The 288358-nt window shown below is 44.2% G+C and overlaps 1 protein-coding gene across 1 annotated transcript; it reads right to left on the reverse strand.

The window, feature by feature from the left end:
* Positions 1–60401: 60401 nt before the first annotated feature.
* On the reverse strand, positions 60402–206280 carry PLEKHO1 (pleckstrin homology domain containing O1). The gene is made up of 6 exons (XM_078670863.1): positions 206096–206280; positions 205471–205617; positions 114421–114561; positions 102265–102369; positions 80056–80157; positions 60402–61195 (listed from the first exon to the last, which is right to left on the reverse strand). Exons 1-6 carry the CDS (start codon positions 206120–206122, stop codon positions 60479–60481), a joined length of 1239 nt encoding a protein of 412 aa, XP_078526989.1. The 5' UTR covers positions 206123–206280; the 3' UTR covers positions 60402–60478.
* Positions 206281–288358: the final 82078 nt, after the last annotated feature.

Here is a 288358-nt window from a genome sequence, read left to right on the forward strand (position 1 = left end):
TGTAAACATCACAAATATATTGTGCAAAGAGTGCAAAATATTTTAGCCATAAATATTTTTGTTTTACGAGGTAGTTTGTAAGAAAATGATTGTAAAAGGCAAACACTGTAATTAAAATGTAACATATAACAGTACAGTTATGGCTAGTAAACATACATTAGGAATCAACCATTCGCACATAAAGCAAGAAGTGGCTAAGCCAACAGGTCTGGCAAGCCTGATGTAATGGCTATTTATGTTTTTTTGCACGCGTATGCCACAAAATAACAATACGTTGTGGTCCCATTATACCAGGGATGGTCTCAATAATGCCAAAGATGCCTACATCATGCCAAGCATTGCTAGACTAAAAGTGGGAATAATTCTAACAGGGACACCACCAATAAATTAAGAAGGAACACCATTACGCTAAGGCAAGCATTACCGCCTTCGGGTAAAGTCCGCGCTATATAAAAATGCATAAATACATGAATAAATAAATACCGCCTTCGGGTAAAGTCCGCGCTATATAAAAAAGCATAAATACATAAATAAATAAATACCGCCTTCGTATCCTCGTTACTCTGCCGGCCTGCGACCAGGAAGTCAGGCAGGCCGGCGCGACACCCGGAAACAGGAAGTAGGAGGGCGGGAGCCTACCCCGCCTCCCACGGAAGAGCCGCGATTGGAGCCGTGTTGACATAAATAAATAAATACCGCCTTCGTATCCTCGTTACTCTGCCGGCCTGCGACCAGGAAGTCAGGCAGGCCGGCGCGACACCCGGAAACAGAAAGTAGGAGGGCGGGAGCCTACCCCGCCTCCCACGGAAGAGCCGCGATTGGAGCCGTGTTGGGACCACCGGAGCAGGCAGGAGCCTACCCTGCGCCCCGGTGCCTAACGAGGGAAGACGAGTCCTGCTGCCGGGCCCTGCAGCTGAGGTGAGCCGGTGAGTGCGTTGCTGAGCTGCTGCTGCGGGCGGGAGGGCGGGCGGGCGGCCGGGAGGGCGGGAGGCGGAGGGGCGGAGGGGCGGGAAAGCATGTACGGGCGGGCGGGGGCGGCCTGTGTATGTGTGTGTGCGCGTGTGTGCGTGCGTGTGTGTGTATGTGTCTTGGAGTGCGTGTGTGTGACTGTGGGATAGGGGGTGTGTGTGTGAGCGAGTCGATGTGCCTTCGCGCATGCGTGAATGTTGGTGCGCGTGCAAGCAGCTGAATCCAGCCGGCCAGAAGCGCGTGACAGTTTTGTATCCCTCATTCCCCGGTGTCAGCTACCTATAAGTCTCCAGCCTGACGCATCCTTCGGATGCGATTACAGGCCGAGACCTAAAAAGGACAAAATAATTAAGTAATACTATTAAAAAATGTGCCACATTACGTTGCATATTTTTCCTTCTCTTGCTGCATAATTTACTCTACCCTGCTGCATAATTTGGCCCTCTCCTGTCACATAATTCCAGTGGCCCTGCTTACATTCGAACCTAGACAGTTTCTGATGGTTGCTGCATAATTTACTCTACCCTGCCGCATAATTTGGCCCTCTCCTGTCACATAATTCCAGTGGGCCTGCTTACATTCTAACCTAAACAGCTTCTGATGTTTGTCTCAGTCACAAGGTTGGATTTCAGCTTGGCCTGGTCTTTCAGCCAACACTAGTGCTTTATATGAAAATATAGAAGTGCAGGTACTCACTTTCTAGAGTACCTGTTTACTCCCGAGAAGTGCCGGTACTCTCGCAATAAATGTATTGTAGTAGTGCTGAGAAGCGCAGGTACTCTCCCTTTAAAATTAAAGAAGTGTATGTATTTAATACAGCACAGTATCTGCCAATATAGCCACCACTAATGCTGGTGCTTTAAATTAATCATTGTAGGTAATTGAAATAAAAATAATAGCAAAACTTGCTGACACGGCCAGGCAAATTCGGAGAGAGAATAGCTCTAAAACCGCGCCCCCATGGAGAGATGAACAAGCCCCATTTCTGTGCGAAAGGCTAAGATTTAGCCTCAATCAAAATTAAACCGCTATTTTAAATAATTGTCACTCAGTACTTAAATATACATCTCCCAACGCTGTCAGTCCTTTGTTTTGGCGATGCCATCTGCAGCCTGAAATCTAAATCTCCTCCCATATTGTGCACAAGCCTAGGTCATTATCCGTTCAGAAGTGGAAGGGAGGCCCGCAGTTCAGTTCATTGCCACTTTAACATAAGAATGGTGGAGGGAATTACCCGCAAAAACCATCGATTATACGCGGGGACACTGCAATTATGCAATTGTGCGATTTCCACATATTATACGTTTAGTGTACGGGCCACATTGACGCTGCCTGCTGCATCATTTGCGGCTTTCAACAACAACAACAAAAAAAAACATTTAAGCAACCCTAAAAAAAAAAGTGCAAAGCCTTTGTTAAAGGTTAACTGGTCACGTTTCAGATCTGATTGCTGTGTTGCGGTGTTAAATTGGTACTAATGGGGTGATATCTTTGCCCAGGCAGGATTATTGTATGTTAAAATAACACAGTAGGGAAATATACTGCTACAGAATGCACCATATAAACCGAGTAATTTAGCCAATCCAGCCAACCCATTCCAGCACCCTTAAAAGCTCTGTTTCTTGGTACAGTTCATTTACCCCTTTGGGGTTGGAGTTCATATTGTTCTTATTTTACCCGCTGTTCTATTTCTTTTAATATCTTTTACTGCTGTAATGATGTTTTACGTTGTATTTTTCTATTTAATAAAGCTTTCTAAACTTAAAAAAAGTAGTGTGCTCACAGGGCCAGATGTATGAACACATTTCCCCATAGACACAGAATGGGTAAAACTGCTGGATACATCTGACCCATAGTCCTTTCGCAGCGGTCCAGTCCCTCACCCCATTGCCATGACTTTCCGCTGAACTGTCTCATGCAGGCAAAACCTGGGATGATGCTGGGACTTGTGGGCTCATACATAGATGGATACATGAGAAGCTACACATCCCAGTAAGGCTATACAAGGGTAAGGTTGGGATTGCAATTAGGGCCGGGCAGTCCCAAAAGAGTGGCCCACATTCGCAGAGTGGTCATTGTTATGAAACCTCATTTGGTTAGTCTCATTGGACTCATTTTTAGAGAAATGTTTGGTAACCTAAGCATTTTAAAGCCTATAGGATAAGTAAGACTGGTGAAAACTAAAAGCACTGCATTTTGGCCATGTGGGCGAGGTGAAATAAAATGTTTCAAGGGCCACAATCACTGTTCTGGCTAGGGTTGTCACCAGGTGTTTTTTTTTACTGACAGGACCTGGATTTTAATATCCTGGTCTGTGCAAAAATGAAGAAAATCACTGAAAGTCTGTATTTTTTCCTCTGATCGGTATGTATTTTAAACAGTCAATGTAAAGTGAAAGCACTTTAAAAAAAATGTGTTCTAAAGCTGCTTTACTCATCCGTGACTAATAGTTAAACTAAACAAAGACAGAAAAGCCATGTTGATGTTAGAAAAGAGTATGGCTATTTTTATATAAAGAGTGCTCTCTAATAATCATGCTCTGGCCCTTGCAGAATCTTATAACATGTATAAATTGCAGTTTTTTTCTAATTGCTAGTGTTACATACGGTAAACTCAGAGCTAGGGCACTGGAGCAATTTACATGATCATCAGATACACTTCACAAGATCAAATTCATTTTTACTTTAGGCGTTGGGAGATTAAGTGATTTGCCCAGAATCACAGGATGGTGAGTCGACACCCGGACTGGAACCTAGTTTCCCACTTGCAAAGCCAGCAGGTTTGGCTGTAACAGCGCTTGCTCTCTAGTTTAATAAAAGCTTAATAAAGGTTGCCTCACAGCAAGGTCTATGCAAATACACACACCATCCAGGAATGTTTTCATATTTCACTCCCTCCCCAGCCTTCCATAGCCTGAGGGCAATGACCTTGCAGGAGAGGGGTCAAGAAAAAGGACACAGCGGTTTCTGTTCCACTAGGGGCTGAGGTGTAGATGTCCCATGGCCAGAAAATACTGCCCACCCCCAGCGAGGCCCCTGCATACTCCCACCCACCATTGCCTGAATGTGATGGCTTGGCAGGGCAGGGGTTAGGGGCAAGACACTGCTTCTGGGCCAAGCCGGTCCCACGGGTGCTGAGGTAAGAATGGCCCAACAAATCCAGCAACACCTGGCCCCCAATAAGGCGTACTGTCACACTTACCACCGCCGCACGCCCACCATCGCTTGAAGTGCAATGGCCTGCCACTGCCAGGGCAGGAATTATGCAGAGGCCCTTAAAAAGGGCCCAAATGTCAGCCACCCTCAGGAACTGGCCCTTTGCCCAGGGCCCGCCTTCTCGCCTTCCCAATCCGACCGTGGGCTATACTGTTTGCTAAACTAGGAAGGGTGAAAGGTCATCTTCATGACATAGGACGAGGTTACAGCTATGTCCCCATGTTCCAAAACACCATGGCTTCAGAAGAGCCCTACACAATCAAGCCAGAACTAGGAACCAAAACCGACACTGGCTAAAGAATCATACCACACCCAAACTGGGGTCAGGGGTTGTTTTGGGGCAAGTCAATCTAAGCAACTTCTTCAGGAGTCACCAACAAATTGAAGCCACACTGTCCCAAAAAAATAAACAAAGATTTACACAATCAAATGAAGGTTCTCCAAGATCTGCACCAAAGCAGTGCTCAATACCATAATGATGGTGGACAGTGCTGTACAAATGGCAATAACATAACATCTGCCCACAGACAGGGGGTGCTTCAGTTATATCAAGAAGACTACCAGCATCTCTCTAAAGTCAGAGGAAGATAGTGAGAGCCAAGGACCTAGAAGAGTTTACTAAAACGAATCTCTACCCGAAGGTGAGAACGCTGTTGAGTCTCCCAAAGTTTAATTTGCCATCTCAAAATTCTAATTTTAGTATTGCCATTATAAATTACTGACAGGGTCACAGGAATCATGTAGAGCTCGAAGATTAAATTATGCAGCAGGTTTGATCAAAGTATGAGGAAATAAAAAAAACAATAGCGTGGCAAGGAAAGATAAATAATGTGGGAAGGAAAGGTACATTGTTAGATTGGACAGATAGATAGACGGACAGAGAGGCAGATAAACGGACAGAGAGGCAGATAAACGGACAGAGAGGCAGGCAAACAGGCAGGCAGGCAGGCAGGCAGGCAGACAGACAGACAGACAGACAGACAGATAGACAGACAGACAGATAGATAGATAGATAGATAGATAGATAGATAGATAGATAGATAGATAGATAGATAGATAGATAGATAGATAGATAGATAGATAGATAGATAGATAGATAGATAGATAGATAGATAGATAGATAGATAGATAGATAGATAGATAGATAGATAGATAGACAGACAGAGTGGGGCGATAGATAGATAGATAGATAGATAGATAGATAGATAGATAGATAGATAGATAGATAGATAGATAGATAGATAGATAGATAGATAGATAGATAGATAGATAGATAGATAGATAGATAGATAGATAGATAGATAGATAGATAGATAGATAGATAGATAGTGCCCCAGTTTGGATGCGATAATGATCACACCTGATTAAATCCAACTCTGAGGTTCAGAAATTATCAGATGTGCAAACTGTCGCTTTTTCTGGGTTCATATGGATAAAATAGGGCATGGAGTGCACATTTTTGTGCTTCAGCACCAAAAACTGGATGTCCCAGTATTTACTGGGCATTTTCCACCTGTTACAATTCACACATATTCGACTTGCCAGAATTTACCAAGGGGTACCAACTTTAACGCACCTGTTACTTACTGGGTGCAATAATCATCTCACAACTTATAATTGAAAACAACTGTTTGCGTGGGGATCAGTGTTTAGTGGGATTCTGTCTGACCAGTGGGACACCTAAGATTCAAGGCAACATACCATAACAAGCATTTGCAATGCAATTGGTCTCGCATTTGTGAAAGACAGAGGTATTGGTGTTGTTCCCTACATACAGGGTCGTTTCTACCATTATGTAAGACTAGGCGGCCGCCTAGGGTGGCAAATGGGCTAGGTCGGCAAAAGGAAGTTGGGACATTTGCCCTTGTGTGCGCAACATTTGTGGTTTCCGCGGCGCCCACAGTTGTCTGTAACAATCAGAGCCGTCAATCATTTATAGCACGAACGTGCAACATATGACGGCCCTGTTTCTTGTTTCTGGCCTGCCCCCAGAGAGAATGGACCAATGATCTCATGAGGAGCAGCTCTGTCATCGTTTTTTTAAAAACTTTTGAATCACTGCATTTGCCTTGGTGCAGGCGTGCAGTAGACCCGGAGTGCTGTCGTTTGGAGCTCGAGAGGTGGAGTCAGGAATGTCAAGGCAAGGACTAGTTGGCCTACCCTGCAGCCTGCTTCTGTTGCACGTGTGAAGCCCTAGGTGCCCAGCAGGTGTATTAAGGTAAGATCAGTGGTTGAAGTGTCAATTTTTCCTGCTCTGCTGCTGTCAGCTGACCCCCTCTCTTTCTTCCTCTTATTCCCTTCCTTTTTGTCTCTCTCTTGCAGCTCCTCACTTGCTGAAAACCATGCTTCAACCTGTTCCGCCGTACTTGCTTCTCAAAAGGGGCCGCTTCTGGGACGACAGCCTATAGCTGTCAGAACGCGCCCAAGAGGAAGGCGCCAACGACCGGCAATCACAGTTTAGTGCGCCAGGCTACGCAGGCATGTGATGTGCACGCGACGCGCCCAGGCAAGTGCCTGGGTTAAAACCGGGCCAAAAGCGGGCCCTTCTGCGGCCGGTCATGGCTGGGCTGGGCCCCCCTTTTGGCCCCTTGCTTCTCCCTCAGCACTCATAATAGGGAAGTGCTCGTTACCGACACCTAAGGCACAAGGTAAGCCCAGTTCTTCAATATCGAACTATCCAATAAATAATATGGGTGCCCTTGACAAAGAAATACCCTCGGTTGAACAGAGTCTAGGTTCCTGTTACCGCACTGCCGGGACATCGAAAGTTCCCTCCACATTGCCGCCCTTTCCTCCACAGGCCTCGGGGACATCTCTGGCCGTGCGGTTAATGTGGCTAACAGGTTTCTTCACCACACTTCAGATGCAGTTCATTACATTTCTCTCTCCGAATCTTTCACAGACCCACCTCTTAAACGCATAAAACACCCGATCCCAGCTTCAATAAACGTCTCTTACCCTCTGTTTCCTCTACTTTCCTTCTTTTGTTCCCCTGTGAAATGGATCAAAAGATGGAAGAAACACTTTTGTTGGAAATATCCTCTTTTTCTTACATTTTCCTGTTCCAAAGTACAACCTCAGGGCCAAGAGAAAAATAGGTGCAAAATATGAAAAATAAATAACAAAATAAAGCATTACAGAGTGGTCGCAAAGTGGCCAGATTGGTTTTATTCTCACCCAAACACATTTGTGCCACTTTATATAGTTTGCCAGTGAAGCGCTACTTTCTTTTTCTCGTCATTCTTTGAAAAGCATTGTTTTTTCCGGGTGTGAAAGTGCACCATTCCTGGAGGTTCTGCAATACCTGGTTGATGACTGCAGTGGAAAAAAGTTGATGTGATCCTTATCAGCTCTTTTCCTTATTTTAGTTCATAAAATATGTACTGCTGCTCTTTGTTCAGGGATGTTGTCTTTTTAAACTATACTACTTATGTTTTGTAAGGATTTAAGCACTGGACATTGAAACGGGTAAAAGGGGGGGGGGGGGCATTTTTCAATTCTCGCCTAGGGCAGCAAAACACCTAGAAAAGGCCCTGTCTACATAAACAAGAAAAAATAATTGTGTTTTTGAGAAGATCGGTTAGCTTTCGGACCACTGGGTAAGGTACAGACACGGATATACAAAAATTTGCTGAGTTAAAGTGCTTCAATGAATGCAAAGGGAATCCGCTTTTAGTTTGTCTCAAACCAATATATAAAACGAAAACTAGTAACTTATTTCACGTTAAAGTGGATTACTAAGCATGTTGTGTACAAAACATTTATTGGTTCAATCGGGTTGAAGTGGAACCACTTAATGTCCATGGGAAGTATGTACTGAATCAGCCATGGTCGAGGGACCTCTGCTTTTGTAGACAGACCCAGAAAGTGGAGCCAGACTGGCAAGTAATCATGTTCCCTAAATCTCTGTTTATCAAGTCTGAACGCCACTGTAGGGGCTGCAGGAGGGAATTGTGGGAGAGAAGTTAACGGGAGAGAGCTGACGGCACGGCACGGGATATGAACTCACTAAAAATAACAGGCAGTGACATGCAGGAGGGGCAGCACAGGTACATTTCTTAATAGAAAGTTTTATTGGCTTGTTTTCAAACCGTGGCGAGTGCTCACACAGCTTTGTTTTTCATTTGAATGAGAGAGCGAAATATGAAGCATGACGTCCCTGTAGTGGGCGCCTAGCTGATACTGGAGCCAAGGGCACACAATAAAACAAGCGCAGTGTGTTGCGTTTGTTTCAAAAAAATATTTTTAAAAACAGTTCGGCGAGCCGGCCAAAATGAAAGAAAGGTGCTCATCAACCGTATAGATCAAGCATGACGTGCCACGCTGCATAAAATATTATAATTTTTAAAAATAGGATTTAGGCGAGCCGCGTTATAAGAAATGCGCCCGGCCGCCACTATTCAAGATTAAATGCAGCATGCCAGTCTGCTTCCAGAAGTTTGGCAAGCCGCGCATAAGAAAACTAAAAACACATGGCCGCCATTGTTAAAGATGTAGTGTGGTGTGATGCGCTGATTTACTCCGATAAAGTAATTAGAAAAATAGTCCTCATAAACTGTAAATAACAGATCCTGAGTAACACATGTAACAGGGACAGTCCTTATGGGAGGGTACAATAAGAGAAAAGGTGGTACTAAGGAGGAACTAGTAAAGATATTAACCAAGGAAACAAAAGCATTTGTAAAAGACAGTCAAAAGAGCCAATGAAAAACATGGGTGGAGCTTAAAAGCTCATGTCCTGAATACAGCATGTCTCAAAGAGACAGCGCAAGCGCTGCTTAGGCAAGACCTAAAAAGGAAATGCAAAGCCTTTGGGAGACTTATCAAAATTAAAAGCCCTCTTGTTATAACCGATGCTTTGAGGACACTGAGTTGGAACCAAGAATTTGTATAAATAGTGAAACAAAATATATTGTAATGTAATGTAAACTTCTTTTATATAGCGCGGGTTACACTCCATGGAGCATCTTGGCGCTTTCAAAAGAGGAGAACAGATGGTATTGTTCATGTGGGAGAGCATGACAGGTGGATTAAATGAGGTTTTTACAGTATGTATCAGGTAGGTTGTATATCCAGGTTTTAAGAGTCTTTCTGAAGATTGTTTCAGTAGGGATATGTCGAAAGGGGGGTGGTAAGGTGTTCCAAGCCTTAGACCCCAGGACTGCTAGAGCTTTTCCTCCTTTGGTTTTAAGTCGGAACTTGGGTATGGTGAGGAGGTTTTCACCTTGGGATCTCAGGCAACGTGTAGGGATATAGTGCTTAAACATGTTTTCAATGTATTTAGGTCCAGTTTTATTATACGCCCTGAAGGTGATTAACAGTATCTTAAAAAGCACCCTTTTATGAATAGGGAGCCAGTGCAGGGCGTCCATTGCTGACGTGGCCGAGGTCCTTCTTTTCCATCCTAGGACTAGTCTGGCTGCTGCATGTTGTACCACTTGTAGTTTGTGGCAGACTGTTCTGTTAGTTCCTGCATACAGACTGTTGCAGTAGTCGAGACGAGAGGTGACGATGGCCACTGCAACAGTCTTCCTAACTGGGAGGGGAATGAGGTCGAAAAATTTCCTAAGCTTTTTTATTATGCCGAAACAGGTCCCCGCCACGGCTACTGCTTGTTGTTGAAAATTCATGGAGGGATCGAATTTTATCCCTAAATTTCTTACTGTATTAGCCGTATTCGGGGGAGCAGTCGCATCTTCTGGCCACCACAGAGTAGGGTTAAAGATGTTTCCCTTGCCGAGAGGTAGAATTTCGGTCTTCCCTGTGTTACATTTGAGATGATTTATTTTCATCCAATGAAAAGTGGCTTCTAGGCAATTTTTAAGTTTGGTCTCTGCTACGCCAGTATCGTCCTCCATCACTAGGATGAGTTGAGTATCATCGGCATATGAAATGGTGGCTATGCCATAAGATGATATGAGGGCAATCAAAGGGGCCATATATACATTGAAGAGTGTCGGGCTCAAGCATGAGCCCTGTGGCACCCCTGTGTTTAGACGTTTTTCTTCTGACCTAAACTGTCCCAGAGTGACTATTTGCCGTCTATTGGCCAGAAAGCTTTTCAGCCAGTCCAGAACTTTGCCTCCCGTCCCTGCCGCGGCTAGCCGGTCTATCAGAATGGTATGACATACCGTATCAAAAGCCGCGGACAGGTCAAGGAGTACCAGGACCGCTTTCTTCCCCTGGTCAAGCGCTGCCCTTAGTGTTTCGGTGGAGAAAATTAGGGCTGATTCGGTCGAGTGGTGTGCTCTAAACCCAGCTTGATGTGGGTGCCAGATGTTATTAGCTTCTAAGAAGTTGGTGAGCTGTTGATTAACTGCTTTTTCTGTAAGTTTACAGAAAATAGGAAGCAGTGAAATTGGTCTTAGATTATTGAGGGTAGAGGGGTCTGGTAAAGGTTTTTTTTGTAACGGCTTAACCACTGCCAGTTTCCATTCTTCAGGGACTGTTCCCATGGTGAGGGAGGAATTAATGATATTGTTAATATATGGATTGACAATCTCTACCAGGGTGTGGAGTACAAAAGGGGGGCAGGCATCCAAGGGTGAGCCCGATTTGGTTTTTAATATTTGTGCCCGGGTTTCTTCCAGGCTCACTGGTTTAAAGGAGGAGAAAAGGTCGGTCGTCAAGTTTTCCCTGTTGTGTTGGAGCTCTTCCTGGAATGAAGGATGAGGGAAGTCTATGGTAAGCGCCTGTATTTTATCATGAAAGTAATCCGCGATGTTATTGCACAGAGTTTGAGAGGGAGGAATGTCTCTCTGCATAGTTTTGGGGTTTATGTAGGTATTAACAATGTTGAAGATTTCTTTTTGTTTATTGGTAGTGTTTGTTATAGCTTTCAAATAGAAATCCTTTTTCGTGGTTTTTATCGATCTGTGATAGTGCCGGCGAGCCATTTTATACCTATCCTGATCGTTTATTTCATAATTACGGCGCCAGATCCGTTCTAGTGCCCTAACCTTTCTTTGCTCTTCCTTTAGGGTCGGGGAGAACCAGGGGGCGGAGGTTCGATGATGTTTATTTCCTCTCAGTCTAGATGTGGCTTTGTCTTTCTCCATGGGAAGAGCCTTCATCCATTCCCTAAAGGACTGGCTATCCTTTCCGGGATCCCCTGTCGTGGGCGGTATGGTTTCAGAAGCTTTCGTTAGAAACTCTGGGTTTCCCATCAGCTCCTTCCAGTGAGGGCCTCCCTGGGATATATCAGGTTTATTCCCCCGTTTGTTATGTCCTATCACTTGAAGGGAAAAGGGGATATGGCTATGATCAGACCATATCAGTTTTTGTGGGTTCTTTACCAGGAGTGCGTCTAGGTTAGAGCAGATGCAGTCGATGGTATGACCAGCAATGTGTGTAGGTAAGGTGGTAAGTATTTTTAGGCCTAGAATGTTCATCATGTCAGTAAAGCCTATGGTAGTTTGATCTGAGATGGAGTCTAGATGTATATTAATGTCCCCTAGGATCGTAAAGTTCGAGGTTTTCAGGACAAGGTCACCTGTCGCGTCACCAATGCTATTTATAAAATCTGTGGGAGTTCCCGGTGGGCGATATATTAGTGCTCCTGAAAAGGTGAAAGAGTCATGCACCTTAAGCGCAAAGCCTAGGCTTTCCGCGCCTTTGATGCCAGGAATTGAAAACGTTTGGCAGCTTAGGGTTTCCTTATACACAATAGCTAATCCTCCTCCTCTCTGAATGGGTCTATCTTCTCTAGATATGAGATACCCTGGAGGGAGAGCGATCGTGACATCTGGGGTGCTGTCGGGGGTTAGCCAGGTTTCAGTCATAAATAGACAGTCTAGCTCTTTTTCTGAAATAAGATCAAAGATGTGTTGGGCATGCTTGCCCATAGACCGGACATTGACCAATCCACATTGCAGGGTTTCCTTTCTTGTAGGCCACTTAGGACTCCTTGTTTGCGTCTGGTCAAAGGTTTTCATACATGTTTTACATCTCCATGTTCTATCCCCTATTGCTATGTTCCAGGGTTCCTCACAGTTACAGCCTAATATATTCAGACCTACCAAAGATTCTCTAGAGTATGTTAGGAATGGGCCAGAGGATATGGCCCTAGGTCCGGTCGAGGCACGGACGGGCGCAGACGGGCTTACCTTAGGCGCACCTTCGGCGCCGCCGCTGCGCCCGTCCGCTGCGCCTCCTGATGAGAGAATCATTTTATGCTGTCAGTGGCGTGAGGGCGGGGAGGGGCTAAGCAATCGTCTCTCGCCCTGCTCCAAGATGGCAGCCCCCAAGCAGCACCTACTCGGCTGCAGTGGGGATAGGGAGTGGGCAGAGTGGCCCAAGTGAGCCAAACTTCACCTCAATGCGAGTCTTTGGGCAGCAATCCGCTATCACGCAGCGGTAAATGTCAATTCCAAGGCTAGGGTCGGGTAAAAATACATAAGTATGACAAACAAGCAAAAAAAAATTCACACTGTGTTTGAATTACATTTAAATATGCAGGATTTGTGTCTCCTGCTACAGACGAAAGCCTTTCCGGTTCATTAACTGAGGTAGAATGGGAGGAACCTCTGGAGAGTTTTCACCGCAAAAAAGCACGTTCATGACAATTACCTAATTTGAGACTTCCATATTAAAGCCTATTTTTATTATTTATGTATGAGAGATTGGGACGATAAGTGTCCCATTGAGATTGGCCAAAAGGAAGAATAGTGAACGTTGAACCTCTCGTCAACAAACCAACCTCTCATCAGTGGCATAACAAACTTTGAGGGCCCCCGCGAAGTACATGGAGGAGGCCCCCCATGCTCGGGACCCAGTCAGGAGCTCTTAGGCCAGGGGCCTGCCGCCCGTGCACAGTGCCCAAGAGCACCCCAGGCGCTTGGGGGCCCTCGAACCGCGGGACTGCGGAGGCTTGGGGGTCAGCTCCGAAAGACAACACCAAAAATAGATGGCAGGACACCAAGATCCTGGGCTAGTTGGAGAAGAATTTCGGAGTGGTGTGCATAAGTGTAGAATAAAAATCCATGTGAATGAATGATTGAATAAAGTAGGTGAACACAAAAGTACAGCATTCTTGTGACTATTCATGGTGCAGGTTTTTAGGAGACAATCATCTATTCTAAGTTTCCCCTGCCAATCCGTAGTATGGATTGAACTGAGAATAAGCTAAGCAGCCTCCATTGGCCGTATTCCTGCCCGCCTAACTACATGTGCATGCCTACCATTAGAAAGCTCACCACCGTAAATAATTGCAAAATATTCAATAAGACTGTCTGTGACACTGCACTTTTAGGAGATTTCTTGAGGGTTGGCATCACTGATAATATCGGCTTGCATCAAAAAAGAGGAAGAAGAGATCAAAAGTCTATTGTTGCAAAGAATGTGCACACCGGTTGACATCTAGAAGTTGAGAAGACCAGTTCGAAACTAGTGATATGTTTGTCCTTTGCTGCCATCTCTCAGGTTTCTCTTCTCCCTGCCAAAACGGATCGTGGTATCACTGTTTTAAGCAGAGGCAGAGCGTACTTTTGCATAAGCAGGGACAGCCAAAGGGCAAATAAAGAAGGTGTGTACTACCAGAATATCAAGTTGCATTTATCATCCTTACAAAATCCTTGACCCTTGACTATCGACTACTACAATACTGACTGTGAAGCTAAGTATATTTATGTAAGTATAAATGTACTGTTCTTAGCACAACACATTTGTAGCTTCATGATATATAAAAATATATATATGCGTGTGTGTGTGTGTGTGTGTGTATATATATATATATATATATTCACTGAAAAAAACATAGGTTATAGACCATATATAGTTAGGAATTAGCATTTACAAAACCTTATTTTACTCACACAAAACCATTGAAATTCGCATATATAGTTAGTTGCACTAACTATATATCGCGCACCCGCAATCCACTGCTGATCATGTCACATATTACATCATTCATGACATGGACAGTGACATCACTGATGACATCACTGATGACATCTCAAATGACATCACTGATGACATCACTGATGACATCTCAAATGACATCACTGATGACATCACTGATGACATCTCAAATGACATCACTGTTGACATCACTGATGACATCACTGATGACATCTCAAATGACATCACTGATGACATCACTGATGACATCACTGATGACATTACTGATGACATCTCAAATGACATCACTGATGACATCTCATTTGACATTACTGATCACATCACTGATGACATCATTCATGTGATAATACGATGAACCTCTTCAGACTCTAATATAACCTTAGATACACTCAGTGTAAACAGACACTCACAGACTGTCACTCATCCATGGAGTTACTCACACACCTAGTCAGTCATGCAAAGAATCAATCACACCTCCATTTCCTCAACTATACAGTTATACACACCTTACTTATTCAAACATATACTAACACATATTTACTCTCTTATACAATCCCTGATACAAGTTCACAATGATCCATACAGCCACTCACACATTCACTGGCTCTTATGCACAGTTATTTATATATGTCAACTCTCACATGTACTGTGTTTTACATATGTACTTACTTTGACATGTAGCACTGAGATATCCATTCACTCACCAATACACTCATGCACACAGTCAACCACCCATACAGCTGTTTCCACATGCACTTTTGAACCCATACATCTAGTGAATCAACTGCTCACACATCTATGCACAGAGTCATACACCTCCCAGCCACCCACACACACACTCAGTCTCCCATACAAATACTTGGGCAACCAATCAATAACCCATATAGTTACTCATATAGCTACTGATCAACACATGCAGCAGTTTACAGAACAACAGACATAACGATGCACAAATTAAGACAGTTTAGTCACTAACCCATGCACTCAGTGAGACACATTTAATCACTCACTCATACAGTCAGTCATGCACCTACTAAATCCTTCATCCAGACACTTATACATCCACTCATTCTTCAATATGTAAGACATATTTTAACTTTACAGAAACATACAGTCACTGGATGTTGTCATCAGTGATGTAATCAGTGATGTCATTTGAGATGTCATCAGTGATGTCATCAGTGATGTCACTGACCATGTCATGAATATATGTGACATGATCAGCAGTGGATTGCGGGTGCGCGATATATAGTTAGTGCAACTAACTATATATGCGAATTTCAATGGTTTTGTGTGAGTAAAATAAGGTTTTGTAAATGCTAATTCCTAACTATATATGGTCTATAACCTATGGTTTTTTCAGTGAATTTTCAAGGTTTTGTAAATGCTAATTCCTAACTATATATGGTCTTTAACCTATGGTTTTTTAAGTGAATTTCAATGGTTTTTTAATAGCAAATATCAAAAGCTGTAAAATGTATTCTTCTTTTAAAGGAAAAATATATTTTATATGTATTTAATATAATTTTTTTATGTATATACATTTTTTGAGGGAACGAATTTATCAACTATCATGCTGAAGAAGAGTGTGGGGGAAAAAAACAAAGAGGAGGACTAAGAGAAAAGAACAATCAGTTCAAAAATACAATTGCTTTAAAGCATGAAGTGCTTTTCCACACATTTACATTTAAATAACCCATATTAGAACATACAAAATATCTACAGAGGAGACGGTGTACATTGAATTTTAGACTCTTCATTGGTACCTACATGTTGGTACTTACATCACCCACACAACACAACAGCTCTATTCAGAGCTACCCTACCTCAAAGCACTCTAAAATATTATTTGAATATTTCCCTTGGTTTTCCCCTTGTTACGCTTTCCGGAACGCTACCCGGTGCGCGGACCGGGCGCTAACCGTGCGAAAATTTGAAAAAAAAAGGTTTTTGTTTTACATATATGGGCCTCCTCAGCCACCCTCAGAAAACCTAGGGGGTCAGGATTTTTCTCCCGTGCCCCCTTATACCCATTCCCAACATTGTTTATCCTCCATCTTGTGACTAAATTCGTCCGAAACACAAGATGGTGGACTCCCGTTACGCTACCGGTGAGCTACCCGGTTCGCGTACCGGGTAGCGCTTCCACCGCGAAAAATCAAAAAAAAATGTATTTTATTTTTTTGCCCCACGGGGCCCTTTAATAGCCCCCACATCAATCCTAGGGGGTCAGGAGGGGTCTACCTTGCCCCCTTTCATTCATTTCCCCCTTCGTTTATTTCCACCTCTTGTCTCTCGATCCTACCGAGAGACAAGATGGCGGCCGCTCCGGACTGTTTAGAATGTTGACAGTCACCGGAGAGCCAATCCGCTTCTCCTCGCGAAGTTCCGTTACGCGTCTGGTACGCGAACCGGGGCGCTAACCGGGACGCTGTCACAGATATATATATTTTTTTGAACGTTAATTTCTCAAAATCCACTGGAGCACATATCTTGAGACCTAGCAAAGGCACATCGGGCAAACAGTCTCTACAATTTTCCCAAGTTTCATAGAAATCCATTCAGCCGTTCGAACTAAAAGTGAGTCCAACCGCCCTATGGAAAACTCAATGTTAAAAACACGTTTTGGGACCCCCCTTTTTTCTCGGCCCCCGCTTGACGAAACCCCCCCAAACTTTCAGGGGACGCTCAGAAACAAAATGTGCCATTTTCCTGAAAAATTTCAGCCAATTCCGTCCATCAACGCCAAAGTTATTCAACATAGAATTTTCAGAAATCCCTATTCAAAAAAATCCTAACTATATATACCTACTGGCGACTGCCAGTAGGTAATATATATATATATATATTCACTGAAAAAACCATAGGTTATAGACCATATATAGTTAGGAATTAGCATTTACAAAACCTTAAAAATTCACTGAAAAAACCATAGGTTATAGACCATATATAGTTAGGAAATAGCATTTAAAAAACCTTATTTTACTCACACAAAACCATTGAAATTCCATATATAGTTAGTTGTACTAACTATATATCACGCACCCGCAATCCACTGCTGATCATGTCACATATTACATCATTCATGACATGGTCAGTGACATCACTGATGACATCACTGATGACATCTCAAATGACATCACTGATGACATCACTGATGACATCTCAAATGACATCACTGATGACATCACTGATGACAACATCCAGTGACTGTATTTTTCTGTAAAGTTAAAATATGTCTTACATATTTATGAATGAGTCGATGTATAAGTGTCTGGACGATGGATTTAGTAGGTGCATGACTGAATGTATGAGTGAGTGATTAAATGTGTCTCACTGAGTGCATGGGTTAGTGACTAAACTGTCTTAATTTGTGCATCATTATGTCTGTTGTTCTGTAAACTGCTGCATGTGTTGATCAGTAGCTATATGAGTAACTATATGGGTTATTGATTGGTTGCCCAAGCATTTGTATGGGAGACTGAGTGTGTGTGTGGGTGGCTGGGAAGTGTATGACTCTGTGCATAGATGTATGGGTTCAAAAGTGCATGTTGGAAACAGCTGTATGGGCGGTTGACTGTGTGCATGACTGTATTGGTGAGTGGATAGATATCTCAGTGCTACATGTCAAATTAAGTACATATGTAAAATACAGTACATGTGAGAGTTGACATATATAAATAACTGTGCATAAGAGCCAGTGAATGTGTGAGTGGCTGTATGGATCATTGTGAACTTGTATCCAGGATTGTATAAGTGAGTAAATATGTTTTAGTATATGTTTGAATAAGTAAGGTGTGTTTAACTGTATAGTTAAGGAAATGGAGGTGTGATTGATTGTTTGCATGACTGTCTAGGTGTGTGTGTAACTTCATGGATGAGTGACAATCTGTGAGTCTGTGTTTACACTGAGTGTATCTAAGGTTATATTAGAGTCTGAAGAGGTTCATCGTATTATCACATGAATGATTTTATCAGTGATGTCATCAGTAATGTCATTTGAGATGTCATCAGTGATGTCATCAGTGATGTCATTTGAGATGTCATCAGTGATGTCATCAGTGATGTCATTTGAGATGTCATCAGTGATGTCATCAGTGATGTCACTGACCATGTCATGAATGATGTAATATGTGACATGATCAGCAGTGGATTGCGGGTGCGTGATATATAGTTAGTACAACTAACTATATATGGAATTTCAATGGTTTTGTGTGAGTAAAATAAGGTTTTTTAAATGCTATTCCCTAACTATATATGGTCTATAACCTATGGTTTTTTCAGTGAATTTTTAAGGTTTTGTAAATGCTAATTCCTAACTATATATGGTCTATAACCTATGGTTTTTTCAGTGAATTTCATTGGTTTTTTAATAGCTAATATCAAAACCTTTACAATGTATTATTCTTTAAAAAGAAAAATATTTTTTACATGTTTTTAATACAATTTTTTTTTAATTTTTTTTTTTGTTTCGCTCCCAGTACGCGTACCGGTTAGCTTCCCGTTAGCTCAATCCGGAGGCGCGACCCGGTACGCGAACCGGTAAACGCTCCTTTTGCGCACCTCTCGCGTTACAAAACAACATCGTGACGCGTCGCGTCAGCATGACGTTTCGCGTTCTCGCGTAATACGTCATATGACGTGCTACGTTCGCGTACCCGGAAGCGCAGCGGTACGCGAACCGGAAGCGAACCGCGGCGCGGCGCCGACCGCGTAACGTAAACACAGCAGGTCATGTGACTCGGTAATAACACTTTTCATTGGTTCATTTCACTTTTGGTTTCCTAATGATGTAATACTAGGTCATGTGATCTAAAATGAACACTTTTCATTGGTTTAGAACTTTTGTTTTTCCCAAATGATGAAAACCCCTCCTTCTTTCCTCACTCTGACTTTCATCTTGGTGAGAGAAAGACCCTTTATTGAGACTTTGAGATGGCTTCATTAGTAGCTTCAGCTGGTGCTAACCCACCACCTCCACCAAATCCAAGAAAAAGAGGACCACCTGCAGAAGTAATTTTGCAAGAAGAGGAAGAACAGGAAGAGGAGGAAGAGGAGGAAGAGCCAAGGTTTTTGCCAGAGGAGCCCAGGAGGTACAATCGAAAGGAGAATTACATCTGGCAATTCTACAGAATTCCTGAGGGGCAAAAAAAAGTGAATGCACGCTACGTGTTTTGCCGTATATGCGGTGATAGATTGTCAAGGGGCACTGATAAAAAATACAGTTATGGCAATCATACTATGCATCGGCATATGAGTAGGTGGCACCCAAATAATTATAGTGCTGCCCAGCTACGTGACGAACAACAAAATCCCCTCCCAATGGCAAGAAGATCGGTGGTTCCAGAGGTGTCGGGACCAGAGGCGAGGGAGATGATTGCAAACATCCAAATGTTGTTTGGGCACGTAAAGCAAGTGTGCGTGGAATGTGGCGATTTCATCTGCTACAGAGAAAGTAGCATCACTTTGATTTTGCGAGCAATTCAAAATCATGTTAATGTTTGTACGAAACGCCCCAAAAAATAAATTCTTTTTTTTTTTTTGCTCCTGTTGAGCCCTTTATAATGGATCGTTTTTGTTTCCCCCCCCCCCCAAAAAAACCAAAAATTTTTAAAAAACGTTCAGAAAATACAAAAAAAGTAAAAAAATGTTCAAAAAATACAAAAAAATATATAAAACAACAAAAACATAAAAAAAAAAGTTCTTTTCAGAACTACCTCCCCATTATAAAAAAATTGGTAGAATATTTGGAACTCTGCCAACCTCTATTTCTCTTAGTTCGCTCCCCGGGGCGCTACCCGGTACGCGTACCGGCAGCTAACCAAAAAAAATATTTTTAAAAAAAAAGAACAGTAAGTATAAGGTAAGCAAACAGACAGTTATGTGAAAAGAAAGACAGCGTTAGGGAGTAAACAAGAGATACTGTTACCTACAATCCACTGCTTATGATGTCACATATTACATCATTCATGACATGGTCAGTAACATCAACAGCAGTGGATTGTAGGTAACAGTATCCTTAGTTTACTCCCTATAGCTGTCTTTCTTTTAACATAACTGTCTGTTTCCTTCCCTTATAGTTACTGTTCTTTTTTTAAAATTTTTTTTTTGATCAGTCATAAACAGTGACATTAATAGAAACAGAGAGAGTGAACAAGAGTGAAGAACTATGGTCCTCCTCAGCCACCCTCAGAAAACCAAGGGGGTCAAGATACATCTACCGTGCCCCCTTCTACCCATTCTGAACATTATTTGCCCTCCATCTTGTATCTTGATTCGACCGAAACACAAAATGGTGGACTCCCATAACGCTGCTGGTTTGCGAACCGGGCAACTTCCCGGGAAGCGGTCCAAAAAAAAAAGTTGGGAAAGTAATTCACAGACACTAAGAGTAATAGAGATGGAGTGAGTGAACAAGACTGAGGAACTATGAGAACAGAGGGACTGAGAAAAAGAGTGGAAGGAGTTGAGTAAGTAGGTAATAGAGAAAGGAATGAGGAAAGTAGCAAAGGCAGGAAACTGAGGATTAAAGAAGTGAAGCAGTGGATCTAATAGTAGGTGAATGTGATAGAAATGTAACGAAAAGAGTACAACTATTTACCTTGTAATTGCCGTTAAATTAATCACATTTTATTTTTATACTTTCAATCTGTGAAAGAGAAACCAACATTTGAAAAATATTAAAACATGTATTTAAAAATTACAAAAGACAAGGGAAAATATTGAAGGACAAATAGTTTTTCAACAACTTTGACACTGACAGAAGCTTCTGCTTCTCCAGGTCCTCTACACAATCCTAAAGATATACATTTTAAACTAACAGTATCTTGATGCAGATGAAGTGAGGCCTATCTTAAAACATAGTGCATCTTTTGCATTGCTCTTGTTTCAGAAAAGTGTCGCTTCAGGATGCCAATAACATGTCTCCTATCCAGAGATTTGTTTGAGGTGAGGCCTACTCAGAGTTCAAGATGAGATTTACACTTGTTGAAGTGTACAGAGGAGATAATATCTGTGAAAGTCTACCAATGAAGTGAGTCATGTCCACTGCACTCTTCAACAAAGTAGAAACCTCCTATGTTTCCCTGGACAGACCTAAACTTGATCTGCACAATGTGATTCGTAATGATAGGAAACACAGGTGATGTAATTGAAATATGTGCAATTTATTTTGCTCATTTCACAATCACATCACTTGTGTTTCCTTTGCTTAGGTATCTCATTGTGCAGATGTAGTCCAGCATATGAAAGAATACGTAGAAGTGCAGCACTGCATGCAATAAATTTAACACTTACAGAAAACTCACCTTCTCCATGCCTCCTACACAGTTCTACATATACATCATAAATGCAAACAGTACAGAATTAATTATACATGTTAAATGGTTTATTTTTGCTGTTCTCAGAATGTATCAAAATTCACTAAAAACAGTGACTTGAAGGTATTCATCATGTAACAGCGGGGGAAAAAAAACACAATCAAAATGATTGTGTTTAAAAAACCCATACAACATCAGAAATTAAAATTCAGAACTCCTTAAAGTTAACTTACTTTCCATGACGTCCAAGGATGTCCTATGAACAGCTTACACTCTTTTGTGCTGTTATTACTTTCAGCCCGCCACTTTCTGAAAGAAAACCTCCATCGTTTTTAAAAACACGTTACATGCAATAAATGACTTCTTGCTCTCTACCACAAGTTTCCACAAGGCCAAATCTGGTCAGAGCCATTTATAACTCTTGGATTTCTTGTAAGCCAATCCCGTCATTTGGCATTTCCGCAACTTTCAGAATTAAAATGTATGTACCCGAATATATATAAAGGAAGAGAGGGTTACACAGCCATTTTGACTACTACTTCCTGGTGTACATTTCAATAGGATTTTCATTAATAACTTCAACTTCTTTTTAAAGGTAAGTTGTTATTTTTAAAACTGAAGTATATTGTGCACTTTAAGTTAATATGGCAAACTTTTTCTGTTAGTTATATACTATCCCTCTGTAGTACTTATAAATTTAGATACACTTTTTTATATTCCTACTTCCACTCTGATACTATACACTGCCCAAAGATAAATTCTCTGTTAAAAACTGCCTATCTAAAATTAATCCCAACAGTGCCCTACCTCTACTAATATATATTTTTTTTAATGCAAATTTCAGGGAAAATGGAAAGTGAACAAAACATTTCATTTGAAATTGTCCTTCCAGAATCCAACACAGAAATCATTGATCCAAATGAGATTGAATTTATGGATGAAACTTGGGACCAAGAACTACTGCAATGTGTACAAGCAGTAGATAACCTCCTTGCAAATGAGGACATTTTACAACCTCAGAGACTACAATCTATATTCCATGATATTTATGAAATTTCTGACAATGAAATGTTAGAAAGTTTAATAAATTATGAAACACAATAAAAAAAGCTTAAAAAATAAAAAAAAATAAAAAATAATCAACAAAACCAACAATCAATTAACATACAGCATTTGAAAACTCTATCATTCATTTTTCATTGTGGTACGCTCCCCAGAACGCTTCCCGGTTCGCGTACCGGGCGCTAACCACGAAAAAAAACAAAAAAAAAAATTTTTTTTTTTTGCTTCGCGGGGCCCCTTTAAAACCTCCACATTAAACCTAGGGGGTCAGCGAGGATCTACTATGCCCCCTTATAGTTATTTCCCCCTTTGTTTTGGCCTCCTCTTGTCTCTCGATCCTACCGAGAGACAAGATGGCGGCCGCTCCGGACTGTTTAGAATGTTGACAGACACCGGAGAGCCAATCAGCTTCGCTACGCGAAGTTCCGTTACGCGTCAAGTACGCGAACCGGGGCGCTGCCTGGTCCGCGCTTACAGATATATATCTTTTTTTGAACGTTAATTTCTCAAAATCCACTGCAGCACATATATTGAGACCTACAAAAGGCACATCGGGCTACCAGTCCCTACAATTTTGCCAAGTTTCGTGCAAATCCATTCAGCCGTTCGGGCTAAAAGTGAGGCTAACCGCCCTATGGAAAACTCAATGTTAAAAACACGTTTTGGGACCCCCCTTTTTTCTCGGCCCCCACTGGACGAACCCCCCCCAAATTTCCAGGGGCTGCTCAGAAACAAAATGTTCCATTTTCCAGAAAATTTCAGCCAATTCCGTCCACAAACGCCAAAGTTATTAGACATAGAATTTTCAAAAATCCCATAGGGAAAAAATCCTAACTATATATACCTACTGGCGACCGCCAGTAGGTAATATATATATATATATATATATATATATATATATATATATATATATATATATATATATATATATATATATATATATATATATATAAATATATAAAATTTTTATGGCAAAATGAAACCCCTCATTTTGTTCCTTTTCAAATTAAATGTATTAAGTGTTACCACTTTATTCCAATCAAGATGACTTCAGGTGTGCCATACTTTTGTCATAAGTAAGACTGTTAGCGTTCTAGTTGTTCTTTAGAACACTCTGGGACATTCTGTCATTGGGCTATAGTTGGGCTACATCTGGCTGATATTTGGGCTACATTTGGGCTCTTTTGTCTCTGGTGGCCATCTTGGGAGACTGCATATCAGAATTTTTTTAATGAAATATAAGAGGATTTGAGAAGTCACTCAAAATGTGCCCTCATTTTTCTTTCTTCAGCACTAATCATAATTTCTATGGCAAAATGAACCCCCTCATTTTGTTCCTTTGCATATTAAATGTTTTAAGTGTTAACACTTTATTCCAATCAAGATGACTTCAGGTGTGCCATACTTTTGTCATAAGTAAGACTGTTAGCGCTCTAGTTGTTCTTTAGAACACTCTGGGACATTCTGTCACTGGGCTATAGTTGGGCTACATCTGGCTGATATTTGGGCTACATTTGTTTTTTTTTGTCTCTGGTGGCCATCTTTGGGCTACATTGGGCTACATTTGGCCTCTAACATATATATAGCCCAATGTAGTCCAATATATATTTTTCAAAGTTAATTTTCGTAAAAACCACTGGAGCATATATCTTGAGACATAGCAAAGGCACATCGGGCTACCAGTCCTTACAATTTTGCCAAGATTTGTGGAAATCCATTCAGCCGTTCGAGCTAAAAGTGAGTCCAACCGCCCTATGGAAAACTCAATATTAAAAACATGTTTTGGGACCCCCATTTTTTCTCGGCCCCCGCTTGACGAAACCCCCCCAAACTTTCAGGGGACGCTCAGAAACAAAATGTGCCATTTTCCTGAAAATTCCAGCCAATTCCGTCCATCAACGCCAAAGTTATTCAACATAGAATTTTCAGAATCCCTATTCAAAAAAATCCTAACTATATATACCTACTGGCGACTGCCAGTAGGTAATATATATATATATATATATATATATATATATATATATATATATATATATATATATATATATATATATATATATATATATATATATATCCCAAATAAGCTATGTCAATACGATCAGTAACACAAAAGCTCTTACTCTGGGATGTGTATTGAAGAAACGTTTTATTTGACTACGTATTTCGACCTGGTTGTCTTCGTCGAATTACAGTGCCAATTACTGAGAAGATTCTACTCTCCTCTACCTCGATAGTAATATTTTATCAGTTATCCTCTATTCCTAACGATCTCTCTTAATCCTAATTACTGGATCTAACTAAAGTGCTATGTGTAAACAGTACTCAAAAACAGGAAATGTAATGGTTATTTAGTCCACTACTTTCATATTAAGAGTAACTCTACTCAAGCTTATTAACTCAAAAGTGCAAATGAACAAATTACTTACCTCCGGTAATGATGCATCTGTAAAAGCCATATGTAGTTAGAGATTCCTTACCTTTAGAATTGCCCCCAGGCATCAGACTGGATCCGGAGAATTTTTCTTTAGCAGTACCCCTGTGAGTCGGTAGGTGGCACTGGTCGATTCCGCATCCTTCGTTGGCATCGTGGTCGCCGGAATGACGTTGGGGTGTCTACTGAGATGCCACCCTGCGCGCTGACGTCAGTTCTGACATGACTTTCCACACCAGAAGCGCAGAGCCATGCAAGACACTGACCACTGGTGCACATGACTAGGGCCCTGGAAGGGAGCACCTATCCCTAGAAGTCAGTTTGCAGAATGGGGAGGATGGGTGGGGCGGTAAGGAATCTATAACTACATATGTCTCTTACAGATACATCCTTGCCAAAGGTAAGTAACTTGTGCATCTGAAACTGAGACTTATAGATTCCTTACTTCTAGAATAGATACCACAGCAATATCAACACCATAAGTGGGTCTGTGAACCAACTTCACACCAGAAAGTCCTGGAGAACAGAACAGCCAAAGTCACCGTCTCTCTGGACAATGACTGTCCAGGCAATAATGTTTGGTGAACGTGTGCGGAGAGGCTCATCTGGCCGCCTGGCAGATGTCAAGGAGTGTGGCTCCACGACCCCATTCATTAGTAGCTGCAGTCGCCCTGGTGGAGTGGGCACGTAGGCCCACTGGGGCCACCTTCTTTGCCAAAGAGTAGCATAGGACAACCCATCGAGAGATGGTGTGTTTCTGTACAGCCTAACTCCTCTTGGCCCCAACATATCCAACAAAGAGTTGATTTTCCACCCAGAAATCTTTTGTGAGGCCGAGATAGAAAGACAGCGCACGTTTTGGGTCCAGACGATGAAGTCTCTTCTCCTCCTTGGAAACGTGTGAGGGTGGGAATAAGGTGGGCAAAGTGATGGTCTGTCCTATATGGAAAGAGGTAACCACTTTGGGAAGAAAAGAGGGCCTTGTGCGAAGGACTACTTTGTCCAGATGAACAGCAAGAAAATGAGGTTTTGAAGATAAAGCCTGAAGTTCACTCACTCTGCGAGCAGAGGCGATGGCAACAAGGAAAGCTGTCTTCAGAGTGAGGAGCCTGAGAGGACAGTTGTGAAGAGGTTCGAAGGGAGAGCACATAGGATAGGTTAGGACCAGGTTCAAGTTCCACTGGGGCATTATGAATGATGAAGGAGGAAAGAGGCGAGTAATGCCTTTTAGAAATCAATTTACAATAGTGGACTTGAAAAGAAAAGGCTGATCAGGAAGGCGAAGAAAGGCAGATATGGCTAAAAGGTAGCCTGTAAGAGCGCCCAGGGCACAGCTCTGCTGGGCAAAAGAAAGTATGTACAGGAGAACCTCAGAAAGAGGGGCAGAAAGGGGATCCACAGCCTTTGCTGTGCACCATGCCACAAACTTGTTCTATCTGCAGGCGTATACCGTCTTAGTGGAGGGACGCCTGGCTGCCAAGATTACGTTACAAACTTCAGGAGGAAGGTCAAAAGCTGTCAACTGGTGCCGTTCAATCTCGACTTAAGGAGGTGGAGGCTGGACTGGTACGGGTGGAGGACCCTCCCCTGCTGCTGTGACAGAAGATCCTCCCGAAGAGGCAGTATGATGGGAGGATCGGTGACCATGCTCAAGAGCTCTGGGTACCAGACTCTTTGTGCCCAGTCCGAAGCCACAAGAATGACTTAGGCCCGGTCGTGCTTAATCTTCTTCAGCACTCTGGGCAGAAGTAGTACAGGTGGAAATCCGTACTCCACTCGCAACGAACAGCGCCGCAGAGCGAGGGCCACCTTGGAAATTATAATACGCAGAATTGCTGACATTGCACATACTCTTCAGTGGTGAACAGATCTAACCAAGGCTCTCCCCACTGCTGAAAGAGACCTCGCACCACCTCCGAGTTAAGAGGCCATTAATGATCTACCAGGCACCGGCGGCTGAGTTTGTCTGTCCTTTCGTTCAGATGTTCCAGCCATGTCCACAGATGAAGAGCCTTTTGACATAGGGTCCACGACCCCACCCCACCTTGCTTGTTGCAGTACCACATGGCGGTGATGTTGTCTGTGAACACCAGCACGACCTTCCCTTTGAGAGATGGAAGGAATGCCTTCAGTGCCAGACTAATTGCCCGGAGCTCCAGCAGGCTGATATGGAGCCCGGGCTCTGATGGAGACCAGACGCCTCTGATCTCCGCCTCTCCCAGATGGCCGCCCCATCCCAGGAGTGACGCATCGGTCACCACTGTAAGGTCTGGTTGGGAAAGGGAGAGGGATCGGCCTCTGACCCAAGCTTGGTTTGTTAGCCACCACTGCAGTTGGTGTACAGTCCCCTCTGAGATCTAGACATAATCTGAAAGATTCCCCTGGTGCTGCGCCCACTAGTACTTCAGGTCCCACTGCAGAGCTGGCATATGCCATCTGGCATGATTCACCAGCAGATGGATCTCATTAAAGTGCTATGTGTATACAGTACCCCAACTAGGGTGTCATATTTGTTAGGTACACCCCTTTCTCTATTAGCAACAAAGCTTATCTAAACTATTGGCTTAATATGCACATTTGTAAAATTCGCAAAAAGGAGAGGGAAGTGTGCAACTTTGCAAAATTGATGGATCTAATTAAAGTGCTATGTCATACACTACTCAAAATAGAATGTCAAATGTGTTTAGTACACTACTTTTCCATTAGCAAACAGTCTTGTCTAAGCTATTAACTTAATCTGCAAATCTGCACAATTCATAAAAGAAAAGGAGAGAACAATCTATTACATATTAAGATATGATGGTGAGGTAATAATTTATATTATAAAAACTAGCAATATGAATAAAACGTTCCTATGTTTTGTATCTTTGAATAGCTTAATATAGGGGATCCACATTGTAAGCCACAACCCACTCTAATGTAATATCTCTAATTGCACGCACATCTCTTCCTCTATGTTTTATTGATTTATTTTTACCATCTATGAATGACATTCCTACATAAAGAACACCATACCATCTGGCTTTTTTCAGTGTAGAAATATGCAAATACTCTTTCTATTCATTACTTCTCATTAAAAATGCTAAACCATTTAATTTCATAAACGAGTAACAAATATGTCTATTGATGTCCATCAAATCAAAAAATTATTAAAGGGTAACACAAGGGACCAGAGATGAACATGCAGTTCAGCATCCAAATTAACGCCCCATAGTTGCTCTGTTCCTATAATTATAATCCATCTTGATTCCATTCTTCGCAGATCCTGTCCTTGATTTCCCCCTCGGAGCTGCTTTCAAATAAACTGGATGCCATATTGCAGATTCCTAATGTGCCCATCATATGACTCCCATAAGTGCTTCGCTGTTGAGTATGAAAATTCCATATTTTTTATGGCCCTTATATGCTGTAAGATTCAGTTTTAATTTATTCACAGTGCTGTCCATGTATTTTTTTTACCACAGAGCACTCTAGAATATATACTACAGAGGGGGTCTCACATGTTATCCATTCCTTAAATGGAGTTCAATCTGCCATTTTAAGATGTAAATTATGTCTTATTACAAGCATACTGGCAGGCTTTGAATTTTTTACACTTTTTTAATCTTTTTCTGGTGGTCGAAAGCCAGTTCCTCATAGCTTCTTCTCAGTGTTACACTTCAGGTTGCATATAGTTACTTTGTCTCCTATGGAAGGAGTTTTTTGTATGTGATATTAGGATATTCTGCAATCACCTCTTTCAGTCTTTCATCCATTCTGAGAATTGGCCAATTTTTCTTCAAAAGTTCCTTTATTTCCTGGTGAGAAGAATTATATTCAGTTATAAACCTTATTGTCTCCTCTCAAAATGTCTTAGGTGTTACCACAAGTAATTCTTCTCCTTTCTTGATCTTAACTCTTTCCATGGCATCATCTAGTACTGTTCTTGGGTATCCCATTATTTCGAAACAATGGTACGTTTCTCCTACTTGTATATCAAATTCTACTGTCTCTGAACAGCTTATTTTCGCTCTGAGAAATTCCCCATAGGGGACGCTCTATTTCAAAGCTTTGGGGTGCCCACTATTGGCATGGAGAATACTGTTACGGCTGGTTGCTCTTCTGTGAATTTTAGTTCAAAGTTTACTGTCTTTTATATACACATTGATATCTAAATAATGTATTTCTACATTGCTGATTTCATAAGTAAATTTAAATATATGTGGGTTGTTATTTAGAGTTTCGATAACATTCTCAAAGCCCTTCCTATCTCCTTCCCACATAAGAAACAAGGCATCTATATACCAGACCCACAGAAAAACCTGGTCCGCTTTGGCCAGGTTCTCTTCTTTCCATACTGTTTCCACTTCCCATCAGCCCATGGTAAGATTTGCATAGGTCAGTGCAAATGACATCCCCATGGCTGAGCCTTTCTTCTGAAGGATTGATAGAGCGCGCGAGGCCACCCGACCAACAGTTTTCGCCGTTTCCGGCTTCAGGGCCCATATACTTTTCAAACCACCATATACATCGATCAGGTGACTTCACGAGCTCTATCAAGTTGGTGTGTGTGTGTTCCCTGCTACCAAATTTCGGTGCACCCGACTTACCATCCACCGATGCGGGTGCCTAATGACCACAATGAATCAGGGAGCTAGCTGTAAAGGAAAAGCAGCAAAATACAAACCCCACCAATACCATTCAAATACTGTTTAAATGACCACGGACAACTGGAAGTTTTAAAATGTTTATCTAAAGTTCAATATTTTCTTGCATGAGGTACAGTAAAATAAGGCAATCAATAACCAAGATAACGTAAATCACATAGGCAGAAAGAAATAATGACAGAGTAATCATCAAGGTACTAAATAAAATGTAACGAGAAAATACTATGTAAGTCAGTATTATCTAGACAGGGATAGACTAAGTGTGTGTGACTATAGAAGAACTTATAATGAATAACACGCTTCACTTAAGGTGAAAGGGCCTTTGAACAACCTAGGCAACGAAGTTCTAGACCATATCAGAAAATGACACACTGCTATGCAAAATATGATTTCTAACAAATGAGAAGACATAGGAATAACTTTGCAAAATTATAAATGACTGTTCAATAGTTGCGGAAAGGCATGGAAATATAACATATGCAATGTTGAACTTTATTTAAGCAAAAGTTAGAAATTCAGAAGGTGCAAGAATTTCAAGAGGTTCAGAGTAATATTTACCTAGAAAAGGTGTGGAAACCAAACCCTGGCCACGGGTCAGTTAAGGACAGGAAACCCTCAAGGAAGGATACCCCTCAAAGGACAGCAGGTGCAGAATGGACACCCAGGATAGGACAGGATACCCTCGGAATAGGAATCAGGACAGGACCCTCAGGACAGGACAGCAAACCCTCAGGACAGGACCCTCTTCAGGACAGGACCGGAACCCACAGTTCGGAAGCAACGCCTGCGCTCCACCCGCTCTGCAGCTATCGATCAAGACCCCGATTGGGTCAGCGAACTCCCAGCTAAGTGCCTTGCCAGCACTTTAAGGTTCAGTAGAACCTTAGCCTATGGTCAAATTCGGACAGAGTGCTCCGCAGCGCTCTGTATCTTCAGTCACCTATTGAGTGCGTTGGGTCAGTGACAGGTCAGCTAAACCAGACAAGTCGGACGGTTCACTAGGTGAACCCAGGGTAGATATACAGTTTGGGGACAGTGTACCACCCCCCAATGTTGCAAAGTGTCAGAATCCCTCAATTTCAATTGGTCCTAAGGTAGGGTTTGGGTAACACACCAATCACAATACGCGAATTGAAGCCTTCATTAACATATTTGGGTACCGCCTAGCAGATTTGGGGTTCCCATGAGCTAACAGTAGCGCAATATAACAATGTATCACATAAGGAGCCACATTCGCTGTTCTCGCAGGGCAGAGGTGACTTTCTCAGGAGCATCTCGCCCATCACTGCCAGCTGGCTATGTTCCATCAGCCAAGGTCCCTCGTGCTGCCGAATGTCGCACAGGCGCAGAAGGGACCTCCAATATGGCTCTCCTCTCACTCAGACCCCCATTTCCCGCGGTACATGAAAAGTAAGCGAAAACAAATTAATACATAATAATGTCATTAGGAAAACACATCACAGGGTTTGTACTTTTAACTCATCATCAAGAAATAAACTTAATTGCATTAAATGTTAGCTACATTGACACGGACACAAGAGCAGTGGCACGAGCTGTACCACATGATAAGCACAGCTATGAATTACGCATGCGCATAACTTTCCCTCCACTTCTGCAGACGCGTCAGGACACGTGAGTGTGGCTGACGCATGCGCAGTAACTAAAATACAAGCGACGGCCATTTTTAAAAGGACACGGATTAATTCATTAGAAATACACATAGGCAAGCTTCGGGAACTTTACTTAAGCTAAATATAAACGTTAGTAAAACATACACGGGTTACCTTATTACACATAAATGAGGTTCTTGATTTCGGCAAGCCGCAAAATATGCAAAGCTTTGCTTCATCAATCCCCTCTTTGATGATATCTACTATCATCACAAATTATACTGGAACCAGATGCCAACTTTCTTTCATACTTTATAAAGTTCTATTTCTTCCAGCAACCGCTCTAACTTTTCTCTTTCAGTTTTAGCAGGGTGAGAAGTTTTCACCTTTTTGTATATCTGATCATTCACTTCCTCTAATTCAATCTCATCCACACTTCGTTTCACTCCTCTTGCATTTACCTCGTGCTTTTTGGTGCGCTTGCGGTATTTACAGCATAAGAAAATGGAAAGTATAATAAGACCTATAATACCAATTGGCATCAGAATTTTGAATAATAAGCTTTTACCTATGCTAGCAAGCCAATGACCTACATTTGAGAGACCATCTACCAGTCTCTTCCAGGCACTATCAACCTCGAGTGGTTTGAGTTCCTTTGCCAAATTAGTAATGTTTTTCACATATCTTTTGATCTGTACACTTTTATCCGGAATATAAGTGCAACAATGTTGCGCCTTCAACATCCGGCAGACTCCGCCCTCTTTCGCTAATAAGGTGTCAAGAGCAAGTCGATTTTGTAAAACCATTGATCTGATCGCAACCATTTCGGTATTGACCAGCAGAAATCCATGAGCTGTTTCAGTAGACAGCACATCCACTATAGTAGACAATTTGCAAATTCTGTGAGTGTTCAGAACCACTCCCACTCCAGGTATCAGTGCACTGAAAATACTACCCATAATTTCACCTATACTTTCTTTTTTACTACGCACTAAGCCATTAGTATCTTCATTGCTTCCAGCTTTTCCATTCACATGGTATATTTTCGGGAAAACAATGCCAAAGTAGCAGCTCCCATACCAGTGATCCGGCAATTTGAAATAAGCCTTGTCCCCACAAATATAATAAATTCCAGGAAACACAGGCTCTGACCCATTTTTGAAACCCCAACCTCCAATTACCTTGTAATTATGTTCGCATTCACTGGAACCAATGAAAACATTATTATAATAGCTAGTCTTCTCGCGGTGAAGACATAGCTTGCCTTTCTTTTCAAAATCCAGCAACAGAGCAGGACCCGCTCCACCAGATGAGGTGCCTTCCATGTTTTCTGCCCACTTTGGCCTTTTCTGACTTTCGTCATTAGCCTTCTTCTGAATCTTAATTCTCCTTTTCTCTGCCATGTTCAGGAACATCTTTTCCTGCTCACGCAAAGAACAAGTCAAGTTATCTCTGTGTGCGTCTGCTATGTCAATGTTCCCTATAGTCAGAAAGTAGTCTCCCATATATCTTATGGTGTCAGTTTTGGTATGTACAGGATTCAAGTTCCCACGTATAGGCAGTTCAGAAAAGATCACGTCATTGTTAGAGTAATAATACTGTAACGGTCCCCTTTTGTAAAATAAACTAGCTAAAATGCTACAGGAAATTCCATATGTTAATGGCAGATGATGGTATGTCACGCCTTCAGCCACCGAAGTAGGTAGCTTCATGCAGACATAGCAATCTTCAATTTCCATAGTCTCTACATAATGTATTAACAAGTTTGCGAAAACATTCAAATGTGTCCTGTTTTTCATTCCATGATAATGTAGTCCTTTCTCATCTGATGCTTCTAAGTCTCGTTTAGTTTGTCTCAATGCTCTCTCATGTCTTTCTACACTCTGTGTTGTCAGCTCCTCATTGTCAGTATTTACAACTTCAGTAGGGACAATGTTAGTATCTTTACTTACAGCAAAGGGAATGAAAATTGTTAATCCTATCCAGATAACTATCAGCACTACTACACTACATATACACACCTTGCAACACGTCTTAAAACGGCTGCAACTAGGTCTACCATTCACTGTTGAATCAGACATTTTAGCTCAGTAGGAGTGTTCTCACCCCTCTTTTTTACTTTTTACACAACTAGCTTACTTTGTGCAAATTCACGGTGGCTCGTCTTCCTCTTCAGCTGAGTACTCTGGGACAGGTTCTCCGTCGCTCACGTCAGTTATATCAAGATCTTCAAGTTCTTCCAAAACCAGTGTCCATTCAGGAGATTTGTACTTTTTGTTTTGTCTTTTTATTCGCTCACTCCTTCTTTTGGAAGAATCTTCTTCTTGCTCTGCTATTCGAGCACTTCTTCTTGCTTCTGCACGTTTTTCTTCCACTGTCTTTATCCTTAGTCTCAGTCTTTTTACAAACCTAGGCTCAAGGTTGTTTCTTTTCTTTAGTCTCTTAGTCGGTACTTGGACTTCACTTTCTTTTCTTCTTCTCTTGTTCTCTTTATCTTGTGGTAATTCTTCTCCACTTTCTTCTCCTACTTCCCTTATCTGACTAGTTCCAGGGCTAGCATCAAATTCTTCTGCCTGGTTGCTAATCTGGCTTTGTTCAGGAATATTTTGTTTTTGGCTTTCGATTGTCTTTATTTCTGTTTCTGTTTCCTGAACCCGTTCCTCTAACCCTCTCTGATCCTGTTCAAGCACTTCGATCTCTTGATTTTCTTCTGCTCGAACTATCACTCTTTTTCTAGTCTCTCCCTTATCTGCATCAGGTGTGCGCGGTGGTGTATCAAATACCTGCTCTGTCCCTGTCTGACCTTCTCCTTCCTCAGTTTTGATTTGAATCTCAAGTGGCTGAGGTTCTTCGCCTGTGCCTTGCTTTTCCTGACTAGTCCACTCTCTACCTTCACTAAGTCGTTCTCTTGTTCTGATAGGATCTTCGGTCAGATCAATCATCGGTATCCATTCTTCTGGCCATATGCTTGGCAGCTCGTCTTCAGCTACTCCTGGCTCAGTTTCCTGGCCCTCTTCAGCAGGCTGGTTTCTTGGCAGTTCGCAGTCAACTACTCCTGGGCCAACGTCTGCTGTTCCTGCAACCTGACTGGTGCTGGGCTGCTCGTTGTCAGTTGCTACTGGTCTGGCTCCTTCAGGGTCCTCTGCTGGTTGCCCTGGTTCTTCAAATCCTTTGTCTGGCAATACCTTCTGAGTGTGTCCGGCGTGGATCCACTGGGGAACACCTGCGACTTTCACTGCAGTGGTTGTCACCAGGATTACTTGGCGTTTCTTTCCCCACCTTGGTGCCAGACAGCTTGATCGAGTGTGCTTCTTTATTTTGACCCAGTCTCCTGGAACCAAGTTGTGGAGAGGAGTCGTTGGATTAAGGATGCCGTCGTCTCCAATCTGGCGAGAGATAGAACGCACTTGGTCACCCAATCTTCTGCAGTATTCAAGCACCAAATCATCAGTAATACTCAACAGTTTGCTTCCTGGCACCCATGCTTGTCTCATCACTCTTCCCATAATGATTTCATGGGGACTTAGGCCTGTCTTGCGGTCTGGAACACTTCTCAGTCCCATCAGGACCAGGGGCAGGGCCTTCACCCAGGTCATGCCAGTAGCATCTGTCAGTTTTGCTAGTCTGTTTTTGATAGTTCCATTTACTTGTTCCACTATTCCAGAAGCCTCTGGGTGGTATGCACAATGGAGTTTCTGCCTTATTCCAAAGGCCTTACAAAGTTCAGCCAGTATGTCATTCTGGAAATGTCCACCCTTATCTGATTCAATAATGCATGGTATTCCGAACCTAGGTATCAGTTCTTTTAGTAAACACTTCGCTACTGTCAGTGCGTCACTTTGAGGAGTAGGGTAAGCTTCTACCCATTTTGAAAATACGCAAACAATGACAAGGACATATCGTTTCCCTTCACAACGGGGCATGGTGATGAAATCAACCTGTATCTTTATAAAGGGACCCCCTGATCTCCCAATCTTGCTCAGCTCAACCATTGTCCTTTTGCCTGGGTTCATCTGTTGACATGACAGGCACCTCTGGCAGAGGGACTCTGCTACCTTCCTGAATTTCTTGCTGTACCAAGTCTGTTGAAATACCAGAATCATGGCATCCCTACCAATGTGTGATCCTTCATGTATTAATCTTGCCATTGTGCCAAGCAAGTGTCGGGGTAACACAGGCATACCAGTTGGGCCCAGAATCACACCATCCACACGTCTCGGTCTACAGCCATCCTCCTTCCATTTCTCCCTTTCTTGCCAAGGAGCCGACTCCTGCCACTCTCTCACCTCATCCCATGTAGGCACTTCCTCAAACACCTGAAGCTGGCAGCTGGTTCCTGGCCCCCCTCGTTTTGGATTTACAATATACCGATCTTTGGCACACCATTGAGCCACTCGATCAGCATAATCGTTTCCCAGAGATACTCTGTCCATGCTCCTTTGATGAGCAGTACATTTTACCACTGCCAGTTCTTTGGGTAACTGGATGGCCTCTAAAAGGTCATGAACAACTTTTGCATTCCGAATGGGAGTACCTGAGGAAGTCATGAATTCCCTCTGCAGCCATAATTGGCCAAAGTCATGCACAACGCCATAACAGTACTGACTGTCAGTATACACTGTTATGCGTAAGTCCTTCCCAATTTTGCAAGCCATTATCATGGCTATCAATTCGGCTACTTGTGCAGACTTGATGTTATATAGGTAACCTGCTTGTTCAATTTTTGTGAAAGACACTACTGCATAAGCAGCACTCAAGCCTCCTAATTCATGTCTTAGACAGGAACCATCCACAAATAGTTCTTTATCATGCTCAGGCAATGGTACTTCCTTTATGTCAGGGCGTGGCTTGGTACTGAACTCTGTCAGATCAATACAATCATGTTCATCATCATCCCCACCTTCCATTTCCAAGGGGTCGGGGAGTAAGGTGGCAGGGTTCAGAATACCGCACCTAACAATGCTCACATTTGCTGCACCCACAAGAATCCTCTCGTATTTAGTCAGCCGACTAGGGGTGAGATATTGTGTTTTAGTTCTGGTCAATAGAATTACCACTCCATGTGAAACATACACGGTCACAGGATGTCCCATGACAATGGACTCACTCTGCTCCAAACTTGCACAGGTAGCAGCTACTGCTTTCAGACAGCCTGGTAACCCAGCGGCTACTGGGTCCAGTGTGGCAGAGAAATAGGCCACAGGCCTCCTGGTCGTGCCATGTTCTTGAGTCAGGACTGACAATGCGCAATTATCGCGAGTGTCACAGAATAGTGCAAACTCTTTGGAATAATCTGGCATTCCCAACGCAGGGGCCGTACACAGACAGTTTTTCAATCTTGTGAAAGCCATTAGACTTTCATCGTCCCACTGTACAACATCTGGCATTCCTCTCGTGGTCATTTTTATCAAGGGCCTGGCTAAGGCTGCAAATCCTAGAATCCACTGCCTGCAGTACCCTAATACACCCAGGAACATTCTGACTTCTTTTTGAGTACGGGGCAACTGCATTTTTTGAATTATTCTCACTCTTTCTGAAGTGACTTTTCTGACACCCTTTTCTATCTGGTGTCCTAGATATTTCACTGATTTTGCACAGAACTGTAGTTTGTCAGGGGCCACTTTATGCCCTTTCTCACACAGGTGGTTTAGGAGGGCAATGGTGTCAACTACACAGTCCCTGTGACTTTTAGACGCCAATAGAAGGTCGTCTATGTACTGCACTAATACAGAGTTCCCAGGTAAGATCAAAGTCTCTAGACATTTTTTCAAGATCTGATTAAAGATAGAGGGACTCTCTGTATACCCTTGAGGGACCCTGTTCCAACAATACACGTGACCCTCGAAAGCAAATGAGAAAAGAAATTTGCTGTCGGGGTGCAGGGGTATCGAAAAGAATGCATGACACAAATCAATCACAGTGAACCACTCAGCATCCCAAGGAATCTGGTACAGAATTACTGCAGGGTTCGGGACAATAGGGCAGCAAGGAACTACAATTTTGTTAACCTTTCTCAGGTCCTGCACTACCCTATACTTGCCACTAGGCTTTTTGATGCCCATAATCGGTGAGTTGCATGGGCTGCTCATCACTTCCTGTATGATGTTTCCTTCCAATAATTTTTGTATTTCCAGAGTGACACCTGCTTTCACTTCAGCATTCATTCGGTAGGGCCTAGTGTTAGGATATACTGCATTGTCCTTGATGGCTATTTGTATGGGGTCCACATCTTTCATCAACCCCACATCCTTTCCAGTGAAATCCCACACCTCTGGCTTTACGGCTTCCTGTAGTTCTTGGGGCAAGTCCTGCAGGGTCAATCTTTTAATTTCTGAGTCAGGTCTAAGCAACAATAATTTATAAATGCCGTCTTCATCTGGGGTCTGTATTTCAACACCCTTTGGTGTGCAAAAGATGGTACAGTTCATTTTGCACAGCAAATCACGTCCCAGTAGATTTACTGGACTGGTGTCACAGACGACAAATCTATGCATCTGTTTAAAATTTCCAATTGAAATCTCCATTGGTTCGGTAACAGGAGTACTAATCAATTGATTAGATACACCTACTACTTGGATATTTTCTCCCGAGAGGGGTAGGTTTGGAACGTCCACTGTTCTTACAGTAGAACGGGTAGCGCCAGTGTCCAACAGAAAGGTGACATCATTTCCGTCAACCTTTCCTTCAATATATGGTCCAGACTGGTCTACCGGCAAGGAAGCGCCAAGTACGCACTCCTCGTCCTCCCCTCTCAGGCCCCGTCAGTCCTGATCATTACAAAGGAAGGTATCATTCAGCAGATACTGCGAAGTTGCTGTATTTCTGTTCTCCCCGCTTTCCCAAACCTCTATCTCTTCATTTTCTGCCTGTCTTCCCCTGTATACCTGTTTGGGTGCTCGAGGCACCTGAACTGTTTTTACCTGGGGTTGAGTCTTTCTTGGTCTTTCTTTCTGCGTCTGTGGAATTAAATCAGGAGTTTTCTCATTAACATCGACTAATTGGGGACACTCGTTTCGCCAGTGTCCAATTTCGCCGCACTGATGGCAGGGAAATTTTTTCATAGCCTCTTCCCTGCTAAATTTGGGCCGGGGCTTTCCTCCACCCCCTCCCCCAGGACTTTTGTTCTCAGCATTTTTAACCATGTTACTCAATTGTTTTTCCTGTTGTTCTGCGAGCTTCACCTGAGCCCACATAACCTTCTCCTTAAAGGCCTTTTTCTTTTCTGCCATCTCGTCCTCGCAGTACTTAGCGTACCGCAGGACCTCATCCATTTTCTTAGTATGCCAACAGATTTTATTGTCTTTTATCCACTGACAAATTTCAGGTCTTAAACCATTTACAAACCTGTAAATAAAGTGCGTCATATCCTTCAGGTCGATGTTGTCAATACCACTGTATGTTTTAAATACCTGCAATAACCTCTCATAAAAGGAGTGCACTGTCTCGTCCCTTTCCTGTGTTGTTCTATCTATTTTTGTCCAATCAGTTTCCTTAGCAGGCACCTTTTCTTTCAAGTGCTGAATTACCTGCTCATATTTTCGCATGACTTCCTTTGATGGCTCCCCTGTTTCCTTGTTTCTGGGATACTCTTCACTGGGCCAATCTATGTTTATTTTACACTGGGTCCATAAATCTACTGGAACCACAATGTCGAAAAACCCATCCAGGTCTTTCCACAGACATTTCTGTACCTTCACGAACCTCTCCACCTGCCGGTACCAGTCAACCGGTTTCTCTCGTAATTTTGGAAAATCGTTCGTGAAGGACACAATATCCTGCCTAGACCAGGGGACGTGCACATATTTCCCCCCTGGAACTTCGCGCATGGGGCATAACTGCTCAGGTTTTTCTACCTCTCTTAAAGCAAACTCGGGAGTCACTTGTCGGGAGCGAACCTCTTCCCTCTTTTTCGCCCACCTGCTTCTCCATCTTTCCACATCTCCCCATTTCTGCAGTACTCCCATTAATTCTTTAATCTGCAACTTCTTCCCTGCCACATTCAGGTGTTCTATATCTTTGTCTGAGAAGTCTGCTCTGTACGGTTTCTGTAAGGGCTTGGATTTTGAGATATCTACCCCCATACTAACTGCTGTTTCGGTCAGTTTTTCATGGAGCACTCTGGTGTTCCTTGTAAAGCTTTTGCATATGAACGACAATTCTTCCTCAGAGTAGGTATTCAATCGATCCAACCCCACATTTCCTGCCATTAATTCTTCTATTTCGACCCTCAGCTTGTAGAGGTCTAAAGGTTTTGTTTGCGGAGTCTGCTTCTCTAATTCACGACTCCAACTCTCAATTTCATCCGGAGTTACCAGAGAGACGTTCCTAGTACCTGTTGCTGTCTCTAATTTAATTTCTTTTGTATTAAAAGGGTTATACCTCTGCTGTATTCCCTTTCCAGTCTGTTTGTTTGGCAATTCCAAAAACGCAACTTCAGACTCGCACTCACTGGACTGATCATCTATGATGATTGGTTCCTGTCTCGGGGTTGCCATGACTGGGGTCATAACTGGAGTAATCGGATTTCCCTGACCATTTCCGTATAACGGGACCACCGGTCCAATAGTTACTGGAATAGTCAATGCCTCAGGACTGGTATTTATCTGAGAAATTTTCTGAATTATTTCTGTTCTTTGTCTAGCTAGAGCCTCTTGCTCCTTTTCCACTAGTACCCTTCTTAAAGTTGTGTCATGTAATATTTGGGGGTTCAATGGAGGAGTAAAACTCGGGGCAGTAGGATGCGTTTCACTTGGTCCTCCCCCATAATTTGGTTTCGGGAATAAAGTTCCAGTATTAAAGGACCTGCGCTCTTCCCCATATGGAGGTTGAACAAAAGGCAGTCCCGAATTCGAAGGTTTCTCTTCGCTTTCATACAAGGGTCTGGGGAAAAAAGTTTTCGTGCGTGGATATTTTTCTTCCTGACTTGCGGGCACTTTGGGATATATATCCCTTGTTTCCGCCAGTTCGGGTTTCTCAGGATAGGGTAATACTTGACCACCCCCTCCCAGTCCCAGGGACCTGTCTTCTTCCTTTAGGAAGTGGCGTCGGGGAACATCTCCTACACTGGAAGGTCGGGTTCCCTCATTGTAAGGTGGCGGACTTCTGGTACAGATGTCATCTATTAGTTCATCATCTGAATCCCCCAGGGCCCCCCAATGCTTACATTTTTCAGTACTTTTCTCACCCGTTCCAATGTTATGACATGCCGGCATCATGGGAAACAGACCCTCAACAATCATGCTTTGTCTCCACTGTTTCATCCTTTTATCCCTGGATTCCTGTTTCTGCCTGGGGTACCACTTGGTCAAACCCTTGTCCATTCGGGGTCTTTCTCTTTCAAAAGCCTCAATCTCCCATTCCTCTAATGCCTCATACTGCGTTAGTCTCGGTCTGGGATGCAGTTCATTCATTCGGGTTCTTAAATTAAATAAGATCCTACCATTGAAAGTACCATCTAACGGAAAAGCCAATACTCCGTCATCTTTTGTGTACTTCACCCAATTCTCCAGCCACACACAGGTATTGTACCCTCGGTCAAACATCATGAATGAGGCAGGAGTATTGGGTGCTGGGACAAGAACACCTTCCCTAGATTTAATCGGTTTGTCCGTTTTAAAATAATTTTTCACCTTATTTACAAGGGACATTTTTCTCTTGGTTCCGTACATAATATCGTATCTGTTAGCCTTCCACTGATCCCTTTCAAACCCTAGATGCCTTGGATCAGGTCGCGTCTCTGTAGTCCGCGAGTGCCACATACGACTTCTGCGCTAACTTTGTTTACAAACTACCTCCAATCAGAACGCGCTTCAGAAAATTCGTGCAACCAATGGGTGCGCGACACAAAATAAGCTCCGCCAATGGGTGCGCGGCCCCTTCGTGAGACAGTTTCCACGCTCCGGCGCTCACCCCTCCTTTACAATTTCAGCTCCGCTACCCGCCCGCTGCGTCTACCAATCCCAGCGCGGCACAGAGTGACGTCAGAGGCGCTTCGCGACTGACTCCCTCCCTTCACAAGGTAACGGAAACTTTCTTTCTTTTAAAGTGCTCAGTGCTTGGTTATTTTACAACAAATACACATTCGCCACAGTGCTCAAGTGTCTAGACAGAGAAAGAATTCTATTGCTGCAAGTAAACTACTTCCATTTACTTTTCACTCGCTGCGGGCAGATCTCTTCCGCCTACCCTTCACTCTAGCATCGATGAACCTGTTATTCCCCTAAACTCATCCACTTCTTTCCGGGATATGTTCCGAGTTTAAGGTTTCTCAGCGGACCCCTCTGCTTTCACGCTAGCTCCGAGGAACCTGCTACTCTTCCGATGTGACCCTTACTAGGTTACGCCACTATGGGAATTTTGCCAATGAACCCCGTTACTGTCATTTATTCACACATGTATTCGGAAAACCCTAGTTAGTGCTTCCCGGTTATCCTAACCTGCACCTAACTTTCCTCGAACCTGTGACCTCAGGACAATGGATTCTATTCACCACTTGCCCTTTCAATTCCCCGGGGAGTTCGGACAACACTTAACTAAACGATTGACAATTGCATGGATTAGTACATATAACAATATAAAAACAAGAATAATGGCAATACAGTAATTCATGAATTATTTTTACAAGATATTATTCGTGCGTATTCACAAGAGATTGATCAGGTCTCTTAGAACAGCCACTCTTATAGCAGCATTAATATAATAGCAGCTTCCGACTTAACTAGTCCAACTAATCCTGCCTAACCTTTAGCTAGTCCCTAACCATCCTCTAGCTACCAGAAAACTGATAGAGCGCGCGAGGCCACCCGACCAACAGTTTTCGCCGTTTCCGGCTTCAGGGCCCATATACTTTTCAAACCACCATATACATCGATCAGGTGACTTCACGAGCTCTATCAAGTTGGTGTGTGTGTGTTCCCTGCTACCAAATTTCGGTGCACCCGACTTACCATCCACCGATGCGGGTGCCTAATGACCACAATGAATCAGGGAGCTAGCTGTAAAGGAAAAGCAGCAAAATACAAACCCCACCAATACCATTCAAATACTGTTTAAATGACCACGGACAACTGGAAGTTTTAAAATGTTTATCTAAAGTTCAATATTTTCTTGCATGAGGTACAGTAAAATAAGGCAATCAATAACCAAGATAACGTAAATCACATAGGCAGAAAGAAATAATGACAGAGTAATCATCAAGGTACTAAATAAAATGTAACGAGAAAATACTATGTAAGTCAGTATTATCTAGACAGGGATAGACTAAGTGTGTGTGACTATAGAAGAACTTATAATGAATAACACGCTTCACTTAAGGTGAAAGGGCCTTTGAACAACCTAGGCAACGAAGTTCTAGACCATATCAGAAAATGACACACTGCTATGCAAAATATGATTTCTAACAAATGAGAAGACATAGGAATAACTTTGCAAAATTATAAATGACTGTTCAATAGTTGCGGAAAGGCATGGAAATATAACATATGCAATGTTGAACTTTATTTAAGCAAAAGTTAGAAATTCAGAAGGTGCAAGAATTTCAAGAGGTTCAGAGTAATATTTACCTAGAAAAGGTGTGGAAACCAAACCCTGGCCACGGGTCAGTTAAGGACAGGAAACCCTCAAGGAAGGATACCCCTCAAAGGACAGCAGGTGCAGAATGGACACCCAGGATAGGACAGGATACCCTCGGAATAGGAATCAGGACAGGACCCTCAGGACAGGACAGCAAACCCTCAGGACAGGACCCTCTTCAGGACAGGACCGGAACCCACAGTTCGGAAGCAACGCCTGCGCTCCACCCGCTCTGCAGCTATCGATCAAGACCCCGATTGGGTCAGCGAACTCCCAGCTAAGTGCCTTGCCAGCACTTTAAGGTTCAGTAGAACCTTAGCCTATGGTCAAATTCGGACAGAGTGCTCCGCAGCGCTCTGTATCTTCAGTCACCTATTGAGTGCGTTGGGTCAGTGACAGGTCAGCTAAACCAGACAAGTCGGACGGTTCACTAGGTGAACCCAGGGTAGATATACAGTTTGGGGACAGTGTACCACCCCCCAATGTTGCAAAGTGTCAGAATCCCTCAATTTCAATTGGTCCTAAGGTAGGGTTTGGGTAACACACCAATCACAATACGCGAATTGAAGCCTTCATTAACATATTTGGGTACCGCCTAGCAGATTTGGGGTTCCCATGAGCTAACAGTAGCGCAATATAACAATGTATCACATAAGGAGCCACATTCGCTGTTCTCGCAGGGCAGAGGTGACTTTCTCAGGAGCATCTCGCCCATCACTGCCAGCTGGCTATGTTCCATCAGCCAAGGTCCCTCGTGCTGCCGAATGTCGCACAGGCGCAGAAGGGACCTCCAATATGGCTCTCCTCTCACTCAGACCCCCATTTCCCGCGGTACATGAAAAGTAAGCGAAAACAAATTAATACATAATAATGTCATTAGGAAAACACATCACAGGGTTTGTACTTTTAACTCATCATCAAGAAATAAACTTAATTGCATTAAATGTTAGCTACATTGACACGGACACAAGAGCAGTGGCACGAGCTGTACCACATGATAAGCACAGCTATGAATTACGCATGCGCATAACTTTCCCTCCACTTCTGCAGACGCGTCAGGACACGTGAGTGTGGCTGACGCATGCGCAGTAACTAAAATACAAGCGACGGCCATTTTTAAAAGGACACGGATTAATTCATTAGAAATACACATAGGCAAGCTTCGGGAACTTTACTTAAGCTAAATATAAACGTTAGTAAAACATACACGGGTTACCTTATTACACATAAATGAGGTTCTTGATTTCGGCAAGCCGCAAAATATGCAAAGCTTTGCTTCATCAGGATGACCTCATTGTTTAATAAAAATACATTATGCTCCAAACAAAATTTCATCATTTCCATGATCACTCTAGAATGTTCTAAAAGTGACAATAACCTAGTCCTCATAAAATATTCGGAGAGTTTCCTCCCATCTTCATGTTGTATTGGTGTATATAGGGATACTGTGTCAACTGTGGCCATCAAATAATTTGATCCCATGATATACCATCTACCTTATTTAAAAAAGTCCCTCAGGTACGATGGCAGAGTGGTTACATATGGGAAAAGGAAGAGTTCAATGAAATGTGAGGAATTTTCTAGGAGAGCTCCAATTGAGCTTACAATTGGTCTTCCTGGAGGATTGATTAGGTTTTTAGGGACTTTAGGTAGAAAATAGATTGTGGGGGTCACAGGAAGATCTATTCTAAGGTGCCTGTACTCTTCGTCATTCAAAAGTTCTTTTTGGTACCAGGTTAACAGCTTATTGTCAAACATAACTTAAAATTGTTCTGTGGGATCTGACGGATGTTTTTGATAATGCTCCACATTTTTTAACTAACTATTTGCTTCTGTTGTCTGAATTACACTGAACATAAGCCAAGCAGCCTCCATTGACTGTATTCCTGCCTGCCTAACTACATGGGCATACCTACTATTAGAAAGTTCATCACAGTAGATCATTGCAAAATATTCAATAAGACTTTTTACATTTTCTGTAACACTGCACTTTTAGATTTCTTGAGGGTTTGCATCACTTATTATGATGGTTTGCATCAAAAATAGAAGAAGAGATCAAAACGTCTATTGTTGCAAAGAATGCACATACGGGTTGACATCTAGAAGTTTAGAAGACTAGTTTCAAACTAGTGATATGTTTGTCCTTTGCTGCCATCTCTCAGGTTTCTCTTCTCCCTGCCAAAACGGATCGTGGTATCACTGTTTGAAGGGGAAGCAGAGCGTACTTTTGCAAAAGCAGTGACAGTCAAAGGACGAATAACGGAGGGGCGTACTATCAGAATATCAAGTTGTATTTATCATCCTTACAAAATATTTGAACCCTGAATATCGACTACCACAATACTGACTGTAAAGCTAAGGATATTTTTGTAAGTTTAAATTTACTGTTCTTAACACAACAAGTTTTTAGCTTCATGCTATAACGTTCCATATATATATGTCTAGAAATATATATATGTGTGTGTGCGTGTACACACATATATATATAGGCATATCTAAATGTTGCGTTTTATATAGATAGATATATATCCAAAAGAGGATGTTTCAATAAGATCAGTAACACAGAATCTCTTACTCCGGGATGTGGTTTGAAGAAATGGTTTATTTGGCTACGGTTTTCGACCTATTAAGGAGAACAACGGTCCTTAGGGTTAGAAATTTTTAACAATTCAATGGCATATAGACTCCAATCAGTACTACATCAGAAAGTTTTTCAGTACCCAGCCGGGCCTGAATTTTTATTCAAGTATAGATATAAATAAAAGGACCAAGCGAGAGGTCTGATTAAGAAACTGATAGGGTACAAGCCTGTACCTATCCAAAACACACTCGAACAGGGTTCGGGGGTGGAAAAAGTAAGAAAGGAAAGAAAATAAGGAATATCAGGCAAAAAGAACATGAAACATTTTTGAAAGACTACCTTGTAGTCTCGCTGTAATTCTACGTGGCGCTTCACGATCGGCATGCACACGTTGTAGCAACCCCGGCCCCATACTTGAAACCATCACTCCGGTCACAATCACGTTATTGTGTGATAATTTCTTAGAATAATTGACCAACTCGAGTTTAATTTAAAACCTGCGGGCACTCGTCGGGAATGCATGAGATTGCAACACCATAAATAAGATGTCGATTTGAATGGGTTTGATCTGTCGCACGAGCACTTTGGCATGGAACGGAAGAATAACATGTGAATCCATGTTTAGAGTACCTGAAACAAGTGCTGTATTTAAACAAGAATCCTTTTCTTTTTCCTCCCATCTTGTTGTTTTTCTCCACTATGAACAGGCTTTTTTCAAAAAGTACACACAGGCAAAACATTATAAAGTCCTGATGATGATCCCAGTTCAATAGGAGCCTGGGGATCGAAACGCGTCGACACTTTTTACAATTCTGTAACCTGTCTATTGTGTTAATATTGTTACAGTGATTGTCTGTCTGAACTTGCTTTGAAAGTGTATTTATGATGCAAGGGACAGTTGGCTCCCATGTTCTTTTTGCCTGATATTCCTTATTTTCTTTCCTTTCTTACTTTTTCCACCCCCGAACCCTGTTCGAGTGTGTTCTGGATAGGTACAGGCTTGTACCCTATCAGTTTCTTAATCAGACCTCTCGCTTGGTCCTTTTATTTATATCTATACTTGAATAAAAATTCAGGCCCGGCTGGGTACTGAAAAACTTTCTGATGTAGTACTGATTGGAGTCTATATGCCATTGAATTGCTAAAAATTTCTAACCCTAAGGACCGTTGTTCTCCTTAATAGTCATTTGCCCAAGGTCCTTGGTACTTATTGGGTTCCCTTGGTTTTCTGGAAAGACGGTTTTCGACCTGGCAGTTCCATCACTGACATGTTGCCGAATAAATGTTTTCTTCAAAACACATCGCGTGTAAGAGTTTCTGCTTTACTGATCGTATTGACACAGCTTCTTTTGGATTTGAAACAGTTCTTGCACCCGTTGCTTAACACCGGCCCGCTTGGTGGATGAGGTCGGAATTTTTCAGAAATGCATACATTTGTATTTATACATATACTAGCAGCCCGTCCCGACGTTGTCCGGGTATGAAATAGAATGTGTGTAATGTGTGTATTCAGATCCGGTCATTCGCGTGTTCCCCCGCTTGAGGCCCAGCTGCATCCCTGGTTGATGTTAGCAGGCGCGTGTCCCCCCACTTGAGGCCCAGCTTCAGCCCTGGTTCATGTTAGCAGGCGCATGTAATTAGTGTAGTGATCCGCCGCCTGAGCCCGGCTACAGCCCTGGCTGATGTTAGCAGGAGCGTGTAATTTGGTTTAATGTGATAGTTCAGTAACAGCGCGCATGAGAGGCTGCAGTAATTGTCCCCGCAGACACGCTCAGTCGCCTGTGCCCCCGCTTGAGGGCTAGCGGCAACTGCCTAACAATTAGAATTGTGTGAGTCTTGAATGATTGTTTCCCGTTGTTCTTACTTTTTTATCACCCACACCGATGCTCTTCGGCCCTGAGTGCTTTTTTGGCGCACCCAGGCCAAGCCACACACTGCATTTGGCCCTTTCAGACGCACCCAGGCCAAGGCACACACTGCATTCGGCACCCCCAGTATGTGTGAGACAACGGGCAGTCCCCCAAGGGAGTCTTGCGAATGGTTACTTACCACGCTTCGAGGTGAACGCCTTTGTGACGCCCCCAGCACACGGCCACAGCAGACGATCTGATTAATGTACCACCCAGATGGCATGAAGTGCGGAACGTAGCACACGCCCCCAGCGTTTATCACACCCCCAGCGTGCCCCTTGATGCGGCGCAATTGGCGCTTCACATGGCATGAAGGGTGGACACACGCCCACAGCGCGGACACGCACCCACAGCATTTGTCACGGCCCCAGCGTGTCACGCCCTCAGCATGCCCCTTGATGCGGCGCAATTACGACTCACATGGCATGAAGGGCGGAACGTACCACACGCCCCCAGCGTTTGTCATGCCCCCAGCACACGCCCACAGCAGAACGCAGACACGCCCACAAGGGACAGCTTTGCTGGCAGGGTTCTTTTACCTTTTAAATGTATATGGTGGTTGTCTGCATAGCCTATGTCCTTCTGCTGCAACTGCCCTTATATATATATGCAAGGTCCATAAATGTGGAGTTAAGAATATGCTTACATTCCTATACTGTGGTAGTTGATATTACAGAGTTAATATTTTTATAGGATTATAGCTTTGGTGTCACTATTGAGACATGCAACCCAAGGAACTGTGTAGTATAGGAAAATCTCCCTATTGGCTTGTGCCCAAAGAAAAGGCTCTTGTTCATAGGCTGGGCAACTTGAATTATGCAATTGTGGGGGTGTGGCGATTTTCGCATAATTATTTTTGCCTCATTTGCTACATAATCGATCATCTGCAGACTTTTGCAAAAAAATATCTATTTCTAGCTCAAACGGTTCAAAAGTTACTGAAAATGCAGCGACACGTGATGACGCGTGGTGGAAGCCCATTTGCAAAGCTGGAATGGTCAACTTTTTGTTGCTTATCGCTAAATTTGGGGGTTAAAGTGGTACTAATGGGGTGCAACCAATGCCCAGACAGTGTTACCAAATTTGAAAATGGCAAATAAATGAAGTAATACTTTTACAAAATGTGCTGCATTATGCCGCATCATTTGCCTTTTCTTGCTGCATAATTTACTCAACCCTGCCACATAATTTGGCCCTCTCCTGCCGTATAATTCCAGTGGCCCTGACTAAAAGGCAGAGTTTCATTTCTCAAATAATCCAAAATTTGATTTGCACACCACAGGGAAAGTCAAAATGGTAAAGCTAAAAAAACGTAAGATAAGTGTTTACCATTCCTTTTTGGTGCTGCTGCTATAAATAGCTAGGCAGTCATTATTACACAGTATTACATTTACAACACCACTTTCCAGAATGGCTCCACGAATATCCACTTGTTCCTTTACACATATCCAGAAATATACTTTTTTAGCTTTATTGACCACCTATCCATGTTTATAATGTTGCTAAACATGAAATAGACACAATCCTGCACTCTGCATGTTGGAAGAAAAAGCATATGTATCAGGCACATCACAAAACTATGTACGACGGGATATGTATACTGCTTTTAAAATTGAATGCATGTTAGAATGAAACGCCTTCATTCTATGATTTTTCGGCTTTGCTTTCTGTACTGATTTTACATTCCCTAAAAGCAATGTGACTACTGCAGCATTGCTGAATTCAATGTTTCCATCTTAGCCAGTGAGTGAAGAAGGTGCAAAGCAAGACTGAATAATTCAATTTGCAGTGCAGAAAAGTGATCCCAAACACAGTTTTTCATGTTTGTTTTTAAGGACACAAAGCACAGCATCAACATCCTAACCTTTGTTCTGATTTAAGGTTTTTATATAGCTTCAGAATGTCGCCTTCTCGCCACTTCTCAGTGCTTCGGGTGGTTTGTGGTACAGCTTGATCAAGACCCAGTCATGAAGAGTCATCTAAGTCACAGAGATATCTCAAAATGCTCACCTCCCACGTATGGATATGGAAGGTGGTTCCTTAGGTGTTGACCTCGATAATTGTGTTTGATGGTTCCATAAAGTGAACTATTTTACCTGTGCCATGGCAGGTATAAGTGTGAAAGATGGACCAATACCATGCTTTTCATAAAAAAAGTTATTTGTCTGAAGTTGCTTAAGGTGAAGTTTTAGTTTGTTTAAGTTGGTACATGAAACAATCCAAACTGCTGAATAGGGCCTTTATTCTGGGAAAGACCACATCTTTGCACTGATTCTGAAGGGCTTTTGGTCCGCCAGCAAGAAAATCAGCTTGGGTCGAGCATTCCACTACTGTATGCCCATCAAACACCCTTTTAGATTTTCTTTTAACTTGTGGATGATAAACAGCTTTGAATGGGGTGACCTGTGAGGATGAAAGGGCCGATAAAGGACATGGAAACCTATATCTGAGAGGCTTAGTTGAATAATTCTCTGAGGGTGTTCGAACAAAATACTACGTTTTTAGTATCGCCGTACCCTTATATTGAGCCATCAATATCTACTACCAACGTATCCTCAAGGTAAGCAGATGTGTACTTAATAATAGTAAACCTATACTTTCCTATATATGCTTTCCCTGACCATTTGGTGTTAGGCAGAATTCTGGAGTAAATATTTTCTAGCTTGATATGATTGATCTCAATATTTTGACACACTTCTCTCTATGAACCATATAGAGGGAATAGAATGTTGATCTCTTGGTCATCGGAAGCCAGGAAAGGGAACTCTACTGGAGACGACTGTCCACCCCATGTTTCCTTCATGATCACACGTACAGACATATTGTGAAACCTCAGTAATTGGTTTAAAAATACTAAGGGGAAACCACACATTGGATGCTACAGTAATCCAGACTTTGGCAAGTTTCAACATTTAGTTTGTGTGAAAAAAACTGAAAAAGGAAGCCAAGTCTCATTATCTTCAGGTTACAGTACAGAGTGCAACTACTCCAATCTGTTTCAACCAACTCGTGAGATTTATCAAATTACGCCACAATTTCTGCGACAACGAAACTGGAGTGAGTCCTTACCCTCAATAGAGCTCTCTGGTCTTTAACTCATGTTGATAGTTTTACAGAACACAAATGCCAGGAAGGTCATCAGAGTTAGCTCATTGTGCCTTGGACCATTCTATTGTCTCCTGGTGGTGCAAAAGAGACATTCATGTTCCTGTGTACAGTTTACAAAGCACTCCCGGAGAACTGTTCAGCCTTTCTTGCCACTATGGGGCAGATTTATTTTTTCTCACAACACAGTGCAATAACCAAAGCTACTATAGTGTGTTGTGTGAAAGGGAGAGAGGCGGGCAGAGCTGTATCTACAAAGATAAGGCACTGCTCCTCTGTTGCCAAGAACTGGTACACAATTAGACCGCCTAGCACCGTGCACGTTTGTGTCAGTGCAATAGTGTGTTTTGGAGATTTTTTTTTTTGATTTTTTTTTGTAACATCTCTTTATTACGAGCAGTCGCAATCCAATCAGTACATACAGTAGTAGCCATGTGTACAAAAAAATGGGAGGAACAGTGAAACACATAATGGGCGAGTACATCTTCGTGAGATTGCGAACTATCAGCATAACACAATTCGATAGTACATTTTTGCATTTTGATAGTTTAACATAACGAGAAATAAAAAGGAAAATCATAGTGCAACAAACGAAAAAGTGGTCACCTCCGTAGTGAAACAAGCTACTGATCAATACCATTGCAAGCATAGTCAATCATGTCTGTCGGCACAAAATTGAGAGTCACCCAACGTGGAGCAATTTGAAGAAGGTGTCTCAAACCATACAGGCATGGACCAGGCGCAGTCAAACGCCACATCGAGGATTCGGGAATCTCACATCGAGAAAGGCAGCACACAGCGCGGCAATACACAGACATCTAGCAAATTGCCAGGGCGGCAGAAACCTCACCAAGCGATGTATGTGCAAATTCTCTCCAGATCAACCCACCCCTGTCGGGACAAAGGAGTTAATGGATTGGGATTGTGTTCCCTGGGTGAGTTTTGCAAGGTATGATCGGAACGGCCCCCATATATCCAGTGGTCTGGAGGCGCTAGGAAAAATCTCAGAGTATTCAGCGCTGTTGGCGTTACAGTATGCCATGCGGGCTGTGGGGGCGCGCCTAGCCCACTAGAGCAGCGCCACTTCACGTTTAGCTAAAAGGAAACCTAGGGATGCCAGTTTCCTAATCTTACGCGGAAAGTTAGCGACATAACCAAGCAGCGCAATTTCGGGGTTAGGATGCAGATCAATGCCTAGTATTAACCCCAAAACCTGGTGTACCTGAGGCCAAAACGCGTGTATTTTCGGGCAAGTCCAGGAAAGATGAGCAAAGTCAGCCTGGGGGCCATTGCATTTGGGGCAATTGTGTGGTTTGCTGGGGTCTATTCTATGGGCAAGCGCGGGGGTGTGGTAAGCTCTTCTAAGGAACTTAAAATGGATTCGTTTATGTCTGGTGTTAATGGAGACATCCCTAGTGGTGGCACAACAGGCTGCCCCTTGATCATCCGTGATAGTTGGACCCAGGTCAGTCTCCCAAGCAGCGCACCTTAGTGTCAAGTGCGGGAACCGAGGCCATGCACAGCCTATACAGCTTGGAGACAACATGTGCGCCTGTTAGGTTCTGAATTATGAATGTAAGTGCGGTGGATTCTTCAGGGGGGAGCGGGAATGTGGGAAATTCCGCCCTAAGCATGGAGCGAAGTCTGGTCAGCGTGAATGAGTCCATAAAAGACCTGTCAGTGAATCGGTGGTTTTCTGTGAGGGAAAAGGCATGGCCATCCGGGTAAAGGTCCCCTATAGTGTGTATTTGGTATCTGGACAACGTGCGTTGCACCACTGATTCACCAGTGATAGGGAGCCAGTGGGGGTTGGGTAAAGGCAGAGCAGGGGAGTAAAGCTTCTCAAGGAGTAAAAAGCGTCTAATTTTATCCCAGGTCCAACAAGTAGTAGACAAAGGCTGTATATCCTGCGGGCCTCGAGGAAGTCCCCTAGGAAGGACGGAACAGAGGGCCACTGGGAGCGCCATGTCCGCTTTCCGGTCTTAAGTGACGGATCCTGGCATCCGGGTGAAACCAAGGGTATGCGTATGAGGCCTGTGCGGCTAAGTAATATAGAAAAAAGTCTGGCACGCCGAAGCCGCCGCGTTCGTATGGGAGTGTTAGAGTGTGCCAGGATACCCAAGGGTTTCTGCCCCCCCATATCAGACGCAAAAGAGCGGTTCGAAGTTGGAAAAAAAAATCTTGGTTAAGGGGATCGGAATATTGTTAAATAAATACAAGAACCGGGGGAGGACAATCATTTTAACGATGGCTATCTGCCCAGCCATAGAAAGTGGGAGGCCTATCCAACGCTCCGTGTTGTCTTCCAAGAAATCGAGGGCAATGCCGTAGTTTAATCGGACAATGGACACCGTGTCGAGGTGAACGTGGACTCCCAAATATTTCACTGAGTCCTCGCTCCATTCCAAAGGGAACAAGCAGGGCCACTGCAAGGTGGAGGGGGTGAGCGGGAAAATCACCGACTTATGCCAGTTTATGTGAAGGCCCGAGTAGGTTCCGAAGCGGGAAATCTCCGCCAGCAAAGGTTCAAGGTTGGACTGGGGAGTCCGTACATACAGAACAGTGTCGTCGGCGTATAGCGATATCAGCAGAGGGCCGGTGCGAAACTGGAGCCCACGATGGAGATGTTTCTCCTGGAAATGTCGCACCAGGGGGTCCATAGCAATGATGAACAGGAGCGGCGACAGCGGACATCCCTGGCGGGTGCCCCGCGAAAGCGTGAAGTTTTCTGTTAGGGTGCCGTTTAAGCGTATGCGGGTGGTGGGGGCGGAGTACAGCAACTCGACAGTTGCCACAAACATAGCCGGCATTCCCATTATCCGCATAATTGACAAAAAAAAGGGCCATTCCAGGGTGTCGAACGCTTTCTCCGCGTCTAAGAACACCGCCGCCGCCGGGGTGGAGGGGTCAATTCTGTGCAAAACAGAAAACAGCGTTCGTAGATTTAGTGAGGTGGATCTATGGGGGACAAAGCCGGACTGGGCTGGCGAAATTAATGTGTCCATGAGTAGCGCCAGACGAATTGCAAGGACCTTGGCTAGGATTTTGTAGTCCAGGTTTAGGAGGGAGAGGGGTCTGTAGGAACTGCACAAAGTGGGGTCACGACCTGGCTTGGGCAATAAAACAATAACCGCTTCCCGGAGCGTAGGCGGGAGGACGCCCACCTCCAGTGCCTCCGCATACACCTCAACCAATTTAGGGACAAGTTCTTCTTTGTATTCTTTATAAAAATCGGCCCTGTAACCGTCAAGGCCCGGGGCAGAACAGCTCCGTAGTGAGTCAATAGCCTCAATTATAAAATCTGGTGTGATGGGAACAGCCAAAAATTCCTGTATGTTTTTTTCCAGGTACACCATGGCTATTTCATCCAAATATGATCCCGGGTGTCGCTGGTCCCCCGTGAGTGTGGAGGTGTAAAGTGTTTTGTAGTACGATAGGAAGGTGTTAGAAATATCAGGAGTGGAGTGTCGTCGCGTGCCCTGTGTGTCAATGACCTCGGTAATGTAAGCGGCCTGGCGCGGTGGTCTAAGCATGTGCGCCAAGAGCTTGCCAGGCCTGTCACCCTCACCGTACTGTCGCGCTGTGTGGTATTTGCCTAGGAATCTCGCCTCTTTTTCTGCTGTGTCTCAAAATTCTACAAGTAGCTCAAGCCGCCTGGCCTCACGATCCGCCGTCGGATCATCAAGGATCTCCTTCTCCAACTTGGAGATATCCGTTTCTATGCGGGACAGGGTGGAACGAGCCTCGCGCAGGGAACCTACTCGCTTGGTGATACAAACCTCTCGTAATGTAGCCTTGAAGCCTTCCCACAGCACGGACCAAGTGGTGACCGAGCCCGTGTTTATGTCAAAGTAGTCACCTATGGCAGTGCGAATTTCCTCTTTAAAAGTCGGGTCAAGCAGTGCTCTACTAGGAAATCGCCATTGGATCTCGTACCCACCCAGCCTGGGGACCGCTAGCGTCAAAACAATGGGAGAGTGGTCTGACAGAGTGCGAGGTAACGTGGAAAGGCCCTCTACCCAACCCACAATACGAGGGGAGATGAGCCAATAGTCAATTCTGGTGCTGGTGTTGTGAAAGCTGGAGTGGTGAGTGTAAGCTGGTGCGTCTCGGTGCAAGCTGGCCTCAATGTCCACTAATGAGAAGTGGGAGCAGATTTCCGCCAGCACTGAGCGGGACTGATGTTTGCAGTCAGGTGAGGGAGAAGTACTGTCTCTGTCAGGGTTCATCAGCATGTTAAAGTCTCCCCCTATGACCAACAAATCAATATCCGAGTGCAGCAGCGTTAGTTGCAGGTCTCGGAAAAAGGCAGGAGAATCAACGTTGGGGCCGTAGACCCCCACCAGCGCGACCCTGTGCCCAAACAACGTGCCCTCTAGGAGAGCATATCTGCCCTCCACATCTCTCTTACTGCCAGTCACTACAAACGGGACACGCTTGTGCACTAGAATCGCAGTACCCCTGGCATACCTACTATAGCAAGAAAACACTGTGTGAGACCCCCAGCTTTTTGCCACGGACGCCACATCTCGCTGTAACAAATGAGTCTCCTGTAGAAAGAGGACATCCACCCCATGGCGCGCCGCGTAGGCCAGCACCTGTTTGCGTTTCTTCGTGGTGTTTAAACCTCGCACGTTCCAGGACATCAAGGTCAGCCTGGAAGGGCCAGACTGCAAGCCTATCCTGGCCATAACACCACAGTCAACCAGGTCCGCTGAAGGAGTGCAGACGACAGTATGTTCCTATGCTGCATATAACCAATGACCTTTATGAGTGACCACAAAAATAAAACAGGCCCCCACCCACCACCCAGCCTTGCATATTCCCACAAGAGGCAATCCCCAAGCAATCGTTTAACAATAGTAGAGGATACAAAAATCAATAGAAATTCAGCAAAACACAATAACTGCAAACAAAAATGTGGAAAGGTCCCAGAACTAGTCAACAACAGGGCCCGTGCCATCGGGGGTAGCAACGCTACTCCAGGCGGGCCTCCCACCAAGCGTGCCCGCAACCAGAATATGGAGAGGAGTTATAAAAAGAGCCACATCCAAGTTACAAGCGTAATGTGAGGTCAGTGAACCACTGATCTCATCCTTCTGTGCACACAATATGTTTTCCCAAATATTTAGGAATTCCAGACTTTTTCATCAGTAGTTCGTAGTATTTTATTCACTTTTTTGTTTCATAAATCAGTAATCATTTGCTACTGTAATTTGCACATTTTCGCTCTTATTTTCAGAGCATAACAGTATTCCTTGTTTCAAATACATCCACATCCAATGCATTTCGGGGCCATTTTGTGCCCCTTCATCAGGGATACTGCGATAAAAAAAGGGAAAAGTACCGTGTAAGTATGATAAGTGTCAGCTAGGTGTGGGGGGCATGGGACAAAAGTCGAGGTGTCTAGTTATGGGGTCACCCTTAGTACAACCAAAATACCGGTGAAATGTAAAAAGCGGAGAAAGGAAACCGTCTTTGAAAGTAGCGGTTGAATAAATCTGAGGGAGAAAAAATATGCGTGGCGAGTTATTTTCAAGTGACGGCGGGAAGCACGTACACAATTACATGCGGTAATCCGTTCTCAAGAATTGGGAGACAGGACTAACCTGAGGGTATGGTTCAAGGATTCTGCCAAAGGGCATTCCGTTCGTCAACGCTGGTGCAGTCTAACTGCCGGCTCCGGTGTTTGTTTAAAGGTCATGTGTTCTTAGTCATGTGATCATGGAAAGTGAAAAAAGGCTGGGTGGCCGGTTAGCGGTGATAGTTCAAGTGATCGAAATACTGCGTGTGTGTCTAATATAATGCAATAAAAAAGGGGAGTTGGACGGTTTCCTTTCTCCGCTTTTTACATTTCACCGGTTCACTGACCTCACATTACGCTTGTGATTATTTAACGCCGAGGGACACCTGACGTTACTTATGTGGCACCTATAAACTCGACGAAATTCCTGCACAAACACTGCTGTGCATCCCAGTACACCGTTTTCAGATTGCCACATCCAAGTTACATCACATTACAAAGGGAGCAACATCCAACAACGCCGAGACGTCAGCCCTGGCCCGTTTCGGCAAAAAGATCGGCACTGGATTGAGTGTCGTTTCGGGCAGGAGAGTTCTGGGGTGATCCCGCTGCCGACTGCGAGTTCTTCTTTTTGTACCCATGACAGAAGTCCTGCGCTTCTGTAGGAGAGTCAAAAATACGGAATCTGCCATTTACGTCGACCTTCAATCGTGCTGGGTATAGCATACCATACTTCAGACCTAGGTTCCGCAGAGTGGATTTGACACCATTGTACTTGCGGTGAGCTTCCTGGACCAACAATGTGAAATCCGGGAAAAAGGATAGCTTACTGCCCTGCCACTGCACCTCCCCAGCCTCTCGCGCCGCACTCAGTGCGGCGTCGCGGTCGCGGAAGTTCATGATTCTACCAATAATGGGTCGAGGTGGCTGGCCTGGGCGAGGTGTGGTCCCCAGAGACCTGTGTGCACGTTCAACAACAAAGCCCGCCGTGAAGGTGTCCCTGCCAAAGAGCTCGATCAGGAGGTGTTCAACAAAGGTGTCGTACCGGCCCGTGGCGGTAGTCTCCGCCACGCCAAGAATGCGAATGTTGTTGCGCCTGTTGCGCGCTTCTAAGTCTTCGTTCTTAATGGCCACCTCTTTCAGTATTTTCTCAACTCGCTCTAGCCTCTTCAGCGATTTCGAGGCGCCATCCTCAATGTCCGAAATCCGTGATTCGGCCACATCGAGCCGTCTGTCGTGGGCCTGCACTGTGGACCCCATGTCCGCTAGCTTTTGTTCCAGGCTGTCGAAGCGGGTGTCGAGGGCTTTGAAGCCGGCGCACATCTCCCCCATCATCGTGGCTACCAGAGCCGCTGCGTCACCCATGTCCGAAGAGTCGGAGGTCCCAGCCGCCGAGTCAGGCGGGGGGTCTGCGTCAAGGAGTGGGGCCTTGTCGAAGGTTAGCTTCCTCTGGTTGGGGTCTCTCTTCCCCATCCCCTTGGCAGCCCGGACGGCGTGGGCGAGATAGAGCAGGCGGTGGGTCAGCTTGAAAGTGGTAAAACAGCGCAGAGCCCTAGTAGACTCCAGAAGGCTCAGCCAACCGCGTGGTATCAGCTACTGGTGGTGTGCGGTCAAGGGGAGCCAGAAGCGGGTCTGGCCAGTCAGTGTTGTGGTTCCAGTGGTTGAGGAAAGATGGCCAGGGCGTCCTCAGCTTATGGTGGAGCGGGGGAACGGCCCTCTCCTGCCGCGTAGAGCAGGAGGAATGGAGGGTATGTGAGCCCTTAGAGCGCTGTTAAGGCGGGGCCGCCGAAAGTCGCGTAGCGGTGCTCAACCGCCACCCAGCCGCCAAGCCCACACACCCCCGGCGCCTCCCCGCGAGAGTCCCCGCCCGCCGCCCAGTATCCGGCCCAGGCCCGCAAATCGAGGCCCCGGCCCCGGCACCAACAGGCCGCACGGCCCGGGTCGCGCCTGGAGCCGGTTGCCCCCACCCGGGAGCCCGAACCGGCCGGACCGCGCACGAGAAGCCCCCCGGAGGAGGCCAATGAGGGCGAAGGCACAGCGGCCAGGCAGCGCGCGGCACTCACCAGCGGTTCGGCGCAGTGAGAGAAGATGGCGCCGAGGTCCATAGACCCCGCTCCCTCTCCGCCAAGCTCTCGCCTCAGGCCGTTCCCATGGACTCCCAGGTCACCCAGATGATCGGGGCGACATCAATGTTCGGATCTGCAAAGATGTGGCGTGCAGGAGGGGCTGGTTACATCGTAGGCGCCGCCGGTAGGAGCCCGTGTGGAGGAGCTTCACGGAAAGGCGGCCGTTCCGATCGCCGCCGTGGCCACGTCCCCCAGTTTTTGAGATCTGGCATGGGCTTTGTAGAAGAAGGGCACTGGACCAGTCAAAAATAATATGCCTAGACTAACTATAAAATGTTTCCCACTTTGTATGTGTGCTGGACAGTGCAGCCCTCATGCAAAGTTTGAAAAGGTTGGAGCAATGAAAACATTTCTCCTTTGTGCCTGACTTGAGGACGTGTAATTGTTTTGATGCAAAGCCCTGTCTTCCTTTGATTGCAGCTAGGTCTTAGATGCAAAAGCAAATGTGTTAACGCGCGAATGCCCAGGTTCCACTAATTGAACACCGCTTTGATGCAAAGTAATGAAAAGCAGCACAAAGTGTTACTTTGTGTTATTTTTTTAGGAACTTTTCAGACTTTCCTGGAAAGTAAATGGCTTATTGAGATTTAAGCTGGTTTAGTCACTTTTTGTGAGTTTGTACCGGTTCCCAGCCATGAAAAATCTGCCCCTAAATTCCAACGTTAAACTGTTTCTAATTTGATTTGTTCTTTTATTAGAAGGTTTAGAGCGTCTTTGAAGATAGGGGAATGGCAAAAATGGCTGGTGTAGACCATTTATTCGTATTCTCCCTGTTTAATTTAGAACATTCCACCTTCAGTGGGTGGAATCTTCGAGAGACATTGTAGCCATTCTCCAAGGTGTTAAAGGCCCTCTCCTTCCTTATAGGCCCACATCTGCGGCTGGGACCTATAAATTGGGTTCGTTAATAACCAGGTAGCACTCAGCAGTTGGCTAACAATGAACTATGAGGAACATTTAAAATTCTAAGTCTATGGGGCATTACTTTGCAACTCGATTGCATGGACAATGAGAAAACACCTAATCCCTCTTGTCTTTGCTGAACAACTGAAGACCCGGGAATTTCACAAGTAATTATCCTAGTAATGATTAGTATTTCTTCTGAGTTCTCCTGCTGCACAGCAAGCGCTAATAAGCCCTCATGACAGACAAGAGCACTATAATTTTTTTTTTTAGAGAAAGTAAAACAGAGAAAAACCTATCCTTATTTGATTTGATCGAAAAGCAGGAAGATCACAACAGGTCAAAGGCAAGAAGCGGGAGAGATGAAAAATCTTCCCTAATATGCACCGGCCATTGGATATCCTTGATATACCGTTTAGGAATTGATAAGAGTGATGATTGTAGTGGTTGTTTTAGGTACAGACTGATGAGTATAATGGCCAATTAAGATCATGAGGGAAGCTCATACTTGAGTGGGCAGGATTGTATAATCACAACGATCTAATTACAAACATCGGGCTCTATGTCGAGTCTTATTTCAATTACAATTCATCGGTGAGTTACCACATGGGGAGTCACGAATACATCACTGAAAGGGCAATCAGGAATACCTTCTTAATCAAGGAGTCAGGTTGGATCATTCAATTCTCAAACTAGGTAACTACTGCAACACAAGAATAGTGGACTGCACTTACCACAATGACAGCAGAGGGTACTGGGGAATGAACTCTCTAAATCGCGAACTGTTACTTCTTCAGTGTGGAATTGTGGCTTCGTTATAGGCGTTGGGGATGGAGGCTGTACCTTCGATTGCAGCAGAAGGTACAACAATATTAAAGAACTATTCAGAACACTAGGCAGTTAACCTATTTTATCCTATTATTGGAATGTCATAGTTTCTAGTCTTTAGTTGTGTTCCCGTTCTCTCATACGACAATAATGTGTTGTGTTTTCCCATGCTTTTGCTGCATTTTGTTTGTGATTCAAGGCCCCAAACTCCTGTTTCAATGTGCCTCCACGCATTTACTATTCTTTCTGTAGAGTAAACCTTGTGATTTACTTCCTACCCTCGACAGATAAGTTGTAAGCCATGAATGTCAGTGAAGGGTGCTTTGCTTCTGTATTAATTCTGGTTCATGAGGCTGATAATATATACTCACAATAATATTGCATCCACTACGTAACCCACCACTGCCTCCTCAAGACGAGTATATAATTACTATTCACACACCTATATCTAGTTGCGTAGGCTTACTATGTACTACTTTTGTCTCTTCAACGGAACCAATGTAGCCACAAGCTAACAAATCAAATATCTCAGTTACTCTCACCATGCAGAAATTTAGGATGAGTTGTTTTTACCTGCATTCTGGAAAGAAATGAAAACGACGTTGATATCATGAAAGACAGACAGTATGAACACCAACTCTTACTGGACAAAAATTAAGAACGAGAGATATCTTCTGAAACTCAGAGAACCTGGTTGATTCATTGAAACACGTTTGTAAAGTTTAAATTCCTTTATTTCTCTATTTTTCAGCATTAGATACGGCACCAGACATCCACGCTCACTGTGTGTTCTCATCATCAGCAGGGCAAACACTCGCTCTCACATGAAACTCTTTCTATATTGGGGGCTCTGTTTGTGCCTCGGATCTGATGGCTGTTGTTCCAACTGTTTGTACAGGTCCCTAAGCCCTTTAATCTCCTCTAGCACCTTCTGAGCTTGGCTCCAGCTAGAAGTGGCCTCCTCAAGTAGCCGTTCTGTCTCCTGCAAGATGCTTTCGCAGTCTGGCTTAGAGGAGTTCTCCTTTGTCTTTCTCCTGTCCTCCCCACAGGTCTGTGTCTCCGTTAGCAGTCTCTGAGTCTTTTCCATTTTCAGTGCAATGAGTTCCTGTATCCGTGAAAGCTGCTCGGTCTCTGTGGTGTTGAGGTGGGCCTCAACACCCTTTCTCAGCACTGCTCTGTGGGCAGAGTCCGAGCGAGAAAGGATTTCCTCCAAGGAGGCACATTTGTTCTTCTCAGAGTACGAGAGCTTTTTGGACACCTGAGGGGTGTAGGTGGTACCCTTGTCCGTGGAGTCAGTGTACTGTAAGCGCCTTTCCCAAGAAACTGGCTCTCTCCTTGGAAGACTCGATGAACGCCCCTGTTCAAGTGGGCGCGCATTCTCGGAATCAGATCGGCGCCGGGTGGAGGCCAACTGGGCCACGGATTTATCCAGATCCACCCGGAAACTCTCCTGGCAGGTCCCGTGGTCCTCTGAAGAGACATCTTCCTCTTGGATAAGATCTAAGGTCAACATTCCGTCAGAGTTTGAGGTAGATGCCTATAAATAAATAAGAGAAGTTTAGTCTTTATTGAAGAACTACAGAGAATGTCATTTACACATTTCAAATAAAAAGGCCTTTTACCCTGTTCAATTTCCATCCATTGCTAGCTAGGGAGGCTCTTCAAAGCCTCATCAAGGTTTTGGCAATCAACAAATGTAATTATATTGCCTATAGGGACGTGTGGCAAATGAATAGGAAGGAATGAACTCTTAATATAGAAATGTGCAAAATCACTTTACACTGGAAGTCAACACATCCTTTTTTTTTTTTTTTGTAAAATTTTTATTTTTGATTTGCAGAAAGAATAAACAGATAAACAAAGGGCTGCGGAGGAACCGCACATTACTCCATATCAGGGCAAATCATAGTGCATGCATCAGCAGTGTTCCAAATTATATTACAGGCAAATCCAGGCCAGGAGCGAGACAACTTAGCAACTAGGACCACAGTACCAATCGGCCTTCAAGCCCATCATTAGGCCAGGCCATCCAGGATAACCAGTGCTGCAATAAGCTGGGCCCCAATCCTCCAAGTCCCACACAAGCTGTGTAGATAAGCAGTCCGTGGACCCTCCACAGCCCATAAACCATGACAACCAACCGCCCCATCCCACCCCCACCCTCCCCCCCTGATGGTGACGCCATTCATTCAACACTCAGTCCACAACCATATTACACTTGAAAGAGGTGCATCGACCTCAATGAAGCCGGACATACCGCTGAGGGTAACCCCTTAGAGAGAAAGTCAACCAGGGGACCCCACTGATATCGGAAATTCTTATACTGGCCAAGGAAGATGTCCGCCACTCTTTCCAAACTGAGCAACCTCCAGAGTCGTGCATGCCACAGTGACACTGCCGGGGCATCCTTCTTTTTCCAGGCCGCGGCCAGCGTGAGCTTCGCAGCGCCGAGGCATAGCCACAAAATCTTTTTATCGGCCCTGGTCTGATAAACAAGTCCAGGGTCACGCAGCCCTAGCAGGACACAAGCCATAGACTCATCAATGGGATAAGTCAGCACTTCCTTTATATGTGAGAGGATTTCCTCCCAGTACGGACGGATCACCGGACAGTCCCACCAAATGTGGCGGAAGTCTCCTAGAAGTCCGCAGCCCCTCCAGCACTTATCCGAGGTCGCCGGGAAAATGCGGTGAAGCCTAGTCGGGCACATATACCATTGCATGACCGTTTTGAGGTGGGCTTCCCTCAGGTGCAAGGAATGGTTAAAGGTCGTCAGGTCCCGCCAAAGCGCCGACCATTCCACATCCGAGATATCTCGCCCCAGCATGTCTTCCCATTGCCCCATATATCGAGGTCGAGGAGCTACCGACGATTGAAGCAACAACTTGTATATGAAGGAAATGGCCCCCTTCATGGTGGACGTTCGTAAAATAAAGGCTTCAAACGGCGTCGGCGGTCTCGTAGCAGCCTCCACCACCCCAGGTGACGTAGCCCAGTGAAGCAGCTGGACATGCCGGAATTGTTCAGTCTGGGGGACCCCATAATCTCTCATACAGTTAGCGAAAGTTAGGGTGTCCAAGCCGTGGAACAAATGGGTCAACGCCCGACACCCCCCCTCCCTCCACACCGCAAACGGCCCTTCACGAAGCGCCGGAGGGAAAGCCGGGTTGCAATGCAAGGGCGTAAATGGCGAAGGGAACGTGGTCCAACGGTCGTCCGCCGCTAGCGAGTCCCACACCTTCAACACTGTGCTCGTAGGAGTGCTTATATATGCGTTGAGAGGGCGGTCCTTCTTCGGTTTCCAGGCTAAGTCCCAGATCGACCTGCCGGCAACGCAGCGGTCCATATGGAGCCAATGTTTCTCGGAGGTTTGTTGCGACCACTCCACCAACACTCGCAGTTGCGCGGCTTTGTAATATAACTGCAGGTCAGGGAGCCCCACTCCACCCTCAGATCTCAGCCGCCGAAGAACCGCATAGGAGACCCGTGCCTGACCCCCTTGCCAAACGAAACGCAATACATGGGTCTTGAGCCGCCGAAAGAAATCGCTGTCTATGGGGATAGGCAATGCCTGGAACAAATATAAGAATTTAGGGAGGAGAACCATCTTCACGGCATGAATTCTGCCCAGCCATGACAGAAATTTTGGTTTCCACCTATCCAATTCCGTCCGGGACTTCGCCAACAAAGATGGGAAATTGGCCTGGAACAGCCCGCCCACCGTCGGAGTCAGATGGACCCCCAGGTAGACAATCGAACCTGTGGCCCAGGCCAGCGGAGTCAGCGGCCGTACCCGATCCCTCTCGACCTGCGAAAGGGTAAGATTCAGGATGTAGGACTTGCTATAGTTGACCTTAAAACCGGCCACGGCCTCAAACTCCAATAAGACCTCCCTAATGTACTGCAGCGAGTTTTCCGGATCAGTAATAGAGAACAAGACGTCGTCCGCGAAAAGCGAAATCTTGTGCTGTTCCCCCGCAAATGGCAGACCTCGGATCCCGACGTGCTCCCGCACCGCTACCGCTAGCGGCTCGATGCTCAGCGCGAACAGCAGGGGAGACAGAGGACAACCCTGTCTAGTTCCCCGAGTGTGAGTAAAGAACGCTGACATATGACCATTCACCGCCACCCGGGACCGGGGGCAGCAGAAATTAGCCTTCACCATAGTGACGAAAGCCTCCGAAAAACCAAAGGCAGTCATGGTATTGAACAGAAACCCCCAGTCCACCCTATCGAAGGCCTTCTCGGCATCCAGGCCCACTAGGACCGCCGGAATACGAAATCTTTCTGCCTTTTCTATTAGATGCACCACCCGACGAGTGTTATCATGCGTCTGGCGCCCCTTGATGAAGCCAGACTGGTCTGGATGGATTAGCGCCGGCATAAGATCCTGTAGCCTACGTGCCAGGATCGCCGAGTATAGTTTGGCATCCAAATTAAGAAGCGCTATCGGGCGAAAGGAGGCGCATTGCGCTGGATCTTTCCCCGGCTTCGGCAAGACCGTAATCATCGCCTCCGCCAAGGAGCCAGTAGAGGAACCGGAGGTGGCCATGTCATTAAAAAGGGTGACCAAGAAATCGCAGATCTCGGAAGCGTAAGATTTATAAAACACAGCGGTGTAACCGTCCGGGCCAGGCGCCTTGTGAAGCTTCAAGTTCGCAATAGCTTCTAGCACCTCCTCCCTGGTAATCGGGGCCCCTAATAGCTCGTTCCATTCCCTGGACACCTGCGGAAGATGCAGACGCCCCAGGTACTCCCTCTGGGCAGCCGCTCCCAGCCTTTCCCCCTCGTATAGATCCGAGTAAAAGCGTCCGAAGATGGCCGCCTTTGTTTCGTCCCGGTGCTGCAACTGACCCATAGAATCGCGGATCCCCCCAATGTACTCACGTTCCCGCCTGTCACGAAGTTGTCGGGCCAAGTGCCTCCCCACCTTGTTACCACAAGAGTAGGACTGTCGGCCCAATCTCAGAAGTGTGAACTCAGCCCTGTTATTGTAATGTGCCCTCAATTTCCCCCGTACCGCCGTAAGAGGCCGGAGGGTCACCCTCGAGGGGTTGCGTTTATGCGCCCGCTCGAGAGAAGCCAGTTCAGCCTCCAGGGCCTCCCGGTCCCTACGTCGCAACCGATTGAGTTGTGCATTAAGGCCCAAACATGTGCCCCTGACGGACGCCTTAAAGGCATCCCACGTGTTGGATACAGAGGTATCGGACGGCGGATTGAGGGTAAAGAACTCCCTAATGGCCACCCGCAGCGCCTTGTTAGAAGCCTCGTCCCGAAGTACCGAAGCCGGGAAATACCATTTCCGTTGCCCGGTGTCTGCCGACGACCAGCGTAGAGTAAGCACCAGCATGCTGTGGTCCGAGACCGAGATGGGCAGTATGGTGGAGTCAAGGACATCTCCTCTAAGAGCCTGGCTGAGGAATACATGATCCAATCGTGAATATGAGTGGTGTACATGAGAATGAAACGTGTAATCTCTGGACGTTGGATGCATAAACCGCCACCCATCAACCAACCCCATGTCCGCAACCTTTTGCCGTGACAGCTCCGAGAACACACCAGTATCCGCCCTGCGAGCGCCTGAGCAGTCCAGCGCCCTGTCCCACACCAAATTACAGTCCCCCATGAGGAACAACCGCCCTTCAACAAAATCACCCACTTTATGCAGCAAGCCTTGCAAGAACTTATTCTGGCCAGTATTAGGAACATACATCACAACAAAAGTACACAGCCTCCCCCGCACCAGCCCTTTCACCATCAACCAACGGCCCTCCCTATCCGTGCGCACCGCCACAGGCTGAAAAAGCAGCGAAGCATGGAAGAGGAGGGCCACCCCCTTATGCTTCGTGGACGCAGAGGATCTGTATATTAGGGGATATGCCTTATGCTTAAGACGCAGCTCATCTTTGCGTGCAAGGTGAGTCTCCTGAAGTCCCACTATATCCAATTGGTGGTCCGTTATATATTTCCACACCTTTAGCCTTTTCTGCGGAGAGTTCAGTCCCTTAACATTCCATGTCCCTAAGCTAACAGGCATCGTGAGACAAAAAACTAGACTCCTCTATGACTCTGGAACATGCCCACCACCCCCGCCAGAAGGAACCCCGGTCACAACACATATGAAAAGCAGACTCCCGCCAATCCTTCACCCCACAATCCCAACCTCGAGCCCCGCGCCAAATCACCCCGCAACTCACATACCAACAGCGCCTCCCACCTTCCCTCTCACCACCACATGACACAATCCACAACACGTCCGCGTCACCACCAGAACCCCCCCACACCCCCAACCCCAACACCCCAAACAGCCCCCCCAAGACCCTCCCCCCCCCGGAAACCCCCAAACAACCCATCCAAAGTACCCAAAAGTCCTCCCAGGGCCGGCGAGGAGACAACAGCCGAAGTCCCCTGTAGGCCGAAGGAAAAGGGGACAGTGAAAGTGGAAACAAAACAAAAACAGTGCAGAAAATACTCATCAGTCCCAGTGGTCCACAGGTCACGAAACATCGACCACTCCGGGGACCGGTCAGGAAGACCATCTCGGTTCTTCCCAAGGTCACGGTCTGGGGAGTCTTCTCCGAAAGTACATCCATTCACCCAGACCGGGGGGGTCCATGCCCCTCCAGCGCCGATCCGTAGTATCAAGTCACCGTCACGCCGCTCCAGAGCTGGCCTGTGACGCCGGCACCGTTGCTGAAACTACTGATGCCACTGCATTTCCCCTCTCCTGCTGGCTGGCATCGCGGTCCGGACGCCCCCGCGCAGGAGAGGACCCCACTCTATGCCACGAGGAGGACCGACGTCGCCCCCGAGATGGGGACGCATTCGACCCCTGGGACGGTGCAACCTCCTCCAAACCCAAGAGCTCCCTCGCCTCCCGCAGGGAGCGCATCTGCATCAGTCGATTCTGCCACCTGAAGATGATCCTGAACGGGTGCCCCCAAGAGTAGGCGATGTTGCGTTCCCGCAGAAAGGAGGTCACCGGCCGGAAATCCCTCCTTTTTTGAAGTGTAGACGCTGCTAGGTCCTGGAAAAGCTGAGGACGATGGCCCCGAAATTGCAGCGAATCGATGGCCCGAGCCTTTCGGAGGATGCGCTCCTTCAATTGAAAGTTATGAACACAGACAAGGATGTCAGGGGGCAGCCCCCCCCCTCTCCTAGGCAAACCAACGCGATGAACCCTATCCATCTGGATATCCTTCACATCGTCCTCATCCAGGATCTGCAGCAACAGCTCCTGCACATAGCCTCGCAGGTCTCCCGACTCACCATCCCACGGTACCGCTTTAATGCGAATGTTATTCCGCCGGGAGCGGTTCTCAAGATCTTCCATGTGTGCCTGCAGGTCCAAGTTCTGCTCCGTGAGGCGAATGACGTCTTGCTGGAGTAAGTGGACATCATTGGCCGTGCTCAAATCATGGTCCTCAAGAGTCGCCACCCTTTCTCCAATCCCATCAACATCTCGCCGTACTTCCCGGAGATCAGAGGCCAGCTGCGCCCGCAGCTCGGAGATGTCCTCTTTGATGGAAGCAAAAAGTTCGGTCATAAAAGCCTTAGTGGCCGGGGCCTCGTCATCGGACATCCTGGGCGACCCACTTGCACCGGGGGACGCCGGCTGCTGCGACGATCTAGCTGCGCCGTCCTTCAGAACGCGTCCCTTGCGGGCCTGGTTAGCCATAATGTCGGGCGCCTTGCACCAGGGCGAACGCTCCACCAATCACCACCAGAACCAAGCAGTACCCAGAGCTGGGCCTGCAGGCGCAGTAGTTGGCCCCGGCGGGCAGCCCCACTCCGTGTCCGCCACACAGCTCCCGGCCAGAGGCTCCCAGCGAATCTCCGGCGCCCAGACACCAGGAGATAGGAGTGCGCAAAGCCCAGAAGTCAAGAGGCCCCCAGGCAGCTACGATAAGCCCTGGATAGGCGGTGCACGAAAGCAATCCAGACAGCAGAAGTCCAGGAGCGAGCGCTACGCACTCAAACAATCGGTCGAGCCAGGCAAAATGGCGGCGCCACGCTCCTCAACCAGAGCACCTCCGGGCCTCCAGGTACGCACCCCCAACAGCACCCCTAGCCCGCTCCAGCTCGCAGCGTATGACCGGAGCCCCCTCTGGAAGTCCGGGTACAGGCAATGAGCAGCCGCAGTCCCCTCGGCTCACACACCATCCATTCTGGCACCAAACGCAGCCGTTAAGGCCCTCCAACAGCGTAGGAGGCCGCGCCAGCCTCGATCGCTCCCGTCCTGCTGGAATCGTCGTCCACTGTTAGCACCCCCACAGGGCCTGCGCCTGTCTCCACGCATCAAGTCCAGCAGCCTCAGATCGGGTAAAAGCGGCCTCTGGGAAGCGCCCGGGGCCTCCACTACACCTCCTGGCCGGTGCCCCCGGGCCCCCACACTCCTCGCAGGTCAGGACCCTCCGCCGTGTAGGTACTCTCCCACAGCACCGGTGGCGCCGTGCCAGTCCACAAAAGGCCCGGGGCGTGTACCACCCCAGGAGCAGTCACGAGGCCGTCGCTGCACCAGGTGCCGGCAGCACCACCAATTCGTCCCTCGACGGGCCCCGTCAGCTGGTCGGCTCCCTCCGTACCTCCCCCGTCCAGAGCGGGGGGTCACGCACCAGGACTAGGCTCCCTGGGGCCCTCGCGGAGCCCGGTCCTCGCCGCACTACAGGTGCTACTCCGGACCCCGGCGGGGCACAGTGGCGCCGCCCCTCACCGAGGTCTCCGGAACCTCTCTGCTCTCCGTTCGCCACTCGCCGGCACCCCCAGGCCTCACCGGTGATTGCAGCCGCCCCTCGCCGCCTCCGCCGACAGCCCGCAGCCCAGGCGGGCCGAGGCAGAATGACCCAGGACGGGGCGGGGCGCAGGAAAGGGTCTCCTCCGTCGCGGTGGGCCCCGCGACTCGCCGGGCCGGCCTCCGCTAATCTAGCCCGGGGATCCACAGGCCGCAGAGCTCCGCCGGTCCCGCAGCTTCTCCGGGCGATCCCTCACCTCGCTGACGGCACCGCTCACCACCGCAGGACACCGGCGACCTCCGCCACCGAGTAGGGGCCGAGCTGGACACCAGGTGCCGCGCTATCAGCAGCTTTGCTGGATCGGCGCCGGAGAGGCAGGGAAAAGCGTCCTACTCCGACGCCATCTTGGTCACGCCCCCAACACATCCTTTTTTACTCGTCTTTTACAATAGACCGTTCGGATAGAACAATTCCTTGATCTATTTATTTTTCATCTAGGGTTCATACAGTTCCAGCTCCGAACCTGATAGCGAGAAAACATCATCGGAGTTGGAGTCTGTGTACCGATGCAATGTGGGTTTCTGGGTTTGTGACCTTCAGACATTCTGTGCACACTCGTTTCTACAACAAAGACCCTACCAAATAACACATTTGCAATATTCTGATCCCAACACTAGATGGCAGGAGGGAGAACTGCTTGTGATCTACAAAATCACATATTATAAACTTGCAAATGCCGCACCTGTGCCCTCGGATGACGGCAGGCCAATGTTTTGAAGTGACTCTTAACCGCTTCGACGCCATGAGTTGTGCCGCTCGCACGCTGATGACGAGCTGAGCTCGTCATGTAACGCGGGTTTTTTCAAATCGCAGCGCGCAGTGGGAAAACCGCTAGCGCGCATGCGGTTAAGGGTGTGCCTAAGCGGGTTTCTTCTGGTTCTCATCATCTATGATGTCAAGCAAGATGCTCCCCACATCAGGAAGGACCTATACATTGTTTCTTATGCACGTCTTCTTTCTTGACTGTCACCGCAAGGTTTACGTGAATTTCAGTCCCACAAAATCTCTTGCTCAACATAAGACTATGCTTGGGACTGTTTTTAAAACCTGGTCCCCTGCTCTTTCAGCAGAAAACAATAACGACCCTTTGTACAAATGACACTAGCTGGTACAGACACACTCTGAGATACCTGGTCTTTTTCTGAGCGCGTCCTCCTCCTCTTCCTCGTAATCCTATATGTCCCTCGCCCAGGACTATGAACCAGCCGGTCTCTCGATGACTTTGTCTTACAGTGTCACAAAGGGGGGGAGGGGGCAGAAGTTCAGGACCGTATACTAAAAGGTTGATCAATGAAGATAAGAATCAGGAGAGCCAAGTGCAAGCCCAAGGTTGGTAAAGTAAAGACTGCACCACAGCCACATCTTTAAGACATTTGGCAGCACCCTAGAGCTACCAGGTGTGATAGCATATGTCAGTGCCCTCAGAAACCCCACCCATTGAGTTCAGCCTCTTTTGAGTATCAGTAGTCCCAAGCTGTCAAAGTGATTCTGGGATCAAGTCGCTCATGTATATGTGAGTGCCGGGAAGGAAGTAGGGAGGCATCCACCGCTCTCTCCTGGGTGTTGCTTGAACCCCCTCACAATCTGATGTCACCCGCAAAAGCCCTGGTGAGGCTCACGGGGACGCACTGTGAAGCAACTCACTCTCCTTGTACTCTAATGCCTAACTCAAGCTCTGCAAAAAGATAGGAACACACTAGGAGAGGTCTAAAATAGCTTCTTTCTGCTCACTAAGTGTGCTGAAGTGCCTGTTTCTATTTGAGACTTAATACAGGTGATTAGCCTGCTTCTAAGTGCTCCCATATCTAAAATAAAAGGTACCTGAGGTAAAACTTACACATCACAGCCAACAGACTGATATGACCCCCCACCCTTCGGCTAAGAGTCACAGCTCCACCATTTCGACAATACAATGTTATTCCATGTCCTTCAAAACCACACAATTTGGCTGTGTCAAACTGACAAGGAGTCCAAAGCTTCGCTGTTACACCATTAGCATGGCCAACAGCTGACCTAAAATGACGGTAAAATGACAAATAGCGCTCAACAAGAAAACCAATTCTCTAAATATATTAATAGTACTCCACTCCACTCCCTGATGTTTGTATTAGTTGCGCTTTCAGCTTTGCCTCCTCTCCATCCTAACTTACCGGAAGAACTAGGGCTCTCAATAGGTTTGTTAATAATGGAGAACAAGGATTACAAGTTCCTCCTTTTTCAGTACATTGCTATATCAAGTTCCTTTACACTTCATTCCCACCAGTCTTGCATATACCCTCTATGCCAAAGGCTGCAGTACCACCCGAAAGGCAACTGTGATCATGATAGCAGCCTTGTTTTCTCAAAACGTCTGAATGACAAGATTTCCCCTTCTTGGCCTTGGGTCTTAAGGATCACTTTTAAGGGATTTCATGAACAACAGCATCTTTTGAAATAGAAGAGATTATTGGATGCAAAGACAGGGAACTAAGGGGGTCATTTAGTGTTTGGTAGAGCGGTATCAATGCCGTAAATTGACGGTGCTCCTGCCCCCAGCAAAACTGCAGTTCCCCCTCTCTGTTTACAATCGAGGAAGGTTTGAGTTTACACAGATGAGCCAGTTTAGGCTCAATGGATGTGATCCCAACTCTTGGCCTGGTGGCCCCTCCATCAGACGGCTGCTAGGTCACAATGGTGCATGCACCCCCTATTTAGGGCATGGTGACTGTCACTTCTTTTCTATACCAGGGACTTTCATGAGACGTAATGAGGTCCCGAATAGGGAAAAGGGAAGTCTAATGGCCCCTAAGTGCAGGGAGAAAACTCCAGCATATAAGGGTCATTATATTTGTGTTTTCTGAACTTCCACTCTGAGACGTTGGTTCAGAAAACAAAAACCTTTCCAGAGTGGGTACATCAAACACAGCACCAGCTTGGCAAGGGATGCTGCCTTCAATGGTGCCAGAACAGCAGCAGGTCCACTGAAGGCACAGAGATCCCTGCCAGGCAGATGGGGATCTCTAAATGTGGCAGGTCGTCCTCCGCCAGGGGAGTGGAAGCCACTACCTCCCATGACCAACCAGGCCAACAGGCTGCTGGCCAGCTAACTCCATATCTGGATACTCTATCAACAACTACTATACTGTGTCCTTTTAGCTAAATGATCATTCCTTTTGAAGATGACTGGCCAGGGTTACGTTCGACGTAGCACTCTCTTGATCTACGATAAATCTTGGAACTTCCAGGGCCTTTTTTAAGAATTTCACAAATAGTCGCCCTGCCTGTGCAGCTAAAGAAAAAGACAGACTGTTTAACTGGTATTTCTAATTGGCCTCACAATGCTGAACTGGCCAGCAGGGAGTTTTTATTAACCCGTGAGCACTTTGAGAAGACTTAACTGCAAGACTATTTGATTTTGCTCAGGATTCAGCTGAGAGCAAACATACAGAATGTTTTGTATTCGTAATTCATATTAAAATATATGATTTAAAATTTATGGAAAAAATACATTTATGAATGTCCAGAAGAAGGTAGACTTGAAAACATTTTCTCCAAACGCATTGTGTTGACAGGGATTTAAATACATAATGTACCAGCACTGACTGATTGTCTATGAATAATTAATTCATAATTGCAGCCTATACTTCTCCTAATATATCCCCTAGCCCAACCTTTTGACTCATCTCAAACTTTTTTCTACTACTCTTTACAATGTACTACCCTATCTCTCACCCTATACATCTATCAATATATCCTCTACATCCACTCTCATTTATCCCAACCCCCATACCTATACTATGATCCCCAAAATAACCCTTTCTAGACTCTCTCCTACTCTACCCCTCCTTGCATCATCTGACACCTCTTTTACTATACCGATCCCCTAAAACAAACCTTTCTAAACCCTTCCCTCTTACTCTTCCCCTCAAAAAAACCTTTTTACTCATCCAAAATCCTCCTCCTACTGCCATGACCTAAAAAATATATATATCTCACTCTTCTGTCCCTCCACTATCCTTTTCAATAAAAATAACAGACTAACATGTTCACTTCTCAAATTCCATTTTCCACTATGTCAATTCACCACCAATCCTTTATGGGTTCCAGAGTAGCGTGCTACTCGCCAATAAAGCATTTCAACACCCCATAAGGGTTACCAGTGCTATATAAATGCAAACCTTTTTCCCTTTTCTACCCCTGCTCAACCCTTCTCAATCCAAATAACTGACTAACATATCCACCACTCAAATTACTTTTATGTTTTGCCATACTAATTCAACAGTAATCCTTAGGGGTTCAGAGTAGTGTGCTACTCGCCAATAAAGTGCTTCAAAGCCCCATCAAGGGGTAGCAAGGGCTATATAAATACAAACCTCTTTCCTTCTTCTATCCGGCGCTTCCTAAAGTGGCGGCGGCGGTAAGGATGGCCACAGATTATGGGGCATCGGCTTTGCTGGTGCTCCTGGATCTGATGGCTGCCTTTGATACGGTTAATCATTTATGGCTGGTCAGCGCCTCCAGGACATTGGAATCGGAGGGGCAGTCCTTGCCTGGCTAAAGTCTTTTCATAAAAACCGTACGCAAAGAGTCTCGCTGAAACCCTATTTGTCTGAACCTAAAAGTTTATGGTGTGGGGTGCCCCAGGGCTCGGCATTGAGTCTGCTTCTTTTTAATATTTACCTGGCACCATTGTTCACGCTTATAGCAAACTGGGGCGTGAGGGCGATATCTTACGCCGATGATACACAGTTGGTGTTCTCTTTTAAAGATCAGACGACTGATTCTTTAAACAATTTTAAAGGCTGCCTGAAGGACATAGCTCTTTGGATGAATAATAACCAACTTAAACTCAATGCGGAGAAAACTGAGGTATTATTCCTTGGCAAGATCCTGCCACCTGCAGCAGATCTGTGGTGGCCAATGGAGATAGGCATTCCAGCCGGCATAGTAAAAAATGTGGGTGTAAAATGGGAGGCTGATCTCTCCATCTCGGCACAGATACAGCAAGTAACAGCTGCCTGTTTCAGCAGGCTGAGACACCTGCGAACATTTCTACATTTGATGCCAGAAGACTCTCGCCGGGTCATAGTTCATGCCATGGTGACATCTAGGCTGGAGTATGCCAATGTTCATTACCTGGGCTTGCCAGCGTATCTAATAAAAAAACTACAGATGATATAGAATGCGGCTGCAAGATTGATTGGGCGCACATCAAACAGCTGCACTGGCTACCGGTGAAAAAAAGAATTGAATTCAAAGCCCTAACGTTAGCTTTCCGGTCAGTTCACAGGAGGTGTCCCAGCTATCTGAGACAACGTTTATGTATCTACAGACAGAATCGCACCTTGAGGTCCAACTCCCTAAATTTACTTTGTATTCAGCGAGTTAAGAAAGCCTGACTCGGCGGCATATCATTTACAGTGGGGGCGTCCAAGCTTTGGAACTCTGCCCAACTGCATACGCCTGATTAAATCTGAATCACTATTCAGGAAAGCTGTAAAAACATGGCTTTTTAGCTTGGTCTAAACTGCTCTCGGGACCCGACATGACACTGTCTGGCTACTCACTGTTGATTGCTTCTATAGCATCGGGACACTTCTGCTGGAGGTAACTGTTCGCGCTCAACAAAGGGGCTTTATTATTATTATTATTATTATTAACTGATTAACATATCCACCACTCAAATTACTTCATACTTCACTATACTAATGTTCAACACTAATCCTTTATGGGTTCCGGAGTAGCATCCTACTCACCAAAAAAGCGCTTCAACACCCATTAGGGGTAACAGGTGCTACATGAATGCAAACCTTTCTTCCCTTTTATTCCTCCGCTATCCTTCTCACTCCAAATAACTGACTAATGTCCACCACTCAAATTACTTTCATATTTCACCATACTAATTCAGCACTAATTCTCTATGGGTTTCTGGAATAGCGTGCTTCAACACCCCATCAGGGTTAACAAGCGCTAAATAAATACAAACCTTTTTTTTCCTCTTCTATCCTTCTGCTATCTTTCCGAATCCAAATAACGGACTAACCTATCCACCACTTAAAATGTACTTGCATGTTTCACTGTACTAATTCAACACTAATCCTCTATGGGTCCTGGAGTAGCGTTCTACTCGCCGGAAAAGCGCTTTGACACCTCGTCAGGGGTAGTAAGCGCTATATAAATGCAATTACAATACAATACAATACAATTGGACAGTGAAATGAATTGGTAGATATGTCTACAACCTACGGCAAATATTATGGTGTAGTTTTAAATTCTTCCTTACAATTGTGTTTTTTATGGAGCACGATACATATGTCAAATAACTCAAGAGGGTTTTGATTATAATAATTATAAATATATATTTTTATATGATATCAATGTATATTTTACGGTGTTGATATACATTTCTAAAAGCACAGCTGCTGAGTGTGTGTGTGTTTATAAGTGAATGTATTTGGTTAGTACAGATTTTCACCTAGGAGAGCATTTTCTTTAGTTTTAGTTTACAAACCCTGTTCCCTTGGTTAGATGAGTAGCTCTTTCTTATTGATTATTCAAGATTTGGAGTAAGCCAAGACCATTGGATTTTACAAATATTATAGCTGGATTACACTTATATGGGCTTTCCGTTAGCCCTCTTCTTCTATTGGTTGGTTGTTACATCATTCACGTTTTCTCCCACCCACTTAAGCATGCAACATTGGGGCAGTGTGCCACCAGGCCACTTCAGTTACAGGCTAACTTCACGGTGACGGATGGCATTCTACTCTTTCACATGAAACACATCCGCACAAATAGTGGTTCCATTCAATGCCTCAGGCTACTACAGCAATGTTCACTTTTTGTCTCCAAAAATATTTAGGTTTTAACCCGTATATTTTTACATTGTGGGGCCCAACTGCCCCCACAAACAATGACGTTTTACAAAAAACTATGACAAAACAAAACAAGGAATGACAAGGTCAAAAGGCTGGCAGCTAGCCTGGCGGCTTTTGAATCTTTCTGGCCTGTTTCGTGCTACATTTATTGTAAAATAACGTGTGAATTTGTGTTTGAGAGACCTCTGTCCCTCATTTCATGTTAAATGGAACACCCTTCAGGCCAACAACCACGCAAGCCAAGATTTAAAAATAAAAACAAATGATAAGGAAGATTTTGGCTTCAGTCTTTGGGCGGCAGTAGAATGGTCCGAATAGAGGATGAAACTCTTCTTCATGTTACCCTCTTCTGTCCGGCCTATGGCAACATTCGGGGAAAGTGGATAATCCAGTTGTGCAACAACTTGGGAATTAAGAACTACCTTGTATTCTTTAGGATCTTAAAATCTGACACCAACACATTGATAGTGGCCGCTGTAGCAAAGTTCTTATTCTCAATGTGGCTAACTCGAAGGAATTTGCTCAGTTAAAATTGGTATATATATTTTACCTAGTTTCAGCGTAGAGACGTCGGGAGTGAAGGAGTACATTAAGGGATATTTTATAATTTTAAAGTATTTGTAGCCTAAATTAAATTTTTACAGTTTTTAATATTTCATCTCTTCCCACTTTGATGAATTTAAGTCGATGTATTTCATATATCAATTGATTTTAAAATATCTGTGATATGTTTGAAAACTGTACATTGTATTTGTATGTGCTTTTATGGTTAAAACTAACCGCAATAAAGTCCAACCAGTTACCTCTGTAAAAGGCCTTTAAAGTGCCTGCAGAGCGCATTGAGGAATAGAAAGCGTCTGACACATTGCGAATCATTCATGCTTATAGAAACGAGCTTTTACCCTAACATAACGTTCTGCAAGAGCAGGTTAAAAGCAGGGACGAGCAACAATTAATTATGAAGCACTATAAAATCACTAATGAATTTTAAATAAGGTGGCTGAGAAGAAAGGTTTATGACGTCCTCCCCAGCACGCTAGTCTTCGCTCTTATTGCTGCAGCTCTGGATGTACTTGGCACCTCTTGTGATCTTTCTATGCGAACATCCTTTCAAGGCTCTCCCAAATATTAGAGCTGGAAATAAGAAAGAGCAGGGCCAGACAGATTTAGGGGGGACAGTAGAGAATAAGCCCATGGCCTTATTGGCTTTTGACTACCACTGCAGACACAACCTCCCCTCCCGTTGCTATTTCCTACCCCTTACCCTGCACAGGCCCTGATGGCGCGTTTAGAAGAATGGCCATATGCTTGAACACATTTTCACATAGACCCAGAATGGGCAAAACCCATGGATGCATCTGGCCCATAGTGCAGCATTTCCAGGAGACTGGATTTATGGATACTGGCTGGAATCTCTGCACAGAATGTCTTCACTTACCAGTTAGACCGCTTGCAATGGGGAATAACTGTACAGACTGAAGTCTTCTGTACGGTATTCCCAGTTCTGAGAAAGTGAACACAAGACATTTACCGCCAGCTCTGAGCAGGTAGTAATGTTTGGAGGATCTCTCGGCTGGTGGAGATGGAGGGGAGGTATGCGGGGGTGAAAGTTCAGATGGGGGAATGATATTTGGGGGCAGACAAAAGTGTCCAGGCTGCAATGCTCCCCCTTCATATGTGATTTTACAAGCCGGATTTTCCAGCTGGTACAGTCAGGTACAGTATTTCTCACACCTGGAAAATCGCTTAGAATTGCGCAAAGGGTTGGATTACATTCCTAAAACAGTATTGTTGAAACACTGGTTATGGGGCCGCAGTGAGGATGTGAGGAAATGTGTCCAATGTGTACTACAGTCATTTGGTGTCCATCTACTCAGGATAATGTCGCGATGTGGTATATTAACCTGTTTTCTGTTTGCCCTAATAAAAAGATCTTTAAAAAAAATGAGCAGAGGGGAAATCCAAGCAGATTTTCTTCTGAGCACAGGTCCTAAACGGGACTAAGGGGCCTTTAGGGCCTCACCGTAATGGGCCGCTTGATTTACTTTCCGACCGCCTCATTATGTTGTAGGCGGTTTGAAAGTAAGCCGGCCGGTCATTCCGGCCGGCTTCCGATGGGCTCATCAGCCTGTCTGCCAGTCGGAAGCCGGCAAGTAATCTCAAGAGCAGGTCTTTCCAGCATGGTTTTCATGCCGGCCTGTCCAACATGGAAACCATGTGAGAGAGCGTGTTTGGGGGCCCCCAGCAGGGTCTCCTTTGGTGCACAGCATCCAGTTGAAGGCTGAGCGGGCACCATTGCCCCCCTGTTGATCCCTGATGTGGCAGGCACCTTGAGGTGCAGAGATGAACTGCACCTCCCTGTTCTCAATGTGAGATTGTATTACGGCCGGTATACAACCGTAACACAAGTTCCCAGTGAGAAAACTTGAAGAGTGTTCGGTCGCATTATAACTGGCCGGTCGGGACCGCCGACCAAATGTCGGTCGGTCCGATGACCGAGTCGGTGCGGGCAGAAGGAATTCCGGCCAACATCAAAATAGCCCCTTACATGTCAAAAGTACTTTAACACTCCCATAAAGTATTCCGCCTTCATGAACAACTACTGCACGCATGCCAATATCAAAATGCTTAGCTGTTTACTTTAAATAAGCTGAATATCTAGGCACACTGACTCATGGCATCAATGTACAGAAGTACACTAATGTCCAAACATGCAGGCCACCACAAACAAGCAGCAGACAAATGCAGGCCGACCACAAACAAGCAGCAGACAAATGCAAACCTACCACAAACAAGCATTAGACAAATCGGATTGGGTACAGTCTCCAAAAAATCTGTCCCTCTAGCTTAAAGAAGGGAGAAATTCAATAAAATGTTGCCTCTAATTAAATTGTGTTAATCTGTCTACCTGGTATGTATGTTAAAGTTACCTAAAACCTATACTTCAAAAGAGCCGATAAACATGTATGGTTGACAATTCCCTTGTTTACCAAGAACACGCCTAACCAGATGTACGACTATCACTTTAAATACGAATTACTAAAAGGCCTCTACTGGTTGCACACATATTCCATTCATCGGAGTATCATAGGCCTGATGCATATATTGAAAGTGTAGGGGCCTACTTTAAAGGTGGGTGGTACAGTAGGAGTTAAATCAACAGTCTGCTTGATTATCGCTGATGGAATTACTACTGCCATACTGCAATATTACGATGGTAATTATGTCAATGGGGGTTTGTTGCAAATTCATAGAAATAAGCAGTACTATTATTGCCCATTTTTAAATCAGGCCCTGAATATTAAAGTGTTCAATGGCCCAAAATAACCTTGACTTGATATTTTAATACTGTATGATCAACATGTATGTTTAATTTATTCAAACACCGCCGCCATAAAATAAATATTCAATTGTAATGGGATAAAACCCCCATGTAATCCTCAACATCTAAACCTTTTGGATGATATTTTGGTAATTGACATCTAGAATACCATATTTATGTCAGACAATGTTTTTGTATATGATCTTCTTACATACAACCCTTCCAACGTATGCTTATAGGTCCACAAGCTGACACACAATTACACCTTCACATCAATAACTTATAATTCAATTTTCAGTATGCGTCTGCCCCTTTGTAGACTGCAGTAATTGTACAATAAGTACCAACCCCACATCCCATGGTAACTCCCTGCCAATTGCAGGCGGCCACTATATGTTGCTAATTGAAATGTTAAAGTAAGTAAGACATCATAAGGCCTGCACATCTTTAACCGCCAGACACCATCTAACTTTAAAAACAAATAATGGATTAGAAAGAGGGAGGTAAGAGAAGACAGGGGATGTGAATGGTGGTGAGAGTTAAGAGTTAAAATAGTTATAGGACTGATAGGAGAAAGATGTGACAAAGGTAACTGACAGAAAGAAAAATAAAACATACAGGAAAGGTCAGATTAGTATTTAATGGTGCTCATATACAATCCGGATAAAGCAAATATAAATGTAAAAATTAGATAACAAGAAATGAAGAGTTGTATACATTGCAGTCGTATTTTACAATATCATCACTTGCTAGGTAGCATCCTAAGTATTCGTGAATTACAAATGGCCAGTTTTGCTCTTAAAAATCTCAAAGAGTACCGATTTAAAATAGTCCCCAGATCGGGACTAAAAAGGTAGGTCGTTAACCCCTTCGGCGCTCATGACGAGCTCAGCTCGTCATGAGTTACGACGCTCGTACGCTCATGACGAGCTGAGCTCGTCATGTAACGCAGCTTTTAAAAAAATGCAGCGCATAGCGGGAAAACCGCTAGCGCGCATGCGGTTAAGCTTCACCTAACTACTGACTTCCATTTCTATTGTTATAAAAGGCGTTGATTAGTAACATTTGAAGACTTCCTCTGTCTTTCTCTAGGCAGCCCCGTCCTTAGTTGCTTTAATCTACTGTTAAAAAAATACATTCCAAAATTAACGACCAGCTATTCTGGGAGTATCTGGTCCAGGAGTTTCTGGTCAGAGAGTATTTAGTGTTCGTTCATAGGTACCAGTTCCAAGCCATATTTTGAAGATATTGACATGGGATACATCCACATAAATGAATCTAAATCTGAAATATCTGCATTGTCAGCAGTTATAGTTAAAAAAATAGTATGGATCTGGCTTTTATAGATTGACTCTCGCCAACCCTAGTCTATTCGTATTTTCTTAAAAAGCAAACAGGCATTGTAGCAAAATGTTTCACTACTTACCACAGCCATGAGATGGCCCCTTGTAGGAGGGCGGCGGGAATGTTGGATTTTAGCTCTGTCGCGAGTGAGGTGGGCAAGAAAGCTATCCTCCTCAACAGTGACCTGCAAAGAAAGAAATACAAAATGAAAGCCTCTTTAGACACACTGATCTACACATCTAAGACAAATATTAGTTTACTACCAGAGTATCGAGGTTTTGACATGACAAACGATTGTGGCAAAAATATCAACAACCAGACAAAAGTGAAGGTAATTATATACCGGTTGGTATAGATTTACTATTCTTAACTACGCAGTGAAGCACCTTGACTAGATACATATTTTCAAGGTACATTGATATTGAGGTAAATGTAGTAGACCTATACTAACCCATATGCACTTACCTCCAAAATATTCTGATAGACATTATTTGTGACACTTTTTTTGGCAACTCTTTATTTTTCTCCCCAGGATTCTGACAAGCATCTTTTAGAAAGTCCACTGTTTTCTACAAACCACTCACATAAGTCAAAAGAATACATCTAAAAAAGCAATCCTACATGCCATTTGCTAATAGCTAATAAAAAGACACATGCATATCAGAGGCTGGAACTTCTGAATGGTTTTCTGTGCACGTCTCCGGTTGTGAGAACCTAATCACATCCTGACTTCATTGGAGTGTGCCACCTATTTGAGCTGTTTTTTCCTCCTCATGACACATTCACAACTATGTTAACATCCCAACACCACTCCATGCTCTTTTTTGGCAGTAACTTTAAACCCCTGTCCTAGGCTGTGCACCACAAGCTTTGAACGCCTCTGGGTATGTCCCTTAGAAATAGAAATTCCCAACAGATGAGGATTAATGTGCTGTAGCATACTTTTTCTCTTAAGGCAGTTCTCTTGCCAGTAGTCACTCACATTCACTTTTTATGCAAGACACTGAAATGTAGCTTTGTGAAGTTTAGCATAACGTCTCATAATTTTATGGGGTAGGCGGAATTAGGGTAGTCGCGCTATGCAAAGCTCCACGAATCGGTAAATAATCTCCACGAGCACGGAGAGTTACGCGAACACGCGGAATTGCTTGTTCTGCCCGTTCGCGATGCTTTTTCCCTGTTTGTGAACGCTGTTTGCGTGCTCGGGGGAAATATCTTGCGAACACGCATTTTGAAAGCGCGAACAAGCAAGAATTCCGCGAAGCTGCAGAATTTTTTGCAATTCTGCATCCTCCAATGAATGCGAAATTACCCAAATTCCGCGAGCGGAGCGGAATTTACCGCCCAGGCCTAATCATTTTCCAAGACATTTCAAGAAATTCAATTTTGCACTTTCACACAGACCTAAAGAGCAGACTTTTTTTCAGGTTGCACATGCACTTGCTACCATAAAAGTGTAAGTAGAAGACGGGCATAATACACAAGAATCCCAAAAATAAACAATAACAAGCATTGGCAAAGTCAGTAAGTCTCACCTTCTGGACCTACTGACTTTACCAATGCTTTTTGGTGATGCTGAACAGCATAGTAAAAAGCTGGAAAAGAAAGAAGAGCATGGATGAGAGAGAGCAACAAGGATTGTGCAGGAGAGAAAAGCGCACGAGAAGACAATTGGAAAACACATGCACTTTCACATATTGCCTAAGCAAAGAGAAAAAGGTAGTTCCCTAAAAGTGAGCGGAGGATGGACACAAGTAAAGAGGCTGGGGTAGGACAAACCCAACATTTGAAATTCAAGCAATCAAACAAAAGCAGGCAAATGAGAGTGACAATAAAGCCAACCAATGGTAAGCAATGGCATGCTGTAGTCCCTCTTTAGATTCTTGGTAAGCTGATAATAGGTCTTTATTAACAGTCAGCTTGCGCTGTCTGGTAGGCTCGACCTAAATTGCCATGCCTTAGATGTTGCTTAACCTATGTGTGCTGAATTTAGTCTACACATGCAAACATTTCTCTACACATGCTGCATGCATAACTTAGGCATACACACTGCAGGTATGTTGCAGTGAAAGGGCGAGATTTTGATCGATACCTTATATCTATTGATCCAAACCTCGTTCTGGTCGACTGAACCTTTATTGCCTGTCTTGGAAGGAAACAGTACACCTATCTGCAAGTTAGTTCACCCAAGAAAGGACTCTACTCTCAAAGATCACGGACAACTTCTAGGTTTCAAAAGTTTATTGTAAAGATATAATGAGCTGCAAATACAAGCATCTCAGAATGAGATTCACGAGATACACAGGTCCAATTACATACATGTGCTCTCGAAAAGCCCTCAGACGAGCAACAGAAATCACTAACACTAGTTCTAAAAATAGCAAAGCTATCAGCATAGACGCATATCTCTCCTTCATTTAGGTTGGAGGAAAACAAACACAGGTTAGGCGTCCCTACCCTGTTCTAGATGGTATCCCTACTTAACCAAATCCCAACCTAACAAAGGTGTCAGCAATGAATGACCCCCAAGGGAAGTCACCCACTCTAAGTCTCTTGGTGAAAACCTAAAGTTCTCCAGTCATGACCCCTCACTGCCTACCCATCCGCTCTCTAAAGGGTCCTCAGGTCTCTGCTCTAACTCCACCCAGGGGTGCTGTCCCTAATACAAAACAGTCAACAACATTTGAGACGCCCCTTGCGAAACGCCTCTCACGTGGTGCAACTTCAGGCTTTTTCCATGATGCTTTGTATTGGGCCTCAGACGTTAGAGTTGACCTTGCTTCTCAGTCTCTTCTCCGGCCCGCTGATACCCCTTAAACATTCCAGAACCCTCCTCCATGTCTGGGCCGTCTACTGAACAGGCCTCTATTCATTCACTTATAATTGGATCCCCCCTTTCCTGTTGCAGACAGATATCTGCCGCCAAGAACCCAACTCTCATAGACTTCTAAAAAGGCTTGCAACATTTCTCAGCCCAGACATGTACGTGTAAATCAATGCTAAAACATTTCAGGCCTACAATATTTCACATTATGATTATAGCATTCTATTTCTTCATTTAATTAAAGCATGTTAAAACTCTTATTCTATTATTTGGAAAACATTACTCTAAATCATGGCCCATTAATGCAATGACCAAAAACGTTAAACAATCTGTGTCGTGAAAAGAAACACCTTCCCTTTTAGCTCCAGCTCTGGCCCTGAGGCCTACCACGTTCTGCGTTTTACCACAGACCATCTTATATGTTAACAGCTACACGACATAGATTCAAAATAATCACGTCTAATAAAATCATATAATGTCACACATTTCTGCATTAATTCCACTTCTACTTAAATCTCTATATTAGCTATACATTTAGAATATAATTTCAAATACTATTAGCACTCATGGCATTTCTCTTCATGAATTCTGCTCTCTATAGGTAAGTGTGATGTACTCATATATTTATCTCAGTTTGCGCTCTCTCAGTTCCCCCCTTTGATGACCTCTCGGGGTCATCACTAACATTTAAACTGCAGTTATTGCTGGCATTCTCTGCGCTTCCAGAGCTCTCAGGCTCCTGTACTGATTATCTTGTATGGCAGCCAATCTCTGCAACTGTTCTCTTTGGGCCCTTTCTGACCTTCTTGCTCTGTACCATTTGAATACCCTCACCAATCCCCACAATACTATCCCACAGATCAATATTATGATGATAGGCTTTAGGATATACCAAATAAAGCTTTTGCCTAAGGTGGAAAACCACCCTCCAACTGTACTCATTCCGTGGCCCACCTTTTCCCAGACATTTTCTCTACTCAAGTCTTCGATCTCTTTGTGTATATTAGTTATGTTCTTAATAACTTTCTCAAGGGGTTTTGAAAGGTCTGGAATGTAAGTGCAACATTCCTGAACCTTCAAAGCCTTACAGACTCCGCCCTCTTTTGCTAATAAGACATCTAATGCAAGCCGATTTTGAAGAACCATAGCCCTTATCGATTGCATCTCTCCTTCTACCAGCATTAAGGACTGAGCAGTGCTGGCAGACAACCTGTCGACAACTGTTGCCAGTCGTCTAATTTTAACATCATTAAGGATTATTCCCAAAAGAGGGAACATAGCTCCAAAGACATCTCCAACCATTTCTGCATCGCCTAAATCTCTCCTTCCCCTCGATGATGTCTGGCCCTCAATGATCAATAAGTCTTGTGCATGATATATTTTGGGGAAGACAATTGCCAAGTAACATGATCCATACCAGTTGTCAGGTAGTCTCACGTAAGCATTTCTTCCACATACAAAATACACATTTGGAATTACTTGCATTCCCTTCAGGAAATCCTTAGTGTAGTACTCTAAATTAAAAGCATGTTCACAGTCAACTTCACCCACGTATACATTTTCATAATACGTTTTGGCTCGGTGAAGACATAACTTTCCTTTCTGCGCTTTATCTAAAGCTATTGGACCACTACTACCCTTTCTCTTGTGTGACTTCTCTTCCTCGGTCCAATCTAATTTCCCTTGTCCTGATTTTTTCAAAATCTTTTGTCTCCTGTAACGATCATCCACCTGCCCTATGAACTTTTTCTCGACTTCTGACACCTTACATGTCAGGTTATTTCTACGGGCATGTGAAGTATCTAAGGTAATCCAAGGAATGAAGAACTTGGCCAATCTGTCTTCACTCTTCCAGTAATCCCATTTATTCATCTGCTTATAATTTGGGACTTCTGGCAACACAGAATCATAATTGGAGAAATAGTATTCAAAACTATCTCTCTCATAAAATATACTAAGCAATAAGCTACATGTAATGCCATATGTCAGAGGGAGGTGATGATATCGAATTCCTTCATCTACAGACGCAGGCAACTGCATGCAGACGTAGCAATCCTTAACCTCCATGGCATCCACGTATTCATACAAAAGTTTAGCATAAGCATTTGACCTAAAGTCTCCTTGGGACTCGTCTACATGTAACCTGCGGGCTTCTGCAGCCAATAACGCTTTCTCTTGAGTGTTTTCCCTTTTCTCACCTGCAACAGTGGGTGTAAGTGTTACTACAGAATTCGCATCAGTTACCTTTACCTCTTCCTCATGTCCCTTTACATAAGAAATTGTTACCACTAAAGCTATTAATATTATCACTCCTACTATTAGTGTACCTATTATACATTTAGCTCTGCGGTTCGGGGTGCCGGCCTCCATTTCGTCAGACAATCTAGCTTTTCCCTTTCTCTTTGCAAAAAAAGTTCTTTTCCTCTCGTTCCTTTACAGTCTCTTTCAATCCTTTTTTGTCTTTAGAATCCACACAGCTGGAGGCTGACAGCCTTTTTCGCAAAAAGTCCTTTCACAGTTCAAAAAGACAACCCTAGCCCTTCTCCATCCACTCAAGGGGTTCCCTAAAATTCTCTGCTTCCTGGGCGCTAGGTAATCTTCTTTTCTTCTGCTTACTTTATTTACAAAGTCCTTTAACAATCGACTATTAGATTTGTGGTTGCAGCTTCAATAGCATAGTTCAATATTTCCATGCGAAGAGTATGCTCTTCATGTGCTGTTATCGTGGTACCAAAGTCGGGGAATTTCAATTCTGTAAGAAACATGTGTTTTAACTTGCTGAGGCGGGGAGGTCTGGGGAGCACGAATGTTAGTGACCCTTCTTGTTCGACACCGGGTACCAACAGTTGTATTTCCACGGTGATAATGGGCTCAGAACTGGACACCACCACCGCTCGGATTCTCCCTGTCTCCGGTTTCACAGACATTTGTCGCCAGATATGTCCACTCAGGTGTGGAGTATCTTCTGTTAGGCACACGCACTCTTCTTGACCTTCTTCGGTCTGGTGCTTCAGCGCCCTGAGCACCTTCTTCTGGGTCTGAGTCTTCTGATATCGGAGGAAGGGTTGCTTCTGGAGTTGACCTCAGGCTAGAACTTCTTCTTTGTGGCCAACTTGCTTCTCCACGTGCCCTTCTACTCCTTCTCCTTCTGGTCTGTTCTCGCTCTCTTTCAGACCTGTCAGGGTCAGACTCGTACTCCCAGCTGTCTTCTCCTTCTGTAGCGTCTTCTGTTTCGCTGTTGTACTGACCGTCCTCAGCTTGGTCAGACTCGTTCCCTGCTTCCACTGGCACCTCTACAGCTTGGCTAGCCCCCTCTATGGCTTCTTGGTCCTCAGCTGGACGTCCATCCGAGAGAGGAGCTGTTTCCAGAGGTGCTGGAACCCTTTTCGTATGCGACGCGTGTATCCAGTTGGGCAGGCCTCCCACCTTTACAGCTGTACTTGTGATCAGGATGACCTGGTAGGGCCCACGCCAACGAATATCCAAGCAGCTTCTTCTCACATGTTTCTTCACCAGGACCCAGTCCCCAGGATACAGGTCATGGCAAGGGCCCTGGCACGCTGGAACCTCTGCAGCCTGCACCTGAAGGGACACAGAACGCATGGCGTCAGACAGTCCCTTACAATAGTCCAGGATCATATCATCTGTGATATTTAACAGTGCAGTAGCTGGAATAGATGGCAGTCTCATTGCTCTCCCCATTAACACCTCATGTGGTGACAACCCTGTTCTTCTGTCTGGGGTACTACGAAGGCTCATGAGTACCAATGGCAGGGCGTCAGGCCAATTCAGGGTCGTTGAGGAGCAAACTTTCGCTATTCTGGACTTGATCGTGCCATTAATTTGTTCCACAATTCCTGAGGCTTCTGGTCGGTAACTGCAATGGAGCTTCTGGTCTATATTCAGTGCAACACAAATCATCTTCACAAGCTCGCTGTTAAAATGTGTTCCCCTATCTGATTCCAAAAAGGCCGGCACCCCGAACCGAGGGATAAGTTCTCTAAGCAGTAACTTAGCCACTGTGAGGGTGTCGCACCTACGTGTAGGGTATGCCTCAACCCATCTGGAGAACACACAAACAACCACCAGAACATAGCGGAGGCGGTTGCATCTTGGCATTTCAATGAAATCTATCTGCATTCTGTTGAATGGACCTCCAGACCTTCCTATGTGACTTAGTGCAACTGGTGTTCTTTTCCCTACATTCAGCTGCTGGCAGGTCACACAACGCTGGCACACTGCTTCTGCTGCTATTCTAAACTTAGGATTGTACCAAGTCTGTCTAAACACTCTCAGCATAGCATCTCTCCCTAAGTGTACGGGACCATGTATGAGTCTAGCCATTGGACTCACCATCTCATTGGGCAACACTGCTCTGCCGTCTGCTGAGACCCAAAAATGAGTCTCACCCATTACACATCCTGCCTTTTCCCATGTTTCCTTTTCTGAATCAGGAGCATTTTCTTGCATGGTTGACAGTTCATCCCAAGTATCAACAGTTTCCAGTATCATGGCTAATTCAGTTCTTACATTTATTCCACCCACATCCACCTCTGTGAAAGAGTAACCTTGTTCTGCGCAATACCGCGCAACTTCATCAGCATATCTATTGCCTTTCGAAACAAAGTCCTCATTTTTGGTATGTGCGATGCACTTTACAACTGCGATACTTGCTGGACATTGCAATGCTTCTAACAACAGGCGCACAAACTCTCCATTGCGAATGGGAGAGCCTGAAGAAGTCATGAACCCTCTTTGAGACCATAACTGCCCGTAATCATGAACTACCCCAAACCCGTATTGGCTGTCGGTGTAGATGGTGACTCGAATTTGATTGCCTGCTAAGCAAGCACGTGTTAGGGCAATAATCTCGGCTACCTGAGCGGAGTTTACTCCTTCCAGGCACCCAGCTTCCACAACTCCTTCAATTGTACAAACAGCATAAGCTGCTCTCAACTGCCCAACTTCGTCTCTTACACATGAGCCATCGACAAAGAAAACTTCGTCTGGGTCGGTCAGTGGCTCATCTACGATGTCGGGTCTGGGTTTGGTGCATAGTTCAGTCACATCGAGACAGTCATGGTCTGTATATTCATCATCATCATCATCAATATCATTTGGAAGTGGCATTAAGGTAGCAGGGTTCAAAACAGAGCATCTCTTGAGGGTCACGTTCTCTGCAGCAAGAATAACTTGCTCATAGCGCGTGAGCCTGCTATTGGTCAGATGCTGTGTTTTGGTCCTGGTCATCAACAGTTCAACAGAATGTGGCACGCACACCTCTAACGGGTGCCCCATAACAATATTTTCACATCTCTCAATGCTGACACCCGTTGCAGCAACGGATTTGAGACATCCGGGCAACGCTGCGGCTACTGGGTCTAAAGTAGCCGAGAAATAAGCAACTGGTCTACGGGCATTCCCATGGATTTGGACCAACACAGACAACGCACAACCTTCTCTCTCACAACAGTAAAGAAAGAATTGTTTATTGTAATCAGGCATTCCCAATGCCGGAGCACGACACAGGTCCTCTCTCAGCTGTAAGAATGCCATCAAACAGTCTTTGTCCCATGGCACCGGATCACTCACCTCTTTGTGCGTCAGTTTTTGCAAGGGCTTTGCTTTCAGTGAAAAGTTCACGATCCACTGTCGGCAATAACCCACCATCCCTAGGAACATCCTGACCTCTCTCTGTGTCTGAGGCGCGTTCATTTTCATGATCGCCTCTATCCTGTCTGGTGACACTTTTCGTTTGCCTTTCTCAATTCTGTGTCCCAAGTACTGCACTTCTGTCAGGCAGTACTGCAATTTTCCCGGGGATACCTTGTGCCCATTGGCAGCTAGGTGATTTAACAAAGCAATGGAGTCTTCCCTGCAAGCTTCTTCTGTTTCTGACGCCACAAGGAGGTCGTCTATGTACTGGACCAGAACTGACTTCTGGGGCAGCACTAGACTTTCAAGATTTTTCTTCAGAAGCTGGTTAAAGATCGATGGACTCTCTGTATACCCCTGAGGGATACGACACCATGTTAGGACGCGATTTTCCAGCTTAAATGCGAAAAGAAAATGGCTATCTTCGTCCAAAGGGATCGAAAAGAAAGCCTGACAAAGATCTATCACAGTGAACCACTCAGCTTGGAATGGAATCTGAAACAGTATCACTGATGGATTCGGTACCACTGGACAACATGAAACGACTATGTTATTAATCTTTCGAAGGTCCTGCACTATCCGGAATTTCCCATTTGGTTTCTGCAGACCCATAATCGGGGAGTTACATGGACTACCCACGATTTCTTTCAGTATTCCCTGTTTAATCATGGACTCGATCACGGGTTTTATGCCTGCAATCGTTTCTGGAGTCAGTTTATACTGGGGTGTTCTTGGGAACTCAGCATGCGGTTTCACTACAATTTTCACTGGGTCCACCCCTTTGACTAATCCAATCTCTTCCCCAGTGAAATCCCATACCTCTGATGCCACTGTCTCTCTCAAATCCCAGGGAAGCTCGTCTACTGTCAAAGTAGGGTACAGCTCCACACATATTCTTGAGTTTGCAACTTTGAAATCTGCATCATCATCATTAGTCAATACCTCCACTCCCTGGGGTGTACAATATATAGTACAATTCAATTTGCACAACAGGTCTCTTCCTAGCAGACACACAGGGCTTGAATCGCAAACCACAAATTGGTGCTCATCGCTGTACTTCCCTATTTTCACCTGTACCGGTTCTGTCAATTGGCTGGTTATTCTCCTGTTTGCGACCCCTACCACCTGTATGGTCTCTCCAGACATGGGCAGGTCTGGAACTGCAGCTGATCTGATCGTGGATCTAGTGGCTCCTGTGTCCACCAGAAATGTCGTAGGGCACCCTGCTACTTCTGCTTCCACATAGGGTCCCCTCTGATCCACCTCTAAGGCTGCCCCAAGGGTGCAGTCTTCTCTTTCCACTCTCTGTCCGGTTAATGGGTCCACATAATAGCATTCTTCACCTTCCACAAACAGGGGCATTTGTCTATAGGTCTTACCCATACTCCCTACTCGAGGAGGTTGCGGGAACTGGGCTCGGGGAGGAGCCCCCCCCCCTTTGAGCACCTTTCCTTGGTATGGCGTCGCCCCTCTCATAGGTGCGCTCTGGACCTCTTCCTCCTCTATCTCTTGCTCTCCGATCTCTACATTGTAAGGGCACTCGCGTTTCCAATGCCCCAACTCGTTGCACTGGTGGCACCTAGTCGTTTTCTTCAAGGTAGCTATGTCTACTCTGGGTCTAAAGGTAGTACTCTCCTCATTACCCTTGTTCTGACTGTACTGCTTCTTACCTCCTGTACCTGTCCCTTGCTGCTGTTGTTGCGGTCCCCCTTTTCCTGCTGCCTGCAATTGTACCACCATCAGCTTCTCTTTTAGTTTCTTAGCCTTGGAGTCTACCTCATCACAGCAGTACCTAGCATATCTCAGTATTTCATCTAGGGGTCTACTTTGCCAACAAATCGAGTGTTGCTGAATCATTAAACTAATATCCGGTCTCAGTCCCAGGACGAACTTGGACACAAATTGCCCTATGTCCTTTGGATCCATTACATCCAAGCCGCTATACTGTTTAAACGCCTTCAGCAATCTCTCGTAATATTCATGGACTGTCTCTTTGGGTTCCTGTCTCGTTCTGTCTATTCTGACCCAATCTATGTCTTGCATTGGCACTTTTTCTTTCAGCCAAGTCATCACTCTCTCGAATTTTGCCATCACGATCTCGGACGGCCCATTAGTCCTAGCATCTCTCTCTGGCTCCGTTGTGGGCCACTCAGCGCTAACCTTGCATGCTGTCCACAGATCTCCTGGTACTACAATGTCAAACAGCGTGTTCAGATCTATCCATAGGACTTTTGAGATCTTTACAAACCTCTCGACTTGCTTGTACCACTCCACGGGGCTCTCTCGTAACTTGGGGAAAGATGTGGTAAAAGCAGCTAAATCTCCCCTACTCCAAGGGACATGTACATAGCTTCCATTGGCAACTTCACGCAAAGGGTAAGCTTCTATTCCCTGCTGTCCTGGTGTTATACCAATCATGCTTCTTCTGCCGGTCCCTTTCTTGGACCACCTCTCTTCCCATTTATCTAGTGCCCTCCATGTCCTTATTCCAGTAATCAGTTCCCTTATGTGTGTTTTCAGCCCAATCGTTCTCCTCTCATCTAGGTCTCGATCTGAGTAATGTAGCCTGTGGTTACCCTGTAATGCTTTGGTTCTTGACAAGTCCACCATATATTTGCCTGCTAGTTCGACTAACTTCTCATGGACTGCTCTCGCCTTTCGTGTGATGTCCTTTGCCATATACAGTATTTCATCCTGTTCATACATTTCCATTCTTTCTAAAGGCAGGGTACCATCTACCATGTCATCCAGATCTGACCTTAAGCTGGAGACATCAAGTCTCTTGGCTTTTATCTCAGCTCGCAATATGTCTTTCGAAGGAGGCTCACTGGTCTCCCTCCCATCCCAACTTCGAGCTCTGCGTTTGGGCTCAGGAGAATTAATGGGTGGCCTCCCTTGCTCCCATCTCTCCAGGTCCCATGCTCGGCCATCCAATCTTGGAAGGTGATGGAACACGGGCCTTTTATCCCTACTCTCTCTCTGCCTACTCTCGTCTTCTTCTCTCCTCTCACCGCACATCTCTCTGTTATTTTCCCTCTGGTCGCTACACTCCCTTTGCCTCGTATCGCTCAATATCCGATACGATCCTTCCTGGTTCCCCATATTCCCTGGGCTGCGCTCATTTCTGTCATCACAGGGACTATGGTGCGACCTCTCACAACTCCCATTCAGTTCTCTGGTGCCGGGCACACAGTGTGGACATTTAAAGCTGTTCCTGTACTCTTGTGCTCTCCTCTCCTCTTCACTGAGTATCGGGCACGCCACCCCTCCATTCCCGGGGCCCCCGTTTTCCAGGTCTGTTCTACCTCCACTCCGGGCCCAATGGGTGACTCCCCTACTCCCTCTACAGTCCCACTCCGGGCTACTCTCCCCAGCCCCGCAGTGAGTCCGTGCTCTGCTGTCCTGACTTTCCCTTTCTGCTTCTGCAGCATTGATGCACTTTTGAGCCTTCACTGCCTCATCCCACTGCTTCATGTACTCATTTAGTTCTTGAAAGGATCTTCGTCCAGATCCCCTCAGATCCATTGGCCATCTGGGGCCCCCAGGATCTCCTCCTGGGTCCCCTGCTGTGTGCATCGGGGTGCTCCACTCTCTGGGTATCGGCATCTGACTTGGGGAATTAGTGGTATCGTTCCTCCTTGCCTGCTCTGCTCTTTCTCTGTCTTTCCGCTTCCGTTCTTCCCCTTTTGCTCTCTCTTGGTCATATATCGATATTATAGGACCTATGGTAACAGGTACCTGTAGTGCATCTGGTAATGGGTAGGATGTGGCGCTTTCCGTTTCCGGCGCTCTTTGTACCACAAACCTACCGACCACCTGCTGCACCTGACTAGGCTGGAACAACTCTTTCTTTGGCTCAGGATCCCACTGTGAACTGGGAAGCGGTCTATGCTCTCCTGCAATGCCCCCCTTTTCTCCTTCAGTATTCTCGACCTCTCCCCCTGCTCTATTATACGGGGGTGGCCTGTCTGTCAGTAATCTGTTTATCAAGCTATCCTCTGTTTCACTCTCATCATCTTCTTCTAGGGGGCTTTTATTTACTGGCGCCTCTAACACTGGGTACAGTTTATTTATTTCCAAATTATGCACTCTCCATCTTTTAGCATCCGCATCCCACCTGGCATCCTGTACTGCCCTTACCGAGCGTTTCACCCTTTCTTGTCGTCTGTTCATATTCCTTTCATGCGCTGCCCTAAGCCATGCTTCAAGGGCTTCAAACTGGGTTGGTCTAGGCAAGGGTCTCTTTGAGGTCATGATTGATTTCAATCGATGTAACACCTCTAATCTGAACGTCCCGTACTTCGGGAACGTCAGTTCCTCGTTTCCTTCAGTAATCTTACTCCACTCTGATATCCAAAGGATCGTATGCAACCCAACATTTACTGCCATATAACGAGCTGGCGTACCCTCCGGCGGGGCTTCTTCCCCTTCATACGATCCTCGCCTCTCTTTCTTAAACAGCGCTTTCAACCATTTAAAACACTTCATAATTATGCGCACAAAATCCAGCCTCGCTACTCTGTTTACTTCCTGATGACAATCCACCAATCCTGTCGCGGCTTTGCTAGCTTGGCCTATCACAGCGCGGTCTTTCTCCTGTCAGCCAATCACGTCGCGACCCTGTATGACGTGTTCGCTAGCTGGCCTATCACAGCGCGGTCTTTCTCCTGTCAGCCAATCACTGCGCGACACCACCTGACATCTCTTTTCTCCGCTTCGCAGCAGCACCCCTCCTTTCTCAACTCGTCTCCCGGTTATGCATGCGTCCCATTCATACACTGAAAAATGACTACTTCCGACCAAGCGGTCACTTCTCTCGACTGTACGTCCACAGTCTATCTGTAATTGTCAACACAACTGACGAGATGTCTATCGTCTCTCTGATAGGTTACTTACACACACAGTAACTTCCGACCAGCGTCCGTTACTCACGCACTCACTCTTACGTTCCCCCTATCTCGGTCTCTCGGGTGATCAATGGTACCTCATGACCCCCTTCACACTAGTTGACAATTACTCTGGGTGTCCAATACACCCGAACCACTTAAGCTCTCTTTGAACTTAAGATTTCCACCGGTTGCGCGCGCTCACAACCTGTTCCACAGTCACTCTACAAACATTCAACTCCGCCAGACATTACAACATAGATACAATACAAAAACACCGCAATCTAACACGCATAACCCTTTATACTCACTCTCGACCGATACTGCTGCTTTTTCTGTCTCACGTCATCCGGATCTTCATCTGCGGGCTGTTCTTCCGATCATCGATTTCTAGGGGCCTTGGGGTAAGCTAACCTGGCCTAGGTCACCGTCCTCAAGAAGGCAACCATCCTCTATAGCTACCAACTGAAAGGGCGAGATTTTGATCGATACCTTATATCTATTGATCCAAACCTCGTTCTGGTCGACTGAACCTTTATTGCCTGTCTTGGAAGGAAACAGTACACCTATCTGCAAGTTAGTTCACCCAAGAAAGGACTCTACTCTCAAAGATCACGGACAACTTCTAGGTTTCAAAAGTTTATTGTAAAGATATAATGAGCTGCAAATACAAGCATCTCAGAATGAGATTCACGAGATACACAGGTCCAATTACATACATGTGCTCTCGAAAAGCCCTCAGACGAGCAACAGAAATCACTAACACTAGTTCTAAAAATAGCAAAGCTATCAGCATAGACGCATATCTCTCCTTCATTTAGGTTGGAGGAAAACAAACACAGGTTAGGCGTCCCTACCCTGTTCTAGATGGTATCCCTACTTAACCAAATCCCAACCTAACAAAGGTGTCAGCAATGAATGACCCCCAAGGGAAGTCACCCACTCTAAGTCTCTTGGTGAAAACCTAAAGTTCTCCAGTCATGACCCCTCACTGCCTACCCATCCGCTCTCTAAAGGGTCCTCAGGTCTCTGCTCTAACTCCACCCAGGGGTGCTGTCCCTAATACAAAACAGTCAACAACATTTGAGACGCCCCTTGCGAAACGCCTCTCACGTGGTGCAACTTCAGGCTTTTTCCATGATGCTTTGTATTGGGCCTCAGACGTTAGAGTTGACCTTGCTTCTCAGTCTCTTCTCCGGCCCGCTGATACCCCTTAAACATTCCAGAACCCTCCTCCATGTCTGGGCCGTCTACTGAACAGGCCTCTATTCATTCACTTATAATTGGATCCCCCCTTTCCTGTTGCAGACAGATATCTGCCGCCAAGAACCCAACTCTCATAGACTTCTAAAAAGGCTTGCAACATTTCTCAGCCCAGACATGTACGTGTAAATCAATGCTAAAACATTTCAGGCCTACAATATTTCACATTATGATTATAGCATTCTATTTCTTCATTTAATTAAAGCATGTTAAAACTCTTATTCTATTATTTGGAAAACATTACTCTAAATCATGGCCCATTAATGCAATGACCAAAAACGTTAAACAATCTGTGTCGTGAAAAGAAACACCTTCCCTTTTAGCTCCAGCTCTGGCCCTGAGGCCTACCACGTTCTGCGTTTTACCACAGACCATCTTATATGTTAACAGCTACACGACATAGATTCAAAATAATCACGTCTAATAAAATCATATAATGTCACACATTTCTGCATTAATTCCACTTCTACTTAAATCTCTATATTAGCTATACATTTAGAATATAATTTCAAATACTATTAGCACTCATGGCATTTCTCTTCATGAATTCTGCTCTCTATAGGTAAGTGTGATGTACTCATATATTTATCTCAGTTTGCGCTCTCTCAGCAGCATGTGGGAGGGAGAAGGGTTTGAGCTGCATAATCACTCCAACTGCTCATTAAAAAGGCTGGGTTATAGTAGTTCTTGTGTAGTGTAAACTAAGTGTACATCCACTTAGTAGAAAATCCCACAGCGAAGTTTGCTGATTAAAAAAACAGAAGCAAACGTTAGGGTATGGTATCCGCATTTGTACAGCACCTTCTACCATTGGGATGGAACCGTAGCACTTTAGATTACTTGCTTCTGTTTACACTGCTGGTAAGTTACACCAGGCTGGCGGAAAATGAAAGATATATAGTTATTTTTTCAGTCAAAGTTGTTGTGCATTTTTGAAAATGCAGGGAAGAATTAAGGTGTTCTCACCAAATATATGATGTAGATAAACATGCTGTGTTTATTTGGATCTACGCCTATGTTCTTAGAATTGTCTTGTTTTGCATTGCTGCATTTTGATCACATTTTCCTGCCTCTTGCTGAGGCCAGAAAGCATTTTCTTGGACATTTGCCTAAAACTATCCAGACCATCATAACTGGAGGTGGGCGAAAATCATTTTTTTCCTTTGATTCATGGATTATTCCATTGATAGTGCTGATAGAAATGATTGTGAGTAACCAAAACATGGACATTTTACGGCCTGTCACAAGTGCCTTTTACCCATGTCACATTTTGCACCTAAAAGGTGACTTCGTCCATTCAGCTTCAGTGGCTTTTTTCATGACACTCGGCTTCTCTTAGGATTGCAGGCCTCCTTGGCTACTGACTTCCATCCCGATATGGTGCAAGTCAGGAAGCGGGTGGGCAGCTACTTGCCCGAGTTAAACTTCGATAAAACAGAGGTCTTGTAGCAGTCCTTGGCTCAAATTAAATGGTTTTGGTAGCCGAGCACCTTCTAACAACAGCCTCGATTACTTTTGGACCCATCTTTTTGACCTTAACTCATGAATGTGAAGGTGGGGAAAAACCTAGGATTTGAATGTGACAAAAACCAAGCCTGAACTCCAGAAACCTTTTTCCACCAATGCAAACTTCACAAAATCTTGCCTTATCATATCGACGAGGGAAAACATCTGATTCTGTCAGAGATTATTTGGTCTAGCTGGATTTCCCACATTTTTATCGCAACGTTTACAGATTAATTCTGGCACTCTGAGACTTCATCAATACAAAACAATTTCTTTGCCATTTGTTACTGCCTCGCAAATCATGCCTCAATCTTTTTACGGTCCTTTGTACAGTGCACAGACCCAACTATGGCAATGTTTCTATCTTCCTTCTGTACCATCTTCCGTTCCGCATCCATATTGCTTTCTCCGGTCTTCTAACAATGATCTCCTAAAAGTTCTTGAGTTTAGGAAATGACATTGTGGAGGTTGTAGGATTAAGATATTGGCTCTCTCACTTTGGAATGCTCTTCCTCTCTACATCCGCTCTACCAAATAGCCGCCAACATTTTGAAAACTTTTGGAAATTTGTTGCTATAAAATGCTCATATTTCTATATTTACAGCCCGAGCCTTCTGCTTAGTTTCTTTCTTTCACCGAGACCATATTCCCTTTATGTCATCTAGCTTGACTTTTGCAGCGAGAAGTGTCGCGAAATGCCCAAACCCGAAGACAGGCTGCAAACCGTCAGTGCATCCAAAAAAGCTGCAGTGCACTAGCATATCTGTCTGGATCAAATAGAGTACATTGCACCGGCACTCAGGTCACTGTTGGCTTACCAGTAGCGTTGCGTGCAGGTTTCAAGGCTCTCTGCCCACTACATAAAGCTCGCCTTTGAATAATACCATTGATTATTAATAATACGTTTGTGCCTGCAGATAACTACACTTATTCCATTAATACCCTCTGCAAGTATGAGCAGCAGATAATCTTGGTTTTAAGATACCTAGCTTTGAAGCAAAATTCACGAAAAGTTTCAGGCCAGTGTAGATGAAGTCGTGATAGTTGTGCACGAAGCAAGGCGAAAGGCAGTGAAGCTCTGTGCATGGTCAAAGGAAAATATGGAGCAGCAGATGATGAAAGAGGTAGTTTGGTTTCAGGCTCAGAAGTGCACTGCTTCTGCATTTGTATGCTGTGTTCTTTAAAGAAATGTGTAGTCTGCTTTTTCCTAAATTGGAGTAGGGTTGGGGCGTTCCTGATGGATACCGGGATGCCATCCCAGGGCATTTTGACTTTCAGAAGAGCAATAAGGACATAGCTTTTCTCTGAGCAACAAAGACATGGCATTTCCTTTACTAAATACATTGCCTTATAGTTTAAAGCCCTAGAAACACAGCACCACATCCATAGCTCAAAGCTATTGGAATTGGAGACAAAGCCCTGGAGTGGTTGGCATCATTCCTTGAAGGAGGTGGCAAGAGGTCCGGATTCCTCCTTTTACGTCTAGACCACGTGTATTGTATGTTGAAGTACCCCAGGGCTCGGCTCTGAGCCCTAATTTATTTAACATCTATCTTACTCCTCTTGCTCTACTTGCCTTGGGAGCAAGCATAACCTCATATGCTGATGACACCCAGCTATTGTTTTCATGGGACTGTAATGCAGGGCTCCCTGGTGAAAAAATTAGAAACTGACTGTCAGCTGTTTTCCAGTGGCTAACATACAATCAGCTCAAATGCAATGCAGAAAAACAGAGCTTCTATTTTTTGGAGAGAAGACCCAGGAAACAGGGCAATCTTTCAGGCCAGTCGAGGTCCCCTTTCCAGGGAGTCAAGCAAATTATGTGAAGAATTTAGGTATGAAATTTGATGAGGACCTCTCTTTGTTACAGCAAGTAAATTCAGTGGTGGGGTCCTGTTTTCGATTACTGCGTGTCTTGAGAAAGTTTCTACATATTCTGTCCTTCTCAGCCAGGAAACAGGTGATACAGGCGTTGGTGTCATCTAGGCTGGATGTTGTATATGAAATGAAGATCTCATGAACTGATATTTGAAGAAACAGCTTTATTTGCAGCACAGATACAGGTAGGTCCATCCCTCATCTGACCAGAGCTCCAACTGCCAACAGGGCAAGGGAGAGCTCCAGAACTAGGAACACCCACAGTGATCTAGAGTGCTGGCTCAAGAACAGAGCTAAGCACTGTACAACATATCTTCCCCCCTTGCAAGAAGAGAAAACAAAATTTAAAAGAAAAACAGAAAATTCAATGTACATAGTCATTCAAATAGATGGGTGGACGACGAGAGCGAGGGCTCCTCAACCTGGCTTCTAACGAGGAGGAAGAAGAAATGGTGGGAACAGAAGTAGTAGGGACAGAATCAACTACAGAACTACCATGCACACACAAAGAGGTAGAAGCATCCCCACTACCCACCTCCCCCCGTACAGTTGGTAGAAAGGTGGATGGAGGACTGCCACCAGAAGTCAACAAGTAGCCATCGCACCCCCCTGAACCATTAGCAACTAAACCATCAGAAGAAGAATCTTTTCTCTTTTGGTACAGTGCTACCCTCCTATAATTCCAACTTTCCCCATTGGCCAGAACAACAAAATGTGGAAAGACTTTCTTAACTCTATATTTGCTAAGGCCCTTAGTGCACCTACCCGGCTTTACTTTAACGAGATCACCCACAGAGATAGGTAAGGAAACACTGCTTTGGGATGGGAGAACCTTATCATCTAAACATCTTAACCAAGCAGGAGTCAATCTTGAGACAGGTGCACGTCCGCGCATCAATTCAAAAGGGGATTTTTCACCATTCTTATGAGGCGTTGACCGGTAAGCCCACACAAGCTCCTGTACCCGTTCATGCGAAAAACAACCACCCTCCACAAACATTTGGATCACCCCTTTCACAAGACGGTTTACTCTTTCGCAAAGACCATTTCCTTGGGGGTTGTAAAGGCTTGTCTTCTGATGTCTGATGCCACAATCACGTATAAACGAAGCCATCTTTGAAGATGTCAATTGAGTGCCATTATCTGAGATAAGGACAGAAGGATATCCCTCATTCAAGAAAACACCCTTCAAAAAGTTAATGGTGGTATCAGTGTTTATCTCTTTAACAAACTGTACACAAAGCCATTTCGAGTAACAATCAATTATGACAATAGCATAACGTTGGCCTAAGGGTAACTCACTCATGGGACCTATGAAATCCATACAGACACTGTGCCAAGGTATGTTTTCAAAGCCAATTTTCTGCGGTGACTGAGATCCCAGAATTTTCAGACGCTTCTCCCCTTCTTTGCAAAAACTACACCTCAGCACACAATCCACTGCATCACTATCCACAGAGGGCCACCAAAAGTTTTCCTTAACACGACGTTGGGTGAGACTTTGACCCAAATGGCCCTCATGGGCCAAGTCAAGAATCCTACTTCTTAATGAACTAGGAGGAACAAAGCGATCGCCCCGCATAAGAACATCGTTCCCTTCCAAAGAAAGTTCATCCATGACTTTCAAAAACGGTCTAACTTGAGGGTCAACAGTGCTCTCCCTTCTTGCTCCTTTCGAGACAAGATTTATTACCGCTTTTAAACATTGATCCTCCTCCATACCTTTTGACCACTCATCATGGGAAAAGGAACCACCCCCCACAAACAAAACATCTTCAGCTATAGCAACTGCAAGATCATCCAAGATATCCTTAGAGGGACTATCACAGCTAGTGGATCTCACGGGAAGACGTGACAAGCAATCTGCTTGGATGTTTTTCCAGCCATGAACAAATTCAATTACACATTGGTAGTCCTGAAGACGAGAGGCCAATCTCGCCAACCTTGGAGACCCTTTCCCATCGCCACCTGGAGCTAAAACATTTACAAGGGGTTTATGGTCTGTACGGAGAATACATTTGTATCCCCACAAGTAGGTTCTAAAGTGACTCGTGCCCCATACAGCTGCAAGAGCCTCGCGCTCTATGACTGAATAATTCGACTCTGAGGCAGACAAAGGCCTGGAGGCAAATGCGATAGTCTTCTCTACTCCCCCATGCTTTTGCAGTAGAACCGCACCAAGACCTATAGCACTGGCGTCAACCATCAAGATAGAGGACCGAGCAGTATCAAAAGGGGTAAGGACATTAGCAGATTTAAGCTCCCCTTTGATCATATTGAAGCAAGATTCATGCTCAACGGTCCAATTAAATTTTACACCCTTTTTCAACAAGTATCTCAAAGAAGCAGTCTTTGAAGAGAAATCCCTCACAAATTTCGAGTAAAACTCGATCAGACCCATGAAGGACCGAAGTTGATCTTTATCAACGGGGGAGGGACCAAGTCGCCAAATGTTGTATATGAAATGAAGAGCTCATGAACTGATATTTGAAGAAACAGCTTTATTTGCAGTACAGATACAGGTAGGTCCATCCCTCATCTGACCAGAGCTCCAACTGCCAACAGGGCAAGGGAGAGCTCCAGAACTAGGAACACCCACAGTGATCTAGAGTGCTGGCTCAAGAACAGAGCTAAGCACTGTACAACACTGGACTATGGCAATGCCTCGTATCTGGGCCTACCGGACTACCTCAGTAACAAACTGCAGGAGGTCCAAAATGCGCCAGCACGTACTCTCCTGGGCTTCCCTCTGAGAGCACACGTGTCACCGCACCGTACAGCATTGCATTGTCTCCCCAGAAAAAAAGAAAATCTTATTTAAGACTCTTGATTTGGTCCATTAAGCCCTTAATGAGAGGGGCGCTGGATACCTCAGGGCACAAATTAGTTTTTATGTTCCCTCGAGATGCCTGCGTTCAGCCAAAGCTTTTTTAGCCAGTACTCCTAACATCTGGTGTGCTAGGGCCGGTGGCAGAACCGTCTCCTTTTTAGGTCCGCCAGCATGAAATAAGCTTCCCTCTGAAATTCGGAGCATTACCGATATCTCTCAGTTTGGGAAGAGACAGAAGACGTGGTTGTTTAACCAAGACTTACAGATTAGGGCTTCTATGTGTGTGCTGGTAGTAGTGCAGAGCACCAGGACATTCCTTGGGGTATCAGAGCGCTTTATAAATCCTCTTTTATTCATTCATTCATTCATGATGGCAAATGTTATGCAATTATCAATGTTGGTCTGCAGACCTGGGTCTTAGGATATGGCCATGAAAGCCGAGAGACAGAAATCTCACAGTGCTGTGTACTGAACGCAGGGTTTTACCTGCAAACTAACGATCCATGTGAGTGGTGCAATCGACTTATGTCTCTTTATTGTGATTGTGCGACAACGGTATATGTGCCATCATCTCACCACTATGAGACAAAGGTAAACTTTGTGGTCATGACAAAACACATTGTGACACTTGAAGCTTGACCAAAAACCAACATGAGGATAGTGCTTATTGTTGCAAAATATATATGTTTTTCCATATAAATTCATATGTACGCATTCACACTAACATGAGGCCCAGAGCTTCAAAGGGCTTCCTATCTGACCTTGCCTGGACAAGCTTCCAGCAGATATTCTGAATAAGCCTTAGAAGTCACTTTCCTTGTCCTGACGTCATCATAAATTTACAAAGGAGAGTCGATGCTACAAGTCCATCGGCACACACATTAACACATCTTACTATAGAGAAATCCAGCATTGGATACAGCCTGCCTCTATCAGATATAATCCACTGCTAAACAATTCATTAGCCACTAACTAATATGGTACCCTGTGTAACATAATGTAATGTTAGGTTACAGAAAAATAACCTTACACATCATTTGAACACAAATCTCCTGCAGGACACGCAAACACTGGTTACTGGCACACGTTAATACGAGCGTAGCAGGACAACGTGGGTCATTTTTGTCTCTCTGATCCTTCCATTGCAGTGTGTCTGCGTGCTACAGGAAATGAAAGTCTGGAAGTAACAGGTTATTAAATGTGATAATGACACCGACCAGGCGTCCGATTGCAAATCTATTCTGAATATCTATCACTAAAGCAGAAGAAGGCCTAGAAAGGATTTACAGGAGTCTGCTTCGAAGGGATCTGCAGCACTGTGGGAAGGATTACACCCCCGCCACTGGTTTCATAATCTGGCACACTCAAAGGGAGCTTAATTCCTTGACAAGGAATTTAAGGGTCGGCGGGAAAGCGAATCCTTCTGCGGCATGAGCGGGGCCTGCTTACCTCATCAAGGATGCGGTTTTTGGCGCGAATAATTGCAGAGTTCAAGGCGTTGATCCAGGACTCTTTTTCCTCTGGGCTCACTGCTAGGAAGATCAGATTGGGAGCCTGGAAAAAAACAGAGAGCGTGTAAGTGATACGGCCATGACAGCAGAACTCATTAGATGAGCCGTAGCTCACATTCTCTGGTCCAGGGTTCACACAGCATCTGATACACGGGGTTAGCCTCTTTTAAGCGTTCCCAATTGTGGCAGATAAAGGAACCTAGAATGTGGTCAACTGAGGCAGCTAGAATTACAAGTCAAGTTACCTGGCACTACAGTCAGCCAACCAGCCACTAGCCCAAGGGTGTCCAACACACTTCCAGGCAGGTGGGTTTTATGCCAAGTTTTCTGGATTGGATAACCAATGACTATGGGAATCAGTTCTGTTAGATTTACCGCACAGACATTTATTTTATTTGGATATCCTGAAAATTGTGCCTGGGCGCTGGACTTATGTGAGAGACGTACCATAACTCATGTATTTTTCTTTTTAGGTCTGGCTACGCACACCATTATCTTTCTGCCAGACCCAATGTCATCAACACACACAAATGTGCAGAGAAGGCATAGGCTTTGAGTGACTAGTCTTTGGCGAGAGCCTCGTTTGTGCCAACCGCCTTCATCCGCTGCTTGACTGAAGTGTCTGGATGTGATAGCACACTCTAGCTGACTTTGAACCAAGGGTGCATTCAAATATTGTTGTGCACCTAAGTGAGAATGTTGCTCCCAAATACATTCTGCCACCTAAAAGTGTCTCTATACTCATGTTTATCCAGCTCACTGATGTTTCTACACCCAAATGTGATTTTTTGAATCTAGATGCGATTTTGTATCTAAAGGTGCATCCAGGGTCCTGTCAATGATGCACCGAGGTCTGTGTTACAGCTTAATGTGTTTTTGATACTAAATGGGATGTTCGCTTATGCATAACTTACACTTGCAGATGTTGTATCAATGATGATTTTTCACCTAAACATGCACCAAAAGCAACATGTGCCTAAAAGTGATTTTGCACCTAAACATTATTTTGCACCTGAATGTGTTTTTGCTCTTAATTATGATTTGTGGCCTAAAAGTGGGTCTAACTATCATACCACAGTCCTGTTCACTTTGCACCAAGAGTGGTTTTGCATCATAAAGTGATTTTGTACCTACGTGGTTTTGCACCTAGGTTATTTTACACTTAAATATGATGTATGTTTCTGAAAGCTTTACCCACTCCTGCTCATCCAGCAGCTAGTGTGATTTTTGCACTTTGAGGTGTTGTTAACCTAATCTGATATTATATCGATGCATACATATTAAACTTTATGTCAACTCTCACTTCTGCATTTTTTCTCTGCACTGAGTGCCTTGTACCCAAATATGATACCACAGCCCATATGACTTTGCACCATGGGGGATTTTGCACCCAAATGTGTACTTGCTCCAAAATGTAATATGTGCTCCAAAGTATATAACTGTTTTGAATCTGTGCTAGTTTGTTTCGATTTTGTGTCCTGGTGCATTTCAATGTCCCGGGGTGATCACAATAGGCTCTTAATGGTTTTCTACCCTATTTTGCCTGACACACCTTCAGTCGCTGGACAGGATCGGAAGATGCCAGGAGAACGCAAAGCGCCACATTCATAATTTAATTGGGCCCATTTGTCTCAAACTCGTGTCTATGCATTTTATTTTATTAAGGCCACTAGACGGGGGACGGTGTTCGACTGGTTTTCTTCCTTTCTTGCCGGCCGCCGGCAGACGATCTGGGCCCCGCCTGATTCCGCCGTGATGCCGCCTCTGGGAGTTGGGGTCCCTCAGGGCTCTGTTTTGAGCCCGACCCTCTTTAACATCATTATGACCCCGTTGGCGGCACTGGTGGAGTCGCATGGTGCCCAGATCGTATCCTATGCGGATGACACCCAGCTCCTCTTCTCGTGTACGAGAGGAGGCGACTTTGATGGGGAGAGTATTCGGGATTGCCTTGGGGCTGTTTTCCATTGGTTCCATCTAAACAGCCTCAAGTGCAATTCCGACAAGTCCGAAGTACTGTTCTTTGGGTGTGACATCGAACCCGTCTGGCAGACTTGGTGGCCACGGGATATGTTCCCTCCATCCTGTTCCTCTCAGGTTGCAAAGAATCTAGGGGTGAAGCTGGATAACAGGTTAACCTTGAAATCTCAGATCCTAGGGGTGTCGGGCATGTGCTTTGGCATCCTTAGGATGCTGCGGAGGTTTCTTCCTCTGTTATCCGTGGAACATAGGACGCTGACAGTTCAGGCTCTGATTGGGTCCAGGTTGGATTATTCCAACATTCTCTACCTGGGCCTTCCAGAGTACTTGCTGCAGCGCCTTCAAGTGGTGCAGAACGCCGCGGCTAGGGCAATCTTCGGCCTTAGTAGGCGCTCTAGTGCCTCGGGCCTGCTGGTAACGTTACATTGGTTGCCCATCCGCAAGAGGATCGCCTTTAAGGCTCTGACCTTGGTCTATAAAGCTCTTCACAAGGGGGGAGCTAAGTACCTTCAAAAGAGACTGGTCTTTTATCATCCGACCAGATCTCTGAGGTCGGAATCCCTGCACCTTGCTGTTGTCCCTCGGGTAAAGAAAGCGCGCCTTGGTGGGCGCTCTTTTGGATTGCTGGCATCTCAGCTATGGAACTCTTTGCCGCTGGCACTGCGGGGAGCCACTAGCTTGCTTGTTTTTAGGAAAGGCCTTAAAACGTGGCTTTTTACTCAGTAGCCGTTCTCTCTTGAATTCCTGGCTTACTGCTCTTTTAGTCTTTCTTTTGGTGTTATGTTATTGTGTTGCAGCCTCTTTGCCTTCTCCAATAAAAGCGCCGGGACACTCTTTTTGAGTAGCCGTGCGCTATAAAAATGAACTAATAACATAACATAACATAACATAACATCTGCGTGAGAGAAACCCAGGACGGTCATCCTTTCGTAAACTTACATGGTTGAGCTCTGACAACTCCTGGTATAATTTCTAGAGCCTTGCTATATGTTACTATAGTCTGCAGTCAGTAGGAGAGGTGTCAGTGAACAGTCCCCGGATGATAGTCTGCGCAGTCAGTCCATATTCAATAAGGCTTAAGCTGTCTAGGCAGCGTGCAAGAAGTCAGATAGTAAGCTTGTGCTTTCGAAACTCAGTGAAAGTGCACATTTTCATTTTTTATTTATAAAAATCCTATTTACAAGAGATCATTGTTATCAGAAATTACTTATGGCATCAAGGCGTCCTTCTACATTCACTAATGCACCATGCTGTCCCCCTTCACTCACACTCATCCATCCATCCACTCATCAATGTATTCTTCTAGTCACAGATATTCATCCATCCATTCAAATACATCTATCTACACAAATGCATTTATCAACCTTCCTGCACTGACCATCATCCATCCTCATGCAACAACAGATCCAACCAGCCACACACAGGCATTCATTCATCTACCCACAAGGAAACATGCATGCACTCACACACCATTGCGTCCATCTGTCTATCTAACCATAGCAATGCATCTACCTCCCCACACTGTGCGTATCGACATCCATCAATGTATTCCTGTATTCAACCACACAGCCACCAAATCAGGCGTCCATGTATTTAACGAAAATCCACATGTGTCTGCATGAGTCCATAGGCGTGTTGAAAATATGCATGCATGTGTTGTCTCTGTGTGCATATTTGCATATGATGTAGGGACCTTCGAGGCCGGATAACCTCATTCTTAAGTTGGGGCATTTTAGGGTGATGTGCTCTGTATGATTCTATATAGTTAATGGTGATGGCTCCCATAAGCAGCCCTTGGATAGGGGCAAAAAGCTCCTTATCAGGCATTGGTTCGCAGTCCCTGTTGGGTATGGTTCCAGAATATGGTGACATAAATATATGCTCCCAAACATCATTAAAAAAATATTGTCCTATTGGAGTTAATAATGAAGGATCTACACCCAATAGAACCGTGTTTTATAAACGATAACATCTGCATCAGGCAATATTTCTGTATTTAATATGATATTCTGATCCGCGTTCCTATCTGGCTGTATAAGGGCTGTGACCACCTGCGTGTTTTGCTGTACATTTTCATGGCGAGAACCATATCTACATATGTTAAATCCCCTTCCTCTCACCAAGAAGGTAACTGAAGGGCCACTAGCAGCAAAATACGCCTTTGATCCCAGGCATAGTTGTGGGTTTTTCTTTGTCAATGTCTGGTGTCCGTGCAAGCATCCTTTGCCTGTTGGTAGCGGGTTATCGCATGTGATCACAACTTTGCTATTTTCAGTCATTCTGATTACCTTGTGGTCATTCTACCGCTTTGTTATTGCGACATATACCGTTATTTCCCCTCCAGCAGCAGCAACATAAAACCAGGCGCGAGCTCTATTTGTAAGAGTTTTGCAATATTCTTTTAGCAGCAAAGTGCACATTTCACTCTCCCTCATACTATTATTACTGGCTTCCTACTGAGGGTAACAGAAATGTAAAGTGTTTGCATCCATTCCAACTCATTGACCACCAAAAACACACCTGATACCACCAGCAAACCTTATTTGCAATCAAGACTTGTCATGCCTGATGTTACCACTGGTGTCTGACTAACCCCCGATACTAATTTTCAGGTCTCAGTCACCCTGCAATGTAGAACATACGTGTACATATACACCTCTACTGTTAGCACAAAACAAGGATTTGCAATGCAATAGGTCTCGCATTTCTAACGGTTAGACTCACTGGCGTTGTAAATGCTAAAGGTTTTTATTTATGTTTTTTTGTTTGTGGGGATGGAGGCAACAAAGGAAGTTGTATGAGCTGCCGCGGCAGCCATTGTTGCTAATTAGGAGCGGCATGCCGCGCTGCTTAAAAGAACATATAAAGATGTTGAAATAGAGTAGTGCGAGCCACGCAGTCACCATTGTTGAAGATTATGTGTGGGTTTGAGCTATGCTGTAAAAAAAAAGCAAATTAATATAAATCTACAAAAAAACAATTGTAACATAAAGCGAGAGATGATTTCCCATGGGTTATGACGGAGTCTATAATGCTTTGTTGGTATTTCTGTTGCTGCTGTAATTGCTTTACGCCTAACTCAGTGTTCAGTGGTAACTGGAAATACTCCACTTTCTGCAGGTGAAACTATAAAACTAGAGCAGAGTCTATCGGTTGTGGCAATGACTGAGCTGGTGGATTCTACACGACATCTAGAGTTCCTTTCAGAAATTGGAGGGTTTTCAGTTACCAATAAACTCTAAATTGGGTGCTTTGTTAGGATTCACCTGCCGTAGGATTCTAGATTAATTATTTTTAGGTCGAGCCTGGGCAGTGCAGGCACTGCTCTGCGAGGCATGCTGTATTCAGGTATGGACTTGAAGCTCCACCCAATCTCCGCCCATATTTTTTATTGGCTTGTGTCATTGTCCACTGAAACTGTGTTTTTTATTGGGCAATAGGCTTCGTAGTCCCCCCCATAGTACTGCCTTATCTTCTTTTGTAACCTCCCATGATGTCACCACCTGTTACATGTGTTCAGTAGGGTTTAAATAAAGCCTTTGAGCACTATTTTCTCAAATAGCTTGCTTTGTTCTGCCTGCTTCCGCAGGCAGGACAGGCTCTCTCCTATTGCTTTAAAAAAAATCTTTATAGCACGGGTGCCGAACGCATTTGAAATGCAGTAGGTCTTGCATTTGTGAGAGTTTAAGCTATTGGCATTGTAAATGGCAATGCCTTTTATGTATCTGTTTTAAAAACAACACATAAATAAAAGGCATTGTCATTTACAATACCAATAGCTCAAACTCTCGTAAATGCGAGACCTATTGCATTGCAAATGCTTAGTTTTTTTTGTTTGAGTCATACTATGTTAGTGTCTCCAACTTGGCTATGTTTTAGCATTTCTACAATAATGCAAGAACACTTCCCTCCTCATTTATGTTATCAGGGATAACATTCCAGCCATGATTTGTTTTTTCCCACTTTAGATCTTTACTTAATTTGTGGGGGTAGATAAAGGTGGTAGACACTGGTTCTATTTTAAGGTGATCAGGACCTATTGTTCATCATCAGCTTTTAACCCAGAGCAAGTGAGAGAATAGCAGAATAGGGTGTGAAAAAGAAGAGAAAGATAGAAAAACAGTGTCAACGGAGAAAGCAGGGCTGAAAAGAACACATAGTAGTGAAATAAGGAGAGAGAAGAAGTGTTGGGTGGTGGAAGAGGTCCGAGGTGAAATCAAAACTAGGCAGCCTTGGCATTCAAGAATCCAGCATTGGCGACAGGTTCCTAAGAAACATTTTTGTCCCTATACTTCTTTACTTTTTGTTAGGACCCGAGCACTTTTTTTTGGAGTTTTATACAGCGTGAACTTTACCCAATGGTATCAGACCACTTTACACGAGCACCAGTTGTATTACATAAGGACATGTTTATTTTTGTAAGGCACCGGGAGATTGAGTGATTTGCCCAGAATCACAGGATGTTGCACGTCCTTGCCGAGACTTGAACCCAGTTCCCCACATTTGAGGTGGACCGCCATTGCCGTTAGACCAACTCCTAACTAGTGCGAAAGCACCACATGCACAAGGTCCACAGTGCACTGTGCGCATAGTATAGATGAATGCTATTGACTGTATAAACCAGTTCATAACAAAGCCTGGGCCTGAGCAGGCACTGTACTCGATGGAATGAGCAAGTTATCTGCCGTGCTGCCATTAGTTCAATATGTTGTGCCAGGCAGAATGAAAAGTGACTTAAAAGTCTCATTCAGTGCTCTAACTACTGCTGTTGCCCATTGTTGATTGTGTGATCAATAAGTTTCGAGATTTTGTTTGTTGTTGGCAAGTCCACGTTTGTGATCTCACCAATTCCATTTTCTCTTGTCGGGCAAGTGTCTAAAATTGCAGTGTTCGATTTATCACATGTTCCAGAGCATCATTTTCAAAAAGCTGTTTGACCCACCCTTCTATCTTGTGAGAGGCTTGCCCAATTCAGATTATGGGAGGTTTAGACCATTTCTGTAGGCTGCTTGATTTTTTATATAGTTTGTGATTGTTGAAAATATGGCTTGATTTACAAACTATTACTGTAAGACAGAACATAGATTTGGGCTGCATTCTTTCAATTTAATTCTTCATCAGGTATGCAGTAATGACAGATACTTTTAAAACACAAATACTTAAGATAAAATACCTTAATTTTGTATATATTTTATTATGAAAAACTGTGTATTTTTTAACAAAAATTTCCGAAAGTTAAAATGGCGATTCTACTTTAGGTTCTATCCCTAAGGTTTACATTTAGGATTAGCTTTATGGCGGGGGTGCAGGGCTAAGATGAGTTTTAGGGTTACCATTAAAATTAGGATAAGGACTGGAGTATTGCATAGGGTTAGACAAACGGTGAATATTAGGCTTATCAGAGTGAGGACTGGACTTATAGGTTTATCACTCTTCTTTGTTATTGTTGTTTTATATACATTTTGGACCTACATTTTCGAGTTTACACTAAAAGCATCTGCAAAGATAGCTGTCGACATTTTGGAATTTTGTTTTCAATATAAGAGTTTTTAGGCATTACCGTTTTGGTGTTATGACCAAAAACACTTTATCCTGCACTCTCCAAATTGTGCAGGACACTGTGGGCATCTATGCAAGGCCCACACAGGAATAGACAGACCCTGCTAAGTCACATAAGATGTACTGGCAGTGTACTGAGTGTAGATCACTTATACCAGAGTACCAGGAGTGATACATCTGCACAGCATAATTGCGTGCATAATTGTGCTACAGTCTGAACCCAGCTCGACAAGCATTTCCTTGACAATTACTGATGTTTGCAACAAAAAAAACATTTTCAGGGATGAAACTCCATCCAATTGAGTTGCTTACAGTTACATAGCTTGACAGTAACAAAACATTCACGTTGCCACAACATGGTGCCATCACTTAAATTGCTAGGAAAGGTGGTAGAATAGTAAATCAGAGCGATAGTGGGGTGTGGTTTCAGAATATCGTCTAAAATAGGTATCCTAAATATTGTTTACAGTATTGCCCTAGTGAAGTTAGTCAATAAAAAAATCTGTACCCAATGGGGCGATATTTTTGTAAACAATATTTAGCTCATGGTGTGTACCTCGATTATATTTCTTATTATGGTATTCTGACATACAGCTTTTCTTGGCAAGTAGAGGTATGGGTATGTCGAATTAAAAGGTTTTGTGAATGTGAAGTTCAAGTCTCCGTGAAGGTAAATGCCCGCCTGAAGAAATGCTGTGAACATATAGGGCTTTCATGACTGCTGGGCTACTTGTTTGATGTGCCAAGCATGTTCCCCAAAGTTGGCACAAACACATTTGTGGCACCGACCATGGCACTTGAGGCGCGTGGTCATGACGTGCATGTATGGACACCCTCTTATTGCATGGGGATGTGTTGATGTACATCATTTGGGCAGTGAAGAGGTTATGGACAAGAACAGAGGTTCCCCATCTTCAGTAGGCCTCCAAACTGCAATCAGATTGTAGGCTCTTGCTATGCAGCGGTAGGTCGGCCTCGGTGGTGAGTAGTTAAAGCATCATACACTGGACGCGCCACTTTCTCGGTAGTAGACACAGGAAGCAGGTGTGCAGATCTGCCTAAACCTTTGTAAGTCAGCCGAACTGTGCAGTGCTTAATTTGAGCCCGTGGTTTCCGGGGCTCGGCACCGGAGCTTGTGACAGCCGCCACAAGGTGGCGCTGCCAAGCTAATTTATAGATGACCACAACAACAGTTAATCATTAATGTTATATTAATTAAAAATGGCTATTACCTGCCTCCAAAGCAATTCTTATAGCTTTGGGGGTCTGAAATAGGCCGAATTGTCAGACTTGTAGGAGTGTGAGAGTTAGTAGTTGTGTTGTTACTATCACTGGAAGCCTAGCAGGGACAATGTGTGGGGCAAGCTGCAATGGCCTCCTGACGAGAGCCCTGGAACTTATTTTTTTTTACAAACTAAGCACTGACTGTGAGGCATCCCTCACAGCCTGCAGAGGCAGGTCTGGCTATGTGACATACTTCTGTAGGATCCTTGCCTTCCCCTGCTTTTAACATCTCCATTCATGTGGCTGCTTGATAAAGCGCCAAACATATCACCTCAGGGAACAGGCGCTTGTAGAGAAACCCGGGCGGTGGTGGTATACTTTTCTTGCTTGTAAATCAATGCCATTGAATTGTTTAGGCCACTTTAGGATGATCAGCTTATGCCTGCATAGTGAATCACTTCACATGTTTGCATTTTTTTTTTATAAATGTAAGTCTTCTCCCCTTTTACTTTGTCGCAAATCCCACGTGTCGATGGGAACATTGGGACATGGCCTGACCCTGCACAATAAGGCGCCCCAGGCCAGACAGCAAAATTAATGAAATCATTCAAACTAATTATACTCCTGTCCCTTCCTGGCACTCCCTCCTCAAAGCAATCAGTGGCGCTGACCTCCTCCACCCATCAGCCTCCACACTGGCGCTTAATGAGCAGTGGGACCGCGGATGGAAGATGGAGAGAGAGAGAGACATGGAGGAACAGAGAGAGAGTGAATGTGTGTGTTTTAAGAGGCCATTGTTTGAAGCTAATTTACCGTGAAACAGGGCAGGGCAGCGTGGAGTCACAGCAAGGCAGGGACATGGAAGTAGCGCCAGATGTTTAGCTGAAAAGCAAAAAATGCACGAAATGTCCAAAATCTGTCTTTGGGGAAAATGTTGTTGCGGAACTGATTCGCCTTTTTTCGTACGTTTGTTTAGCTGCTCTGATTTCACTGAGTTTCATATTTCTCACATAATTTCACCCATAAACCAATCAGCAAACCTGTAGCAATTGCTAACATTTTTCCCAAAGAAAAAAATGTGAAAAAAGTGGCTTCCTGCATTTTTGCACTTCTTCATTTCACAAAAAATATACAAATATATTTTATCCTGTTGTTCGGGAAGTGCTCATCACGTTCATCTTATGAATCTGAAGGACAACCAACCGATTCATTACATACAGTCTAGGTTTCATGATATGCACAAAAACTACCAATATAAATGAATCAAGCAAAGTCAATAGGTCTCGCTTTTTGGCTTCCAGTGCACACCTATAAGCATTCCAATTGCTTTTTGCAGATGGTGTTATTCATCATCAAGTAGAGAAAAAAACAGTGATAATGAATAGGTTCTTTTAAAACCTGGCTGTTCAATCTTGATTTCTAAATAAGTTCCTCTGACTAGTGGTTGCAAACTTCAGCAGCGGGACACTCATCTAAGTAGCCGTCCGCTCTATAAAAAACAAATAATAATAAAATAATGAATATCAGTCATCAGCCTTGTGAACATGTGCATCATGACACTACCATGACTCCATCTTTTGTCATGCAAGCACACGTCAAAGTGGCCATTTTGTTTTTTATTTACTGTTGCAAGGTAGCGGATGTTCATCTTGAAACTGAAGATGCAAAATCATAACACGTGCACCAAAGCACATTTTGTTCTTCAAAGAAGAGGCCTGGTAGCAAATCACAGTGGGGTGGTTCATTAAATAAAGTGAGGTATCAGAGTTGGATGGAGAGGGGTGGGAGAAGCAAGAGATTTGGGGGTGCGAGGGATCGGGGTGGTCAGTGTTGGATTCCAGTGGAAAAGCAGTGCATGATGGAGAGAGCAAGAAAACCACAAACACTTTTGAGGGATGCTAAAAGGAAAAGAAAAAAAGTAGTTCCCATAATATAATCAGTGGAAGGATACATGCCATGAAATACATAAAAAAGAATGGTAAAGATGCTATGCCCCAATAGGGGGTAAACACAAGAGGAAGGAAAGCCATCAAATAGGAATCAAGGAAATTCAGTTGATGAGAAAACCAAACAAAGGTAAGCAGTGTGCTGTCCTAAAGCCCCTGTAAGTATAGGTATTGTCTGCAATTGACATTTGACAACAGACACCTAAGCAGACAGACCTAAGCGAGACCTAAAAACATGCTGAGTCTTCATTTAAAGAGATTAACTTCAAATGCACTTGTCAACCTCGAAACAGATTGTTTTTTTCCTGTGTTTTTGGTGGCTCAATGACACCAGCCTTACTTGAAGTAGTTCTATGCGGGACAAAATATGAACCCCAAATGAATAATAGTAATTAAAGAAAAAGGTATGATTGGTGGTGTCACCTGAGGGTCCAGTCTGCCAGAAAAGCGTCCTTAAAGAGGCTTCCTTTTAGTGAATGTCAGGTCTAAGCCCTGAAGAGGAGGTTCATGGATGTTGGATCACTGCAGGGTCTTCACTGCCCCCAGCTTGTAAAGGGAAAGTAGTTCTCCCTGAAGCCTCACCTGCAGCTTCAATCTACTTTTTTAATGTGAAGTTAATCTGAAATTATGGGTTATTATAATTGAAATCTTCATTGTTGCTTGAATATTAGATTAGCCCAATACTGTTCCATCTGGTTAAATCCTTTGTGATAAGGTCAAAGTTCATTTCTAATTATAGTTCCAGTTCTAAATTCCATGCTCTCTCAAACAATGACTTGAGCTTGCCAAAATGGATGGCCATCGCTGATCGGCTAGTAAGATGTTGTTTTTGACTTTAAAATCTGCACGCTGGGACACATACCAAGGTTCCCACAAAATGTTAGGTAATAGTGAATGGATAACGTGGACACAGAAACGCGATCTGCAATCTTAGCAGAGCTAGACCTGAAGTGATCTAGCGAATAGCAATGTAGTTAACATTCATTCAGTGCCAAAGGGATGAGTGGTCTAGCTTTGATTGAAGGGAGAATATGTGTGGTATAAACACAGCCAATGATTAACCGAATGATCAATGTGATGCCAATTTCAGGTCTTTGATTACACACGTACTACAGGCACACATCATAGCTGGGCTAGCCTGAGCCACTCAGGTACAAGAAGTCCACCTGTAGAGCAGTATGTCAAGGACCTGCAGTTGTCTGAAGGGTTTGAACTGGCTAGTACTGCTTCAGACGAAGTCACAATGATCCATCCCTGGACCACAATGCCCTATCCATCCAGACTTCCCGCCATTTTTTATCGAATGACATCTACCATTAAGGCTGATCCATGCCTAGTGTTAGTAATCCCTACTAGTACTTAGAAGCTAATATTCGCACACTGCGTACCGTGTTCCCCGGCTGCTTGGAGCGTGCCAACGTGAACTTGCTGTGGTTTTTCTTGCTTCTGCTTTTCGATTTACGCAGCTCCTCGCATTTTTCGTAGTCGGTCAGGTCAAAGGCCTCCTGAATGTTCTTTTCATCTTTCACCTATAGAGAACAAAAAAAATAATCATGGCAAACATTTCAAGTAAATTCAAGTTCTGCTGCAGCTGCCTGATGTAGCCCACTCACGCCTGCCTGTTTACCAGGTGGCTGTGATGTGTAAGTGGGTCGATGCTGTTGCTGTTGCTGTGGTTGTGGTGTGTAGGCGTGAATATGTGCATGGTTTCTCGTAGCCCAGCGGAGCTGATAGTGACGATTGTTCTATTAAAAGAAGTCTTAGCAGGGCACGTTAAACCTTTTAAGCGATGCGTCTTCTTGGATTATCACTTAGCACCCCCACCGAGCTAGCACTCTCCGACCGAGATCCTACAGCAGCTAAAATGGCTGACTCTATCCACTACTGCACAAGTCAACTTCAAGCTAAGCCAGGATCTAATTAAAGCCAGTCGCTGGGGGAATGCAACTATTATCAGAAAAAGGGAAAATTACAATGAAGCGAGAGAGCACTTTAGCCCTTCTCAATACAACTGCACATGTTTAACAAAAAAATGTTCTCCTATGAAAATGTAAAAAGTGAACATCTAAGAAGGAGCAAAAATATATAAGTGTAAATAACTGTGCAGATCACCGATTCGGGATCCGCTGGTAGCTCTAGCTGTCCTAGTGGACTGTAGGTTGTAGAAGCAAACTGCTTCAAGAAATTGATGCCTGACTTAGAGCAGGCAGTTAAGGGGAAATCTTTCAATTTGTGGAGAAAATGCTAAATCCAGAGGAGAATCTACCTGATTTTATTTACATCTCAAGGGTGAAATGGAAATTCAATGTGTTGGTTTTCATTATTTAGCAAATGCTGGATTTCCCATTGCCAACCCTCAATACAGCCCTTGTCTATGCTGCTGCCCAATGTTTTTTCTTCAAAATAGTGACTCATGTGTTATTAGTAATCATCTGCAGTCTTTGGTACAGAGTTGACATGTTGCCCTTTAGGGCATTTAGGAGCACTTTGAGATAGATAGATAGATAGATAGATAGATAGATAGATAGATAGATAGATAGATAGATATCAGACAGACAGATAGATAGATAGATAGATAGATAGATAGATAGATAGATAGATCTATAGATAGATAGATAGATAGATAGATGGATCTATAGATAGATAGATAGATAGACGGATGGATGGATCTATAGATAGATAGATAGATAGATAGATAGATAGATAGATAGATAGATAGATAGATAGATAGATAGATAGATAGATAGATAGATAGATAGATAGATAGATAGATGGATCTATAGATAGATAGATAGATAGATAGATAGATAGATAGATAGATAGATAGATAGATAGATAGATAGATAGATAGATAGATAGATGGATCTATAGATAGATAGATAGATAGATAGATGGATCTATAGATAGATAGTTAGATAGATAGATAGTTAGATAGATGGATCTATAGATAGATAGTTAGATAGATAGATAGATAGATAGATAGATAGATAGATAGATAGATAGATAGATAGATAGATAGATAGATAGATAGATAGATAGATAGATAGATAGATAGATAGATGGATCTATAGATAGATGGATCTATAGATAGATAGTTAGATAGATAGATAGATAGATAGATAGATAGATAGATAGATAGATAGATAGATAGATAGATAGATAGATAGATAGATAGATAGATAGATGGATCTATAGATAGATAGATAGATGGATCTATAGATAGATAGTTAGATAGATAGATAGTTAGATAGATAGATAGATAGATAGATAGATAGATAGATAGATAGATAGATAGATAGATAGATAGATAGATAGATAGATAGATAGATAGATAGATAGATAGATAGATAGATAGATAGATAGATAGATAGATAGATAGATGGATCTATAGATAGATGGATCTATAGATAGATAGATAGATAGATAGATAGATAGATAGATAGATAGATAGATAGATAGATAGATAGATAGATAGATAGATAGATAGATAGATAGATAGATAGAAAGATAGATAGATAGCTGTTGTTAAGCTGCTTCAAGACCTCAGAGAGAGAGAGAGAGAGAGCAGTTCGAGATAGATTTATCACTCACATTGGAGTAACATCACTTAAGTTAACGCGTCTATGATATGACATGTACTATGCTCTGTATAATTAGCATCTAGCCATAGTACTTGCTGCCTCTAAGTTACCTCAGACCAAATTGAGATAGACAGAAAAACAGACACCAAGAACATAAATATTTAGGGCCTGATAATGAATGGCCAGGTAGTGGGACCATGGTAATACAGCACTGTATTATCATTGCCACACAGTATTTATTCGCACACCTCTACTGGGTAATTACAAGATACCACATCTGGAAGAGGGAATAAATGCGGGCATCTGAGTTTACTTGCCAATTTGTTTTTTTTAAGGCCTGGGTGAAGTTTAAATAATGTTGGCGTAATTTGGGGCATTCTTTGTTATGCTTTTTTGGGGAGATGATTTAAATTATGCCATACTGCATGGTTATGTTGCTTTTCGCACCAAAATTGCAGCGCAGGAGTGGGGCATCAGCGTGAAAAAACAGAACGGGAGCAATTGTTTGCGCCAGTTGGTTTTTTGCGTTTCTGTTTTTTTAGCACAAATTGCGTCCTCGCGTCAAAAATTAACGGGAGTGTTGTGTCTTGGGCCCTAGGCCCACATGTTCTGTAAAGGACCATGCAGACACTGTAGTACAATACTGGAACATACCACAAGCACGTGCACCCGGGCCCTTTTATTAACAGACTCATGTCACTCGTGACGCCTGTGATGGATGGGTGTGGGGTGCATATGTGCCCACTCCCCCAAGGGAGTGGTTGACAAACTCTGTGTCTGCTGAGACACTAGCGTGTCCAGCAGGACACAACAGGGAGGATTCCTTTCAGTCTCAAAATATTGCAATAAACGTTACATTTGCATTTCGCGGAATTGCGCGTACGTTTCCTGGAATTCTGTGGCATTATTCCAATTTGAACCAAAACGAGGTCGAACGCAATATGATATTTACAGTACTTCATTATTTTGGTAGGTGCATTATTCCCTCCTTTTGAATGAGTGTTACGGAGGGCTGCTCTCTTTTTCAACAGGCCATCAAGTTATGTTTAGGGGGATGTGGCCAGCCAGCTCTGTCCTCAGAAGGCAGGCCAAGGGCTCGTTATGAGGTGGACGAGGAGCCTTATACACGACAGCTGCGCGCAGGGACCACTGAACATGGCCTGTTGGAGATCAGAGTGCGACAGGCCTGCCTATGTACCACAGCTGGCCTCATCCATCATGGAAAACTGATAAAAATAGAAAATCTATAGCAGTCTTCGGACGCCCAGTGCCTGCCTATGGCGCACACGGACGCGCATTTTAACGATCAACTGTTTGCACTTCATTTTGTGTAAAGAGTGATTTAACGTTTGTGGAGCACCGCGAAATAGACGATATAAGGAGGAGGGGGGGGGTGCTGCGATTTATCTGTTTGTGATCTAAGGGTGTATTTTGTTGCGCGAGCGCAGCATCTGTTCCCACTCAGCTGCTGGGCAGACACAGACCATCTCTGCTGGGCGGGCCTGTGTGAGAATAGAGGAAGGCACACCACACGCCATGCCCACGGCGGCATGAACGGCAGCCTATGGCACACGATGAATGCGTGCCCTCCCCAAACCAACACGGGCATAATGCAAAGGGACACAGTGCAGCTAACCCAACGCTGGCATAAGTGCCACACACACGCTCGCATCTACAGAAACGCTGATGTGCAAGGACAAGTACATCCTGCTCCCTCCCTCATACTGGCATACAGGTGAACCTGCATGCTGCGCCTTTACTCACACTGAAGTAGAAAGTGAAAACTACGCACTGCATTTATACTCACAGTAACGTACAAGTAAAACTACACGCTGCGCCTTTACTCACACTGAAGTAGAAAGTGAAAACTACACGCTGCATTTATACTCACAGTAACGTACAAGTAAAACTACACGCTGCGCCTTTACTCACACTGAAGTAGAAAGTGAAAACTACACGCTGCATTTATACTCACAGTAACGTACAAGTAAAACTACACGCTGCGCCTTTACTCACACTGAAGTAGAAAGTGAAAACTACACGCTGCATTTATACTCACAGTAACGTACAAGTAAAACTACACGCTGCGCCTTTACTCACACTGACGTACAAGTAAAACTACACACTGCGCCTTTACTCACACTGAAGTAGAAAGTGAAAACTACGCACTGCATTTATACTCACAGTAACGTACAAGTAAAACTACACGCTGTGCCTTTACTCACACTGAAGTAGAAAGTGAAAACTACAGGCTGCATTTATACTCACAGTAACGTACAAGTAAAACTACACGCTGCGCCTTTACTCACACTGAAGTAGAAAGTGAAAACTACAGGCTGCATTTATACTCACAGTAACGTATAAGTAAAACTACACGCTGCATTTATACTCAAACTAACATACAAGTAAAACTATGCACTGCATTTATACTCAAACTAACATACAAGTAAAACTACGCACTGCATTTATACTCAAACTAACATACAAGTAAAAGTACGCATTGTATTTATACTAAAACTAACATACAAGTAAAACTACGCACTGCATTTATACTCAAACTAACATACAAGTAAAATTACGCACTGCATTTATACTCAAACTAACATACAAGTAAAAGTACGCATTGCATTTATACTCAAACTAACATACAAGTATAACTACGCACTGCAATTTATACTCACAGTAACGTACAAGTAAAACTATGCACTGCATTTATACTCAAACTAACATACAAGTAAAACTGTGCACTGCATTTATACTCAAACTAACATACAAGTAAAAGTACGCATTGCATTTATACTCAAACTAACATACAAGTAAAACTACGCACTGCATTTATACTCACAGTAACGTACAAGTAAAACTACGCACTGCATTTATACTCAAACTAACATACAAGTAAAAGTACGCATTGCATTTATACTCACAGTAACGTACAAGTAAACCTACGCACTGCATTTATACTCAAACTAACAAACAAGTAAAACTACGCACTGCATTTATACTCAAACTAACATACAAGTAAAACTACGCATTGCATTTATACTCACAGTAACGTACAAGTAAAACTACGCACTGCATTTATGCTCAAACTAACATACAAGTAAAACTACGCACTGCATTTATACTCACAGTAACGTACAAGTAAAACTACGCACTGCATTTATACTCAAACTAACAAACAAGTAAAACTACGTACTGCATTTATACTCAAACTAACATACAAATAAAACTACGCATTGCATTTATACTCACAGTAACGTACAAGTAAAACTACACACTGCATTTATACTCAAACTAACAAACAAGTAAAACTACGCACTACATTTATACTCAAACTAACATACAAGTAAAACTACACACTGCATTTATACTCACATTAACGTACAAGTAAAATTACATGCTGCATTTATACTCACAGTAACATACAAGAAAAACTATGTTCTGAATTTATACTCACAGTAATGTACAAGAAAAACTATATGCTGCATTTATACTCAAAGTAACGAACAAGTAAAACTAAGTGCTGCATTTATACTCACAGTAATGCACACGTAAAACTACGTGCTGCATTTATACTCACACTAAATAATTAAAATTACGCGTTGCATTTATACTCACACTAACGTACAAGTAAAACTATGCGCTGCATTTATACTCACACTAACGTACAAGGAAAACTAGGCACTGCATTTATACTTACAGTAATCTACAAGTATCATATCAAAATCATGACCACCATCCACTCTGGCTCTCCGTCAGACCCATGCCCACACCACATCTTCAACAAAGATAGCGCCACCATTGCACCCCATCTCCGCAAGGCCATTTGATCCTTTGAGACCGAGACCGAGACCTTCCCGGAGAGCTGGAAGCACGCCGAGATCAACTCCTTACTCAAAAAACCCAAGGCGGATCCGAAGGACCTCAAGAACTTCCGGCCCATCTCCCTGCTCCCGTTCCCGGCGAAGGTCATCGAGAAGACTGTCAACAGACAACTGACATGCTACCTCGACGAGAACAACATCTTGAACCCGTCCCAGTCCCGGTTCCGCAGCAACCACAGTACCGAAACTGCCCTCATCGCCGCCACCGATGACATCAGAGCCCTGCTGGACAACAGTGAAACCGTGGCCCTCATCCTCCAGGACCTATCAGCCGCCTTCGACACTGTCTATCACCACACCCTACGCACACGCCTCCACAACGCAGGGATCCGAGACAAGGCTCTCGAATGGACCACTTCCTTCCTCTACGGCAGAATCCAGATCGTCCTCCTCCCCCCTTTCCGGTCCGCAGCCACCGTGATCATCTGTGGTGTACCCCAAGGATCCTCACTCAGCCCGACACTGTTCAACGTCTACATGGCACCACTCGCCCATGTCGCACGACTGCACGACCTCAACATTATCTCCTATGCCAAAACCCAGCTGATCCTCTCCCTCACCAAGGAACCCTTCACCACCAAAACCAACCTCCACGAAGGCACGAAGGCATGAAGGCCGTCGCCGAGTGGATGAAGAACAGCCATCTGAAGCTGAACTCAGATAAAACAGAGGTCCTCATCCTCGGCTCCACCCCCTCAGCCTGGGACGACTCCTGGTGGCAGACCACAGTGGGAGCAGCACCGACACCCACCGACAACACGCGCAACCTAGGGTTCATCCTCGACTCAACACTCTCCATGACCAAGCAAGTCAACGCCGTCTCATCCTCTTGCTTCAACACTCTCCACATGCTCCGCAAGATCTACAGGTGGATACCCACTGGAACAAGAAGAACGGTCACCCAGGCCCTCGTCAGCAGCAGGCTAGACTACGGAAACGCCCTCTAGCAGGAGCCTCGGCCAAACTCCTGAAACGACTTCAACGCATACAGAACGCCTTCGGACGCCTGATCCTCGACATCCCTCGCCACAGCCACATCACAACCCATTTGAGAGACCTGCACTTGCTTCCCGTCAACAAGAGAATCACCTTCAAGCTCCTCACCCATGCACACAAGACACTCCACAACACCGGTCTGGCATACCTCAACAGACGACTCACCGGCTACACCCCCAACCGCCAGCTCCACTCCGCCGACCTCGCCACCGCCCCCCGCGTCAGAAGAGCGACCACCGGCGGCAGATCGTTCTCCCACCTCGACGCCAAGACCTGGAACACCCTCCCCATCCTCCTACGGCGCACTCAGGACCTACTAACCTTCAGAAGGCTTCTCAAGACCTGGCTATACGAGCAGTAGCAACAACCCATCCCTACCAGCACCTTGAGACCATCACGGGTGAGTAGTGCGCTTTACAAATGCTCTGATTGATTGAAGTAAAACTACGACCTGTATTTATACTCACAGTAATGTAGAAGTGAAACTACGCACAACATTTATACACACACTAATGTACAAGTAAAACTATGCACTGCATTTATACTCACAGTACAGTACAAGTAAAACTACGCGCTACATTTATACCCAAACATACAAGTAAAACTATGTGCTGCATTTATACTCACAGTAACGTACAAGTAAAACTATGTGCTGCATTTATACTTACAGTAACATACAAGAAAAACTATGTTCTGCATTTATACTCAGTAACGTACAAGAAAAACTGTGTGCTGCATTTACACTCAAAGTAACGAACAGTTAAAACTAAGCGCTGCATTTATACTCACAGTAATGCACACGTAAAACTACAAGTTGCATTTGTAGTCACACTAAATTACAAGTTAAACTATGTGTTGCATTTATTTAGTAAAACTAGGCTCTGCATTTATACTTGCAGTAACATACAAGTAAAACTACACGCTGCATTTATACTCACAAGGTACAAGTAAAACTACGCAGTGCATTTATAATCACACTAACATACAAGTAAAACTACACGCTGCATTTATACTCACAAGGTACAAGTAAAACTACGCAGTGCATTTATAATCACACTAACATACAAGTAAAACTAGGCGCTGCAGTTATACTCACACTAGCGTACAAGTAAAACTACATGCTGCATTTATACTCACAGTAACGTAGAAGAAAAACTACGAGCTGCATTTATACTCACAGTAACCTAGAAGGAAAACTATGCACTGCATTTATACTCACAGTAAGGTACAAGTAAAACTATGCGCTGCATTTATACTCACAGTAACGTACAAGTAAACCTAAGCGCTGCATTTATATTCACAATAACGTGCAAGTAACACTACGTGCAGGATTTATACTCACAGTAAGGTACAAGTAAAACTATGCACTGCATTTATACTCACAGTAAGGTATAAGTAACACTACACGCTGCATTTATACTCGCAGTAAGGTACAAGTAAAACTACGTGCTTCATTTATACTCACAGTAACGTACAAGAAACTAAGTGATGCATTTATACTCACAGTAACGTACAAATTACACTGTATGCTGTATCTATGATCACTTCGATGTACAAGCGACACCACATACTACTTTTAAACTGGCATACACTACATGCTACAACTCTGTGAACACAGACATAGACGTAAAGGTACATACTGCATACATACTGCATCTATACTCAGTCTAGCTGTACTCAGTCAGTCTATGCTCACACTGACGTTCAAGCAAAACAGCATACTGCAACTGTACTTGCAGTGGCATGCAATCAAATCTAAAGACTGCATCTGAAGTCACACTGACGGAGAAGTAAAATCACAAACCCACTCCAACAAATAAGCAAGCTACATTTTACATCTATAGTAAGGCTCATGTACAAGTAAAACTAATTTCTGAATATATTCTCACATTGACGTAGAAGTAAACCTGCTTGCTTGATCTATACTCACACTGACAGACAAGTAAAACTAAAGGCTGCAGCTATACTCAAACCGAACTACAAGTAAAACTACAGGCTGTATCTATAGTCATACAGAGAGACAAGAAATTCTACAGGCTGCATCTCTACTCACACCAGCAGACAAGTAAAACTACAGGCTGCATTTATACTCACGCCGACATACAAGTGAAACTACAGGCTGCATCTATACTCAGGCTGACATACAAGTAAAACTACAGGCTGCATCCATACTCACACCGGTACACAAGTCAAACTACAGGCTGCATCTATACTCACTCCGACAGACAAGTAAAACTACAGGCTGCATTTATACTCACGCCGACATACAAGTAAAACTACAGGCTGCATCTATACTCACGCCGACATACAAGTAAAACTACAGGCTGCATCCATACTCACTCCGACAGACAAGTAAAACTACAGGCTGCATCCATACTCACACCGGTAGACAAGTAAAACTACAGGCTGCATCTATACTCACTCCGACAGACAAGTAAAACTACAGGCTGCATCTATACTCACTCCAACAGACAATTAAAACTACAGGCTGCATCTATATTCACGCCGACATACAAGTAAAACTACAGGCTGCATCCATACTCACACCGGTACACAAGTAAAACTACAGGCTGCATCTATACTCACTCCGACAGACAAGTAAAACTACAGGCTGCATTTATACTCACGCCGACATACAAGTAAAACTACAGGCTGAATCTATACTCAGGCTGACATACAAGTAAAACTACAGGCTGCATCCATACTCACACCGGTACACAAGTAAAACTACAGGCTGCATCTATACTCACTCCAACAGACAAGTAAAACTACATCCTGCATCTATACTCACACTGACAGACAAGTAAAACTACAAGCAGCATCTATAGTCACACCAATGTAGAAGTAAAACCACATGCTATATCTATACTTACACCGACACAAGTTAAACTACAGGCTGCATGTATACTCACAACGACATACAAGTAAAACTACAGGCCGCATCTATAGTCACACCAAGCTAGAAGTAAAACTAAATTTCTTCATTCATACTCACACTCAAATACTAATAAGACTGTACGCTGCCTGTATATTCACACAGGCGTAGAAGTAACAATACATGCTGCATGTATACTCAGACTACAGTACAAGTAAAACTACATGCCGAGCCAGCACCAACAGTGGCACAGATGTGAAACCAGATTGTTTGTCCTATCGAATGTTTGCTACTGTTAATGTAGCCAAGTTAAAGGCTGTATCTTGACAAAGCAGCACCACTCCTCCACCAGCATGACTGGATTCGGAAGATCTCTTTAAAATTACTCAAAATATTGAAATTGCAAGCCGATGGAGACTGGAAACTGGAACATCTTAGTCATATTTTACGGCCAATCTCCAGTCGTGCAATTTTAGTTCGACGCAATTCAATGTATGATGTCTTGTGTCGCAACCAGGTTGATGCCCGACCCAAAACAACTGGCACATTGTAATCTTTTAAAACACTGGTGTACAACATGAGTCCAAAAGACACTTACCTATCAGTGAAGAGGCTATCGACCGCACAGCGTACTTCTGGCATCAGCGTGTGAGGCTCCCTCAAAATATTGAAATTGCAAGCCGATGGAGACTGGAAACTGGAACATCTTAGTCATATTTTACGGCCAATCTCCAGTCGTGCAATTTTAGTTCGACGCAATTCAATGTATGATGTCTTGTGTCGCAACCAGGTTGATGCCCGACCCAAAACAACTGGCACATTGTAATCTTTTAAAACACTGGTGTACAACATGAGTCCAAAAGACACTTACCTATCAGTGAAGAGGCTATCGACCGCACAGCGTACTTCTGGCATCAGCGTGTGAGGCTCCCAGCATACGACTCGCCGCACCCGCTTCGCGGGTGCCGCTTCGCGGGTGCCGCTTCGCTGGTGGGCCCCCGTTCCAGCAACCTTGTGCGTGCTCAAGAGACGTCCTCAGCGAAAAGGCGGTAAGGGGCGTGAGGCACCAGCAGGGCTGCGAGTGTGCAGGGACTTCAATTCCCAGAAGTCCCTGCGAGACCACGGAAGAGCTTCCGGTCCGCTCTCCCTGCTGGGCCGTCCCCCGCCCATCTAAAGACCTTAAAAGTGCACCGGCAACTCCTGTCCAGTGGGACACTTACCTATCAGTGAAGAGGCTATCGACCGCACAGCGTACTTCTGGCATCAGCGTGTGAGGCTCCCAGCATACGACTCGCCGCACCCGCTTCGCGGGTGCCGCTTCGCTGGTGGGCCCCCGTTCCAGCAACCTTGTGCGTGCTCAAGAGACGTCCTCAGCGAAAAGGCGGTAAGGGGCGTGAGGCACCAGCAGGGCTGCGAGTGTGCAGGGACTTCAATTCCCAGAAGTCCCTGCGAGACCACGGAAGAGCTTCCGGTCCGCTCTCCCTGCTGGGCCGTCCCCCGCCCATCTAAAGACCGTAAAAGTGCACCGGCAACTCCTGTCCAGTGGGACACTTACCTATCAGTGAAGAGGCTATCGACCGCACAGCGTACTTCTGGCATCAGCGTGTGAGGCTCCCAGCATACGACTCGCCGCACCCGCTTCGCGGGTGCCGCTTCGCGGGTGCCGCTTCGCTGGTGGGCCCCCGTTCCAGCAACCTTGTGCGTGCTCAAGAGACGTCCTCAGCGAAAAGGCGGTAAGGGGCGTGAGGCACCAGCAGGGCTGCGAGTGTGCAGGGACTTCAATTCCCAGAAGTCCCTGCGAGACCACGGAAGAGCTTCCGGTCCGCTCTCCCTGCTGGGCCGTCCCCCACCCATACAGCCGTCTACTTAACACCAACCCACTCCCGCAGCGCGGGACGCAGCCCGGGCTAAGACTGGGCAAAGACAGGGCCGTTTGAGGCCGTTAGAGTACGGAAGAGTCCGGTCCGGCCCACTATCCTAACGTCAACTTCTTGGCCTCCTTACTACAGGTATCTATAAACAAACATCTTGAGTCCCTCATTATTCCGTCAAGCTATTATCGTTCCCAGATGTATAACCCTTGTATAATGAACACGAGATCCACCATGCAGAAAAAGAAATCTAAAAAGAATGGTATAGGTGATCAACTACTAGGTCCAATGGATGACTTTCTGGCCAAAGCGAATACTTTTATAGATCAGAGCATAAGCTTAATCGAGGGCAGAGTGTCCACGGAATTGGCAATTGCGCGCCGCTCATCAATGGGATTACTTGCAACAGCAAAAACCCCGGAAGTAAACCCAGTCACAATGCAAACGGCGACGACGACAAACAGACTTAGTCTACCTAACAACGTCGATTTGTCTGCTTCACAAATATCCGTATCCCTCTCAGAAACGGATCTCGAGAACACCCCTGATATGTTTCCCGACCCCACACCTGAAGAAACCAGACAATTGAGAGGCAAGCGGGAGGGGGCTGTAAAAAAACGGAATACTAAAAACACATCAGATCATACTATAAACACCATAACATCTAAGCATCCAATATTGCCTACTGACACAAATGTCCCAGTTGCAACTAATTACCCTGTTCCCCCAACTAATAACGTGGTAACAATTCATCATGTTCCGCGTGATCCCTGTGATTTTTTAATGCCAGATTCATTAACTTCAGAACATATAGGAAGACAACGAGAAACAGCAAAATTAATTGCAGAGATAGCGTTTCTTCTAAACTCCCACATACGTCCAATAGAAACTAGACTTAGTAATATAGAGAGGCAGCTCACAAAAATCAGCGGCTCCTTAAAATCCACATCCTCACAATCTCATCCCAATCCCACTGTAAACCCAGAACACTCTGTTTCTAAGAAAATTGCAATCGTACCTCCCCCCCAGCTAAAAAAACCAACTACATTAACTCCTCTGACAAACCCTACCAATCTTAAGAAACCGACTTCCACGCCTTTGGCCATTCCTTCTCAAGCTAGTCCCCAATCATTATCCATCGTAAATCCAACCTTCACAAAAAACTCTGCTCCCAAAACACCTGCAACTAAAACACCCGTACCAACAAACCCTAAACCACCTCAAACAAAAAATGCCCTGAGAACGACAAGCGAACAAGTCCCCACTTTTAATTTACCACCTGAGGCCACCCCATATGTGGTAGTTATGACGGGGGTCCCCGAACTGATAGGTGAAGGGACAGAACCAAACTGGTCACTAAAGAACAAGGTCAAGTTTTGGTTGAATAATAATCGTCCCGTCCCGCCACCTTGGAAAAGCAAAAGCAAAATCACCTCAGTATCCAGGACCTCGTGGGTAGGTTATAGGAAAAAAACAACCCGAGGAGACTGTATAGTCATTACGTTCGAGGATTCCAACATAGCCGACTATATTTGTTCATGGGAACGTAACAATTCCTCCGGGGGGATTGTCACAAGACCCCTGTCTTTCTTCTACCCGAAAAGGTTTAATAACAACAACTACCAACGTACTTTTGACAATATGTGGAGGAAGCCTATTCTGCAACCATGGGAGCTTGAACCTGTCGCCCCCAATCCTGTAATGCGACTCACTGAACCTATCAACTTTCGGTACCCATCTAATTCGAACTATCAGCAGAGAGAAGTCCCATGGCAGACCGTGGGCTCTCAGAATAGATTTGGAAACTGGGAGCAATGGGAGAGACCACCTTACCAGTCTTTCGGCCCCAAATATGAAGGCACCAGTAACGGGCAACACTGGCTAGGCTTCCCGACCGCGAACAGGTTTAGTGGCCTGGAAACGGTCGATTGACAAACATCTAAATCACCGGAGCCCTTATTAACCACAACAGCATTCTCACCCCCAAACCAGGTGCCAACCCAATCTATATCACACAATTATAATGTCTCACAGCAGCTTGAACCCACCCAGCTTTCCATGATTTTCTGGAACGTTGCTGGTCTCCGTAACAAGATTGAGGATGGTTCGGCAGCAGTTTTCTTGAACGACTACCAAATCATCTCCATTCAAGAAACATGGGCAATAGCTGCCCTCCATCTAGTGGGATATAGAACTTTTAATTCTCCCGCCCTTCCCAGTGTCTCGGGTAGACCCAAGGGGGGTCTGGTAATCTACATGGCCAACACTATTGTAGACATAAAGATCATCAAGGCAGACCTACTCCCGAACTTTCAGATCCTTACGCTCTTCGTGGGGAAAAAAACTCACATATCAATAGTAAACATATATAACAACCTGGACCCCGATAAATTTCTGATCATTCTTGATCAAATTCAAGACAAGTTAATAGAACATACCCACTATAAACAGAAAGCGGTCTCCTCCTATGTAATTTGGGGTGGTGACTTCAATTTGCATCCCTGCCCAAACATCGATGTCTGTGGAATAGTAGATGAGTCAGATATTCCTTTAACTCACTTTACCCACTCAGGAGTGGGGCCTGCTGTGAATAAAATATTATCAGACCTGGATCTCCTTATTTTGAACCCTGTTCAACAAACTACCAATAAATTCGAGCCAACATATAGAGGAAGGGGCCATGAGACCACCGTAGACTATATATTAATCACAGAAGCTTTAAAACCGCGTATTGGAACATTTAAAATCTTGGAAAACTGCCTTAGTGACCACTCCGCCCTCAGCCTTAGTCTCCAACTATATCACTCGGATCCTCTGATGGTAACTATAGCCAACACTTTATCACAGAATAGCCTCGAGTTGCACAAGACTAATGGCTTCACCATTAAATGGAATAAAGTGGACCCTAATATTCTTACGAAGAGACTTGTGACTCTCGCTTATAAAAACATTATGATCTGTCTTGATCCCCAAGCGGAGGCGAATCAAATCTTAGAAAATTTTAATACTATCATAGAATATGTCAAAACCCTGTTAGCCAGATCTCATAACCAAAACAAGTTAAAGACCACAGGCTGGTTTAAGAGAGATTGCACGAAAGCACAAACCAACTTGAGGAAAGCCCTCGGAGAAACTAATAGAGATCCAACAAAGATCCAAGGCTTTAGAAGAGAGTATACTATTGCCAGAAAGACGAGGAAAAAAGAATTAAAAATATCCCTCTGGAAAGCATTACACAATAGTGCACTTGCGAAGGACTCCCAGGCTTTCTGGAAAATAGTTAAATCTCCCTTATTAACTGATCCCGGTGGACCAACAATAGACGTGGCCATTGACGAGATCACATGGACGAGTCATTTTTCGAAAATCTTCCAATCTACATCTAACTGTGATTCGTATCAGGCTGTACACAATCCAGTCACCTTCCCTATTTCTCTGGAAGTTGATTTACAAGATTTCGAAAAAGCTCTATCCCTAAGTAGGCCTGGAAAAGCTCCCGGTCCCGATGGGGTCCCCGTTGATTTATTCAAATTTCTTCCCGCCCTCTGGACCCCAATAATTACGAGAGTTTGCATGGCAACTATGGAACTCGGATTGTTGGACTCATGGTCATCATCAATAATGGTCCCTATTTTCAAGAAGGGTGACAGGCAAGATGTCAAGTGTTACCGCCCAATCTCCCTTCTTGACTCCCTAGGCAAAGTGGTTGGCAGAGTCCTCCTTGGCAAATTGCAACAGTGGGTAGCGGACGAAAACATTCTCTCTGACCTACAGTTCGGTTTCAGGGAGGGCTTTGGAACTATTGACCAAGTATTGAATTTCTCCTTGCTTATATCTAAGTATACCCTCGCAAAAACAGGGACAATTTTCATGACATACGTGGATTTGTCATCCGCATTTGACTGTGTCTCACATCCCAAGCTTTGGTCGCTGCTGAGTAAGATGGGGGTAGACCCCCCTCTTCTGGACTATCTAAGAGAACTCTACAGCGGGGCCACAGCGAGAGTGAGGTTTGGTACAAGAGGAGAACTGACGGCACCGTTTGGGGTAGAGCGGGGAGTGAGGCAAGGCTGCGTTCTCGCCCCCTTTCTATTTTCATTATACACCAACGGTCTCGAAGAGTGTATGCTGAAGGGGGGTAGAGACCTCCCAAAAGCTAAAGATCGCCTGATCCCCGCTCTGCTCTACGCGGATGATGCCGTCATTTTAGCCCGAACCCCAATTGAACTACAGAAACTACTGACCAAATATGCAGATTTCATGGCTGCCCTGGACCTGCACATAAATGTAAAAAAAACCTTTGTTATGGTGACAGGTGGCGCAAAAAAACATGCAAAAACCATTTTTCTGGAAAAACAAAGAATCGAAAGAACCTCACAATACCCCTATTTGGGCATCATGGTACATGATGCCCTAAGCTGGAAACCGGCGGTAGAGGCCAGGAGACATCTCTTCAAAAGAGCGATCATGGCACTAGTGAAATTTTCAAACAGACTAGGGAAAAAACCCCAAGTCGAACTGCTCCAAATATACGCTGCAAAGTGCCAATCCATTGCATTATATGGTGCTGGGATCTGGGGGCATATTAACACCAGCCCTATCCAAAAAGAGGAAAATACCTTTACGCGATTCCTCCTATCAATATCACGAGGCACATCCATCTACGCCTCGCACATTGAATTGGGAATCCCCTTCATTGAAGACCTGATTAAAATCCAACCTCTAATGCTTTGGAGAAGAGTCTGGCTATCCGAAGAAAATAATCTGACAAAAAATATTCTTCGAGATATCATGGAGTTGGACAATGCAAAAAAAATACCCTGGCTCACATACATTAGAAAATTCCTCTATGATCTAGGGATTGAGAAATACTATAACAACCCAGAACTAATGAGTGAAATTTCTAAAAAAGATTTAAAGCAAATAGCATTGAGTCATTTAGACTCCCTGAGACTGGTAACGACGGCCACAAAAAAATCTGCCATGCATGCAATTCTGATTCAGCAGACCTTGAAAATTCAGCCTTATCTCACATTGGAGATTTCCACCTACGAAAAGATGCTCCTAACAAGGTTCAGATTGAACCTATTTTTCAGACTGGTGACCTTCCCTGATAAAAATAACTGGAGCACCCAAATGGTCCTGTGCCCTTGTGATGATCATTCCCACCAGTCTACCATCCACACAGTACTTTTCTGTAAGTTCTATCACCCACATCGAAAGACATGGCTTATCCCTTTATTAAAAAAATGGGGCCATAGGCAGTGTCGCCCAGCGATGTTATCACTTCAACTTTTGGACTCTGAATGCACGGTTTACCATGTACTAAACTTTCTAAAATGTATTATGAGACATAGAAATAATTTGTAAAACCGTAATGTACTATCTTCTGACTCTTCGTAATATTTTAAAACCTAACTGTAATTGCTTTTTAAACAAATGTTTCTAATATCATGTTATCTTTTATGGCTTTTTCAAACTGTAAAAACCGAATAAAGATTATTATTATTATTACTGTTAATGTAGCCAAGTTAAAGGCTGTATCTTGACAAAGCAGCACCACTCCTCCACCAGCATGACTGGATTCGGAAGATCTCTTTAAAATTACTCAAAATATTGAAATTGCAAGCCGATGGAGACTGGAAACTGGAACATCTTAGTCATATTTTACGGCCAATCTCCAGTCGTGCAATTTTAGTTCGACGCAATTCAATGTATGATGTCTTGTGTCGCAACCAGGTTGATGCCCGACCCAAAACAACTGGCACATTGTAATCTTTTAAAACACTGGTGTACAACATGAGTCCAAAAGGACTGGCTTAATGCCAGTGTTTCAATGTAACCGTGGACTATGTGAATGATTCCCATTTATAGTAATTTCATGTACATTTATTTACCCTAGAATGATCATAGGTTCTCGCAAACATTTTCCCAGGGGCCAAAAGGTTTGGTCAGTGATATGACCGAGGGCCGCATTGATGCCAGCAGGGTGGTGGTCAGTGGGGGAGAGGTGGGGGTGGTAAGGTAGGTGTTGGGGAAGTAAAGCATATACACAACCAGTAGCTGAAATGTACCTTGTGAAATCAGTACACCTGGGATTAATCCTGGCTTCCCCACTTTACCAAAATGTGTGATCCTATGCAATGTTTTTATTTCCCTTTCCCTCCTCTTTCTTCATTACCACATATAGGAGGACCTCGAAATACATGACTTCAGGATGTGTGCTGTACAAAACTTTCTTCCGTGTTTGATTTAATAAACTGCAGTTTTGTTCTCGAGTAATAGGAAACCAGACCAGCCAAAGAGTGCAAAAAACGACTGACGTGCATCTTAGCTCACTACTGGCATTGTTGTCAGGGTGGGAGGAAGCATGAATGTTTCTTACTTCATGTTTAAAAACTATCACTTTAAAAAAAATACTGCCTGATGCACTGATATAATCTGATGCCATAGAGTGAACGGTTATGAGTGCTAATGAAATACACTTTTTGAATTTTGAAGAGACTTTATCATATTTTCGCAATTTTGCTACCAATGTCTTTAAAAATGAAGGTGTTCCTAAAGTTAAGTGGTGCAGGAGACCCTAGTTACTCCCTTTCTTTAACGTCAATTTACCTTTGCATAAATGCTTGTCTGTTTATTGAACATCTTTTCAGTGTTAGTGCTGAGTCGAGTAAACAGCAGCCCAGTGCTGTCCGAATGGAAAGGTCAGGAGGGCCGCATGTGGCCCCCGGGCCGTACTTTGAGTAAGTAGCACCGCTCTAGATATTCTGAAACTTTGGGAAGATTACAGCCCTCCTGGAGCAATGCTGGGGACCCTGCTGCAAACACTATGGCCAGATTTACAAGCCCCTTGCGCCACTGTTGCGTCACTTTTCCCACGTAAAAAGTGACGCAAAAGTGGCGCACGGGGCTTGTAAATCTGCCCCTATGCACTTAACCAAGGGGGTCTAAAGTAGACACGACCTGGGACGAATCTTCACATTAATAAGGTTGGACAATATACTTTCAAATTGATCACTGCGTTTCAACCCATGTCCTGAATGTGGTGAAAACTAAAGCCTCTCACAGGCCACCGGAGGCAATTATGCCACGTGCATGCCCTTACAGACCTTGGCATCCGGTCAGGGAAGTGACCCTGTAAAACCTGGTGCACAAAGGCTGCGGGCAGCACTTCCATACCCTGCACTTAAGCCCGCGCGCATTAACCTATTGATGTTATGTCACTAGCACACAACACAGGCAGGCAGCATCCGCCGCACAATGGAGGCGCAGTCAGGCGCGAGGGATGGAATAGAATCAGCCTTCTCGTTTCCCCGTTTCTCTCGGCAGCAAGGCCTATCAGTACTCGAGGGCGGGAGAGGAAGGCGAGGTACAGAGGTAATTACTCCCTGTCGCGCGCGCCACAGCGCCTGCCTATTATTCTTTACTCCGCCACTCGGGGGATGAGATATTGTGGGCTGAAGTGACCTCCAGTTGTACTCTCTCGGGGACTTCCTCGCACAAAATTCAAGATTTTACCTCGACCACGGACGCGTGACTGACAGCTTCGACCTTCCCTCAGTGCTGCAGAGGGCTACAGAGCCCTGTCCAAACCGAAGCAGGCACTGGCGAAGTTAACAGGGCAGGCATTCATTTGTTAACTATGCAAGCACAGGCATGAGGGGCGTAGCTTCTATTGCTGCAGCCCACTGAATCCTGATTATTGCTGTATTTTATCACTTTTATTTTCCGACTTTATATTTGGGGCCCATGACACACTTGCTTTGCTACTGAGCCATGCAGAAATCATGTTTGCACGCTTTGGATGCACAAACGAAAAAGAGGGAATAAGGTTTGTGTGCTCTGCAGAATACATACAGGAGATAATGAATCGAGGGGCATATGTACAAGATAATGTCGGAGTGCAGAGCTGTGCCACATTTGGCAACGCCGCGCTCCGACATTTCAGAAACGCAGTGTTGACCCATGTTTACAACCGTACAGTGCACCCCTGTGTTTTCCCTAGCGCTGGTGCTGAAATTAGCTGCCTAGCGCCAACGCAGGCACCCGTGCACCAAAGTGCAGATGGGGAACCTGCGTTGCAGGGAATGATTCTTTATGTGTAGGAAGGTGTCCTTTTCTGCACATAAACAATCAATAATAGCGATTTGTTACTTCTATGACTGCTGCATTCCGCAGCACACATGAAAGGAGCAAATGGTTATTATTTAATGATTGTTTTTGTGCAGTAAGGGACACTTTAATGGCAGTTTGCTCTTTCTATGCGTGCTGCAGAATGCAACACACATAGAAAAAGCAAAAATAAGGGGAAATACAACTGTTTCTCCTCGTTTCGCCATTCTGATGCCTGCTCTTGCATGGCGTTCGTTTTTTGCGCTGCCTCAGATTTACACATCCTTGTAAATCTTGGGCAGTTTCAAAAAGCAATGGGTGTTGCGGTGGAACGCCCACAGCAGACATCTATTGCATGCCCCTTTCACGCAGATAAAAGGGTAAAAGAGTACCACATTTACAACGTGGCGTTAAGCCACAAAAAGTGGCCTACGCCACTTAGTAAATACGGAGCAGGGCCCTGCGCCATAGGAACATCGTTAAAAGTAACATTCCTGTGGCGCAATGCCCTTGTAAATATGCCCCCAAAGTGCCACGCACAGTGCGATCATTGAGTGTGCTTTTCAGATACAAAATATTCCCAATGCACTGCAATGGAAGCACGTCCAGGAAGGTGGAACGAGACACTCTTCAGCCAATAGTATGAGGTGGGGCAGACATAGTGCACTCTACGCAGGCGTGCAACACCCATTGTACTCAAAGGGCTTCAGCCCCCCCCCCCCCCCCCCTCGTGTGTGGCAGCCCGAGATGAGACAGCTTCCCGGGCACACACCATTTGCATGTTAATGTGGCCTTGCTGTGTTTCACCCCTTCTGAGAGCCCCTGCAGCTCCACTCTGCCTATTGCCTAAAGATTCAGCACCCCCCCCCCCCCCCGAAATTTTTTCTTGTCGCTTATAGCCAAGGATAATGGCTCTATATAAAAAGTTAAATAAAGGGTCGCCTGCTGATTTCTTCGTCCAGTAAGTGTCCACTTTTGAAAGAGCCAAGCAAGCCGTTCTTTTTCACATGCACTAGGCTGTGCCCTAATGGATTTAATAATTGTATTGATTTACAAAGAGCTTGCTTGTGATATTTTACCAATCCGTAACACCACATCTTTCAGCGTCGAATGGGCTTCTCACGTGCGGCAACAGGGGATGTGAGCCTGAAAGCTACAGAGCTATTTCAGGTGAGAGGCCACACCTCTTGTAGATATTTCACATACATGCTTTTTTAGGTCACACCCCTTTTGGGCCCCTCCCTCTACTTTTTCATCCCACCTAAAGGATTTACCTTTTCCTCAACAAGTTTCAAAATCGTATTAGCCAGGTAAACAAGTCCCTTTGCTTTTAGTTATGGCTCAGTTGAACTTTAGCACTTCCTCACCTTATGTTAATATAATAATTTGCATTACATTGTTTGAGTATAACAATGCACAGGGCTTGCTCCCCGCCTATACACTGCGTGTCAAGAATAGCTTTTTTAGAGCTTGTGAAAAAGTCTCCAAAGTCACATTTGCTAGAACGTTTGCTCACGTGAATATGTTTAAAGTAAAAACAACATGTTTTATAATGTTCATACCGCCCTTCTGGTGTTTCTAATCACCCTAATAATGTGCTCTTGTTACAGCATTTAATAAACCTAATCTACTGACCTCTGTATCACAAAAGGTTGAATTTGGCCTTTTAGGGATTCAAACTTGTGACCTTCAGGTTATAGTTGCTGTCAGCAGCAAACACCACCATTGTTTTGCTCACATCACTAACGATTGTTTTACTAGACACATAGAAGCACACTTAAGGCCTGATTACAAGTCTGATGGTCTATGGACCGCCAGACTTGTGGGGGGGGGGCGCAATGGTGGCAGTCCTCCGACTGCCCTATTATGAGTCGGGAGGTCGGACCGCCACAGCCCTGCCGCAGCAGCCAGGAAACCATTCCTTGGTGGTGTTGCAGCGGTCAGGAGGCCACATTATGCTTGGTGGGAACGCCGCGGCCCAGCTACGCATATTATGAGTTTCCTCTCCATCAGCGGTCTTACGGAGGTTCCTCCTTCATGAACACCATGGCAGAGAGGAAACAAAGGGGACCCTGAAGGGCCCTCTGTGCCTCCTCTGCATGTGGATGAACACAGGGGGGCACAACATATACCCCCCCTGTCTGCATACTCACCAGTTCCTGCACAGCATGGCCTTTTCTGGTGCTCCCATTACGGTGCCCATTTTCAGGGCACCACCGTGGGAACATAAAAAAAAGTCCACCAGACAGGAGGAAACTCCTAATCTGACGGGCGGTCTGACCATGGCTTTGGCGGTGCGGCAGTGGGGCGGACCCTGTGCCGCACCGCTAAAGTCATAATCAGGCCCTCATTGTTTACTAACCTTTGGATGTGCATTACAGCATAACATATATTTTCATAAAGTGCACGTTCACCCCCTTGGGCATCTAGCGGGTGAACAAAAGAGGGATAATATTACTCAGTGGTACTCATTTTATTGACCTAGGAATCATGAACGTTTGAGGGGACCCATCAGGACTGAGACCTGTGACTAGGAGGCCACATACAGAATCTTTGAGTTGATGCATTATTAAACTGAGTCACCAGGCCCAACACTGGTTTCTGGATTTAGAAAATCATCCAAAAGACGAATATTTTAAGTGGTGCATTATCACATCTGAAAATCCAATCTCATTTGCTAGAAAAACAGGTCTATCCCCACTACAAGAATGATAAGCTTGTTGTGTCAAAGCCCAATGATTCTTGGAATTTCAGAACTTCTCCATTAACAGCATCAGGGGCAGCTCTAGGCACATGGCGGCCCTGGGCAGGGAGTGTAGGTAGGGGGCCCCAGAAGAGGGGGTCCGGGCAGGGCCCCGAAGAGAGGGGGGGCGTCAGGGTGTTTGGAAGTGGAACAGAGCCGGAGGCCGCCAAATCCCTGCCAAGGGCCGCCACGCAAACATATATCCATCCTCAGGATTATTATATTAAGGATATATATTGGCGCGGCGGCCCCTGGGGTTTGGTGGCCCTGTGCAGGTGCACAGCTTGCACATGCCTAAGGCCGCCCCTGAACAGCATGACAACACCGACAGGCAAAATATCGGTGACGGGGAAGGTACCATGCAATGTGTATCAGTTGAATATGGGCACTCAGGGCCGGCCTAAGGCATGTGCAAGCTGTGCACCTGCACAGGGCCGCCAAACCCCAGGGGCCGCCACACCAATATATATCCTTAGATACATATTTGCAAGCCGGCCCCTGGCAGGGATTTGGCGGCCTCGGGCCCCCTACCTACACTCCCTGCTCAGGGCCTCCGTGAGCCTAGAGCCGGCCCTGGGGCACTGCTAACATCTAAGCAATGCATAATGTTAAGAAGGGGATACTATTTTACAGAATAGATGCTTTAGAGCTTTTTAAAGATTGGAATGTCCTAACAGAGCTAGATGGAAACAATAGCTGCTGGCTTATGCAGCTTTGAGTTTTATTAAGACCTGCATCTGCATAGCATTGAATGGGTTCATACTTTATAATAACTTCCACTATTTCTTTGAAACGCCAATGATTGCCTGTCCCTAACTCTGATTCTCAAAAATAAGATATCTACAAACTCGGCCTCCAGGCCTCAATAGGCAGACATCTGCCCGCTCTGTGCTGTTCCTCGCCAGGGCTATATAGATATGTATACAGTTGGTGGCAGAGCCGGGCCTAAATCGAATTGACCGGGACAGTGCCCTAGAAGGAAAGAAAATGTGGTGTTTGTTGTGGGAGCGGGGGACGTGGCGGAGTAATGGCAGGAGGTGTGAGGAAGATGGAGCAGGGCAGGGGTGATGGGTTGCTAACAACTACTGAGGTGCATTAAGGGCTGATTACAAAGTCTTTAACTGGGCCCGATTGAGGCCAAGTGGGATGAAAGAGCTGCTGTTTGAATGACTTTAAGTAAGTGGTACAAAAGGGGGTGGTGATGGAGGGAGCATCTGAACCAATCAAACACTCACACCCAGTCAACAGATCTGGGTTTAATCCATCATCGTTCTTTAGCCCACTCTGCCACCCCAATTCAGACATGGCCATATGCAAATCAGTCTGACCCTGTGCCTCATGGGAACAGTCCAGCCCGAACTGCCAAGCCATGCCTTCCCTGGACCGGAAACAAGCTTCCGAGGACCGGTTTCTGGCATTTCAGCCGTCTTCAGCCCGGCTAAGTAAGGCAGCTTCTTGCTGTGCCCCTCGGAGTACTGGCGCCCCGGGCCTGGGCCCAGCTTGTCCATGCTCAACGCTGGCCCTGGCTGAAGGGACAATGGAGAACTAGCAGGAGCTATCAGGCGGTGGCTGTAACCTAAAGGCCTAACATGAAATAAAGAACTTACCTCCTGCCTATGTGGATCCATACACATATTTTAAGACCCTGCCTGCCAACTTCTACATGTACCTATCCCTAGCTCTCAATATCCAAGTCCTTAATTGTCACTCATCCAGCCCTAGGTCTGAGTATATACATGCCTTGAGTGCTAGTCACAGATTTCAAATGTAGCTGCAAGCATGGAGTTGGGACAACTGTCTGATATTTCATTACTGTAGTACCTTTTGCCTCCCTATGGAAGACAAGCACATGACTTTTTTTTCTCCTAGCTTTTATAGATATGGTTGTGCATCTTGGAGACGAATAAGCAACTCCTGGTTAGGCGTCTTCTTCAGTGCTTAAATTGTAAAAACATAAGTGCCAGGGCTCTCCTCAAGAGGCTACTGCAGCTTGCACCATACATTGCCCCTGTCATGTGGCAATGATAGTAACAACACAACTAATAACTGTCACACTCCTGCAACTGTGACAATTCGGACTATTTCAGGCCCCAAAGCTGTAAGAATGGCTTGGGAGTCAGATAATTATATTTTTTAATGAATATAGCATTAATAAGGAACTGTGGTGTGGTCATCTCTAAATTGCCTAGACAGTGCCATCCTTGCGGCAGATGTCACAAGCGCCAATGTTGACAATTAAGTGCCTGTGCTGAGCACCGGAAACCACTGGCTCAAATTAAGCACTGGGCCAGGACCCTGACCAGGAGGCCACTGCAGCTTGCACCACCCATTGACCCTGTCATCGCTGCCAATGGCAGTACCAAAACAACTACTAACCATCTCTCTCGCCTGCAAGTACAACAGTTCGGGTTATTCCAGGTTCCCAAACCTATAGGAATTGCTGTGGAGGAAGGTATTATTAATTTTTAATGTAAATTGTATTCATAAACAACCGTTGTGCTGCTCATCTCTAAATTAGATGAGCAGCGCCACCATGTGGCAGACTGTCATAAGTGCAGTGTTGACAATTAAGTGCTGGTGCCCAGCACCGGAAACCACAAGCTCAAATAAAGCACTGCTCTCTCTGTGACCATATTACCAGTGCCGAGACTCTGTCTCACAGGGCTTGGATTGCATCCACCAGGGCTTGAGAACCCCAGAAAAATCAGTCATATCATATTATTTTTCCTTCTGCACTTAGACTCGAACAGCACCTCTGTTTTGGTTAAAGCCACCCTTAATGTTTTAATTCTCAAGTTCCAAGCAATGTGATGCTTTATATCAGTGACCTCATGTTTTGCGACATCAAAGTTCTCACTCATTGTTCTAGATGAGACTCTTTGAGTGCCTGGTAACCGGCCAGCCTGCTGCGAAGACGCTGTTCAAACGAAAGCAGCGGCCTGGCACAAAACCAAGGAAACACGCCATGGGTATTGTGCTAAAGCAGACAGGACAGGGCAGACAGGAGTTTAAAATGTATTAAAATAGATGTGAAATGGCATCACACGTCCATGGCCTCTACAGGCCCCCATGGGCCTTCTTTCTCTGTCGGTCCCATTGAATGGGGCAAATCCGGGGCTAAAGCGGGCATTGCTTTGCGCCAGACGCCTTCACCCTTGCCAACTCCAATCTCATTTTATATCAAGGAATATTCTATGTCACTGTGCAAGAGAGCTTGGATTTTGTGTCTAGACCGGCTTATCATCTTCCTGGGCAACTTTATGTTTAATACAGTACTCGTAAAATATCAGACAGAGAAGGGAGGCTGAGAGTTGTGCTGTCAAACATTACAAAAACGTTCATGCCTTTGCAGCGAGCTCTGCCAAGAGATGTCTTTTGGTATGGAACAGCTGCATCCATAATGCAGACCCACTCTGAAGGATGGGCCCCCCTATGCGAGAACGAAGACACCATGTAAACAGCCTCTTCGTAACTTGAGACCCCAGACTTTAAATGACTTTAAATGAAATTCTGCAGCACACAACTGGCTGTAAATTGACACTCTGACACCAGTGCTTGAGTTAAGAAAAGAAAAAAAAGAAGTGCAGGGATCCAAAGCTTTAGTTCCGGCTATAAGATTTCAAAATACAAAGGCTGTCTAGTCTCCATTCTACCTCATACCTTTCTTCCACCACCCCACACTTCTCACTCTTCACCTCACTCTTAGAGATTCACTTGCATCCCTTCTTTCCTCTTTTTCACCCCTGCTTTCGTTTTTTCATCCCTGCTTTTGCCTTTAGTTACTGTTTTCCTATTTTTCTCTTTCACCTTCTTGACCACTTTATGCCCACCGCCCGCAACCACAGGCACAAATTAAAGACTGCACAGAGATGCTGGTTATTTCCTAAAACATTCGCGTCCACCAGCATTAGATAGGTCGGTTTAGCAAACCCTTCGCCTCCAGGTCGTCCATTTGACAGTTTCCCAGGTCACCAATTGGTTTCTGTTCACTTCCCAACCCCAATTAAGCAAACCATGTAAAACAGAGTCACAACGTGGCACTATTTTAATGAAAGATGCGAGGGAATGGAGGTATTGACTCGGATTCTACACAACCATGGATCAAAGAAAAAACTGTGGACCTTATATAAATCTTTACGCACCTTGTGTGCCCATCACCACATCAAAGCCATGTAGCTGGCAAGGTGATCCTCCCTGCAGCCCAGTTCTCACATATTTCAGCACTCACAGATAGAATAGAAAACATCACATTCTACCTGCACCCTCTTTCACACAACAGCCCATCGCAGCCCACTAGCAATGCAACATCACTCACTCTTGAGGAACGAGAAAACTGGCATAGTTCTACGCTCTTCTACTCTCTCCCACTTGATTCTGAACCTTCAAATAAATTTCCTAACACAGAAATGGTCCACCGAGCACCACCTCCTCTCCATCCTAAATAGAATAACAAGACCCCATCAGCATAGGTCCTTCAAGTCTCCTCTCAACATCTCCTTGTCTTTTCCTACCTCATTGTCTTTACCTTGCAAGGTACCGGCTGTCCTCCACAGATTTTCCAAAATTCATGTTCCAATTAGCAAAACTAACTGGTGAGCAAGGATCTCCCTCCCAGACCATAGAAAGCCAAACAAGCCCTGCTTCAGGTCTTCCATGAACCAACATCACCTGGAGCAATGAGACCAAATGCAGACAGGGACTCTGAGATACTGGGCTACCAGCATCCACCAGAGGCATCTTGAAGACGCCCAACAGCACCACAGCTATGAAGGGCGTTTCGAAGTACCACCGGGCTCCCCCATTGGCATTGATGAAGAGGTCCATGAAGGTCAAAGTAGTGTGGCATACAAGAGCGGATACAGGCAGGCACTCTCCTGTCTCAAGTAAAATAGGCTGACACTAGGAGAGGGACATTACTCCGGCATGGGAAGGCGCGTTGCTGTCTAGGTTAGTCTCAAGCACGGACACTCTTATGTGGTTCGCCCACAGGGAAACCCTAAACTAGCAGACATCATTCTGCTACTCCAAGAGCGAGCCAGGAAGATGGATCAGTGGCAGATGAGAACATCTACATATATTGTCAAACGTTTACATAATATCACTCTTCTGCATGTGGGGAAAAACTGAGCTCCTGAAGCTTGTGGCTCATTCTTTAATAGATCACGTCAAAAACACCGCAAAAAATTTCCATTGGCAACGGAGCACCATTCTCACTCTGAAATACTTGATTGCTGGACAGGATCTACAAACAATAATCCATTCTTTAGTCATCTTGAGCCGGGACTATGGTACAGGCTTACTCATGTCCCTACCTAAATCAAGGTTGCTAGGCGTAAAAATGGTGCTGAACTCTGAGGTGCTGTTAATCACAGACTCAAAAACAGAGTACACCTCTGCAGTCCTGAGATCTCAGAAAGCTGTATGCCTAGTATGGCGCGTACAGCATATAAGGGTGTAGACAACACACCAGGGTATTTAGTGCAAAAACGACATAACCTAGGGGAAAATAGAACACAGAAACAAATAAGTATTGGTGTGTCAAACTGCAAATTCAGAAAGCTAAAACACTAAACCCTTTTTTCTCCAGGAAGCACCCAAGATGTGGAATAACATGCTTCCAGACCAGAAAAGCCCCCCCCACACCGAGATCATGTTCAAGAGGGGTTAAGAAGCTTCTTGCTCAGCACTACAACAATCATTACTCTCAACATGTACAGAGGAATATATAAAAAAAATTGTGGCCTACAGTTCAACCAATTATACCTCAAGTATTTTCTGTACGATTTACTCTTATAATGTAGATACAATCTGCTTCTATCTTTATGTGTACATATACATACACACACACACACGTTTGTTTTTATAAACTTCATATGTATATGGGTAAGCGATAAGTCTTCTTATTAAATGTTTGCCAGTGGATTGGTTTCAAAGCTCGTATTTCACAGAAAAGAGACCTAATTGTGACTTATTTCTGGTAACTCAGACTACTGAATTCACTTTGAGGGATACTTAGCTTCCCTAAAGAAATAAAAAAGTAAAATACAGCATTTTGTCTTTCTTTCAGTGCTTGTAAAAAACAGTTTTATAATGACAGTGCTGCTCTTAAACCATTAATTGGCACACCAAGGAAGCATGCCCTTGCAGACCCATCTTTGATTTAAGTATCTGCCAAAGATTTCTTCCAAGTGTAAACGCAGAACCATGGTCCATGTCATTATAAATTTACACTGTCCCGTACAGCAATTTCTTCTTTATTTATGTATGTCTTGTTAAACATACTTTGTAGTGTTAATATAATAAAAAAAGAAGAGCCTTTAACAATTCATGTTTTTAATTTCTTTACAATGTGCGTTGCATATAAAATCAGATTAAAAATAATACACATTGTTGCATATAGCACATTTAAAATATTAGGTCATTAGTCCCAACTAAAACACATTTCTCGAAACACTCACCCACATATCTGCAGCCTCATGTAAACCATGAATACTTAACAGACGACACTCACATGCTCTATATGTTTTTAAAGTGTACTAAAACAAATATCTGACCCCCAGATTCATCATTGTCCTGTTTTGCGGGTCCTTAATAGCGATTATTAAGGAATTGGGATGATGAATCCCAAATGCAAAAATTGCGCTCGCAAAGGGCCAGATTCTCAGAATCTGGCCCTTTGCGAGCAGTTTTAAGCTTGCTGAATCTAGCTGTAAGTCATGTAATATAAAAACTACCTAAATATCACCAGAACCTTCAATGGCAACATAGGATCATATTATACAGTTACTCAATATGCATGCTCTGCATAGTGTACATGCACAGCTGCCAAAGTTTTAGATTGCTATGTGTGACATTTTCATAATTTCAGTGTAATTATGAGTGACATTTCAACGGCTTTCTCGCGAGCACAATCAATCAAGGAAGACGAGTGAAACATATCAGAAATGACACCCATTTGAGCAACGAGAAACTCTTAGATCTTAAAACCGCTGCAAAGCACCAGAAATGGAAGGGCACTACCCGGAGACAGACTGCGTGACTGCAGTTCTCAGTAACACAGGGCAGGCAGGCAGACACTGCAGCTGCTCAGAAGATGATCTCATTGATCTGATCATAGCATAGCATCACAAGTGGAACTAGGAGATTATACCATCACTCATTCTCAGGCACTTACTTCCAAGCGAGCTTCACGGCAACAGGTGGGCGAGCTTCACGGCAACAGGTGGGCCCTGTCACAGTCAGCTGCCGACGTCGTGACTGGTGGGGTCTGGTCCGTGCGCGAGATCCCGACCGCCGCGGTGCGAGAAGAGTGCTCAGCTGTGCTGCCATTGCCCTCGTACTCACTGCAGCAGGCAAAACCTGAAATGCCACCCACTTGTGCCGCTGACGGAAGGAAAGACCCATCACCCGCCTATTAAAGTGAGCCTCAGAAACTCACTGAGACTGACACTGTCTCTGTAGTAGCCACTTGGCACTGACAGTGACTCTTCCTGACGTCAGTTATTATGCTGCGTGGTGTCAGGTGTCCTGTGTTACATTTTAGCACAGACTAGTACAAGCAGCTATCAAGTAAATGATCCTGCCCCCAAACCTGCCGGGAGCAGCGCACACTGCCACTGCGGCTTTCAGTATTGGTGCATAAATAGCAGTGCTCCGGCTTGACAGCTGAGAGGCACTATAATGCGTGACTTTGCATTTCAGTGCGGTAATGAGGACCACCACACACTAAAAATGCGTTAGCCTTACGCCTGATGCATGGAACTTGGTAGAGCTATATATATGCAGAGTGTAATCAGCTTTTTTTTTGCTATTGTTGAGTGTGGAGAGGGCCATGACTCACAAGAGGCAAAGCCTTGAGTGAGTCACGATGTCCGTTCCCTTCTTCAACAATATATGGTTTATGCCAAGGCATTTTTTTCATTTGTATTTGTTTTAACAAATATATTAAACCAAAGCCAGGATGCAAGCAGTTAAATGTACGCATCAAGGTAAAATTATTCCCAAGAGATATATGAATATTAAGAGAGTTGTTTCCAAGTACAAAGTAATGGTTGCATGAAATCTGAGGCAGTAACAACATTATTTTTCTCGTGTAATTTTTGTTGTATTGCTTTAGTAAACCAAAATTTGCCCTTTGGACTCCAGTAATAAATGTGTGAATATGTATTTATAGTACACTTGCTCTAAATAGCATGTGTTATTGAGACACGCTTATTTTCAGGGCCTTGTGATACATAGATATATATACATGATGTCACCTAATATACCATAACTGATGTCATACATGAGGTGATAAGTAGTGCATGACAGGGAAGCAAGCTATGAGTAATTTACTTAAGCACATGGCGAATTTCAGCGTTTCAAGATTTTGCTTTGTAAGTATTACCAGGGGCGTAACAAAGGCCCCCGCAGCCCACGCGGTGCGGGGGGGGGCCCTAGCTCCAAGGGGCCCCATCGGCCCTGCAGTCTGGCCAGAGAGCTTCTGATTGGGCCCGGAGGGGCCCCCCTAAGTACCGTGCAGGGAGGCCCCCTCACTTTTCATTACGCCAGTGGTAAGTATATATATATATATATAGATAGATAGATAGATAGATAGATAGATAGATAGATAGATAGATAGATAGATAGATAGACAGACAGACAGACAGACAGACAGACAGACAGACAGACAGATAGACAGATAGACAAATAGACAGACATACAGATAGACAGATAGACAGATAGACAGATAGACAGATAGACAGATAGACAGATAGACAGATAGACAGATAGACAGATAGACAGATAGACAGATAGACAGATAGACAGACAGACAGACAGACAGACAGACAGACAGATAGACAGATAGATAGATAGATAGATAGATAGATAGATAGATAGATAGATAGATAGATAGATAGATAGATAGATAGATAGATAGATAGATAGATAGATAGATAGATAGATAGATAGATATAGATATATCCCTGCACTGTGCTTTCATGCTTTATGAGACCCAAAATGAATACATTCTGCAAAAATTCATTTTGTCAGCACCTTATTCTTAATAGGCATGCGTCAACAAGGGGCCCCAAGATCTGGGACTGCCTCTCGGTCACTACTTGAACATACCCAACTCATCTGTCTTCCTGCCATTTGAGGAAAACTCACCTAGTTCACATTTCATTTCCTTGTTAGATCCAACTAATTTAAAAATTTTATAATACATTTTATAATCCTGTAAAAGGAAATCCATCTTATAAATAAGCCTTGGCAAAGACAATAGGTCCGGCCTTCATAAGTGTGTATTGTTTTTACAAAGATGCTTCATATGCAAAAGAAAAAACTGTCACAATATAAAAGATCCTTGTATTGTCCACATCCCATTTTAATTTCATGGTGGTGCACGACTTTGCTAGGCAAAGCAATCTAATGCTTGGGAGGAGCGTTGCTGCATAAAATGGTTGGTTTGCTTTAGTGAATGACTACAAAGACCTGCTCTTGGTTAAAAACAAGAAAGAATTCACCCTAATGTTTAAGGTCAAGCCTGTCATACCCTAAACAGTTTTTGAAAAGGGAAATCTTCTTTAAAGTCAACTAGTAACTACTTCCAAACGTTAGATGAGACCCTATCATCCACATCAAACCACGATTACTTTGCAGCCTCGATGCTCAGAGTTTGAAGATCATTTTCAGGCATAAACTTTCTCAACTTTACAAGATCTCAGATCAAAATAGATCCAAACTTTTCAGGGATCCTACTGAGAAAAGCCGGCAGGCAAGAATAGTACCCTCCCGCATTGATTTTGCTTTAGAGATGTCCTAGAGATGACTGGGTGGTAAGGTTACCTGCCCAGTGAAGAAGAGGCCTACAGACGACCTCCTTCAGAGGAAGATGTCTCGATGTACCTGTGATCTGACACTCTCCATGGGGTGTTGGAAATCGTCACCAAGATGAAAAGCCACTCTTAAAATGTGCATGTATGATACATTTTTTAGCCACAAAACGCAGCAGGCCTAATGTTCAAGAATGTGTAAAACTTTACAGCGCATCACTGCCGTTGGAGATGATCGCCAAAGCTAAATATTCTTTCTGAGGCTTAATGGAGTTCTAGGTTGAGGCTTTTGGAAGTTACTTCAATTATTAGAGAACACTGCCTAAAACTCCCATGAGTAAGGTCACTTGACGCCGGTTAAATAGATTCCTTTGCTAACACTGTATGCCTTCTAAACCTAGTATATAATATTAATAATAAGATGACTTCCCTGGTAAATGAAACATCTGGTGAGCAGCGGGGCAGAGGGAAAGGTATGGGTGTATTTGGGGACACTAACCTTCCTGGACTAATGGTAGCACTCCTAATTGCAGGTTAAGGAGAAGATGTGACTTTCTCCGTCAGCAGTGGTGCTCAGCTGAGACAGGACTATGAGCTGGTCAACCGTTCATGCAACGATCAACCACTTCATCTCCTGCTTTGGTGCAGGTAAGAAGCTTTGTAAACAAGTACTGAAGAGAGTGAATAGGCCAGGAATGGTGGCATTACAAACAACTGTATAACATTAACCTGGGAAACTCAGGCTTGGTAAAGGTGGAGTACTTTTGAGGTTGAGGAAAAGCTGGGGTTCAACACTTGTTCTCCTAGACAACTTCTTCCAAAGGTGTGGGTAAGAACACTGATATTTCTGCTGGAATTTATTTAAAATAATTGCAGCTGCATCAGGCCAATCCAGTGGGAACAAGTAAGTGACACAGTCCATAACTTCAAAGGTTACAGTTTATACCAATAGAGCTCTCTGTACAAGAAGCAACAGGTCTTTAAGGACAGAGGGCACTCCCGTCACAGTGATACTGAGTTCTCAATCTCCCTCCTAAGGGTCAACCGTGAGGTTAAGGTGGGACCCACCAAAAATAACAAATTGGGAATGCTTTTAATTCAGATTAGTGATGTAGAAACAGATGGCAGGATTAGGATGTACACGTGGAATGCTTCTCCAGATACTAATGCTCATTAGCCAGGCTTACGGCATTGGGTTGTGTAAGATCGGTTCACTGCTTGAATACAAAGGATTGATCTCATTACCACATGATATTGAAATGTCTTAAAGTAATGCAGGTCAAATGAGGGAGTGGATACCTGTCTGCTTCGGGAGGGTTAGTGGGTACGTCACAACTGGATCGGTTCCCACAAGGTGATGTAGCAGATGTGAGTGCCAAATATCCGCCGTTTTTGTGGTGTAACACTTTCTAATAAGGTGAGGAGTCTCAAAGAAGATGCTGTATGGTGATTACAGGACTGATGTGATGAATCAATCTACCCCAACAACAATTAGAGAAAAAATCATTGAGTATGTTTTTACCTTGGTGAGACTGGCTTTTCTTCAGTCACAAGCATGCCCGGACTGGCCGTTGCGGGCACCGGGCAATCCCCCGGTGCGCCACAAGGGTGGGGGCAGGTTTTGGGCCCCTGGGGGCCGTTTTTGTTACAGGACCGTTTTTGCAGCGTTGCTGCAAAAACGGCCCTGCAACAAAATGGGCCGACAACCGGCCCTGTCAAAGAGCGCAGTCGTACCCCCAACCCCCCCGGGGGGTGGGTGGGGGGCGGCTGAGCACTTTGCCAGGGCCGGTTTTGGTTCCCAGTCCGGCCCTGCTCACAAGGAGCAAATATAAGGCCTGTGGTGGATTTTGTTGTGCGGCATAGCTCCTCCTGCATTTGGCAGGCGGCAGAATGCAATAGATTTGTTTAAATACTGCGACTAACACCCGGTTTTCGTGAATTAGTGACGAACTGAGACTCTGGGTCCTATGTCACCTGGGTAAATATCATTGAGTTTAGCAATGACTGATCAACAGTTGATCTGGATGAGCTGTGACTCATGTAATATGATCCCTCGCAGGATCACCCACCTGAGGGGTTATCTATTCCTTTTTTTAAATCTCTTTGCAGAGATAGAAACTGGCCAATAGCAATAGTCCTCTGAAGGCCACATTACCCCAGGTCCCTTATGTACTTGTTACATTCATTATGTAAATGTAATGTAATGTAAGCACACATTTATATAGCGCTACTATCGCTCCAGGGAGCATCTTGGCGCATTAACAAAGTGGAGATAACCATCTGCCGACAGAAAAAAAGATCAGAGGAATGCTGGGACCCTGACCCTGTCCCTCCCACCAGGAGCACATAAGCAGTACTTACCCAGCATTCTGCCTGTTCTTTTTTTCTATCTGTCGACAGAATGGACATGGATGCTGGTGCTGCTCCTGCTGGGCTGGTGTGTTTCTTCTCTCCTCCCCCCGCCCGGCTGCCTGGCTGTGCGGGCGGGGGTTTCCTGGTCTGTCTCCTGGCCTGCCGGGCTTGCTGGGAGGCAGTTGGTGTTCGTGGCCGGCCCTGCCTTGCCTTTTTTTAAATCTCTTTGTAGAGATAGGAACTGGCCAATAGCAATAGTCCTCTGAAGGCCACATTCTCTGGTCTTGGAAATAAGACCTGCTAAAAGATTTATGTGTGTTCCCAAGGTTCCCTCAACCCCATAAATATACTGAGGCTTGGTGTGTGAGCTCAAGAGCACTTGTTCCGCATAGGCTGTGGATGGAAGATTCTATCAGGAAGAGCATTCTTCCCCGAACCAGCTCTTCGCATGTTGAGACCTCTGGAGCTCAGTGGGACTGAAGAGGCTCCAGCTGCAAGAACACCATGAAGTAATCTCCAGACGGACACTCAGTCCAGCACTGGCAGTAGGGCAAGAGTGGAAGTGTAGTGCTAGTACTAGATTCATAGCTTAGATTCTGCGGGTATGGGAAGCAGCAGTGTTGGTGGATACTTTTGGCCCAGAACACAGCACATTCCAGTAGGCAGGACACACCCAACAGAGGCTCTTGTCATTTCAATCCAATGGATGGTTTGCAAAAGAAGAAAAGTGTTCTAAAGCATGGTGCATTAAATACTGACCCCCAATACCCACAGCTCTGGTTTGAGGGGTGAGTCTGAGATCAGTTTCAAGGAGAATCCCTCTTAACTTTCTCAGAGATGGCTTTAAGTCCGTCGACCACAGGAACAGTCAATAGAATCTCAGAATATCAAGTTTAAAAGTGGCAATCTAAAAAAAGTTAAGACAAGAATATCGGCTACCAAAATATCGTTAAGGAAATTATATATGGGTGAGAATAGATTGGTTTTCTTAACTCCACATCTATGCACCTTGAAGCTATTTCAGGGTCTATACATGTAGAGATAAGTACAGTTAACCCATACTTGCCTATGTATAGTTAACCTTCAAAATAGTCTGGTAGTTGAAATTCTGGGTCTAATACTTTTGTAGTATAATATTAATATTAAACTCAATATTCCGGTGAAAAGCAGGCGAGACAAATGAGGATTTCCGTTTATGCTCGATGAAGACTTAGGAAACTTCTCCTTATCCACTGATGATTGAAACAAATCTATGGGGATAATAGGGATTGGAGTATTACGGCATCAGTCCGCAACACACAGGACCAGCCTTTAAAATAGGAACGCTTATATCCGCTCACCGGACTGCCTGGAAGACTTTATGGCCGATGTCCTGTGTTCCACTGAAGGTTGCAGCTTTGGACCTTAATAGCATCACTAATGGTAAAAGTGTTTGACATTTTGTAGAACACCTGAGTTGCACCTCCTCACGCCCAGTCAGCATGAAAACAACTGCTGTCCCCATTCTGAGGCACTTCAGAACAACTCATGTTCACAGTGTGCAAGGCTGATTGTGGGACATCTTGCCCAGGCTGCCTGGGGCATCCCGCGTGATTTGTTCCAGGCATAACTGTTGGTTTTTGCACTAAGGGAAGCCCAGTGGATCAAGCATTATTTCTCTTCGGAACTTACATTTTCAGAAGAAGCGAGGGAAAACCGATTATCCTTTGTTTCCTTGACAGGAGAAATTAATATAAATGGCTGCTTTCTGTGCCAGTCATCGGGGAGCAATGCAGCAGATGTATCATTCTGTTCTGTAGGCAAACAGCAGCATCTGTCCCTGCTTGGCCGAGCAATAGCACCAATACCAGAGGTACAAAGAACCACTCTCAATCTGATTGGAGAAATGCGTCAATGGCAATCCAGCCAATCAATGTTAGGCTTTAATGCCCATCCAGGAAACTGGCGCCTGTATGCAAAATTTGAAAGAGCTCAGAGTGCTTTGGAAGAACCCTTGTTCCCTGCTGGTTAATTGTTACTTACAAACACAAGATTGGCAGATTAGGGGACATAGTCCGAGGTTTCTCTGTATGTTTTCAGTATGTCTGAGGCCCGAACCAAATACACTCACTACCTTCCCTGAGAGAATCTGAACTGCAATATCTTTTGGGACGACAACTGTCATGTTATTTCAATGTCAAAGGTTCTTATATAGCGCCTTATCACCGCAAGGTCTCAAGGCGCTTGCTTTGGGAACCGTCCTGTTTTTTTCCCTGTGAGATAACCTGTACTGGGCATCCCCAAGGTGAAAGCCAGGCATCCCGCCGCGGGGGGCCGTAGTGGAGATTAAGCAAGCTATTGCCCAGAGTTGCAGAGTGTGAACCCGTGATTCTAGTAGGCACCGAAGTGAGAATTATCGAGTCCGTGGACATTTGGGCTCAAGACCGTGCCGCGTTGGGAATTGAACCCTGGTCCCGGGTCTGACCTCTGCTTCACAGTCTGCCTCCTCTAACCAGTGAGCCACACTTCTCAATTCAAAATTTCATTTGATTCCTATCTACAAAACACTTTTATTTTTCTCTCTTTGTTAATGCAGGTACTTTTCAAACAAAATCATGCATTTGCGTTTTATCTTTTAACTCTGCCTTGAGATGTGCTTATTTTAGGAGTTATCAACCGCTCTCCTAGGAGAACCTCAACTGCTCCCCACTGCCACATCAAGCTGCTTTGGGGACTTAAACGAGTAGTCTGTAACCCATTTGCGATAAGTCCAGCTTGCCCTCCATGCGAGGCTCCCGGTGCCTGACTCTCGTTACATTTCTCCCGTGATGGAGTATCGAAGGGAGAAGCGGCAAACCAGACTGGCACACATTTCTGTCTTTTGACTACACCTTCTGTGTTTCTGGCCGCCTTGAGACATTAGTGCCCTTTCGTTTTTCTGGCCCGCCCCATACTTTTTCGAAGGGCCGCTTAGTAATAATATTTGACAGACGGTTCATTTAAACAGTGAGGTAGATTTTAGTGTTTGCTTGGTTGATGATCATGTAAATGTAAATGTAAATGTCATGGTACCTATAGAGCGCACTGTCACCAGACGGTCACCTTGCGGTGTCACCTATTTGGCTTCCTGGCGCTGATACTCATACCGCTGTGGAACCCCTCCTGGCTTTCCCTGTGAAGTGTCCACTCCTGGGCACCCACAGGGTGAAGCCAGGCATCCTTAGCGCTGTTGGGGCAGGGGTGGAGGCTAAGCAAGCTATTGCCCAGAGTTGCAGCGTGGGGCCCGTGATTAGAATAGGCACCGAGGCGAGAATTAACAGGTCCGAGAAAATTGAGCCACACTGCCCCCGCAAAGTCTGACATGACATGTTTGATTAAATCAATTTATGAGGTGAAGACCCACACAATGTAATGAGCTAGTGCCAACCCACTCTAACCCCACTGTTAAATCATACAGTCAGATCGAGCACTCAAGTGATGCCATATGTTATTCTTTGTTAAAACTCAATCAAAATTAATTAAAGGCACTAGCACAGAGCGTGGACACAGGATACTCCATCTTGCTGGTCTACGCCAGATGCTCCCGCTTCCACTAGGTAGTAAAGATTTCAAGGCAACAAGAGATTTGCTGTCACTTTCCGTCTTTAAATCCCTTCCCCCAGCAGCGTGTGCCTTGCAGTAGCTGGCACCCCCATGGGCACAGCACGTCATGCCTAGCAGACATTATATAATGAGACCGCGGTACTACCGTGCATGGAGAGAGGGTTATTGGTGGAAGGGGCCTTTGGGACTTCCAGGCGCCAACCTGTCTGCTGCTCCTTCCCAGAGGAGTATCACGTGACTCACCCTCCAGGAAAGTGATCAGCACCACTCTGGCATGGCATTCTACCCACTCTGCTCTGACAATGTCTGCAGCAGCTCGCTCGATCTGATGGCCTTTGTGATCTGCCATCTCGTGATACTTCACATATCTATGTTTATATTCACATGCATGTCAGTTTCCGGGGTGTAAGTTATTTATTTCCAATTGAGAAGGCATGACTCACAACGCAGATATTCCCTCGAGCACAGGTAACAAACGTTGCTCAAAGTTCAAAGTTTTTTATTTTTGTTTCGGTACTCTTTCGAGGACCACAAAATTGTATAAAAGAAAATACATTCTGCATTTATAAACAAATTAATACATTTTCAAAGTTATTTTAAAAAATTTATAAATCTTATTGCAAACATACTCGTTAGGAGGCTTAACACATACAGAGATGAAGTCCCTTGAATTAGTGGTCCGACAGGACCGATGTATCGGCTCCAGACATGATAACCTAGCGGTGACAACGACATTATTCGGACATATAAAGAGCATATGCTCTAAGTTCTGTTTACCCCCAAAACACAGGTTGCATTGTGAACTACTCTTTATATTCCAAGAAGAGGTAAAAGATAATAAAGGGAGTATGCCCAAACGTAGCATCATGATCGTGCGCCTTACTCCATGGGTAAGTGTATATTCCAAATAAGGCAATTTTTGCTTATATTCTTGGGAATCAGCATAAGATTTATACATAGCTAATTTTGTGCAGTGTGACTGATCAAGCACATAACTCAATTTTGGTGAAAAGTTTTTCAGAAACAGCTTGAGATGTGCGGGTGTCCAAGATAATAACATTTCTGCACTTATTTCTGCGAAACGGAAAGCTTCATTCAAATTTTTAACAAATATAGAGTCCTTGGTCTCCTCACTAAAGCACTCAATTTTTAGCAGATAACGAAGGGTACCTTCTTTGGAATGAAGAAGGTTATAGGCCCACCTAATGAGGCTTGCTATAGATATTGCAAATGCACTTGTAATCGCACATTCCAGTCTGAGTGCCTGTACTGGAGTTGAGTTAGAAACTTTTAATAGCTTTTTTAGGATTTTCCCTTCGTTCAAGTCCATATAACTCCATTCTTTTAGGGGAATATGTTCAGAGGCGTAGGATAAAACCGGGGAGATCTTGGCTCTATAAATTTTTATTAAGGCTGAAAAGTGCCTACTTCCGGTATTTGCGTATAAGCGCGATATTGCCCCCGCATGTAACTCACATTTCCTTTTTAAATGGATAATCTGTTTACTATTGCTCATGTTGTGTGAGAATATTCTTCCGAGATAGGTATATTCCTTTGTCTGTTCCAAGGACTCCTCTCCCATTTTCCATTGGTACTTCACATCTTTCTTTAACTTTGTAAATGCTACTACTTTAGTTTTACTTATATTAGGGATTAAAAAGTGATCTTTTGAGTAGTTATTTAATATGACTAGAAGATTTTGAAGACCAAAGGGTGTCAAATCGAACAAGACTATATCGTCCGCGTACAGCAAACAATGTATCCGTTGGGCTGCCATTTTCGGTGGAGTACTTTGCCCTTGTTGTAGATGGAATGGCAGGTCACTCAAATAAAGGGAGAATAAGAGCGGAGCCAGAAGACACCCTTGTTTTAGTCCATTGTGTGTATGTATTATTTTTGTCAGGCCCTTCTCTCCCCCCATTTGGACTCTGCACCAGGTTTCACTATGTAAGTTCACGATTAGTTGTAGCAGAGTTTCAGGGATACCCATTTTTCTTAATTTCATCCATAGCGTCGGCCTGTCGACCCTATCGAACGCTGTAGAATAGTCGATGAAGGCTGCGTATATTGGTTGGGATTTGCCTTTTACATATTTGTCTAATAAAAATTGGAAGGTAGCTATATTGTCAGTAACTGAATGGTTCGACCGGAACCCTGCCTGGAACATAGGGATTAATCCCTTCGAGAATGCCCAATGTTTCAGTCGGTCTAATATTTCCGCCGCAAAGATCTTTCCGCCAGCATCCATTAAAGCAATTTGTCTGTAATTTCCAGCTATACTCCGTTTTCCTTTTTTGTATACTGGAATTATTATACTTCCTTTCCACGATTTTGGAATATTTCCAGAGTCGAATACATAGTTGAATAATGGAGCTAGCATCTGACCCCACGCGTTTTTGTCAATCTGATAAACCTTAATCGGGATCTGGTCAGGACCTGATGCGCCCGTACTTCTTGCCTTTTTAATGTTCAATGCAATTGACATTGCCGATGCCCTGGAGAGTTTTGTGTCCTTGATTATCTTTTTTTGTTCGATGTCCTTTCTCACTCGGGTATTTGTATTGGGTTTATATAAATCATTTAAAAATTTGCCCCAGTCTTCTTCTGAGACAGGAATTGCTTCAAGCTTCTTTTTTGACCCTGTCATCTTGGCTATCAAAGACCAATATTTTCGTTGATTGCATTGTCTCGCTGCAATTTGGATATCAATCCAATTACGGTCATGCTTCAACCTTTCTTGAGTAGCCCGTTGTCTGCGGATTTGATTCTTCAATTTATTTATTTCAGCTTTATATGTTGACGATTTACTCAGGTACTGAGCACGGATCATCCTATTTAGCTTTTTTACAGTAGGTTGATTAAAATTTTTATATTTGCTGGCACTCTTTCTTTGCCTTGATCTATCCTGTTTTGATTTACTTAGTATAGCTTGTTTGAGTTCATTTAATACAATTTCATAATTCATAATTGGATTTTCTGAATGAGAAGAAGTTAACAGTTGGAGTTGTGTGATGAGTTTATTTAAATAGTCTAAATTTTCAGCATCCCAAAAGATCCGACGTTGGACATGATTTACCACTGTTTTGGATTTACTAAATATCAAATCGTTCTTAAAGGTGTTCTGTGGCTTCCAGAATGTTGTTAGGCGAAGAAGAGCATGATCACTTTCCTCATAGAACTTGATAGATAGTTGTGAAATTTGTTCTTTTAACTCATTCCCGCATATAATATAATCCAGAATAGAGGGAGCTCCATTACCTCGCCTAGTAAATGAAGCTGGCTTGTCTCCGTTGGTATTTCCGTTTAATATTGTCCCGTTTATACTTAAAAGGAACGATAATAATAATCTTCCTCTTTTATCAGCCTTTGCTCCTACCGGGAATTGCGGGAGCGATATTTCCAATGATTCCTCGTTAAATAATGTAGACCATTTCTTTAGTTCACTGTTAGATATTTTGGCGTTTAGGTCACCCATGATGATATACTGTGGATGATGATGATCTTCGAGGATATTGGATATAGTCTCTAAGAGATGATCAAACAAGGGATCATGATTTTTACTTGGTGGTGCGTAGATGTTAAAAAGTAGTATTTTATTTAGAGCAGCAGCTGGATATAGTTTAAGTTGTATTTTGATACATTGCAAGTTATGCGAGTAGGTATCGATTAATTCTTGTGACCAAGAGTAGTCTTCTTTCAGCAGGATTGCCATACCTCCTTTCGCATGACCCCTTTTAGATTTATTTGCTGGGTTTTCGTAAACATAATAACCTTTTTGTGTAAAGGGGGTGGTAAACCATGTTTCCTGCAGAACAAGAATGTCTGGATTATCTTTTATTGCTTCAGTCATTTTATTCTTGGTTTTCCCGGCTATATTCCATATTGATAGTTTCAAACCATCGCTAAACTTGACATTGTTGCTCGTTGTCCATTTTTTTACTATTTAGTACTTCTGGTAACCACGACCAGGATAGTATGTTATTCCTTTGTCCTTTAGAATTAATTGTCCGGGACCAAACCGACCTTTCACCTTGTGTTACTTGAATTTTTAATATATCAGTTCTCGTATTGTTTGAGTTGTATTCCTTCCTTTCTGGACTATATTTATTTTCAGTGTGCAATTGTCTAATTGCTACTGTGTTTTGTAAGTTAGTTTTGATGTCAGGAATAGAGATTACATCATATCCATGTTTTTGTAAAATTTCCTTCTCTCTTAGTATTATTCCGGGAAGAATTGGAGAGAAAAATAACACTTGTGCAAATTTCATGTTTTCTTTTTTTGGAAAACGTACTAAGTCTATTTCTTTACTAGTCAGACTCTTTAAAGAAGGTATTTCTTGAATTAGATTAACAATTCTTCCTCGATTAAGCGGAACATTATCCATGGGAAACAGTTCCTCAATTGTTAAGTATTTAGATTGATAACCATCCCCTAGCCAAGTTTTTTGGTCTTGTAGATCTTTTGTATTAATGGTATTATACTCTGTTAATTCGCTTACTGTTGGCGGGCAGTATTCTTCTGCTATTGGATTCAAAGGCTTCGCCAGCATTGTAGGTTCAATAGATGGAGTATTCACCAAATTAACAGAGGTATGTTTTTGAAATTTGAGTTTGTTCCCTTTTTTCTTTTGGATTCTTCTCAGAGGTCGCCCTCGGATTTTCTTTCCCTTATGTACCTTCACTTCTTTGTTTTTTATAGTTTTTCCCGTCTGTTTTATTTCATTTTCCACGTTATTCTTTTCTGGGATTATTTTAGTTTCAGAGAATATCGCACATTGGACTTTCTCAGTTTCTTTATTTGAAAAGATTGGATAATGCTTTGTATTAATTTCAGACGGATAATCCTTTTCTTCTCTGAAGAGTTTCTTCAGGGAGTAGATTATAGGAGTTTTTACTTTTATTCGTCGTTCCTTAGAATCAGTCCCATTTTTTTTCGCATCTGATGTTTGCGTACTTGCGTTTTGCATTTTTTGGGGTCTCATACTTTTTTTACAACCATCTTCAGACTGCGCTGAGATAGCCATTTCTGGTTTATCGGATAGATCCTTAAATAATGTTTTCTTCTTTTTTTCCTCCACCAGAAATTTGAGAATACCTATCTGAACGTCCAAGGTATCATCTGAGTTGGCTAGAATTTGACCTAAATGAGTGAGAACAGATTCCAGGATTTCCTGAAGTGTAAATAGAGCTTTAGACAGCGGAGGTGTGGTAGCTGCCTGGGTTAGGTTAGAAAAACAAAGGTCAGTAAGTTTAGTTTGATTAATATATAGTTTAGAAGATTTTTCTGGGGAACTGGTAAGTGGTTGATTATGCCTTAAGGGAGTCTCAGATTTCTGGACATCGATCTTCGCTGTATTACTTACTAAGTCCTCCTTGGCTAATCCATCATCATGCAATTCAATTGGAGTTGTTTGAAACATCTCTATATTTGAATGATTATGCTCTTCCAAAGGGAAGATCCTAGATAGGTCAATCTCTGGATTTGATAGTAACTGATTTTGGTCAATTGGTTCAAGTAGTTGTATTGACTGATGTTCACACTTGTTAATTGGGAGATTTTGCTTTTTTCCTTCTTCTAAGAGTGACTGAGAAGTGTGGTTTTTCTCTGAGAGAGTAGAAAAGTATTTGGTTATTGCCGGTGTATTGGAAATTTGTCCTGGTTTTATTGATTTATCTACACAGTTTCTAATAGCTGCATCAGTTCCCATGCGTTTCATATAAATGGTTCTTGATCGCAGTTTTTTTAGTGCCATCATTTAGAAGTTTATAATCCAGGTAATCTGGTGGTCCTAATCTCTTAAATTCCGAGTTAGTGGGGTGGCCCGTCCCGTCCTCGGTCGTCCTCGGACGGCCACAGACGGCCCGCCCTTTGCCCGGGCTTAGCCCGGCGTCCCGCTAAGCGTCCCGCTAAGCGTCAGGTGATTATATTAATAGGAGGAGCTTGGGGCGGGAAGAGACTCCAGGTGCGCTCTGTTGGTCAAGCGCTGCAGCCTGGGTCTCGCAGTCCCAGCCCCTGTGGTAGAACAGCCTCACAAGCGGTTTCAATTCCTTCCTGGACTCTTGGTCAGCAAACAAGCAAAGGAGCAGTCAGATGCTCTAAAACACAAAGGCAAAGTACAGCTACGAGCGGCACCCGCGAAGCGGGGGCCGCGAGTTGTTGAGGAAGTGGGCAGCCAATCACAGGCCGCTCTTGAGCAAACAGCCAATCAGTGAGGAGCAGGGGCGGGAAGAGACTCCAGGTGCGCTCTGTTGGTCAAGCGCTGCAGCCTGGGTCTCGCAGTCCCAGCCCCTGTGGTAGAACAGCCTCACAAGCGGTTTCAATTCCTTCCTGGACTCTTGGTCAGCAAACAAGCAAAGGAGCAGTCAGATGCTCTAAAACACAAAGGCAAAGTACAGCTACGAGCGGCACCCGCGAAGCGGGGGCCACGAGTTGTTGAGGAAGTGGGCAGCCAATCACAGGCCGCTCTTGAGCAAACAGCCAATCAGTGAGGAGCAGGGGCGGGAAGAGACTCCAGGTGCGCTCTGTTGGTCAAGCGCTGCAGCCTGGGTCTCGCAGTCCCAGCCCCTGTGGTAGAACAGCCTCACAAGCGGTTTCAATTCCTTCCTGGACTCTTGGTCAGCAAACAAGCAAAGGAGCAGTCAGATGCTCTAAAACACAAAGGCAAAGTACAGCTACGAGCGGCACCGCGAAGCGGGGGCCGCGAGTTGTTGAGGAAGTGGGCAGCCAATCACAGGCCGCTCTTGAGCAAACAGCCAATCAGTGAGGAGCAGGGGCGGGAAGAGACTCCAGGTGCGCTCTGTTGGTCAAGCGCTGCAGCCTGGGTCTCGCAGTCCCAGCCCCTGTGGTAGAACAGCCTCACAAGCGGTTTCAATTCCTTCCTGGACTCTTGGTCAGCAAACAAGCAAAGGAGCAGTCAGATGCTCTAAAACACAAAGGCAAAGTACAGCTACGAGCGGCACCCGCAAAGCGGGGGCCGCGAGTTGTTGAGGAAGTGGGCAGCCAATCACAGGCCGCTCTTGAGCAAACAGCCAATCAGTGAGGAGCAGGGGCGGGAAGAGACTCCAGGTGCGCTCTGTTGGTCAAGCGCTGCAGCCTGGGTCTCGCAGTCCCAGCCCCTGTGGTAGAACAGCCTCACAAGCGGTTTCAATTCCTTCCTGGACTCTTGGTCAGCAAACAAGCAAAGGAGCAGTCAGATGCTCTAAAACACAAAGGCAAAGTACAGCTACGAGCGGCACCCGCGAAGCGGGGGCCGTGAGTTGTTGAGGAAGTGGGCAGCCAATCACAGGCCGCTCTTGAGCAAACAGCCTATCAGTGAGGAGCAGGGGCGGGAAGAGACTCCAGGTGCGCTCTGTTGGTCAAGCGCTGCAGCCTGGGTCTCGCAGTCCCAGCCCCTGTGGTAGAACAGCCTCACAAGCGGTTTCAATTCCTTCCTGGACTCTTGGTCAGCAAACAAGCAAAGGAGCAGTCAGATGCTCTAAAACACAAAGGCAAAGTACAGCTACGAGCGGCACCCGCGAAGCGGGGGCCGCGAGTTGTTGAGGAAGTGGGCAGCCAATCACAGGCCGCTCTTGAGCAAACAGCCAATCAGTGAGGAGCAGGGGCGGGAAGAGACTCCAGGTGCGCTCTGTTGGTCAAGCGCTGCAGCCTGGGTCTCGCAGTCCCAGCCCCTGTGGTAGAACAGCCTCACAAGCGGTTTCAATTCCTTCCTGGACTCTTGGTCAGCAAACAAGCAAAGGAGCAGTCAGATGCTCTAAAACACAAAGGCAAAGTACAGCTACGAGCGGCACCCGCGAAGCGGGGGCCGCGAGTTGTTGAGGAAGTGGGCAGCCAATCACAGGCCGCTCTTGAGCAAACAGCCAATCAGTGAGGAGCAGGGGCGGGAAGAGACTCCAGGTGCGCTCTGTTGGTCAAGCGCTGCAGCCTGGGTCTCGCAGTCCCAGCCCCTGTGGTAGAACAGCCTCACAAGCGGTTTCAATTCCTTCCTGGACTCTTGGTCAGCAAACAAGCAAAGGAGCAGTCAGATGCTCTAAAACACAAAGGCAAAGTACAGCTACGAGCGGCACCCGCGAAGCGGGGGCCGCGAGTTGTTGAGGAAGTGGGCAGCCAATCACAGGCCGCTCTTGAGCAAACAGCCAATCAGTGAGGAGCAGGGGCGGGAAGAGACTCCAGGTGCGCTCTGTTGGTCAAGCGCTGCAGCCTGGGTCTCGCAGTCCCAGCCCCTGTGGTAGAACAGCCTCACAAGCGGTTTCAATTCCTTCCTGGACTCTTGGTCAGCAAACAAGCAAAGGAGCAGTCAGATGCTCTAAAACACAAAGGCAAAGTACAGCTACGAGCGGCACCCGCGAAGCGGGGGCCGCGAGTTGTTGAGGAAGTGGGCAGCCAATCACAGGCCGCTCTTGAGCAAACAGCCAATCAGTGAGGAGCAGGGGCGGGAAGAGACTCCAGGTGCGCTCTGTTGGTCAAGCGCTGCAGCCTGGGTCTCGCAGTCCCAGCCCCTGTGGTAGAACAGCCTCACAAGCGGTTTCAATTCCTTCCTGGACTCTTGGTCAGCAAACAAGCAAAGGAGCAGTCAGATGCTCTAAAACACAAAGGCAAAGTACAGCTACGAGTAACAAACGTTGCTTTCCTCTAACAACAGTACTTTGACGCAATAAGTGATGGGTGACTGGTGTCTTTGTTTTAGGTGCTTGTGAGTTGTTTTTTTTCCCTGTAAGTTGCTGAAGGTGACATGGTTTAGGTGAAACTCAAGGTAATGGAGGATGATCCACATTTTAGTAGCACAGTCAATGAAAAAATTAGCAGAGCATCCGTAATACTTATCAAGTGTGTGTTTACAGACATTATTATGCTTTGCTTCACAGTGTCTGGGTACCACCTGAGAGCACCATATCTTTGATCGGGATTGGCCAAAGTACTTTCCAGGTGGGCAGATCTATGCAACAATTTTAGGATAACCAAAGACTGAGCAACTGAGCTTTATTTAGACTCACTCTATGCAAATATGTTATGCGGATATGCTGAAATCTTAGTATGGATCTTTCCCTACTGGACTTATGTTGGGCTGCCTTGACATATATGGATAACCAGGTACAGCAAGCAGTGCGGGAAACAGCCTTTACAACGGAACCGTTACAACGCATGCCTTTACATCGCATGTCGTAGCAACGCAAAAGGTGTGCAGCAGTGGGTAGAAGATGTTGGATTTAACTCCAACACCTTCCCTACTGTTGCACACACTGGAGGTGGAATAGAAAATTAATCTATTACAACTTCCAGCGCCCCCGACAGAAAGTCGGAGTAAAAATTTGCGTTGCAACGGCATGCGATGTATTAGCATGCGTTGTAACGTCACATATTCTGAGTATGCCCACAGTCTCTGACAGCCCTAAGATCTGCATGGATCTGGGGAATGTATTCCTTTACATTGGTTTACATGATGTAACTCGAATTAGGATGCTTGTGCGATCTTCACAGCAAGCAGGATTTCAGTCTGGATCACTTAATTAAAAAAAAACCACACACTTAACCATCCCTTTCGGGGGTCTATCAAAGCAATATAGAATTCCCTCCTATGATAACTTTGGGGTGAATTCACTGATGTTGTGCATAGGCATTCTCACGGCCCATCGCTAGGACAATGCAGCATCCATTTACTTCTCAGTAAACAGGCCCATAAGAGCAGCGCAACATTTTATTTTGACGCCTGAATCCCTAAGCAAACATTAATAATTCTAGTCCTCTGACTGGTGCCTTTCTGGTCACTTTTTATAAAAGTGGTAAAAACTTTAATATATAAGACATTTTTATCCCTCCAATCAATTACCAAACTAGTCTAGCTAAACTGACATTACTTATTAAGGTGTCCTGACGCTGAGATTCAAAGTTGTGTAGCAACGATGATTCTTACTTTTAATCCTCAATTCTGAAGCCGGTTTATTCTCTAAAGCCCATTTTATTTATTATTTTATGGTTTACAGACATGCTAACACTAGTGAACTTCCAATCATCTCAATATATAGTACCCTGCTCGGGATAAACCATGAAAAATGTATATAAGTACTTTCTCAGCTCTAGGTTGGTAGACGCCGTGGCTATGTAGGTTTTTGACACTTTTCCATTATCGTTGTTTTTGTTTTGACTGTCATCTTGTATTTGTTTTCTCAAAAATGAAGATACTTTCCTCTAGGTCTTGGAAAAAATAGGACAGCACCACCCCATGACCTATAAAGATTGGACCACTCCCAACCACGCCAACAGAAGTGAAGATTCTGGGTGTGATTCAAGACTACCACCAAACAGTGCGCAAAATTATTTTATATACCATAAGAATACTACACCACATCACACATAGGCCTCATTGGCTCCTGTGCTGGCAGCTCCTAATTATGTCCATGGGCTCTACACCTGATTCTCTTAGTACTGAAGAAACAGACTACAAAAAACACAAGACCGCCACAGCCATGTAAGTTCTATACTGCATTCATGTAGACTTCCGTGTCCCTGCTACCAGTCACAGGAACAATATCTTTTAAAGCCTGACGAGCCATTCACAAGACAGGGCTAAAACTATTTACAATCCAAACTTGGACTTGACAGCGAAATGAGGAAATCAGAGCTAGAATTGCCCCAATGTTGATCATTTCCCCAATCTCCATCCCCATTACCTCCCTCACTCAAGGTTTCTTCTCAGAAGCCTCCAAGGCAGTTCAGATTCTCCCACTCCTAAAGAAATCTACACAAGACCCTGTTGCCCTCATCCTCTAACGGCTCTTCACTCACCTACCATTGACGGTAAAACCCTTCAATGTCAAACTCCAAGATCGCATCAATGATAACCATCTCCTACAGAGTACACGCCTGGCTTCAGATTATGCTGCAGCACTGAGACTGCTACTGTACACATTGTGGAAGATGCCCTCGTTACCACAGATGAAGATGATTCCTGTTTTCTAATATTGCTTAACCTCTCAGCAACCTGCGACACAGTAGACCTTCCCACCCTCATATGCACCAGCAATCGTGAATACGATTCATAGGCATAGTCCTTCACTGGTTCTAGTTCTACCTTTCCAACCAACACCAGTTTATTCACATTGTCATTCAAGGTCCCCAAAGTTCCCTATTACCTGTGGGGCTCCACCGGGTTTACATAGTGTCTCATGTCATCTTCAACCTCTTTACCCATAATAACATCAAGATTCAGCAAGATGCCACTGACATACAACTCTACTTGACAGTCTCCTCTGCTTTAGACATCCAGTGCACATCATCCAGCATCTACCTGAAGTTACCCCAACCAAGTGAGAAATCCTCTTATTTGACAATAAAAATAATCCAGAAACAGTACACACCTGGCTCAAAGACATGAACCTCGACAGGTTCGAACCCCCGCTTTCACCAAAGGTGGTCATTACAATTCATCCAGGACAGTAACCTCACCGTCAAGGAGAACATTGCAAAAAAAATTCAGAACAGCTGTTCAAGCCCTTGTATCCTTCATATAGGTGGTGGTTAACACCCTGCTCCACACTGCCATCGCTTGAGGGCATATATATTACATGCTGAGGCATGTCTCATCCAGGACATAAAGAAATATGATCACATCACCCCATCCTGATGGAACCTCATTGGTTAACTTACCAGCCTGCACCATCTTCAAAACCAGCTGAATCATTTACAAAGCCATCATGACAAGCATCCTGCATATCTTACAGACAAGCTCACCATCTATGATTCCGTCATTGGCTACCGCTCTCCTCACAGTGGGTGCTTCCAACTCGCTTTGAAAAGGCCCCGGTTTATCTCCCGAGCTGCCACCTGGTTGATTGTCCTCGTCAGAATGCTCTGGTGTAGTTACCTCAGATTCGGACGTCTCAGCTTGCTCAGTGGGCTTCTGCGCTGCCTTAGCTTGCAGCACCTTCCTTGGTGCATCATATTTCTTTGCGAACGTTAGGATTCTGCCCGCCGAATAATCCCGTTCATCCCTTTCGAACTTTTCTTGCTTGCGGGCTCGTATTTTACCTTCGTATGTTTTAAGGCGCTTCTTCATGCCTTCCCTGAGGTTATCCTGTTTCTCCTTGTCCGCATCCTTTTCAATCTCCAATTCGAGTTCCTCAATGGCTTTCCGTACCTTCGCGTGATCACTCCAGGCAAAGTCAATCAGGATCCTTAGCATTCCTTCACACGAGTGCGCTGTATGTTCAGACCATTTTTGAAGGAGCAGTGGGTCGGGGTTCTCATAAGCCGGCACCGTGTATATTCTCAGGCCCCTTGGGACCCTCTTCACCTCTATATAATTTTGAAGTGAGGTGCCCTCCCACCATTTCCGGATTTCCCGTTCGTACAGTAATGTATTCAACATACTTAATATATTTGATATGTTGATTAACTCATTTAGGAGTTTGATGGAACTTTGTATATTTCGCCATTATGGGGGTGAGATATTATATCACTCCAAGATGGCGCCCACATTCGGACATTGTTGTCCTTTCACTGTATCCATGAATGTTAATGTTTGAACATAAAAAACGGCAGTTTCGGCGGCGCCATGTTAACACCGACGAAGGCGAATGCCGAAACGCGTCTGAACGCCGTGAGCTTAATAAAAACTAAAGCTCGCTACCGTGAGTGCTGGTCTTTTGTAGTAAGTTGCTACGGAGTACTTGGAGCAGCCATATATATATATATATATATATATATATATATATATATAAAAAATATATATATACACAAGGTGGTTCTGTCCACCGAAACGCGTCTGAGCATAATTATGGAATAAAACCATTCTTACTTTGAAGTATTCACGGAGTCAGCGCCTTCTTTTGGAAGTAAAAGGTTGGACTGGTGTTCGAGATATATATATATATATATATATATATATATATATATATATATGTACAAAAGAAACCACATTGGTGGGGGTTCTTTTTCTGTACAAACATGCTAGCTCAAGAACACCGCCTTGAAGAAAATAACGATAGTTAACAATCACCTAAGATGCAGGAAAGCAATAAATATTTAATTATTCCATTAATTATGGCCTGAACTGCCTCAAATTATAAGATGCAGTGATTTATATATGCAAATTGCAATGTCTGCCCCTCACACTCATTCCCATCTCACTTCACGCTACGATACCCTGCAAGCTGCTTGCCACAACACATTTAAAGCACAGCTCAGAAATTCACACATGACGCTAAAACATTCTACTTGTAGGTTATACCTTACCAACACTCTTTTAACCATGCATAAACAAGGGAGTAGCTACTTACTCGTCCTTCTGATAAGTGATTTGGTGTCTCGAGAAGAGCAGGAAAGCACTAAACAATGCTAGTGTACACTACAACACAATGTTTTAACCATTGTCAATAAACTTCAGCCTGATCAAGGGCATCCATCCGATTGCTACTGAGCTTCCAGGCAGCAAGGGAGGTGGCAATTGGCAGATTCTGACCCTTTTGCTTAAGGCACCTACAGGCACTCGATTCCCCAAGAGCTGGATTTATTCTTGAAGTTGCACCGGACACAGCAGTCAGTTAAAGAATGGTCCCTTCTTCGAGGCAAATAATTTGGTAAGAAATATCCCTACTATAGAGCAAATGCCTTGGTAAAAAAAAAATAAAGTGAACAACTTCCAGGAAAATAACTTTTAAAAAACCCAAAGCATTTTCTAGTTTAAACACAATTCCATGACAAACAAAACGTAGCTAAAGTATGCAGATCAAGCCTAATAAATCTGTTAAAACGTCAAATCTAAGGCAAGGAACTTAGGGGGAAAAAGTCACAACTCCACATTAATAAACTAAAGACAACTTCGATGCACGATCTAGGTAAAGAGCACAACTCTGTGACAACGATATTCATATAAGAATACACTCTTAATCCTAGATAATTCACACATCAAAAAACTTCCAAGCAAAGGATCTGGGGAAAACAACTCAAACGCAGAGAACTTGGTATAAAAAATACCTGATAGAAAAACACAGCTGCAAGACCAAAAACTTGGTATGAAAATGTCCCCTTGCCAAAGGCAAAGAAAATAGTAAAACTCTCACAACTCAATAGACCTGGGAAAAAAATCCCTGCTATTCCCCACCAAAAGTACATAGAATAATAATGGCCTCCATTGCAAAAGCCTTCAGTTTAGGAAAAATCCCTACAACGTCAGTGTAAAGAACTTGATATAGAAATGAGGAATAACCTGTCATATATTTTTCTTTTTTGCTGGCTGATCCCCTTTTTGTTCCGGTGTCTCGAATGTGAACCATCTTTCTACTGGTAGGAATGCATTGGCGTGGTGGCGCACCAGCGGGCTCCTTTCACTTCCTCATTTTCTACATTTAGCTTCCCCATGTCACCAGGGGTTCAATTCTCGGTGATTGGTGGTAAGCACTAGCTTTGCGCCCAATCAGTGTGGCAGGAGCATGCATTTTCTGTTGGTGCGCAGGAAGACACAGCAGGGTGAGCACAAGTTCAATTTCAGCAACAGCGGTTTGCTATAAGAGCTTCTGGTCAGAAGATGTCGGCTTCTGGCCTTCCGGCACATGTCGTTCCTTTCCTGACCCTTATTGGTGGCGGGCCGTTGTCAGCCGGTCTAGTAAAGGCAGCAGGTGCCCTGTGGAGCAGGTCCTTCATCTGGAATGGAAACCTTCAGGAGGTGGGCTTCCCTCATGCATTCCCTCTTCACGTTTCTTTGTTGCTCTGGGCTCCAGAGTTCTACTGAGTCTTGTGTAGAACCAGGCAGCACCAATATAGGACAATATAGCAGCCTTGCACTGTTTGGGGCAGGCTTTGGGTGTAGAGCGTACAAATGGGAACACTTCATCGTGAAGGGCGAGCTAAGACAGGAGTGGAGCCCTTCTTAATAGGCATTGGGAATGGGCAGGGTAGCAGCTCAGCGCCCTTTTTCACCTGCCTGACATGCATTTCTTCTCTCAACCTTTTTGCAAAGCATGACTACTTTCTGGAATATATAGCAATAAAGGGCAGTTATTCTGTGGGGCTCAATTCTAAATGGGAACCTCGTTTGTATCTAAAAGGGATCCCCCTGATTATTTCAAATTCAATCAGAAACCAAATGTCATTTGCATAACAAAGCAAAGGACACAAAAGATTTCCATCTTAAATGCATTGAATCCAATCACGTACTGCAAAATGCACATTAGTAACTATAGCGCAGACAACGCAGTGCTCAAAAAGTGATGGAGATCACGTGCATTAATTATCAGGGACACTAAAGCTACATGAAACACCTCCCTTTCTTCCTTTTTCTATACCACAATGCACTTTTTAGTAATCGGATTTTAACTATGAGCCTTTTATAGTATACCTTTATAAGTTTTAATGACAAAAATTATTTGTATATCTTTTATGATCGAAATAAAGATTATTTGAATTGAATTGAATTGGATTCTATTTACAAAATATATGAACAAAGACACTGAACTAATTCACAGTGGTCATCTACAATACTCAAAAAAGTCCGAAACAAGGTTGTATGAATTGATACGGCATCCCTTCAGAAAAAATTACAAAATCAACCAAAAGGGAGGGTTTGTCGACGTTTCGGCACCGTGTGAATGCAATGGTCTCCTCAGGACGTATTCATTTGAGTACCAACCACCTAAGTAGTGGACACACTCATACATAAAGATTGAATCATTGAAAAACCCAAAACAATCTCTCACGGCCCAACCATAAACAATTCTAAAGTGTTGTGAAGTACGCGATCTTCACCGCCTCATTATGCAACCATCTCTACTATAATAATATTCAGAGTTAATGCTCAAGTGGTGGAACATATTGCTACTTGCGCTTCATTAACAACACATACACATGAAGAGAGACTGAGGCTTTCTGGAATATGACCCTTCGGGCCAACTTTGTCTAAGGGACCGGGGTTGGTGTGAGCCTCATGTTGGGGCTTGTGTTGAGTGGTGTCATGGGAGCAGCTTCAAGTTCACCAGGCCCTTCACAGGTCTGTCATTCTCATGGTCATGGTGGCAGGCACAGTTCAATCCACCTCTTAGCCATTGTAACGCGCAGCATAAAGGAGGGTCACTGATGCTGCAATAGTTCTAAGAGAACCTGCCTACAAATGGCAGCCATTCCTTTATCCTTCGTATGCTTGCAGATGACACGTACGTTTGCTACCTACGCCACAAGGAAGCAAATTGGTTGAAAAAACGCAATTCTCAAAGAACGGAATGCCTGCTACTTGCTGAACAAGATCCACTTGCCTCTCTGGAGATACAGAATAAGTTCATGTTTGGCAATCCGTGATAGTTTCCAGAGGTAGTAGCACTGAGTGAACATCGAGGAACAGTTTTTTCTTCTCGCAGATGACATTTGTCACCTGTTTTTGTGGATTGATTTATTGAGGAGATCTCTAGAGAGCCACTTACCGCCTAGAGTTCCCTTCAGGCGAGCAGAGTACAAGAGAAAGAGAAGACAGCAGAACAGATGACGGATGGAGAGACCTGGGTAAGTCTCCCAGGCAGTCTGTCCTTTCAGCACTGGGAGTGATTTCCCAGCTGTCTCCTCTCTAAAGGCAGCATGTTTCATCATCAGGTAATGTTAACAAAGAGGCATCAGGCTCTTGTATGTGGTACTGAGTAACAGCAGACGAGAGACTGCCCATGGGCAGCCGCGGCCGGCAGTGGGAGTAAATGCAGGGCGGTGACGTGGGGAGGGGGAGGGGCAGGGTGGGGGGTAGTAATCTATGGATTACGGGGGTTTTACAAGTAAGTAAACATTTAAATAAATAAAACGAATTTCGTAGCACGCACTGCATCGCATTTTGGGATGCAGTGCGCGCAACGAAATTAGTTTTATTTATTTAAATGTTTACTTACCTGTAAAACTCCGTAATCCGTACATTACTACCCCCCACCCTGCCCCTCCCCCTCCCCCTGTCACCGCCCTACATATACTCCCACTGCCGGCCGCGGCCGCCCATGGGGCATTTGGCGAAAGCTCCGGTAAGCTGATGGAGAATGGGCTGTTTTTCATGACTGGCCAGGCTGTGGTCTCTTCTGCATGTCTACCCTAAAGGAAGCACAGGAGAAGCAGATACATTTCTTATTGGCTCATCCAATCTAGTGCTAATTGGAAGCAATGCTTCTGAGTCCTAGAGACTAATACATCTGCCTATTTTATGAGTTTTCCTTTAGAGCTGCCCGTGAAACAAGCATTTGTAATGCAACAGGTCTCGCATTCGCGAGAGTTTAAGCTATTGGCACTGTAAATGACAATGCCTTTTATTTATGTTTTAAAAAATGACACATTAATAAAAGGCATTGTCATTTACAATGCCAATAGCTTAAACTCTCGCAAATGCCAGACCTATTGCATTGCAAGTGCTTGTAAATGCGTCCCATACCGCGATTTCACTTTAATGGCGGCCACGCCCCTCTCTGTAGATGCGGCTGTCTAAAGACAGGTGCGCAGCCACCATTAAAGTAAAAGCCTGTTATGGGGCGCTTTTACAAAAAAAAAAGCATTTCCTTGTCAAGTTGACAAACAAATGTTTTTTTTGTACAAGCGCCCCAGGCCGTGCTTTCACTTTAATGGCGGCCATGCCCCTTTCTTTAGACGAAGCTCGCCTAAAGAAAGTTGTGCGGCCACCATTAAAGGGAAGGCGCGGTATGGGTCGCTTTTACAAAAAAAAATGCATTTGTTTGTCAAGTTGACAAACAAGTAGTTTTTTTTGTAAAAGCACCCCATGCCACGCTTTCACTTTACTTGTAGCCACGCCCCTTTATTTAGACACAGCTCGTATAAAGAAGGTGCGCAATCACCATTAAAGTGAAAGTGAGGTTTATGGTACTTTTACAAAAAAAAGCATTTGCTTGTGAAGTTGATCCAATAAAAATGCAAAAGCGGGTGCCGTGCTGAAACACTAGCGAGCACCCGGAGGCAAAGCGGGCACCCGTGCAAGAAAGCACTTCGTGCCGGCAAAAGGGAATAATCATTCAAGAAAACAGTGCTCACAGAGTGTAGATAAAACAGGCTGTGTAAAAAGTCCAATCCTTATGGGAGGTTACAAATGCAGGCAAGGCGGTACTAGGAGGGACTACTAGGCCTATTCATGAATCAAAAGCATCCATTTAGAAACAACAGTAACAGGAGCCAATTGAAAAGATGGGTGGCAATGGGCGGAGCTTCAAGTCCATACCAGAATACAGCATGCCTCGCAGAGCAGCGCATGCCCTGCCCAGGCTCGACCTAATGAATGAGGTATTGGCTAGTCTTTATAGAAAATTGTGATGTAAAGTGAATCTTGGACCCCATTTTTTAAACAACATCTTGGCGCAGTCATCATATATATACTCCTGGAAGGGATCAGCTTAAGTCATCTTGATGTAATAAAGGATTGATGTAAATATATTTCCCGTGAATGTTTTTACATCACGTCTGGAGTGGGTAGCCAAGATATAAACCTTAAAGTTTGATTCAACTGTAGCGAGCGACGAGTTTGCTCGGGGGCCTTAGCCCCATCCCGAAGGCCTTGCGGTTGTCTGAAAGAGTCACAGGAAGCTACCAAAGTCGAGAACTTGAGGCCTCAAATTACAACCAGTGTGTTTTTGTGGTTTCAGCAGTAGAACTGATAGACTGCTTGTCAGTTCTGTGACCTGGAAATGACTACTGCCGACACTAGTTACAGCTCATTGAAGCAAGCATATGGGACAGAGTAATCAAACGGAACAAAGCATGTTTAACACATCCTCACTCTGTGGTAAGAATCATAAAGAAAATCTGTAGAGAATCCCAAAGTTTTGGACACTTAAAAAAAAATATGTGGGAGGCTGAGAACATCTAATTTATTTCTATATGACCCTGCTACCAAATTTGTTCCAATGATGTGTGGAGTGAGTGGGCCTTTCATAAAACACGTTGTGGCCTGAATCTAAAGTTACCATATTTTCATTTCACAATAATGTATTATTAGAAAACAGGGTAAATTTTTTTTATTTTTGAACAGATTTGACAAGTGTTGGTAAGCAAAAAGCTAGGTCGTCCAGTCGTTAAAGGGGGGGGCCAAAACTTCCTTTATATATTTCTGTATTTCTGTACTGTACTTCAAAAGCACCCCAAAATTATTATGTGGATCATAAAGGGAAGATACTTGTTCATAAAGGGTCCCTTACTCCATATCATCACAAACCCAGCTACTAATCCTGAACTTTAAGCCCACAAATAATTACTCAGTGTAATTAGCTCCATGAAAGCAAAGACTATAACACCCAGAATTCACATTAAAGCCCAGGACTTGAAACAGAATCCCTTTTGACATGGAGTGATATGGTCACCCTTGAGACGGGCGTTTATGAGACCCAGTCAGAGATATTAATCTGAAATATATCAATGTGATACATATTTCTTTCAACCTTTATGAACATAGGCTTTATGAAAGGAGAAACAGTGGCCCTTAGAATACTTTAGTTTCAGAGAAAAAGACAGACAGAGGTCCTGATTTAGAGTTCGGCGGACGGATTACTCCATCACAACGTAGTGGATATTTTGTCGGCCTTATTACAAGTGCATTGTACCCTAATGCGTCTGTAAGGTGGACGGGAGCCATCCCAACCCATCCACTGAGCTCCAAACCAGACCCAGAGAAAACTGCAGGGTTCAGTAGCTAAGTTACTAACTACAGCATAAGGAGACAAACTATGAGTCCTGGTCCCCCGCTTAACTAAAATGATCCCTTTCTCGCCCTGTCTCTCAGCTGCCTAATCTTACTGTGAGAGCCTAGACGCGATTCAGATCGCCGTGTGCCACACACCAAAAAAATCAATGAGTGAAAGAACCGTTTAGCCAGGCACAAGGCTCAAGACACAAGAGGAAGTAGCAATTAGGGCACTGAAGTGAAAGGCTAGCTCCTGTACTGCTGCACTGATGGCCTTGTTTTGACATCTCTATGTGTTTCTTGTGCTGAATTCTTTTCCGGTTATGGTGAAGTACCAAGCAGACTGGGGAAATGACAGAAGAGTGATGTCTGGGTGTGATATGTTAACACAAAATGCCTCATTGGGGGTCATTTTGAACCTTTCCACAGAAATGTATATTAAAATATTAATGAATGTATATATTTAGTAAAAGTCATTATGTATTTATTTTGTCAAGAGTAAAGTCTCTGGGGTATTGTTGCAAATTTGCCAGCTTTATTTGCTTTATTTGATTGACTGTATGAAATGGTGGAAGTTTGAGGTTTAACACATCATTAGAGCTTTATTACAAGTGGCCGGGTGCAACGTGATAAGTTGCGGTAACTCCTGTTACGGCATGTATTCCATATTCCAATTAGGAGTTTGGCAGTTCATAGTGATCTACTACAGTTTTCTCCTGATAACTTTCAGCAGGTCAACTTTACTGAAATGTATTTGTGGGAAAAATACCTCGTAATTACCGGGACATTTTCATTTTGGTGCATTAAGCACCAAAATCCCCATGTTAGTACCTATTATAGGGGCAAACTCGAAATTGGGAGTTATTTATCAGACCCACTAAATTATGATCTAGAAGAGCTGGATTTTATTGAGTCTGATCAATGTCAACCCTTACTTTACACCATGTCATTCGTACCCCATAGTATATGGTGGCATGTTGACAGTGAAGAGTAGCATAGATCTGGAGAGGACTCCTTGGCAGATGACAGATTGATTGAAAGCCTGACACCTGTCTCCAGAAACATGGCCTCTTTGGTGGAAACAAGTCAATTTGGGACAAAGAATCGAAACCTGGCACTCGAACCTTGGAGCTCCAGTAAGGTGACAGTCTTAGATCACAGTAATCTTCAGTTCTCCAGGCCAGTGCAAGGTTCTCACACTGCCTATCCAAGTGGCACAAAGACCTTTAAATGTCTGTGCATTTCTAGCACCATCGACCTGTGCAAACAAAACCCTCACATTGCACACCTATGTGGCCAAATTTTCTTACAATGTTGGTGTACACTTCCTGCATTGCTCACACTGTCTGCCAAAAACCCTCAAGTCTCTTGCTATGTGGGTTCATGTTTTCCAGTACCCATCAGGCGGAATAAAACGTGATGTGGCTAAGGCCTGCCAAAGATTTCTGTCTTGATCACAGGACTTGTTATATCCTTCCATCAGAATACATTTTTTTTAATAAGAATTGGTTTGTGTCCCAGAGGTCGCACATCCTTTATAATTGGGTCAAGTTCCAAAGTTCTCGATTGTACTCCGTGTTGTATAACCCTTACCCACAGGAGCATTCAAGTTACACAAAGTTAGAGGTCCAACTGAGTTTGTTTGTATGTTTGTCCTCTTTTATACAGAAATGTGTAAATCCAATTATTGGTTGTGCAATAATGAATTTATTTTGATTGAAACAAAAGGTATTGGTTCCAAACATTGAACCAAGTGGTGGAGAGAGCTAACAGCCGACACATGTTTTGCCCCTTCTCTGAGTACAGACCTGGGATTTAGCCGATCAGGACCACAATAGACGAGTAGCCATTTGAGACAGCATAGAATTTCTTACAACATATATACAGATTCGACTAGGATTTCATTAAGACAAACATGCTTGACACTTTGAGAAAGCCCCAGGCCAGCGCGTTAAGAAGGTTGAAACATGTGTTGGCTGTTTGCTCTCTACACCACTTGGTTCAAACCAATGCCTTTTGTTTAAAACAAAGTAAATACAATATTGCACAACTAATACTTGGACTTGTATAAAAGAGGACAAACACAAACAAACTCAGTTGGACTTGTAACTCTGAGTGTCCTTCAGTATACGGTGCAGGCCGTATATTAGGAGACTGTCTTGATCATGCAGCAGGCGATCACTGGCTATCCAAAGCCAAAGGCTGTAATGTGCCTCTAACGTTGCACAGGCAGTGAATTTGCAGAATTCGCTTGTACTGCACAGTCCATCTGGCTTTCAGAATAGCATTCCTTCTGCTCAGTGTTAATGTAAAGTCACAGGGGATGTCATCTGAAGACACCAGGTGCAGTACCATAAATATGCAGCAAACAGACAGATCTATTTAAATGATTTATTTAAAAGTGTTATAGAGTACTTGTGCACCCCGAGGAATTAGTGCACTTTACAGTGACTCTAGGGAGTAGATTCCTGGTCTAGTTTGAAGTGGTTGTTCCGGTCTAGATGAAAGAGGTATTTTTTATTTCCTTCCTAAATGACATGAGAGTGAGTTCATTTCAGTTGTCTCTTTTATCAATCCATGGAAGGCTGTCTCCGTCTGGTCTCAACAGCTTTTTCCAACGAATTGAAAAGATGGACCAGAACTTAACTAGGGCAACTGTTAAGTGTTCAAACGTGCTGGGGACTGAAGCTAAGACGACTGGGAGCGTAAACATTAATCCGTGTTTATCCGACTCTCCCTGCGTCAGCAGCAAACAAACTCTGGAGTCTCTTGTCCGCAATTCGCAGATGCAAAGTCACATCGCGATGAAATTACTGTTTTTAATCTGACAGTGTTCAAGGGAAGAAAGGACCAAACTCTCTTGTCAGTCTCTTTGAAAGATGCTGTGAACGCTAGAACCCCTTGTATGCAAAGCTCCACCTCGAATTGCTGAAAATCCTCCATCATCTACAGAACAAAGACTCTCTACGGCTTCAGACTCTGTGGCTCCACGAAACAAGCTGCTCGATCCGCCTCAAGATGGCCGTCGTGACACACAAAGTTCTGCATTGTTCAGATCTTTCACATCTTCAGATCACGTAACTTCTTTCGCTCTTGAGGAGATAATGATTTGAGGTCCTCAGCCCTGGGAATGTAGTCTCACGACTGCTAATCGGGCTGAATAAAGTTAGAAACTATCTGTGAATGGCTCTCAGACCTGCACAATGTGAAAGGCGAAATGATTCCATGTGGCCTTCCCTTAAATTCTAAGCTTTGACATTTGTTTGCGAGTTTTATGTAGGGCATATGCAGATGGTTTGTTTGATGGATGGTGTCATTTACTATTGTGATACAAGGTGGATAGGGGTGGCTTTGGGTGCTCGCGTAGAAATAGGCCTATATACCAATATTTGAAATGTCGCAGGAGGGCCGTTTCATAGGTGGTAGCATGAAAACAACTATTCAGCATAATTATACTGCAGAGCCTCATGGAGGCATATGTTTGTTGACTGGCTGCAAAATACATTCTACACTAAAAGAATAACAGTAATATGGGGGAATGGGAAAATGTGGTTGATACTCTTTTGAAAAATCCCTGATAAGAAATCTTTGATCTGAGATGCATCCTCCTTTGACACTAGTACATTGATAAAGCTTTGCATACAAGAGTTAAAAAACCCTTCTACTGAGGGAAAGAAATATATATTTTTGTAATGATAAGAATGTATCCATTTGAAAATGGAGGAGATGTGCATTGCGTAGTTGTCTTCTTTGGCAAACCTTGCAAATGTGTGCTTTTTATTCATCTGTTTTGAAAACCTGCAAGCGGTACGCACCGCTTGCAGGTTTACAAAACCCACAAAAAAAGCTATTGTCATTTACAATGCCAATGCCTCAAAGTCTCACAAATGCGAGACCTATTGCATTACAAAGGCTTGTTGTACACGTATATTTAATAAGTGTACGAAGGATAGTTGATTACGTAGACACGATTCAACAATGGGTGTGGGTAAAGTGGTTCTTCCTCAGTAAAACAAAATCAGATCCACTCCTGATTGAATTTTCGACTATATTGGTCTATCCTAATAAATGGCTGCTGTCCCACACACCGAAAAATCAGACACCGACAGTCTCGGGGAGTCTCTTTGTCACTCAATTTTCATAATGAGCATACATTACAAAAGTCACAAGCCCTCAGCTCAGCACGCTTAAATAACACGACAAGAACCGCATGCTGTCTCTAAACTGCATGGAAACTGTCACCGTGGCCTTAATTGTCTCTACGTCAGGTACTGTTACTCGCTCTTGGGAGTTTTCACGGAGTCCACAACCACATGTTGCAGCAGGTCCAAAAAACTGCTCCCTGGCCATTAGAGCGACTTGTGTCCTTGGACTGCTGATGCCAATACCTGCCAGATTCAAAGTACAGCTGGAGGATCCAAAAATAAGTTCAGCGACATATGTTACATACCTGGCTTTCCACAGTGAAAAGCCAATGTCCTTAGACAATAAGCTATCTTGTCAGAAAAACACCCTTCCCGATGGTTAGTCTCAGTATTAAGTGATCACAATTAATAAACATATCCACTACTGCAGGTTGTTTATTTGTAGTAGCAGAACCTTGCCTCTGCAACTCTCTACCCTCACTCTCCAACATTTCCCCCACAGCATCAACATCTCAGAAACAGACCAGGGGCACTATCATACAGGAAACAGCTTAAAAGATACTTTTCATATAATTCTTAATTCAACCCTACCGTTGTTGATCTCTGTGCAGCGGAGCCTCATCTCCTAGTTCAAGAAGACCTCCCAACAGACTCTGTTTCTAGTTCCGCCACCCAAGACTTACAGTTTCCAGTTCCGCCCGCCCAAGACTATTTCCAGTTCTGCCCATCCAACAGCCTCAGTTTCCAGTTCTGCCCACCCAACCAACTCAGTTTCAAGTTCCGCCCACCCGACAGATCAGTTTCTAGTTACACCACCCAAGACTTACAGTTTCCAGTTACGCCCACCCAAGACTCATTTTCCAGTTATGCCCATCCAACAGCCTCAGATTTCAGTTCTGCCCACCCAACCGGCTCAGTTTTCAGTTCCACCCACCCAAGGCTCTGTTTCCAGTTCCACCCACCCGAAAGACTCCGTTTCTAGTTCTGCCACCCAAGATTCAGTTTCCTGTTCTGCCCATCCAGCAAACTCAGTTTCCAGTTCCGCCCACCCGACAGACTCAGTTTCGCCCAGCCAACAGACTCAGTTTCCAGTTCCGCCCTCCCAAGACTCGGTTTCCAGTTTCGCCCAGCCAACAGACTCAGTTTCCAGTTCCACCCTCCTAAGACTCAGTTTCCAGTTCCGCCCATCCAACAGACTCAGTTTCCAGTTCCGCCCTCCCAAGACTCAGTTTCCAGTTCCGCCCATCCATCAGACTCAGTTTCCAGTTCCGCCCTCCCAAAACTCGGTTTCCAGTTTCGCCCACCCGACAGACTCAGTTTCCAGTTCCGCCCATCCAACAGACTCAGTCTCCAGTTCCGCCCTCCCAAGACTCAGTTTCCAGTTTCACCCAGCCAACAGACTCAGTTTCCGGTTCCGCCCTCCTAAGACTCAGTTTCCAGTTCCGCCCATCCAACAGACTCAGTTTCCAGTTCCGCCCTGCCAGGACTCATTTTCCACATCCGCTCACATACTTGCACTGCACCTATTAGAATGAGATGATACACTGAGGCTTTTCATTTTTATTTATTTATTTTATTTGTGCGTTTTTATATAGCGCGGACTTTACCCGAAGGTGTCAGAGCGCTTCACAATAGGAACAGAACTGATACATGAGAACATTACAAGTGAACAAAATACAAAAGCAAACGTTACATTAAATGAAGCAAAAAAGACAATCGTGAGCCAACAAAATACAAGAGGTAGCAAACGGTGCATTACAAAAGTGACAATCGTGAACCAACAAAATACAAGGGGTAGCAAACGGTGCATTACAGGAGGAAAAAGTGACGTGTGCAGGTTACAAAAGCGTACAAAGTAAACATAGAGGTATAATAATAATAATATATAATATATATTATTATTATTATTATTATATTATATTTATATTTATAATAAATTATAATTATAATAATTATATAATTATTATAATATATAATTATAATATATTATACATAATTATAATATATAATATAATAATTCATCCACCTGTGGAAACATATGTGCAACACGATGACCCCGCCAGCACAGTAGTACAGCGGTATATAAAAAAACAAAAAAAACAAAAATGTAAAAGCAACTTTAAAAACAAACAAAAACCGAAATCTACCTAAACAGCAGAGATGTATTGATGGTGGGTGAAGAATTATCCTTTTACTGGGCACAGTGTCGAAGATGCCTTAGCTAGAGGCGGCTGACTTCAAGGCTCTATGCCAACTGCCTTTATACTGAAGCGGAAAAAACAATCAGAGCCAAGTCTCTCTAGCTGGACTCGGCGGACGGCTCAAGTTGCACGCGGCAGGGCCCTTCCTGACAGGAAGTGGCGGGAGCCCAGCTGCGCACTGAGTCTGCAAATGTCTCCCCAGTGTCACCCAATAATGAAGTGAGGCTAGAAACGAAAGAACAATTACCAGAAGCGCAAAGCTAGGAAACGGAAGAAAAAGTGCAGGATGTGTCAGTCTGGGATCTGAAATGCAACATTTATGCGGAATACATCAATACCACCGAGGCTCTTTCCCTTCTCGTGACAATTTAGAGCAACCCCAAATACTGCAGCAGTTTTGCAGACACTGCTTACTTCCACCAGCCTAGCGGGTCTAACTTCTTCAGACAGAGGAAGTTGCATTCACTGTAACCAATCAAAGGAGAGGGAGAAGGAAGTCGTTGTGATCCATACAGCTTCCTTGGTACATGATTCAAAAAATCAGAGAGGGAACGGATCACTTGTCCTGGGTCACCGGGGTTTTTTTGATTTTCGTTTCACGATACCGATAAAAAACCCTCAATCACGTGCCAAGGTTCGGACGGCGGTATATCTTGGTACTCCGCCTTTAAAAGGTATGTGGCAGCATCGTCATCGGGTTAGTTGTTATGCTTCCTCCACCCGGAGGTAAACCACTGGTTACAACAGTAGTGATCAGTAATCAACCAAGGTGAGTTAGAAAGTGACTTTGAAAAAGAAAATGTTCTGATAAAAAGCTTGAGTGACCCGATAGAACAGGAAATGTATTAAGTCTGGGTTCAGGCTCTATTAAAATCTTTGGGCGTGCGTAGGAAGAGGAGTAAGGGGTCTTCCGCACTGATCTTTAGTCCATAAAAAAGGTCTCCCTCCTGCCAGGAGGGCTTCTATAACTCCCTCCATGCAGGTCACTGGGACGTTGGTCGCCCCTGCACCGCAATCTAAATACGCCAGCGGCAGGCTTCAAGGAGACTCAATCCTATGGCTCGCAAAAGGCAGATCTCATCTTGTGCAGGGCCGTCCCTGTCTTTACCACCTGGGTTATTCCATTGATGGCAGAGGTAGGGGAGGCCATCAAACAAACAGGATCCACCGGTGCAACAGTACCACCAGTGGGAAAATAGTGTTTCTGTTTCACTCGTGTCCGGCCTTCGATAGGGCTATGCCAGACTTGCTTGTAGATACCTTAAATTTCCCGTCTGTAGTACAGAACCACAATTTGCATAATTTGTGCCACAGAAGGAGGCTGACTAGGTCAACTGGCAGCTACGTAGCCCTGGCTGATTGATGATGAGGATGCCAGGAAGTTTGCCTCCTAGCACCCAATATCCATCTTTATCGACACAACGGCCAGACTGCTATTCACTAATCAACCACAATTTTCACAAAGCCACATCAATTCCAGTGAAATGTTCCAGACCTGTACAAAACGAGGGCCAAGACTGATAAATACCAAACCACAGCACAGTCAGTACTCACCATGTGTGCAGGTTGCACCCTGGAGGCTCTGCAGTTTGCATGCTTATCATAACTGGAACCTGGGTAATTAGCCTTAAAACTTGGCACGAGCCCATTTGGACAAATCTGGACACCCAGGGCAACATACAAAATTATGGGGTTGGCGCACACCCACTTTCTGGCATTGCAACAGGTTGGTGTCGAGCAGATGGTTTTGCAATGAAACCCAATGATCTATATTGGATGGCAGTCAGACCACCAAAACACGCTGGCACTGATTTCAAAAAGTTGTTGCTGGAAAAGGACAATTCACCAGCCCACAAACTGTGACAACAATTAAGTTTCAGTGAAATAAGCTTACAAAGCTTCACAACTTAATGAAACATATACTTGCCATACTCTTCGCACTGAACACAAATTTAGCTTAAAAGAGGTCCTCTTAATATAAATAGTTTATTCGTACATTTCATTTCCTGCCACTATGTAAATGACAGATGCTTAATTGTATCCAATCGAATTCTTATCACCATATTTTAATATGTAATGGGTACATTCCAGAGTTGCATTTTAGTACTTGTTCGAACCCCTTACATGAAGTAAATGCATCAACTATGTAAAATTGTATATGTATTTTACTGTAACTATTGCTTGCAATAATTATAAACTCTGTTTACCACTAATCCTGTATGTAACCACCCTTCAAGTGTTCTGCATATAATCAATACACATACCAATGTGGCGACCAGACAGGACAGGATTTTTCCTGTCAAGTTCACCTAAAGGTTTGTGCCAACTCTTGAACGCTGATTTGCCCTGACTAGAGGAAGAAGTGGTCCTCCGTCCCCCATATGCCTGGCTTGTGCCAGAAAACTTACAGTGATGGTACTTTTTTCCCAGTCTGTTTTGCCTAACATACTTCACGCTTCAATAGTGCAAAGGGGATATGATAACTTTTCTGTTAAAAAAAACCTTGAATAAGGGATAGCCAGATCCAGGCTAGTTACCAGCCAGTTCTTTCAGTATACACAAAAAACACAAACGATGACAAAAAAGATATAAATATTATATCATGTTCATCCTCACAGAATCTACCTGAAGAAGAATTCATATATCGGAGCAAAACATAGAGGTGAAAATAGTCCTGAATGCGCAACTCATCCCAAAAATAAAAACCTTTACCCACTGATTGAGTTCTGGCTTAAATTCCACTTCCTAGGGCCACAAACCACTGTTGCTCTTTAATGCAGACGTATCGGAATGGTCGTGCCTTCATCCCAAGTACAAAAAAATGCACATCCGAAGCCCGCAGCTGTATAAAGCGCCTGGATCACATGCTTGCATTCAAACTTTAAAGGGCGAGAGCTGTGAGTCGCTGTCAGGAAGGCCTGTATTTAAAAAGTCTGAAGTGTAGCCAGCTGCGCAACGCATTGTGTGTGCCTCGTGTGTAGTAAGTGCTGCACACCAGGCCTCCACGCTGGTAAAACCCCCTAAACCACAGAAGTACAGCAGGCAGACGGGAGATGCCAGGGTCTAAATGTAGAATCAAATGAATTGCATCCATGCTGATCTAAAATGTGGCTTCCTTTTAGAAAGTGCTTAATCTGTAATTTTAAAAAAAAGTGCAAGGCCCAAAGTTGTTCTCAGAAGACTTCCATTGGTGTGGTCAAATTCTAGTGCGGCGTAGACTTGATTCCGCCTCATGCCTCTTTTTTCCACCGCCCTACACTTCCTATCTCTTCATCCAACTCTTGTGGGTTCTTTTTAATCCCTGCTTTCTTCCTTTGTCACTATTTTCCTGTAGTTTTCTTCTTGACGCCTTCTCCCTTTTCTGCCTTTCTCTCCCTCTTGCTCATACTCAGTGTCTGATGATGAAAAATAAGACCTGATCCTCAAACAAAAGGGTTAGTTCCCTCCACCTACAACTACTGACACAAATCCTAAATCAAGGAAACCTCACTCCATGTCAAGGAACTTTACTGGTCTGAATTGGAGTATTTTAGGAACATTTCACCTCTCGAACACACTCACCGACACACCTGCATTCTAAGTAGCTCGCGTCCTTTAACTCCTTTTTTTCTGCCTATGCATGAGCACAGGCACTTGTTTTTAGGTTGTGTGGGTCCCCAAGGCTTGTATTTGAGGTTTTTGCACACACAGGTTTTTATTTCTGTCTCATGCAATTTCACAACTCAGCGAATGCCTCACTTGCTCCGATGCAATCAATGCACAAACATCTGTATGAATTGGCTTCATTGGCTACGGCTGAGGGACTGGCCCGTCTACATCTGGTCTCTTCCTGCAAATTCTGCTTTGTGAGTGTGGTTGGCATTCCCTACGGGTTAAACATACCTTTAGGGAAGTGGAGGTAGGTTCTGATCATGACAGAAGACCATCGGAGAAGGGACATGAAAGCAAAAAAAAATGACTGTGGTCACTTGATGGTCACACTAAGAAATCTAAGCATCCTGCTAAACAGCAAGCTGGCCATGAAAAGACACACTGTATTTGTATTAAAGCTGGGTTTTTAGGATTTCAATTTTTAAATCCCCCCCATCACCTTTACACTCTGCGTGTCTCCGCTCTTCTTTACTCCTGTCCTCTAATTTCCAATCATTTCGATGACAATTTCCCTGGCCAGTGGCCACGCCCGTGTGTGGCGGTTAAAAGTGGTGGCTATTTGCTGGTATAGTAGAAGTCAATACCCCTCATGGTTGCCCGACAACCAATAGCAGGCTCTCGGAAGTAAGCGTTGGACCACAGGGTGTCTATACTGTAGGAACAACTTCATTAGTACAGGTACTGCTGGTGGTCATGTCTAGAACCTGCAAGTTTCAAGTATGGAGGGGCACTCAAGATAGCTCGAAGCAGGGCACCTCAAAAGAGGAGCTCCCAGCAATACAGCTCTGGCAGGGGCAAATATTGTAGTATTAATGTGAAGTAGAGGCAAGGAAATTTTAATGGAAATGGATGTTTGATCCCTTTCAGAATTCAGAAATGTATGTAGTTTTTAGAACTGTAGAGCATTCTAGGTTCCTTCACTGAATGACCTACATTTTCACAAACCCTCTACAAAATGAGCAATTATCCACCAGGATAAAGTATGTGTTATTAGGATATTATCACCCTCGGCTGTTTGGAAAGCATAAACGAGTTTGAAACCTAAAACATTAGCCTAGGCATTCCAAGACAAATAAACATTTTGCAAAAAACTATGTTGCAAATGTGTAAATAAATTTGTGCTGGAATACTGTGCCATTTTTGTAGGCCAATCAACACAGGAAGCTTACTCAGGGAACCACAGTGATCACCCTTTGCCAGTAAAAACAAATGTGTCAGCTTAAATAGTACTCAAAAAGCTCATCAGTTTGGAAACTCACAGCCAGAAACATCTCGAATAGAATTTTAGATTTCAAACATGTGCTTTTGTAAAGATTGGAGTCATGCATGAAAGTGACGGAAAGGCAGGAAGTGCATGACTTTACTCTCTCAATAGAGGTAGGCCTACCAAACAAGCATTGAAAATGCAATAGGTCTCGCAGCATTAGAGTTAGTGCTTTTAGAATTGTTTATGGGTTTTTTTTGTAAATCTATAGCATTTTTGTTTCCTGTAGCCAATGCTAAAGAATTTCCAAAAAAAAAAGCCATAAACATTTTTAAAAGCTCTGAAATGCAGTCTGAAATGCTGGATATATATTCAGTACAGATACACTATATTGTTAATGAAGACATAGGATATAATATGTTGTACTGTATACACACAATTAGATGGGAACGTGCTGTGTGTGTCAGCGATTGAAAGAGACTGCACTCAGAGTTGCTGTGCGCATCAGTAAACACCATACACATATACAATAGCACCACACCCAAACAGAGCCTCTCTCAGTCTGGTAGTGTCCCCAGGGCCAGAAGGGTCTTCAACCCATGCTGTCTCCCCTGGACATCATGCTTGGGGACTTTAGGGCTCTGATGCTAAAAAAATAAATATATAAATATTAAAGGATTTATGAAGTCACGTCACGTGCGGGCGCCCAGACTAGCAGTGTGTTTCAATAAAAGAGCCTGCGGCATGCTGAATTGGTTTCTATAGGTGGTCTTCATAATAATAGCTGACTGGCGTCCTCCCCCCATCCCCGCCTAAACCCAGAAGCCCCTCTTCATCCGCTAAGGAAGTGGTGAATAAAAAAAGTGAAATTACGGCCAGCGCAAGCCATGAATAAAAAAAGTGAAATTACGGCCGGCGCAAGCCATGAATAAAAAAAGCGAAATTACGGCCGGCGCAAGCCATGAATAAAAAAGTGAAATTACGGCCGGCGCAAGCCATGAATAAACAAGTTAAAAAACAAGAAGTGGGCAAAGAGGTGTCACCAGGGAGACGGGGAGAGGAAGGAAGAAGAGGGAACGTGGAAGGAAAGTGAATGCAGCAGGGGGCGGAGCGGATCGCTTTGAAGTACGTTTTCACAGATACATGGAAAATCACTAATTCCTGCACATTACAGGGGGAGCGGATCCCTTTGAAGCATGGCCTCGCGGCCGTGAAAGAAGTGTGTGTTAATTAGGGGGAGGAGAAGTGAGGCCGAGTGCGCTGGGGAAGCAACAGCAACAGATGCTTTAATTTGAAGCTCTCGGAGGCAGGCGGCTCGGATGATAACACCGGAGGGTGGTGGCAGTTATGCCAGTGAGTGCTGGGAGCACTGGCTGTGATGCTGGTGGCAGCAATGCTGACGGCACTGGCGCTGCTGCTGGCGAAGCTACCACGGATGCTTGCTCCAACACTGTTGATCCTGGTAGCACTGTTTATGGTATAGCTAGTACTGCTGGCAAAGATGCTGGGGTACTGGAGGTACGGATGGTGGCAGCACTGCTGGTGATATAGGCAGTAAGGCTGGCGGTAGGGGTGCTGGTGGCACTGACAACGATGCCGCTGATGGTAAATATGATAAGGGCAGTGATGCTGTGGAATACATACGGAGAATCCTGCTGAGAGGTATCTGAAGGGTAGATGTACTGGCAGTGAGGCTTGCATGCTGGTGGTCGTGGCACCGATAATACTGCTGAGAGGCGTCTGAAGAGCAGTGGTACTGGCAGCGAGGCTGTGGAATAAATACTGATAATACTGCAGAGACATATCTGGAGGGCAGTGCTACCGGCAGTGAGGCTTTCGGCAGCGACAGTAACAGTGAGGATTGCACGCTGGAGTCAGCGGCACAGAAAATACTCCCGAGAGGCAGTGGTACTGGCCTCAATGAAAGCATGCTGGCTCCTCTGATAGTAGTGGTACCGGTAATGCTGCTGAGAGAGATGACCGGAGTAGTGTTACTGGCAGTGACGGAGTTGGCAGCAGTAGAAGAGAAGCGTGCACTGCCGGCAGTGGTACTTCTGAGAAAAAGCATTAGGGCAGTGGTAAAGGCAGTGACGTGTTTGGCAGTGGTAGTACCAGCAGAGGTGTGTGCATGCTGGTGCAGGTGGCAGTCGCACTGCTGAGGGAGATGGCAAGGGCAGCGGTGCTGCCAGTGAGGCGTGCATGCTGGGGGCAGTAGTTGTGGTACTGATAATACTTCTGTGAGACATCGTAAATACAGTGGTACTCGAGGTGACGCCGTTGGTACCGATAGTGGTAGTACCGATGCTTGCATGGTAGTGGTACTGCTAGTAAGGGCAGTGGTACGGGCAGTGATGCTTTTGGCATTGACAGTACTAGCCGCGATGGTGGCAGCAGTACTGCTGAGAGAGATCGTAAGTGCAGTGGTACGGGCAGTGACGCTTTTGGCAGCGTGATAGTAATAGCGGTGGCAGCAGTACTGCTGAGAAAGATGGTACGGACAGCAGTACGGGCAGCGGCGCTTTTGGCAGCAAGAGTAGTGGGAGCAACGCTTGCAGCGCTGGCCGCGATGCTGCTGGCAGTGATGGGGATGACTCCGGTGCCAGTAATGACACTGACATCCAGGGAGACTGGCAAAGGGTGGGGGTGAGGCGGGGGGGAGGTACTCACGTGGGCTTCTGTGGGAAAATTAAGCCCTCGGCCCCCAGCGCGCACAGGGACAGCAGCAGGACCATGGCCGCCAGCGAATAAGTGCAGGAAGAGACGCGGCTCAGAGACCCCGGCAACGTCATCTTTCCAACAAGAGCAAAGAACAACAAGCCTTTCACCGTAACACGGCTGGCAGGGGAGGGGGCGGAGAGGGGAGAGGTGCGACACGGCAGTAGGAGGAGGAGGGGGGAGGAGAGTAGGGGAGGCACGGCCTAGCGGCAGGCAGGCAGGGGAGGAGAGGAGGAGGGGGGAGGAGAGTAGGGGAGGCACGGCCTAGCGGCCGTGCAATCAAGTAGTGAGGGGGCGGAGCTGGGGGAGGCTGTGAGAGAGAGTAGGCAAGGCAGGCGGCTGGGGGCATGTGCACGCGCTTTTAAGCTCAATGCACATGCGCATTGAGCTTAAAAGTCACGGGCACTGCAAGGAATCGCCACGATTCCTTGCAAGTTAGATAAAGTCTGGATGAGCCCCTATAGTCTCGCTTGCTCGATGCGCATGCGCATCGACAGGCGAGACCTAAAAATGTCATTCACACCAACCACAGAAATCATGAAGGGCCACAGACCGACCTGACGTGAGAATTTGAATTGCATATAGTTTTTTCAGTTCAAGATTTACCAAACATAGGAGGAGAATTTCTTTATATTTTGTAAAAAATCAAGACAAGCATGGTTGTCTGTCAAACTTCCTCTGAAACACCAGTGGCCTCCTGTTTACAGGCATGAAGCAGTGGCAATAAGTCAATGTAATGAGGGAGAAGTAGGGAAATAACATTTACTTATATATTTCTTTACGTATTTATGTATTATTATTTTAGATGTGTTTTATAGGTGTGAACAAGTATAACTACGTATCTTATAAAAACAAGACAGGCTAAGCTTTAAACACAAAAACAAAATTAGAGGTTTGAGGTATTTCTGTATTAATGAGTTTTTGCACTGGTGGGAATAAGTTTAACCACAACATACGTATACTAAAACAAATTAATATTTAGCCAAAACCTTTAAGGTTTTAGCGTATTTATGTTTTTTAAGTTTTATATTCCCAAGCACCAGCAGGCATAGCATTTAGAGATGTAATAAATTAGAATCTTTTTGAGTTCCACAGAATAACTGAGACATTCTTTTCAGGAGTAGTTATAGAAGTCATAAAGGAAAGGATTTAACCCTTAACCCTTGCGCCAATTCTATAAATGCTATTCCCAGAGCTTGAGCTTTTCCACCATGAGCCACCGCAAGATAACCTAACAAAATGAGTAATCCAATAGATCTGAAAGAGTCTCAAAAATAGATGACACTATGAGCTTTCAGAGTGGTGCTTGAGGTATTTTATGGTACCATTTTAGGAAGTGTGCAAAGTGGTTCCAAGAGTTAGCTAGTCTCAGGAATACAGGAAAGAAGGTTGGCGCACAGCCAGAGAATGCCAGAGAAGCAAAGGAACTTTACGTGAAACACTGAATCTGAAAGCGATAAATTCCTTTCCTTCTAACTACAGCGAGCCCTTCGAGTTGGTCTGTTTGTTTGAAAGGATGTAATGGTTCACTGGGTGTTCTATAAAGGTGCATGGTCAAAATAATCTGAATTGTCAGAAGAATTTCATACAGCATTTAGGGGTGCCAAAGGAAGCAATATCTCGCCCATGAAGTAGAACTCTGAGGCAACTATTGGAAGATGTTGCCTCACGGATATCAGCCTTTGAGAAGTATGCATAAAGATCCCGAACACCAAAACTCATCCTCACACACTGTTCTCCACCAGGAGACAGACTATCTTTGTCAAAGTCAAAGCACACTTTCAGTGCCCTCTGGCACACAGGCAACCCTTCTTGCAAGAACATAAAATAAGTCTTTGAAGGCAATAGAAAGACTTTACTGATGCACCAAAGCTCTCTGTAACTACAAGGTTACCAAATACACTAATGGAGTCCCCGCTCTGCACCAGCAAAGTATGTGACAGCAACAATAAAAAAAACACTCCAGCCTTCACTCCCCAACAGACCTAAACAAGGTCAACTTGTATTCCTGGAAATGCCTCAGGGCAAGCCCTATAATGGATGCCCTCAAACAAGATGTCATACAATACAAAAAGGCTTATTTGAAACAGAGGAAGATTTTTTCTCTTGTGGCCTAGATCCAGAAAGGAATGAAGTAACTCAATGCGTTCTTTCAGACCACCGGAAGTATCTTGAACCCAAGGCATGACAGCTCCTCCCCGTAACCTCCCCTCCCATCACTGCTGGAGTAATGCACCAACTTACGCACAAGATATGCACACAGATGTCCTCTGAGCCCTCTCCTACACCTTTAACCACTCACCTTCCCAGATACCTAGCATTGACCTTTCTTCACAGCTTCACAGAACAGACCAAGTCTCTGTTCCGAATTTGAATCAGATATGGACTGAACTGATCTTCAAGCCAAGCTTAAAGTATTGTCGCCAACTCCTCTCTCTCTCCTGTCCAGCTGCCTCCCCAAGTCCAAGCTTCAACACTTCCGCAAGACACTCTCCCATGAAACATCAACCATGGCTGACTATTGGCCATTGGGTACCCTCCTGTGGTTCTCCGAGAAGGACAACTATAGTAGAGTTGCATTTATTTACTCTTCATATATCAGATGAGGCGCTGAAACGCTTTCTGTGGATGGGAGCACCCATTCCCCTGCAAGTGCTTGGTTGGAAGCGTATAGGTTTGAAGTCTGGGCTATATCAGGAGTGTTTTGGTGGTCTGCGTGATGATGAGAGTGGTATTCTTAATTTAAGGTATGTCGTTGCCCTTGAGATATAACTGAGCAAGAAGGAGTGAGAAGTGTGACCCTTTGCTTTCTCATCTTGTACCCTGTTTGGGAGATCAAAGGGATGAATAGGGACTGATTATTTGCCCATTTGGATGAAAAACGCCACTGCGGCCCCCTTTACGGAATAATCCAGTTTATAGACATCTGCTGGTCTGGCTAAAGACTTGCCTGTGAAACTGAAAGTGCTCTGGTCACATGATTGGTTGTATGACAGAACGCAGGGAAATACTTTGCATGCCTTTACAACACATTTTTAACCCCGCTTTTTTTAGAATGCATATGCTTTTACAATGCATGCCATTACTACGCATTCTTTATATATATATTTTTTTTTATTACCTTAATTGTGTGGTAAAGGCATGTATGTGGCAAAAACATGTGTGGTAAAGGCACAACGTGGTAAAAACCTCGCTATAAAGGCTGTTTCCCAAAGACTGAGTAGATCCTGGCTTAGGCTGACAGAGGCTCTCTTTTCTCCAGCCTCTTTCTCCTTGACCTGTCACCAACCTTTGGTAATCTTGGATGACATGACTGAGGCCTCATGGATCCTTTATACGTCCCAGTGGGTGGTTTAGATAATAACTAACTGATCAAGAGCAGTGAGTTAAAAAGGTCTGTTCACGTCTGAACCCCTTTTAGCGGTGTCCTTAGTCTTCCAGGTCTGCCAGCTCTTGGACTTGTTGTTTACCATGTATGTGCTGCCACTCATGAGACTGTCCAGAGATGGACAGTAATACCCACACCCACTAACAAGTCTGCGGCCCGAGAAAGAGATCGCCACAGAGGCTGAGATTGTCCGGTGCCAGAAGATCATGTAGAGGGGAGTTGTTCCAAGATCAGTAGGGCCGAAACAGACGTTCGGTTCCTTGGGTAGAACACGTTCTGGGATGCTTGTCCTCTCCCTACTTCACAGCACTCTTTTTGGGACAAGTGTTGCACTGGTTTACACACAACAAAAACAGTGAACTCTCTTTATACAATGACCTGAACATGAACTCTAAGTTAAAGGCATTGACCAAGGGGACATTCTTCCCATCATGGAGAAACAAGCATTAGAAATGCAATAGGTCTCGCAGCATTAGAGTTAGTGCTTTTAGAATTGTTAATGGTTTTTTTTGTAAATCTTTAGCATGAGGTTGAGGGTGAGTGAGGGTGAGTGAGGGTGAGGGGTTGAGGGTGAGTGAGGGTGAGGCTGAGGGGTTGAGGGTGAGGGTGAGTGAGGGTGAGTGAGGGGTTGAGGGTGAGGGGTTGAGGGTGAGTGAGGGTGAGGGGTTGAGGGTGGGTGAGGGGTTGAGGGTGAGTGAGGGGTTGAGGGTGAGTGAGGGGTTGAGGGTGAGTGAGGGTGAGGGAGTGTGAGTGAGGGTGAGTGAGGGTGAGTGAGGGTGAGTGAGGGTGGGTGAGTGTGAGTGTGAGTGAGGGTGAGTGGGGGTGAGTGTGGGTGAGTGTGGGTGAGGGGTTGAGGGTGAGTGAGGGTGAGGGGTTGAGGGTGCCTGACCACATGTCATCGACAGGAATACTTAAATGTGGCATTTTGTGTCGGTATACAGTGATTAAATGCAGTATCACATTTCTTATGTGCCAATAATTTCTATGCGGTGTGCATTCAAAATAAAATTGGTTCCTAAAAGTCTTCAAAGTCCACCTGATTTTTGGAAGCAGTGGCACTGTTCAATTAGAATATGCAATATTTAATTAAAGCACGTTGGCAGCAAGCCCAGATGTAGACTTTTTTTTTGCTATTCTTGTGGCACAACCAAAGACCCCTGCAAAGCCAAGCAACCTATTCAACAATTAAAGAGTTGTTCCCTACAAAATAATTAATTACCAAAAAGCCAACAACCGAACCAGACAAACCCAGTGAGTAATATACACATCGCATGTGTTAATAAGACCGGCCCATGTCACTCCTGTCTGGGCTCCACCAGTCCATATCTGAGCTATTTTCACTAACTAGACCCAAAGAGGGATATCCATGTGGGGTCAGGTTTCTACGCCCAGCACGCTTGCTTTGCGCTTCGAAACTAGGAATAAGCTTGTTACACTATTCCATCTTTTCATAGAAAGGGTAAATGTATTTACACCCTTAATAAACCAACAATGATCTTGTCTCAAATTTTAAAAGCACCGTTTTCTACCCGCATACAGACAGGCGTCTAAAATCGACTCTCCAAACCGAAACCTTTTAATGTAAGAAACCGATGAAATGATTACTTACTGATATTCAAAAAGAAAACATAAAACAAGTTCGCAAAAATGCACGTCAGCGTAACAGAATGTAATCTGGATTTTCATGTCGAAAACATCTACTTAATAAAAGATGCAATTTAACTACAGTTTACGGGCATGACCATATAAAGAGATTAAATCTCCAAGTAACAATATATTTGAATAACATCGAGATTTAACTTGAAGAGCTAAATCCTCTGACAAGAAGCATTCCCGATAAAGAAAATTAAACAAGTTGAACGCGTCCTGGAACTGCGGTCAGTGGTAAACCCTACCTGGTGAGACCTGTGGAGACCCCTGCGACACACCAACCGCTTGCCGCCAGGATTAAACAGATTGGGTGGATCTGGTCGACCCCAAAGTGCAGCCTGTGCCTGCACGCCATACTGTGAATGGGCCCGCTTTCTCTTTACAAGTGGTAACAAGAAAGGGTGGAGGGGGCAGGGGAGGAGGGGGCAGGGGAGGAGGGGTCCGGGGAGGAGGGAAGGGCCAGAGGGACTTGATGGGAGTGGTGGGGGGGAGGGGGAGGGTATAGAGAGGGGGAGGAGGAGAGACAGGACAGGGGGAAGCAGCAGAGACACGGCGGGTAAAATAAACAAGCCTTTCACCGTAACACGGCTGGCAGGGGAGGGGGCGGAGAGGGGAGAGGTGCGACACGGCAGTAGGAGGAGGAGGGGGGAGGAGAGTAGGGGAGGCACGGCCTAGCGGCAGGCAGGCAGGGGAGGAGAGGAGGAGGGGGGAGGAGAGTAGGGGAGGCACGGCCTAGCGGCCGTGCAATCAAGTAGTGAGGGGGCGGAGTTGTGGGAAGGCTGAGAGAGAGAGTAGGCGGCTGGGTGCATGTGCACGCGCTTTTAAGCTCAATGCACATGCGCATTGAGCTTAAAAGTCACGGGCACTGCAAGGAATCGCCACGATTCCTTGCAAGTTAGATAAAGTGTGGATGAGCCCCTATAGTCTCGCTTGCTCGATGCGCATGCGCATCGACAGGCGAGACCTAAAAACGGTGTTTGGACAGAATATTGTTTCCACAATATCATGTACACAACATATTGTGTCAAGAATATCAAGGACAAAAATATTGTGACTGTAAGTTTCTATGGGTAAGCAAAGTTTTACTATATGTAACTCCACATATATGTTCCGTGACAAAATGCATAAATATCTTCAAGGAATGTCGATGAGGAGTTGAGACTAGTAAATCTATACTTACCTATTTGCACTTCTCCATATTTTGGTCCTCTACATTTTTATGTTTAAAATTTCTTTATTGATTTATACACTTTCAACAAATGTAATCACAGCAATGATGAAATATGCTTTGTTAAATCCCACGAACTTGGGAGAGGCGATAAAGCTTATCTACTTAACAACCCCAACATCCTCCCCCCCCCAAAGTCCCTCCCCCTCCCTCTAGCAGTATAGTGGCCGAACCTATTATGTCCCATCGCTGTCTGCATTTGGTCTGTGAGGCACAATAGTCGCAAATATTTAGGGCAAGTGAGTTCTTTAAATTCAGAGGGGAGTTGCGATAAAACGTTTTTCCAGAGGGCAGGGAATGAGGCACTCTGATCGGTGAGTGAGAGGGAAATCCGCTCCATGCCAAGACTGTGCCACATCTGATGCAACCATCCTGTGTGGGTGGGTGGGCGGGCGGCCTGTCCCCAATGTGAGAGGACATTTTGGAGGGACGCCCCCAGGGCCAGTGCTATTTGAAGACCTCTGTGTGATTTAAGAGGGAACATGAGGGCGTTTGGTAAGCCTAGGAGAATGTATGCTGGAAACTGGAGCAGTTCAGTGTCGAAATGAGTATCTATATCCTTGAGTACCTGTGCCCAATAGGGAGTTAGTTAAGGGCTGTCCCACAATAGGTGGGTCAGAGTGCCAGGTGAACCACATCCACGCCAGCACAAAGGGTCTTTTGTTGGATTGCCTTTGTGGAGCCTGACAGGAGTGAAATACCAATAGGTTGTTATTTTAGTGGCGGTTTCTACACTAGCCACGTTACGTGCAGTATGCTTGGCTCTGTAGTATATGTCCTCCCATTCTCGCTGGGTAAGTGTACAATCTAATTCTAGTTCCCATCTCTTTTGGCTCGGCGTCTTATGAGGCGTGGGGCTTGTCTTATTAAACAGTATATCTGCGATATAAGGTGGGCATCATTAGATTTGGATAATAGCCACTTCTCAAACGCGGTACGGTGGAACTGTGCTAGCGAGCGGATACTTGAGTGCATGACTCAGCGTCTTATTTATTGATAGCGAAACCGTTCAGTTTCTGGACTCTTTTTTTTTTTTTTACATGATATTCTGTCCATGCGATATTTTTAGCATCCATATTCTATCAGACAACCAGAGAAAACATGTCCCATGTCAGAAGCTGTATTCTCCAGATTTCTGTGATAGGCAGCATGTTTCAAGTTGGACACCTTAATGTTTAAATGCTCCTCCTTTAGCAGCCGACAATCAGGCTTACACCTCCAGCTGCTGTCTCGAGAGTCAAGCCAAGCTCTTCTATATAAGGTCCAATACAAAGGTAAGAGAGCTTTCTCCAACCGTGGTCATATCCTCAGGAACTCTTTGTGCTTCATGCTATCTGCCTCAGTAAAGGTCTGAAATCACATTCATTTAGTAAGATAACACACAGCTGGCACCATAAGACATCTTCTAATCAGACCTAGCAGAATACCCACTCAAACACCATCACAATGTCCAGACCTTGGTAGGATATCTCATTATGAACACTACAGAAAGAACTCCAGTCCACACTATGGTGAACATCTTGGAATCCCGATGGGCGCTGGAAATGGAGTCAACGGTCAATGCTTGGCCTTCACCTATCAGAGATGGCCTCAGCAATTATGTGATAAGAGTATCACCTACATATGGCGATTGTGTAACGCACCGTGCAACAACATAATAAATAAGTATGCATCCATGCAGACAGACGGCGCCCAAATAACTGTTGCAACTCGGATGCATCTAGCCGCATGTACAAGGAATGTCACAACCCAACTAGAGATAGAAGCCATGCCCCCTCCCTAAAATTAAGCAAAAGCAAAGGGAACTTGGTTCAAGCCTACACTGTGCCCAAGCAGTTTAACAACACTTGCAGCATAACACAGTGCTTAATTTGTGGAGGTTATTGCAAGTGGTGGACAACAGCAGTCATTTTGGAGAACAGAATTTATTTTCCATGTGTTTGTGATCAGATTTTGAGCTAGAGTGCGAGAAGAAAAGCAAGAAAGAAGGTTGAAGACAAAAGACTGGATAACTGTGACAAAGGAGGAAGTGGGGATGAAAAAGAAACTGCCAACGTTAAAGAGACAGGAAGTGTAGGGTGTAAGAAGAACATGGCACAAGGTGAAATCAAGACTAAGCAGACTAGGTATTTGGCAACCAGCGCTTAATTTGTGGCAGTACAGAGAGGTGCTAGGCACCAGCACTCATTTTGGGTATCAGAACTTATTTTATTTTTCATCATCAGACTTGGCCCAGAGCATGAAAGAGAAAGGCTGAAAAGTGAGAAAAAGACAGGAAAACAGTGGCAAAGGGAGAAAGCAAGAATGAAGAAGAACCTACAAGAGGGAGGCAAAAAAGACAGGAAGTGATCCAAGATGTGATCCAAAACGATCAGGAAGTGATCCAAGAAGTGATCCAAAACGATCCAAGATGGCCACCGGGTGGGAGCTCCTGGTCAGAGCTCCGAGTGCGTGGGGTTCCAATTCTGGACTTAATCCCCGTTAGCACCCGCATCTTCGAGGACCCAACAAAGAGTAACTGGAGCAAGTAACTGGATGAAAGTAGTGATATTACCTGGTCTGGGGACGGCTGCTGCCCGGGCGTTGGACATCACACGAGCTGCCTAGCTGCCTCGAGATCGGCTGCTGAGAGGACGGCTACTGCTCTGGCGCTGGACCTTGGAGACGCTGAAGCTGGACGTTGGCGCTGGACATTGGAGGCGCTTAAGCTGGTCTCTGGAGGTGCTGGAGTCCGGGATCGCCCTGAGGTCGAAGGAAGGCGCCCGTTCTACACCGGACCACTCTGAAGAGCTGCGCACCGCAGGAGCCGCCTACATCAGGGAGCTCTCTTGGATCGGTGAGCCCTGTGCTGCCTGCGGGAGGGCGCCTGCCCGCAGAGGCTTGCCTGCTAACACCGGAGCGGCTCCACAGGAGTCACGGCGGAGATCAGCCCAGCTGCACCGGGACCAAGGTGGACCGAGCACCGAGCACCGGACCCATCCCCCCCCCCTTCTCTAAATTGGCAGATGCTGGCCGCTACAGGGGTACAACGGACAACAGGCGCAGCAGGGGAGCACCGCGGGACGAACACCGGACCCCGCCTCCACGCATGAGCTGAAACAACGGACCCCCCTCCACCCAGAAGCCGCCGATTGCAACGGACCCCCTCCCCCCACCCAGAAGCCGCCGTAGCCGCCGAAGCAACGGACGCCCCCCCCCCCAGAAGCCACCGATTGCACACCGGGATGAGGACAGCACCCCCCTCCCCGCAGTAAAGGAACTCTCCCACCCGCCCCGCAGTAAAGGAACACCAACGGACTGGAGGGCTGAGAGGAGCAGCTGACGCCGGCATGGAAATAGTTTGCAGTCACTGGTGAGCACATTAGCGTGCAGCGGACACAGTCCTTAACTACAAGAGAAGGTATTTATGTACATTTTCTTTGGCTCTGAACTTTGCTGTTACTTGTACAAAATGGCGGGGGTCGAAAAAAAAAACAAGAACCTAAGGCCATAAATCACCTACTGTGCCCACGAGAGTCCATCGTGATGAGTCTCCCCCACAGAGGGAGAAACGAAACTTATCTCACTGCTCACAAGCATGGAAATAGAAAGAGGACTAAATGTCTGATCTCACTGCTCACAAAGCATGGAAATAAATAGTGGACTAATGTCTCTTCTCCCCATATGTGGTGGCCATTTTGACACAGTCTCCCCCCTCGGACCACCATCGTGGCTAATCATTCTTTTGCACCTTATGTACTAAGATCTGGTCTCCTCAGGCTATTTCTAATCGTATTTGGCACTGTCCCCGTAACCTCCTTTCCTTCACCTGTGACACAACGAACGCTACCTCACACCCAGCTTGGAACTAACTGGGCTTGCTTCAAACGGAACCTGGAACCTCTCCACTCTGCTCACAGGCAATAACAACAAATAAAGGAATAGCGTCTCCAGTCCCCCTACATGGCGGCCATTTAAGACTGACCTCTCTCTCTACTCAGCGGCCATCACGGACTAGTCATTGCCTTTTACCGCAGGCTCCAATTTTATTTTAAGTATTTTATCTTATTGTCTTATTACTGGATCACGACACTTTATGCATTGCTTTCACACTGCCATCGTATATTCTAGTGTCATATTGTTATTGCTGCTATATATATGCACACTTATGGGACTTAGTAACTCATTAGTAGTTTAGCCCTATTCTAGCCTGTATTTTATTGTATTTTTATTGTAGGGCCATATTGTTATTACTGCAATATGTATGCACATTTAGGGGACTTAGCAACTATTTAGTAGTTTAGCTCTATTCTAGCCTGTATTTTATATGCGACAAGCTGCACATATCTCACCTCTATCCCCATCATTCACTGTCCGCTTCCACATTTACTTATTTTCTTATTGGGTTTTCATTGTAAGCTATGTCACGATATTGCACTGATTATTACGACCTCATCCAACTCTCTCTGGTAGGCAAACTGCGCCCAGCCACTTTCTAAGCCTAGACTACATTGCTGCTACCATGTACACTCTGATATGTAACTAAGCCTCCACCTAATAGGCCTTACCTCGCATAGCTGGTCACACGGTGTAAGTTGACTGCTACCTTGTATATAGGATACATCTGATAAGATGCTCCCACGCACTGGCTGTTCGGGGATCACACTGATGTCCACCCCCTATATCTATGCTCACTCACAAGTGTCCTCCTTGGCCTTGTAACTAGCGGCTGACAGCGTGTACTATCGCCCTAGTTCAGACACCTAACACCACAGCCTCTCTAAAATGGAGCTCAACGGCAAGCACACTTTTAGAATTAACTACCCCTCCACCCCTCTCTCCAAAAATGCCACTAAACGTTTCAAACACAACTTCTTGAGGGCGCACCCGGAAACACCCTTTGCCGACACCTACTTCTCATCGGGCAATGGAGCCCTGAACACTGATTTCATCTTCCACACCTCACGCAGAGCCCAATGGAGAAAAACTTTCCTATCTCTACTCACAGTCTCCATCACCAAGAAAACAGCCCATGGCTCAACTCTCACCATCACACCTTCCCACCTCTTCCCTGGCAGGTCTACCATTACAATCTATAATACCGGGATTGTCCTGATCCAAGCCACGGACAAGAACCTGGAACTACTAGACAACCTGTTCCCCAAGTTCAAAGAGCACCTCTCCAAGCTGCGGACCCGAACCCAGAAGTCCGCCAGCACTATCCCCCCTGACCTCGCAGCCACCACCTACTACACCTCTACCCCCAGCACCCCAGTAAATGGCCCACCTGCTGTTAACGCACGCCACTCCCCAAGGACAGTCACGAATATCCCCGCCGCACATACTAGTAGCCCCTCCAACACGACACTTCTTATCCCCACCTACACCCCCTCCATCCATCTCCCCTCGGACAGATCATCCCCCATCCACAACACTCCACCATTTGAACAAGCCATCGCCCAAAGTTTATCCACCCCCTCTCATCCCCCCCTCGACAGACACCTTTCCCTCCCCATCTCTCTCTCCACTCCCACCCACGTGTCTCTCACACCCGACACAACAACTCCCACCCACAACACGCCTACATCTGCACACACCATCACGCGGAGTTTATCCACCCAACAACCCCATCCCCCCCACGGCAGACTCCTCTCCCTTCCCCGCTCCCTCCCCACTCCCACTCATAACGTTATCCCCCTCCCAACTCAAGATACAGAACATACCTCCTCCCTTACCCTAGCACCCCCCTCTCTCCCACCTCCTATTCTGAGCCCTCACTACCCTCCTGTCTCCCCCACTGTCTTCAACCTTCACTCACTCTTCTACTCACCTGTATCGTCTCCCACTGAAGTCACTATCTATGCTTCCCACCCACCGCCTGCCTCACCTTCACCACTCACACCCCTCGCCCACAAACACGTCCACACCTTGAATACCATCCCACCCATTAGCACCGCGGAACACCTCAACAACCCTCCTGACTTGACCTTATCCACACTCCAACAAGTCAAGGAGGAAATTTTACAAATCAAAAAAGACATCCACGCAATCAAAGACCTTCTCTCCTCACAGCCCAGTCTACCTCCCACCATCCCATTACCCTACAAACGACGCACCCTTCCTACATACACTCGCCCCCGACGACTCCAGCAATGGTCCACTATCCCCGTTCGCAATAACTCCCACCGCCCCCGTCGTGTTCTCAGCCCCTTGTCTGACCTCGACCTTTGCTCTCTCCTACACTCTTATGGCCCAGGTCCGGTAAAAGGTTTTTCCAATTCACACATCCCCATACCCACAATTCCCACAAACGCTCTGAGGCTCCCAACACTCAACAACAGAGGCTCCGTCCCTAACAACCTCAGGAAAGTTCCCCTCACACTAGAAAGCTCGTCCACCCTTCTCTGTCCCAAACTCAAATGCATCCTACTAAACTGCAGATCGGCCCAGAGACATTCCTCCGACATCGCGGATCTTGTCTCAAATAGGGAGCTAGACCTAGCCTTTCTAACGGAAACGTGGCTCACTGAAGCCTCCACCCCGATTATGGACATACTAGTCCCCCCCAATTATCACATCATTAGGTTGGACAGGCCTCCTGGCAAGACGGGCGGGGGAATTGCATGCATTGTTAAGAGCAACATCTCCGTTACTCAAGTCACCTCCCCCTCCCTTTCCTCCTGTGAACTCCTCTGCCTAGACATCATCAGTGAGGGCAAACAAGTATGTACTTTACATCTCATTTATCACCCGCCTGGTGACAATCTCATATTCACCCAACAAGTCATGGACCTGATCACTTCCAACGCCGGTCGGCAGATCACTCAAGTCTACCTGGGTGACTTCAATCTCCACTGGAACGATCAGAAAGACACTGCAGTGAATAGTCTAAAAACTTTCCTCAATGCGCTTGACCTCACCCAATTATGCGATAAACCAACACACGACAAAGGCGCGATACTCGATCTCATCATTGCCAAAGAGAACGCTATTCAATTGGAAGCGATTCTACCCTGCGATTGGTCAGATCACCACATTATCACCTTCTTTATCAACGAAAAAGTTAAACCTAACCCTACTCAACCAATCAAATCCAAAACATGGAAAAGGGATTTGAAGAATCTTAACCCCTCCACCCTACCTCCCCACATCGGCAACCTCCTCCTTCCCCCTTCAGGTGCCTCAGATGTTCAATCACTGACTGACCACTACCTTGACTCTATGAATACAATAGTCAATGAAGTCGCCCCTCTGCAACTGAAGAGAGTCTCCACCAAAATCTCTAACCCATGGTATGATGACAGTCTCAATGACGAAAGGCGTAATATGCGAATGGCAGAGCGCACCTGGAGATCGGACCCTTCAGCACTGCATCTCAAAAAGCTCAAGAACAAGAGAAATGCCTACTTTAGGAAAATAAAGCGCACAAAGTCGGACTTCTTCAGCCGCCAGTTGGACCAAGCGAAGAATAGGCCAAGAAAACTGTTCGAGTTAATCAAGACCCAAACAAAGGCACAACCCACACAAGCAAATAGCACAACAAATGACACTCCACACTGTGAAGCCTTCTCTGCTTTCTTTAAACATAAGACTGACAACATAAGAAATGGCCTCATAATGGATGTAAATCGATACTCCAACTACACCAGAATGGCTGACACTCAACCTAAAAACAAGGCATCTTGGCAGTACTTCGACACCTACTCGGAAGAAGCTATACACAAACTGCTCTGCACTTTGAAGCCCTCTAATCACCTCACAGACCCTCTACCTGCTAATGCGGTAAAAGACTTTACCCCCTTGCTCCTCCCTCTCTGGACCAAGATCATTAACAGCTCGTTGCGACAAGGACACATTCCAGACTCCCTTAAGGTGGGGCAAGTCACGCCTATACTCAAAAAACCTACAGCTGATCCGTCTGACCTAAACAATTATCGACCCATCACCAATATCCCCACCCTGGCCAAACTGTTGGAGAAATGTGTCCAACTCCAACTAACAAAACACATTGATAAATTTGACCTCCTCAACCCTCATCAATCAGGTTTCAGAGCGAAACATAGCACGGAAACAGCTATGACACACATAATTGATGACGCCCTCCAAATTCTGGATCGTAATGAGTCCTGCCTCCTCATCCTTCTTGATCTCTCGTCAGCATTTGACACGGTCAAACATGAGAACTTGTTGGAGCTGCTAAGTACTAGGATGGGGCTATCGGGAACTGTTCTCAAATGGTTTTCGTCTTTCCTTCACAACCGGTCTCAGAGGTTCAAGATCGACAATGTACTATCTACACCGGTGCCTGCAGATCTTGGGGTTCCACAAGGATCCACCCTCTCTCCTACACTGTTCAACCTCGTTATGGAACCCCTCGCCACCTTGCTTCAAGCATCCAATGTTCAATTCCATATGTACGCTGATGACACGCAACTCTACCTAAAGTTACAGTCCCCGGAAGATATCAAACAGCTGAATTCCACGCTTATTAACACCCAATCCTGGCTGGCCGATAATCACCTCAAACTAAATGCTCTAAAAACTGAGTTCCTACTCATCTCACCTCCGGCGAAAATCTCCACCACCCAAACATGGCTCAACAACCTAACAGCACTCAATGTCCAACCTACCATCGTGGACTCGGCGAAATCCCTAGGCATCACACTCGACGCCAAGCTCGACATGCAGCAGCACGTCAGCAAAGCCACAAAAGCAGCTAATTTCCAAATTAACACGCTGAGGAAAATTAAACCCTTCCTCCCTGCCAAAGACTTCCAAACTGCTGTACAAGCTCTAGTCATCCCTCGAATAGACTACGGAATTGCGACCCTCAGCGGTCTCCCGCTATCCACAACAGCACCCTTAAGAGCCTCCCTGAACGCTGCCGCGAGACTCATTACTGGCTCAAGAAAGCACTCGCACATATCCCCAGACCTAAAGTCTCTAAAATGGCTGCCTTTTGAAGCCAGAATACAGCTAAAAATTGCAACTATGACACACGCGGCCGTGCACCACAAGGCACCCTACTACCTCGCTCAAAAGCTGTCTATATCAGGAGGGTCGAGATCCAATAGGAGTACTAAAAATCTACTCCTGAAACCTCGTAGATTTCGGAAAGCGAAAACTTACAAACGCTCCTTCTCAGGAATGGCACCCAGGATCTGGAATGCGCTCCCTCCTGAAACAAGGCTAATCACCTCCACTGCACTCTTCAAGAAAGAGGTGAAAACAATGCTCCTGGCCAAGATCTCCTGATCGCTACAGATGTTGGGTCAGAGACTCTGCATTGCTTGTATCGCTGCTCTGCCTATCCTCGACTTGTTGGGGGCACTATTACGCTACTCTATTACTACCGACCAAGATATGATACACGTTGGTTTACTGATCCACCTGTACGCCATGGTAGTGGGATCAATGACCTGTGCTGCTATATACTACTCCCTTACCTGATCATATATGGAGTGGTTTTATGTTTGTTTTTTCATCCATGTTATTACCATGTTACTTACCATGTTATTACCATGTTATTACCATGTTACCATGTTACCTACCTGATCATATATGGATTGGTTTTATGTTTGTTTTTATCATCCATGTTATTACCTTGTCACTGATTATTATACTGTTCCCATTATCTCTGTTTACTCTGTTGCCCCTTCCCTGTTTGTGAAGCGCTCTGATATCTGTAAGGATCTTGTTCGCGCTATATAAAACTTTGAATAAATAAATAAATAAATAAGTGTGGGGTGAAATCAAAACCAAGAAGCCTTGTTACGCCAACCCAGCATTTGACTGTGAAGTTGTGGGCTTCGTAGAATAATGTTTACGCGCAGCATCAGTGCTTTTCTTTATGTGTGGTTCATTTTATTTTTTGCAGTTTTATTTAGCTCAAACTTGATGCAAGCAAGAGAATTGCAGCACTTTACATGAGTACCAGATTACATTAAACAGGGTTACTTTTTATTTTAGACACAGGGAGATGAGTGATTTGCCCGGAATGATAGGATATTGAGCCGACGGTGAACTCGAACCTTGTTCCCCGCTTTCAATGTTGGCAGCTCTGGGAGTTTGGCCACATCTCCTCCTCTTTAAGAAACGCTCCTAAGAAGGCCTTTGTGAAATCCTTTCTCTGTGGCCCCTTAGCAGCCAGGCTGCCCAGCTTCAGAGCTGCTCATTGAAGGAAGAGTTGTATGATGCAGTAGTAAAGGGGTCAGCCATCACGTTCCCCATACCATTTTTATTTTATTTTTTTATTTATAAAGTTCTCTATAGCGCGAACATGATCCCGAAGGATATCAGAGCGCTTTACAAAAAGAGGGTAGGAAGGTAATAAGTTGCAGTATAGCTGTATTGTCTAGGTGCCATATTTGGTGCAGTTGTTGCTGTCTGGATCGACACATTTTTCTGCTAGCAGGCACACAGGTTATAATGGCACCATGTAAGATGCCCACCTGTTAATTTGTCAAAAGTATTACCTGTAATAGGTTATTCTGCTGAGATCCATTCTCTTAGAAACAGATAAGACCCCTATGCGGGCCGAATAATGAAGAGAGTAAGGGCCTACCAGGATGAGATAGATGCCTGTGTCAAGAGCACTTAGGCTTGTGCCCTGCCTACAAATGTGTCACAAAGGCAGCCGCCATGCTGTAGACTGTAGAGACAACACTGTGCAAGACCCAGGCAGGAGGCCAGCAATGTATCAAGTCTCGTGACCCAGAAGCCCACCACCAGACTCATTAAACCCGCAGCAGCCGCCATTAAACTCGGATTTCGAAGGCAACAACAGACTTGGACATTCTGAAGAAAGGAGCACGTCAGAGCTTTTAGAGCTAGGCCGGTCTGGCTACTGAGAGGTGGTGTTTGTGGTCAGACGCCCAGCTGCAGAAATCTGGAGGCAAACTGCAAGTTATGTTTAAATGGCACAGCTCTTCATCCTCGTGAGGTAGATAAGTGCTGCTGGGTGCAGATAACAACACTAATTCATCCTTGTGAGGGAGATACGTGCTGTTGGGTGCAGATAACAACACTAATTCATCCTTGTGAGGGAGATACGTGCTGTTGGGTGCAGATAACAACACGAATTCATCCTTGTGAGGGAGATACGTGCTGTTGGGTGCAGATAACAACACTAATTCATCCTTGTGAGGGAGATACGTGCTGTTGGGTGCAGATACCAACATTAACAGCTGCCAAAACAGACAATTAAGTTACTAATAATTATGCTCAACATTAATGAGCGGTTTGATTGTACTGTAATGGACATATATAGAGCTTTCCGGCCCCTTGCAAGGCTCAAGGCGCTTGCTATCATTATTATTATCACAGATCTAGCTTGACACAGAGCAGGTGTTCCCAAAGGGTCAAGGACATTTGCGCCTGTCAGGAACTAGCACAGCCACAGCTCCCTTAAGTTACTAGCACAGGTGCTCCACAGGTACTGCGCTTCATTGCTTAATTCTGTCCACTCTGCAAATGACCCAGACATGTCTCATATGTTGTTAGGTTTCCCTAAAACTGTGGAGTGGAGAACACAGTTAAGCCCCTGCACTTGGGATAACCTTTCTCCTCAGGATTTTTTGCATTTTGTCTTCTTTTCTGGTTATTAAGAAACTGCTCGAAGAATCTATTTAATCCCACTATTGTAAGTTTTGCAGTTTGTACAAGTAAGACCTGCGTTATTCTATCTGCAGTCACTCCCGGCTGTGTGCTCCACGTATTGTGTAGCTCGCTTTCTCGCCTGGTCTTTGCGGCTGAGAAGGTCCTTTGATAAGGGGAGTGTTGATATGTAAATGCTGTTAGTCTTGTAGGATGAAGCTGATTGTGGACATGTACTTATCATCATTGCTTTTTTAAGATTATTTATTTAAAGATCCGGTTCTCTTAATCTTTTAGATGCGATGTATAGATTTCTTTATGTATTTCTTTTTATTGACACAATTCACCTATTGAGAAAGTTCTCCGTATATTATATGACCGTTATGCTTTTTTATGGGATATAAGCGGCTCACTGCCATAGCATTGGCATTGTTCTACATTTTAACGGATGTGAATTGTGTTTAAGTATTTATGACTATTATACTTTTGGGGTCTTTAGACCGAATAAAGTTATTTTGATGATGATGATGACCCAGACATATAGAGTTGCAATTACAGGGTTGGAGGTCAGAATAAAAGGTTCATATCTTTTATTCTCACAATAAAAGGTGCATGCCTTTTATCCTCACAATGCACACAACTGGAGATTGGAAAGTAGGCGCGAAAAGGAAAACAAGGTAAGTCGGCCTGACTCATGAGAGAGCCACAAGCCTCCCAATCAACAAATAAATAAAATAGGTGATAACCTCCCTGAACACATCAGCACTTCTTGAGCTCCACAAGAGGCTAAGACCTGACTCTTCGTATAAGCACCTCGAGGACCAAACTACACACCTGCCCAAGCGCCTGGATACCCTCTCGGGTGATCAGTGCGCTATATTAATCAACATAACATTTTGGAAAGTATTAAGAGGCTCTGCCACGAGGTCTATCGACAGGAAAGATTTGGGGCAGAAACGTGTTAGCACGTCTGGGGTTCGTTCCCAAAGTCAAGCTGGCTGCACAGCATCTGAGCTCAAATGTAGCACGAAGCCATTCTAGCGCTCTGAAGTGGCGACGTGTAGCGCTATACAAAAATTCCTCAGTGATTTAGTAAATAAATGAACAAGGCGAGGCTCAGCTGCTGGGATAAAGGACCATCCACCCTGTAAGTTCTTTTTAGACCTGCGCTCACTCTGGATCAACAATACCCCCCTCCAGGGACCGCTCATAAAGCGCTGCGGGGCAGCCTTACCTCCTTCTCCGATATGTAGAGCTGGTCCCCCTTCAGGATCACATAGCGGTTCTTCCAGATCTCCCGAAAGATCCCCTTGCCACAGAATTTCCGGATCCACCCCACCTTCTCCGGCTGCGAGGGCGGCTGGCTCCCATCCTGCGGACCCTGGGGGGAGCAGACACAAGATCGATCATCAGCGCGTCGGGATCAGTCAGTGGCGACCCCCGGGCAGCCAGCCACAGAGCGTATCACCGGGCACTTTACTCCCCGGGGGGCTGGGCACACCCTCTGCCCGTCTGACGGGAGACGGCTGCGCTTTGTCCATCCAGCGAGACCTCCGCAGACGCGCAAAGTCAGAGATACGGGAGTGATGTCGTGTGGATGTGATGCGGCGCCCAGAGCCTGCTTCAACCCGAATAATAGACATTATGATGTGGCTGTGGCAGGCTTGAGTGGCTGCCACATGCACGGGGCGCACAAGGGGAGAGGGGGGGGTCTGTTGCAGCCGCACGAGGCGCCCCCTCCTCCCTGCACAGCGAGGATCCCCCCAGCAGCAGGGGCTTGGCTGGGTGGGGCAGAGGGCGGCCGGGGTTCCCGCTAGACGTGGGGTGCAAACATGCAGGGGGCAGTCATTTCAACTTACCTTTTTGGTGGAATTGTTTTTCTTCATTATTCCAGAGTAGTGGCGGCGCGGGCGGGGGTCCCGGGGTGGGCCGCAGGCTGTGCCTTGTAGAGGGGGTGCTGAGGGGCGCCCCCCGCTCCCCGTCACCCTGGGCGCGGATCAGAGAGCAGGGCGTCCGGCCGCATTGACTCTGGGCGGCTTCTGGTGGCTGCACGCAGGCATCAGCGCGCTCCCTCTCCCCCGCCTCCTCCGGGGCTCTCTTCCTCTCAGGGGCTCGCTGCTCAGGGCTCAGCAGCTCCATCTATGGTGAGGCGGCCTCTGATGTCACGGGCGGAGGAGAACAGGCAAATTACTACGCGGCCGGGGGGAGAGAGGGGCTTCTCCTTTGTGTGGGACCGTCTCAGACGGCGGGGGGCTGGGGGCGGCGCGGGCGGGGGCTGCGGGGTGACTGGGCGGAGGATGGCGCCTCGCCTGGGCCCATCTCTGCTAGCAGGTCCCTGTCCCGTAGACGGGGCTTCCCACGGCTCTGGAGGGGCCACACATGGGTGGGGCTGGAGGGAAATGTGTTCAATGTGTGTGTAACGGAGACCACTTATTTATATAGCGCTTTGTGCGTGCGCCTAGCCGAATTTCTCTTCCATCACTATTCTAGTTAGATTTCAAAGATGCGCCCATTTGCCACTGTTTGTATCGTTTTCAACGCATACGCTAAATTAAAAAAATCACAAAATGTATAGAATAGGTCGAATCTTATTTCTTAAAAGTTTTCTTTTTAAAAAACTGCTGTTTTTAAATGTGTCATAGTCTAAGTAAGCACATGACTTAACTATTCATATTTCACCATATTAATTCATCACTAATCCTTTATGGGCTTCCTGAATAGCGTGCGCGCGTCAACACCCCATCAGGGGTAACAAGCGCTATATAAATACAAACCTTTTTCCTCACAAGCGCTATATAAATACTAACCTTTTTCCTCCTCTATCCTTCTGCTATCATTCCAAATCCAAATAACTGACTAACCTATCCACCACTTAAAATGTCCTTGCATGTTTCACTATACTAATTCAACAATAATCCTCTATGGGTCCCGGAGTAGCGAGCTACTCGCCGAAAAAGCGCTTCGACGCCTCGTCAGGGGTAGTAAGCGCTATATAAATGCAATTACAATACAAATACAATGGTGGTGTTCGTATAGTGTCTGCAAAAAGTATGTCCCGGTTTTGCAACATTTCCGTCACCGACAGGAGTCTGAAAGATCATAGCATGTTATGTTTAAGGTCAAAAGTGTTTTGGGGCTGATTGGATCCTGTCCCCAGCTCCGTTTGCCCTCACTTTTGCCCCACCCCACCAGAACTGTGGAGGACACAGAAAAAAAGACAGACACAGCACCTTGACACACACATTATTAGAGCTACGTACATTTCACAGCATATGTATGTGTATATATATATATATATATATATATATATATATATATATTGACTCCAATATTGCATGACAAAAACAGGTCTTTATTTCTCAGAAAGCCATATGATGCGTTTCGGACATCAGAGTGTCCTTGATCACATGCGGAAACGCAGTCTGCCTACATTTTTATATGGCTTTGTGAGAAATAATTACCTGTTTTTTTGCCACGCAATATTTGAGTCAGTGACTCTCTCTGAGCCGGCTGGAAGTGGGGAGAGCCAGTATCCTGCTCGATATATATATATCAAACAGGATACTGGCTCTCCCCACTTCCAGCCGGCGAAGAGAGAGTTACTGACTCCAATATTGCGTGGCAAAAACAGGTCTTTATTTCTCAGAAAGCCATATGACGCGTTTCGGGCATCAGAGTGTCCTTGATCACATGCGGAACGCAGTCTGCCTACATTTTTATACTATTGTGTTTTACTTCCCCCGTGTCACGTGATAGATGCACATAAACAGCATACTATGTTGCAATATCTCACATAGTCTGTTTTCCGATCTGTATGCTCTATGAATCAGGCAATTGTAATTTCCAATGTGCTGTAAATGTGTTTTCAGCAGGCGACATTTCAATGAGGCTAGCATGTTTGAAAAAGCACATTTGAAAAAGCACATTTTTTCTATAACTACATAAATACAAATACATTATTGCATAAATTAAGCATTGGTTCAATTGTTACATTCGAATTTATCTAAACTCAATAAATACATATATATATTTAAATATTATACAATTAATTGCATGATAAATAATATACAGTGTAAAAAACCTTTTATATTGCTGCATGAATGAAGTGTGAAACATTTGATATTGGTTAATCGACTGAACTGTGCAAAGACCCACCCGACATCACATAAGTTCTTCATATTAATATCACGCTTGATGTGACCGCTCTGTACACCAGCATTAATCATCTGGATGGTGTACGGGCGGTGGAATATTTCCTGAGGACTAAACCTGCTCTCATGTTAAATCATAATAGAATGATCAGTGATATGATTCAAATATGTCTCAATAACAACTACTTTCTCTTCCAGAATCAGATTTTCCAGCAATTAAGGGGTGTGCCGATGGGGGCCTGCTTCTCTCCCAGCTACGCGTGCTTGCACATGGGGCTGTGGGAGGAGCAGGTCCTCAGGACCACATATGAAGAGTCCATGTCCAGGAATATCATGGCATGGTACAGGTTTATAGATGACCTCTTTATAATCTGGAAGGGCCCAGAATCAAGTGTGGAGACATTCATTGAAAGTATCAATGTGAACAATTTAAATCTGAAGTTCACTGGTCATGTGAGCAGCTCCTCAGTTAACTTCCTTGATGTGGAGGTTTATATTGAGAATGGCAGGATAGAGACCAGGTTGCATCGCAAAGATACAGCAGGGAACACAGTCCTGCATGCCACAAGTCACCACCCTGGTCATCTGGTCCGCAGCATCCCCTACGGGGAGATGCTGAGAATCAGACGAATCTGCAGCACAGACAAAGAGTGCAGACAGGCCCAAATGAGAAGTAGAGAGAGATTCCTAACTAGGGTGTATTCAATGGCTGTGATAGATAAAGCCATCACAAAAGCCAACCAGAACCAAGATCAATTGACCCAGGGGGAAGGTACATTGACACCATCAATCACTGATAAACCGGTTTCAGATCAACCGAGGCTCATAACTACATATAGCAGGCAGCATAAGCAATTACGTACCATCATTCGTAAGAACTGGGCGATTGTGCAGGGCGACCCCATCATTGGTAAGACACTATCAAAAACTCCAGCAAATACATTCAGCCGAGCACGCTCGATGAGTGATATGCTCGTAAAAAGCAGCCCGGAAGTGTTCAGTAGCTGCTCCTGGCTACAAACCACTAAAGGTTTTTTTAAATGTGCCTCGTGCAAGGCCTGTAAACTGGGGAAAAATAGGACGTGTTACACCACCCCATTCAGTGATGTGCCAGTGCCCATCTCTAAAAAGCTAACGTGTGAATCAGATTTTGCTGTATATGTGCTGGAGTGTGTATGTGCCCTACAATATGTGGGTAGTACCAAGTTGCAGATCAACAGACGCATACTCCAGCACATGCGAGCTATCAGCAATAGAGATGAGGCATATCCAGTGGCGCGACATATTAATTCTTGCCATGGCAATGATTTGGGTTGTCTTAGCTATTTTGCTATAGACATGGTTCCTCAGTTGCGCAGAGGAGGAGACCGGGAGGCCCTATTGAGATTACTAGACACGGTACATCCTTGAGTTGGACCCCAAGACACCTAATGGGTTAAACGCAAGTGAGGACATGTATACGTGTCTCTAGGGGCCAGGGCAAACTTGACGTCACTGTGACGATAAGGATAGGGGATTGAAGTAGTTGCTTGCCCAAGCTGAGAATGAATCTTTTAAACTTAAGACTGCACATAAGAAAAATTCGACACACAAGATTATTTTGTAAATTTTGTTGGTACACAAGGGTTGGCCCATGCGACCTGCACGCGGATTTCTTGTTTTTTTCTTTCACTCTGAGGGGTGCTAAGTAACCACAGTAAATGGGCAATTGGGACACAGTAATTTCAGGAAGAATAATTGAGCCCACTGGGGCAGAATTATAACACCAATATTTCAATCGTACAGCACACTAAAATCATTATTTTGAAGGGTGCCAGAAAGAGTAATAATAAACTGTGGGCAGCCAAAAGTACAGGTATTGGTCAGGAGTACACAGATCGGATAGCTAACTGCTTGAGATCAGTGATACCTGTGACATTGGCGGAATTTGCACAACTTTAGCGTAACTTTGCACATTCAAAAGCAGATTTGGACAGAACAATGAGGAATTTGGATTTGTAGATGTGTATATTTGTATATAGAATTATGTGTATATAAATTTATATTTATACAGATTTATTTATTTATTTATTCTATTTATATATCTGCGGAATGTTGCACATGCTAAAAAAGTTTGCACAGTATTATTAATGCAAATGAATTTGTGAATTGATTGAAGTGGTGATTTTATTGAGAGGTTTTTGTGGAAAGTATTTAACACTGTAAAGGATAAAACCTCTCTAAAAAGTTATGCTGAAATTAGGCGGAAGTCTGTTGTTTATGTCCTTAGGCCCAGTGGTCAGATGACCTGCATTTTGCACTTTATAGGGGTGGGGCTTGCCATACAACGTTATGTGATCAAGGGCACATAGGGCCCGAAACGCGTCATGGCGGAGATTGTGTTGTGCACAGAATAAAAACTTTGCAAATTACCTGCATGTCTCCGTGTTAGTTTTTCTGGAAAACTTCAAGCAGGAAAGAAACGGAGTTCTCACGTCTTCAAGCACTCAGGACCCGCTTCCAGAAGCAGTGGGGCATCTTTCGCGGCCGGGCAGACTGTGGTAAATTAAATTTACTTATTACCTCATTTCTGAATTTCTATGCTTAATAAATCATAATTTCTTGTCAATGCAAAGCGAGGAGTCCGTGGTGCTCAAATGAAGGAGGAGGAGACCAATTGGTCTCCTCCTCCTTCATTTGAGCACCACGGACTCCTCGCTTTGCATTGACAGGAAATTATGATTTATTAAGCATAGAAATTCAGAAATGAGGTAATAAGTAAATTTAATTTACCACATTAATTGGCGCCCGGAACAGGGACATTCCCTTTCCCCCACGCGCCGGCGATATTGGACCCGGTACTGTTCCCTCACCGTTGACGGACTTCAAAAGTGCACAACGCGGGGAATTCCCGCTAACTCCCTCGAGGCGAAGAGGGGGACCGACTGCGGCCCAGCATCCACACGAGGCGGTGAGGAAATAGCGGAACGTCCTGAACCAAAGCCCAACCTGCGAAGCAGACGAGTCCGAGGTTCTACAAATCCCACCTTGAAACTGCGCGCCGCGTTTTTTTCCAAAATCTTCAAGAGGCCTTCCAGTTATTTTTCGGTGAGTACTCTGGAAAAGTATAAAGACGAATCCACAGCTTTTGTGGGGGCGGTAAAGATACGCGTTTTGTTGGTTTCTCACCTATCTTTGGTGAGGACTACTAAAACTAGTATAAAAGACGGACTCACTACCTTGTGGGCACGGTAAAGATACATGTTTTTGTGGGTTTCTCACTTATTTTGTGAGGACTACTAAACTAGTATAAAAGACGGACTCACCTCTTTCGTGGGTACGGTAAAGATATTTGTTCTGTTTGTGTTTTTCTCACTTCTAAAATCTTTGAAAGTCTTGCCATCATGCCTATTTTCTCGAAAATACGTAAGATGGCAACCAAAAGGAGTATTCTTGAGAAGGAAATTCCCCTTCCTCCTCGGGATACTCCAGGACACTTCATGTATGCAAAACATGGTGTCGGTGCACTTATTTATTGTGATTTATGGGTGGATTATACTAAAGACCTAGAACACAGATATAGATGGCCTGAAAATGGTACTTTTGACATGGAATGTATTATAAAATTAGAGGAACAGTTATGGAAGAAAAAGAGAGTCCGCCAGTCACAGAGTGACTCAGTAGAGTTATGGAGAAAAGAAGCCCATAGGAGGCAACAGAAGGAATTGCATAAAGTTGAAAAGGGTAAGAGAATGTCAGAGCAGGCCAAGAAAGAACAGTTACAAGAAATAGGGAAAGAAGTAGTTAGTGAAAGGAATAAAAGGGAACAATCAGCCATTTCTACTGGTTTTTATCCTCTATTGCCATCTGCACCTGAAAACATTAACATTGCATCAGCACAGCCTACAGCCCCACTACCAGAGGATACTTTCACCAATTTCCTCTTAGATACTCCACCTCCATATGAGGTTCCAGTAATTCAACACCCTCTGTCTCCGCCACCCCTTTTACAACATAACGCACCACCTCTCACTCCAGAAGGGGGTGCCGTAGGTCCAGACCCAGGTAAAACAATTCCCGACTGCCCCATGACCCGACTCCGAGCAACACAGGGGAGGCGGGCCGAATAAGTAAAATACTTCATGACTCCTGGGAAGAAATAAGACATCTACCAGCAATTGACACATTTCTTCAAGCGCCCTCTGAGTTTCTTCGTACTGGAGAGAACTCACGAGCCATTAACGCTATGACTACGAGAAGATCACACCCTGTAAAAATGCACATGTATAGGTTCCTCCTTTGCTGTTTCATACAACACATACAAGCAGAGGAAAGAAATGTACCAGTTTCACTTTTTGACTTATTAGATTCCGCATCCGACCACACTAGTCTAGAACTTATAAATGATGCACTAGACAGGTTCACCCGTAACGTGACCCGTATTCTGCAAAACTTGCAAACAAATGAAGAGAATAAGAAACTTGAGGAGGAAATTACTGAACCTACTGAAAAAGTCCTACCCGTTCGTTCTTCCGCCCCTAATTCACGAACACCCCCGCCTACATTCCTCCAAGGTCACTCTGAACGGTCATCTCCACATGAGTTATTTGAAAATACATCCAATGCATTAGACTACTGGTTAGACCAGGAACCTCCGCTTACACCGGAGGAGGAGGAAATAGCCAGAACTGCGACCCTATGGGTCTCTCAATATAAGATATATGACAATGATCTCATAGCCCAGCTTTTTCTAGCATTACCACGCTCACATCAAAGATTAGCAAGTCTCTACATGGTACAACATCTCATCACACTCAATGACACTCATTTTAAACATGATCCAAGACTCGAAGATTTTCTGTCTGACTGCGCTGATAACATGTTCCTCCACAATAGTTCAGTTTTTCTCAACACATTTATAGATTTCAGACAGAAATACCAGAAAGTGACTGGATATAGATCTCCCCATAATACGTGTGGATCAACTAATAGACTTCCTCAAACACGCCAGTTCCCCATCAGAGAGGTCCACCCCAGAACTGACACAAATGGAGCGCTACAACGCGTCTTCATTTATGTACCCTTGACAAAACTTGAGTTACTAAGGATGAAAGAGATGGTTCCCTCCCACTCAAAGGATCCTGCTGGATTTTTTAAGGAATTAGGAGATGTATTAATGATGGGAACATATACTCTTTCTGATATCACAGCAATTCTGAAATTATTGTTGTCATCAGGTATATATGACAAACTAAGAGAAAAGGATTGGGAAGTAGCAGGTGAACACATTAGATGGACTGAACTTCAGAATGACGAAAATACTAGAGTAGCAGGTCAAGGTATAGGAGACAGACTAAAAGCACTTCCTGGCACTATTTTAAAGGTGCTACCACAGTTACTAACAGTGAAAAAGGAGGACTGGGATGCCATTTCCTCCTGCAAACAGAAACATGGTGAAGACATAGGAGATTATTACACCAGACTTGAAAAATGTTTTGCGGTAAATAGCGGCCTTACGCCGACAAGTGAAGCTTACCCGCATCTGTTTGTTTCCAAATTAGTAGATAACGCCTTGCCAGCCATTAAGGACAGAGTACTAAAAGTAGAAAGTACCTGGCAAGCACATACACCTCCACAGGTGTTACAAATGCTACAATATCACCAGAATCGCATTAGGGATGAAGAAGAAAATGATAAGAAACTCATGAAAGACACAAAGATGAAAGCATTAGTAGCCCAAACTGCACCCCAACGTCAACAGACACCAAGTAGCCAGACAAATATAAAAAGCACTTGTAATTATTGCAAGAAGATGGGACACTTCGTTAAAGATTGCCCAGTCTTAAAGCACAATTTGGCTACTGGAAAGACCCAGCCACGCCCATATCAGCCAAAACAGAATGGTTCCCTAGACAGTTCAACACCTTCAGTTCCACTGACAACACAAATGGCCCAAATGAACATTATAGACAGCGACTACACTGAATATTACCCAGATTTCTCATGATGTTGCCCAGAGAGAGAAGATGACAAACTGCCCCTAATCCCCATTCCAGTAGATCACACAGGTCCATTTATAGAGGTCCGACTTCTTGGGGAGGATAGGAAATTTCTACTAGACACTGGGGCCAGTAAAACAACAATAAGCCATCAAGAGGTCCCAGAGGCTCCTCTCTCGGGTTCAAAAAGTATTTCTCTGGGTTTCTCGGGACAACCTATGACAAACGCCACGTCAAAACCACTGCCCTTGCAGGTTGGTCCCCTCACGACAACTACAGATCTTATATTGACAAAATCATGTCCAGAAAACTTGCTTGGTATAAAAACATTGAAAGAATTAGGAGCTGTCATTGTTTGCTCACCTACAGATGTCAGACTATTTCTGCGAGATTTCAAGGGCCACTACACAAGTAGAGAATTAGATGAGCGTTTGAAAGATTTGCCACACACCCTGTGGGCCACTGATTCCACCACAGTAGGATGTATGGAAATAACACCTCACAAGGTTACACTGAAAGAGGGAGCCCAACTACCACGCATAAGGCAATACAAAATTCCACCTCAGGCTGAACAAGCATTAATGTTGATTATTCAGGACCTAATACAGTCAGGTGTGATTAAGGAAACAATTTCTAACATTTGCAATTCCCCTGTTTTACCAGTCCATAAAAAAGTGGAACCAGGAACACCACCTGTCTACAGACTAGTGGTGGATTTGAGAGAGCTAAATAAATGTGTCATTCCACAATACCCTGTGGTCCCAGACATCTCCACCCTACTCACAGCCATAGATGCGGAAGCAACGCATTTTTCAGTCATTGACTTGAAAAACGCATTCTATAGCATACCTATTCACCCAGACAGTCAATACCTTTTTGGCTTCTCCTTACAAGGCCGAAGTTTCCAATTCACAAGAGCTCCTCAAGGTTTCACAGAGATTCCAAGCGTATATAGCCAAGCATTAAAAAGACAACTAGATACTGTTCAAATGCCCATGGATACAGCCATACTACAATATGTTGATGATATCCTCATTACGGCCAGATCTGACGCAGCATGTGCTGAAGCATCACTACTAGTACTAGAATTCCTAGCTGCAAATGGCCATAAAGTTTCCCCTGGTAAGCTCCAATTTTGTTTACAGCAAGTGGCATACTTAGGGCACTTGCTGTCAAAGGAGGGTAGGCAGCTTACACAGGAACGCATCCAGCTCATACTACAAATACCACAACCAACAACACAGAAACAAGTTCGAGCCTTTGTTGGTCTCACCTCATATTGTAGACAGTGGATCCCACAATTTGCACTCATTTCTAAACCATTAGTGCAGCTGACAACACTCGAAGCTGGCGCTACTCCACAATTACCCTGGACAGATGAACACACGCAAGCCTTTCAGTCTCTTAAAAAAGCTATGTGTCAAGCCCCAGTGCTGGCAACACCTAATTACACCAAATATTTTACATTATTTGTAACAGAAAACTCAGGTACAGCACTATCAGTTCTGACCCAACTTCAAGCAGAAAAACATAAACCATGTGGTTATTTTTCAAGCACATTAGATCCAGTAGCACAAGCATTGCCTGCATGTCTAAAATCAGTAGCAGCTACTGCACAAGCTATTAGACAAAGCGATTCTATTGTATTGGGACATCATCTGATAGTTCAGGTCCCACACGCTGTAGAACTTCTGTTAAACAGAACACAAACACAGCATCTGACAATAGCCAGACTCACCGGATATGAGATGACACTTTTTCAGCCACACATTGAGATTAGACGCTGCAACATTTTAAACCCAGCAACACTGTTGCCACTGACCTCTCCTACTGAAGAAATTCACGATTGTATTGACATAATTGATTTAGTGACCAAACCAAGACCAGATTTACAAGATACTCCCCTTGCTAAGGCAGAAATGACACTCTTTGTTGATGGTTCATGTATGAGACTCCCCACAGGAGAATTAGCAGCAGCCTATGCCGTCACAAATGGTACAGACACTTTAGAAGCACACAAGATAGAGATACTGTCGGCACAGGCAGCAGAACTCATAGCCCTAACACGAGCATGTCACTTAGCAAAAGGAAAGTCAGTTAACATCTACACAGATTCACAATATGCCTTTGGAGTTGTACACAACTTCGGTACATTGTGGAGAGAGAGAGGATTTCTCACATCACATGGGTCCAGAATACAGCATGCTACACTCATCACTGCCCTCTTAGAGGCCAGTCAGTTACCAGAGAAAATCGCAGTGCTAAAATGTAAAGCGCACACAAAAGGAACAGATGAAATATCAAAAGGAAATGATTCTGCAGACAGTGCAGCCAAGTTAGCAGCAAACACAGAATTAAGTATACCACACCGCCAATATACAATACAAGACCCCTTTTCTGACATCCAGGATGTCCAAAGTCACGCCACACCACAGGAACTGCTAGAATGGAAGGAAAAAGGAGGGGTCCTTACAGATCAAGGCTGGATGACACCTGAAAGAGCAGTATGGTTTCTACCGGATGCCATGGTACAGGTTATGGTAAACACCATACATGGACCAGCGCATCTGGGAGAAAAAGCAATGTTAGACAGCATACAGAATATATGGCACAACAAACAATTGAGAACTGCAGCCAAACAAAAAGTTAAAACGTGCATGATTTGTAATCAGTTCAACCCAGGAAAAGGCACAAAGGTGGAACAGGGAGGATTCCAACCCCCTGACCATCCATTTGAAGTTCTCCAGATGGACTATATCCAGATGGAGAGATGTAGAGGTCACAAGTATGTGCTAGTTGTAGTGTGTGCTCTGACCAGATGGACAGAAGCCTATCCCGTCCCAGATTACACTGCAACGACAACTGCTAAACAATTAGTTAGAGAGTTTTTCCCGAGGTATGGGTTGCCCCGTGTCATCTACTCAGATAACGGCCAACCTTTTTCCTCTGAACTCATGAAGCAAGTGTCTCTTCTGTTAGGGTACACTTGGAAATTTCACTGTGTAAGACATCCTCAGGCAGCAGGTCTAGTAGAAAGACACAACCAAACTTTGAAGACAAAATTGGCCAAGATATGCACTGACAAAGGCGTGGACTGGATGGTAGCCTTACCGGTTGCCCTCTACTACATGCGTATGGTAGCCCATTCCAGAACTGGCTTATCTCCATATGAAGTGGTCTTTGGCAGACCACCAAATATGTGGGGTACGCCAAGGCCTAAAAGAATAACTGATGTTGACAGTACTATGCTGACTGACTACCTGGCTTCCTTGATGTCTGCACTCCAATCTTGTCGTTCTCAGGTTGCTGCCACCTTCCCTGACAAAACCAACCCGGAAGAACACGCCATCCGACCCGGGGACTGGGTCCTCGTGAGGAACTTCGACCGGACCAGCCCCCTCCAGCCCAGGTGGAAGAAGCCAAGACTCGTACTACTAACAACACGGACAGCAGTGAAGGTCGAGGGCAGGAAGGGCTGGCTCCACACAAGCCACTGCCGGAAACATTTTGGACAAAAAGACACTGTTGCTGATGGCCCTGCCAATCCCACTGACATTGTGAATGAACAATCTTTATTGCCTTTGGAACTAACCCCACAACAGGACTACAAATCAAAGTTAAGGTCTGCCATTCGGACTCTGGCTAATTAAGTCCATTGGGCGTCGGTCCAGTGGTGAAGCGGTTGGAGCATGAGAATGGATTTTAACACCTTGACTATGTGGGAGAAAAAAAAATGAACTCTAGAAAAAGACATAATGGTCCTACTATATGTTTGACAGTATTATTTTTCCTCATGGCAGTTATGACGTGTCTTGGTTGGATTCTCCACACTGTTTTTCCTCCAACACAACACACCTCTCATACACCCAACAGCACTCAGGAACACACCTATCACGACCTACCCCCTCATGAACAAGCCCATAGACTAGCCTTGCGAAACAATACCTTCATACAGATGCTACACCACACTCAGCAGGCCAGTAATAGCACCAATTGTTGGATATGTGGCCGCATCCCACCTCATCAGAAAAAGGGAGGGATGCCTCTTTTTCCTTTCCCTTTCTCTTATAATGGAACTTGTGAAGCCTGGTTCGCCCTAATAACAGCTGACGATACTACCCCCACCTCCTGCCCTGACGGAAATAATTCATGCAAGAATGGGTGTCCTTGGGGGGATTTAAACAAGGTACTCAATACTGCCTGTTACCCTAATAAGGAGGGAAATCCTCAGGCGACAGGTACAGTCCTAGAAAGTGAAGAATACAAGCAAGGGAACATGACCATGTCCTACAAGATGTTAAATACCAAACCTTAAAAGAATGCTGGTCCCCCTTCCATCTCGGTCTCACCAGTAAAAGGACACCTGTGCATCCAGAAAAATGGCTCTGTTCCATTAGGACACAGTGACTGTCATACCACTATAAGTTTTGAAGACAGAGGAAAGTCCTCATTTCTAGCATCTCGCCATACTTATTTCGTCTGTGGCCAAACGGCCTATGTGCAGCTGCCCTTGAACTGGGGGGGAACTTGCTATATAGCATTTCTGTTACCCCCTGTCTTTGTGGCCCCATCCACTTACCACCGAGACCTCCTAGTGCCCCATGTCAGACATAAAAGAACGATCGATACCTCCTTGGTTGACCAAACGGAAACCTCATTGGAACAGTATACAGATTTTAACAAAGGGTTCTTATTCTTTGTTGGCCCTGTACAGAACAGCAAGCTTATACGCAGGTTGACAAGGACCTTAGAGGCTGTTGTAAACCAGACGGCGTCTGCCCTGGGAAGCTTAACCCAGGAGCAGTCTGCCATACGATTGGTTACTCTCCAAAATCGCCTTGTCCTTGACATCATCTTGGCCGACAGAGGCGGAGCCTGTAAAATTATAGGCTCTAGCTGCTGTATATTTATTCCTGATAATTCCCCATCTGTATACACGGCCATAACAAAATTACACAAGATAGCCGTAAGTTTACATCAGGAACCTGGCACTTGGACGTGGTCTGACTGGTTCTGGAAGATAATATCGTCCTGGGGATGGCAACTGCTGTCAGCAGCAGGTATAATATTCCTGATAATAACTGGATGCTGCCTTTGCATCCAATGTGGCCCTGCCCTGTGCGGTCTATGCGCTGCAAACTGCATTCCTAAACCACTTGTCCAGCAGAGAGAAAGGGAAAGAATTATGCTACAAGAATGTATAGATGATCTCATGCAAATTGAGATATAATGTAGGTACACTCTGGGGCAAGGAGGGAATGTGGAAATAAAATTGACAATTGTGCCCCATCATTTCCCTGTTTCTGCCTGGTAGCCATTTTTCTCAGACAAACACCCATTTTGTGTGTGACATGCTCTCAGCAACTTGTCTGAAAACTGTCCTTCACATCCCCATTGAATCTTGCACAACCCCCTGCTCCTTGTGGTCGAGCCAATTCCAAGAAGCCTTCCTGTGTGCCTTCCCCGAGTTGTGCCAGAGACTCAGCCACATCCTGTCCATTGTTGGTAACTCAGCCTGTCACACCAACTGCCCTGTGACCACCCCCAACTAATAGAGGAAGCACAAGGTTGTACACTGTGAACACACACATTTCTGTTGTTCTGCCAATTCTGGGAACCAGCAGCAGATAGTTCCTGTTCTTAATTGTAAGACACCCTGCACCTGGCATCTTAGTTCATTGACCACCCTTTCCTGTGCTTCAGCCAATTCCCAGAACCAGCAGATAGTTCCTGTTTTAAGAATTAGTTACTGCAAGCCAGAGAGCAGATGGTCTCTGTTTTACACAAGATAGTTCCTCTTTTTGACTCTTGTGGTTCAGCCAATTCCCAGAACCAGCAAGAAAGCTCTCTGTTTTACACAAGATAGTTCCTCTTTTTGACATGAAGCACGAGCACAAACCCCAAATGAGGAATCCTCCCACTTCCAACTGTCAGACTATTTCACATCGCAAGTCCCCTCACGAAGCCTAAGACACGCCCCCATTTCTTCACAATCTGCTCCTCTTGCTGATCTTTGTTCCTCTATCTGCCATGACCTGTTTGTTCCTCTATTTTGCCTCGTGACCAAGACTGTATAAATGTCCTGCTGTTGAAAATAAAGACACCCCACTTCAAGAGAGGGACTTGAGAGATTGCTCCTGTGCCCGCTTGGTGCTGGAAGCGCTCTCCTTAACTCGAGTTATTGGTCTCCTCCTCCTTCATTTGAGCACCACGGACTCCTCGCTTTGCATTGACAAGAAATTATGATTTATTAAGCATAGAAATTCAGAAATGAGGTAATAAGTAAATTTAATTTACCACAAGACCGCAATATACAAACACCAGGATTGCCTCCAAACAAAGACGCCACACACGGAGGGTTAAGGCACTCCACACCACAGGTAGCAAAGCTTGAAAAGAGAAGCAGCTTTCCCAATCGCCATACACGTTTCGAGCATAGCGCTCTTGATCACTGGCTGGCTTGCAAACAAGAGGCGGATTGATAAGAACATGTATTTTATTAAGTAACAAGCTCCGCCCCAGTGGGCGTCAACTGTGGCATTCTGGTTAATGTAGTCAGCAATATGCCACCAAGCCTGTAATAGTTCATTCACCAAGTGGATTCGCCGCCTCAATGCAAAGAAATGTCATCCTCCATCGGGTGCGAAATACTGGCATCTCTGAAACAAGCTTGCAAGTGCGTCCCTGCAGTGCAGGCCCCCACCGTTCGTACGAGTGCTCACGTCTTCAAGCACTCAGGACCCGCTTCCAGAAGCAGTGGGGCATCTTCCGCGGCCTGGCAGACCGCAATATACAAACACCAGGATTGCCTCCAAACAACGCGTATGGCGATTGGGAAAGCTGCTTCTCTGTACAAGCCTTGCTACCTGTGGTGTGGAGTGCCTTAACCCTCCGTGTGTGGCGTCTTTGTTTGGAGGCAATCCTGGTGAAGGGGTTGCTTTTATTCATTTCAGGTTGGCTTGAAATGGTATTTTACCAATTCAAAGCTGTAATATTGTGCCTGGAATGATAAATGGCTTTTGTTATTTGACAGCTCGGCAAGGACTGCACTGTACTAGTCCTATGCTTAAAGACTTTGCTATTTAAATGGCGAAAGACTATGTCATTTTCTATCTCGGCATGGATAGCACTGTCTAATCCTATGCTTAAAAACTTTGATAGAAAAACAGACCTTTGAGGTGAGCAGATCTAGAGTGTCGCTGGTGTTGAGAGTGCTCTAACAGGAGCTGCTTTCCACCTAAACTGAGATCTACGCAGAGTTCTCTCCTTCTTTTTTGCATAATTTATGCTTCACTCTATGCCTGAAAGGGTTTTGTTTTGACTTAATACTGGGTGCTCCCTTGTGTCTGGACAAAGCTATACCTCTCTGAAGAGCTCTAATTAGAGCGAAACACTGTGTCAGGGGTTGCTTTTATTCATTTCAGGTTGGCTTGAGTTGGTATTTTACCAATTCAAAGCTGTAATATTGTGCCTGGAATGATAAATGGCTTTTGCTATTTGACAGCTCGGCAAGGACTGCACTGTACTAGTCCTATGCTTAAAGACTTTGCTGTTTAAATGGCGAAAGACTATGTCATTTTCTATCTCGGCATGGATAGCACTGTCTAATCCTATGCTTAAAAACTTTGATAGAAAAACAGACATTTGAGGTGAGCAGATCTAGAGTGTCGCTGGTGTTGAGAGTGCTCTAACAGGAGCTGCTTTCCACCTAAACTGAGATCTACCCAGAGTTCTCTCCTTCTTTTTTGCATAATTTATGCGTCACTCTATGCCTGAAAGGGTTTTGTTTTGACTTAATACTGGGTGCTCCCTTGTGTCTGGACAAAGCTATACCTCTCTGAAGAGCTCTAATTAGAGCGAAACACTGTGTCAGGGGTTGCTTTTATTCATTTCAGGTTGGCTTGAGTTGGTATTTTACCAATTCAAAGCTGTAATATTGTGCCTGGAATGATAAATGGCTTTTGTTATTTGACAGCTCGGCAAGGACTGCACTGTACTAGTCCTATGCTTAAAGACTTTGCTGTTTAAATGGCGAAAGACTATGTCATTTTCTATCTCGGCATGGATAGCACTGTCTAATCCTATGCTTAAAAACTTTGATAGAAAAACAGACATTTGAGGTGAGCAGATCTAGAGTGTCGCTGGTGTTGAGAGTGCTCTAACAGGAGCTGCTTTCCACCTAAACTGAGATCTACCCAGAGTTCTCTCCTTCTTTTTTGCATATATGTATATATATATATATATATATATATATATTCACTGAAAAAACCATAGGTTATAGACCATATATAGTTAGGAATTAGCATTTAAAAAACCTTATTTTACTCACACAAAACCATTGAAATTCCATATATATTTAGTTGTACTAACTATATATCGCGCACCCGCAATCCACTGCTGATGATGTCACATATTACATCATTCATGACATGGTCAGTGACATCACTGATGACATCACTGATGACATCTCAAATGACATCACTGATGACATCACTGATGACAACATCCAGTGACTGTATGTTTCTGTAAAGTTAAAATATGTCTTATATATTGAAGAATGAGTGGATGTATAAGTGTCTGGATGATGTATTTAGTAGGTGCATGACTGACTGTATAAGTGAGTGATTAAATGTGTCTCACTGAGTGCATGGGTTAGTGACTAAACTGTTTTAAATTGTGCACCATTGTGTCTGTTGTTTTGTAATCTGATGCATGTGTTGATCATTAGCTATATGACTAACTATATGGGTTATTGATTAGTTGGCCAAGTATTTGTATGGGAGACTGAGTGTGTGTGTGGGTGGCTGGGAGGTGTATGACTCTGTGCATAGATGTGTGAGCAGTTGATTCACTAGATGTATGGGTTCAAAAGTGCATGTGGAAACAGCTGTATGGGCGGTTTACTGTGTGCATGAGTGTATTGGTGAGTGAATGGATATCTCAGTGCTACATGTCAAAGTAAGTACATATGTAAAACACAGTACATGTGGTAGTTGACATATATAAATAACTGTGCATAAGAGCCAGTGAATGTGTGAGTGGCTGTATGGATTATTGTGAACTTGTATCAGGGATTGTATAACAGAGTAAATATGTGTTATTATATGTTTCAATAAGTAAGGTGTGTTTAACGATATAGTTGAGCAAATGGAGGTGTGATTGATTCTTTGCAAGACTGATTAGGTGTGTGAGTAACTCCATGGATGAGTGACAGTCTGTGAGTGTCTGTTTACACTGAGTGTATCTACGGTTATATTAGAGTCTGAAGAGGTTCATCGTATCATCACATGAATGATGTCATGAGTAATGTCAAATGAGATGTCATCAGTGATGTCATGAGTGATGTCATTTGAGATGTCATCAGTGATGTCATCAGTGATGTCACTGACCATGTCATGAATGATGTAATATGTGACATCATCAGCAGTGGATTGCGGGTGCGCGATATATAGTTAGTACAACTAACTATATATGGAATTTCAATGGTTTTGTGTGAGTAAAATAAGGTTTTTTAAATGCTAATTCCTAACTATATATGGTCTATAACCTATGGTTTTTTCAGTGAATTTTCAAGGTTTTGTAAATGCTAATTCCTAACTATATATGGTCTATAACCTATGGTTTTTTCAGTGAATTTCATAGGTTTTTTAATAGCAAATCTTTATAAAAATAATACATTTTAAATCTAATTTTATATTTTATAATTTTTTTATTTTTTTTAAATATTATTTTTAGTGCGCTCCCGGGGCGCGGACAGGTGAACGCACGGGTAAGCGCAATCTTGCGGCGCGCCCCAGGGCGCGTACTAATGCGCGTCCCGGAAGCGCTATTGCCGAGAACGAAAACAACATTGTGACGTATCGCGTAGCCGCCACGCCTTGCGTCATAAGACACGTATCGCGTAGCCGCGAGATGCGTCTTATGACGCACCGCGTAAGCGCACCCGGAAGCGCATACGATCGCGCAACGTAAGCGCCCCGATGCGCTTACGATACACGCCCGGGACGCGCCCCGGGGCGCGTAGCGTAAGCGCGTCAAACCATGTGACTTTAAAATAACACTTTTCATTGGTTCAGAACTTTTTTTTTTCCAAATTGTGTGAAACCCACCCATTTCTCTCACTATTGCTTTGTACTTGGAGAGAGCAAGAGCTGTTGTGTCTACTCTATCTCCTACTTTTCTGATCTCCAGCAATGGCTGCAAGAGAGTCATCCAGCAGTGATTCAGAGGGATTTTTAGATGAGGACCCTCCTCAGCAAAAGAAAAAAACCCATTTCATCTGGAAATTTTACGAAATCCCAGAAGGACAGAAAAAAGTCAACGCTCCCAAAGTAACATGCAAAATATGTGGGAGTAGTTTATCCAGAGGCAATCCTCTGAAAAAATATAGTTTTGGGAATGCTAATTTGATCCGGCATGTGAAAAGAAGACACCCTAACAACTTTGCCAGGGAGAGTGTCAGAGAGCTGGCACGGAATGTACCCACAGATGGCGGCAGCACCTCCACTGGTGGAGCAACACCTTCGGGACCACCCCGTGGAAGAATGGTCCCTAACATTCAGACGGTGTTTGCGGGCATCAAATTTTCGTGCACAGAGTGTGACGAACTGCTCTGCTATGGGGAGCAGAGTGTTGAACTGATTGCCCTAAAGAAACAGCAACACCGCTGCTCTTCCAGTCCCTAAATGTTCAAATTTTTTTGCTCCTGTTGAGCAGTTTTGGAATCCTTGTTTTTGTTTTTCCCTTGAAAAAAATCCAAAAAAAATATAAAATTGTTTTAAAAAGTCTAAAAAAATATAAAACAACAAAAACAAAAAAAAATATATAAAACAACAAAATCAAAAAAAAAGTTCTTTTCAGAACTACCTCCAATTTTTAAAAAGAAGCTTTATTTTTTTAAAAGTCTGTCATTTTTAATCTCCATGGTACGCTCCCCCGTACGCTCCCCGGTGCGCGTACCGGGCGCTCACCCCCGCGAAAATCGATTTTTTTAAAAAAAACATTTTTCACCCGCAGGAGCCTTTTATGGCCCCCACATGAAACCTAGGGGGTCAGGGGGTGTGTACCCTGCCCCCTCTTGCTCATTTCCCCCTTTGATTTTTGCCACCTCTTGTGTCTCAATCCTACCGAGACACAAGATGGCGGCCGCTGCGGACTGTTTCGAATGTTTACAGACACCCGAGAACCAATCAGCTTGCCGTGCGCAAGTCGCGTTGCGCGCCTGGAGCGCTCCCCGGTACGCGTACCGAGGAGCGCTCCAGGCGCGGCTCTAGATATATATCTTTTTTTGAACGTTAATTTCTCAAAATCCACTGTAGCACATATATTGAGACCTACAAAAGGCACATCGGGCTACCAGTCCCTACAATTTTGGCAAGTTTCGTGCAAATCCATTCAGCCGTTCGGGCTAAAAGTGAGGCCAACCGCCCTATGGAAAACTCAATGTTAAAAACACGTTTTGGGACCCCCCTTTTTTCTCGGCCCCCCCTTGACGAAACCCCCCAAATTTTCAGGGGCTGCTCAGAAACAAAATGTTCCATTTTCCTGAAAATTTCAGTCAATTCCGTCTACAAACGCCAAAGTTATTAGACATAGAATTTTCAAAAATCCCATAGGGAAAAAATCCTAACTATATATACCTACTGGCGACCGCCAGTAGGTAATATATATATATATATACATATATATATATATATATTCAAAACAAAGCAGCTTCTTCTGCAACGCTGTGACCCATGGAAAAGTGGCGTACTCTCCGGTGAAGCACGCCGGTTAGCATTAATTCCAAAACATATATAATCGCTGTACGCTCTCAGGAACAACACAACAGTCCAAGAAATATTATTTCTTCGGTTTATTCACACAACGCGTTTCGGCGACTTGCCTTGATCACGTGTGATAAGTTTGTGTGAGAAAAAAGTGCTAATTTAAATAAAGTTACACAAGCATGGAAATAAGTGTAGGACATACATGATTCCAAATACACAGTATATGTGTCGGCCATCTTGTAACGTCAAACGAATATATATCGAATTGCTTTGAAAACACAATATATTGTTTACAAAATTGTTGACAAGTGTCAAGCAAACTAAAAATGTGGATATTAAATCATAACTAGGTCAGTAAATATTATCAATGCAGTAACATTCCTGAATTCTGCTAAAAGCATTATCGACCAATGTCAAAACATTTCAAGAACTGGAAGTTCAGATAAAAATCCACATTACGACATGTGTCAAACGGTCACCAAATATTCAAAGCAAGGGAATAATACGTGATAAACATACATCATTCCACTTTTGCGAAATCTGTATCGACCATCTTATAATATTGAGAGGTACGCATTAAAGTACTTTGCAGAGAAAATATATACTTTCATAATTATTGACAAGTGTCAGACATAATAACAATCTGGGTAATAAGTCATAACTGGTCAGTGAAAATTACTATTGCAGAGAATAATCCTGAATTCCACGATAAATATTATTGACCAGTGTCTGGATGTTTGGAAAAATAAGGTTCCAACGAAAGTCCACATTACAATATGTGTCAATAGGACACCTAGTCTACGTGTCAAAAAACGCAGTCTAGCAACGATTTCAATAGAATTATTATAAGGATGCAAAAAATGTCTATCTGGCAAAAGCACTATTGGATAATGAAAATCAGTGCATTACAACCCAGACTATTCAAAGTAAATGCGTCAACTTCATATAATCTCATATTATATACATGCATGCTTGTGTAACTACTTTTGTGCTCTACAGTGAAATTAATTATATATAGTTTTATCTTCTGACCTTGACCCTATGTGCCTACAAATGGACGAACAAGATGGGGTGCCCGTGATGGTGAATCAATTCATTCTGGGAAACCCTGCCTGTTTTCCTGCAAAAAAACATACACAAAAGACAAAATTACAATTAAGTTTAAAATTACTTTCTAGCACAGTTGTTAACATGATCAAGAAGGCATGATATTTACATTGATTAAACTGTTAGTTCTAAAACATCCTCTATACTCTCTATTGGATGTCTATGAACGGAGTAAAAACATGATATTACTGACGGGAAAACTTTATGAGGGTAAAGCTGGACATATATGATACCTCTATGAGCCCTCTTTGATATGCACTGCTAATTCCTCATCCCAATTAAGACCACCCGGATGTTTACTCTGAAAGTTAATTATATGTCTAGATTCACGCTGTCTAAGAGACAACAATCTGTCACCTCCTCTCGGACTGGCATGTATTTGTTCAATCAACATATAACTGAGTAGGTTAGCATCTGAATAGTGTTTGTCTTTGAAGTGTCGTGCCACAGGGTACTTGGGGTCCTGGTTGGTAATCGCCCTCCGATGTTCTAGTACTCTTTTTTTGGCACTGCACTTGGTACTGCCTATATACCATAGTTTACAGGGACATTCTATGATGTATATTACATAGATGGTACTGCATGTTAGGAATTGTGTGATCTTCCCACTGACTCCATTGTATGTTAGTTCGCTTTTACAGGTGCTGTTACTGCAAGCTTTGCAATGACTGCAAGGATAAAAACCTTGTAGGTCATGTTCTGTATTGTCTGGGTACTGGGTAATGTCATTCCGCGCAACCATATCTCTGATATTTTGGTTGCGTCTGTAAGTGATACTCGGTCTTTTCTGCAATTGGCTACCTATGATGTTATCTTGTTTCAGAATTTCCCAATTTTTAGCTATCACTCGGTTCACTGCCTCTGATTTGGGATTATATGTCAATATCATCCTTGTGGTGTCATCTGCCTCTGTCGTCGTTTCCATAACTTGGTTCTCTAGAGTTTGCCGTCTATCCACTTTTGCTACCTTCTCTACTGCTCGTTTAAGAACCCAGGAAGGATAACCTCTCTCCTTGAATCTGCCAACAATGGTGGCCCTCTCTACGGTATATGATTCCTCAGTGTTGCAGTTCCTTTTTGCCCTCAGCAGCTCCCCATAAGGTATACTCCATTTGAGCACCTCTGGGTGACTGCTGAGGGCATGCAACACACTATTGCCAGCTGTTTCTTTGCGGTAAAGGGAAGTGCAGATTTGGTTGTTCTTGATCTCAAGACTAACATCTAGGTACTCAACTTTCTCGTTGCTGATGGTTCCAGATAGTATGATGTTGTACTTGTTGGCATTCAGGTTGTTTACAAAAGTTTCGGCCTGCTCCTTGCTCCCCTTCCAGGCAATAAATAAATCGTCTATATAGCGGAGCCAGACCACAACCCTTTTAAAGTCTTCTCTCAGGGTGGCACTGCCATGGATTTCCTGCTCCCAGTATCCCATAAATAAATTAGCGAAACTGGGAGCAAAACATGAACCCATGGCAGTACCATTGATCTGCCTGTAGAGGGCGCCATTGAAGGAAAAAATATTGTTTTTCAAACAGAAATCAATCATAGACATGATCATTCTGTTGTGTTCTAAAAATCTTAGGGATCTATTTTGTAGATAGAACTCGCATGCTTCCATTCCCTGTTGATGATCAATTATTGTATACAGGGAATGTACATCTAGCACCATAAAGTACAGGTCAGTATTCCATTTCAGATTTTCTATTTTGCCAAGAAAGTCTTTAGTATCCCGCAAGGAGCTAGGTAGTTGAACTACATGGTCTCTAAGGAAATGGTTTACCTACTTGGAAATATGCTCACATACACTGCCTATAGAAGAGACGATCGGGCGGCCTGGAGAGTGTGTCTTGTTCTTATGTAGTTTGGGTATTAAATATAGTATCGGAAGGATCGGATGATCCTTTTTCAGGTAACAATATTCGTCCCATGTGAGTAATCCCTTGTCTCTCCACATGATGAGTTTGTCCCATATCTCAGTTATACTAATACTGTATGTTGATCTCACTATTTCTACATAGAATTTTTTGTCCTCAAGTTGACGCATCGCTTCAGAAATGTAATCATCCCTATTGAGGACCACGATATTTCCCCCCTTGTCTGCAGGACGTATAACGATGGAAGAATCTTCCTGCATAGATTGAGGGCCTGTCTCTGCTTGAATGACAAATTGTTAGTTACATTTGTCCTGGAATTAGTTCTACCACCTTGTTGCATTCTCAGCTTGGTCAGGGCTTTGACAGTACACTCATGAAAAGTATCAATGTTGTCATGAGGGAGCGAGGGTATAAATGTAGATCGTATTTTAAAGTCTGTCCTGGCAGCTGCTCCAACCTCAAAACCTGCATTCGTAAGTGTATCGACAGATGCTGGCTGTATGGCATCCTGTTCTTGTGATGCATCAAGTTCGGCAATTACTAAGAGATTATCTACATCTCCTACTTGAAAATGGTTACTACTGTCCCCTAGTGATTGATCAATGTTAGGTCCGTGGCCCAGTCTTTTCAGTTTGTGCCACTTTTTCAACTTGATCTTACGCACAAACTTAAAAAGGTCTATGCGTGTCTCTGTAAAGTTAAATGTGGCTGTAGGGCAAAATGAAAGACCTAAACATAAAGTACGTTTTTCTAGTTCACTAAGGGGTCTATGTGAAAGATTGACAACTGTCCGATTTACCATTTCTGGATCCATTAGTATGTTTTGTTGGAGCGAGTTGTGCGCTTTCCCATGGCTCCCCTTCCTCTGTTGGTATTCCCAGCGTTGTTGAAGTCTTTTTTTGCGGTTTCTTCGTTTTTTTGTGGTGGTTGTCCTTTGCCACGTCCCCGACCTCTCCCTCTGGGTTTCTGTGGAGTCTTCGATCTTGTCTTTTGTCGGTCTTTTTGCATCACCCTGAACTTGTCTAAAAAATTGACTTGCTTGGGTGTTCGGTCTTCTCCTGATACTTGTCCCATCGAGGCATCCGAATCATTATCACTCATTATAGGAATCTCCATAGACATGTTCGAAGCTGTAGCTCCGGCTCTCTCATATCTTTCTGCTCTGTACAGATGGTCATATTTTTTGCTGAAGGTTAATATTCTTCCGCTTTCATCATCAGCATAGTCTCTAATCATTTTGCGCTGGTTTCGCAATTTGATATCCTCTTCATGTTTTGTGAGACGTTCTTTCATTTGTTCCATTAGTCTTTTCATAGTGGTATCGTCCACTGATGATTCTATGTCATCCATGATTATTTGTATCTGCTTCAGAAGTTCCTCTCTATCCTCCCAAGCATATTTAATGACGATTTCCATCATTATCTTTGAACTTTTGGCAGAATGATTAGACCAATCTTGTAACATGTTGGGATTTGGTGACTCATAAGTGGGAGTGATAAAAATCCTCAATCCTCTTGGTGCCATCGATTGGTCCACATAATTCTGTAGGGAGATCGCTTCCCACCATTTGGATACTTCAGTACGTCGCAGTTTCTCTAATTTTTTCAACTTGTCTTCTATGGTGTTTGTTGTTATGTTAGTACCATTGTCTTTATTGGGATTTAAATTGCCGCTTGGTTTCCTGCTGAACAAGGCTTGCGCAGCAGCCCGTCTGTTTGCCTCTTCATCCATGATTGTGCAAAACCGAACTACTGTGGTTCTTAGTTGGATTTAGGTTGTTCCCCTCTTGTATATATAAAGAGTTCTTTTCTGCCGGTTAGAACGCGCGTCTTCTGGATAATCACTATCGCAATTGCAGTTTTTTTGTGTTAAGCAGCTTGTATAATTGTCTATGACGGGTGTTTTATATGCGTAAATGTACGAATCTACCAGACCCGCAAGCTTATTAGCACTGCTCAGATTTATCCTGCGCGTTTCTCAAATTGCGACCTGTCTGCCCCAAGTAGTTTCTACCACACCCCCGCTGCCCCGCGGACCGACGTGCTCGGGCTGGATTCTACAATCCCTGCTCGTGTCGTCTGTCCGCTTGGGACGGAAAGCGCTGCGTGGGCTTACCTGAGACAACAGACTCTACAGGGGCTCCGGTAGTCGTTCACCGTTCCTCCCTCAGTTGGTCTTCCACGTACTTCGTGTACCGGCCGGTCAAAGTGCGTTGCTCAATTAGTATTCAAAACAAAGCCGCTTCTTCTGCAACGCTGTGACCCATGGAAAAGTGGCGTACTCTCCGGTGAAGCACGCCGGTTAGCATTAATTCCAAAACATATATAATTGCTGTACGCTCCCAGGAACAACACAACAGTCCAAGAAATATTATTTCTTCGGTTTATTCACACAAAATTGTTGACAAGTGTCAAGCAAACTAAAAATGTGGATATTAAATCATAACTAGGTCAGTACCTGTTATGACTTATTACCCAAATTGTTATTATGTCTGACACTTGTCAATAATTATGAAAGTATATATTTTCTCTGCAAAGTACTTTAATGCGTACCTCTCAATATCATAAGATGGTTGATACAGATTTCGCGAAAGTGGAATGATGTATGTTTATCACGTATTATTCCCTTGCTTTGAATATTTGGTGACCGTTTGACACATGTCGTAATGTGAATTTTTATCTGAACTACCAGTTCTGGAAATGTTTTGACATTGGTCGATTATGCTTTTAGCAGAATTCAGGAATGTTACTGCATTGATAATATTTACTGACCTAGTTATGATATAATATCCACATTTTTAGTTTGCTTGACACTTGTTAACAATTTTGTAAACAATATATTGTGTTTTCAAAGCAATTCGATATATATTCGTTTGACGTTACAAGATGGCCGACACATATACTGTGTATTTGGAATCATGTATGTCCTACACTTATTTCCATGCTTGTGTAACTTTATTTAAATTAGCACTTTTTTCTCACACAAACTTATCACACGTGATTTAGGCAAGTCGCCGCGTTGTGTGAATAAACCGAAGAAATAATATTTCTTGGACTGTTGTGTTGTTCCTGAGAGCGTACAGCGATTATATATGTTTTGGAATATATATATATATATATATATATATATATATAATATATATATATATATATATATATATATGTAATTTATGTCAGTTAATAAAAACAAAACTATAATAAAAAAGTTCTACGTGATCGTTAAAGTGCATAAAAATGCAAACCTTTTTCCCTCTTCTATCCCTCTGCTTCCTTCTGAATCCAAATATCTGACTAACCTAACCCCCACTCAAATTACTTTCATATTTCAGTATACTAATTCAAAACTAATCCTTTATGGGTTCCGGAGTAGCTCGCTACTCGCCGAAAAGCGCTTTAACGCCTCGTCAGGGGTAGTAAGCGCTATATAATGCAATTACAATACATTAAATAAAATACAAACACCTTAAAGTGCCTTGTACTGGTGATTAATCCTTTAAAGTCACGAGTGACAGCAAGCCAAAGACATTAAATATTACCACATTTAAAACGATCCTACTAATCAGCAGTACTAACCATGAAACCAGAGCTTTAAGTGGGATGAAAAAACTGGGGGGGGGGGGTCTCTCAAAGGGGGTGACCAATGTAATTATGGGCGTGGCTTAAAAGCAATTATGGTGAAAATCTATGTTTAGCATAGAGTGCCGCCTCATTGGTATTTTGCTACTTCTGTCATTACACATCCAGCTATATAATCCAGCAAGTAAAATTACACTTACAATAAGCCAGTACTATTGCCTTTGTCAATGGTTGTTAGATACGTAACATAAATAAGCAACAACCATGGTTTCATAGTATAGCATATTGAAAATAATTTGTCCTTAAACCACAGGTGACGAAACAGTGTAAAGCAATCCTACTTACCATTAAAAGTGAAGAAGAGGGTTCTGAACTTCAAAACACACGAACTGGACAGTGGCCCAAAAAGCAACCAGTACTGCACCAATCCCATGCAATCACCAATTGAAATTATTGAAATACAAAATAGGTTCTTGTGTGCAAATCTCCAAACGTGCCCCCTGTCCAAGGGCACTCCCCTATTACCAGGGGAAACAAAATGAAAACACTAAATTAGAGATGCACCACTTTACGACAATATTCAAAAGTAATTTAAGTTGTAAATTTCTACGGAGCCACAAAACCGTTGTACACAGGTCAAGTTTTTTTTTCCCTTTATTGGTTCATTCTTTAAAAGACAGACAGCCAACGCGTTTCGTCCTTAGAAACAGGACTTCTTCAGGGCAATGTGGAATCTATGCAGAGGATTTGAGATGAAAAGAAACGGTAGTATCCCTGGACAAATGGTATGTTGCGGCAAGGGTGGCTGTTAGACCCTTGCGTCACGCTCGTCTGTTAGAGCCAACAAATGATCCAATCAAGAAGGAGAGATGATAAAAAGTTGGGTATCCTTTCGTGTTCTTGATGTAACGTAAACATTTGCAGCAGGGTGTAAAGCACGTGTGGTATGATAGCCACGACGATATGTTGTCAAAGTGCAGTTGTTACTCCATAGACAATATCCAAAGTATAGCAAGAGTGCATTCTATCTGGTAGTAACACACCACATCATAGATGGTGTTCTCCTGCCACCCAAGCAGGTTGTGGCGGTGTCTATATGGGTGTATGAGTGCATATGATAGAGGCTGTATTGATGAGTGAATGCATGTATGAGTGAATGCATGGGTGAGTGAGGGGATGTGTGTGTAGACCTAGGAATCAGTGAGTGTGTATGTACTAACTTGTATTGGTGTGTCTATGGTATCGAGAATGATAGTCTGTGTTTTAGAGTGGGTCTATCAAAGATTATATTAGGGTGTAAGGAGGTGCATCAGATGATCACGTGGATCATGGCATCAGTGATGTCATTTGAGATGTCTTCAGTGATGTCATCAGTGATGTCACTGACCATGTCATGAGTGATGTAATATGTGACATCATCAGCAGTGCATTGCGGGGGCGTGAGTTATAATTAGCTGAACTAACTATAACAGTGGAATTTCTCTGGTTTTGTACGAGTGAAATGTCCAACTAACTATAACGTCCTTGAAACCTGTGTTTTTTTCAGTGAATTTCTAAGGTTTTTTAAATGCTAATTTCTAACTATAACATAGCAGTTACGCTTGCAGAGTGGTGGAGAAAGTTGAGCGTGGCCGCAAAACACCTTTTAGCAATCCCACTGTGTGGATTTACTGGAGGTAACAGGAGGGGTAGTTAGCCCCAACATCAACCTTGGGGGCCAACTACCCCTTTTGTTACCTCCAGTAAACCCCTAACAGCAGGAATAATTTATACCCAAGAAAAATAAAAATGATATATATTGGTGAAGAAAATTCAAAAAAATTGTTGTGTATTTGTCACCGGTAGTATTAAGAATATGATGTATACGTGTTAAAAATAGCTGTGGCCAATGAGGGAACTTTTTTCTGACTGTACTTTGATTTTTCCCTCTGTTCCCTGGCCTGATTTCACTTGTAGAGGGGGTCCCATCATTACTGCTTTTTGGCAGGGGTGGGGCGGGCCTGATGTGACAAGTGTGCAAACGCACCCCGTGGCGTGTTTTTAGTTGTGGGATTAAGTCTCCTTGAATCCTGAGGGTCCCTGAGGGCCAACTAGCCCACCAGGTACCTCCAGTAAGTGCCACAGAGCTGCTTTGCAGAGAGGTGGTCCGAGGCCACACCCCTTTTTAAACCTCTCTGCAACGCAACTCTGTTTATCGGCAGGATTCATGCACCCAGCGCAAATTCTGCTGTTTAAAAAAAATATGCTTTTTTGGGCCCTCGGGATCCGTGTGGGACCCCTTCAGCAGGTCTAGGGGTTCAGGCTGTTTCTATCCTGCCCCCTTTTCTTGTTTTTTAATGTTGTTTTCACTTTTTTCTTGTGACTCGGTTACTGAGTCACAAGATGGCTGCCAACACTTCCTGGTTTGGAGTGTTGCAAGCCAATCAGAGTGAAGCTCGTGCTTGGGAGGAGTCGCAACTCCTCCCCGGTGCTCAGATATTAATATTTTTATTTTTTTAATTTCTCTGGAACTACTGAACGGATTTACACCATTTACAAAAAAGGGCTCTTTCTGAACCAAAACCTACCTTTTTGCCAAATTTGGTGTAATTCCATTCAGCAGTTCGGGCTGTAGCTTTAGGTAAAGTTTCCTATGGAAATTAGCATGTGGAAAACGCGTTTTGGGACCCCCCTTTTTTCTCAGCCCCCGCTTGACAAATCACCCCTAAACTTTCAGGACAGGAGTTGACCGAAGGGGGCCTAAGTTCGTGAAAATTTCGCGAGAATTCGTCAAACAGCGCCAAACATATTGGCAAAAGAAAAAACATTTTTTGAATAGAAACAAGGTCCTAACTATAACTACCTACTGGCGGTCGTCAGTAGGTAGTTATAGTTAGGACCTACTTTCCATAGGAGATTCGCAACATTCTATACCCAATAACTTTGGCGCCGGTTGACGAATCTTCGCAAAATTTGCAAAACTCGTGGGGCGCTCTGCTCCTATCTTGAAAGTTTCGGGGTGATTCGGCAAGCGGAGGCTGAGAAAGAAGGGGGTCCCAAAACGTGTTTTCCCCATGCAATTTTCCGTAGGAAACTTTAGACACGGCTACAGCGAGAATGGCTGAACAGAATTACACCAAATTTGGCAAAAAGGTAGCCATTGGTTCAGAAAGATCCCTTTTTGTTAAATGGTGTAAATTCGTTAAGTAGTTGCTGACAAAATTGAAAATAAAAAAGTTTTGATATCTATGGCCGCGGAGGATCCGCGCACCCTACAGATTAGGATCGGCGCACCCTGCAGATTAGGATCCGTGCACCTTGCAGATTAGGATCTGAGCACCCTGCCGATCACGAGCTGCATTCTAATTGGCTGTGAACAGCCATCTTGTGCCTCGGTACAAGCGAGGCACAAGATGGCAGTAAAATGAAGGCGAAAAACAAGGAGAGGGGGCAGGGTTGATACACCCTGACCCGGTAGGTCTGCTTAGGGGGTCCTACAAGGACTTCTAGGGCTAAAAAAATATTTTATCTTTTAAAACGCCATGATGCGCGCAGGGTGCGCGGATCCAGCTGCAAAAATGAATAAAACAAAGCGCGGGCTCCCGCGCGTTGTTTAATTAAAGCCCCCGGGTTGGCCAGGTCCCGGGGCATGTGAAAAAAAGTGTGACGGGACCCAATCTCCCCCCACACTTCTCCCACTCACTGCCCCCGGGACCGCCATCCCCGGGGCTTCATAGCTTAAAGTTAGGGGGGCCACTAAGGCCCCCCCAAGTCCCGGGGACCACCACCCTCGGGGCTCTAATTAATTATTATTGCAGGGGGCACACTGCCCCCCGCAGCCCCAGGGACCGCCACCCCTGGGGCTTTAAAAAAAAAAAATAATAACCTGTGTGCGGAGGCTTGAGCCCCCCCACACGCCCCAGGGATCGCCACCTCCCCGGGGCACTAAATATTCAAAATAGGGGGTCCGTTACAGACCCCCAAGCACTGGGGACCGCCACCCTCCAGGGACTGCTCCTGCAGTGTCTCGGGGTGCCCACCCACGGGACACTGCAGTTTGCTATGGCAGAGCGGGAGCCTCACGGCTCCTGCCCTGCCATAGCAAACTTGGTTTGGATTTTGGAAGAGAGAGCAGGAAACCTGCTCTCTCTTCCAAAATGCAAACCAGATTGCGTTTCCACACGGGGAGCTGCATCTTAGCAGCTCCCCATGTGGAAAAGCTATGCTGGCTCCCGAAGGACGCGGGGAGCCGGCGGGACAGTGGGGGCATTGGGGCTTCTCCCACGGTCCCCAATGTTGTATATAGGCCCCGGGGGATGGGGTCCCTGGGGAGAATATAAATTAGTGATAGGAGCTAAAAAATTTTAACGGAAAATTTGAGTCGCGCCTCCAGTGCGGCGCTCAATGCGGCCCCCTGGTGTGAAAGCATTGGGTGCGCGACTCCCAGCGTGGCCCTCTGGTGTGAACACGTTGGGTGCGGGACTCCAAAAAAATTGGAACAAAGAAAATAATATAAAAATATTAAAATAAAGATATAAAACAAAAAAACAATATTTCAGTTTCAATATTTAAAAAAAACATTTATTTGTCCATTTATATTAAATATATATAATGTAATTTAAAAAATCAAATATGTAAAAATAAACTGTAGAAAATCAGTATAAAAAAATACATATAACTATTATCACATTTAAAAATTATCATTTAAAAATCCTTCGAAATTTACTGAAAAACCATAGGTTTCAGACATGTTATAGTTAGCTGGACATTTCGCCCATACAAAACCATTGAAATTCCTCCATTATACTTAGTTCTGCTAACTATAACTATAACTATAACTCGCGCGCCCGCAATGCACTGCTGATGATGTCACATATTACATCATTCATGACATGGTCAGTGACATCACTGATGACATCTCAAATGACATCACTGATGACACCATTCACGTGACAATCTGATACACCTCATCACACAGTAGTATGACTTTTGATCACTCACTATAAAATATAAACTACCATTTTTGAAACCATTGACCCACCAATACAAGTTTCTAAAAACACACTCAGTGGTTCTGTGAACCTCTTGGTCCTCAGGGTCGACCTGACGCCAGTGAGAACAGCCACGGAGGGATGCCTACAGCGCACAAAGCCAACAACTGCCTCCGGGGTTCCCTGTGTGAGTGAGACAGAGGTAAGGGATTAGTTCACCATTCCCTAAGCAACGTGAGAAAGCAAATACAAACGCCAAGACAACAACGAGGTATAGTACGGTTAGGCTGTTTAATGCATCACCAAAGAAAAGATCACTCATCCAGGAATAAACAATAAAGAAAAGTCAACGATACCCTTCACCGTTCAGCAACTCCTTGCGGAACCCCCCCTCGGCCGACAATGCCGAGCGAACCGTAGGGACCAACCGTCCTCCGCATGAGCACCCGCCCTGGTAGCTCACCAACGGAGGGCACTGTGCAAAGTAGCGCCCGACAATGCCGCTCGAGTTCCGCTTGCTGCGGTAGGGTACGTTTTAGGCTGCGGGGTTACTGCACCAGCGGTTATCGTCACCGCTTATGAACCCCTTAGCGGTTCTCTGGAGCTTGCCTGCTCTGGAGGACTGTATACGGCCAGTGCCGTTAGTTTAAACCCCCTGAGGTAGCTGGCAGGCACTGAGGCAAAACAAGGCAGGGCGGAAGGCTCCGCGAACTATGCTGGTGAAATCGTTCCTTAGAAGTGCTCAAGGTTCCTTTCTGGAGTAAGGGAGACAAGCGCCAGCCTCGCGCCTCTCCCAGGGTAAACTAGCCACTGCTAGCGTCTGGCAATATCCGACGCCGCTTCTGACTGGTGGCTGCCATGTATGCCGGGAACGGCCTGCGCATGTGTTGCGCACGGCCTGCTGGGTAGTGTAGTTTTGCAGCGCGGCGGTGACGCTTGCCTGCCCTGCGCGCTGCCGGTCGAAAGGTGCAGGCTCAGGAAGGCGGCTGTCACGGACGCTGTTAGGTGCATCTCTCGTCCGGGTAACTGAACCAGGTACGGGGGGATGTTGGGGTGCGAACCTGACAGGTTCCTAGATCTACACACACATCTAATCACTTACCTATAGATTCACTCATACATGCTCCGCGAACTATGCTGGTGTAATCGTTCCTTAGAAGTGCTCAAGGTTCCTTTCTGGAGTAAGGGAGACAAGCGCCAACCTCGCGCCTCTCCCAGGGTAAACTAGCCACTGCTAGCGTCCGGCAATATCCGACGCCGCTTCTGACTGGCGGCCGCCATTTATGCCGGGAACGGCCTGCGCATGCGTCGCACACGGCCTGCTCGGTAGTGTAGTTTTGCAGCGCGGCGGTGACGCGCGCCTGCTCCACGCGCCTGCTCCGCGCGCTGCCGGTCGAAAGGTGCAGGCTCAGGAAGGCGGCTGTCACGGATGCTGTTAGGTGCATCTCGCGTCCGGGTAACTGAACCAGGTACGGGGGGGTTGGGGTGCGAACCTGACAGGTTCCTAGATCGACCCACACATCTAATCACTTACCTATATAATCACTCATACATGCTGTCAGTGATCAATAGAACACTATCAAATGCACTTATACACCTAAATCGACATTACACACCAGCACACATCGTACTCACTTATGCAGTCAACCTACTCACTTATGAAAACAATCAATCATACTTACATTTACTCAGCTGCACACTTATACAAAGACCACTTCATTTATTTATACAGATACGGAGTCATACTTAGTGTCTTATAAAATCACTATTACAAATATATAGTCATCCATACAGTCACTCATACAATCAGTGAGTCTTATGTATAGTTATTTATATACAAAAACTGTCACATACACTGCCTTTTATTTTTCTACTTTGTTGGACATGTACCACTGAGAGATATATTTGCTCATCACCACACACATAAAGACACTCACTCACCCAATCAACTGTTTCCACATGCACTCTTAACCTCATATACCTACTGAATCAACTATTCACACGTTTGCACAATCACACACACCCACCCAACCACACACACATTCACTCTCCCTTACAAATGCTCAGCAATAACTAATACAGACTTTCATATAGCTAGTAACCAACTGATGCAGCAATTTACACAACAGAGTGATACAGACATTCACATAGTTTAGTCACTAACCCATATATTTAGTGAGACACTTTAAATTAGTCACTTAAACAGTGAATCACACTACTACTAAATCCTCCATCCAGACACTTATACATCCACTCATTCTTCAATGTAGATTGCTATATATATAATACATATTTAAATATCAAACCAAACCACATTCACTGGATGATGTCATCAGTGATGTCATTTGAGATGTCATCAGTGATGTCAATGAACATGTCATGAATGATGTAATATGTGATATCATCAGCAGTGCATTGCGGGCGCGCGAGTTATAGCTAGCAGAACTAACTATAACGGAAGAATTTCAATGGTTTTGTACGAGTGAAACGTCCAGCTAACTATAACAGCCCAGAAACCTATGTTTGTTTCAGTGAATATATATATAGACATATATCAAACATGGTCTCTGAATGGTATGGCCCTCGTTAGAGCTTTTGGCACGAGGGTACCCAGCCGATCCACGGCAAGACTTAGGTCTATATGACTAATTAATTAATTATTTTGGATTGTTTAGAAATTATTATTATTTACCTGTGAGACCATATAAACCCCCAACAGCATTCCTTTTGAAGGGTGATATGCCGATTCACGGCTATACAAACGTTAAAACTCCATTCAAAGATGGCCCCCATAGATGCGCTAAGGGTGTGGTCTGTCTTCTATGTTTACAACACCATTAACATAATATGTATGGCTCACCTGCCAAGTACGATTGACACCGAGGAAGGCTTGAAGCCGAAACGCGTCTGTTCACTCTGTTCCGAAAATAAAACAAGTACGAGCACCAGTCTGGTTTTCGAGTGCTGTTTCCTAGCTGAAGAGTGTAGGAATTGGAGCGGCATATATATATATATATATATATTACCTACTGGCAGTCGCCAGTAGGTATATATAGTTAGGATTTTTTTGAATAGGGATTTCTGAAAATTCTATGTTGAATAACTTTGGCGTTGATGGACGGAATTGGCTGAAATGTTCAGGAAAATGGCACATTTTGTTTCTGAGCGTCCCCTAAAAGTTTGGGGGGGTTTCGTCAAGCGGGGGCCGAGAAAAAAGGGGGTCCCAAAACATGTTTTTAACATTGAGTTTTCCATAGGGCGGTTGGACTCACTTTTAGCTCGAACGGCTGAATGGATTTCCACAAAACTTGGCAAAATTGTAGGGACTGGTAGCCCGATGTGCCTTTGCTATTTCTCAAGATATATGCTCTAGTGGTTTTTACGAAAAATTAACTTTGAAAAATATATATTGGGCTACATTGGGCTATATATATATATGTTAGAGCCCAAATGTAGCCCAATGTAGCCCAATGTAGCCCAAAGATGGCCACCAGAGACAAAAAAAAACAAATGTAGCCCAAATATCAGCCAGATGTAGCCCAACTATAGCCCAGTGACAGAATGTCTTAGAGTGTTCTAAAGAACAACTAGAGCGCTAACAGTCTTACTTATGACAAAAGTATGGCACACCTGAAGTCATCTTGATTGGAATAAAGTGTTAACACTTAAAACATTTAATTTGCAAAGGAACAAAATGAGGGGGTTCATTTTGCCATAGAAATTATGATTAGTGCTGAAAAAAGAAAAATTAGGGCACATTTTGAGTGACTTCTCAAATCCTCTTATATTTCATTAAACAAATTCTGATATGCAGTCTCCCAAGATGGCCACCAGAGACAAAAGAGCCCAAATGTAGCCCAAATATCAGCCAGATGTAGCCCAACTATAGCCCAATGACAGAATGTCCCAGAGTGTTCTAAAGAACAACTAGAACGCTAACAGTCTTACTTATGACAAAAGTATGGCACACCTGAAGTCATCTTGATTGGAATAAAGTGGTAACACTTAATACATTTAATTTGAAAAGGAACAAAATGAGGGGTTTCATTTTGCCATAGAAATGTTATATATATATATATTCACTGAAAAAACCATAGGTTATAGACCATATATAGTTAGGAATTAGCATTTACAAAACCTTGAAAATTCACTGAAAAAACCATAGGTTATAGACCATATATAGTTAGGAATTAGCATTTACAAAACCTTATTTTACTCACACAAAACCATTGAAATTCGCATATATAGTTAGTTGCACTAACTATATATCGCGCACCCGCAATCCACTGCTGATCATGTCACATATTACATCATTCATGACATGGTCAGTGACATCACTGATGACATCACTGATGACATCTCAAATGACATCACTGATGACATCACTGATGACATCACTGATGACATCTCAAATGACATCACTGATGACATCACTGATGACATCTCATTTTACATTACTGATCACATCACTGATGACATCATTCATGTGATAATACGATGAACCTCTTCAGACTCTAATATAACCTTAGATACACTCAGTGTAAACAGACACTCACAGACTGTCACTCATCCATGGAGTTACTCACACACCTAGTCAGTCATGCAAAGAATCAATCACACCTCCATTTCCTCAACTATACAGTTATACATACCTTACTTATTCAAACATATACTAACACATATTTACTCTCTTATACAATCCCTGATACAAGTTCACAATGATCCATACAGCCACTCACACATTCACTGGCTCTTATGCACAGTTATTTATATATGTCAACTCTCACATGTACTGTGTTTTACATATGTACTTACTTTGACATGTAGCACTGAGATATCCATTCACTCACCAATACACTCATGCACACAGTCAACCACCCATACAGCTGTTTCCACATGCACTTTTGAACCCATACATCTAGTGAATCAACTGCTCACACACCTATGCACAGAGTCATAAACCTCCCAGCCACCCACACACACACTCAGTCTCCCATACAAATACTTGGGCAACCAATCAATAACCCATATAGTTACTCATATAGCTACTGATCAACACATGCAGCAGTTTACAGAACAACAGACATAATGATGCACAAATTAAGACAGTTTAGTCACTAACCCATGCACTCAGTGAGACACATTTAATCACTCACTCATACAGTCAGTCATGCACCTACTAAATCCTTCATCCAGACACTTATACATCCACTCATTCTTCAATATGTAAGACATATTTTAACTTTACAGAAACATACAGTCACTGGATGTTGTCATCAGTGATGTCATCAGTGATGTCATTTGAGATGTCATCAGTGATGTCATCAGTGATGTCACTGACCATGTCATGAATGATGTAATATGTGACATGATCAGCAGTGGATTGCGGGTGCGCGATATATAGTTAGTGCAACTAACTATATATGCGAATTTCAATGGTTTTGTGTGAGTAAAATAAGGTTTTGTAAATGCTAATTCCTAACTATATATGGTCTATAACCTATGGTTTTTTCAGTGAATATATATATATATATATATATATATATATATATATATATATATATATATATATATATATATATATATATATATATATATATATATATATATATATATATATATATATATATATATATATATTGACTCCAATATTGCATGACAAAAACAGGTCTTTATTTCTCAGAAAGCCATAAGATGCGTTTCGGACATCAGAGTGTCCTTGATCACATGCGGAAACGCAGCCTGCCTACATTTTTATATGACTTAGTGAGAAATAATTACCTGTTTTTTGCCACGCAATATTTGAGTCAGTGACTCTCTCTGAGCCGGCTGGAAGTGGGGAGAGCCAATATCCTGTTCGATATATATATATCAAACAGGATACTGGCTCTCCCCACTTCCAGCCGGCGAAGAGAGAGTTACTGACTCCAATATTGCGTGGCAAAAACAGGTCTTTATTTCTCACAAAGCCATATGACGCGTTTCGGGCATCAGAGTGTCCTTGATCACATGCGGAAACGCAGTCTGCCTACATTTTTATACTATTGTGTTTTACTTCCCCCGTGCCACATGATAGATGCACATAAACAGCATACTATGTTGCAATATCTCACATAGTTTGTTTTCCGATCTGTATGCTCTATGAATCAGGCAATTGTAATTTCCAATGTGCTGTAAATGTGTTTTCAGCAGGCGACATTTCAATGAGACTAGCATGTTTGGAAAAAGCACATTTGAAAAAGCAAATTTTTTTTATAACTACATAAATACAAATACATTATTGCATACATTAAGCATTGGTTCAATCGTTACATTAAAATTTATCTAAATTCAATAAATAAATATATATTTAAATATTATACAATTAATTGAATGATAAATAATATACAGTGTAAAAAACCTTTTATATTGCTGCATGAATGAAGTTTGAAACATTTGATATTGGTTAATCGACTGAACTGTGCAAAGACCCACCCGACATCACATAAGTTCTTCATATTTAAACCTTTGGACATAGTGTGGGGGACTGTTGTATGGAGTGAAACTCCTATTACTGCATTAATGCTGTAACCTTTTGTTTCAACAACTATATGCACTGGGGATGTCTTCTGATAAAAGCTAGAGCATAGATTGCTGTATGTATGAAGTGCAAAATTAAGTGCATAACCAAGTGCTGTTACCTTGGGAGGGCAGCCACCCGACCAAGCTATAAAGTGCTATAAAGTGCTAGTGCAAAGAAACTATAAAGTTAGAAGACAATGGGATTAAAAACAGTGGATTAGCAGCTGAAAATCAGTTTGTGCATATACCTATGCCACATCATGCCTGAATTAATTCTTTCTTATATGTCCAATTCCTTTGTACTATTACATGTGCTTTGGACACAGGCAGTATTGTCCACAGGATCGGTATTGAATGTCATATTTAATCTTTCCTCGTTACAGGAAATTGTGCAGATCCTCCGTGTTGCTAAGCCATTTGGGAGATCTGCTATCAAGCTCTAGAATCATGCGAGATTCTAGGTGGAGCAGAGACCGTTCCCTATTTCCTCCTCTATGAGGGATGGGACCGCCACAATGACAAAGTATTTCAGGCATTTTAAGTCTTTATTGTGTTCAAGCCAGAAATGTCTGGCAACTGGGTATGCTCTATCGTTATTTACGATCGCTCGTAGATGTTGCAATATTCTGAGATGCACCTATAGTTTTATGCTTCCCAAGTATCTTAGGAAAACAGGTGCACGTCAGAACATATACAGCGTATTATGTTCTACAGTTGTAGCTGCCATTGATCAAAATTTCAGTAGGACTGAAAGGGACCATATACTTTGTGGTGTTTTCTCCAAATATGCATGCTCTGCATTTTGAGAATTTGAAGAACCCTTGTCTTGGCTGTAGCCACATTTTTTTAGAGTGAATTTCAGGGCTACTCTTGACAATTTGGGACCTCATGGAGACACCCTTTCTGAAAATGATTGTGGGATTGTCTGTTAGGTCTGGTGCCAGAACCGCATCTGTGAGAATGATTGGCCAATTCCGTTTGACGATTGACCTTATTTGTCTTTCCTGCTGGTTATAAGTTAGGATGAGTCTAGATGCATTTATTTCCTGAGAATCATCTATGATTTTGTTTTTCGGTTCCAACAGTGACTCCCTAGATTTTAGGGCCACTTTGGCTACCGCCTCCTTGAGGACAGAGTCACTGTACCCTCTGTGTCTAAATCTCATTAGTGCCTCCTGTGTGCACTCATCTTGATCTTGTTTGGTACTGCATATTCTTTTTATTCTTGGGAGTTCCCCATAGGGTATACTCCGTAACAGGTGTTTGGGATGTGCACTGTCAGCATAGAGCGTGGAGTTTCCGGCTGGTTTTTTTCTGTGTAGAGTAGTACCAATATGTCTTTCCCTAATGAATACTCTAATGTCCTTTACGTATGTGGGGAGATCTTTGACCAAACTTTGTAGGTGCTTTTTTTGCCCTGGGGGTCCCTGTTGGACCCCTTCAGCAGGCCTAGGGGGTCGGGGTGTTTCTACCCTGCCCCCTTTACTTGTTTTTTATGTTGTTTTCACTGTTTTATTGTGACTCGGTCACAAGATGGCTGCCAACACTGCCTGGTTTGTAGTGAAGCTCGTGATTGGGAGGAGTCGCGACTCCTCCTTGATGCTCAGATATCAATATTTTTCTTTTTTTAATTTCTCTGGAACTACTGAATGGATTTACACCATTTAAAACAATCATTGGCATAGCCAATAGGTCTCACCTTTGGCACCTTATAAGTGTTTAGCCATGCAACACTAGATGTTGTTGCTCCAAGAATATAGTGCTGGATAACTAAACACTTATAAGGTCCCAAAGGCGAGACCTATTGGCTATGCCAATGCTTGTTTAAATTTAAATGTGTTGATTAAAGAAGTACAAAGGGCAACCTTCATATGAAAGCAAAAAAGAGTGGAAAACAGTTTACACAGCATGTGATGCTGCTTCAAACACATTGTAAAGGTTAATCTGCCTGGCTTCAAATAATAAGCTTTCATTGTGTAGATAATCACCCCTGTCTGACGCTCCTGGGAGTGACCTCAGGCTTGAGAGCAGGGAATTGCTACTACCTCAAGGTTTTTCTGCATGCAGTCCTTTCAGCCTACATTGAGGTGGGAGATGGGATTCAGCTGCAAATAGTCTCCCCAACATAACGGGCCAGAAGAAGACTACAAGGAGGACCCAACAATGATCTCCTCCCACATCTTGCCTCAGAAGAGTCAAGGATATGCTTTGACACAGAGCGGGCTAGACAGTGCAGCCACCTTGGTCAAGCTGCAAACCAAAATAACGACAAGTGTGGTGGGCAGGCCCTGGTGAGCTTGAGGAGGCATCAATGAGAGAACAGGGATTTGAGAGGCAAGCAGCACTTGGTGGAGAGAGCAAGGAAACACGAGCACTACTGCAAGACAAAAGTAGGTCCCTGATAGTAAGAAGTTGAAGAATACATCTCATGCAATCAAAAACACTGTAAAAAGATGTGTTTCAGGGGAGGAACAAACACAAGAGCAAGGACAGCCCTTGAATTACAAACAAGCAGATGACGTAGCTAAGAAACCTGACAAATCTTGAGCAACGACCTAACCCAAAGCAGACTAGAACTTTTGGTGTTGTGCACAATAGGCATTTAGGTAAGACCTAAAATAAAGCAATTAATCTTATTGATGTAACAGAAAACGTTTTTTTGTTCAAGGTGGGCCAAACATCACAATGTTAGGCGAGGTACTGGAGAAGCACTAGTCTCCCTAGGACTCAGTAAATGGGGCCCCATGTGTATGGAATGGCACGGCAGAGACTCCGTGATTAGAAGTGTCCGGGACTACAAGTACAATGATAGTGACTTTGGCCATGGAACTAGATTTGGTGGACTTTGAGCGAGGTGATAGGGACTCTGCATGGTGCTGGAGGTAGGCAAAGGTGTAGCAGGGAATATATAGACTCAAATAGGGCAGAGCGATTTGATAGGAAGGCCGGGTGTGTGGTGGCTACATTTCTACTTGCAAAATTGAAAAGAGGCAATAAAAAAGGGATATAAAAGACTTGGCACCCTTCTATTATAAATACTTATTTTGATATTTCTGTAAAATGTCTTTTGCTTTTTGCTGTGTGCTGGGTGACACCAATTCCGAACACTTTGGAAAGAGACATTTCCTTGCTGCATAATAAGGGGAATGCGATTCTGTAGTTTGCTGCTGTAAACTGACTAGACACTTTTAACCACGAGTGTAACCACTCCAGACAGTTTTATATTGCATGCTATGTTATATTATGTTAGCTTACCAAACATGGCCCATCTGTATTCTGGAAAGACTTCTTACATTTCGAAATCTCACAAATGTTTGCTTCCTGGATCATTTTCTCCACACTTGGGTGCCTCTTGTCAGAATGCGAGCCATCGGGTTTTAGGGCATTTTGTCTTCTGGGGCAATTCTGGACAATAGGCGACAGTGAACTAGAAATACTGAATAAAATTGCTGGGTATTCAAATTGTTTAGTTTATCTCAGTAGGGGCGCACGTGAACTGCATTCACGCCTCTGAGCAGGAGACTTGCTGAAAAGATGACAGTTAAAGAAACCACGTATTAAAGCCCTTTCAGGGCATGTTCGTCAGTATTTTGTTGCTCTTCCTAGTGAAGTTGTGTTTTTAGGTCCGGCATTAGCGAAGGCACTACATTTCTAGTAAAAAAAAGCAATGAAGGGACGTCATGGAGGGAGAGCGCACGCAGCCTGCTCTGGGATGAATGCCTGGTGAAAGCAATGAAGGGACGCAGTCTGCTCTTTTTCGAAGCACACCAGCCAACGAACAAGTTTGCATAGCTGGGGGCGAAGCAGGTGCCCATCGCTGTCCCAGAGGTTTGCCTGTACAGTTGTTTTTTTAAAAGAAAAAGTATGTTAAATAAACAGAATTCTACAAATTCCAATACCATGGAGCTATGCTCAGTGTACTATAATGGTATTTTCTCAAGAAAGTACCTCATGGCTACCAAGCCATCCTGATGTCCTATCGAAGTATACAGGCTGGTGATGTCTAGAACCATCATCGTGTACCCCTCCTCCCATTGTAAAAGGTCGATTTTACTCAAGAGATCTTTTGTGTCCCTGATGTATGATTGTAGGACCTTAACATGGGGAAAAAGGAAAAAGTCAATAAAAATCGACATATGTTCTGTGAGGCTCCCCTGCGAGGCCACAATCGGTCTTCCTGGCGGTGCCTGTCTGTTCTTATGCACCTTTGGCAGGTGGTAAAATGCAGGAATAGTGGGATTTAAACGTCTCAAAAATAGAAATTCATCCATTTCAAGTAGTCCTTTCTTGTGCCATTTGGATATCAGACAGTGATAGTTCTCAATACTTTTTTGATATTCATCAGCCGTAATAAGAATGTAAGTCTCTGCATTATTTAATTAAATTACCGTCCTCTTTGTTTGCACTAATGGTGTTGTAATGGAATAAAATACCTCAACTTTGAAGAAAACACATCTGGATTCCGTTTGTGCTGTGGTGATTTCGAGCTGCTGGGCTGCGGACAGGAGCCCGGCTGGGTTCGTTCTTTCTTGAGAAATATATATATATATATATATTTCTCAAGAAAGAACGAACCCATATATATATATATATATATATGTATATATATATATATATTTCTCAAGAAAGAACGAACCCAGCCGGGCTCCTGTCCGCAGCCCAGCAGCTGCTCTGTGCATCAAATAAAATCCTGCTGATGCTGAATTATCGTGGTCCGTCTCCCTTTGTTTGCTGGCGTGCGAGGCTGTGCTGGGTCTGAGACGCCGAGAAATTCGAGGAGGAGTCACGTGGTATATATATATATATATATATATATCGATTTCCCTATCACTCCGACATTGTATCTATTACCAAAAGTTCATAAAGGCATTACGCCTGTGCATGGGCGACCTATCATCTCTGCCCAGAATGGACTTTTGGAGCCCCTGTCCAAATATGTCGATTATTATCTACATGAATACATGTAGGCCTTACCGAGTTATTTAAGGGACACTAGTGACTTCCTGGCAAAATTGAAAGAAGTTGTGTGGAAACCTAACTATTTGTTTCTTGTTATGGACATCACGTCTCTCTATACCTCCATTAATCATAGTGATGGAATTGATGCAATTGAATATTTTTTGTCTACAAGAGACATCAAGTATTATGAACACAGCAAAATGCTTATTTCCATGATTAATTTATGCCTTAACAACAATTTTTTCCTATTTAACAATGAGATCTTCCAACAGATGCGTGGCGTTGCCATGGGCGCGTGCTTCTCCCCCAGTTACGCGTGTTTACACGTGGGCTGGTGGGAGAGGCACATCCTTGGTGGGCTTCGCACCTGTTTGGAGGAGGAGGAAACAGGCATTGTAAAGATGTGGCGGTTTATTGATGATGTTTTTATAGTTTGGCAGGGTTGTAAATTGTCAGCTGAGAATTTTGTGAGTAACATCAATGACAATTCTCTAAATCTTGAATTTACTGCTAACATCAGCGATACCAATGTTAATTTCTTAGACGTAGAAGTCTATATCAAAGATCATAACATTATGACTAGAATGCATAGGAAGTCCACAGCTGGAAATTCTATTTTACATGCACAGAGTAACCACCCTCATCATCTTATTAAAAGTATCCCTTATGGGGAGTTTTTAAGAATTAAACGCATATGTAACAATGAAATTGATCTTATCAACTGCCTCAATGGATCTTTTCAAAGATTCCTACTTAGAGGCTATGACAAAAATACCCTTACTAGCTCTCTTAAACAAGTGATGTCTAAACAGACAGTAATGAATAGTGAGGATTCAATTGCAGACTCACCAGAGAGGCTACTGTTAAGACGGACAAACCTATTATTCGTCTTATTACCACCTTTAACAATCAAGAAAAGAGGATCAAACAGATCATGAAGTCCAATTGGCCTATTTTAAAAACTGATATTATTTTAGGCCCTTTATTGGAAGACAGACCCAGTATTACCTTCCGCCGGGCACCCTCTATGAGGGATGCTCTAGTAAAAACTAGTCCTGAAACCCTTGTTAAAACTCATTGGCTTTCCAATAAAACTGGTTTCAGGAAGTGTAGTTCCTGTAGGGCCTGCAAGTTTGGTGTGAATACCACAGATTTTGTTGAGGGCTTAACTGATGCTGTGTTCAAAATCAATAATGTATACACCTGTAAGACCGATTATGCGGTGTATGTTTTAAAATGTACATGTGAGTTGTTATACGTTGGGAGTACTAAACTACAAGTATACAACGGCATACTGCAGCATCTTCGTGCAATAGTAAACTCTGACCCCAACTACCCTGTGGCTCGCCATTTTAAATTGGTCCACAATAACAATTTAAATGATTTACAGTATTTTGTTATCGATGCGGTACCTCTTCATAAAAGAGGAGGAGACAGAGAAAAGAAACTTAGACAGTTGGAGAGCCAATACATACTTAGGCTTAACAGTAAGATCCCTAATGGCCTAAATATGGGGGAGGACCTTAACAATTTCTTGTAAAAATATATTTTAATATATTTATCTTTTTCTTCATCATATGCATTGTTTCTTATATGGGTTTTGTATTTAAATTATATGGTTTTTATCAATAATTTTTAACCCTATGTTGAGGACAACTGCTAATCCTGTGAAAGGTCTAACTCTGTGGTTTTTATCAAAACATAACATTGAGGATTATATCTGTAGCGTATATAAATAGGATGATTGTTAATTCTCTTCTTATATCTTGCCTTTGCAAAGACTTCCGTCATTTTATTTCCACAGTGACTCTGCACTTTATCTTGTTGTGTATAATATTATGACTTCGTTCCCCAGAATATTTATGAAATTGCCGAATTTTGAAATTATTTTGCACTTTGCACTTTTTTCACTTTAAAGAAACATCTGGTTACAGGTTTTATGCCTGGAGATTAGATTGCTCTCTCCCAATTTTTTTGGGATAAATGTACTCTTGCACTTTATTTATGCACTATCTAAGGATGTGGTTTCAACCTTTTGATACTAGTTTTTCACTATGGCCCAATTATTATATCTTAAACCATTTTTTCACTTAGCTAGTTTGTATTGGCGATATACACATTTGGGCACTTGCCCTGTATTAACTAAGGATCTAGTCTATATATTGAATATATATACAACCTTTATATTTTACGTAATTTTTGTATTTATCAGCCATATATGTGATAAATGGTAGTAGTATTTTTTCTATGTTGTTTGCAACATGGGAGGAGCCTATTGTGATTGTAACTAGTATTTAACCACATGATTCTCTGGTTTTGTCATGTGATCAAGTCCGGGTTCCCTGGACGAAACGCGTCATGTTGCTGTCTCCATCCATGGAATAAAGCACTTCATTTTTTTGAAAACCTCGTTTGTGGTCTGTGCCTGTTTCGTGTCTGTGCGCTGCTGCTGGCACTCAGGATTGTGGATTATATATATATATATATATATATATATATATATATATATATATATATATATATATATATATATATATATATATATATATATATATATTTTATTTTATTATTATTTTTTTTTCCCAGCACAGGTCCTCCACCGCCGTCGCTCCACAGCGTCCCGGGTGCTCAAAGCCAGCGCTGGTGAGACGCTTACAATGCAACCGCACAGCCAACCAATCCTAGTCAGAGAAGAACGGCCAGCACTCCGGTGTAAAGATGTATTAAAGTTTATTTGTTCTCCAAACCCCCTTCACCCCCGACAGACGCGTTTCTGAACGTGGCGGCGATAGGGAAAAAGCACTTTGCGTCACAGAGTCACGATATATCATGGACCTCAAAACGATGACACCGTGGGGTCTCAATAATGATGCAGAAATGTGGGTTCACCTATAACACGTGACTGGTAAAAAATTATGAGTGCATATATCCTTGAGATAAAGAGATCAGTTTATACTTGCAGGATCCCTAGGCCAAGCCTTGTTAATATGTAAATATCTGTGTTATAGGAAGTTTGGACTAAAGCCCATATAGGGCCCCATAATGAAAAGCATTGGAAAGTGTATTATTTTTGAGTGGAGATGTATTTCATCTGCGACCGGGGGATACACCCCTACATAGTGACACACACGAATCCAGCTATCCAAAATCTGAAAATGTACAGATATGAAATGAAATGTTATTGTGTTAATCAGATACAACAACCAAGTGTGCAGAAGAATCATGTAAATGTTTGTTGTTATCAACAATTTTAATATTGCACTAGAGCACTTCATTATTTTTTTGCCATTTTGCACCATTGTAAAATCCTTGTAAATAGTACACTACAAGATGGCCGCCGCTTTGATAGAGGGAACATCTTCTATGTTGATGAAATGAGTAAGGGCGAAGGATTTAAAATGGCGTTCGTATGTTTGCACAAACTGACACTGACAAAGCTTAACTGCGAAACGCGTCTGTCAGGGGTGAAGGGGGTTCGGAGATCAAATAAACTTTAATACATCTTCACACCGGAGTGCTGGCCGTTCTTCTCTGACTAGGATTGGTTGGACTGTGTGGTTGCATATATATGTATATATATATATGTATATATATATATATATATATATATATATATATATATATATATATATATATATATATATATATATATATTTATTTATTTATACATATATATATATATCCAATTCACACCACTCCGAGTCAGGAAGGTAAGAGGCCGCTTCGGGGACAACAGAGAAAACCTTTATTAGATTACAGCATAGGCATAATGCATTTCGGCACTGTGGCCTTCCTCAGATGCCGCTGTGAGTCCAGGTGTAGCTCAGCCCCCGCCTTTATGTCTCCTGTGCTCTCCCCCATTGGAGGGTCGAAGTTCAGCCCCAAATCACATGGTCGCACTACCACTGCGATCCATGTGATCCACACACACATATATATATATATATACATATATCTATATACACGCTGGGCGAGATGGATTGCCAGACTTGCCCCCACCGAATGGATCACTGAGTCTCAGGGGTTGATGCGGTCTGGGGACCCAAGGAGACATCGGAACTTGAGGGGCACACAAAGAAGGGGGCCGAGTAACATCGTGGTGCTTAACGTTCGGCATTTTCTTTCAATTACCCCTGCATTACCAACCCGAACAGAACAAGGGACTCTGGGACATGTAGTCATTATGCATCAAGCGTCCTCCAGATGGTGATTGCTAAGGTACTCACTTTGGGGGCGGAGCGGAACACCACCTATCAGGATGGGGCAGGATATTTAAATCCATGGTGACGCCTACATCCTGTGAACACCCCTGGCGCTGAAGAAGGCACACTTGTATAAGTGTTTTGCTAAGTAAATATGTAAGTATGATCCATTGTTTGCATAAGTGAGTAGGATGACTTCATATGTGAATAGGATGCGTGCTGTTGTTTAATGTCGATATAGATGTATACGTATTTTTGATAGTGTTCTATTGTTCATTGACAGCATGTATGAGGGAATCCATAGGTAAGTGATTAGATGTGTGTATACATCTATGAATCACTGAGTGGATTTTTAGATACTTGTATTGCTGTGACAATGGATTTAAATATGATACTCTGTATTTTACAAACAGTGATGAAAAATTGTAATAGTGTATGAAAAGGTTATGTGATTGTCACGTGGATGATGTCATCAGTGATGTCATCAGTGATGTCATTTGAGATGTCATCAGTGATGTCACTGACCATGTCATGAATGATCTAATATGTGACATCATCAGTGGATTGCGGGTGCGCGAAATATAGTTAGTACAACTAACTATATAGGAGCAATTTCATTGGTTTTGTATGAGTAAAATGTCCAGCTAACTATAACACCACTAAAACTTATAGTTTTTTGAGTGAATTTCAAAGGTTTTTTAAAAACTAATTCCTAACTATATAACTCCTGAAACCTATGGTTTTTTCAGTGAATTTCAAAGGTTTTTTTAAATGCTAATTCCTAACTATATAAGGCCTGAAACCTATGGTTTTATCAGTGAATTTCAAAGGTTTTTTAAATGCTGATTCCTAACTATATAAGGCCGGAAACCTATGGTTTTTTCAGTGAATTTCAAAGGTTTTTTAAATGCTAATTCCTAACTATATAAGACCTGAAACCTACGGTTTTTTCAGTATATATATATATATATATATATATATATATATATATATATATATATATATATATATATATATATATATATATTTAGTTTGAAACATCTGCCAGAAGCTACCGCTCCTCTAGCACAGCGGGTGCTGCAATGTGTGAGGGTGGACTCACGTTACATCCGTTTCTCAAACAAAGGGTCAAGCACTCACTGAGAAATGCTGTAACCAGAATTTATTAGCCACAAAACCGAAAAAGAAACTTTTGCAGATGCATTTCGGTGCTTGACCGTGTGAATGCAATTACATCTTCCACCTGAGAGCGCGCTTTACTTCTTTGTGGTTGGAGATATATATATATATATCTATATATATCTATATATATATATATTCACTGAAAAAACCATAAGTTATAGACCATATATAGTTAGGAATTAGCATTTAAAAAACCTTTTTTTACTCACACAAAACCATTGAAATTCCATATATAGTTAGTTAGTTGCACTAACTATATATCGCGCACCCGCAATCCACTGCTGATCATGTCACATATTACATCATTCATGACATGGTCAGTGACATCACTGATGACATCACTGATGACATCTCAAATGACAGTGGAAGTATACGTGTCTGGACGAAGGATTTAGTAGGTGCATGACTGAATGTATGAGTGAGTGATTAAATGTGTCTCACTGAGTGCATGGGTTAGTGACTAAACTGTCTTAATTTGTGCATCATTATGTCTGTTGTTCTGTAAACTGCTGCATGTGTTGATCAGTAGCTATATGATTAACTATATGGGTTACTGATTGATTGTCCAAGTATTTGTATGGGAGACTGAGTGTGTGTGTGGCTGGCTGGGAGGTGTGTGACTCTGTGCAGATCAATGTGTACTTGTATCAATGATTGTATAAGAGAGTAAGTATGTGTTAGTATATGTTTGAAAATGTAAGGTGCTCTATGTTTAACTGTATAGACAAGAAAATGGAAGTGTGATTGATTCTTTACAGGACTGACTAGGTGTGTGAGTAACTCCATGGATGAGTGGCAGAGTGTGAGTGTCTGTATAGGTGTATGAGTGCATATGATAGTGTTGTAAAGATGAGTGATGGTATGTATGAATGATTGTATGGGTGAATGAGTGAATGTGTGTGTAGACGTAGGAATCAGTGAGTGCGTATGTAGTAACTAGTATTGGTGTGTCAATGGTTTCAAAAATTATACTCTGTATTTAACACTGGGTGTAACAGAGGTTATATTAAAATGTGAGGAGATGCATTGTATTGTCACATGAATGATATCATCAGTAATGTGGTCATTGATGTCAAATGAGATGTCATCAGTGATGTCATCAGTGATGTCATTTGAGATGTCATCAGTGATGTCATCAGTGATGTCACTGACCATGTCATGAATGATGTAATATGTGACATGATCAGCAGTGGATTGCGGGTGCGCGATATATAGTTAGTGCAACTAACTAACTATATATGGAATTTCAATGGTTTTGTGTGAGTAAAAAAAGTTTTTTTAAATGCTAATTCCTAACTATATATGGTCTATAACCTATGTTTTTTTCAGTGAATTTTCAAGGTTTTGTAAATGCTAATTCCTAACTATATATGGTCTATAACCTATGGTTTTTTCAGTGAATTTCATTGGTTTTTTAAAAGCTAATATCTATATCTGTAAAATATATTCTTTATTATGTGACGTATCACGTAGCCACGTGAGACGCCTCATGACACGTCGCATAACCGTGACGTATCGGCTCTGCAGCGCAAACGAAACCCGTAATGTAAGCGCGCCGGAGCACGCTTACAGATATATATATCTTTTTTAACCTTAATTAGCCAAAATCCACACGTGCACATATCTTGAGGCCTTGCAAAGGCACATCAAACAAACAGTCCCTACAATTTTTCAAAGTTTTCTTGATAATCTATTCCATTATTTTTTTTTTTACTGTTTCTCTTGTTACGCTTACCGGGACGCTACCCGGTACGCGAACCGGACGCTCCAAAAACACAAGATGGCGGACTCCCGTTACGCTGCCGGTTAGCTGCCCGGTTCGCGTACCGGGAAGCGCCTCTACCGCGAAAAATCGCAAATTTTTTTTTTTTGCCCCGCGGGGGACTTTAATATCCCCCTCATCAATCCTAGGGGGTCAGGAGGGGTTTACCTTGCCCCCTTTCCTTCATTTCCCCCTTCGTTTTTCACCACATCTTGTCTCTCGAACCTACCGAGAAACAAGATGGCGACCGCTCCGGACTGTTTACAATGTTGACAGCTACGCTGCCGGTTAGCTGCCCGGTTAGCTGCCCGGTGAGCTGCCCGGTTCGCGTACCGGGACGCGCCTCTACTGCGAAAATTTTAATTTTTTTATGTTTTCCCCCGCGGGGCACTTTAATATCCCCCTCATCAATCCTAGGGGGTCAGGAGGGGTCTACCTTGCCCCCTTTCCTTCATTCTCCCCTTCGTTTTTCACCACATCTTGTCTCTCGATCCTACCGAGAGACAAGATGGCGGCCGCTCCGGACTGTTTAGAATGTTGACAGACACCGGAGAGCCAATCAGCTTCGCTTCGCGAAGTTCCGTTACGTGCCAGGTACGCGAACCGGGGCGCTGCCCGGAGCGCGCTTACAGATATATATCTTTTTTTGAACGTTAATTTCTCAAAATCCACTGGAGCACATATCTTGAGACCTAGCAAAGGCACATCGGGCTAACAGTCCCTACAATTTTGCCAAGTTTCGTGCAAATCCATTCAGCCGTTCGGGCTAAAAGTGAGGCCAACCGCCCTATGGAAATTAACATGGGAAAAACACGTTTTGAGACCCCCCTTTTTTCTCAGCCCCCCCTTGACAAACCCCCCCCAAATTTTCAGTGGCTGCTCAGAAACAAAATGTTCAATTTTCCTGAAAATTTCAGCCAATTCCGTCCACAAACGCCAAAGTTATTAGACATAGAATTTTCAAAAATCCCATAGAGAAAAAATCCTAACTATATATACCTACTGGCGACCGCCAGTAGGTAATATATATATATATATATATATATATATATATATATATAGTTTCAACTGTAGACCATTGTGTGCAGCCCCGCAGAAAAATCACTTTTAGAGACACCACTAATAAAGTTCTTTTGGATCAGGGTAAGGAGTGTGGTGTGATTTACTAATCCTAGTTGACGGCATGGCATCAATTTGAAATCACTAGACTATAGCTTAATGATATTGGTGTCGGAGAAGAAGTGGCTCGAGGGCTCTGGCGCTACGTCTAAATCAGTTATATGCTGACTGCCCAGAGGCTAACGGTAGTCAGATCTTGGCACTGTTCATCAACATGATGCGACAGAACTGTCGCTCGTGGTGCCACGTAAAAGCCATATGTGAGTTTTATTGATTTATGCGAGCTGCTTTGTCTGATGGGGTCTGTGGTCGTTTAATGTGATGTGTCTTGAGTGTTAGAGAAAATATTGAACCGGGCTCAACCTTATGGGAACCGTGTCAATCCATACAAAAGAGAAACCTTGGTTACAAAGAATTAATTTAACTATGTGCAGCCCTCTATTTAACTATTGTGCAGGAATGAATGTAAAATCAAATTAAAGAGTCCTCATGGATGTAGGAGAGTCACATTCGTATGTAAAGTAATAGTTAACATGCCATCTGTGCGGCTATATGAAGTGTCATAGGTCACATTGCGCTGTACTATGGCAATAAACTCAAATTTGACCATTGCACGGCATTATTACATGTATGAATGTACATTTATTAGCAGTAGAGTCGCTCTAAATAATACGTATTATTGGGCCACACTAATTTTCATCATCATGGTAAATATATCAGGATTTATCCAATATATCATGGTGCTGTACAGGCAGTTTAGTTGAAGCCACAATTGATGGTGGCCCAGAGACAGAGTGATAAATGGAGGCAGGAGTCGTTTGAAGTGGGTGAGGAAGACCTGTTTTTTTTTGTTGCATATTTTATATAACGCAAACTCAACCCGAAGATATTGGAGCGCTTTACATGAGCACCGTATTTACATTACACATTCAGGCACGGGGGGATTATCCCCCAGATGCATCAACAACCCATTTTGCGATTCCTTAATAGCGAAAAATACCGATTCGCTATTAAGGAATAGCAAAATGGAATGCATCAAGAAATCAGTAAAAAAATAGCAATTTCTTAGAATTCCTTAATTGCGACTCGCAAATTGCCAGTCGCAATTAAGGAATACCTCCCCATGGGAAGACAATCTCAATTTGCGAATCGCAATTAGCGAATCGCAAATTGAGATTGCGATTTCAACGGTGCAGGGGTGTCCAAAGGACACCCTGTTGCACCCCATAAATTGATCTGTGCACATATGTTGCGAACACACGTGCCCTTAGGGCATGTGTGTGCGCAACATGAAACTTTGAAAAATGCACTTTATTGCATTTTTCAAAGTTTTTGCAAATTACCATGAAGTTGTACTTCATGGTAATTTGCGTGCCCTATTAGCTAACTCACTATTTTTAAAACTTTCATGCATTGCATTTAAGGAATCTCGATTTGAGATTCCTTAAATGCAAATAATCGCAATTTAGCGAATTCTCAATTTGCGATTTTTGCATTTGGGATGATGCATCCCAAATGCAAAAATACTGGTCGCAAAGGGGCAGATTCGGAGAATCTGCCCCTTTGCGAGCGGATTTTTGTTTGATGCATCTGGGCCTAAGTGATTTGCCCAGAATCACAGGATGTGGACGCGACCTTTGCTCCCACGACTAGGAAGGGCGTAGGTAGCTTGAGCCGAAGAGGTGTTGTGGGCTTAGAAGAGATTAGCCAGGGATCACACAACCGACCCATCCTTGGTGGCCTGGAATGGAAGCGTAGGAGAAATGGTTTTTGTTGTTGCAGATTTATATAGCGCAAACTCAACCCAAGGGTATTGCAGAGCTTTACAAGAGCACCAGTTACATTACAGAAGGGCGCGGGGAAGATTTTGTGGTTTGCCCAGAATCATAGGATGTTGAAACACCAAGACTCGAACCTGAAGTTCCAAAGTCGGCAGCTCTGGCTGATACAAAGTTCTAAGTAGGCCTTTCAATGAGCAGAGGGTGTCATCGACTGTGTGTCATAAAACAAAGGACTGAATCTGGGAAGAGGAGACCGCAAAGGATGTTGCAGAAAGTAAGGTGGATGCGAGGCGTTCCTGGAGATGTAGCTTTGAATAGAGATGCTAAAGAGAGACTGGTTCAACATACACCCAGCAGCATCTTAACGTATGGGCACAATGAGCAGTTGCCCGGGGGCCCCACAAACATAGGGGCTCTATGCTAATATATTTTTTATGTAAAAACACTGATTCTGTTGCAGGTACCAATAAATATAAGTTTATTTTATCCATAATTTACATTTTTATTCCTGTGAGTGATTGTGTAGGCAGGGCCCAGTGCACTGCTTTGCCCGGGGCCTATAATGCTATTAAAGCGGCCCTGAATACACCACAGGGGCAAATGCGACACAACAGAGCAGGACATGGCATGAATAACATGTCCAACACATAAAGATTTCTCTGCCATTTGTTTTTCGAGAGGGTGAAAGATGGTGTACAAGTTTGGTACATAAACAGCAGCAGTATTTGAAATGGATATATAGAATATGGAAATACAGAAGTGCAGGTACTCGCTATCCCAGAGTACTTGTTTGCTATCGAGAAGTGCCTGTCTTCCCACATTAAAAGGTTTGCACCAGTGCTGAGAAGCTGAGAAGTGCAGGTACTCTCCCCCTCAGATTAAAGAAGTGCCAAACAGGACCAGCAAAGGCAAGACCCCCTGCATCAGTTCATGTAGGGTTAGTGCACGAGGTTCTGGTGCCCAAAGTGAAGTGACATTTTGATGCCCCCACTGGACCCCTCTGTTGCATTTAGGGCATCTCATCACTTGCGTGAGGGACTATGCAGCCACGGATTGCTCAAAGCGACAGGTAATACATAAGAACAGTAAGGAATGGGGTGGAATGAGTAGAATTAGTCGTGGTACATGTTGGTTTGAAAATTGAGAAGGGGCAAACACAATAAATAACATAGATGATCCATATATTTTTCCATGTCTCTTGCTTTCAAGGCAGGGGAATACAACTTAAGTCTAGGAAAGCCGTATCCTTGCCCGATTTTCGGGGTATCGACATAAGACATATTTACACCCAATTAATATACATTGAAATCACTTACGCAGCAGTTATTGTGAAAATCTGGCATGCATCTGGTCTTGCTGCACAAGTGTTGGGCACTCATGTTCCAGGCATGGACCTCAAATGGGGGTTGCCAGGGGTCGCAACAGCGACCCATGGGCAACCTGTTACGACCCCTGTTACATTGCTCGCGACCCCTCAACTGACATGTAATCACATTTTTCTCATGCATTCTGAGGCTCAGCTTGGCTTCACTATGAGCTCGTACTCCCTTGCTAGCCCTCATTTAGAAAACGGGTAGGGATAGGCTGCGCAGCTCTTTGGAGTGAGTAGACGTGTACGCAGTCACGAGAACCACGCCTTTATGTAATAGCAGTCTGCCTTGCACTTGTATGAAGAGAAAAGGGGAGTCACTACCAGCATGTGATTTGGAGCTAAAGTGGTGTGTCATCTTTACACTTTGCCAGGCAGGCTGTGGTGTTGAAGGAGTGGGGCGTAACTCCCAGTTACATTTACAATAGTCTAAAACCTAAGCTATTCATACTTTGTAGCTAAACTTGCTAAAACAAAGTAAAAATATGAATACAGTTTAATCCCTTTTTCATGTTTCTGAAATATTTACAAAAGAAAACCGGAAATCTCCTACTCTGATTCTATGACTCAACAGTCTTACGTTTACTATATTCATTTTTTTTTATTTTCTTAAGGAAGTGTATCTCCAGCTACAAAAGATGTAATGCCTTGACAAATACTTTTCATTCCAAAAGGCTCCTGTGTTTCCCCTTTTGGGTGTCTCCTGGTTATTTAGTGAGGTCTTTCTATTGTTCTCTGAGGTATATCCCGTAGAATATCGCATACAGGAAAACAGCTTCACGGAAAAAAGTGCAGAAAAATGCTTGATTATGAAACTCCATTCTATGAATGCCAATGTACATATGTCAGGTGCCCAAAGCACACTATTTGAAATGCTTGAAAATAACTCAAACCACCATTTCCACATTTCAGCATTGGCATATTCAGCGAAGGTATGCCAAGTAACACGTTGCATCAATTGTGTGCACCTTGTGGAAGCTTTGCCAACAAGTGGTCTGTAAATACTGTGAAGGAGGTCTAGGTCGAGACATTTTAGTTATTGCCATAAGAATGTTGCTAAAAAAGCACTGTAACTGTAAGTAGCAGGCAGCATTACCTCTACTCAAACATACTTTTTATATTTATCTCAGAACGGTGATAGGCTGCCCTGATTATACTGGAAATGTAAACTTGTGATTTACAGGATGTACAGTAAACTTTGCAGCAGTGGCGTAGCAAGGGTGGGGTTCCGCCCCGGCACGAGTTTGTGGGGCGGCGGCCTCCCCCCGCTCTTACCTGCGGCCGTCGCAGGGTGGCAAACGCAATAATCGCCAGCAACCCCCCCCCCTCCCCCGGCTCTTACATGTGGCCATCGCGGGCCGGCAAACGAAGGGATCGCCACGGGCAGCCAACGGTCTGGCTACACCACTGTGTTGCACAATACCAAGAATTCACCCATGGTCTGGGACTACCGGCCACCCCCCGCCTTAATACACAGACTACATTACTTAATCCAACCAGTCAACACATGAGTCTTTGGAAGGCAGGGGGTCAGGGACCCCCTGGCCGTATTTATTAAAAATATGAAACAAAATTAAAAACTTTTAATAAAATAAAACCTTTATACAATTATTAAATGCACACTTCAGAACATTAGATTAACATCCATTTTGATATGGTATGATGGGCTAACCTTAACAAGTAGCTAGTACATCGTGGTTCCTAACCGAATCTAACATCCTGAAAAATAACTGTGCATTCTAATAATTAAGTCGTACGGCAAGGTCGCTAACCGGTGTCAGATCCTTTTACAGCTACGCTCTCACGTTCGAGATGCACATGCGCAACCCAGGGCACGTTTCACCCACGCGCGCGCGCAACCCAGGGCACGTTTCACCCACGTGCGCTCCATGAACTCCATTTAACCATAACAGGAGGGCCCGTACACTCGCGCACCTTGATGACGTCATAGTGTATGTGAGGGGTGGCTAACAGCCTGAGGAAAGCGTAGACTCCCTCCCCCGCACCCTTCTAAGCGATGGATATCCTGCCCCTGAAGTTCTGGGAGAGACCAGTGGCCCCTCCCGCTGGGCGGCCCCTTTCGTGAATGGGACCGCCCCCCCCCTAAGGACCTTAAATTGCTGCTCACCGATTATGACCTTACCGCCAGACCCACATAATAAATACGACATTGCTATTCTTTTTTTTTTTTTTTTTTTTTTTATTTAGAAAATTTTTTATTGAAAGAAGGCCGTACAAAAATATGTATATACAGATGTGCGTACAGTGATGGCGGTCCTGTTTATGAACAGTCCATTCGTGAGTTCGTTCTCCCTCCACTGGGAGAGGAAAGAAAGAAGAGAGAAAGAAAGAGGGGGGGGTGGGGGGGGCAGGGGTGTCGAGTGAGTGGGCACGCTCGTTGTTGTCTTTTACTGGATCTTCCTTAGGTGCTCGTCCAGCGGGTCCCACATGTGTAGCTTGGCTTTATGTTCTTTTGAGAAGGTGCCTGTGATGTTGTCGGCACCCCTCAGGAAGGTGACCCAGTTGACCCATGTCTTGAAGTTTGCTTTGGCTGTGTTTTTCCAGTTCGTTAGGATTATTTTAAGGGCCGCTGTGAGGAGTAGGTCGAGGAGTTCTCTCTCTTCTCTACTTTTTAGATTAGCTGTTAGGTGTTCAGTCGCCAGGCTCACGAAGCTGATTTTCAGATCGGTTTTGAGCATGTCGTTCAAGAAAGTATTGATTTGAGCCCAGAACCTAGATGGAAAAAAGGCCTAAGGAAATTTAGTTAAAACCACAGCAAAGCACCCAAAACATATACATATGTACATTTGCCTGTAAACGGGAAAAAAGGCCTAAGGAAGAAAAGGCATTGTATTCCTATGATCTTGCATAAAAAAGGCCTAAGGAAAATTAGTTAAAACCACAGAAAAGCCCACAAAACATATACATATGTACATTTGTCTGTAAACGGGAAAAAGGCCTAAGGAAGAAAACATTGTATTCCTATGATCTTGCATATCGCTACACAATATACCTACCAGTGTCCTTACCCAAATTCTGCTAACCAAGGGGATGGAGGGTGGGAAATTTAAACTGCCCCACGGTGGGGCGAGGAGCGAGCCTGGGAAGCGCGGGCAAAAAGAGGCCGCTTCCCGCGCTCCCCAGGCTCTTAACCCCTTCGCAGCCGCGGCCCCGCCCCCCCGGCCCGGAAGTGCCCAACGACTTCCGGGGCAGGGGCGGGGGCAAGCCACCACGAAGGGAACGGGGAGATATGGGAGGGGCCGGGCCCCGCCATGCATGCGTGGGGGCTGATTGGCCCCCCCTTTTCTCATGGTCTGGGACTACCGGCCACCCCCCGCCTTAATACACAGACTACATTACTTAATCCAACCAGTCAACACATGAGTCTTTGGAAGGCAGGGGGTCAGGGATCCCCTGGCCGTATTTATTAAAAATATGAAACAAAATTAAAAACTTTTAATAAAATAAAACCTTTATACAATTATTAAATGCACACTTCAGAACATTAGATTAACATCCATTTTGATATGGTATGATGGGCTAACCTTAACAAGTAGCTAGTACATCGTGGTTCCTAACCGAATCTAACATCCTGAAAAATAACTGTGCATTCTAATAATTAAGTCGTACGACAAGGTCGCTAACCGGTGTCAGATCCTTTTACAGCTACGCTCTCACGTTCGAGATGCGCATGCGCAACCCAGGGCACGTTTCACCCACGTGCGCGCGCAACCCAGGGCACGTTTCACCCACGTGCGCTCCATGAACTCCATTTAACCATAACAGGAGGGCCCGTACACTCGCGCACCTTGATGACGTCATAGTGTATGTGAGGGGTGGCTACCAGCCTGAGGAAAGCGTAGACTCCCTCCCCCGCACCCTTCTAAGCGATGGATATCCTGCCCCTGAAGTTCTGGGAGAGACCAGTGGCCCCTCCCGCTGGGCGGCCCCTTTCGTGAATGGGACCGTCCCCCGCTAAGGACCTTAAATTGCTGCTCACCGATTATGACCTTACCGCCACAGGCCAGCATAGTTGACCGACTATCTGGCCCACCCCCCCAACCGCCTACACTGAAAGGTCATATCTTCCTAATCAACAACCCTTTACCCCTGCTAGTTTGTTCCCTATCCATAGGGCATTCCCTGACTCTGTCCACTGGACCCCCACCCTGCGAGTAGAGACAACCCCTCCAATAATTGTCAACTCTTTTTTATCAGCCGACTGTTAGTCTACATTGTCCCTCTCAGATGCCCCCCTGTGGGATATACTGCAATTGAGGTGTTTGAAATAGTTTCTCAATCCAAGTGTTGATCCTCTTTACCGAGTGATTCTTCACCGAGTGACTCCGTGCACTCGCCGATTCCCCCCCCTTTCACCTGTAGCCTGGGAAAACTGAGCCCCCCCCTATGGTGCAGTCTGTGTTTTATATTTCGCTAACTTGCTTGCTAGTGAGATTTATCCCTTCCACCAGAACCCCTTTGCCCAATTAAACCCCTATCATTGTTACCCCATGTCATATAATGACTGAGGGTGGGGGGGCATGCCTATCGAGTGTCCCTGTAGTTGCTGTGACCGGGGGTATCCTGGTACTATCAGTGTACCCCTCCCACTGGCGTATTGTGAAGTCTGCTAAACCACCCACACCTGGCCACTACGCTCTGGGAAATGCTAAGTGTATGGTACTACTTTCACTATGGAAGTCCCCACTTCGTGACCAGGGGTGATGAGGCGTTGCATAGGCCTATTGTTCCTGGGGTTGCCAAGGCTAGCAATGCACACCCTTGTGTACTGCCCCATCCCTACCGTTGGCCCTACCACTTGGTGGTCTCTGAATATATCATGCTGACACTGGTGGCCCTGCGAGCGCAGGCGCCGTCACTGTAGGGATACAATTTCCTGTTAATGAAAATACCGCCATTTTATGTGAAGCAACGTCCTGCTACATTACTACGGCCAGCCCAATTCAGGGTTTACACACCAAAACAATCAACCCTGTGCTGGCACCTCTTGCGTCCTTGCTCGCTCGCCCATCACACTTGCGTTGTTGCTTGCCATCCTCTACCTGACGTACGCATCCCTTGGGCTGTCCACCTGTTGCAGCCGTTGTGGTGTTGAGCACTGACGTACGCATCCCTTGGGCTGTCCACCTGTTGCCGCCGTTGTGGTGTGGAGCACTTCACAGATGTCCACCATGGACCCGGCCATACATAAATGGAAAAGATAAACACAAACCATCAGTGTTTCTGGCGATAACTGCCGTACACGTGCTTCTCTTACATTGCCATCACATGCTAAGTTTTAGATAAAATTCGCGCCAGATGCATACTCATTAACACGTCCCACTGTAAGTGTTAAGCATAGCCTCAGTTTGTGTCCCATGTAGTGTGTTTGGATTGGTGTTACGGAGAGAGTGCCCTGTGGAATGACCTTCATTAAAGAATAGTACCCAGTGTGCAGTATAGTGCCCCAGGGCATGCGGTCCACCGTGAATCCAATAGTGCCCACATGACTCCTTAAGGACGATACACAGTGTGAAGTGCAGTGCCACGGCACCTTCATTGTTACTAAAATTCAGCTGCAAACCAGGACATCTCCTCCTATTCCTGGTTTTCCGCCCCAGGGACAGTCTGTTTGCCAGTGCAGCATCTAAGTCTTTAAGCATACATAATAGCTGCCCCACACTTGTCTGTATTCAACGTCCTCAGACGCTAGGCTTTAGCTGAGATGAACCCATTATGCATTTCCCTCATTACTCGCCGTTGCGAGTGGTCAGCATAGCATCTGTTTGCTACACATCCATGTGGCGTGTTTGCATTAGTGTTACGGAGAGGGTGCCCTGTAGAATGACCTTCATTGAAGAATAGTACCCAGTGTGAGGTGCAGTAACACAGTGCCTGGGGTCCACAGTGAATACAATAGCGGCTTGATGACTCCTTAAGGATGACGCACAGTGTGAAGCGCTGTGCCACTAAAGAAGCAGGGGACCCTCGGTAGTTCTCAATGTAGGTGTAAAGAAAAGAAAATGTGGGCCAGATTTTGCTATTCACCAGCTACGTGAGCTGCCCATATCCCAGCGCACTACTAGCACCTGGCTTACACGTCAGCTCCTTTTTAGGAATGGTTGACCGGAAGCTAAAGGACTCGGGCGTTGTGAGTCCAGTGTAGTTGAATAACCTGATGTTGAACTCATTTCTAGTGTCTGCATTTCTCCCCAAGTATTTAGGCATAGGAGATAGGCTTGAAAGGGACACAGTCTTTTTTGCCAGTTCAGCATCAAAGACTTTAAGCCTAGCATTATCACAATGCTATCTAACCTCGCTTCTCGCTTCTAGGGTCTGCTTTTCTCTCCAAGTAATTAGGCATAGGAGATAGGCTTGAAAGGGACACGGTCTTTTTGCCAGTTCAGCATCAAAGACTTTAAGCCTAGCATTATCACAATGCTATCCATGCAGGGCTGTAACATTGGCCCCAAGAGCCGTTTACCACTCCCGCACAACATTATAACCTTGGCTTATTGGGGAAATCCCTCCAGGCCACTCTAACATGACAAAGGAACCCCTGAGCTGTGTTTCCCCCTCCTTCGAGCCCCCAGAAAGGTTTTAGCTCTGTCCTTATACAAGGGCACACCTAGTTTAAATCAGAACAAGACCCGTCCAGAAATATAGTGCTGTATACACATGCAATAGAACCAAATGCAGCGAACCCTGGGTGGTTCTCAAGTGTAGGTGGAAAGCAGCTCCCATATAAAGCATTCTCAGCAGCACGCTACATTTGCTCACCTCAGGTGCCCTGCAGAGTTTTGCCTTTCGAACTCACCATAATAAAGCATGCTACAAGGTCTTTTACGCACTACAGATTCCCCTAATTGAATTCATTACTAGGGCCCACTACGGTGTTAATTACCTTCACACTGAAATATTCAAGTCCCTTGTTTGGCTTTCTGCTTTGAGTTGAAGGAACGTGGGACCTGGGAAACTGGCTTTCACGCCCTCGTTAAGCCCTACCCTTAGATACACGTTACTCGCCAGGAGGACCCCAAGAAAAAGAGGGTGACCCCATTCAAGAATGTTTCCAAGATTGTTCTAACTATCTACTCAGCCGATCAAGTGATAGGAATTCTAGAGTATTATAATTCTATAATTCAACTTATGTCAATGGCTGTTCCTTGCATAAGATTAATAAGGAGCAACCATGGCTTGGATAGATTATTGCAAATGCTATCGACTGACGCCCAGGGTACACCACGACAATATTGCTGCTCTTACCTCTACACAAAGAAAGTGGCACTCTGAGAGAAAGTTATTCTTTCACTGTTTACCCTGCCCACACCATGCTCACTTGGTTTGCCATCATTCCAACTAGTGGAAGTGAGCCCTAGTGAGCACCTGCACATGATGTGCCGGCCATTAGGGGGCCCGCCAGAGTACTGTTCCGTGGCCCCCGGCCTCCCCAACCAACTGCCGGTGTCTAAACTAATGGGAGTTACCATGTTCATTTGGTTTGCCTTCCTTCCACTAGTGAAAGTGAGCAGTGTGAGCACCTGCACATGATGTGCCTGCAATTAGGGGGTCAGACCGAGTACCGTTCCGAGGCCCTCGGCTTCACCAACAAACTGCTGGTGTCTAAACTAATGGAGTTATCAACAAGGAACTATAAATACACAGCCCAGCTGTTCCATAACGCATGCACATTCACGTTTAACTCTTGGGATTCTTGTATGCCTCGGGCTCTAAACATTTTTCCAGGTCGTTTTTTAATCAAGCCGCTGGATTCTCCCCTCACCCTATCTTTACTGAATGGGTAGAGGCCAGCGCCTACATCTTTGCAGGCAAATCCAGCCTCGGTATTACCAGGCCCAGAATTATCAGCCACAGCTTGCCAACCCAATAATTGCTGTACCGCAACCACAGCGTAGCTCAAAACGAGATGTCCCACCCTCTCATCTCAGTCACCTGTAACGGGAGCCCTTTTGTAGCGAGATTATCGGAGTACTATTTTCCTCGTGTGTCAGCAGGCGCTTTTTAAAAAAGGCCGCCCCTCCTCCTGACGGCGCAGCATCATTCCATTGAGCCGCTGCTGCTGACATACCTTGCATAATATAGAATCGAGGTAGGTAGCTGTTAACGGCATGCTCATGCACACTATATGATGACTATACAAATCCCCTCGGGCAGCCAGTGCAGCGCCCGGGAGCGCGAGGGGGGGCACACAAGTCGTTTATCCATTGCAGACATTCTGCGCATCATTTTTTGAAACATCCAACCCATGCTCGCATTCCCGTGCCCCCTTCTTGCAGACATACTTATGAGCACACCGTGCTCCGTACCTGACCAAGTTGAAGGCGCCCGAGCTGGGATCCACAGACAGAGATCCTAGTCTTGTTTCCCCTGAAATAGAAAATACGTTAGAAAATCCAATTGTGGCTATTTAATACATGGGAAACTTGTCTTCCCCGCTGTGACTGAACCTATCGACTGGATTGTCCCCGCACTGTTGAAGTTCTATGAGGGCAGATAGATATCCGCACCTTTGTAAAGACACACAACAATTTATATACTTGTGTTAAATTGTAAATAGGGCAATTCCTTATTTAATAAAACAGAATTATAATTCCCAGAGTGCCTTGAAACTAAGGCAACCACCTCTGTAAGACACAAAACAGAACATATACTTATTTAATTCGTAAATAAGTCAAACCACTTTCACGTAAATTTCACGTATTATTTAAACCTTGTGAGCCTTGACCAAATCAATCACTTTTATAGGACACACCACAGATCATATACTTTAAATGTAATCAGAGCACTTTACATATCACCAGTTGCATTATATGAAGCCACATTCACTGCTTTCGTTCCACCCCAGTACTTTGCTAAATTCGAACGTTTTCACTGCAAGAGACCTTCCTGGTCTCCCATCCGCACTGTGCCCTAGCTGTCCTTGCTTAACTTTTATCAATGAATTGCTGGCAGCTACAAAAGAAGCCCGAGCCGAGCCCGCCCCGAAATCAATATAATGCAGACAACTGAGACCTAAACGTCCCCCACAAAGGTAGCGCACACCCGACTCTTGTGCAAAAACGCCAAATGATCAAAGAACGTCCCCCACAAAGGCAGCGCACAAACGGCTCACATGCAACCGCCTTGCATCAAGAAGCAGCTTACGCTCGTTGTGCCGTGTCTGCTGCGCCGCAGCCGAGCCCCCGCCCGCCCCGCAAAATACCTTGTTTCCAAAGTTAAAAAGGGGCGTCCCACAGTGCACGAGTCCGGTATCTGCCGCAGATCCACCCGCTCCGCTCCTCGATGCCTGAAGCTCCCAAAAAACGACCGCAGCTCTCAGCAGGTGAGCTCGCTGGATTCCCGATCTCCGGTCCCGCAGATTCTCCCGCTCCGCTCCTCGATGCTTGCAGCTGCGCTCGCTGGATTCCCGATCTCCGGTCACGCAGATTCTCCCGCTACGCTCCTCGATGCCTGAAGCTCCCAACACGACCGCAGCAAGTACCAGGCAACCTGTAAGAAAAACAAGAGAAATTTAAACTGCCCCACGGTGGGGCGAGGAGCGAGCCTGGGAAGCGCGGGCAAAAAGAGGCCGCTTCCCGCGCTCCCCAGGCTCTTAACCCCTTCGCAGCCGCGGCCCCGCCCCCCCGGCCCGGAAGTGCCCAACGACTTCCGGGGCAGGGGCGGGGGCAAGCCACCACGAAGGGAACGGGGAGATATGGGAGGGGCCGGGCCCCGCCATGCATGCGTGGGGGCCGATTGGCCCCCCCTTTTCTTTCCAATCACTGTAATTAGTAGGTTTTATCATCACGACTCGTTGTTGGCCCTCTCTCAACTTCAGAATAATCATAGGGTTACCCAGCTGGGATTCAGATTTGTAATTTGTAGGTTTTATAATAATCTCCACGTCCATGCATGTTTGTAGCAGTTGATTAACCCAATGAGCAATGTCATCTTAGATGGAATAATAAAAGAAATGTAAAGGATTTGTTTTAAGAGGCTCAAACCTGTGCCATGTAATTTTAACCCAGCTAAAATAAATCAAGACAAAAATACTTCTAAACATATGAATTCAAAAAGTGCTCAGCCCTTAGCCAGTCACTTTAAAGACCACTCAGCAAACTCAGCATATCAATGTAATGCTCTCTGCAACCAAAAATTAAGTCAGGTAGCACTCTTTCATGATATCTCAGCTCACATTGGATAAAGGTTATTATTTTGCTGAGGTGTGTAGCATTACTGGAAAATACAAGAATTTGGCCCATGTTCCTCACAGTGTGCCTACCATAAAGCAATTTACACTTACCTAATTTGTGCCTGTTTTGTAGTGCATATACTTTGGGCATCACCAAAGGGTCTTCCAAAGATTTCTGTAACGTCAAGTATACCTAAGCAAGATGCGCATTGGAAAACAGTGACCCCTGAAAGAGAAAATGTTGCATGGAACTAAGCCTCCAACAAAGGATCTTCACACAACCACCAGTGCATTCATCACAAGAGGGGCCATGCTAGCTTTCGCACAGTAGGCAGGAGAACACCTGTGTGCTCACCCTTGGGTAGCTTGACACTGAGCATGCAAGCTCACTACAAAGGCAATGTGTAAAGCAAAGGCACAGCAGCCACTCGCGATAAATGCACTGAGTGTCACAAAAACAACTTCACACAGAAGTATATAAAAACAATTATATTCAATCATTATAACATGGCCATCATATACTTTTGGGCATAAAAGACAATCGGAATATTACTAGCAGTACTAGGCCCACTCGTATTGTTATGATTTCACTAGTATGCTAACTATTGACAATTCCTAATCTAACTCTCCCCCGAATGAGAGAGAGCACCCATAGCAAGATATCAAGATTATGCACATACACATGAAATAGAACAGTTTTTAGCAGCACCGTGGGCTGTGGCCGCGATGGAGAAACCCAATGTCGAAGGATATTGTGCTTTTGGTGCCAATCAACAGATAAGGCAGCACTGCCGGACAGTGTCGGGAATCACAGGCAGTCAGCACATGATCACTCCTACTCACACACACTCACTTCGCACTACTACACGGTGTGACAGGTATCACCCAGTCTGTACGGCACGCTCTTACATACACATACGCACTCAACACCCTAATGCGGTGCCACTAGTACCCGGCAGGTATAAGGTTCACCTTCTGCAGACTCCATGGCACAAAGCCTCCCTTCATCCTCAAGTTAACCCCTATTGTCCTATACCCCCGGAAGGAAGATAACCATGTGGCCGAAATCACACAGAGTGTGGGTCATCAAGAAGCAGGTATAAGTTTGGAACAGTTTTAATTAGGAGGTATACGTAAACAAGGGAGAGGTTAGCAACCATTCGGGAAGTTCACCCACAGGTCTCAAAACACAAAGGAGTCACACAGTCTCTTGACCCGCTTCCAAACTGCCTCAGAAGCATTTCTTTAACCCAGTCAATCTCTCTCGCTACTACCTGGCTCCAAGATGTCTTCTGGAGGAGCAGGTCTGGAGAGGGCAGTTGGTCCAATGCGATGAGGGTCAACAATGGAACAACTGATGTATGGGAAGTAAGACAAGGGAGCCTCTCGGTAGGATGAGGTGCCCTAATCGGTACTCTATGATCTGGGTCATGCCGGGCGATACGGGCACAGTGACTGGTGCACACAAGGATGAGTCGCACCAGGCACTTCAGATTTTAAACACAATGAGTTGCAAATTCAGCACCTCCCTGATAAGGAAACCCAATGACTGGTGCACGTCGAGTTGGGTTGCACCAGGCAATTACAGTGAAGAGTTGCAATTCTCTACCTCTCTGGAAATGAAGCACAACATCCAGTGAACGATAATCCAGGTTGCACCAGACTAGTCCGATCACACAAACTGTGAATCAGACACCACATGCAATGAGCATGCAGTGGGCGTCGCATGAGAGAAATGCAGCATGATCAACTAAACGGGCCATGCGGTGTCCCGCAACAGGTGAATCCGCTCACCATCACTAGACGTTTATGAGCGTCGTGGTCCCCACAGTACAGGAATCACACACCTCAGATGGGACAAGATTTCTGGGGCTCTCCACTAGGTAATCTGGTCTCAAGACACAAGTATTAAGTCCACGTTCACACCATGCTTCCAATTTGGATTTAGTAACCGAGGTGGGCAAATGAGAGTGCACTGCTCCAGATCTTTGATGTCCCTGAGATCTCTGGGAGAACAGAAGGCCCGCTGCCGGGTCCTTGGAGAGCACACTTCAGGGCTCCAAACTTCAGCAGGTCCTCGGCCCATGCAATCTCTAATTGAACAGTTATCCTCCATGTGCACAACAGAGTCCTCTGAAATTGTGCACCAAGCAGAGAACTGAAGGCTGTGAAGATTTTGGACGTCCCTTCCTGTGAAATCATCAGGGATCACAGGGAATTTAATGTCACTTTCCCTCGCACTTAAAATTTTTAGTAAATGACGACATGATGTCAGAACAAACTTTACACAGACTGAAGTTGAGGTCACTTTGTTCACAGGTGTGGAAAACGTTCTTTCTACTTTCCCAAAGGTCTTGGGAAAACTTTGCATGGTGATGTGTTTGCTTTGCTACATCAGCATAAGGACTGTGAACTTTTGCTGCAATTTTTGGAGCATATATCCTTATTGCACTTTTCTAAAATAGTTCTACATAAGACATATGTTGCAGAAACTGTTTGGGGCCTTTTCACAAAGGTATTTCGTCCATCAGTGCAAGTTTACATCTGAAAATACCTCTTTTACACAGGCAAGGAATTCAAAAAGTGATTTCTGTCAGGCACGAATGCATCACACTTGACGACAAGTATGAAAAATATATGTATTAGTAAATCCAACTCAAGCGGTTGAAAGTAGGCGTTCCAGGTCATGGTTTGCATAGGAGGTTTGGGAATCCCCACAAATATGTACGCTTTTGTGCATTGTGCATGACAATCAGTTTGGGCAGGGAAAAGGGTGTGGCTGGACCCTACATCATATCCCAGAAAAGTTTGCTCCTTTGCATCGTGGTACATGAAGTCCACAATTTGCGCTCCCCTTAGTGTGAACTGTCCATATTCTTGGGGAGCACAAATTGTGGACTGCTTGTACCATGATGCAAAGGAGCAAACTTTTCTGGGATATGATGTAGTGTCCAACCACACCCTTTTCCCTGCCCAAACTGATTTTCTTGACCTCCTCTACCATTTATCACACGTTCCTAATGTTCCTTTTTGTATAAATTGCATTCCAGCCAATTGATTACACTTCATCCGGCCGGAACCGGAGAGAACGGTCCGAGCCGGAGAGTATGGCTTCATCCGGACAGTACGGCCCAGGTGCGGAGAGTACGGCCAAAGCTGGAGATTCCAGCCCACTGGGACGTAAAGATACGATTCATAAATGACCTCTGTGAATACCAAAAGTCATAAAGTTACATTTTTGTCTCAGGTTGCCTTTGTGAATCGGGTCCTAACTGTATGGCGCTTAAGGGATAAATTCAAGTATTTAGAGCGCATATCAGGCAACAAATAAAGGCTTCAAATCGGTGCTTAATTTGTGCTGATGGTACTTATTTCACAAGGCCCGGTCTATACAATTTTTCTTCCCTGGACAATAGGCCTGGCAATTATTAAAATGTAAATTCCTGTTCTTTTGTGGTTGCTTGGTATGTCCCCACAGAAAGGTCCGCCCTGCTCCAGGTGTTACTACATTACGGAGACAACTGTGGATTCAAATTTGGCTTCAGTTGGGATTATTTTCAGTGACAGAAGTAGCCTTGTGTGACGTTACAGCAGTGGTTTGTTTGAGCAGCTGGAGTAGCGAGATGACCCTCCTAGCCAGTCACCTAAAGTTGCAGTCGAGGTGGGCCTGATCGGGCCCCAACTCTGGCCACCACAGAGATACTTATGTTGAGGTGGGGAGGCTTCCTAGGGGTTGCAGTCGCTAAAGGGCTGTTGACTGATCTCTCCTCTGCTACTATGGCACCAACCATTGGGTGATGGGGCAACTGTTGCCACGCACCCTACCCTCTCCACTGCAGAGGGGGACAGGTTAGGAAAGGCAGTCCCGGGAAAAGCAGGTCATGACGTTTGTGTCTCTTCGCATCTCCAGGGAACTCTTTTGCTAATCAAAGCCCTCTAAATTTTAGTGGTGTCCTGTTCCAACTTGTGGAGGCCACTGATGACTCTTTACAGTGGCTTGACCATTTATTGTTTTTGTATTTTTTCCGTATTGTTGAGGTTACGGATCTTGGCACCAGTTGATCAACTGCCTCTGCTTTGCCCAAGCATGAGACTTTCCTCGCTTCCTCGGAGAGCCAGTACCCTCCTCTTGGTATCAATACTGCTCCTGTCCCAGGCCCTTCACCAATCCTGTGATGGGTTTACCCATGCTTTCTCCTGATTACTGAAGGAACCTGTGTCTTTTAGACATCTGTGTGTATATTTTATTTTCGGTGCTGGAATGAAGATTTGATGGGCGATCGTACTTCTTGTTTGAATTTTGCTTCCTCAAGAATCACGCTTTTCTTTGCTTATGCACTATTTGGCTAAGACCTGTCTGTTGCTATAATTGCGATGATGATGTAGCCCATTTTTATATAGTGTCACTATGTATTTTTACCTACTCCATGTATATCTCTGTGTTAGGAAATAACTCGGATTACAAGCGCCTGCTGCAGAGTTCCTTGTGTGTTCTGGCAGGATTCAGGCAGCAAAAAAAATGTCAAGATAACTGGATAACTGGACGCTGTAGAGAGATAGGAGTTTTGTCTACTGGTAGTTTCGATTAGAGCGCAGAGGGTTAATGTGCCTTCTGCAAAGAACGTGTACAATGTAGATTACAGAACTGTATTTATGTGGATAGGTCAGTGGGTTTCTGATTTTGTCACTGAAATCCATTTGTTGCTCGCTGTTAATAAATTACAATCCTAATATAGCACAGAAGGCAGACTCAGTTGAGTATTGTGCTTTATTAGTTCAAAAGTGCGTGGGGAAACCTCTCTGAATGGAGTTGAATGTCTGACTTCATTTTAAAACAGGTGGCGGTGGAATTTTGTGATTTATAGCCTGATCATGTAATATAACTATTTGTTTGAAGCATGAGAGCCCGATTCGCCATCAAAGCTTAATCCCAATGGTATAACTGACACGTTATTATCTTTTATCAATACCACCTTTTGTGATGCCGCAAAACATCTTTTGATGGCATAAAACCTTAACACAGTTAAATAATCGCTTTTGTATGTCTTGGACAGCACAGCTATGCAGTGATGAGACAGGCCAAGAATGATACAGCCCTGTCACCCCTCAACTTTACATAATTAATTACTGTATATTTAATAAGGCAGAGTTGTACTCTTTTCTTGCTCTCTCTCAGTGTCTGCTTTCCTTCCCCCGCTTCACACCTCACTCCTTTCTTTCTCTCCATTCTTCCTTCGCTTTCTGCCCTACATCCACATTTCGCTGCCTCCCCTCATTAACTGCTTTAAATTTTTCATCTTCTCATCTTTCCCTTCCACTCTTCTTTCATGTGTTCCTCGCTGTCTGCTTTTCTTGCCTTGCCCTTTTCATCTTTCCGCTTTTCATTCTCTCCATGATCAACTCCAATCTTACACTCCTAATCTCTGCTTTTTCCACTGCTCTACACATTCTTTGTCTAATTTATCTATCTTTGCTTTCAGACCTCTCCTCCTTCCTCACTCTCCCTTTTAAATTGTTACTTCTTGCGCCTATCTTTATATCCAATCCAGGAATCAGTGTTTGATCTCCGGGTCATACGTTCGGCCACTCAGTCTCACATGTTTCTGAGGTCGATGAAATTGAGCTGCATAACAACATATTTCATTTGGTGTCAAGGCCCCTTCTGGTGAATATGTGCTTTACAAACATATATAGTGTGTTAAGGACACAGAAATGTATTTTAATCTTTTGTTATTCAATTTCTTTGCAATATTACACTCTCCTTATTCCCTCTGTCTCTCCTTGACCCAGCACCTTTCATACTCATACCCATTCCCCCTGACCTCCTTTCTTTCTTTAGTCCCATCTTTTTTCTTTCCTTTTTTCTGTTCCTCGGCACTTCCAGCCATGCCTCCTTTCCTCTTTCCATTCTTGCTTCCTTCAACCTTCATTCATTTTCCATCATTCTTCCTTTAGTAGATTTCTTCCTTCTTCCATTCATTCCTTACTTTCTTTTTTTCCTGCTCCTTCCTTCAACCCTTCTTCAATTTCTTCTTATCATCAACCCTTCATTCTGCTTTTCTTCCTCCTTTTCTTTCTTCTTTCTATTCATTCATCACACATCCATCATTCACTTCCTTTCTCCCTCTATCCCTTCATTTCTCATTCTTTTAGGTTATTTCCTTCTATTTTCATCCATTACTCATATATTTCCTCACTCCAATGCTCCCCTTCCTGCCTGCCTTTGTTGCTGCCTTCTTTAATGTTTTCCTTCCTTCATCCCGTGCTTTCTTCTAAACAGCACAGTACAAGCACATTATTTTTAGTTTGCAAAGCAGCCTCAAGTCCTCAAATGACCTTTCCTAAAGCTGCATTTTGTGAGTCACACACATTCTCTAATTTGTGTTCACTTGTAAGTTGTTGTCAAGGCTTCCCATATGTTACATTATGTTATGTTATATTGATTTCCATAGCATACTAATCCCAGAGTGGGTATCCAGGCGCTTGGGCATGTATGTAGGTGGGAGGTCCCCGAGGCGCTTATGTGAAGAGCCAGGTCTTCAGCTTCTTGCGGAACTCAAGAAGTGAGGAGGTGGCTCTGATGTGTTAAGGCTTGTGGGTGTGGGTGGAACCAATAAAGGAAGTGGATGGAGCCACTGGTGGAAGTTGGTGTGGCTTCCTAAGAAATGTGAGCACCTGCACTTATTATTTTACAACTTAAGCACTGCTTCAATGTACTATATACACAGCCATAGTCAAAAGGATTGACAAGGTCAGATACGCATGCTAAACGCCTCATGGTTACTAGATATATTAGGGCAATCTTTAGTTCTACAAATGAAAGTAGTTTAGTTACAAACGCACAGTATTGTATTTCTTAATTTATAGCATTGCTTTAAATGAGATAAATGGAAGTGCTGGTACTCACCTTCTAGAGTACCTGTTTGCGCCTGAGAAGTGCAGGTATCTTGCATTAAATGCATTGGGCAAGTACAGAGAAGTGCAGGCACTCTGCCTTTTAAATTGAAGAATTAAAGACGTGCAGTTACTCTGGACTGGACAGGATCTGCCCATTTAAAGCACTGATTTCTTGCATATATTCAGTGTGGACCTCACTCTAAGGTAGTGGAGCACTTTACATATAACATAACAAGCAGCTAATAAAGAGATATAAGCACTCTGCATGTTACATACTTGAAGTAAACACATTAGAGGATGTACAAAGAAGCAATAACAAAGGAGTGTTTGATGTCTAGTCCCTAGTAAGTGAAATATAGTTTGAAGAGGTGTGTTTTCAGTCCTTTATGAAATGGCAGTAGCTCTGGGTTTTCTTGTAGGGGATTTCCATGTATAGTCATAAGCACTTGAACAGTCCTGCCCACACGTAGGGACCGCGGAGAAATTCTTTAGATATATCTTCTTAAGTGGGTATTTTTTGCCTTTCTTCACGAAGGCCTGCAAAAAACACTTAAAAGATGGAGAGACAATAATGCAGCCTAAATACATAGGGCACACTGGCCGCATCTTCATCTTGAAGTGAAAAGAGCCAGTATACTATATTTTGTGAAATTTTTGTAGTGTTTAACACACAGAAGAACCCCCCTCACAAAACTCCTTTTTTCATGATAGAGATGAAAGGAGAGGACAGAATAACCTCATAGGATGCCATTATATGTCTTAAAAATAAAAGCTGTGTCTTTAAGAACCCAGAGACCACCAGTATCCCATCATGCACAGCTAGTGGCAGTTACTTCAGTTATTTTTCCGGATCCTGCTATCCTGGAGCATTGAGCTCTACCAATTTTGTTTTTTTCACTTCAAAATTCACTTCTGAATTTAACAAATAGCTACTTCACTCGACATCTTTGGTGTTTCCCTACCTTCTTTTGTCTTTTTCTGACAAATATTATTTACAGTTTTCACTCAAAAAGGCCATCTCTTTTTGATAAGTGTCCAGAATGTGGTAGGAAGAAGGTAAAGACTGATCCTCACAGAGTGTGTATACTATGCTTGCCTGCTACTCATGTTACCGACTCCTGTCCCATCAGTAAAACTTTCTCTAAGCGCACTCGCATGACAGAAATTCGACTTCAAGGAGCAGAAGAGTGGCAAAAACAGCAGGCCCACTCTTCAGGTGGGACTTTAGAGCGAGGAGAGGGTCAGTTCTCTACCAGGGCTCTGCCTTCAGCCTCTGGGGGGTCCCTAGCAGAAGAAGGGTTGAAAAAGGGTGCTGGTCTCGGTCACTGTCGAGAACGATGATGTCGAGAAGAGGTAGAGCGCCGAACTGTCCGCCTCTGATCCAGGGCTCTGGGTCAAAAAAACGTTGACGTTCCACATCGAGAAGAAGAACATTGATATTGATTACTAAGACGACAACAAGAACACCCCAGTCTTCACCAGGAAGCCCACTGCAGACTATTACACCTCACAGGTCGCCGTCACAGTCCTTTTCAGTTTCCACGCATCCCCGCCAAGTGACGTCGACACACCGTCAGTCGCTCAACGTCAAGACACCACCGTCGCTTGCCAACACACTCCTACCGTCGGTCAACCCTAAGACATCGTTATCGCTCAATGTCGAGACATTATCTTTCGATGTTGAGATGTTACCCGCCCAGGAGTGCAAAAGGAGAAGGCTGATTTATACATCAGATTCAGAGTACTCCCAAACCTATTCTGCTTCTAGGAACGTGCCCTCTCCTACGCTCCCTCTTCAGCATTCTCCACCTCCGCTACCAGATGTGGAACAAAGACCTCCAACACCGCCTCCCTCCTTCGCCTCGTCCTCCACCGCCTCCACCTCCTCCACCGCCACCACCACAAAGACAAAGGTCTAGATCTCACACGAGGCATCAGTCTCACAGTCATAGACACTACTCTACTCACTCACATCGTCAGCTTCACGGAAGACGGTCTCATTCCAGACATGCCAGGGACACCTCCTCTTGAAGCACAGGAAGGTACACTCCTACACTTTCAGACTCCACTTCCCCACGGATTTCACCAGTTGATGATATATCAACCTTTCAAGAGGTTCTGGTGCGGGGTGCTTCCAAATTAAATATTCCAGTGTCCACTCCTACACCAACAACTTCCGTAATATTTGAGACTCTTCAGCAAAAAAAAGCTTCACGTCCCTTGCTAGCTCTTGTGCCGGGTCTCTTAGCGCCAGCTATGGAACTCTTTCTGACACCCTCTCCAATTAAGTCATCTCCATCCAGGCTGCAAAAGAAATACCGTCCTCCAGAGCAAGACCATACTTTTATATGGACAGACCTGGCTCTGCATTCTGTTATTGTGGTGGCGGTGAAAAAGCAACATGCAGTGTCTCCAACCTCTACAGTACCACCAGATAAAGAGAACTGAAAAATAGACTCAGTAGAGAGGAAGGTTTGCATCACAGCAGGGACTACCATGAAGGCTTATAGTTCCACAGCCCTACTAGACAGGTATGACGGTGCACTGTGGGAATAGCTCCAACAGTTTGTGGACTACCTCCCTAGATACAAAAGAGAGGACTTTAATAAGGTCTTAACAGAAGGTCTTATGGTCCCGAATCAAGTTATTAGCACAGCAGCAGACACATTTCTTCTTGCTGCACATGGGTATTGCCATGGAGTGGCACTTCGACGGCACTCATGGCTACGCCTCACATCTCTTAAACCTGAATCACAGCAGCTCATTCTGAATCTCCCGTTTTCGGGTACAATTCTGTTTTGCACTCAGGCAGACGAGGGAATGGCCAGGATGAAGGCAGAAATGGAGATGCTGAAAGCTGATGGCCTAGAAAGACCTAAGGAGCAGCTTAAATCTTTCTGACCCTTTCAACGCTGCTATTCTACACAGAGGGTTCAAGCCCCTCTGTGGTATCAGGGCCACCAGTCAGGTACACAATAACAATATCAATGCTCCTACCTGCCTTATCAGAAAAGAAAAGCAAGAGGAAGAGCAGGACAGAAACCTGCTCAGGGAGGCAAGATGCCAGCAGGGTTAAACCCTGAGTCTTTTCTTACCCCTCTTCCGTTACCCGCTCCGGTAGGGGGAAGCCTCCAACATTACCTGGCAGAGTGGCAAAAAACATGCAAGACAATTGTTTGCAATGGATATTCTCTCAGATACATTAGCCCTCCACCGCCACTACCTCCAAAACAATCCAGGTTCCACCTGCACCAATTAAAATCAGAGTTGAACATTCTCTTACAAAAACAGGCAGTGGAACTCGTTCCTCCTTTACAACGAAGCACAGGACTATACTCAAGATTATTTATTTTCAAGAATAAAGACAAGAACAAGTTCAGGCCCATTCTCAACCTAAGAATAGCCAACAAGAAGATTCAAAGAGAAAGGCTCCGAATGCTGGCATTGCACCAAATTTACCCACAGCTACATCAAGGGGATTGGTTATACTCAATCAATCTTCAAGACACATACTTTCACATACTCATCATAAGAAAGCATCGCAAGTTCCTGAGGTTTGCAGTGGCACACAACCTCTATCAGTACTGTGTGCTTCTATTTGGCCTGAAGTCAGCACCTAGGACTTTATCCAAATGCATGGCTGTGGTAGCCGCCCATCTGAGGAAACACAAAGTGTTCGTCTATCCCTATCTAGACGATTGGCTAATGTCTCAGGAGGTTCAACTGCACTTCAATTGGACCTCCAATCTTCTCCTCCGGTTGGGACTTCATGTCAACCATGCAAAGTTAACCTCGATCCCTGTACAGTGCCTGCAATATTTAGGAGCATCCATCGATACTCTCAAGGCAAACGTGTGTCCTTCGGAGGAGAGACGCTTATTGATCCTTTGGAAGGTTCAGGCTCTCATGGCAATATCTCAACCAACCGTGAGGAAGGACTCCTCACTCGTGTGCTCTATGGCATCCTGCATATTCCTCACACCGAATGCACGCCTCCACATGAGACCCCTGCAGGAATACCTGGAAGACCAATGGGACCAGTGAACAAGAGATTGAGAAGAACAGATTTGATTGTCTCAGCATGCCCTCTGGTCCATCAAATGGTGGGGCTATCCCACCAATCTCGTACAAGGGATCCCTTTTCACAAGGAGATACCTATCCAGACCATAGTCACGGATGCCTCTCTCCAAGGATGGGGAGCCCACACAGGCCATCTTTAAATTCACGGCAAATGGTCACGCAGAGAATCCACGTAACACATCAATCTGCTAGAGCTACGAGCAGTTCATCTGGCACTGAAAGCCTTTCAGCCATCACTCCGCTCCAACTCCCTGCTTGTCTAGATGGATAATACAACAACAATGTACTACCTCAACAAGTAGGGAGGGTCGAGGTCCAGACCATTATCACAGGAAGCCCAGGTGATTTGGAAGTGGCTTCTGGCCAGACATCTGACCATAACAGCAACTCCCTCCCAGGTGTTCAGAATGCTCAGGCCGATTCTCACAGCATTCTCCTACAGGAAAACCACGAGTGGGTCTTAAACGATGGCATGGTCAACGACATCTTCGGAAGATAGGGTATTCCGGAGGTTGAATTGTTTGCCACCGCAGAAAACATCAAATGCCAGCGCTTCGTGTTGAGGTACTACTAACCGGGAACTCTGGGGAATACACTATGGATCAATTAGTCAGGCAGATTTCTTTACACCTTTCCTCCAGTTCCCCCCCTAATCCCTGCAGTCCTCATCAAGATGTCGCAGGCACTGGCCAAGATGATACTCATAGCCCTGGAGTGGCCCCTCAATGGTGGTTCACAGACCTCCTTCAACGGTCTATCCGTCCACATCTCAGGCTTCCATGTAAAACATCTGCTAATGAAGTTAAGAGGCCCGATGGTGCACCCCAACCTCTCTTCTTTGCATTTGGCAGCAAGGCTCCTGAGCTAGTACAGTATGGACACTTAAACTTACCTCAGGATGCATGGACTTCCTCAAGGAAGAAAAGCTGCCTTCCACACGCTTTGCTTATGCTCATAAATGGAACAGATTTTGTATTTGGTGTTCATCGAAGAATGAGGATCCTACCCCTTACCAGGAAGATGTCATCCTTCCATGTTTGCTCCATCTGGAACAATCTGGCCTTCAATTTTCTTCCATTAAGGTTCACTTGGCAGCCCTAACTGCCAACAGGAAATGCCCTTCACAAACTTCCTTTTCCAGAATTCCTGTCATCAGAGATTTCCTGGAGGGTGTGAAGATGGGTTTTCCTCCCATTAGAAGACCTTCTTCTCCTTGGGAGCTTAATGTGGTTCCCTCTCGCCTTATGCAGGAACCTTGTGAACCCATACATAAGGCATCTCTTCAGCATCTGTCTTGGAAGATGGCTTTCCTTGTGCCTATCACATCTGCCTGTAGGGTTAGTTAAATCCAGGCACTTTGCTGTCAAGAGCCATGCACAGTGTTTCATGCATCTAAGGTAGTCATGAGGACTCATCTGAAATTCCTCCCTAAGGTGGTTTCGGATTTCGATGTAAATCAGACAATCTCGTTACCTACCATTTTCCAGCATCCATCTACTCCAGCAGAGAGATCTCTTCATTCCCTGGATGTTAGACAGGTTTTAAAATTCTGTTTCGATAAAGGTAAGTATCTATGGAGTTCTGACCAGTTATTTGAAACTTATAGCTACCTCCGTACAATCCTAGCGACTTCTAAGCAGTCCACCTCCAGATGGATTGTTTCCTGCATTCTACTTTGTACCAAAAGGCTAATAAATCTCTGGCTGCTAATGTAGTGTAGTTCCTATATTCCCAATAGGCTCCGCACATTGGAATAATATATCCTATAGAGTAGACGTAGGACTGAGGTCAACTAGGTCTCTATCGAATATATACTAAACTTAATTGTGTGTGTGCCAGCTAACTCAGAGGTCACTAGAAACTTTCTCGAATGCACAAGAAGGGATTAGTTTATGACAACTGCATAAACATGACAACTTTGTTTCCCAAGAATAAGAATATATCTTTCAGAATTGCGGAAACAATAGATAAGTATTTCACTCAGTCAATCGTGCATGCTTCGTTTCTACAGAGTTGCAGATAAATAGTAAGACGGACGTTTTAAAAAAAAGGGTTTGTTGAACAGTCTTCTTTCTCATGCAAGAGAGGTGAACTGCTACAATCGTTATGCAGACTGTAAAGTATAATGCGTACAGCGTAAACAGTAATATGAAATAATACTGTAAGAGCAGTGTATGGTTTCTAAGCCATATAAAAATACATTCATAAATAACATTGACTAAAATACTCAACTGGTGCTTCTAAAATACGCCTACCCCAATGTACCTAACCTAAGTCTAGTACAAGGGAAGAAGTAAGCATTGTGTAGCATAGGTTTAGTTTTTGCCAAGAATCTACCAAAGGTTTCTCTAGGTTCTAATCAGCTCCATAACTTGGTTAGAATGAAGGAGGTCTTGTATCTCTGTCTCGGGACTCGATTTCCCAACACCCCGCAAGGGGAGCCGGAAACACTGGAGCTGGATACTCAGCAGGAGAAGGGCAGCTTCCTGATCAGTGCATCAGCTGGAGAGTCAGCTTCCTTCTGCACTTGCTGTAGCAAGCTGCGGAGGGCAAGTAGGTCTTCGAACTGCTCCGAACCACCGTATCTTGCTAGAGCAAGTGAAGGTATATTTATACCTTGAAGGTGTTTAGGAATGCCATAGTTTGACGTAAAGTCGGGCATATGAACGTCAGGAAAGAACCTCTAGGGAACAGTTGTTCTTTGTAAAGTGACTGAGTTCTTGGACAAATCAATATTCAAGCAAGGGGAAGTTCCCTAACTGCTTCAGCTGATTTTCCAAGAAATCGTTGTGACGTTTGGTACGGGTGGAAGTAGCCATGCCTGTATTTGGGTAGCATGGACTATGCCTAAATAAGGGCTTGATTTCTATGCCTATAAAAGGGCAATGTGAATTGTACCTATATAAGGGCATGAATCGGGAAAATTCACTTGGGGCTTAAAACGCCACACAACACTAAGCCTAAAGCTCATTCTACCAGAGGAAAGGCAGCTACTGCGGCTTTGCTCCGTAATGTACCAACTGCAGGGATATGCAAAGCAGCAACCTGGAAATCAGTTCATACATTCACTGTTCCAGGCAGGATCGTTCGTTAATCCCCCAGATCTCTTCTGAAAAACAACTCAAACTCTACTACTGCTCTTTAATTACTTGCATCTGCGTATAGCTGTCAAAACTATTTATTCATCCTTTCCTCAGGAACCTCCAGTACTTCAAACGCTACAAGTACTGTTAACAACCCCTAAATGTGAGTGCCTCATAACCAAACTATATAATACGGCTCAAAATTAAGAATACATGGATTCCAACCCCTCTTTATATAGGTGAAATGCTGCGTTCGACATGCCCCTATCTACAGATGACTAGAGCTTTTGCTGCATACTTACGAATATGCTAACTCCAAACTGTAACTTACGCATAATCCACTTTAAATTCTTACAGGAAGTATATTATACGCCTATGCAGCTACACAAATATGGACTGCCGGGAGATGCAAAATGTGTACAGTGTGGGAACAAGGGCAGACTTTTTGCATGTTGCATGGGCTTGCCCATTGGCGAATCAATTTTGGACAGAAATGGCAGATGCTGTGGTCACTATGCTGTATAATGTTCTCCCCAATACTCCACAAATCTGTTTATTGGACCTAGTGAAGTCTTTAAAGCCACCCAATCATAGATGTACAGCCATAGCCTTGTTACTTGCCAAGAGACGTATAGGCATATATTGGGGAAGCAAGTGTGTTCCTAAATTACAATGTTGGATAAAGGACATGGTATATTGTAAAGCACAGCTGGGAATTTATGTGGAGGAGCTACCTGTGTCCTCACATCCAAAAGACATATGGGGTCCACTTGTAACATACTTGCTGGCGAAGTCTAATACACCAGTTGATGATGAGAAGTGTTGCGTGGATTGGTAGATATAGGCAAGTAGGGAAATGAGGACATATTGTTGTTGCATCTCTATTTGTTATACCACAATAGAGGGATGTGTGCTTCATGTAAGGTTGTGGTAACTACAATGATGCTTTATTGTATGTTATGGATTTATATGACAGAAAATCAATTTAAAAAAAAGTGAAACAGCATCGGCCAGAAGAAAGGGGTAATACTCGAATAGTGGAACCTGACAAATGTATAAAGCTTATACTCTGTGCAGGCTGCAGACATCGGATAACTGCATGCCCGTCCCAATGCCACATGCACAGGGCGCCATTGTTTGGGACATTGTGACCACTGTCTCTTTATGGGATAGGAAAGGCATTACAGGCATATTGCGAAAACCAGTCATGAGATTGACAGCTGCCCATCCATGAAGATATTCACCCCAGGATTCGCTATTTTTTACACGATCAACATTCTGCGACGCTTTCATTAATAAAGAGGGAGGATTGCAACTTTTTTCTAAAAAAAACCCTGATGCTGGGGCTTTTTAGCATCCTTCCCAAGGTAAAGGGTTTCAGTGCTGTGCAAAACGGTGCTGAAAGCAGCCTCTTTAGTAGATTTTTTCTGAGCCTCCAGCTTCTGGAAGCAGAATCCTTTAGCTTATAAGCACTAGTCATTAGCTAGGCACAGATTGCCACAAAATGTTCAGCCCCCCCCTGCAGAATGTGATGAGGGGGCCCCTGATTCTCCCATATCTCATAGTTACACATTGGCTTGGGCTGAATGGGGCCCCTGAACGGTTGGGGGTCTCTTGAGGGGTTGGGGACCCCCTTGCGGAGCAGCGGTTGCAGGGGTCTATGTTACGCCACAGACTGATGCTAGGCACTCTGGAACAAGTTGTTTTTATTATTAGGTCGAGCATTCGAGACCTCTTGTGTATACTTTAGTATATACTTATATGTGTATGTACTTTGTGGGCTCTGGAGATCAGCCCTAGGACTTGTCTGCTTCCACTTAGGGACCTTTTTTTCTGTTCAACTGCCTCTATTTAACTGTCTTGATAGAAAATGACCAGTAGAAGTCAGTAAAATACCAGAATTGCTTTCTGCTGAGGGACTTTATTTTTCTGGCAACTGCCTCTATTTAACTTTCTTGATAGAAAACGACCAGCAAGTGTCAGTAAAATTCCAGAAGCACTTTACGATGCTCTAGTTTTCAGTCCATAGAAATGGTCTTCCACAAGTACCCGTAGACAATAAAAAAAATTAAAATCTTGTATTTTCAGTGATATGACCACAGAAGGCCCTGGTATTAGATTAAAAACAGAGCTTTGGACTATACCATTTCCTGCTGAAAGGTAATATTTCTCTCCATGTGTTCCCATACCTGGTGTGTCAGGCAGTTTGGTGCTTACTTTCCCTCCATGTTAAAGAACAGTAGATGTTTCAGCACCCAGGCTAATGTGCTGCATGGCTAAATACATATAAGGTCCCAAAGGCGAGACCGATTCATTTGCAAATGCTTTTTGTAAAATGCACGTGCATTGCTGCAGTTGCACATGAACTGCCACTGCTGAGGGTACACATGCCTCTTGACGCAATGTACAACAGAGTCCTACCATCATTACACAAACATGGGTCCAAGACTTCGGGGTCTGGACCCTGCTAATCCAGGCCAGGAACATATTGCAGCTCCGGCCAGCAGGCTATAGTCATCTGCCCACAGAAGTATTCTTAAAATCCTAAAAAACACATTTGACTCATGTCACTAGCTTAATATGTTTAGAGATGTCCAAATAATTTAATAAATTGGCTCGAAAAATCAGTGGAAGACACTATATACTTCATGCTGTACAATGTTTTGACTAATGTTACTCTCTAATGTGCTTGGAAATCTACCCTTTCTCTCTACTTCTAAATTAAAATCCTTTCGGGGGTATTCCATCCTTTTGGGGGTACTCCTAGCCCCACATCTAAAACAATTTTTAAATCCCAGAAGGTTGGGAGCACCTGTACTATTTTAGTGCTTATAAATACACAGTTTGTTGCCCTCAGATGCTCCTGCCGCCTTATTCACCAACATCCTGGACATTTAAAAGAGTTCTAATCCCAAAACCCCCGAACGCAGACATACACTCCTGCCTTCTTGGCTGACTTGTTGCACAAGCGACACTGAAGGCCTGCTCTAGCACGCACTTGTTTAGTATGGGAATAAAAGAACCCGAACAAGATTAGATTAGAATTATCCAAACTTTGCAAGAAAAATAGCACAATCAGAACCATTATTATTCGTTTCCTTCGATTGCAATTTGCTTTAAAAAAAAAAAAAAGAAAATACATTTCAATATTCTTTAATCGCTTCGTCTGGATGTAGGTTGTTTTTTGGGGTAGGAGTTCCCCAAAGAGGATTATACTTTAAATTTACTAGCAAAGGGTACATTTGAAAGCAGTTCAGCGAGTAATTTTAGTCAAAACATTGTATAACATGAAGTGTTGCGGGTCCTCCGCTGATTTTGTTTTTGTGACATTTATTAACGTCCCTGGACGTTTATAAACAAAGGCTACATACAGACAAGGGTCACGTGTTTTTTAGGATTTGAAGACTGCTTTGCTTGTGGGGACATATGACAGTAGCCTGTTGGTCGGAGCAGCACCATGTCAATTTCGGGACTTCTTGGCAGAGTCCAGACCCGGAAGCTTGGTGGAGGT

Source organism: Lissotriton helveticus, chromosome 12 (assembly GCF_964261635.1).
Source record: "Lissotriton helveticus chromosome 12, aLisHel1.1, whole genome shotgun sequence".
Taxonomy (NCBI): Eukaryota; Metazoa; Chordata; class Amphibia; order Caudata; family Salamandridae; genus Lissotriton; species Lissotriton helveticus.

What these genes read in the sequence shown, in the direction of transcription:
- PLEKHO1 (XM_078670863.1), bottom strand. Translation starts at nt 206,122, where the DNA reads ATGAAGAAAAACAATTCCACCAAAAAG. An exon ending in CCAAGCAGCCGGGGAACACG is followed by an intron (nt 102,370 to 114,420) that starts GTACGCAGTGTG and finishes GTTTTTTTCCAG; the next exon opens with GCTCCCAATCTGATCTTCCT. An exon ending in GGGGCCATCTCATGGCTGTG is followed by an intron (nt 61,196 to 80,055) that starts GTAAGTAGTGAA and finishes ATTTATTTATAG; the next exon opens with GCATCTACCTCAAACTCTGA.